General features: G+C 36.0%; 5 protein-coding genes and 1 long non-coding RNA gene across 8 annotated transcripts; 4 read left to right on the top strand and 2 right to left on the bottom strand.

Moving 5' to 3' along the window:
* Positions 1–14561: 14561 nt before the first annotated feature.
* LOC149777634 (uncharacterized) lies at positions 14562–23873 on the top strand. The gene is made up of 3 exons (XR_016415433.1): positions 14562–14638; positions 22696–22837; positions 23737–23873. It is a non-coding gene; the product is annotated as an uncharacterized LOC149777634 (long non-coding RNA).
* LOC149777633 (uncharacterized) lies at positions 16008–30345 on the bottom strand. Its single transcript, XM_089938690.1, has 6 exons — positions 30242–30345; positions 27968–28022; positions 23762–23901; positions 19083–19232; positions 17231–17277; positions 16008–16183 (listed from the first exon to the last, which is right to left on the bottom strand). Exons 2-6 carry the CDS (start codon positions 28012–28014, stop codon positions 16121–16123), a joined length of 447 nt encoding a protein of 148 aa, XP_089794816.1. The 5' UTR covers positions 28015–28022; positions 30242–30345; the 3' UTR covers positions 16008–16120.
* A 41355-nt stretch (positions 30346–71700) lies between these two features.
* LOC149777632 (uncharacterized) lies at positions 71701–168347 on the bottom strand. 3 transcript variants are annotated; one of them, XM_089938687.1, is made up of 7 exons: positions 168240–168347; positions 112284–112568; positions 108441–108596; positions 98492–98610; positions 94535–94626; positions 90945–91104; positions 71701–72577 (listed from the first exon to the last, which is right to left on the bottom strand). In XM_089938687.1, the coding sequence occupies exons 2-7, from the start codon at positions 112558–112560 to the stop codon at positions 72494–72496; spliced, it is 888 nt and encodes a 295-aa protein (XP_089794813.1). In that variant the 5' UTR covers positions 112561–112568; positions 168240–168347; the 3' UTR covers positions 71701–72493. The 3 variants fall into 3 exon arrangements, with proteins under 3 accessions (XP_089794813.1, XP_089794812.1, XP_089794814.1); XM_089938686.1 differs by lacking the exon at positions 168240–168347 and adding an exon at positions 118405–118487; XM_089938688.1 differs by lacking the exon at positions 168240–168347 and adding an exon at positions 118405–118487 and having other exon boundaries at positions 108441–108593.
* Positions 118435–243102, top strand: LOC149777629 (putative RNA-binding protein 18). Its single transcript, XM_089938689.1, has 6 exons — positions 118435–118580; positions 190301–190395; positions 191991–192117; positions 199452–199538; positions 217896–217957; positions 236775–243102. The coding sequence occupies exons 1-6, from the start codon at positions 118572–118574 to the stop codon at positions 236971–236973; spliced, it is 579 nt and encodes a 192-aa protein (XP_089794815.1). The 5' UTR covers positions 118435–118571; the 3' UTR covers positions 236974–243102.
* LOC149777631 (heat shock protein 30C-like) lies at positions 175219–176721 on the top strand. The gene has a single exon (XM_089938213.1). It carries the CDS (start codon positions 175359–175361, stop codon positions 175962–175964), a length of 606 nt encoding a protein of 201 aa, XP_089794339.1. The 5' UTR covers positions 175219–175358; the 3' UTR covers positions 175965–176721.
* On the top strand, positions 184918–186204 carry LOC149777630 (alpha-crystallin B chain-like). The gene has a single exon (XM_089938212.1). The coding sequence runs from the start codon at positions 185191–185193 to the stop codon at positions 185776–185778; it is 588 nt and encodes a 195-aa protein (XP_089794338.1). The 5' UTR covers positions 184918–185190; the 3' UTR covers positions 185779–186204.
* Positions 243103–288358: the final 45256 nt, after the last annotated feature.

The raw sequence follows: 288358 nt of genomic DNA, 5'->3' as shown, positions 1-288358 counted from the left end.
CAATAGAACTGCTTCAACAAATAGTCACAAACACAACACCGGTAAGGACCACAATGATCTCAGTGTCCTCGACGACACCAGAATTCGGTATTAATTTTCGAACTCCAATTCCAGTGAGTGAAATCGCGTTAGCAAAGCTCAGTGTGTATCACAGCTGGCCCAATGTTAGGTCGGCATCATTTGGTGGTCTGCAGCCAAATAATTCATTCGTGTTCGGGAAATGCAAAGCCGACTCCGGCGAACAGGGTGAACTTGACTGGAATACAATTACACTTCCCACTGGGAGTTATCAGATCGAAGAAATCAATAATGAGATACAACGCCAAATAAAACGAATCACCGGCAAGGAAGCCAAAATATCTATAACAGCTCATGAACCAACGCTGTCTGCGGTCATTGAAATCTCAACGCCAGGATACGCCGTGGATATTTATAACAGCTCAATCCGAACATTATTAGGATGGCCAAAGGCCCCCGAGGTTAAACCTCGTCCACCAAAACCTGAAAAATCGGATTTTATGACCTATAAAGAAGCACTACACGACCTCGAGTACAATTATTATTTACTCCTTGCAGATCAATTACTAGCAAGAAAAAGTACTTTAATGCCCGATACTTGGAGTATAGAAGCTCCACGTGTTAAGGGGGGGCAGGAGCTCCGTGTTTACCGTCTAGATGATATAGAATCTGAATTATTTATTCCGATCAATCTAGTACATAAACAACAGCTACAACTCCTGCGAGTATATTTCCAAGATTATATTTCTGATTTAACAAGTCCGCGTGATAATATTATCACAACCATAGAAAAACTAAACAAACTCGCATCGGCCATGGAAACTATAAATCTAAGAATAATTCAGGCTTTACTGGATCTTAAAGACTATATCGATGATAATTATAGACAGATAGCCAGAGCAGATTTTGCAATTAAATATGGTATTCAAGTGAATGATATTTCAGATTTTAAATTTCCTGGATATAACGTGCCCGAGCTGAGAAAATCAGTCTCTGATCTCATCGATCAATCTTTCGAAGATATTCTTGCCGCGTACGAACGAATAAAACCACAACCTGTTATTCTCAAGCACGACAACAGTACAGCATCCGATGGCAGACACATCTCACCCGGGATCGTAAATATCACAGATGTTATTTCGGTCAATCTTGTATGTGACGTCATCGATGGCAGTTACAGCGCATCAGATACTACGACGGCACAACAGGGGTTTATCCTGTATACGTTCACACCAAGAGACCCCCCTGGTTTTCTGATTGTGCAAGAACCAATCAATCCGGTCTATCTACGGTGTCATAACCCGTGGTTGTCAACGATAAATTTCAAACTCACCGACCAGAGGGGGAATTTGTTGGACCTGCGTGACGAGACTGTTAGTATAAACTTACTGGTGAAGTCCTAAGTCAAGGGATCCATAATATTTATAATAGTTTTTTTTTCTGCACTGATCCATTTTCGTCATTTTATCGTGCAAATGCCCTATCAAAACCAGCATAAGTTATCGTTGAAAGTGCTAGCACGCATTTAAAAAAAAACGGTTGTGTATAATGTATCAACCCGAGTACATTCATGCACGAGTTCATATTCATGATAAGCAAATTCTTTACGAGGCAATAAAAACCGCATTTCAAATACAGACATTCCCAGAACAGTATTTCCCCGTTAAAATAGTTATTGACGTGTATGGTGACGAAGACTTCTTGTTAACTCCGTCACAATTAACAGAGCTACAGCAAAATCATATGATCATAGTTTGGTGTCAACGAGAACAGATTATGAACTATTCTCATTCCTGTATTGATGTTGAAACGCTTAAGCAAATCCTGAAAATCTGAAAGCGCCCTTCACTTGAGAAACTCTTTGAGTTTCCAAGGGCAAAAAAAATAATACACTTTTTTTTTTACCCGTGGAAATGTGCTTTACACTCCAAGCGGGGGGGGGGGGGGCGCTAGCGTTCTCAGGTTCTACTTTCACTTTGTGCTGTGAGTCACACGCTATGCGGTTTATACTTCCTTGTCGGCCTCGTAGTCAGAAACACTAGTATTTTTGTCAGAAATGCAAGGCATTTCCGTGTCTAGATTCTTTATATAACCTTTTAACCGTCTCACCCTGGTGCTAATTAATTTTCGAGTCTCATACTCTTGTGACAATCCAAGACGAATCTTCTCAACTGCACGGCACAGTGGAATAAATTCAGATACCTGATTTTCAGTTATCCCGGCAAGTGATCTGTAAACACGATCTTGCAAACCCTTAATGAACCTATAACGAGCAGGGAGATTGTTCTTCCCCAAGCGTGATAGCTCATTCAAGGATTCAAAATCTGACATAATTGTTTCAGTGTCTAGTAAAATATTAAAACCTCGCTGTTGTAATTCTTTAATTTCAACAAGTATGGTATTTATATTTTCGTGATTCATATTATTATATATTTTTATATTTTTAATAGAAACACTTTGCATGAGAAACGCTAGCTTTCCAAAACAAAACGAGACAGTCGGAAACATTTATCCCCTGCAAGGGCCTAGATCGTCAAATAACGTTCTAGAACCCCACGAGGACTGCTTCCGACATGACAATACAACATGTAACACGAAACACTTTATCCCCTGCAAGAGCCTCTAGATATCTATAGGCTCAAGAGGACGTGTTTAGTGAATTGACAAGGACAAACATATAACACGTAACTTATCCTAAGGACGGACCCCTCTGACTGCCAAGTGACTCAGAGGCACATTTATTTACAAGACGAGACAGCCCTGGCTTCTAGGATCGAGTTCTCTAGCAGGCCCGGCAAACATTTATTTGACAACACAAACAACCTTTACCTCTGATTCGAGTATCACAGCAAGCAAAGGTACAATGAACATGTAATCTTATCCTAAGAGACGGTACAGAACAGACAACCTTTACCTCTGATTCGAGTATGACAGCAAGTAAAGGCACAATGAACATGTAATCTTATCCTAACTTATCCTAAGACCTTATCCTATGACGACACAAACATACACAGGTGGGTCATTTTCTACGGTCAGCAGCAGAGCAAAACCATCCATTGAATCGACCATTGGATGGTGCACAAAAGACACCCGCCATTGGCGGATTAAATTTATGGTTTTGCTTGCGCGTGCTGACTTTCGATCGACCCAAAGGTCTTAGGGAGCGATTTCGTATATAACCCAACTGTTACTTGCGAGTTGGAAATTCGCTCTAGCAGTGGGCGGGACTTGTTTAAAATATTTTAATTGTATGTTTTCTTAAGCGCGGTCATATAACAAGCACAGAAGAGCAAAACAGTCGGATATATTCAGTAAAACGAGGATATTGTTTGTAAAAAAATATATATTCTACGGTAAATAAATGATTACATGTTATGAACTCGATAAAATATTTTATCAAGGTGGCTTTCTTAGGGGGAGCAAATCCTCTGACCAGCAACGACAACTCTGCAAAGCGTTACACACTCTCGGAGGAGTTATCGTCGTTTGTGTCAACGATAAGAGTTATATAACAGAATGAAATCTTCCGTTTGAGCTTCTTTGAAAATGCTGTTTTGTAGATCCCATCTGCGACATGCTGTACAGAAGGTGGACAAATACCGAAATACCTACCGGCTGCGCTCATTGATTGAAATATTATTTCTTCACGAGTCTCAACATTCACAGATTTCACTGCTCTTCTTATAGCTGTTTTACATTTAACTCTTCCTCGTATGGTATTCTTGCTCTGAGTGATCCCTTGAAGGTTTTCAATACTGTTATCAAGTCTGTTCCCGTTAATATGATCAATGACAAGGCCTTTAGGGATCTCTCCGTTAAAAACCTCATAGACGAAACGATGACATAAATACCTCCCTTTCCTAACAGTAAATCTTAAATAACCAGCATTATCAACTGTACCAACTTGTTTCCTCAGCCTGTAGTTTCTCACTATGCCATCTCGGTTTGCCTCATAATTTGGAATAGTTGGATGTCGGACGAATTCTTGATTCATTATACTATAAGCAAATCATTGTCTAATTCATAATTTGTCTGAAAACTTATTTATGTAATCACGCTCGCATTTGAGAGCGTTATCACAGTCTGGATTTTTTTTATCATAATACCGTTTTAGTTCTCGATAGCGTTTTCCACCACACGCTGAACATAATTGCGTTTTTCCTCGTACTCCAATGCCGCATCTGATACACGGTATCGGTCCTAGACTCCCACCGCGGACCTGTTGAGCATGTTGTCCACAGTATTCGCCTCTGCAGGGTTTGCTACACGGCGCTGATGAATTTAGTTTGATCCACTTGCATTGGTTCATCATATAATATATTTGTCTATTTAAATATTTGTCTTAATTATAATAATGGGTTTTGAAAGACTATCCAGAATAAAACCCATATCAGGTTCTAGATTCGATCTTGACCGGTTAACCGCTGATCCACGACGAAGAGAGTTAGCAGAGGTAATTGGTGTTATCAAGAATGCCAAAGAAGAGTTTCGTCGTGATGGTGCCGCACACACGTGGTCTTCGTATAAAATTATCCTCGGAAACGCGAGCATTTCTCGTGACCGTATCATTGATGCTACCATGAACGATACAATCGCGCGTAACATAATTGGGTATCTCGACGATAGAAGATATTTCGTACAGATAAAATTTATTGTTGGAGTCGGCGAGGGAACGTGGATTATCAGAGACAAACTAGACCCTGTTCTTGATGCCAGAGGCGTTCGTGGAAAAACCGTTCTGTTAAGTAAAGACTCAAAACCGGGAGTACTTGTTGGGATTGATATACCATATTATGCCAGAGCGTATCCTGTGACCGCAGTTGTTTATGGAATTTATCCGATGAAGAAACCACGCGTTGATAAACTCAAACCGATGAAGGTGTCGGTGTTGAATTGTGTAGCTGAGCGAGTAATGGAACATTTTAAAAATGCAATGCGAGGAAACGGCCTAACACCGCTAAGACAAACTAAAATAACAGCGTGGGCGACACGAGTAGCGGATAAAGGAGCGTCAATAAATGATGTTGCTGAGCTAGAGCGATTACTAAAATTTCCTATAACGGTTTCATCGTTAACCGGTGAGGTATTGTATGAGTGTAAATACAATTCCCGTGGAACACCAATAACTATTATCGATCATAACAGTCACGCCTGGACTGACTCGGTTAGGATATTTCCGCAAGACCGTGTTGTGAAGTATTATCCGGAATTGCAAAGCAATTCTGGGAGCATGTTTGATTTTATTTATCAGATAAGTAAAACCGATCCAGTGTCTGTGTGGTTATTCAGAAGTAGCGAAGATGGAGAATATGATCAGTTTGTGAGACCCAACGGGGAAATATACAGAACAATGGCGTTACAGCAGGAAATGAAAAAACTCGCAGAAAAATATCATGCTGGCAACACTGATACGTTACTGACACACTGTTTTACTGTCCCGGGTGTTGTCGCGCATGTAGCCCGGGAACGAAATTCATGGAGACCAACTCCGAAAAGTTTTCTTGCTGATATCCAGCAGAGCTGTGTCGAATACGGACACGGCGGTTTGTGGAATACTCAGTATGATCACTGCGGTATGATATCCGTGGACATGACGGCGTGTTATCCAGGAAGTTTCCTTGGGCGTGGAGAATGCAGCGAATATTTTAAACGGTTTGGCCACGCTGGCAATACCATGACAAGAGTAGCTGTCAACGGTGTTTTACCCGATTTTGACTTGACCGGATTTGCTTGTGTGTCGTCGTTTAAATTCGCTAAGGATTTACATCCTGTGTGTTATGTTTGGTTTGGCAGACATTTCGTTGAGAAGCGATGGGCACCGATAGTGTTATTGCGATACATGCTTGACAGTCGAATACTGTTGTCGCTGACGGTCAGCGAAGCGATTATATGTTATTGTCGTCAAACCGAAGTTTGGTTGCCAACTCCAACGCCGGTTACGTTAGAAGAAGTCATCGAAGATTGGTCACGAGAATATCCAGAAACTTCTATCGACGCTATCATCAAGAAAGCTCCTGAAGTACTTAAAAGCAAACTCAGAAATGATGAAAGCACAGCAAAAGATCTAGGACGAAGAATAATAGGGAAATTCACTCAAGGTGGAGCGTATGATCATAAACAACATCACAGTCGATTAATCATGGACAAGACTGAATTGGATCTTATTGTCGCTGATGCAGCCACGAACAACATGTTCTGTAACCGCAAAGATGTGTTTCTGTCAAACGGGGAAAAACTAGGGACTGTTTTTAGTTATATTGACGGAGAATCATCTCAGTACATACATTTGAGATCTTCGATGCTGGCTTATGTATCCATAAATTTGTTGTCGATGATCAATAGATTCCCTGTTGCCGCAGTGAGAGTTGCAACGGATTCATTTTATATTGATAAAAAACACTCAGCGCTGTTGGATAATGTTATATCGGATGATCCATCGTGGGGCTCGTGGAGAATAAAGAATGAAATGTTACACGGATATTGTAAATCGGCTGATGTTGAAATCGAGGATGAGTATCGCAGCGCAGAAATATCTTCGATGGTTTCGTCGGGGGCAACTTCGTTGTTGCCGCCGGTGCACGATCCTGTTACAAGACACAAAACAGTTTATCTGAACGGTCCTGGTGGTTCTGGTAAAACAACTCGAGCGATTGAATTATTTAGAAACTCTGACATGATTGTGCTAACACCCACACACAGACTTGCCAGGGAGATGAGACAACGGGATGTTAACGCGTGCACGTATCACAGTTTTTTCAAATACAGCGGCGGCACGTGGACACCTGAACGAATGGGAACGAAATATATTCCCGAGAAAATCATCTGGGATGAGATAGACACTGTGCCGTTGGATACATTAAAACAGTTTTTGGATTGGCTGCTAAAGAAAAATACCGCAGTGGTGATGTGCGGCGATCATGGTCAACCACCCCCATTTACAGGTGAATCTCCACACGAGTGGCTGAAAACTTTTGTAGATTATTATGAGGAAATAACTAACGATGTTAGAGCACTCGATGAAACGCTGAAAGAGTTTAAGGCACTGATCAGGCTACAAACCAATAAAGTCCAGTGTGAGATAATGCGTGAAATAATTCCAGAGACTTCGCTGAGCGACTTTTGGGAAACGTGGAAACCAGGTGATTTAATTGTGGCAAGTAGAAAGATAGTCAGGGACACACTTCAGCAGCGGTTATTTCAGTTACATCAGAAGAAATTTCCCATGTTGCCAGTGCCGTTGTGTTATAGACCAGCTGATACGCGATTGCAGAATATTGATGTTGATATTCCAGGGCGCCTGACTGCGTCGGGTCCGGAGAAACAGAATTTAGTATTAAATGATATTGTCACAGTTGATGTTGATGCTGTTGAACAGGCACTGAAAATGAGCAAATCCCCGTGGACGCTAGGATACGCTATGACCATCCACAGTTCGCAGGGACTAACTATTTCAGATACAACAGTTTGGATTGTTGATGATCGCATCGAGTGGTCAAATTTAGTTTATTTAGCCGTGTCAAGAGTAAGAAGGATAGGTCAGTTACGAAGAATTGTATTAGATGATGTTGTCAACGACAGCTCAATCGCTGATGACACAATAAGAAAGAAATTAGCCGGTTACAAACAGAGCGACAAAAAAAATGGTAGAGAGTTTGATCCCAAACAAAGTTTGGATGTTGAATTTGTAATACAATTACAACAACAGCAGAATAATCACTGTGCGAGTTGTAATTGTTTATTGCTGTGGCAGTATTCGAAAAACGACCCAAGGCAATTCACCGTAGATAGAATAGATAGCAGTCGCGGTCATACACGTGAAAATGTGATGTTGACCTGTCTTGAGTGTAACCGACGCAGAGGTGTTGCTGCAGTTATTTAAATGATTGAATCACTTCAGTGCGGATCACTTTAGTGATCGGGGTGGTAATTGTGTATCCTCGGGAATCACCTGAAGTTGCTCGCGTTTAAATCCGCGTTGAGGAGCAGTCGAATCTAATCTGTAGATTGCGTTTCTCCCAGTTGATCTGGTTATGCTGGATATCTTATGTGTAGTAACACTCCATGTGGGATCGGTTGCTCTTTATTTTCCTCCTTCTAGTTCGCCTGGTTCGTATAAATACCTAACGGTGACATTACCCAGCAGTGGGGACGCTAGCGTCCCTGGCTGCGTTGAAACATTTTGTTGCTGTTGTCCGCGTTCACTGACGCGGGGTATATATTTTTTGTGATTGCATTTACAGGTCTCATGTTTGTTGTTCTGGTAATTTCATTATTCAGTGCGGCTATCACGTTTGGCAGTCTTGCAACCCATTCACGAGATCTCGTATCGTAAATGAATTCCCTCGCGTACTGGTATCCGAATAATCTCTCAGCGAGTGTTCTATTAAATCGCTCAACAATTGCCTGATCCCGATGAATTTCAGTATGTCCTCGTCGTATGGTAACGTTATGCTGCTTTGTCAGTGATGACACCGCGCCCTGAAATTCCTTGCCAGGATCAACTTATAATAATCGTGGCCAGTTTAGAGGTCCTCGTTGATAAATTCGTTTAAACGCAGAGGCGACTTCGGACGCTGTTTTAGTCGCTAACGGTTCTGCTTCTTTGTATCTACTGGCAACATCAACTACTGTTAGCACGTATTTGTATATTTTTCTACGGACAGTATCATGAGGCAGGAATAGTATGTCAGCCTGATGAACTTCATTGGGCACACTAACATCAAAATGTGCAAAGTTGATTTGTCGAGGTGGTGGTAAGTAGATTTGCCATATTGCTTGTTTTGATAGCCAATTTTTGGCAACCTCGCGTGTTACTGATGCCGCGTTGGCGAGTTTATTAATTGCTGAGTTACCTCTCCAGTATCCGATTGGGGAATAATAAATCGCTTGCATTTTTATTTAATTATCCAGCGCCTAATACTAATTTAGATTTCATCGCTGATCTTACTAACCAATTAGCGAGTGACTCCTTAAATGATTTATTTTTTATGGCGCTTAGTGCATGAATTAATTTCACATCCGCGATATGCCTGTCTTGTAGATCTTTACTTCGATAAGCAACATCATGTATGTGACACGCTGCGTCGATAGCGTTTATCGGATACTCTCCCGGTTTTGGTTTAGATTGTTCATCAAGTCTGATATCTAGTCGGGTCCCTGGACCGCAGTAATTGTATCCTGGGAGATGTTTTTCTCCGGGATACTTTGCCCAGGGAGTTCCGGGGAGCTTTCCAAGTTTGGCTGCAATGTCACCTCCGCTAAATTCTCGCTTTTTTTTGAAATCTAAATTTTTTTGTGCCACATCGCGTACACTTACCAGAAAGTGCTTGTCTGTTATTTTTTGTTGTAATGGTTGTTAGATCATTCGTAGGGGTTCGTGCCTTACACTTCACACAATATAGATCCATAATTATTATTCTTTATATACAAATGGAAATTACAGATTTTTCTGCGACAAAAAAGAAAGAGCCAGTTAAGCATAATTCAGTGCTACCAAACTCTATCCGCGCGATTATAATTGGGCCATCCGGTTCAGGTAAAACACAGCTGTTGCTGAACTTGATAATGAAGTGGATGAAATGGGATAAACTGTATTTGATAGCTCCATCTGTAGATGATCAACGATGCTATAACGTTATAAAAGATTTTAATGAGAGTGCAAGCGCGCTGAGTAAAGACGGTGAGGATGTTGTTGAATTTATCACTGATATCGAAGAAGCCCCCAGCGTCGAGGATCTTGATGAATCAATTAACAACCTAGTAGTGTATGATGATGTTATGTTGGACAAGCAAAAAAATCCCGCAAGAATATTTTCCCGGGGACGTCACAAAAACACTGATGTGATTTATGTTACTCAGCGTTATACACAAATTCCTAAAGTAATCAGGGATAATTGTAATCTTCTTGCGATATTCAATGGAGTTGATACACATACACTGAGAAATATTCATCAAACCTGGTGTGGTGGCGATATGGATTTAAATAAATTTAAAAATTTCTTCAGTCATGCTCAAAGAAAACCTCACGGATTTGTGACAATAAATTTACACGATCCCAGAACAAGATACCGTATTGGACTTGATACACTATTTGCAACATAAAAATGTTTTTCCTTGGAAACTCATTTCCCAGAGCAGCAGAGGGGCTGGACCCGACCCATGGATTTTTCAATAACGACCCCGCCACGGAAACTGTTTCAGATTTATTGAAGTAACCCAAGTTGTCAGTGCAAACTCAACGAGTTTGTCCCTGGAAACTCTTCGAGTTTTCGGGGGACATTTTTTTTTGTCCTGTATTCTGAATAGAAGGGTTTATTTCGTCGAAATAAGCCCTCTATCGAGGAATAGTTTCCTGGAGGGGTTTATTGTGCAAAAAGTTTCGGTCTGTACAGCCCCTCTGCTGCTAACGCTGTTACTTAACCATAGTTACGAGATACCTTCTTCGGGTCTTATATTCAGTGTAATTGTTTTGGTGGTTTATGGCTCAATGTAGTATATTTCTTCAATTTAATACAGTAATGACATATTTGAACAATTCTAATAAAGTCCTGATGCAGTACTCACTTTAAAACACTTTCGTAGACCGACTGAACATATCGTCTGTTTTGTTTCAGGATATAGGTATATATGTCTTCAAGGAGTACTTGACTAATTGGGTAGAAGCCAACTGCAGAAAGAAAACAAAAACAGAAGAGATAATTCTTCTGTCGATTAATAGATTTGCGGCTAGCCATGGTTGTCCAATCTTGCTGATTACAGATCAAGGAAGGAGTTTTGTAACGATTTCAATGATAGATTCTCTAAACAGATGGGAATCGAACATAGATTTGCTTCAGCATATCATAACCAAACTGGGTGCATTACAGGTTTAAACGAACTCTGTGCAACATGTTGTATAGCTTTGTTAATGAAGGACAAAATGACTGGGAAGAAAAGCTTACATATTTCATGTTCGCTTACAGGACATGCGAAAATGTCAACAAATAAACTCCGTTCTACTTGGTGTACGGAAGAGAGGCATGATTGCCGATACAGTAGATTAGACATACCGACATTCAGTGATAGACAAAACGACAATTGTTTGAGTGTGAGGTGTGCAATCTGCGTGCAACTATCATAAGAGAGAGAGAGAGAGAGAGAGAGACAGAGACAGAGAGAGAGGAAGCTTCAAGAAACATAAAAAAATTAAATTACAATGCAATGAAGAAATAGGAAAACCAGCTACAACGTCATAGCAGGAATTAACCACATGTTGAACAATCAGCTACAGTGTCGGCGGAAGAACAGAAATCGACCAATAGGATCGTCATCTACAGGGTCAGCAAAAGAAAGCAATCGATCATAGGACCATCAACTACAGTGTCGGCAAAAGGACAGTAATCGATCATAGGACAATCAACTACAGTGTCGGCAAAAGAAGAGCAATCGATCATAGGACTATCAACTACAGGATTAGCGATGATTCATTTACATATTGCGGGCAGAAAAGAAGCACTCTTCCTCTGAAAATAAAAATTTAATAGACGAGGATTGCACATTATTTCCAACTGATGGTGCTCCGACATCGTTTAATTTTAACCCTGTTGACAATAATTGGACAATGAACACATCAAGAATGTTTCGTGAAATGTAAAAAGGTGCCTATGCAACAGGCTCAGTGAGGTATATTTCATTGAATGACAAACCAAACATACGCGTATCCATGAAAGGAGACGGAAATCGATTTGTAGAATATTCATATACCTGGAGTTCGTGGTTCAAACTTTCCACAACATTGTCAGAAAGGGAATGATGAAATTTAAGAAAGAGAATGACAGTATTATGCGTCAAGTTGAGTAAAAACGATTGATCCCATGTTTAAAAAGTTCTGATATGCAAGACAAGGGTTATTGGGGTACGGGCCTGGAAATATTTGCATTCGCCTCACTAACACATCCGTCTACATTTTTTGTTGCTAGGGGCAGTGGCGTGGAGCCAATGCCTATGAATGGTTAGCTTATACCACACTATGGGTAATTCCACTCAGTGATAAAGGGGTGTTCCTCAATAACATAAGTGACCATATCGACATAGGCGTTGGGGTGGAGAATACACTAGGTCACCTTACAAGTGTATTAAAGATGTTGTACCTCAAGAATACCACAATTAAAGAAGGTCTTTATTTTTATTTGACTGCGTTGACTGACATAGATCGTTAGCAGGTTCACAGGGGTACAAATTTATACGTGCTGCTTACACATATACTAGAACGGTATATCTTTCATTTTCGCAAGCTGTTTCAGCTCCATTGTCCGTCATTTGGCGGTATGTCTTTGCTTGTATTACTCTCCCAGAACCACCTGGACCTCCTGAACGAGGTATGCAAGTGGTACTAATTCATTTAAATCCACGCTGGATTCGGCCATGTATTTCTGCATTTCTTTGATAAGTTTATATACGATCGATAATATATAACGTCCACGTTTTCAAAGTGCTTGTTATTGGTTACGTTTGATCCCTTACATACTTTTATTTCAGCGAGGGGGAGTGAGAAGAAAAAAAAAATATTCCTCCAGATATTTTATCTCATGAATAATAATAAGACATATTCTTTCATTATTTATGGTTTTACGAGAGCTTTTTGAAACTGATTTGACAAATGGAAGTAGTAAAACCTGGATAGCTTGTTCCAATGGTATTCGTTGAGATTATAGACACAAGTGCCATCTTAAGCTGTGCGTATAATTATTTTTACGGTCAACCTACGTGTACTGATCGATGTTATTAATGCGGTGCGAATTCAATCCAAAATGGGTCCCTAGGGTGCCAAATGACATTCTAAAAGACTCAGATAATGCTTCAGACCTAAACCCAACTCTTTCAAGGAATTTATGTGACTAAGTCGTATAATTAAAGCCAATCGATTGTTTCGTCAAGTTGACTTTCAGTTAATATATGCAATTTATCTAAGTTCGACTGTCTCCCCAGTTACTATAAGAAGAATTTCCCGAGCTTGGCTCACACTTGCAATGCCTCAGTCTATCACTGTACTGCCAGCCATCTAACCATTTGCTCCACTGCAACAGTTACACCTAGATAAAACGCTAATATATAAAATTAACAGCGCTGTACAGACTATGAGTCATACCCCTTCTGTAAAATGGGCATATTTTTATATTGATGGTGTGCGAGCACACCGGGGACTAAGTCTGGCCGATGACAGTCGGTTCTAACATTATACATTTTGCTATGCATATTTTGATATAAATTTGATTTAATTTAATTGTTTGTTTGCTAGTTTTAATTGTTTTTTTATTCCATTACATGCTATTGTAATGTACTTTTATTTATCGTATTTGTTATTTTCCAAAATTTCAGTTCAACTTTTCTAAAACCTGATATTAGAACTTTGTATCTAAGATGACATAGTTCCTGACATTTTTTCATGATTGGAAATAATCAAATTCTTTTCTTCTTTCTTAGTGTGGGATTCAAGTCTGTATTGGGAGTACGTGACCAGTTTGAGTTGAAATTATATTTTATGGAATTATTCTTTTCCCTGGGAATATTTAAGTGCTCATACAGATTTCTTGGACAAAGACATTTATTGAAATTTTATTCGGAATTCAAACACCGGAATATTATTTTCTGTGGTTCAACAAAGAACTGTTGACACTTCAGTACTATACTGACTACAGTATACGTCATCTCCTTCCATTTCAAATATTCGTCGGGACTCAGAGTCAAATTCATTAGAACATTTTATTACAAGGACTTCTAATTTTTAATTCTTGGAATATTCTTGGATTATTTTTTATTTTGATTCTTAAAACCGTAAGTTCTTTTCCTCATTTTTACCTTGTTTTTCTACGCAAATAAAATATGTGTTAAATTTTACAAAGCTTGTCTTCACTTTTTTCTTGCTACCGTTTATGAGAGCCTAAACACGTAACACATTTCTAGGCAAACATAATCGATGATGAAAGATTCGACTATCTCTACGTACTCGCCCAGACTGAGTGACGTAATCCACAGCCAAAATACGATTCTTCTCTTTCTTCTTCTGGAATGGTGTACAGTACCAGAGGTGAGGCTAACTCCGGGCTGATATAACCATCAGACCAGAGAATTTCTATAATGTGTTATAGTTTGTTATTGCACCTCAGGGCTACTGTCATCGACATCAAAAGTCTCTCCAGGTTCGTGAACGCATTAAACAAGTTGATGATCCACGCATATATCCACAAGAACTATATAATCAAGTACACTTTCCATATATCAACAAGAAATATGTAATCAAGTACACTTTGCATATGGAATTACATCGCAATTAATACGAATGTAGTTCTAGTCTATTTTTAGAACAGTTTTTCCTCTCTCATTTTGGTGGTGATAGAAGAGTTTTATTTATGCATTTTTGGTAGGGATTTAAAGGTAACTGTTTATTCTTGATAATATGAGCTCAGGGTGTTGTTGTCTGTGTGTATTTTGGCGACAGTGCACAGTGAGTAATAAGACCTTGGTGATGATCCGGAAGTGAAATATATGTTCTGTTTACATGCTGTTATGTTGACAGTCAATCGTCTAAAAAAAGAGCAGATCAACCTTTCACGAGAACTTCACCGTGAAGTCATCTTTGAAGGTATTTTAGATTAACATATGATTTGCATTGATTGTCACACAGTGGAAAGGTCAGTACTGAGAAACAAATGTAGAGAACATATAGTAAAATTAATTGTGTACTATGTCCATATATCCACAAGAACTATGTAATCAAGTACACTTTGCATATATCAACAATAACTATATAATTAGGTACACTGAGATCATGATATAATATATGAGCCACAGCCGGTGATAAAAAATACACAGTAATTGCGAAATGTGACTCGTGATATACTGCATCAGCAAAAGCGTCACATAGGTTTTCCACCAAGCATTATTGCTAAGTGTGTCATTCTTTTTGCTTATATCATGGATTACTATTATATTTCTAGCATAGGGCTGGGGCACCCTCAGTGGTTTCGTTCGCGGTTTGATTGGAGGAAAGAGGTGGGGGGGGGGGGAGGGTCCTCGTTAAAAAGGTTATTTTCTGGTCGCCGTTAAACGTTTTAATACCTGGCTGTATGGTACCAGAAATAGCTTACATCAGGGTACTTTCGTTTTCTTCGGAAGGATCCATACTTGTCAATCGGCCAATAAAATAGAATTTGTGAGCCACCCCCACCCCCGCTGCTTCTAACGTTACATAATACGCATGCACTGTCCATGTGTATCGCGAATGCACTGTGGTGCAATTGCTTATCTAATCGCCACATGTTACGCCAGGTTGGAAAGTAACCTGTTGGGTCACCTAAGCAGTGTGAACAAAAACATCGTGCAAATCATTTTGTTTAATAAATTTAATCTCTGACGTAGTTTATACGAAACTGAAATGTTGATTACATGTGTATAGAAAAGGATGCCGATCGTAAAAAAAAGTGCAGTGTTAATTGTTTAGAAGAGAATTGTCCGATTATCTGGGAGTTCATAGTATCAAGGACAGGAAGACGAAATACAATCGTGTTAGGGGAAATAACAAATGTGATAGATTAGGACTACCTATTTCATTTAATGAAGACTACCGCAGAGCTAGAGATGTTATGGTTAAGTAAACTTACTCAAAGGACTGAATAAGAAATCAGTTCTGCCGTCCGTCCGTACGTAAGTAAGAAAACATGCAAATGAGATAAGAGGTAAATGAATAAGGTAAGTAAGTAGCTGATGAAGAAAGAAAGACTGAATGAAAGCAGCATACCAGTAAGTCTATAAGAAAGAAAGAAAGAAAGAAAGAAAGAAAGAAAGAAAGAAAGAAAGAAAGATAGGAAAGAAAGAAAGAAAGAAAGAAAGAAAGAAAGAAAGAAAGAAAAAAGAAAATATATAAAAACCTATGTGAGCAAAAGGTAAGGAAAACGAGTAAGTAAAATAAGAAAGTCAGTCTGTAAAATGAAAGAAGTAAGCAAACAAGGAAGCAAATTAAAATTGTTTTTTAAAGACACGCATATCAGCAAGCAATCGTGATTGGGAAAAAAAAGTCGGTTGCGTTGGGAATACAGTTAGCTCTGTACTTGCTGCCACCTGCTGATCACTTCCCACCTTGATGACCATGACCATGACAGTGGTTGTTTCCAAAGATGTGATTCAGTACCTTAAAATAAAAACATAATACAACTTAGCCCTTGTTGATAAAATTGGCGAAGTGGATGTAGCCCTTGATGATAAAATTAGCGGAGTGGCTGTAGCCCTTGATGATAAAATTAGCGGAGTGGCTGTAGCCATTGATAATAAAATTAGCGGAGTGGCTGTAGCCCTTGATGATAAAATTAGCGGAGTGGCTGTAGTCCTTGATGATAAAATTAGCGGAGTGGCTGTAGCCCTTGATGATAAAATTAGCGGAGTGGCTGTAGTCCTTGATGTAGTCCTTGATGATAAAATTAGCGGAGTGGCTGTAGTCTTTGATGATAAAATTAGCGGAGTGGCTGTAGCCCTTGATGATAAAATTAGCGGAGTGGCTGTAGTCCTTGATGTAGTCCTTGATGATTAAATTAGCGGAGTGGCTGTAGTCCTTGATGATTAAATTAGCGGAGTGGCTGTAGCCCTTGATGATTAAATTAGCGGAGTGGCTGTAGCCGTATTCCCAAAATAATCTTGTTAATAAGATGACACTCTGCGACGGTTTCATTTTGCCATGAAAACTCATTTAATGGAAGATATATGTCAAATTTCAATATATTACTTCTGTTATAAAGTTTATAAACAGTGCTTACAGAGTATAATTTCTAAATACACACACACATACACACATACGCACGCACACCCATGCACGCAAAAGTGAATTCACGCTCATAAATATCTGAAACTTGACACGTATTGAAACGTTGTGCATTTTCATTGCTCAACTCATCGGATTCTACCACATTCGTGATCCTTTCTTTGCATAACTTTAGTCTCTCTAAATGTTTTCTGCTCATATCAGTTCACAATTGATGATATAAATTGGTGGTTGTGATAACCTTTTGTAGAGAATAACTATATAGTAGTACCTTTCTCTATATGAGAAATTGGGGTAATGATAAAAGTTCGCATTTTTATCCACATGTCAGTATAATACCGATTAGCTTTGAAATAGCAATAATTTCGAATATTGATTTGTAAGGATAAGCTCGGGCTAAAAAAAATAATTGTTGCTTCTTACCCCGTGGTAAAAATTTTCAAATTCTTTCAGATCAACTTGGTCATCATCTATAAAAAGAGAAACAGAGCTCATAAACATTTGAATCATAATAAAAATATTTGAAGACATGTTTCATTTACAATGTGACGGTGCTTTTTCTGATATTGTTTAAATTCTTTGATGTGCAAATAATGTGATTGTTAGTTCAGAATGAAATACATAAGGGAATCTCTCCAGATGCAACGTAGAATGAAACTCTGGTCTATAAGTGAAAATCGCGGAGATTAAAATGGACTATAATTGAAAATTGACGAGAATATAATAGACTATAAATGACAACTGAAGAGATTATGATGGACTATAGGTGACAATCGCCGAGATTAAGATGGACTATAAATGACAAATGACAAGAATATAATAGACTATAAATGACAATTGACGAGAGTATGATGAACGATACATGACAATTAACGAGATTATGATGGGCTATAAATGACAATCGCCGAGATTAAGATGGACTATAAATGACAAATGACAAGAATATAATAGACTATAAATGACAATTGACGAGAGTATGATGAACGATACATGACAATTAACGAGATTATGATGGGCTATAAATGACATTTGACGAGATTATGATGGACTATAAATGACATTTGACGAGATTATGATGGGCTATAAATGACAAATGACGAGATTAAGTAGGACTATAAATTACAATTGAGGAGATTATGATGGACTATAAATGACAATTGACGAGAATAAGATGGACTATAAATGACAATTGACGAGATTATGATGGACTATAAATGACAATTGACGAGATTATGATGGACTATAAATGACAAATGACGAGATTAAGTAGGACTATAAATTACAATTGAGGAGATTATGATGGACTATAAATGGCAATTGACGAGAATAAGATGGACTATAAATGACAACTGACGAGATTAAGATGGACTATTAATAAGAACTGACGAGATTAAGATGGACTACAAATGACAATTGACGAGATTAAGAGGCATCATGGTCTTGCTATATAAAGTTAAAAGTAACATGAAATTTCTTCGATAAATAATTAGATACAATTTATGTACAACTGTTGAATTTTTAAGTGAAAATTCTAGTTTTGTTGTGGCATGTTTGCATCAAATTAGGTAAATTAGCGAAGGACAATACTGAGCAAGTACGCTATATATCCATACGCATTATGTAGCGACACCAAAAGCTGTTGGAAGAAGCTGACACCTGTTCGCTGGATACCTTGGCACTATTACCTCTATCCGTTGTCTTTTTCTTGTTTGTTTTGATTAGTCTTTTATTCCATTTCCGCACAAAACGGATGGCCTGGAAATCGTAAAATACTAACGCAACTGTTGATTCTTGATTAAATAGTTGGCATTTTGTATCAGCAATTGTCGGATTATTAGTCAGGTTCTTTAGACTCCGCCATTGGTAAAATGATCCTGTTCACTTTAACACGGCTCAACTAAAACTTAACTTAAAACTGTTCCTTTTGTGACTTGAAGGCAAATAAAGGAAAATGATAAAGAGAAGAACCACAAATTGACCATGACGAATATGTTTACAGTATACATAGTCTGAATTAAATATGCACAAACATGGATAGTCTCAATTCTAACCAGACGAAAGTTTATAAGCAGTGATGAAATCTGTGGACACTATTTAGTAACGTGCATTGATCCGTAGTGACAAATTAAACACAACTACCAAAGGTGGACTCTTTGCGATCAACACTTCCCAGATTTTGTCATTTCTTGAAAATTCTGCCAAGACCAAACTTGCGAAAGAGTAGTTTACAGCAAAAAGGTTAGGAATGGTCGAGAGTTGTCCCATTAACACTTACCATTGGTGTCACTCACGATGAATTCCTTCACTATGTCACTGATTTCCAGTACCCCGTCAGCGTTATGGTCGAAGTGATGGAACATTGGTTCGTAAATTTCATGATAGCCAAATGCCGTTTTGAATTCTTCAAGGGTTACATTTCCATCAGCTGCGAGCAAAAAAAAAAAAAAAAAAAAAAAAAAAACACAACTGATAAAAGTGCAACTACAAAAGAGTTTCACAACGTTTCGAGCTAATGAAGTCAGAGGAAGAAACATCTTACGTCAACAACACAGATGCAAAACGCAAATGTCGAGAGAAAACGTGATCTAGGACACGTGTTAATGACATGGAGAATAAGCAGGAGTCAAACAATAGAAAGAACAAACAACTGAAAAAACCCTTAACATGACTAAACTACATATCTATTCTGTGTTGTTGTAAGATTAAAAGATTTGGTGTGATTAGTGTAATTGCGTGTTTAGCATATAGAAAGTCAAACTATGATACCGCGATTTCTTTTTCATGATGTGATAAAATCAGGAATGCAGAGGACATATACGATTAGACAATCTTGATTGTGTTACGAGTCTAGGCTCTTACAAAAAGTAACATGAAAAAAGTGAAGCCAACAAGCTTTGTACAATTTAACAAATAATTTATTTTTCTAGAATATCATGTGAAAAATGAGAGAAAAAAAGAACTTAAGGTTTTACTAATCAAATCCAAAAATAATCTAAGAATTAAAAAATAGAAGTATTAGTGATAAAAAGTCCTGAATGAATCCCGATGAAATCCGAAATGGACGACGATGACGTAATCAGTTGTCCGCGAAGTGCTGCAGTGTCAACAGCCTCTTGTAGAATCACAGAAAATATTATTCCAGTTTTTGAATTCCGTATACATTTCGATAAGTGTCCTTGTCTAAGAATTAAACTAGAGCACTAGTATTTCCAGGGAAAAGAATTGCTTTTCTTTAAAATAATTAGAAGAAAATAAAATAATTTGAAGAAAATAAAATCTTAGCCCAAACTAGTCACAACAACACATCTTAACGTGTCGAACGTTTAAAGTCCACTGACTACTTGTATATAAAACATTAGGTAATAGGCTAACTTAAGACGCAAAACAGATTCCCGGATGGAGGTCAAGAGTTCCAGAAGAAATCGAAGTTTGTTACATGATGATTATCACGTCTTCCAGGTATGGCCTTGACCTAACTTAATAATTCTTACTCAGATTTTTTTAAACAAATAATTGTTTACTAAAACTATCACTGGTTCTGAATCAAGGCCAGAACCTAGATACAGTGTTTCTATTATTAGTTGTTTATAAAAGACAGGTCAAACAGAACTGAACTGAATTTCCGGACAATGTCAAATCCAGAAAAAAAAGTTACATTACAATAGCATGTAATAGAATAAAAAAAATTAAAACTAACAAACAATTAAACTAAATCAAATATAAATTAAATCAAATTTTGATAAAACTTGGAAATACTATATAAAAAAAAATCATTACATGCTATAATTTTGATTCGTCACTTTTAATTGGCTGATAGTGGAAAACCACCCTAGAACCTCACATTTAATGACAAGAAAAAGATAAAACGGTCTTAAATGAGTCACCTATATGTCTATATTCTGTTGCTGTGATATATATATATATATATATATATATATATATATATATATATATATATATATATATATATATATATACACACACACATAGAAGTGAGTCGAGTCATCTGACCAGAAATGGAAGTTCACGGTATAATTCTAAGATGGCGTTATTTCAAGATAGAAACAATAAATTGTTTGAAAGGAAGTTTTTTTTCTTTCTTTTTCGTTTAGCATATTTTAACAGTAACATCACTTATAAAGCTGTATTTCTTATTACCAAAGCAATCTGATCGAACTGAGATCTCCAGAGCCCTGCGTAGAGGGCTGATGGACACCGTTAAAGGTCATCTTCTGGTGATCGAACTGAGATCTCCAGAGACCTGCGTAGAGGGCTGATGGACACCGTTAAGAGGTCATCTTCTGGTGAACGAACTGAGATCTCCAGAGTCCTGCGTAGAGGACTTATGGACACCGTTAAGAGGTCATCTTCTGGTGATCGAACTGAGATCTCCAGAGTCCTGCGTAGAGGATGATGGACACCGTTAAGAGGTCATATTCTGGTGATCGAACTGAGATCTCTAGAGTCCTGCGTAGAGGGCTGATGGACACCGTTAAGAGGTCATCTTCTGGTGATCGAACTGAGATCTCCAGAGTCCTGCGTTGAGGGCTGATGGACACCGTTAAGAGGTCATCTTCTGGTGATCGAACTGAGATCTCCGGAGTCCTGCGTAGACGATGATGGACACCGTTAAGAGGTCATCTTCTTGTGATCTTATGGTTCACCAATCAAATTTCTAAAAGCGACACATTCGGAACAAATCTTATTCTAACGATGACTCTTGCTAAGACGAAATGGAACGCTTTGTGAGAGGCTACTCAACATAAACGTACTCGGAATTTTCAAAGGTCAGCAAATCATCAAGTTTTATCCGTTTGCGTCAGATCTCCACTTGGGTATGAAAAGATCTGATTTTAATCAGATTACAAGATTTTAATTTCGGAAAGAATGAATCCTTTATAACCCAATGATCAAAATCAGTATTTTCATAGATGACTGTGAATTTTATTCGGTCACAAAGACTGTGATATTTAAGTAAGTATTTAGATCATTTGTTTGGATTAAACGAAATAGTGCGATCAGTTACTTGCCTAATAATTTATTACTAGATTCCTGCTGCTACATTTTACAGAGCAAGAAAGTAAGCTGGTTCTAAAATCTTAGAATTCCGCACCCCAATCTTCCTTAGCCAAGGTTCCAATATGATAACCCTGTCTGCACATTGGTGGATCGAACAGATATATTGGTGCTTTGTCCAAGCGACATCGATTGGATTTCATGAATTGCCTCCCTTAGTATGTAACGCCAACTAACCAATAGCGTGATGCATTGTACATCAACCGAAAATGGTTGAGGCAATGTACCTATAAAGGATACTTTGTAAGTTTAACATCGAAAGTATGACTATGCACCAGAGGGAAGCCATTACAAGTCTATTTGAGCGAAAGGTGTTTGTGCAAACACGGACCGGCAGTGGAAAATTGCATCTTTATCAGTTCATTCAAGTTGTGTGCTCCTTTTGTCTCGATCAAGTAGGAACAGTGTTCAAAAAAACTTAATTTTCATTGGATGTGGTGGATTGCCGGTGCATCTAATGAAATTCACAGACCCGAAGTACAGAAATATTTGCTTGATACACCAAGGTGTGGATAGGGCTATCACATCAAAACCTTGGCTAGCGAAGATGCCGCACCCCTAAAAAATATAAAAGTTGAATGCCATTCACCACTAACTATATCAAGAGACTGATATTTCCCTTTCCCTAACTAAATTTCCATTTCCATAACTAAATTTTGATTCCCAAACATAATCTGGGGAAAAGGTGTTCACACTACTAACCTAATTTAAAGGCTGAGTGTTACCGCAACTCTACTGTAATTTCCCGTGAAATATTTACATTTCTTGTCATCTGTGAGGCTTAGTAAAATTAACTTAATTGTACTTTTTAGTCTCCCCCTCTACGCCATATCCGTGAGACGCACACATCTGGTTATTTCTGAGGCTTGCAATAATTGTTTAGACCTAATGATTCCGAGTCTCCCTCTCTCTGCCACACACAGGAAATGCTTACAGTTATTGACACTTCTCAAGGTTGGTACAATTATATAGACCTAATGGCTCAGAGTCTCTCCCTCTCCGCCATACGCAGAAAATGCACGCAATTCACCTTATTTTCCAAAACCTGATCTTTCAGAATTTACCTTTCTCTGCCAGAATTTATCTTTCTTCGTCGTTTCTGAGTTTTGACACAGTTATCGAGACCTCATTTTTTAGAGTCTTCCCCGCTCCGTCATATCGAGGAAATGCTTACAATTCTTGTTATTTCGTAGGCTTGATGGAATTATATAGATTTAATAGTTTAAAGTCTCCCCTCTCAGCCATAACCAGGAAATGTATGCATCTCGTTACTTCTGAGGCTTGCCTCAATTATTTTAACCTTACGTTTTAGAGTCTCAACCCTCTCCGCCTCACGTAGGAAAGGATTTTAATTCTTGTCATTTTGGAGGCTTGGTACATTTACCTAGACTTGTGTTCCACAGTTTCCGCTATGCCATATACATGAAATGCTTATAACTTTTATTATTATTTTTGGCCTGGTATAATTATCTAGATTTAACAGTTCAGAGTATCCTCTTCTCCGCCATACCAAGGAAACAGTTCTCGTTATTTCTGTGGCTTGGTATAATTATCTATATTTAGACAATCTAACATCGCTCACCATTCCATCGAGCGATGTAAAGAGTCAGTAGTGATAAAATCAGTCTGCTGATGAAGTCCTTAGCGTGAGGACGAAAACTTCAGGTTAGCTATCTCTATTATTTGTGTATGTTGGATCATTTTTTTTATATATAAAAAAGCATTGTCAAATATCTAAATTTAACGTTTCAGAGACTCTCTCTCTCTCTCTCTCTCCGCCATACACAAGAAATGCATCCCGGACTTGCCATTTCTGAAGCTTGGTACACTTATCTAGATCTAATGTTTTTCAGTTTTCCATATCCAGGAAATACCTACAGTTCTTGTCATCATTTCGCATGATCGCTTGGAACTCGGTGACTTGGATGAGACCGTCCCCATTGGCGTCGAGGCGAGTGAATGCTTTGTCCAGGATTACGTTCAGGTCGTGGCCGGTGGGCAGGCAGGGTAACGTCTGTCTGTGGAATGACAGTGTAAGAGTCAGTAAATGAAGTTTGATTGGATGATTACGAAGTCTATAACTCAGTCCGATTGGATGAAATTAAACATACTGGTCTGATATGATGAAGGTAAACTATGTATTTAACTAGACGAGACAACAAAGATACGATAGATGATATTGTTAAAACTGTATGAAAGGTGAATCAACAGATTTGTCTGTTGGGAAGAAAATAAAAAAGTTCGTTCGATGTATGTGACATTTATATTTTCTGGCCATATTTTTATACTTTATTATGAGTTACATTCTATGAATAAAAAGGGTTACCAGAGAGACAACCAAAGTCGGTTTATACCAGTGATTGTTTGATGCTACAATTTTTATTCCTGCACTTTTTCAAGAAAAGGTAGCAATCGCACGATATTTGTCTGTTAAGATGTGCATGTGTGTATGTGCAAAAAGCAAAGTTAAAATATGAAAAGCAGGTCACCACAGATCTTCCCAATGAACTGACTACAGACCATGCCAATATTAATCTAACCTGTATATACGGAACATGCTTAAAAATGACGTTCTCAGTAAACTGAGACTTTAACGCTGAGACTAACCTGTAAACAACAATATTATTTGCGTAAGAAAAGTAGATCACGGAGACCTAGTTTTCTTTCGAGCGGTTTAGACTAGTATATATAATGTGACGATCAAGTTCTAAACAACATACCATAACTACAGCTGGAGATTTGATAAGAATATACAACTGTTGTTGTGGGGTTAACCTGAGAACAGTAAAGTCATTAGCATATTTAAAATAGGTCACAATAACTTGCTTCCGCCTGAGTTGGTTTCAGGATGATGTAACAAAATACCCTAATCAGCTAAATAAGCTAGAAAGTTTCCTGGAAGAGACAACTTTAACGCTGGAGTTAAAGTTCAAAAAAATCATTCATGCACGAAATGCAGATTATTGTGACCTGCTTTTTGCACTGTGGCAGTTCCCAACAGACAATGTAAGATCCTCGCCACCTTCCGTGTCGACACTTTGCCTACAGCTTTAGAGCTGATGCAGAACTAAAACTTTAACATCAAGGTTAACGTGTCAACATTCAACTAAAACTTTAACATCAAGGTTAACGTGTCGACAGCCAAGAAAAACTTTAACATCAAGGTTATCATGTCGACAGCCAACTAAAACTTTAACATCAAGGTTAACATGTCAACAGCCAAGTAATATGTGTAAGGTAAGTTTTTGTCGTTGTAACATAATTTTGCTGGGGTTGTTTGGAATGATGCAAGAGAAAGAATGAATAATTCCCGAAAACAGACCTTGCTTGATACTTAAGGATTGCCAAAAAGACAAATGGTTTATACTGGAGTCAACCGGGATGCAGTAGATGCCTCCGATGCATCTATGAATGTATCATAAGCTTTCTTACACATCGTACAGTGAATCCAGTATGACACTTTAGTTTGTAATAAAATGTTTTAATCTTGACCGTTAAACCTAAAATCAGATTGATTCTCTCATAGTACATTTCTAATCAGATTAATCAAAATAATATTTCATATCACTGAAGTTGTGGAAACTTTGACAGTTTATAATTTTGTATAACATGAAAATCTATGATCGTGGGGTACAACCAAACAAATCTGACATTCTGGTAATAAAGAGATCTATTTGGCAGATTGAGATTGAGATTTACATATTTTTACGGAAGCAATATGGATCGATCAATATGACGTCAATTCTTTACGATTAATATTTTAACAATATGTTTTATCAAAGGTGAAATTTTAACTTAATATTTAATTGATATTTAGAGGAATCAACCTATTATTCTTACAAGATCTTAGCAAAATTTACTCAGTGACTGGGGCTAGCTTTTAATAAACTATCTCTTAACGCAATTTACTCAGTGACTGGGACTAGCTTTAGATTAACTGATGTTATCTGGGTGGTCATAACAATCACCGTATGCGCAAGCCTGCATCATTTATTTTCTACAATCTGATTATTTGATAGGATGAATACTAGTAAAATATACGCAAGCAGATGCCTTTGGGTTGATGACGAATACGAGTTAAGATTCGGTCATGCATTGGATGAAGAAATTCATCTATTGATAGTAGCCTTAGCCAGCTGTCAGTATGGAATAACAGCCTTAGCCAGCTGTTAGTATGGAATAGCAGCCTCAGCCAGCTGTTAGTATGGAATAGCAGCCTTAGCCAGCTGTTAGTACGGAATAGCAGCCTTAGCCAGCTGTTAGTATGGAATAGCAGCCTTAGCCAGCTGTTAGTATGGAATAGCAGCCTTAGCCAGCTGTTAGTATGGAATAGTTCAGATTTAAAGATCTTCCACAATATCTTTGAAAGTTTATAGCAAGGGTTCACCTTCTATTAACATTTCTCTTACGGTCCTATTGTGATACATGCAAATGGAACTAATCAATACAATAGACCTACCGACATTTTTCTGAAGGTAGATAAGAAGGGTATCCCTTCGCATACAGTCTGCAGTGAATAAGGCTAACGATGTTTTTCTCGGTAATATGTTTATTCAGATTCATCATACAAATTAGTGTAGCAAATCTAATGCAATATTTCGATCTAAATTTACAATAGGCATAAACTTGTATATATCATACCTAAACTGGGCAGCATGGCTGAGTGTCATTGTCAAATGTCCTTCTAATCAAGACCATTTTACACCGAATGACCTCCTACGTTTGGAGCAAATTGTTAATTCATCTAATCGTGAACCTAAGATAGTTTGCATATGTAACAGTCATGTTTTGCATGATACAGATTTGACTTAATGTCTTGTCAAAACGGATTCCCTTTATCGGTGATCAATTACAACTGAAGCTGAACTAAGGACAATGGGGATTTGGCTTGCATTTTTTATATATACTACAGACGTAATTTTAATAACTAATACTCCAACATGGTTCATGTTTTTGTCCTTATAATTAGCTTGGATATTAGAATTCAATTAACATTGTATTATGCAACGATTTTGCAGAACTTCAATGTTTTGTATTTGACTGGTTTAGCAAGAAAAATTCTATTCTCGTGAATATTTTTTGAGGTTATCTAATGAAGCATTATTTTAATAACCCAACAATGAAGGAAGATATTTCGTGTAATAAATATCCAGAAAAATTAATTTGCATGCAAGGTGATTACTCAGATGTGTGGGAGATCAGGATTAAACGTTTTGTGCTCTCATATCAAAGTACTCATATCGAAGTACTCGTATATAATATGGAGTTCATGCACTCGTTTTAATGAAGGTCATATGAAGGACGTTTTGTAATAGTAACTAATAATGTTCTAAATAAAATACGATTCATGCAGGAGTATTATACTCAGTGATTTCAATGGTGTGTTGTTGCATATATTTCAATGGTGTGTTGTTGCATATATTTCAATGGTGGGTTGTTGCATATATTTCAATGGTGGGTTGTTGCATATATTTCAATGGTGTTTTGTTGCATATATTTCAATGGTGGGTTGTTGCATATATTCAAATGGTGGGTTGTTGCATATATTTCAATGGTGTGTTGTTGCATATATTTCAATGGTGTGTTGTTGCATATATTCAAATGGTGGGTTGTTGCATATATTTCAATGGTGGGTTGTTGCATATATTTCAATGGTGGGTTGTTGCATATATTTCGATGGTGTGTTGTTGCATATATTTCAATGGTGTGTTGTTGCATATATTTCAATGGTGTGTTGTTGCATATATTTCAATGGTGTGTTGTTGCATATATTTCAATGGTGTGTTGTTGCATATATTTCAATGGTGGGTTGTTGCATATATTTCAATGGTGGGTTGTTGCATATATTTTAGTGGTGTGTTGTTGCATATATTTCAATGGTGTGTTGTTGCATATATTTCAATGGTGTGTTGTTGCATATATTTAAATGGTGTGTTGTTGCATATATTTCAATGGTGGGTTGTTGCATATATTTCAGTGGTGTGTTGTTGCATATATTTCAATGGTGTGTTGTTGCATATATTTCAATGGTGTGTTGTTGTAGCTGCAGGGAATTTTCCGTGACGATAAGATAAATGTACTTACCCGTGTACAAAAGGTAGGACAGCACATAATATGGTCCAAATGTTCATTTTGAGATCTGAAATATTTATATGATGGTAAACTGCGTACACAGGGCAGAGTTCATCTTGAAATATGCAATATTGATTTGATGGTAAATAAATTACACAAAATAAACGAAAATCGAGAGTAGAGTCTGGTTAAAAAGGCTACATACGTCTTCGACGGAAGAGCAACTATCTTTCTTTTTGTTACAGCCATCGCCCGTTTTCTAACGTACATGCTAATTTTGCTTCTTTGTCGTTAGTATCTGGTTTAGAATGGAGTATACTCAATCTCCACCATCCCTCACTAATATTGTACGTAAATAATCAAATGAAACAGCATATAAAATGAAAACGATACGACTGATTGGAGTTAACAATTAATTGATCAATCTTTAGTTCCTCGGTAAGGATGGGTTTATGTACAAATATAGAAAATAAGACAATGAGAGAGCTTTGGGAATTTGCATTAAAGATAAGATTTAGACAGGTAAGGAAGTAACAAATGGAATATCAATAATTAGGAAATACATGCAAATATAGAAAATGACACACGAACATTGTACATAAGTCTATAAAAAAAATGAAAACTAAAATATGAAATACAACATAAAGTTTATTATTACAGTATATGTTCTTCAATGATAACGGCTTTCTTTCAAAATGGGGCTTTATAGGTACATAATATGGTAGGAGCTGATAGGTACGTAATATGGTAGGAGCTGACCTGGGAAGATTCTGCTTTTGACAAATGTTTGGTCTTCAGGCTAAGAAGTACACTCGTGATACAAGGAGGAGAAATTGGAAGGAACAGATCTCAAAATGGTGATGTGTTTTCTTTTTTCTACTGTCATGGTCAGTTGTTTTGAGTTTTAATAACAGCGACTAGCCGTTACTTTAGTTAAGTTCTATGCGTAAATCACGTCCAATCATATGCGTAAATCACGTCCAACCATACATGGTGTGACCTTATGCTGAGGGAGGACAGTATATTGCTTACCACATATTTGACAGTAACATCCTGGTCTGGCTTTAATTAGTATGATATACACCTGCTTAATCTGCATTCGTAAATATTCTATGAAAAAAGGTAGTACACGGTGGAGGGCTAATATGTGCATGTATGTGTCGCAATCTAGAGAAATTATGATGTCTATTGATTTTGTTTTGCCAAGCAGTCTCATTCTTTTCAATTATTCTTACGTCAACCAGTTGTTTCCACTGTCAGGGGAAATTGATTGATTAATGAAGTTGAAGAGGACATCTGTAAACTAGTACTTCTGAAGTTATTTCCAAATATCTAGAATAAAACCAGCTTGTACAGATTGGGTGCTATCAAGATACATGTGATGACGTATGAGGAATAGTTGCTCGGAGATGATGCTATTGGTCAGGTTGCCGAGATTGCCACGAAAGTGTGATTCTTATCAGTCACTGCAGTGAATCACATACCGCGTTTGTTCAGGGAATCCCTGATTTTTTAAAATGTAAGTGTTGCAGCTTGTTGAGTTTCATTAGATCTCCTTTTCGAAGCCCATTCCGAAATTAAGAACCATGTAGTAAGGATGGGATTACGATTTTCTTACATAAACTAGCGTTTCGGTTTAGGTTTAATTAGATACCATCCCAACGTTGGCAAGGCTGAAAAAAGGATTTCATGCTTTTCTGCAAGCGTTGCGGGTTCGGTTGATGGAACGATCCGATCTATCCTGTAGTATTCCATGGTGAGAAACGGAGTCAGTCTCATGAATTACTTCCTCGCCGAGTGCTAGCCACAACTTATAGTTTGTACTTCTTTTTTTTGCTAAACAATTTAGTTCATATATATATATATATATATATATATATATATATATATATATATATATATCTGCACTACTTTTCAATCTTACGGGAAATCAACGATTGGATGAGCCAGGTTTATGTGGCTGTTAAAGAAAAACACCCAAGAAGCCATTGAACAACAACTCCATAAATGTCTTCCTACAAACTAAAAAGTAAGCAAAAATACCTGAAAACGTGTACACGTGTGCCTAGAATATACATTTGTATTTATATAAAAGTTTTTCAAAGACGGTTAGTTAAACATTGTGACAGTCATTAAATATAACGTATGTTTAACCCTAAGTGACCAAATATTATGCTACTTGGATGAGTCATGCTATTGCTGTTACTGTTGTTATTGATACAACATCCTCTACTACTAATAGCAATCATATTATTATTATTATTATTATTATTATTATATACTTACATGCGTAATGTGTCGTCTAAACTGGGGACAGGGCTCACTTGTATATCAAAATCAAGACACCTGCTATTAAGTCATAAGTACCAAACCTTATCACTAGGTCACATGACAGCGTGTTAGTGTCAAGATAAGAAATATACCCATGTCACAGGTCAGAACCAAAGATCTCACGATTCTACGTGATAAAATCAGGATAATTACTTCTTAATCTTTTTACAATAGTCAAGCAGTGAAGGAAATGTTTGCAAAATTGATCTGGTAATGACATCCATGATACCTTCTTAGTTTGCTTGCATCTAATACAAATAGTGATGATAACATCATTTTGTTCAAAATAAATAAACAAAAACACGCGAGGAACATTACATTCCTTCGGAAACCTGCCTGCACGCACAAGAGTGTACTTTGTACTCGTGGACGTAATCCCTTGAAGTCCCTTACATCTTTGAAAATACCGAAATCTGAAGATTCCCATCTGGGAGTGAATTGCAAACATGCATAATAGTTTTAACAGCAACAAGAACAACAAGAACAACAAGCCTAACCCTATGAAGATGCAACGATGGGTGAGGATGATAGTATGTAGAAGTGAAATAACTGATAAATGTGTCACCAAAAAATATGCCATTTGCGGAATAATAATAATAATAATACGTGACATGAACACGCCAGTTCGTGTATTGGATCTTCATTATCATGTATACATGGGCCAAATTAACCTCGTGGCAGATATCAAGCCACTTGTGAAAATCCGCAACACTATTTTACTCGCAGTAAGAACGTTAAATTCTTTAAAATGCATATAAAATAAATAACAAAATAGCGGGAAGAAAAGAAATCATCCACAAAAGAGGTCAAATTTATGTTATAAGTCTTATTCCCTGAGAAAGTCTAAGATTTGTTTCTGGTGTTACTTTAGTAAAACTTCTACCAAGTGGGGCTACTTAAAAAGGATTATGTTTCACACAGTGGAAGTAATGATACTTGACAAAAACGCATGATACTATCAGCGGACACTGGCAAGGTATGCACTTTTGTCGAGGTATACTCCTTGGGAGATTTGCATATATCATGTACGTTTGTCCCGTATGCGACAGGCACAATGTTACCTCATTACTGACTGCTCCGGTGGCCTAGTGGTTAGAGCATCCGCCTATAATGCGGAAGGTCGTGAGTTCGATCCCCGGCCGAGTCATACCAAAAACAAACAAAAATGGTACTAACAGCTGCCTCGCTTGGCGCTCAGCATTAAGAGGTTAGTGTTAGGACTGGTCGGCCTGGTGTCAGGATAATGTCACTGGGTGGAACATCATCTTACATGTCTGCGACATGATGCCCCAGTGCTAGTCATCGCTATAAACTGCCACATTGCAGATATCGTAGCGATATGACTGAACTTTCATTAAAGATACGTTACAAATCTAAATCACACACCCACCCACCCACCCCCACACATTTCACTACTGCGATTTGTTATGTACGTGTAGTATCAAACTAAATCATTACCTTTTTAGCGCCTTTGGGGCCATTCCACCCGTCCTTGCCTCAACGCTCATGACTATTTAGCCCACACGCGAGAGTTGCCCGTTGATAAATTTTAATTTTGCTTGCACACACATGACTTGAATGACCTAGTCATGGTGGGTAGAATCTCGTCCGTATGTCAGTGCCCCTAAGGTTTTCCAGAAAAGGCAAAACGCCAGCCCTTGAAACTACCTAAGTAATAAATCGTATCTAATCTGTTGTGGTTTTAGAAACGAAATTCCGCGGAGTTAACGTATTCAGGCAAACCTATGGTAGCGATCCATATACACACACTACAAGCTAAAGCGTGTTTTCGATCGATAACTAATTCTATGCTTGAAGATTTCTGTCTGTAAATCCGCGTTGTTTCGTAACTGTCAGCCGCACTGATTATTTTATAGTCGATTGCAACCGAGTAAACTTTACTGATCGTAATGAGACTTCTTTGTATGACCACAAGTCATAGGGAGTGTACGCATATTCGGGAATGCAGTCGTACTGAAATTAATTTACAGGCATCACCAGAGAAACCAATTACTATCGATATAGCTCCGATGATAATACTTGTACCTACAGTGTTTGATGTAGTCCCGAATCCAGTCGGACCAAGACCAACAATTTCTTCCACAGCAAGACCGCAAATAGCACCATAAAGTTATGAAAAATCCTCTGCCTCATGAACGCTTACATCTCCGGAGATTGTACATTCTGTTGATATGCACCCCACTCATACCAAAACACAAAGATTACGCCAGAATCTTTGACATTTGACTATCTTCTCTGCCCATTGCCCTTTACACGAACAATGGCTCTCTTGTTGAATAACAGTCAATATCGTTTGTGTCTCAGCTGAGTTATTATTGGTGTAAATTATTTGTTGGTGAAATTAACCTGGATAAATTGGTGAATGCCACTTCGCAATTGTGGAAACAATCCTGGAGAGGTACTATGTCTGTTGCTCTAGTAAACTATATGGCATTTGCCTGGCCGATGATTCCAAGCTGGCCTCGAGTTGGTAAAGATACATGAGGGTGGTTCCAAATGGCAAATTTCTACTTGACTCTTATCAGAATTATATGACAATTCTTACCAACTTCCATTCAACTCCCAAAAAATGTCTCACCTAGATGTGTCTTGCACTTGCTATTCTATGTTTAATTGTTTTGGATCTCTGACTTGATATGAGTAATACTAAAAATCTATCTTGCTTCGATCCGCTAACACAAACGCTCGCAAGTCAAATGCTGGATCAAATACCTATTTAAAATGAGTCACTGCAAAAGCTTTTAGTTTCCATATAAACATTATTGATTTCATACTACAATTGTGTGATGGCTTTACCACTCACGTCTAAATTGAATCCCTATGGCTAAATTTTCAAATGCTGAATCTAGCAATCGCTACTGAGCGGCCTCCTGCATGAATTTTGCTACCTGCCGACGGCATTGATTTTGTCATTGGTAATGTAACTGGACCATTTGTTGATAGTGCTTGTGTTACTAATCTTTAAACAATATCAACGACTAGCATTGAAGCTTCTTTAGTAATGGGAGCAGCGCGTGATGATAATCTCAGCAATATTTTAGTTGCACCTGCATCAACGAGCCAAGTTCCGTAACATACCATGTGCACGGGTTTTATTGCGTTAACTACTCGAACGGGTTTCTCACATCCACACACGTCTGTCGTTGTTGTTATTATCAAAGATCAGGTCGATCTCTGATGTACAGTTGTATCGTCAAAATTTCACCTAGCAGATCCATCCGGTGCCGGTCTTGATCCACAAGGAAAAAGCGAATATGGGTCAGCCATTTATTATGGCATGACAGATACACAGATGCTTCGGACGTAATCGATATCAAATAACCTGGTGAAAATCCAAATAGTATGTAACCATGAAGAACTATGCCTGTCATTTCAGACCTGCTCTCATAACTACCAGTGACCACGAGTAGTTAAGTGGGGCACCCTAGCGACAATGGGAATTAGCATTACAGACCCCCCTGGGTCACTCTAGCGACAATGGAAATTTAACATGGGGAAAAATCATGGGTCACTCTAGCGACAAGGGAAATTAACATGGGAATAAATCATGGGTTTGTTGAGCGACAAGGGAAATTAAGATGGGGAAAATTGTTGGGTCACTCTAGCGACAAGGGGAATTTAACATGGAACTATAGTGTGGGTCTGTCTAGCGACAAGGGAAATTAACATGGGAATAGAGTGTGGGTCTGTCTAAGGACAATGGGAATTTAACACGGGGAATAGATCGTGGGACTGTCTAGGGACAATGGGAAATTTAACATGGGGAATAGATCGTGATACTGTCTAGGGACAATGGGAAATTTAACATTACGGAAACCCCTAGGGGATATGGCCTCAAGGGAATTTAACATAAGGAAATTGAACATGGTGGGTCTGTATAGCGTCAAAAGGAATTGAACATGGTGGGATTGTCTAGGGACAATGATGGTAGAGGGTCAAACACAACAGAGACAGACACATACATACACTAGTACAAGCGTGAGATTTATATATAAAGCATTACCAAGACCTGAAATCTTGCTGGGGTGTTCAAAAATTTGCATAATTGTAATGATGCTATAAATAGCTATAATCAAGGAAATGCTCAAAGATAAAATGGATGTGACTAAAAGTAACGCTAAAATGACGAAATTGTCCCAGAATTTAAAGGAAAATAAACATATCCCCGAAAATTAAGTAACAATGGTTTAGACTAAAATGGATAAAATTAGTAACTACTTACAATATCAACTTGTGTGACGATCGTGGATAAACATCCATGTATCTATTTATAGCTATAATCAGCTAAAATTCATATGAAATCCCACTATCTATTTATACTAAACTTCTGGGTTATTCCTTTCGAAAACCCCACTATCTTTTTATAGCCTCAGCTTGAGTGACGTTCCTGTTTATGAACTCTAGTACATATGTATAGCTACAACCTGTGGAAATCCCCAAGTCCATATTTATAGTCTTAAAATTTCCAGCGTCAGTGACGTCACTGTACTGAACACAAGGGGATAAATGTCAACAGTGTTGCAAGTAGCTGACCTGAATACGCGCTACTGTAGGTAGGTAGGTTGAATGTATCTGATAGGGATAAATGGAGTTTTATAGGGACAAACAGAGACCAATACACACACACACACACACACACACACACACACACACACACACACACACACGCACACCACAGAGGGAAGAAGAAAAAACAAACCCAAAATATACTATTCAAACAGGGAAAAGGAAAAACCCAACAAATATACTATCCAGACGTTCTTACACACACACACACACACACACACACACAACAGATCGAAGAATAAACTAAAATTCAAATATAGTATCCATAAAACGTACGCTAACGCGTACAAACCCCAAATATACTATCCATACAAACGTACGCGAACGCATACAAACCCCAAATATACTATCCACACAATGTCGCTAACGCATAAAAACTCCAAATATACTATCCACACAAACGTACGCGAACGCATACAAACCCCAAATATACTATCCACACAACGTCGCTAACGCATAAAAACCCCAAATATACTGTCCATACAAACTTACGCGAACGCATACAAACCCCAAATATACTATCCACACAACGTCGCTAACGCATACAAACCCCAAATATACTATCCATACAAACTTACGCTAGCGCAAACAAACCCCAAATATACTATCCACACAAACGTACGCGAACGCATACAAACCCCAAATATACTATCTATACAAATTTACGCGAACGCATACAAACCCCAAATATACTATCCACACAACGTCGCTAACTCATACAAAACCCCAAATATGCTATCCACACAACGTCGCTAACGAGTACAAACCTCAAATATACTATCCACACAACGTCGCTAACGCATACAAACCCCAAATATACTATCCACACAAACGTACGCGAACGCATACAAACCCCAAATATACTATCCACACAACATCGCTAACGCATACAAAACCCCAAATATACTATCCACACAACGTCGCTAACGCGTACAAACCCCAAATATACTATCTACACAACGTCGCTAACGTATACAAACCCAAAATATACTGTCCACACAACGTCGCTCACGCATACAAACCTCAAATATACTATCCACACAAACGTACACGGACGCATACAAACCCCAAATATACTATCCATACAATGTCGCTAACGCATACAAATCCCAAATATACTATCCACACTCGGGAGGAAGAAGAAAAAAACAACCAAATATACGATCTACACAACGTACGCACGCACACACACACACACACACACACCACAGAGGGAAGAAGAAAACCATTATACACTATCCACACGGAGTGAAGAAATAACCCTTTATATATGCTATCAACAGAGTGAAGAAAATAACCCATTATATTCCATCAACACAGAGTGAAGAAGAAAAAGTTTTTTGAAAGCACCTGCAATGACCAACTCTGCCAAACACCTACACCCCAAACCCCACTCCCAACACTACAAAACCCATTTAACCCGTTATTTTATGGCATCAGTGTGTGATTTAGGAAACATCAAGACACAAAATGATGGATGAATAGACTGACTATTGTTTACCGACTTGCATGCCTAAAGAGCGTGCGTGAAGGGAAACATCCTTCCATTTCAATTCTAACTAAAACATGATCCAGAGGGATAGAGAGAGGTGAAAGAGCACAATTTCATAAAGTGTGAGTAAAAACAAAACACGCCATCCTTATTATACAATGTCAAGACCAAGAGACACTTACGTTTTCTTTCTGGTCTATTCTCTTTTAGAAGGTAGTATGAAATTTCACATCAGGGCCAACGCATCGTCTCACATTGTCAATTTTTCCATTTCCATGTCTTCACTGGCACCAGTTCTTCCTCATCTTCAATTTCTTCTTCTTCTGAATCCCTCTTCTCTTTTTCGTCTTGTTTCTGTTTCTTCTCTTTTCTCGTAGGGCACTCTGAATCCCAGTGTCCTTTCTCCTGACAATGATATTAGGTATCTTGACTTTTGTCTCTCTTTCTTAGACGAAGCAGGTATTCTGGAGACAAATACCCATTTACCTTTGCAGATATAGCAAACTTCATCAGCACTTACACACCTTCGTATGACTCTCATCAAATCAACGACCAAAAGAGTAAGTTTTGTTGCCAATTTCGCCTGTGAATTATGCTTTCGTATGACTTTTAGCATATATTTGACCAGCAGGTCGATCTGTGCTGACTCTTCCATCTTCTTGATCGTTTGAGAGTGGAATGAATACTCTGACGTTAAGACACTTTCCCTATGTACAGGGACCTGCTGCGTATGAAACCTAGTCAAATGTAATTTTGCAATAAGATGAAACGATTTCATTGAGAAAGTAAAAGGCAATGACGTGCCGTGTCGCCTCACACAAGAGCTGAAGTGTTAGCTCAAATCCGTGTCAGCGATTTCGAAGACGACATAACTGAGCTTTAATCAATGTTCTCCACCTATGCCACAAAACCACGAGTCCTGCTTCAAGCCAAAAGAAATTTCGTTCAGTCCGTAAAATATAGTATCACATCTGAGAAACGCAAAAACGAACTTCCAGAAAACTGAGAACGACGGCTTACACCTACAACGTGAAATGTATGAGTTCAAATAGTGCGTAAAACTTAGTCAAATTAAATTTTTATAGTCAAGACGAAACGATCTCTTTTCGAAGAAAAAGCAGACACCAAGCGACAATGGCGATCCGTGTCACACAACACTTTTCAAAATGTGTATTATTAGAGGTTTGTTCTAGCGATCTGCACGGTTAAATTAAATGTTGATGTATTTTGCAATAAGACGGACACAATTTCCATGGGATCGCCCATGGTACCATTGTTCGTGCATTAGTTTAATTTTTTTAAATATTTTTTTTTATATAAATCGCTTATAGGATAGACCCAGTAAAGCATGGTCATTCTCGTCACTGTGTGAATAGCTACTCAAGTCAACTCGAAGTGAACGCGGTAAGAAAATAAGTATAGCCAATGAAATGGCTTACAACGGGTGATGCATTGTTTTGTTCTAAGACTGTGTGGCATAATAATCCCTACGCTCTTGCGTTGTTACCATTACAGTGCAGACAGACTGGAATGTGAACTTACAAGCCCTCTTTGTGTATTTTACCATTTCTTCTTACCACATCAAAATACTGAGCGTCACAGTATTGGTTCGCGTTTTCAAGCTGACCATTTTTTTGTATCTTACTTAAACATTTTAACACTCACATCGGTAGAGTCAGAACAGACGTGTTACAGTACTGAGGGGCATGTTATCTTTTTTTTCTTCAAACTAATAAATTTGGGGTTTGTATGAAGTAAAGAACCTAAAGTACAGTGAAACTCAAGGATGATGACCCAATCTGTCTGTCTATTGACGCGTGTATTTACTTAAGAAGAAATATGACCTCTAAAACACAAAGAGATACGGCAAGCATGATTAGAATAAACACAACGATGTTTTCCTTCACGCCCGTGTAATTTAGAGTTTCAATCCTCTTTCAAGACAAACTTGGTCTCCTTTTGTAGGGCTTGAAATAAAAAAAACTGAAAAATCTTAAGCACTTTGCTATAGATAATTTCACCAACAGACTAAACAACATAAATACCGTTACAACTCCAGAAATCCTTAAATCTTCTATCAAAAAGAAATGCATCAAAAAATTAAAGATTAACGATAACTAACCAATGAAACTGAATTTAACAAAGGCAATGACATGTGAAGAAATGTCTCTCACTTTGGAAAGGTAGGCGAATGTAATCTGTCATGCACCATCAACTTGAACAAATTATAAACAGAGAGAAATCTGAATTCAAAATTCATTTTTTTAAAAAATTGTTTCGTTTCTTTTTTCTTTTTTTTTTTGGAACAAATCTAAGCACTAATAAGAGAGTGGAAAAGGGAAAATGCACATAAAAGCTTTGACATTTCTGAAAAAATGAGGGGATATTCCTAACGTTCATAATCACCTATATATGCTTGGACTTGTCTGTGACTTATCCACAAAACAAGATGTACATATTTCTGGTCAAGCTGCAAGTGTGTGCGTGTTTTGGAAAATGGTAAAAATTGGATATACAATTTTCTCGTGACACTTATAAAGTGAAGAGTCTGTGCAAGTGTCAAAAGCCAAAGTCATATAAGTTTTGTATTTTGTACGGCTTGTAAAGATTTCCACTTTAGAAAATGTGAAGTATCACAAGTTATTATCACAAACAGAAGTGGAACATAGGGGCTTGCAAGAAAGAAAATAACCCGGACAGTTGGTGTCATCAAGAGTGCTAGAGACAGTACCCGAACTTGCTTGCTTGCTTACTTGAATTAAAGTGATTTTCGCTCCAATGGAGCATGTATCACTGGTTTAATCACGCACCGCGTGATTTTTAATTACTCCCGGGGAAGGAAAGAGAGCCTCATCCCCCAGGCTTTTATGTACTCACAGACTACTTTTAAATTTAGCCACTCAAGGTGTAGGACTAACTAGTCCTTAACAACCTGACGGAAAGGCTTTAAACATGAGTGGGAATAGTCTCACCACACACTCATTTTTCTTAGTTGGTTTGAAATGCCTCAGGTGTCAACCCAAGCAGTATGTAAAGCCCGCTACGTTTGGTCGGTAGCGATAACGTCACATTAGGACACATGGGCGTGTGGCAGGTGGAAATCGTTCCACATCCTTCCACGTGTACGATGTCCGAGGGTGGTAAAGGAGGAAAAAAGGTGCTCAGCAAGCCAGCGATGGATGTTAAGTACTCCCCAAAACGCCAGCCCGTACTTATTTCAAATCAAGTCGTGTCACCAGAAAAGAAGACGTGTACGACATCGAAGGCATTCTCGAACGCAGAACCCGTAAAGTGGGCAAACGACGTGTCAAAGAAGTCAAAGTAAGTAGGAAAGGATATCCACCCAGTTTTGATTCTTGGATCGACGTTTCGCAAGTCATCGACTATAAAAAGAAGTGACCATCATGCCCTTTCACACAGATTCAGCTACTGCGATCACTCCTTCACCCAGTTCTTCTCTGCAAGATTTGCAAAAACAACCCTTGTGGGTATGGTGTGGAGAACGTGTGCCTAAAACGCAAATCGTCTTTTTCTACCAAATCTTCGTTGTGTATTGTATCATTGGGGCAGCCATTGCCAATTTGAGTTTGCAACAAGGAGACAAACAATTGTGGACGATTTTATTAAGCAGTTGCATCGGTTACCTGCTTCCCAATCCCTTCCTGAAATTCTCCTCGAACGGGAAGAAAGGGAATCTTGCGTCCAGTGTCAGTCACCACTCTAACAACAACAACAACAACAACCCCATTTTGGGTGGAGACACGCCTCTGACTTCCAGTAGCCCCTCGGACAGTCACAGAATTCTGGAATTATGAACAATAACAACCAATTTTACTTAACCTTACCCAGTGACAATTCTATGGAGGTGTTTCCCAACAACACTTTGTGCTGTTACACGGTCAAGTTACCTCAAACCATCCAATTAGATCACGAAGCCCATTGGGAAGTGGCTTTGGTGGAAATCATTTCAAGCCCTACAAAAGGAGACCAAGTTTGTCTTCAAAGACGATTGAAACTCTAAATTACACGGTCGTGAAGGAAAACATCGTTGTGTACATTCTAATCATGCTTGCCGTATCTCTTTGTGTTTTAGAGGTCATATTTCTTCTTAAGTAAATACACGCATCAATAGACAGACAGATTGGGTCATCATTCTTGAGTTTCACTGTACTTTAGGTTCTTTACTTCATACAATCCCCAAATTTATTAGTTTGAAGAAAAAAAAGATAACATGCCCCTCAATACTGTAACACGTCTGTTCTGACTCTACCGATGTGAGTGTGAGTGTTTATGTTAAAATGTTTAAGTAAAATACAAAAGTTTAAGTAAGATACAAAAAAATGGTCAGCTTGAAAACGCGAACCAATATTGTGACGCTCAGTATTTTGATGTGGTAAGAAGAAATGGTAAAATACACAAAGAGGGCTTGTAAGTTCACATTCCAGTCTGTCTGCACTGTAATGGTAACAACGCAAGAGCGTAGGGATTATTATGCCACACAGTCTTTGAACAAAACAATGCATCACCCGTTGTAAGCCATTTCATTGGCTATACTTATTTTCTTACCGCGTTCACTTCGAATTGACTTGAGTAGCTATTCACACAGTGACGAGAATGGCCATGCTTTACTGGGTCTATCCTATAGGCGATTTATATAAAAAAGATATTTTAAAAAATTAAACAAATGCACGAACAATGGTACCATGGGCGGTCCCATGGAAATTGTGTCCGTCTTATTGCAAAATACATCAACATTTAATTTAACCGTGCAGATCGCTAGAACAAACCTCTAATAATACACATTTTGAAAAGTGTTGTGTGACACGGATCGCCATTGTCGCTTGGTGTCTGCTTTTTTCTTCGAAAAGAGATCGTTTCGTCTTGACTATAAAAATTTAATTTGACTACGTTTTACGCACTATCTGAACTCATACATTTCACGTTGTAGGTGTAAGCCGTCGTTCTCAGTTTTCTGGAAGTTCGTTTTTGCGTTTCTCAGATGTGATACTATATTTTACGGACTGAACGAAATTTCTTTTGGCGTGAAGCAGGACTCGTGGTTTTGTGGCATAGGTGGAGAACATTGATTAAAGTTCAGTTATGTCGTCCTCGAAATCGCTGACACGGATTTGAGCTAACACTTCAGCTCTTGTGTGAGGCGACACGGCACGTCATTGCCTTTTACTTTCTCAATGAAATCGTTTCATCTTATTGCAAAATTACATTTGACTAGGTTTCATACGCAGCAGGTCCCTGTACATAGGGAAAGTGTCTTAACGTCAGAGTATTCATTCCACTCTCAAACGATCAAGAAGATGGAAGAGTCAGCACAGATCGACCTGTTGGTCAAATATATGCTAAAAGTCATACGAAAGCATAATTCACAGGCGAAATTGGCAACAAAACTTACTCTTTTGGTCGTTGATTTGATGAGAGTCATACGAAAGTGTGTAAGTGCTGATGAAGTTTGCTATATCTGCAAAGGTAAATGGGTATTTGTCTCCAGAATACCTGCTTCGTCTAAGAAAGAGAGACAAAAGTCAAGATACCTAATATCGTTGTCAGGAGAAAGGACACTGGGATTCAGAGTGCCCTACGAGAAAAGAGAAGAAACAGAAACAACGTGAAAAAGAGAAGAGGGATTCTGAAGAAGAAGAAATTGAAGATGAGGAAGAACTGGTGCCAGTGAAGACATGGAAATGGAAAAATTGACAATGTGAGACGATGCGTTGGCCCTGATGTGAAATTTCATACTACCTTCTAAAAGAGAATAGACCAGAAAGAAAACGTAAGTGTCTCTTGGTCTTGACATTGTATAATAAGGATGGCGTGTTTTGTTTTTACTCACACTTTATGAAATTGTGCTCTTTCACCTCTCTCTATCCCTCTGGATCATGTTTTAGTTAGAATTGAAATGGAAGGATGTTTCCCTTCACGCACGCTCTTTAGGCATGCAAGTCGGTAAACAATAGTCAGTCTATTCATCTATCATTTTGTGTCTTGATGTTTCCTAAATCACACACTGATGCCATAAAATAACGGGTTAAATGGGTTTTGTAGTGTTGGGAGTGGGGTTTGGGGTGTAGGTGTTTGGCAGAGTTGGTCATTGCAGGTGCTTTCAAAAAACTTTTTCTTCTTCACTCTGTGTTGATGGAATATAATGGGCTATTTTCTTCACTCTCTGTAGATAGCATATATAAAGGGTTATTTCTTCACTCCGTGTGGATAGTGTATAATGGTTTTCTTCTTCCCTCTGTGGTGTGTGTGTGTGTGTGTGAGTGTGTGTGTGTGCATATGTTGTGTAGATCGTATATTTGGTTGTTTTTTTTTTTCTTCCTCCCGAGTGTGGATAGTATATTTGGGGTTTGTATGCGTTAGCGACATTGTGTGGATAGTATATTTGGGGTTTGTATGCGTTCGTGTACGTTTGTGTGGATAGTATATTTGGGGTTTGTACGCGTTAGCCACGTTGTGTGGATAGTATATTTGGGGTTTATATGCGTTCGCGTACGTTTGTGTGGATAGTATATTTGGGGTTTGTACGCGTTAGCGACGTTGTGTGGATAGTATATTTGAGGTTTGTATGCATCAGCGACGTTGTGTGGATAGTATATTTGGGGTTTGTATGCGTTCGCGTACGTTTTGTGTGGATAGTATATTTGGGGTTTGTATGCGTTAACGACATTGTGTGGATAGTATATTTGGGGTTTGTATGCGTCAGCGACGTTGTGTGGATAGTATATTTGGGGTTTGTATGCGTTCGCGTACGTTTGTGTGGATAGTATATTTGGGGTTTGTATGCGTTAGCGACGTTGTGTGGATAGTATATTTGGGGTTTGTACGCGTTAGCGACGTTGTGTGGATAGTATATTTGGGTTTTTTTATGCGTTAGCGACGTTGTGTGGATAGTATATTTGGGGTTTGTATGCGTTCGCGTAAGTTTGTATGGATAGTATATTTGGGGTTTGTATGCGTTCGCGTACGTTTGTGTGGATAGTATATTTGGGGTTTGTATGTGTTAGCGACGTTGTGTGGATAGTATATTTGGGGTTTGTATGCGTTCGCGTACGTTTGGGTGGATAGTATGTATGGGGTTTGTATGCGTTAGCGACGTTGTCAAAATTGAACTTTTTTTGCTGCTTCAAGAAGAGAATAATTTCATATGCCAAAAGAACGATTTCCACCTGCCACACGCCCATGTGTCCTAATGTGACGTTATCGCTACCGACCAAACGTAGCGGGCTTTACATACTGCTTGGGTTGACACCTGAGGCATTTCAAACCAACTAAGAAAAATGAGTGTGTGGTGAGACTATTCCCACTCATGTTTAAAGCCTTTCCGTCAGGTTGTTAAGGACTAGTTAGTCCTACACCTTGAGTGGCTAAATTTAAAAGTAGTCTGTGAGTACATAAAAGCCTGGGGGATGAGGCTCTCTTTCCTTCCCCGGGAGTAATTAAAAATCACGCGGTGCGTTATTAAACCAGTGATACATGCTCCATTGGAGCGAAAATCACTTTAATTCAAGTAAGCAAGCAAGCAAGTTCGGGTACCGTCTCTAGCACTCTTGATGACACCAACTGTCCGGGTTATTTTCTTTCTTGCAAGCCCCTATGTTCCACTTCTGTTTGTGATAATAACTTGTGATACTTCACATTTTCTAAAGTGGAAATCTTTACAAGCCGTACAAAATACAAAACTTATATGACTTTGGCTTTTGACACTTGCACAGACTCTTCACTTTATAAGTGTCACGAGAAAATTGTATATCCAATTTTTACCATTTTCCAAAACACGCACACACTTGCAGCTTGACCAGAAATATGTACATCTTGTTTTGTGGATAAGTCACAGACAAGTCCAAGCATATATAGGTGATTATGAACGTTAGGAATATCCCCTCATTTTTTCAGAAATGTCAAAGCTTTTATGTGCATTTTCCCTTTTCCACTCTCTTATTAGTGCTTAGATTTGTTCCAAAAAAAAAGAAAAAAGAAATGAAACAATTTAAAAAAAAATGAATTTTGAATTCAGATTTCTCTCTGTTTATAATTTGTTCAAGTTGATGGTGCATGACAGATTACATTCGCCTACCTTTCCAAAGTGAGAGACATTTCTTCACATGTCATTGCCTTTGTTAAATTCAGTTTCATTGGTTAGTTATCGTTAATCTTTAATTTTTTGATGCATTTCTTTTTGATAGAAGATTTAAGGATTTCTGGTGTTGTAACGGTATTTATGTTGTTTAGTCTGTTGATGAAATTATCTATAGCAAAGTGCTTAAGATTTTTCAGTTTTTTTTATTTCAAGCCCTACAAAAGGAGACCAAGTTTGTCTTGAAAGAGGATTGAAACTCTAAATTACACGGGCGTGAAGGAAAACATCGTTGTGTTTATTCTAATCATGCTTGCCGTATCTCTTTGTGTTTTAGAGGTCATATTTCTTCTTAAGTAAATACACGCGTCAATAGACAGACAGATTGGGTCATCATCCTTGAGTTTCACTGTACTTTAGGTTCTTTACTTCATACAAACCCCAAATTTATTAGTTTGAAGAAAAAAAAGATAACATGCCCCTCAGTACTGTAACACGTCTGTTCTGACTCTACCGATGTGAGTGTTAAAATGTTTAAGTAAGATACAAAAAAATGGTCAGCTTGAAAACGCGAACCAATACTGTGACGCTCAGTATTTTGATGTGGTAAGAAGAAATGGTAAAATACACAAAGAGGGCTTGTAAGTTCACATTCCAGTCTGTCTGCACTGTAATGGTAACAATGCAAGAGCGTAGGGATTATTATGCCACACAGTCTTAGAACAAAACAATGCATCACCCGTTGTAAGCCATTTCATTGGCTATACTTATTTTCTTACCGCGTTCACTTCGAATTGACTTGAGTAGCTATTCACACAGTGACGAGAATGGCCATGCTTTACTGGGTCTATCCTATAGGCGATTTATATAAAAAAGATATTTAAAAAAATTAAACAAATGCACGAACAATGGCACCATGGGAGATCCCATGGAAATTGTGTCCGTCTTATTGCAAAATACATCAACATTTAATTTAACCGTGCAGATCGCTAGAACAAACCTCTAATAATACACATTTTGAAAAGTGTTGTGTGACACGGATCGCCATTGTCGCTTGGTGTCTGCTTTTTTCTTCGAAAAGAGATCGTTTCGTCTTGACTATAAAAATTTAATTTGACTACGTTTTACGCACTATCTGAACTCATACATTTCACGTTGTAGGTGTAAGCCGTCGTTCTCAGTTTTCTGGAAGTTCGTTTTTGCGTTTCTCAGATGTGATACTATATTTTACGGACTGAACGAAATTTCTTTTGGCGTGAAGCAGGACTCGTGGTTTTGTGGCATAGGTGGAGAACATTGATTAAAGTTCAGTTATGTCGTCCTCGAAATCGCTGACACGGATTTGAGCTAACACTTCAGCTCTTGTGTGAGGCGACACGGCACGTCATTGCCTTTTACTTTCTCAATGAAATCGTTTCATCTTATTGCAAAATTACATTTGACTAGGTTTCATACGCAGCAGGTCCCTGTACATAGGGAAAGTGTCTTAACGTCAGAGTATTCTTTCCACTCTCAAACGATCAAGAAGATGGAAGAGTCAGCACAGATCGACCTGTTGGTCAAATATATGCTAAAAGTCATACGAAAGCATAATTCACAGGCGAAATTGGCAACAAAACTTACTCTTTTGGTCGTTGATTTGATGAGAGTCATACGAAAGTGTGTAAGTGCTGATGAAGTTTGCTATATCTGCAAAGGTAAATGGGTATTTGTCTCCAGAATACCTGCTTCGTCTAAGAAAGAGAGACAAAAGTCAAGATACCTAATATCGTTGTCAGGAGAAAGGACACTGGGATTCAGAGTGCCCTACGAGAAAAGAGAAGAAACAGAAACAACGTGAAAAAGAGAAGAGGGATTCTGAAGAAGAAGAAATTGAAGATGAGGAAGAACTGGTGCCAGTGAAGACATGGAAATGGAAAAATTGACAATGTGAGACGATGCGTTGGCCCTGATGTGAAATTTCATACTACCTTCTAAAAGAGAATAGACCAGAAAGAAAACGTAAGTGTCTCTTGGTCTTGACATTGTATAATAAGGATGGCGTGTTTTGTTTTTACTCACACTTTATGAAATTGTGCTCTTTCACCTCTCTCTATCCCTCTGGATCATGTTTTAGTTAGAATTGAAATGGAAGGATGTTTCCCTTCACGCACGCTCTTTAGGCATGCAAGTCGGTAAACAATAGTCAGTCTATTCATCTATCATTTTGTGTCTTGATGTTTCCTAAATCACACACTGATGCCATAAAATAACGGGTTAAATGGGTTTTGTAGTGTTGGGAGTGGGGTTTGGGGTGTAGGTGTTTGGCAGAGTTGGTCATTGCAGGTGCTTTCAAAAAACTTTTTCTTCTTCACTCTGTGTTGATGGAATATAATGGGCTATTTTCTTCACTCTCTGTAGATAGCATATATAAAGGGTTATTTCTTCACTCCGTGTGGATAGTGTATAATGGTTTTCTTCTTCCCTCTGTGGTGTGTGTGTGTGTGTGTGAGTGTGTGTGTGTGCATATGTTGTGTAGATCGTATATTTGGTTGTTTTTTTTTTCTTCCTCCCGAGTGTGGATAGTATATTTGGGGTTTGTATGCGTTAGCGACATTGTGTGGATAGTATATTTGGGGTTTGTATGCGTTCGTGTACGTTTGTGTGGATAGTATATTTGGGGTTTGTACGCGTTAGCCACGTTGTGTGGATAGTATATTTGGGGTTTATATGCGTTCGCGTACGTTTGTGTGGATAGTATATTTGGGGTTTGTACGCGTTAGCGACGTTGTGTGGATAGTATATTTGAGGTTTGTATGCATCAGCGACGTTGTGTGGATAGTATATTTGGGGTTTGTATGCGTTCGCGTACGTTTTGTGTGGATAGTATATTTGGGGTTTGTATGCGTTAACGACATTGTGTGGATAGTATATTTGGGGTTTGTATGCGTCAGCGACGTTGTGTGGATAGTATATTTGGGGTTTGTATGCGTTCGCGTACGTTTGTGTGGATAGTATATTTGGGGTTTGTATGCGTTAGCGACGTTGTGTGGATAGTATATTTGGGGTTTGTACGCGTTAGCGACGTTGTGTGGATAGTATATTTGGGTTTTTTTATGCGTTAGCGACGTTGTGTGGATAGTATATTTGGGGTTTGTATGCGTTCGCGTAAGTTTGTATGGATAGTATATTTGGGGTTTGTATGCGTTCGCGTACGTTTGTGTGGATAGTATATTTGGGGTTTGTATGTGTTAGCGACGTTGTGTGGATAGTATATTTGGGGTTTGTATGCGTTCGCGTACGTTTGGGTGGATAGTATGTATGGGGTTTGTATGCGTTAGCGACGTTGTCAAAATTGAACTTTTTTTGCTGCTTCAAGAAGAGAATAATTTCATATGCCAAAAGAACGATTTCCACCTGCCACACGCCCATGTGTCCTAATGTGACGTTATCGCTACCGACCAAACGTAGCGGGCTTTACATACTGCTTGGGTTGACACCTGAGGCATTTCAAACCAACTAAGAAAAATGAGTGTGTGGTGAGACTATTCCCACTCATGTTTAAAGCCTTTCCGTCAGGTTGTTAAGGACTAGTTAGTCCTACACCTTGAGTGGCTAAATTTAAAAGTAGTCTGTGAGTACATAAAAGCCTGGGGGATGAGGCTCTCTTTCCTTCCCCGGGAGTAATTAAAAATCACGCGGTGCGTTATTAAACCAGTGATACATGCTCCATTGGAGCGAAAATCACTTTAATTCAAGTAAGCAAGCAAGCAAGTTCGGGTACCGTCTCTAGCACTCTTGATGACACCAACTGTCCGGGTTATTTTCTTTCTTGCAAGCCCCTATGTTCCACTTCTGTTTGTGATAATAACTTGTGATACTTCACATTTTCTAAAGTGGAAATCTTTACAAGCCGTACAAAATACAAAACTTATATGACTTTGGCTTTTGACACTTGCACAGACTCTTCACTTTATAAGTGTCACGAGAAAATTGTATATCCAATTTTTACCATTTTCCAAAACACGCACACACTTGCAGCTTGACCAGAAATATGTACATCTTGTTTTGTGGATAAGTCACAGACAAGTCCAAGCATATATAGGTGATTATGAACGTTAGGAATATCCCCTCATTTTTTCATAAATGTCAAAGCTTTTATGTGCATTTTCCCTTTTCCACTCTCTTATTAGTGCTTAGATTTGTTCCAAAAAAAAAGAAAAAAGAAATGAAACAATTTAAAAAAAAATGAATTTTGAATTCAGATTTCTCTCTGTTTATAATTTGTTCAAGTTGATGGTGCATGACAGATTACATTCGCCTACCTTTCCAAAGTGAGAGACATTTCTTCACATGTCATTGCCTTTGTTAAATTCAGTTTCATTGGTTAGTTATCGTTAATCTTTAATTTTTTGATGCATTTCTTTTTGATAGAAGATTTAAGGATTTCTGGTGTTGTAACGGTATTTATGTTGTTTAGTCTGTTGATGAAATTATCTATAGCAAAGTGCTTAAGATTTTTCAGTTTTTTTTATTTCAAGCCCTACAAAAGGAGACCAAGTTTGTCTTGAAAGAGGATTGAAACTCTAAATTACACGGGCGTGAAGGAAAACATCGTTGTGTTTATTCTAATCATGCTTGCCGTATCTCTTTGTGTTTTAGAGGTCATATTTCTTCTTAAGTAAATACACGCGTCAATAGACAGACAGATTGGGTCATCATCCTTGAGTTTCACTGTACTTTAGGTTCTTTACTTCATACAAACCCCAAATTTATTAGTTTGAAGAAAAAAAAGATAACATGCCCCTCAGTACTGTAACACGTCTGTTCTGACTCTACCGATGTGAGTGTTAAAATGTTTAAGTAAGATACAAAAAAATGGTCAGCTTGAAAACGCGAACCAATACTGTGACGCTCAGTATTTTGATGTGGTAAGAAGAAATGGTAAAATACACAAAGAGGGCTTGTAAGTTCACATTCCAGTCTGTCTGCACTGTAATGGTAACAATGCAAGAGCGTAGGGATTATTATGCCACACAGTCTTAGAACAAAACAATGCATCACCCGTTGTAAGCCATTTCATTGGCTATACTTATTTTCTTACCGCGTTCACTTCGAATTGACTTGAGTAGCTATTCACACAGTGACGAGAATGGCCATGCTTTACTGGGTCTATCCTATAGGCGATTTATATAAAAAAGATATTTAAAAAAATTAAACAAATGCACGAACAATGGCACCATGGGAGATCCCATGGAAATTGTGTCCGTCTTATTGCAAAATACATCAACATTTAATTTAACCGTGCAGATCGCTAGAACAAACCTCTAATAATACACATTTTGAAAAGTGTTGTGTGACACGGATCGCCATTGTCGCTTGGTGTCTGCTTTTTTCTTCGAAAAGAGATCGTTTCGTCTTGACTATAAAAATTTAATTTGACTACGTTTTACGCACTATCTGAACTCATACATTTCACGTTGTAGGTGTAAGCCGTCGTTCTCAGTTTTCTGGAAGTTCGTTTTTGCGTTTCTCAGATGTGATACTATATTTTACGGACTGAACGAAATTTCTTTTGGCGTGAAGCAGGACTCGTGGTTTTGTGGCATAGGTGGAGAACATTGATTAAAGTTCAGTTATGTCGTCCTCGAAATCGCTGACACGGATTTGAGCTAACACTTCAGCTCTTGTGTGAGGCGACACGGCACGTCATTGCCTTTTACTTTCTCAATGAAATCGTTTCATCTTATTGCAAAATTACATTTGACTAGGTTTCATACGCAGCAGGTCCCTGTACATAGGGAAAGTGTCTTAACGTCAGAGTATTCATTCCACTCTCAAACGATCAAGAAGATGGAAGAGTCAGCACAGATCGACCTGTTGGTCAAATATATGCTAAAAGTCATACGAAAGCATAATTCACAGGCGAAATTGGCAACAAAACTTACTCTTTTGGTCGTTGATTTGATGAGAGTCATACGAAAGTGTGTAAGTGCTGATGAAGTTTGCTATATCTGCAAAGGTAAATGGGTATTTGTCTCCAGAATACCTGCTTCGTCTAAGAAAGAGAGACAAAAGTCAAGATACCTAATATCGTTGTCAGGAGAAAGGACACTGGGATTCAGAGTGCCCTACGAGAAAAGAGAAGAAACAGAAACAACGTGAAAAAGAGAAGAGGGATTCTGAAGAAGAAGAAATTGAAGATGAGGAAGAACTGGTGCCAGTGAAGACATGGAAATGGAAAAATTGACAATGTGAGACGATGCGTTGGCCCTGATGTGAAATTTCATACTACCTTCTAAAAGAGAATAGACCAGAAAGAAAACGTAAGTGTCTCTTGGTCTTGACATTGTATAATAAGGATGGCGTGTTTTGTTTTTACTCACACTTTATGAAATTGTGCTCTTTCACCTCTCTCTATCCCTCTGGATCATGTTTTAGTTAGAATTGAAATGGAAGGATGTTTCCCTTCACGCACGCTCTTTAGGCATGCAAGTCGGTAAACAATAGTCAGTCTATTCATCTATCATTTTGTGTCTTGATGTTTCCTAAATCACACACTGATGCCATAAAATAACGGGTTAAATGGGTTTTGTAGTGTTGGGAGTGGGGTTTGGGGTGTAGGTGTTTGGCAGAGTTGGTCATTGCAGGTGCTTTCAAAAAACTTTTTCTTCTTCACTCTGTGTTGATGGAATATAATGGGTTATTTTCTTCATTCTCTGTAGATACATATATAAAGGGTTATTTCTTCATTCCGTGTGGATAGTGTATAATGGTTTTCTTCTTCCCTCTGTGGTGTGTGTGTGTGTGTGTGAGTGTGTGTGTGTGCATATGTTGTGTAGATCGTATATTTGGTTGTTTCTTTTTTCTTCCTCCCGAGTGTGGATAGTATATTTGGGGTTTGTATGCGTTAGCGACATTGTGTGGATAGTATATTTGGGGTTTGTATGCGTTCGTGTACGTTTGTGTGGATAGTATATTTGCGGTTTGTACGCGTTAGCCACGTTGTGTGGATAGTATATTTGGGGTTTATATGCGTTCGCGTACGTTTGTGTGGATAGTATATTTGGGGTTTGTATGCGTTAGCGACGTTGTGTGGATAGTATATTTGGGGTTTGTACGCGTTAGCGACGTTGTGTGGATAGTATATTTGGGTGTTTTTTATGCGTTAGCGACGTTGTGTGGATAGTATATTTGGGGTTTGTTTGCGCTAGCGTAAGTTTGTATGGATAGTATATTTGGGGTTTGTATGCGTTAGCGACGTTGTGTGGATAGTATATTTGGGGTTTGTACGCGTTAGCGACGTTGTGTGGATAGTATATTTGGGTTTTTTATGCGTTAGCGACGTTGTGTGGATAGTATATTTGGGGTTTGTATGCGTTCGCGTAAGTTTGTATGGATAGTATATTTGGGGTTTGTATGCGTTCGCGTACGTTTGTGTGGATAGTATATTTGGGGTTTGTATGTGTTAGCGACGTTGTGTGGATAGTATATTTGGGGTTTGTATGCGTTCGCGTACGTTTGGGTGGATAGTATGTATGGGGTTTGTATGCGTTAGCGACGTTGTCAAAATTGAACATTTTTTGCTGCTTCAAGAAGAGAATAATTTCATATGCCAAAAGAACGATTTCCACCTGCCACACGCCCATGTGTCCTAATGTGACGTTATCGCTACCGACCAAACGTAGCGGGCTTTACATACTGCTTGGGTTGACACCTGAGGCATTTCAAACCAACTAAGAAAAATGAGTGTGTGGTGAGACTATTCCCACTCATGTTTAAAGCCTTTCCGTCAGGTTGTTAAGGACTAGTTAGTCCTACACCTTGAGTGGCTAAATTTAAAAGTAGTCTGTGAGTACATAAAAGCCTGGGGGATGAGGCTCTCTTTCCTTCCCCGGGAGTAATTAAAAATCACGCGGTGCGTTATTAAACCAGTGATACATGCTCCATTGGAGCGAAAATCACTTTAATTCAAGTAAGCAAGCAAGCAAGTTCGGGTACCGTCTCTAGCACTCTTGATGACACCAACTGTCCGGGTTATTTTCTTTCTTGCAAGCCCCTATGTTCCACTTCTGTTTGTGATAATAACTTGTGATACTTCACATTTCCTAAAGTGGAAATCTTTACAAGCCGTACAAAATACAAAACTTATATGACTTTGGCTTTTGACACTTGCACAGACTCTTCACTTTATAAGTGTCACGAGAAAATTGTATATCCAATTTTTACCATTTTCCAAAACACGCACACACTTGCAGCTTGACCAGAAATATGTACATCTTGTTTTGTGGATAAGTCACAGACAAGTCCAAGCATATATAGGTGATTATGAACGTTAGGAATATCCCCTCATTTTTTCAGAAATGTCAAAGCTTTTATGTGCATTTTCCCTTTTCCACTCTCTTATTAGTGCTTAGATTTGTTCCAAAAAAAAAAGAAAAAAGAAATGAAACAATTTAAAAAAAAATGAATTTTGAATTCAGATTTCTCTCTGTTTATAATTTGTTCAAGTTGATGGTGCATGACAGATTACATTCGCCTACCTTTCCAAAGTGAGAGACATTTCTTCACATGTCATTGCCTTTGTTAAATTCAGTTTCATTGGTTAGTTATCGTTAATCTTTAATTTTTTGATGCATTTCTTTTTGATAGAAGATTTAAGGATTTCTGGTGTTGTAACGGTATTTATGTTGTTTAGTCTGTTGATGAAATTATCTATAGCAAAGTGCTTAAGATTTTTCAGTTTTTTTTATTTCAAGCCCTACAAAAGGAGACCAAGTTTGTCTTGAAAGAGGATTGAAACTCTAAATTACACGGGCGTGAAGGAAAACATCGTTGTGTTTATTCTAATCATGCTTGCCGTATCTCTTTGTGTTTTAGAGGTCATATTTCTTCTTAAGTAAATACACGCGTCAATAGACAGACAGATTGGGTCATCATCCTTGAGTTTCACTGTACTTTAGGTTCTTTACTTCATACAAACCCCAAATTTATTAGTTTGAAGAAAAAAAAGATAACATGCCCCTCAGTACTGTAACACGTCTGTTCTGACTCTACCGATGTGAGTGTTAAAATGTTTAAGTAAGATACAAAAAAATGGTCAGCTTGAAAACGCGAACCAATACTGTGACGCTCAGTATTTTGATGTGGTAAGAAGAAATGGTAAAATACACAAAGAGGGCTTGTAAGTTCACATTCCAGTCTGTCTGCACTGTAATGGTAACAATGCAAGAGCGTAGGGATTATTATGCCACACAGTCTTAGAACAAAACAATGCATCACCCGTTGTAAGCCATTTCATTGGCGATACTTATTTTCTTACCGCGTTCACTTCGAATTGACTTGAGTAGCTATTCACACAGTGACGAGAATGGCCATGCTTTACTGGGTCTATCCTATAGGCGATTTATATAAAAAAGATATTTAAAAAAATTAAACAAATGCACGAACAATGGCACCATGGGAGATCCCATGGAAATTGTATCCGTCTTATTGCAAAATACATCAACATTTAATTTAACCGTGCAGATCGCTAGAACAAACCTCTAATAATACACATTTTGAAAAGTGTTGTGTGACACGGATCGCCATTGTCGCTTGGTGTCTGCTTTTTTCTTCGAAAAGAGATCGTTTCGTCTTGACTATAAAAATTTAATTTGACTACGTTTTACGCACTATCTGAACTCATACATTTCACGTTGTAGGTGTAAGCCGTCGTTCTCAGTTTTCTGGAAGTTCGTTTTTGCGTTTCTCAGATGTGATACTATATTTTACGGACTGAACGAAATTTCTTTTGGCGTGAAGCAGGACTCGTGGTTTTGTGGCATAGGTGGAGAACATTGATTAAAGTTCAGTTATGTCGTCCTCGAAATCGCTGACACGGATTTGAGCTAACACTTCAGCTCTTGTGTGAGGCGACACGGCACGTCATTGCCTTTTACTTTCTCAATGAAATCGTTTCATCTTATTGCAAAATTACATTTGACTAGGTTTCATACGCAGCAGGTCCCTGTACATAGGGAAAGTGTCTTAACGTCAGAGTATTCATTCCACTCTCAAACGATCAAGAAGATGGAAGAGTCAGCACAGATCGACCTGCTGGTCAAATATATGCTAAAAGTCATACGAAAGCATAATTCACAGGCGAAATTGGCAACAAAACTTACTCTTTTGGTCGTTGATTTGATGAGAGTCATACGAAAGTGTGTAAGTGCTGATGAAGTTTGCTATATCTGCAAAGGTAAATGGGTATTTGTCTCCAGAATACCTGCTTCGTCTGAGAAAGAGAGACAAAAGTCAAGATACCTAATATCGTTGTCAGGAGAAAGGACACTGGGATTCAGAGTGCCCTATGAGAAAAGAGAAGAAACAGAAACAACGTGAAAAAGAGAAGAGGGATTCTGAAGAAGAAGAAATTGAAGATGAGGAAGAACTGGTGCCAGTGAAGACATGGAAATGGAAAAATTGACAATGTGAGACGATGCGTTGGCCCTGATGTGAAATTTCATACTACCTTCTAAAAGAGAATAGACCAGAAAGAAAACGTAAGTGTCTCTTGGTCTTGACATTGTATAATAAGGATGGCGTGTTTTGTTTTTACTCACACTTTATGAAATTGCGCTCTTTCACCTCTCCCTATCCCTCTGGATCATGTTTTAGTTAGAATTGAAATGGAAGGATGTTTTCCTTCACGCACGCTCTTTAGGCATGCAAGTCGGTAAACAATAGTCAGTCTATTCATCCATCATTTTGTGTCTTGATGTTTCCTAAATCACACACTGATGCCATAAAATAACGGGTTAAATGGGTTTTGTAGTGTTGGGAGTGGGGTTTGGGGTGTAGGTGTTTGGCAAAGTTGGTCATTGCAGGTGCTTTCAAAAAACTTTTTTCTTCTTCACTCTGTGTTGATGGAATATAATGGGCTATTTTCTTCACTCTCTGTTGATAGCATATATAAAGGGTTATTTCTTCACTCCGTGTGGATAGTGTATAATGGTTTTCTTCTTCCCTCTGTGGTTTGTGTGTGTGTGTGTGTGTGTGTGTGTGTGTGTGTGTATGCATATGTTGTGTAGATCGTATATTTAGTTGTTTTTTTTCTTCTTCCTCCCGAGTGTGGATAGTATATTTGGGGTTTGTATGCGTTAGCGACATTGTGTGGATAGTATATTTGGGGTTTGTATGCGTTCGTGTACGTTTGTGTGGATAGTATATTTGGGGTTTGTACGCGTTAGCGACGTTGTGTGGATAGTATATTTGGGGTTTATATGCGTTCGCGTACGTTTGTGTGGATAGTATATTTGGGGTTTGTACGCGTTAGCGACGTTGTGTGGATAGTATATTTGAGGTTTGTATGCATCAGCGACGTTGTGTGGATAGTATATTTGGGGTTTGTATGCGTTCCCGTACGTTTGTGTGGATAGTATATTTGGGGTTTGTATGCGTTAGCGACATTGTGTGGATAGTATATTTGGGGTTTGTATGCGTCAGCGACGTTGTGTGGATAGTATATTTGGGGTTTGTATGCGTTCGCGTACGTTTGTGTGGATAGTATATTTGGGGTTTGTATGCGTTAGCGACGTTGTGTGGATATTATATTTGGGGTTTGTACGCGTTAGCGACGTTGTGTGGATAGTATATTTGGGTTTTTTATGCGTTAGCGACGTTGTGTGGATAGTATATTTGGGGTTTGTATGCGTTCGCGTAAGTTTGTATGAATAGTATATTTGGGGTTTGTATGCGTTCGCGTACGTTTGTGTGGATAGTATATTTGGGGTTTGTATGCGTTAGCGTAAGTTTGTATGGATAGTATATTTGGGGTTTGTATGCGTTCGCGTACGTTTGTATGGATAGTATATTTGGGGTTTGTATGTGTTAGCGACGTTGTGTGGATAGTATATTTGGGGTTTGTATGCGTTCGCGTACGTTTGTGTGGATAGTATATTTGGTGTTTGTATGCGTTAGCGACGTTGTCAAAATTGAACTTTTTTTTGCTGCTTCAAGAAGAGAATAATTTCATATGCCAAAAGGGAGAAAGGAATCAAGTTTTCATGCGTACAGGATAGTTTTTGTATATGGGCCGTAAATTGCAGCTACTCAGTCCCTGACACTATACAACATAATAAACTGTTTTTCTCTTGCGCACAAAGGTACTACTTGAAATATTTTACAAGTTTAAAAAAATATGTATTATTGTTTGAGAAACTGAGTATGAAAACCAAACGGACTAACCAGATATTTGAACTGCAACGTGGGAACAGTTCAAGTGTGTGTTCTAAGCCCTATTCTTTTTCTGTCTTTTTATTGCAAAAACAAATTAATGCCACAGATGAATTATGTGTTGAAACAGGAATGGAAATTATTCTTGCAAAAACAAAATTAAATGTCTTTCAAAATGGCAGATTCTGAGAAATTGGATTGTTTGGGTATTACAGGGACCAACCTACTGGAACGGTGTCATTTTTTAAATATATGGGGTTGCTTTTCACATTGAGGTTGAGCTGGACAAAGGCACAAAAAAATGTTGACCTCACAGTCATTGCAAAGCAGTATCTAGAATTTTTAGGCATCAACAAATATTTGGAAGATTAGAAGATGTATTTAAAATATTTGGTAGATTGCAAGATATATTTAAAATATTTGGAAGATTACAAGATGTATTTAAAATAATTGATCCTATGGTGAAAAATTGTTACTGTTCATAAATATGGGGTATGAATATTAACCAGAAATGTGGGCATGAATATTCACCAAAAATATGGGGTATGAATATTCACCAGAAATATGGGGGTATGAATATTCACAGAAATATGGGGGCATGAATATTCACCAGAAATTTGGGGTATGAATATTCACTAGAAATATTGGGGTATGAATATTCACCAGAAATATGGGGTATGAATATTAACCAGAATAATGCAGGTATGAATATTCGCCAGAAATATGGGGGTATGAATATTCACCAGAAATATGGGGGTATGAATCTTCACCAGAAATATGGGGGTATGAATATTCGCCAGAATAATGGAGGTATGAATATTCGCCAGAAATATGGTGGTATGAATATTCACCAGAAATATGGGGGTATGAATATTCACCAGAAATTCACCAAAAAATGGGGGTATGAACATTCACCAGAAATATGGGAGTATGAATATTCACCAGAATAATGGAGGCATGAATATTCGCCAGAAAAATGGGGGTATGAATATTCACCAGAAATATGGGGCTATGAATATTCACCAGAAATATGGGGGATGAATATTCACAGAAATATGCTGGTATGAATATTCGCCAAAAATATGGGGGTATGAATATTCACCAGAAATATAGGGGTATGAATATTCACAGAATAATGGAGGTATGAATATTCACCAGAAATATGGGGGTATGAATATTCACCAGAATAATGGAGGCATGAATATTTGCCAGAAGTATGGGCGTATGAATATTCACCAGAAATATGGGGGTATGAATATTCACCAGAAATATGGGTGTATGTATATTCACCAGAATAATGGAGGTATGAATATTCACCAGAAATATGGAGGTATGAATATTCACCAGAAATATGGGGGTATGAATATTCACCAGAAATATGGGGGTATGAATATTCACCAGAAATAGAACCAATTCAACACAGATTAAAAAAAAATATGTTAATGTGCTAAATACTATGAATAATTATGTCATTCTTGGTGAATGTGGATGATACCCTATTGAATACAACTTAATATATGGTGTAAAGTACTGGACTAAAATTATATATATGCAGACAAGCAACTTAATATATGGTGTAAATCACTGGACTAAAATTATATATATGTAGACAAGCAACTTAATATATGGTGTAAAGTACTGGACTAAAATTATATATATGCAGACAAGCAACTTAATATATGGTGTAAAGTACAGGACTAAAATTATATATATGCATACAAGCAACTTAATATATGGTGTAAATCACTGGACTAAAATTATATATATGCAGACAAGCAACTTAATATATGGTGTAAATCACTGGACTAAAATTATATATATGCAGACAAGCAACTTAATATATGGTGTAAATCACTGGACTAAAATTATATATATGCATACAAGCAACTTAATATATGGTGTAAAGTACTGGACTAAAATTATATATATGCAGACAAGCAACTTAATATATGGTGTAAAGTACTGGACTAAAATTATATATATGCATACAAGCAACTTAATATATGGTGTAAATCACTGGACTAAAATTATATATATGCAGACAAGCAACTTAATATATGGTGTAAATCACTGGACTAAAATTATATATATGCAGACAAGCAACTTAATATATGGTGTAAATCACTGGACTAAAATTATATATATGCATACAAGCAACTCAATATATGGTGTAAAGTACTGGACTAAAATTATATATATGTAGACAAGCAACTTAATATATGGTGTAAAGTACTGGACTAAAATTATATATATGCATACAAGCAACTTAACATATGGTGTAAAGTACTGGACTAAAATTATATATATGCAGACAAGCAACTTAATATATGGTGTAAAGCACTGGACTAAAATTATATATATGCAGACAAGCAACTTAATATATGGTGTAAATCACTGGACTAAAATTATATATATGCAGACAAGCAACTTAACATATGGTGTAAAGTACTGGACTAAAATTATATATATGCATACAAGCAACTTAACATATGGTGTAAAGTACTGGACTAAAATTATATATATGCAGACAAGCAACTTAATATATGGTGTAAATCACTGGACTAAAATTATATATATGTAGACAAGCAACTTAATATATGGTGTAAATCACTGGACTAAAATTATATATATGCAGACAAGCAACTTAATATATGGTGTAAATCACTGGACTAAAGTTATATATATGTAGACAAGCAACTTAATATATGGTGTAAATCACTGGACTAAAATTATATATATGTAGACAAGCAACTTAATATATGGTGTAAAGTACTGGACTAAAATTATATATATGCAGACAAGCAACTTAATATATGGTGTAAAGTACTGGACTAAAATTATATATATGCAGACAAGCAACTTAATATATGGTGTAAAGTACTGGACTAAAATTATATATATGCAGACAAGCAACTTAATATATGGTGTAAAGTACTGGACTAAAATTATATATATGCAGACAAGCAACTTAATATATGGTGTAAAGTACTGGACTAAAATTATATATTTGCAGACAAGCAACTTAATATATGGTGTAAAGTACTGGACTAAAATTATATATATGTAGACAAGCAACTTAATATATGGTGTAAAGTACAGGACTAAAATTATATATATGCAGACAAGCAACTTAATATATGGTGTAAAGTACTGGACTAAAATTATATATTTGCAGACAAGCAACTTATATATGGTGTAAAGTACTGGACTAAAATTATATATATGCAGACAAGCAACTTAATATATGGTGTAAAGTACTGGACTAAAATTATATATATGTAGACAAGCAACTTATATATGGTGTAAAGTACTGGACTAAAATTATATATATGCAGACAAGCAACTTAATATATGGTGTAAAGTACTGGATTAAAATTATATATATGCATACAAGCAACTTAATATATGGTGTAAAGTACAGGACTAAAATTATATATATGTAGACAAGCAACTTAATATATGGTGTAAAGTACTGTGCTAAAATTATGTATATGTATACAAGCAACTTAATATATGGTGTAAAGTACAGGACTAAATTTATATATATGCAGACAAGCAACTTAATATATGGTGTAAAGTACTGGACTAAAATTATATATATGTAGACAAGCAACTTAATATATGGTGTAAATCACTGGACTAAAATTATATATATGTAGACAAGCAACTTAATATATGGTGTAAAGTACTGGACTAAAATTATATATATGCAGACAAGCAACTTAATATATGGTGTATAGTACTGGACTAAAATTATATATATGCAGACAAGCAACTTAATATATGGTGTATAGTACTGGACTAAAATTATATATATGCAGACAAGCAACTTAATATATGGTGTAAAGTACTGGACTAAAATTATATATATGCAGACGAGCAACTTAATATATGGTGTATAGTACTGGACTAAAATTATATATATGCAGACAAGCAACTTAATATATGGTGTATAGTACTGGACTAAAATTATATATTTGTGACAAGCAACTTAATATATGGTGTAAAGCACTAGACTAAAATTATATATTTGTTGACAAGCAACTTAATATATGGTGTAAAGCACTAGACTAAAATTATATATATGCAGACAAGCAACTTAATATATGGTATAAAGTACTGGACTAAAATTATATATATGCAGGCAAGCAACTTAATATATGGTGTAAAGTACAGGACTAAAATTATATATATGTAGACAAGCAACTTAATATATGGTATAAAGTACTGGACTAAAATTATATATATGCAGACAAGCAACTTAATATATGGTGCAAAGTACTGGACTAAAATTATATATATGCAGACAAGCAACTTAATATATGGTGTAAATCACTGGACTAAAATTATATATATGTAGACAAGCAACTTAATATATGGTGTAAAGTACTGGACTAAAATTATATATATGTAGACAAGCAACTTAATATATGGTGTAAATCACTGGACTAAAATTATATATATGCAGACAAGCAACTTAATATATGGTGTAAAGTACTGGACTAAAATTATATATATGCAGACAAGCAACTTAATATATGGTGTAAATCACTGGACTAAAATTATATATATGCAGACAAGCAACTTAATATATGGTGTAAAGTACTGGACTAAAATTATATATATGTAGACAAGCAACTTAATATATGGTGTAAAGTACTGGACTAAAATTATATATATGCAGACAAGCAACTTAATATATGGTGTAAATCACTGGACTAAAATTATATATATGTAGACAAGCAACTTAATATATGGTGTAAAGTACTGGACTAAAATTATATATATGCAGACAAGCAACTTAATATATGGTGTATAGTACTGGACTAAAATTATATATATGCAGACAAGCAACTTAATATATGGTGTATAGTACTGGACTAAAATTATATATATGCAGACAAGCAACTTAATATATGGTGTAAATCACTGGACTAAAATTATATATATGCAGACAAGCAACTTAATATATGGTGTAAAGTACTGGACTAAAATTATATATATGCAGACAAGCAACTTAATATATTGTGTATAGTACTGGACTAAAATTATATATTTGCAGACAAGCAACTTAATATATGGTGTAAAGTACTGGACTAAAATTATATATATGCAGAGAAGCAACTTAATATATGGTGTAAAGTACTGGACTAAAATTATATATATGCAGACAAGCAACTTAATATATGGTGTAAAGTACTGGACTAAAATTATATATTTGTAGACAAGCAACTTAATATATGGTGTAAAGCACTGGACTAAAATTATATATATGCAGACAAGCAACTTAATATATGGTGTAAAGTGCTGGACTAAAATTATATATATGCAGACAAGCAACTTAATATATGGTGTATAGTACTGGACTAAAATTATATATATGCAGACAAGCAACTTAATATATGGTGTATAGTACTGGACTAAAATTATATATATGCAGACAAGCAACTTAATATATGGTGTATAGTACGGGAATAAAATTATATATATGCAGACAAGCAACTTAATATATGGTGTAAAGTACTGGACTAAAATTATATATATGCAGACAAGCAACTTAATATATGGTGTATAGTACTGGACTAAAATTATATATATGCAGACAAGCAACTTAATATATGGTGTATAGTACTGGACTAAAATTATATATTTGCAGACAAGCAACTTAATATATGGTGTAAAGTACTGGAGTAAAATTATATATATGTAGACAAGCAACTTAATATATGGTGTAAAGTACTGGACTAAAATTATATATATGCAGACAAGCAACTTAATATATGGTATAAAGTACTGGACTAAAATTATATATATGCAGACAAGCAACTTAATATATGGTGTAAAGTACTGGACTAAAATTATATATTTGTAGACAAGCAACTTAATATATGGTGTAAAGCACTGGACTAAAATTATATATATGCAGACAAGCAACTTAATATATGGTGTAAAGTACTGGACTAAAATTATATATTTGTAGACAAGCAACTTAATATATGGTGTAAAATACTGGACTAAAATTATATATATGCAGACAAGCAACTTAATATATGGTGTAAAATACTGGACTAAAATTATATATATGCAGACAAGCAACTTAATATATGGTGTAAAGTACAGGACTAAATTTATATATATGCAGACAAGCAACTTAATATATTGTGTAAAGTACTGGACTAAAATTATATATATGCAGACAAGCAACTTAATATATGGTGTAAAATACTGGACTAAAATTATATATATGCAGACAAGCAACTTAATATATGGTGTAAAGTACTGGACTAAAATTATGTATATGCAGACAAGCAACTTAATATATTGTGTAAAGTACTGGACTAAAATTATATATATGCAGACAAGCAACTTAATATATGGTGTAAAATACTGGACTAAAATTATATATATGTATACAAGCAACTTAATATATGGTATAAAGTACTGGACTAAAATTATGTATATGCAGACAAGCAACTTAATATATGGTGTAAAGTACTGGACTAAAATTATATATATGTATACAAGCAACTTAATATATGGTATAAAGTACTGGACTAAAATTATGTATATGCAGACAAGCAACTTAATATATGGTGTAAAGTACTGGACTAAAATTATATATATGCAGACAAGCAACTTAATATATGGTGTAAAGTACTGGACTAAAATTATATATATGCAGACAAGCAACTTAATATATGGTGTAAAGTACTGGACTAAAATTATATATATGTATACAAGCAACTTAATATATGGTATAAAGTACTGGACTAAAATTATGCATATGCAGACAAGCAACTTAATATATTGTGTAAAGTACAGGACTAAAATTATATATATGCAGACAAGCAACTTAATATATGGTGTAAAATACTGGACTAAAATTATGTATATGCAGACAAGCAACGTAATATATGGTGTAAAGTGCAGGACTAAAATTATGTATATGCAGACAAGCAACTTAATATATTGTGTAAAGTACTGGACTAAAATTATATATATGCAGACAAGCAACTTAATATATGGTGTAAAATACTGGACTAAAATTATATATATGTATACAAGCAACTTAATATATGGTATAAAGTACTGGACTAAAATTATGTATATGCAGACAAGCAACTTAATATATTGTGTAAAGTACAGGACTAAAATTATATATATGCAGACAAGCAACTTAATATATGGTGTAAAGTGCAGGACTAAAATTATATATATGCAGACAAGCAACTTAATATATGGTGTAAAGTACTGGACTAAAATTATATATATGCAGACAAGCAACTTAATATATGGTGTAAAGTACTGGACTAAAATTATATATATGCAGACAAGCAACTTAATATATGGTGTAAAGTACAGGACTAAAATTATATATATGCAGACAAGCAACTTAATATATGGTGTAAAATACTGGACTAAAATTATATATATGTATACAAGCTACTTAATATATGGTATAAAGTACTGGACTAAAATTATGTATATGCAGACAAGCAACTTAATATATGGCATAAAGTACTGGACTAAAATTATATATATGCAGACAAGCAACTTTAGTGATTGAAGGAGGAACACACTAAAATTAAAAGACATCAAAGAGTTTGCAAATTATGTCTTAAAAACATATCCAATGTGCATATACTGCTTGAACCACTTTAAAATTAAAAAGTTAAAATGTATCAATACAAACACCAATCTAGTGTATTTTACAACAATGTTTATAGTGCACTGTGTATTAAAATTAAAAAGTTAAAAAGTATCAATACAAACACCATCTAGTGTATTTTACTATAATGTTTATAGTGCACTGTGTATTAAAATTAAAAAGTTAAAATGTATCAATACACACAACCAGTGTATTTTAGCATAATGTTTATAGTGCACTGTGTATTAAGATTAAAAAGTTAAAATGTATCAATACAAGCACCAAACTAGTGTATTTTAGTATCATGTTTATAGTGCACTGTTTATTAAAATTAAAAAGTTAAAATGTATCAATACAAACACCTAACAAGTATATTTTATTATAATGTTTATAGTGCACTGTGTATTAAAATTAAAAAGTTAAAATGTATCAATTCAAACATATAACCAGTGTATTTTAGCATAATGTTTATAGTGCACTGTGTATTAACATTAAAAAGTTAAAATGTATCAATACAAACACCAAACTAGTGTATTTTACTATAATGTTTACAGTGCACTATGTATTAAAATTAAAAATTTAAAAAGTATCAATACAAACACCAAACCAGTGTATTTTACTACATTGTTTATAGTGCACTGTGTATTAAAATTAAAAAGCTAAAATGTATCAATACAAACACATAACCAGTGTATTTTAGTATAATGTTTATAGTGCACTGTGTATTAAGATTAAAAAGTTTAAATGTATGATTCAATAGTAACACCAAACCAGGGTATTTTACTATAATGTTTATAGCACACTGTGTACAAAGATTAAAAAGTTAAAAAGTATCAATACAAACACCTAACCAGTGTATTTTACTATAATGTTTATAGTACACTGTGTATTAAGATTAAAAAGTTAAAACGTATCAATACAAAAACTAATCTAGTGTATTTTAGTATAATGTTTATAGTGCACTGTGTATTAAAATTAAAAAGTTAAAATGTATCAATACAAAAACCAAACTAGTGTATTTTACTATAATGTTTATAGTGCACTGTGTATTAAAATTAAAAAGTTAAAATGTATAATTCAATAGTAACACCAAACACGGTATTTTACTATAATGTTTATAGCACACTGTGTATAAAGATTAAAAAGTATCAATACAAATCCCTAAATAGTGTATTTTACTATAATGTTTATAGTGCACTGTGTATTAAAATTAAAAAGTTAAAATGTATCAATACAAACACCTAACCAGTGTATTTTACTATAATGTTTATAGTGCACTGTGTATTAAAATTAAAAAGTTGAAAAGTATCAATACAAACACCATCTAGTATATTTTACTATAATGTTTATAGTGCACTGTGTATTAAAATTAAAAAGTTAAAACGTATCAATACACACAACCAGTGTATTTTAGCATAATGTTTATAGTGCACAGTGTATTAAGATTAAAAAGTTAAAATGTATCAATAGAAGCAGCAAACTAGTGTATTTTAGTATCATGTTTATAGTGCACTGTTTATTAAAATTAAAAAGTTAAAATGTATCAATACAAACACCTAACAAGTATATTTTATTATAATGTTTATAGTGCACTGTGTATTAAAATTAAAAAGTTAAAATGTATCAATTCAAACATATAACCAGCGTATTTTAGCATAATGTTTATAGTGCACTGTGTATTAAAACTAAAAAGTTAAAATGTATCAATACAAACACCAAACTAGTGTATTTTACTATAATGTTTACAGTGCACTATGTATTAAAATTAAAAATTTAAAAAGTATCAATACAAACACCAAACCAGTGTATTTTACTATATTGTTTATAGTGCACTGTGTATTAAAATTAAAAAGCTAAAATGTATCAATACAAACACATAACCAGTGCATTTTAGTATAATGTTTATAGTGCACTGTGTATTAAGATTAAAAAGTTTAAATGTATGATTCAATAGTAACACCAAACCAGGGTATTTTACCATAATGTTTATAGCACACTGTGTATAAAGATTAAAAAGTTAAAAAGTATCAATACAAACACCTGACCAGTGTATTTTACTATAATGTTTATAGTACACTGTGTATTAAGATTAAAAAGTTAAAATGTATCAATACAAAAACCAATCTAGTGTATTTTAGTATAATGTTTATAGTGCACTGTGTATTAAAATTAAAAAGTTAAAATGTATCAATACAAACACCAAACTAGTATATTTTAGTATAATGTTTATAGTGCAGTGTGTATTAAAATTAAAAAGTTTAAATGTATCAATACAAACACCAAACTAGTGTATTTTAGTATAATGTTTATAGTGCACTGTGTATTAAAATTAAAAAGTTAAAAAGTATCAATACAAACACCAAACTAGTGTATTTTACTATAATGTTTATAGTGCACTGTGTATTAAAATTAAAAAGTTAAAATGTATGATTCAATAGTAACACCAAACACGGTATTTTACTATAATGTTTATAGCACACTGTGTATAAAGATTAAAAAGTTAAAAAGTATCAATACAAATACCTAAATAGTGTATTTTACTATAATGTATATAGTGCACTGTGTATTAAAATTAAAAAGTTAAAATGTATCAATACAAACACCTAAACAGTGTATTTTACTATAATGTTTATAGTGCACTGTGTATTAAAATTAAAAAGTTAAAAAGTATCAATACAAACACCAAACTAGTGTATTTTACTATAATGTTTATAGTGCACTGTGTATTAAAATTAAAAAGTTAAAAAGTATCAATACAAACACCAATCTAGTGTATTTTACTATAATGTTTATAGTGCACTGTGTATTAAAATTAAAAAGTTAAAATGTATCAACACAAACACACAACCAGTGTATTTTAGTTTAATGTTTATAGTGCACTGTGTATTAAGATTTAAAAAGTTTAAATGTATGATTCAATATAAACAACAAACCAGTGTATTTTACTATAATGTTTATAGTGCACTGTGCATAAAGATTAAAAAGTTAAAATGTATCAATACAAACACCAAACTAGTGTATTTTAGTACAATGTTTATAGTGCACTGTGTATTAAAATTAAAAAGTTAAAATGCATCAATACAAACACCGAACTAGTGTATTTTAGTATAATGTTCATAGTGCACTGTGTATTAAAACTAAAAAGTTAAAATGTATCAATACAAACACCAAACTAGTGTATTTTACTATAATGTTTACAGTGCACTGTGTATTAAAATTAAAAAGTTAAAATGTATCAATACAAACACCAAACTAGTGTATTTTACTATAATGTTTACAGTGCACTGTGTATTAAAATTAAAAAGTTAAAATGTATCAACACAAATACACAACCAGTGTATTTTAGTATAAAGTTTATAGTGCACTGTGTATTAAGATTTAAAAAGTTTAAATGTATGATTCAATATAAACAACAAACTAGTGTATTTTACTATAATGTTTATAGTGCACTGTGTATTAAAATTAAAAAGTTAAAATGTATGATTCAATAGTAACACCAAACATGGTATTTTACTTTAATGTTTATAGCACACTGTGTATAAAGATTAAAAAGTTAAAAAGTATCAATACAAATACCTAACCAGTGTATTTTACTATAATGTTTATAGTGCACCGTGTATTAAAATTAAAAAGTTAAAATGTATCAATACAAACACCTAACCAGTGTATTTTACTATAATGTTTATAGCGCACTGTGTATTAAGATTTAAAAAGTTTAAATGTATGATTCAATATAAACAACAAACCAGTGTATTTTACTATAATGTTTATAGTGCACTGTGTATTAAGATTAAAAAGTTAAAATGTATCAATACAAACACCGAACTAGTGTATTTTAGTACAATGTTTACAGTGCACTGTGTATTAAAATTAAAAAGTTAAAATGTATCAATACAAACACCAAACTAGTGTATTTTACTATAATGTTTATATGCACTGTGTATTAAAATTAAAAAGATAAAATGTATCAACACAAACACACAACCAGTGTATTTTAGTATAATGTTTATAGTGCACTGTGTATTAAGATTTAAAAAGTTTAAATGTATGATTCAATATAAAAAACTAGTGTATTTTAGTATAATGTTTATAGTGCACTGTGTATTAAAATTAAAAACTTAAAATGTATCAATACAAACACCAAACTAGTTTATTTTAGTATAATGTTTATAGTGCACTGTATATTAAGATTTAAAAAGTTTAAATGTATGATTCAATATAAACAACAAACCAGCGTATTTTACTATAATGTTTACAGTGCACTGTATTAAAAATAAAAAGTTAAAATATATCAATACGAACACCTAACCAGTGTATTTTACTATAATATTTATAGTGCACTGTGTATTAAGACTAAAAAGTTAAAAAGTATCAATACAAACAACAAACTAGTGTATTTTACTATAATGTTTATAGTGCACTGTGTATTAAAATTAAAAAGTTAAAATGTATCAATACAAACACCAAACTAGTGTATTTTACTATAATGTTTATAGTGCATTATGTATTAAGATTAAAAAGTTTAAATGTATCAATACAAACACCAAACTAGTGTATTTTACTATAATGTTTATAGTGCACTGTGTATTAAAATTAAAAAGTTAAAATGTATCAATACAAACACCGAACTAGTGTATTTTACTATAATGTTTATAGTGCACTGTGTATTAAAATCAAAAAGTTAAAATGTATCAATACAAACACCAAACTAGTGTATTTTACTATGTTTACAGTGCACTGTGTATTAAAATTAAAAAGTTAAAATGTATCAATACAAACACCAAACTAGTGTATTTTACTATAATGTTTACAGTGCACTGTGTATTAAAATTAAAAAGTTAAAATGTATCAATACAAACACCAAACCAGTGTATTTTACTACAATGTTTACAGTGCACTGTGTATTAAAATTAAAAAGTTAAAATGTATCAATACAAACACCAAACCAGTGTATTTTGCTATAATGTTTATAGTGCACTGTGTATTAAAATTAAAAAGTTAAAATGTATCAATACAAACACCAAACTAGTGTATTTTACTATAATGTTTATAGTGCACTGTGTATTAAAATTAAAAAGTTAAAATGTATCAACACAAACACACAACCAGTGCATTTTAGTATAATGTTTATAATGCACTGTGTATTAAGATTTAAAACGTTTAAATGTATGATTCAATATAAACAACAAACTAGTGTATTTTAGTATAATGTTTGTAGTGCACTGTGTATTAAAATTAAAAAGTTAAAATGTATCAATACAAACACCAAACAAGTGTATTTTACTATAATGTTTATAGTGCACTGTGTATTAAAATTAAAAAGTTAAAATGTATCAATACAAGCACCAAACTAGTGTATTTTACTATAATGTTTATAGCGCACTGTGTATTAAAATTAAAAAGTTAAAATGTATCAATACAAATACCTAACCAGTGTATTTACTCTAATGTTTATAGTGCACTGTGTATTAAGATTAAAAAGTTAAAAAGTATCAATACAAACACGAAACTAGTGTATTTTACTATAATGTTTATAGTGCACTGTGCATTAAAATTAAAAAGTTAAAATGTATCAATACAAACACCAAACTAGTGTATTTTACTATGTTTATAGTGCACTGTGTATTAAAATCAAAAAGTTAAAATGTATCAATACAAACACGAAACTAGTGTATTTTACTATAATGTTTACAGTGCACTGTGTATTAAAATTAAAAAGTTAAAATGTATCAATACAAACACCAAACTAGTGTATTTTAGTATAATGTTTATAGTGCACTGTGTATGAAAATTAAAAAGTTTTGATACAAATACCAAACTAGTGTATTTTAGTATAATGTTTATAGTGCACTGTGTATTAAAATTAAAAAGTTAAAATGTATCAATACAAACACCTAACCAGTGTATTTTACTATAATGTTTATAGTGCACTGTGTATTAAAATTAAAAAGTTAAAATGTATCAATACAAACACCAAACTAGTGTATTTTACTATAATGTTTATAGTGCACTGTGTATTAAAATTAAAATGTTAAAAAGTATCAATACAAACACCTAACCAGTGTATTTTACTATAATGTTTATAGTGTACTGTGTATTAAAATTAAAAAGTTAAAATGTATGATTGAATAGTAATACCAAACACGGTATTTTACCTCAATGTTTATAGCACACTGTGTATAAAGATTAAAAAGTTAAAAAGTATCAATACAAATACCTAACCAGTGTATTTTACTATAATGTTTATAGTGCACTGTGTATTAAAATTAAAAAGTTAAAATGTATCAATACAAACACCAAACAAGTGTATTTTATTATAATGTTTATAGTGCACTGTGTATTAAAATTAAAAAGTTAAAATGTATCAATACAAACACCAAACTAGTGTATTTTAATATAATGTTTATGGTGCACTGTGTATAGTGCACTGTGTATTAAAATTAAAAAGTTAAAAAGTATCAATACAAACACCTAACCAGTGTATTTTACTATAATGTTTATAGTGCACTGTGTATTAAAATTAAAAAGTTAAAATGTATCAATACAAACACCTAACCAGTGTATTTTACTATAATGTTTATAGTGCACTGTGTATTAAAATTAAAAAGTTAAAATGTATCAATACAAACACCTAACTAGTGTATTTTACTATAATGTTTATAGTGCACTGTGTATTAAGATTAAAAAGTTAAAAAGTATCAATACAAATACCGAACCAGTGTATTTTACTATATTGTTTATATTCTGTTTAATATGTTATGTATTATGGGATGGAGACCTATAGTCTTGAATAAACTTTCAGTATCTACTGTGAGTGGAAAAATTTCTTGTCGAGTGTGTCGACTACCACTAGGTGAGACAGATGCTTTCTGACCTGAAATTGATCAAGAATCTTCATGATTATGTTGCACCCGAGTAAAACATTGATTTTCGAGGGAAAGCGGCTACAAAAATTTACATTGACGTATGATAAGCGATTTGAATGATACAATCCATATGTAAGTCCATATATAAGTCAATTCTGAGTATAAGACGAAGCCCAGATTCTCTGGTCAAAATAGTATTGACTTATCAGCTGGGAAATACAGTAGTGTTACATGAATGAGATAATTGGCAACTGTACAAGTCAACACTTGTTATGTCCACATCACATGCTTTTATGACTTGTTATGGAACAAGTCAGCATTATGTTCATGCTTTTCTCCAAGTCTTCGATGACTGAGATAACTGGCAATGGTACAAGTCAGCACATGCTCATGCCACATGCCCTTACTGGTCTTCCATGACTGAGATAACTTGCAATCATATAGGTAGCACATGTTCATGTCATATTCAGACACACTGTAAGGTCAAGAATGAATGAGAGGGAGGGGTAGGTAAAAAAAGATTTCAGCCAAGAATTTGTTGAATGTATTTTATTGTTTAACTCAAAGTAATTATATGTGACATGACATGTATTTATTAGTTTAGCTCAAAGTAATTATTTGTGACATGACATGTATTTATTAATATATTCTTAACAGAATACTGAGAGGGAAAACAGTTTGAAATCTTTGCAAAATTATATCTACTATGATCAGATAAGTTTCTTTCTGATTTATATTATCAGTTTGAATGAAAACTACACTTGTCCATTTTGAATAAGATGCCAAAAAACACTTTATATTCATGGTAACCATACAAAATTTAGAATATTTTGTGATGATAATGTGTTTGCACTGTTCACACTTTACATGAAAAGGTCGTGCTTTATGTTTCCTTGTGTCGCATCTGGACTGTTTTGGCACTCTGATCAAAGACACTAGTTCTGAACAAGTATTTAAAAAAAAAAAAATAGTCTTTGGCAAATATTGGCTGAGTAGAAACAGATGGCAACCTCCTATCTCCAATCCTGCTAAGTCCATGATCAACAGCTAAGTGTGTGGTTACTGTCATTATATGGTCCAACCTGGTATTCTATTCTGAGGTACACTCTTTATCATAACCATGGTTGCCAAATGGTAGAACAAAGACCAGAGAAGAATCATGTTCCTGGACGAAGTGGTTGAAACAGACCCTGGACAATCCATTACTCTGGAATATGTACAAGCACAATTCTTGAAGTTCAAACAAGATCCAGTTTTCAGTTGTATAATGGTATTTTTATTAGAGGAACAAGTCTCCTTAATACATGACTTTCTCCAAGTCTCTGACCTACTGATCTCCCAACAGTTCTTGCTTTTTCTGGGTCATCAATTTCTCTGCTTCCTCAATGTGATCATCCAGGATTTGCTGCACCTATAAGAAACGAAATTTGGTTAAATAATAACAACATCAACAATTAGTGCAACAGCAGTGGCTTGTCATTGCAAACTGCCACAACTCTTTTAGTCCATATTCCCCCACCTTGTACTCCATCCCACAAAATGCATAATGCATTATCTACCACATGATGATATGCATTTCCGTTAAGACTGGATAGTTTGATCATACAACAGATGAGAATGTTGAGGCTGAATTTCTTTCCTCTGACAGATTTCCCGACCCTTCTACCTGGAACTCTAAGAGTAGAAGCCAAGGATGACATACTGTAGAATCAACTATTCAAGGATGTGTCATATGATATATATATATATATATATATATATATATATATATATATATATATATAGCATGGTGACAGGAGGAGTAGGGTTGTGTTATTCCATGTGGATTTAAAAGTTGTCAAACAATTTGATTGGGATATAAACTGTTCATATTGCAAAAGGACCTTTCAACTGACTAAAGCTCAAGAGCTACAAGAAATACCAGTTGGTGTTTAAAAAGTACATTTATGTGTTGTAGACAAATATGTCTGCACAAATGCACAATTTAATGAATAGGTGAGATGAGACCTAAACCATCTATCAGTATCAGCACTGGTCTGATGGCTGATTTTTTGGACTAGATCTCCTTTAGGTTAAACATATCTGTATGCACAGGAACCTCACTGTAACAGGACATCTGATATCAGACTCTCACATTATAGCTCCAGATTGTTTAAAACTTTTGCTGTTCTGATAGCACCATTGCTCAAAACATCAGTAAATTGTTGATAGCAATAATTTCAACAAAATGTGAAAAACCTGCAGCTGGTAAAAACTATAGAATCCATAAAAAACAGATTGATTTAAACTGTATTCTTTTGAAGATTTTCTCTTGTGGCACATCAGAGTGCTTCTTTACTGAGTTGATGTAAAAATGCTGTTCCAGTAAACAAAGGTTTGTATGCCTCATCATAGTTGCTGACTTTTGAAGAAAATATTGTATGCATTTAATATCAAAAACACCCAAATGTCTCAATGGAAGTTTTTTTTTGTTTTTTTAATAGGTATAAAATTAGAAATGTCAGCAATAGAAAATTATTATCAGAAATTTTCTTTTGGAAGATAACCCCAACAACTAAAATCTGATCTCAAGCATTTCATTTCTGAGATTAGAACCTGAATGTACAAATATGCCATGAATAAATAATTACTTATAATGTGAACTAGTGGTACAAAATGATAAGCCAAAGAAATGGGATTCAAGTACAAAAGTATCACATTGCAAAATAAAGTCTTTACTTGTAGCACTGAATGACCATGAGTCAGTGCCCTTGAATCAAAAGTACCGTATTTTCTGGCCTTTAAGTCGATGCGGAGTTTAGGTCGAATTGACTAATTTTGTAAATTTTCCATCCTTCGTCCATATATAAGTTGATTCGGAGTATAAGACGAGGCCAGGTCAATAACTTGGCTTCATATTTTACACTAGTAACTTCCAGTTTCATGAATATTAATGGTATCACTGTATGATATTCCAATTACTGGCAATCATGAAATTGCATCACCGATGCTAACATGCTTGTGATTTTACTCCTATACAAGGCACTGCTATATTCCGTTATCAATTGACACAGCTGAATAAATAGTCCATGCTTGTTTTAATTATGATGTCCATTGCAACAAGAGCCACGTGGATGTGCATGCTATGTACATGTTAATTAAAGGTCTAAAGCTTTAACCTGATTATTCCAGTTGAAACCAGTCTTGAGTGCAAGATTCAACAGATGAAATAAACTCTGTGAGGCTAACAATAGGGAAATGAGGTTATCCATAGGGAAATAAAATATCTGAAGAAAATTAAGAGACAGAAAACATAAAAGTTACAAATGAAAAATAAATAAAACTACTTTTTATCATACCTCAACATATCTATGAAATGCAGTATAAAATTTACACAGGTGAACAATTTTATAATACATATTATTTAACATGTCAATTATAATTGAAAGCACATCAATGTTGTAATTCATTTTATTACCTGTAGTAGAACTGTTCCACATTCTAATTAAGAAAATAATGATTAAGAGTTCACTTAATCATCTCCAATATCTGAAAATCCCTCATAGTCTTTGTCTTCCCTATCGGAATGAAAAATGGCGGCTGTTTCTAAATTGTCAGTCTTAATCTTCTCTTGAGCGTAATCATGGAAATCGTTCAATTTTTTCAGAAAGTCTACTGGTAGTTTCTGTGCCATTGGAGTGTATTGTCTTATACTATGTCCCCTTCTTTGCATGAACCTAAAACATCATGACACACTTCCACGGAAACTTTCAATTCCTAATTCAATTGCGATTTCCTTTGCCTTGAGTCTGAGATCAACAGAGTTCATTATATGACATGTGGCGCGATGTGTCAAGACATATTCTTCTAATTTATCCTCAATATTAATCCATCCTGCTTTGCAGCCATGATTTGTTTTCTTTGTTTTCTTCTGTAGCACAAATGCAACCTTAGCTTTACACCAATCTCAGACACATTTTTCACTTACGTCATATTCCTGTGAGCAGCCATATTCCTACCTTTCTCTTCCACAAACTTTACAACTTCCAGCTTAAAAGCCACTGTGTAAGACTTGCGTGATTTGAGAGGAGACATTGTGAGATAAGTGGTCTGATTTGCATGGGGATATTTATATGAATGATTATGACTGAAAAGATTGATCAAAACTCATTAAAACATTGCTAGTACTATAGCAATGAAAACAATGCCCACGGCTAAATTCATTATTTACATCCAGAGAACGCAGTGGGCATCATTTCCAGTGGTTCTTAATCCACTTGATATTAAAAACAGGTAGTGTAATTGATGCCGATTAATGATAAAGAACAATGGGGTACCGGCAATACGGTAACTAGTATCGGTAGCCAAAGCCAATATCAGGGTTTAAACAATTGCGGCAACCGGCTTTGATTGCTGTTGGAAACCAAAGACCAATTTATCAACTACCCGTATAGTCAAAGACAGACACCGAAATGACAACTGGTTAAGAATGAATATAGGTGATGTGTCGACATTACAATCTGCTTTAAACTTAAATGCAAAAACTAAAAATGAATCATTGAAGATCTATGAGTAGTCCACCTATATATCTGATTTTAGTTTAGTTTAAACCATATTTATTTGAGAAACTCTGTCAAATACAATTATAAACATATGATTTGGGGGATTCAGTAGAAAGCATAATCTATGGTATTTTATAAATAGTCATAGAACGCTTGAGTTAGTGAAATTAAGGTGCCAGTGTATGTACTGAGTGACCACTACCCTGTCTGTATAACTAGACATGTTCCGAAATCATCTAAAAATGGCCAACACATTGAAATACAATACAGGGACTTCAAACAGTTTGATGAGGAAATGTTCTTAAATGATTTAGTTTGCAAACCCTTCCAATCAGTCTGCACTATAGCTGATGTCAACACTGCCTTGGGCAAATGGTATCAGATGTTCAATGCAGCCTTAGACAAGCATGCCCCAATTAAAACAAAAAGGGTTTAAACACCAAATTACACCCAAGTGGATTACCCCTGAGATCAATGAGGCTAGGCGCCTAAGAGATAATTTCCACAAGAAAAAAGACATGAAAAGCTATAGAAAGTGGAGAAATAAAACTAAGCACCTGATAGATAGCAGCAGGGGGGGGGGGGGGCGAATCGGACATTTTGTCCAATCGTTATTTTGCTTAATTATTACTTTCTGCAACTCAACGATCTAGTGTCGTCAGCGCCTGGTAAAAAAAAAACGACGACGTGGTTGGGGGATCGTCGTGTCGTCATTTGGTTTAATTAACACCTTCTGCGCGTCGATCCCCAGCGTCGTCAGCGTCCGGTAAGCACATCGACGACCGCGTCGATGTCATCGCCCCCCCTGCTGCTATGATCTTACAAACAGAGTGATCACCAACTCCTCCTCTTGTAGGTCAATTAGGTTATTTGACTGATCGGTAATTCTAAAATTAATTCTCGTTAAAAACCGATTATGGCATCTCATATAGACCGGATTAATTGGACTCTCAACTATTAAAAATCCCGGAGGGGCTGTTGGTGAAAACGAATAAAGGATATATCCCTGTTGAGCCTGATTTGATTGCTTGGTATCCACCTGGTAACTCCCTTCGATAACATCACACACTAGATTAATCGCTATCACCGATGCAATATTTACGTTGTACGGGGCAATATGCCTACCACCATCTCCGTTATCGTGTTTGAGGATAGTTGATGGACCGAGAAAATCATTAAGAGACTTTCTTAGTTCTGGCGCGTTGTATCCTGGAAACTTGAAATCGGGTAAATCGGCTTCTGTGATATTATACTCGGTTAGGAATTTTTGTTTATTATCATCGCTGTTAGAGAATATTATCCCGACGATTCGTTTATTGATATATTCCATGTCTGATATAAGTTGATTTAACATCTCAACGTGTTTTCGTTCTTTTGTTTCCCGTAGCTGTTCTAGTTGTGATTGGTAAATACGATTAATCTCGGCAAACATATCAGTGATATCATTTAAATTAACTGTTAATACGACGATCGATTCAGGGGTTTTGTCATGCTGAAAATACCACTGCATGGCGTCCCTGTCTTGAAATATAAACCTGCTGGGTAATGACGTGTTTTTCATAATAGACAAATTACCAATATAAATGGGAAAAATTTTATAATACGATTGCACATTCGTGTGCAAGTCCGCGGGGGTTTCCTTAGGCCATCCTAGTATGGTTCTTATTGAACTGTTATAAATATCAACCATATACCCCGGTGTGCTTATTTCGATCGTCGACGATAACGTCGGTTCATGAACCGTAATAGCGATTTTTGATTCCTTTCCTGTGATCGATTTTATCCTGCGTTGAAATTCTTTATTGATTTGTTCTATTTGGTATGACCCAGTTGGTATTGTAACCTCATTCCAGTCTGGGGTCCCATCGGGCTTATTTGTCCATGCAAAAACCAGCGAGTTATTAGGTTGTTGTCCGTTAAATACGTCCGCTCGGATATTAGGCCAACTGTGATATACTCGCAATTTTGCCAGCGCTATTTCCTTTACTGGAACCGGTGATGGGAAGTTCACACTGAATTCGGGTTTCGTTGACGTTATTGATATCATATTTGTTTGTACTGGAGTGGTGTTCTCCGCGATCCGCTGAAGTAATTGAACCCCCTCGGGGTTCAGCGACATTATTATTATTCGTTGTTTTTAGTGTCTAATTTCAACAACCAGGTGGTTTCGGCTTCCAGTTGAAAATCCTCGATTTTTGACATCGCGGAGCTATACAACTGGACCATCGTGGAGAATTCAACATCGGATACGAACAAATTATCAATCGATAACGAGATCAACCCGGATAATTTCGAGTACGCGTCGGATACTATTTGATGTTTTACTGTATACTCGTTGAGTTTTTTCTGAAAACACGATGATATCTTCCTAGTGATTGCGTTGGCGACTCCAGCAATTGTTGTCATCGCGGAGACGGCGATTGGAACAGCGATCGGGGCTATCGTGGTCACCGTGGATAAAACGACGCCGGTACCGGCCACTATACCCGACACCGAGTACACGACCGCGTCGATGGTGGTTATTTTTCTGCGGTATTTTTTTATTTTTGCGCGGTATTGTTCGGAAAGCGTTTTCAAGTTCGCGGAAAATTCTTTTGCGGTATCGAATCGATATTGATGTGACGTCGGTGATACCTCTGATTCAATTACCTTGGTGGTCATTTTTATTTTAAAAGAGCTAGTGTTTTTAATTACTTAGATTTGCTACAAATTCCACATACCATGTAATGTTTGTCCTAAATAAACCGCTATCAACGGCCTTAATTATAAACCGTTCGGTTGCATTCTTGTCAATAATTGTTGATATTGTATTGTTAAACCCGGATGAACTCGACGATGATATATTGAACTGCATCGTCGAAACCAACGTCAATCGATAAATACCCTTAACAATTGCGGTGATATTTACTACATTGTGTGTAGGAGTCCAATCGAATGATCCGTGTTGAACCGTGTACACGCTATTGCCGATGTTCCCATGAGGTGTTTTCATTTTTTCGAGTTGCTCCGTCATTCCAGGTAGTTTGTCTTTAATCGCTGCAACATTAGTTTTGAGTGTATTTATTTCCAGTGTATGCGCGTCTACATTATTTATGATCGCTGTAACATCAAATTTGATTGTTCCTATTTCCCGTGTATGCACGTATAACCCCTCTTTGTTCGTTTCAACATCAGTTTTGATTGTTTCTATTTCCTGTCTATACGCAGTGATATCATTTATAGTTGTTGTAATCTCATCCGGTTTGACATTTTTTTTACCAAGGAATTTATCAACGGCGCTATCAACCCTGTTAAAATTTTTTCGTAACGTGTAAAATTGGCCCGACAGCGTTGTAAACTCCGAAATAGTATTTTTTATTGTTGCAAGATTTGGTTCGGTTACCATCGGGATTCCAAAAAAATTACCGATAGTTGTTCTCACATGTATGTTGAGTTCGATCACAAATTCATCCAACCTTGTAAGATCGTCTTGGACTAAGTCTATCATTCTCTCTATCTCCAATATATGTTTACCCGGTCTGAGTCGTCCGTCGCCGGTATACAACGCGATAGTGCCCTCGGCGGCATCACGCTGTCGTATTAAAACGTCATTCAGTGACACATTACTGGATTTCAATTTACCCTGGCGGTCTTGAAATACAACTATTTCATCTGGGTCAACACTGGTTAAATTCAACGTATCAGCGATTTCATCCTCAATTAGTTTTTTTATGTCATCGGTGGCGGCCGTTTCCGTGGGCTTTTTCAGCGCCGAAACCGGTCGTCCCCAGATATCAATCATTATTATTGTAAATGTTATTCTCTAAAATCCGTTGAGCTTCTACGACCCCACTAGTGTATTCGTTTACAACCACATGAGGTGGTTTCCGCGATGATGAAATCGCCGCGAGTACGTTCAATACCTCGCGGCCACATATCGGTGGGTCACTTAATTGCTGTGTTGGCAGCGTGGAATAAAAAACCCGGGCTGAACACGCCGGGGTTGAACACGCCCGGATATACCGCATGAACTCTTTCGGCGGGGCTAACCCGTATGAATCAAAATAGACGATCGCACGCGGATCAATCGCGTACGCAACCCAATGAGTTCCCTCTCCGGAGGACCCATCGAGGTTAATTATGCCGGTTTCAATATTCCTTGGTGCCGCCGGTAATTGATCCCTCATAAAAACACCTCTGAAGTTTTTTATCGCTAGCGCGTTTGCGGCGTCTATTAAATCAAAATTAGACATTGGAGTCATAGACTCAGGAGTCATAGACTCAGGAGTCATTGACTCCCGAGTCAATAAACGGTTCCCGGTAGTCTTAGACCCTTTCCCGAATACCATGAATACGGGGTTCCCGGTAGTCTTAGACCCTTTCCGGCCACGGGTCGTTTTTTTTTGTAGCCTTTCCCGGTTGCCTTCTTCAATGCCATTCCCGCCGCGGTACCAACGGCCCCCAACGCCGCCGCCTTAGCCACTGCTGGTGCGGCCGCGGCAATCAATGCCGGAATCGCAGCTAACAGCGGAAATATCCCACCGGTCTTTTCCATGTTTTTAATTGCTGCGGCGGAAAAATCTATTTGAACACCTTTTTTATTCTCCATCGCATTATTGAAATGTTTTATTTGACGCGCCGTCAACGATATCTTATGATTACCACCCGCCATCTGTGACGGCTTCAGCGTTATTGTGGTCCCGCATTGTTTAGCCGACTTTGATCGTAATTTCTTGACTTGACCATCAGTCAACTCTACACTGACGACACTATACGACATTTTATTGTAAACGCGTTTTGTGCTTTCAATTACATGTTTTCCACTGGCGCATCAACGATTCTCATTCGTCCACCAACACCTTCTAGCAGCATTGATTTATCGCTGAGAATGACAGCAACCGCTCTATAATTGGCACCAGCCGGGGCTATACGAGCTCGGAAGTGTATATCAACGACGGATTGTCTCGTTAAATCAAGATGTTCCAGCGAAAAATAATAAATCGGATACAGGTTTTTAAAATCAAGTTGTGATATTTGCAAACCAGTGTCGACGTTTTGATCACGGCCCATATATGACAGTAATCGATGGTACACACGTGCGATATGGTTGTCGCCGTAATTAAGCTGTATATCCTCGGATGGTTCCTGTTATCCGTTTATTCTCAGCGAAACCTCCATGACTCCTAATCGATCAAATATCATATGGCTGCGTTCTTGATTACCCAATCGTTCCCTATTCTGTAGCGCTATGAATATATGACGCGGGGCTGAAACACCCTGTTTTGATGCTAGGTGCCATGTAAACGTATCGGCGACGTTATCCTCTTTAGCATCAGTTGTTACCGTTAGCCAACTCAACAGCGATTTCCCTCCCTGTTCCATAAATGCTAACAATCGTGCTTCCGTGGTAACTGATGGAGTCAGCACCGGCATCCACAATGCCATTTTAGTTAAAATGACTTTACCGGCAGCGACGCCAGCAGCATGCCATATTGCATTGTTATCATCGCCCCTTCGCGTCAGCGCGATTGTATGCTTAGCCCCATAGACAACTTTTCTAACATTTCTGCAGAATCCAAATATGTGATGGAGTGGAATCGCGCATGAAAACTTTCGGCGTGGTCCTTGCAACATTCCTATTCGTGTTGCAAACCCTAGATTAAAATTATCGTTAGTACTTTTTATGATATTGAACTCAGCACCCGGTCTTGTTCTGCGGTCTGGGTTGGCTGCTTCAGCTTGATTAGGAACTGAAGTATCTCTTTCCACCAGCACGTTAATGTACTGAATATGATCAGCGTTATCGGTGGAGTCCTTCGCAAACATCATAGATGGGCCCGCCGATCTTGTATAATCATCCGAGTATCTCGCCAACCCAATTATCGTCGTTGCAACATCAACCTCGCGTTCTATTGATTCAATTTCTCGCCCGTCAATAAGATATCTGGCGCTCTCAAATAACGCCATGATACCGTTGTTGACGAAGCCAACTCGAACACGATGGTCATCTGCGTATGGTGCATTATCGGCGGCATTTGTCACGAGTTCTCCCTCAATTTCGATAAACGCTTCACACGGCAAAAAATATTTACTGGTATCTTGGACTTGAAGTTCAATTCGCGATCGTAGGTCAGGTTGCGCTGCATAATAAGAATAATATTGATAATCGCGGACAGAATCATCCCTGCGTACTGGGGCGTCCATATCAAACGCGGGATCAGCGGTACGCGCAAACATTCTATTATTTATCATGTTGATGTTTTCAATTGCGATTTTTTCGTCGTAAATTCTTTGAATTTAAACCACTTCCCGCTATCGCGTTCATGAGCGCGTTGGTTGCCGCATCGGCGGATGGCGAAGTCGCCAACGACTCTAATTTTTCTTCCACGGCGTTATTTATTACTTTACTGACATTTGCAGGCATCACTGTCGTTGATGGCATTACCGGTGGTTTCTGTTTTTTTCTCCTGGATTTTACCAACGACATTAGTTTGTCTCGTGCGGCAGAAAACGCCCTTCCGGCAACATCTCCAATGGCACTAATACCCTTATCACGAATAACATCAATAGCCTTCATCCCTAATTGTTTGGCTAACGGCGCTACTTTTGGAGCCATTCTTGTAAATAACCCCGCAATGGTGCTACCGAGACCATCTCCATAGTACGCGCGGTAAACAGGCAATCGCGAGTTTACCACGTAGACGAGTACTGGTTTATCATGGTTGTAGTGTATGATCATCCTTATTAAAAACACCAGTTTTCCAATTAATCATCCACGAGTTCGTCTATGAGCGTTCGATATGCATTAATGTCCATAATACCGCCTGCAAATAACCGCTTGCAAATATCAGCGGCCTCATTGATTATTTCCGGAGAGTTATTTCCGGCTCGTTTTCCTCCAATTAGTACCTCTAGCCGTGATATATCACTGAGAACACTGCCAGGACAGGTAACGCCGTAGGATTCTTTACCAACAGAGTATCCTTTTCCTTTTTTTGGTGTTATACTCTTAACTTCCTTGTGGAATTCATCGTAATCGGGATCACCACGATGTGGTAATGCTTCTTTATGTTTACTCGCTAAATACACTATTCTTGCCCAGTCCTTTAACGACTTTATATTTTTTTCGTAACCGCTATTGATATGCTTCTTATCTCGTATGCTCTTAGCAAAATTGTTGGCAGCAAAATTAATTAATTCTTCCCTGTTGCTGTAGCCTCTAATTTGATCTATTGTGCTCTTCTTGAGTACAATACGGGGTATATTCCCCTCTTTTTCTTCCGGTATTTCTTCTTCTGGTATTTCTTCTTCTGGTTCTTTCGCAGTAGCGCCTAGTTCTTCCTCGTCGGCCATTGTAACATAGGGTTCTTGTGGTTCCGTTATAGCGAGTGGTGGTGGCCTCCGTGTTGTAGCAGCCGCTATTTTTGCAGGGAGTGTTTCTAAAGACCTTTTTGTTTGTTCGGTCTGAGCCGCTATCTTTTCAAGCGCACCAAGAACGGGTACTGTTGCCGCCGTAACATCTTTGGTCGCTTTAGTTACCGGGCCAAAGAGTTGCTCGCTTCCAACAGTAAAATCGGTTTGTAGTTGCTGCCGCGTTTGAAGTTGTTCTCGGACCCTGTCTCGTAACGGTATAAACTTTTTAAGCGCTGCTAGCCGCTCTCTGGCTAGCCGAGTAGTAAGTGATTCGCCTACCATTATTGCAATTGCGAAGCAATTTCTAATTTCTCGCCGGAGTTTTCGTCTATAATCCTTCTAATGTTTTTGATCTTGCTGGAAATCTCCCGGCGTCGTTCATAAACACGTCCGAGTTTTTTTCGTATTATTTCAACGGCAGTAAATAGTCCAATGAATGCATTTGCGTCATTGTGGTACAAGTTTTCATTAATCGTATGTTGTAATCGTTTTATAAAAAAGTACTCGCGGGCCAGGGTAAAACGCCCCCGTTTCGACTGTTCGTTAATAATCTCATAATCGGATAATATTTTTTCACTGTCGAGACCATCAGATAATTCAATTCCTTGATTTTTTAATTTTGAAATCTCGGCTAATATATTATTGATGTCTTCGATATTCATTATTCTTATAAAACATCTTATTTCTAATATCAAAAATTTTAATAAAATTTAAGTTAAAATTTAATAAAATTATTGGGGTCATTTTTGACCCCGTTTTTTGTATGGACAGTACAATGCCGTAAATCTCCACTCGAGTGTTGTGGCAGATTACAGGCATACATGGACGGTACAATGCCGTAAATCTCCACTCGAGTGTTGTGGCAGATTACAGGCATACACATATACTTAATTAAGGACATTCACATCTTGGAACCCTAAACATACATCTCCGGGAGGGAGGCCTAGGGTGACAAACGTCATCGTAGACCTCCCAGAAGATATGCTTAGGGACATCACTACATGTACTTAATTAAGGATGAAATGATTGATGGATGATGGGACGGCACAAGACAGCACAAACATAAAACACACTTGCCAGTAAGCGCCGATCTGTTATTTCTTGTTGTAGCGGTTGTCATATCATTTGTGCCAGTACGTACTCTACACTTCACACAATATAGATCCATAATTTATGTATAGAAATATGAATATAATTGATTTTTCGGCGACTAAAACAAGAGAACCAGTTAAGCATGTTGCAGCGTTACCAAACTCGATCCGGATGATTATCATCGGACCATCTGGATCCGGCAAGACGCAATTGTTACTCAATTTAATAATGAGATGGATGAAGTGGGATAAGTTGTATTTGGTTGCTCCTAGCGTAGATGATCAACGATGCTACGAGGTGTTGAAAGATTTCAACGAGAATGCATCAGCGATCGCTAAAAAAAATGTCATCGAGTTTATTACAGATATCAATGATGCACCGGGTATTGATGATATTGATGGCGACGTTAACAATCTAGTCGTGTACGATGATGTTATGTTAGACAATCAAAAAAACCCAGCTAGGATATTTTCCAGAGGCAGGCATAAAAACACTGACGTGATATATGTCACTCAACGATACACTCAGATTCCAAAAGTAATTAGAGACAACTGTAATATTCTTGCTGTGTTCAACGGCGTTGATACACACACGCTACGAAATATTTGGCAGACATTGTGCGGCGGTGACATGGACTTTAATGTTTTTCGAAACTTTTTTAGTCATGCTCAGTCGACCCCACATGGATTCGTAACGATAAATTTACATGATCCTCGGACACGATATCGTATCGGACTTGACCAAATATTCGGTTAGTTGTAAATAATTTTCATTGTAAATAGCCACTTAGCAGCAGGGGGGGGCGATGACATCGACGCGGTCGTCGATGTGCTTACCGGACGCTGACGACGCTGGGGATCGACGCGCAGAAGGTGTTAATTAAACCAAATGACGACGCGACGATCCCCCAACGACGTCGTCGTTTTTTTTTTACCAGGCGCTGACGACACTAGATCGTTGAGCTGCAGAAAGTAATAATTAAGCAAAATAACGATTGGACAAAATGTCCGATTCGTCCCCCCCCCTGCTGCTTAGATAAGGCAAAAGAGAACTACTATAAACAGGCTATTAATGAAAGTAAGAGTACTAAAACATTGTGGAAGCATCTAAAAGAGCTGAACCCATGCAAGAACAGTTGTCTTCCCCCTAGACTTAAGCAAAATGAGGATATAGCAACATCTGTACAAGACATTGTGGAAATGTTCTACAATTTCTTCATAAGCATCTCCAGTAAGAGTATTCAGAACCAGACTAACATCCCAATTGAACTTGATGCTCTTCTATTATGTATAAGAGCTAAAATTCCTGATGATAATTATTTTTCAATAGCTAATGTTAGTGAAGCTGATGTTTTTGATATGATAATTAAGGTGAATATTAATAAATCCTATGGATTGGATGGTATTGGTCCATGAATTCTTAAAATTGTTGCATCAGAAATAACGAAGTCATTAACGGATATCATAAATTTAAGTATAATGAGTGGTAATTTTCCAGAAACATTGAAATGTGCAAAGGTTACACCAATCTTTAAGAAAGGAGAAAAGGAGGATCCAGGAAATTACAGACCAATATCAATTCTACCTGTATTGTCAAAACTATTTGAAAAGCATGTAGCCATTCAGGTCTATATATTTTTTGAAACATACTCTCTATTTCATAAAGCTCAATCAGGATTTAGAAAGTACCACTCGTGCCAAACAGAACTTACCAAATTAATTGATCTTTGGCTGAAGGAAATGGATAATGGACATATTACTGGGATTGTTTTCCTTGACTTCAAGAAAGCCTTTGATCTTGTTGATCATGAAATTCTGCTTCAAAAGCTGAACTGTTACAGGTTTGACAATCCTTCTTTAAACTGGTTTAGATCATACCTAAACCAAAGGTCTCAACAAGTAAGCATTGGCAATATTAGCTCTCAAACTTGCACTATTCATTCAGGAGTCCCTCAAGGCTCAGTTTTGGGCCTTCTCCTCTTTCTTATCTATATCAATGATCTACCATTAAATAATGAATCCACAAACACAGATTTGTTTGCAGATGATGCAACCTTGTATACATCTAGTTCTGATACTGAAGTTATCCAAATGAGATTAAACTCAGACCTTATCAGAGTCCAAAACTGGGCACAAAAAATAGGATGGTAATTAATGAAGGTAAAACAAAATGTATGATTTTGGGGACATCACAAAAGCTACACAAGTCAGGGAACCCAAAACTATCTCTTGCAATAAATAATCATCCATTAGAAAATGTTAAACATGAAAGGCTTGTAGGTGTGTCTGTAGATAATAATTTATTATGGAATGACCATATTGATAAGCTTTGTAAAACACTGTCATCCAAAACTGCCCTTCTCAGCAGAATCAAGAAATATTTACCTATGGAAACTCGCAATCTATACAAGTCATATATTCTTCCAACAATGGATTATTGTTCTAATGTATGGGGAAACTGTGCTAAATCTGAGCTTGACAGGATTTATAAACTTCAGAAACGAGCAGCACATGTAATTTTAGATGCATCTGTTGATCATCCCTCAAAAGCATTATTTACAGAACTCAAATGGTTCACAATATATGACAGGATAGATTTTCACAAGGCAGTTCTTTTATATAAATATATAAATGCACCAGAGTATCTTCAAGACTTATTCAGGTCTTTTTCAACACAATACCAGTTGAGATCAATATCACATGGAAACCTTCTAATACCAAAACCAAGAACAAAGCAATTTAAAAAGAGTTTTCAATACTCTGGTACAGTTCTGTAGAATAAGCTTCTACTACATGTAAAATCTGCTGAAAATGTTAGAGTATTTAAGAAAAGATATCAGGAGCATGTATGTGTTTGTAACAGATAATGGAATTTAGTATTTTAATACTAAACATGTTAAAATAAACAGTAATTATTGCCATCTTCATATAATGTGCATTGTTATACTCTCCTTAAGAGGGCCTCTAGGGAGAATAGTCCTTGACTAATGAGTCACCCTCTATAAATAAAGCATTATTATTATTATTATTACATCCCTTTGCAGGATCAATTAGATCAATGAAAAAGCTATGCCGGTAATCGCTCTCATGTGTCCAACAGTATACTGGAAAACCAAAAATCAATGGACCAGTTGGTAAAATGTGATAAGGAAGAATGAGGTATTGTTAAAAAGAATTTATAAAACAAAATTATTTCATATCTTTTTTAGGTACAAACAATATGCTTTGAATTAGTACAGTACACTATATTAAGGGATGAGAGAATGTCACTTCAAGCTCTGTAAGATTCTTGTCAGATACAGGTTTACATATGAACCTGATTTTATGATAACCATATACAGCCATCCCAATGATATGATTTGTATAAAATGATCAACTCCACTTAGGCACATACATCACGTACATCATGCATGTTATACATGACCATGTCACTGATATTACACAGATTTAGATTTAATATTTTCAGCTGAAAAGTAGTGAAGGGCTGAAGGAGTGATAGAGCGATAGTGATGGAGCAATGCTGCATCTTTGTGTCTGCACTTTAGTGTAGGTGTTGTTTTAGTCATGGTGCTTATTTGGGTTGGTATACACCCAGTGTGCTGCTGCCGGTGGTGACAATGGTCCTGAGGAAGATAATGGTTACCTCGTTGTAAAGGACCAAAGCTTCAGGACCAATGGGTCTGCAGGGAACAAGAGGTTCTAAGGATCCCTTGGCAGACCATGAGGGATCGACCATTTGTGGTGTCTCCTTGACTATCTGACACTTATGGGGCTGAAATTACCTTGTGGTTATGAATTGGATGCTGCAAGATACAGGCCCCAATTTATATGAAATCAGTTATCACTATTTGAGTGAAAAAGTGTCCTTTTTTATATAAAACTAGTTTAGTGAAACACTGTCACTGTTTATATGAAACCAGTTATCACTTTCTGAGTGAAACCCTATCATTGTTCTGAAATTCATGTATCATTGGTAGAGTGATTAATTGTTTCTTTTTGTTCTTAATGTTTTGTTTAATTTCATATCATGTATTATTGTTGACTGTTCATTTTATATTACATCTTACAATTCCTTTCAGTTAGGAACCATATAATTTTTTGTTATATTGTTTCAGTTATCATTCAGTTAGTTAGCTCAGTGCGCATCATTGTATTAAAGATCCAATCTTGTTATTTATGTGCATGCGCTTGGTGTAGGATTATTTTCTAGCTTTAATCATCTATAAATAAACATTGTATTTTCATTTACCATTCTAAGTGTCTTCACTGTAATATGACCCAAACTCCATACATGCCAACCCCTGACAAGGAAAAAGAGAAATCCGAGTGGACAAAAAGAGGAATCCAAGCAGAAAAAGAGTAATACACATATAACATGCTAAAAATTCAATGAACAATGATTTATTTGCCCCTCTCATCTTTTAACATCCTTTACTGCTTAACGTTTTCATATGTAGCACTTTTACTTTAGAAAGCAACATAAAACCATGTTGCATTTTAAAACACTTTGTACCAGCTGAGACCATGAATGTTTTGCACACCAGTAAAGTACAAGGTACTGGGTTACAGAGCCTGGATCTGAATTCAGTTTTATTTTTGTTAACAATACTTAACAATCTCTCACAGTCAGCCTTAGAATGGTAAAGAACATATATTTCTTTCATAACCTGACCAAGAAGAGGAAATTTATATCTTCCAGTGATTGGGTCTTTTAGCTGGGAAATAAGGTGCCACTGCACATCAACTCTGTATTAAGTATATTGTCAGGTAGAATCCCAACCTGATACTTCAGAAATTCTCTTTCTAGATGATCCAAGGTAGACAAGGATGGCAATAGAAATGGATATCTTTTGACAAGAATCAACACTTTTGAAGCTTTTTGACTGTGTCTCATTTACATCAGCAAATGAAGCATTTAAAAGCACTTCATCTCCATAGGGGAATTTCTGGAATGTGTAATCACAGGTTTCAGCATAATAATCTCTAACATAAAAACACGTTCAAAGCAAGAGCAGAATTGTGTTCTATGAATTATCTTGCTTCTGCACCAATAGCAAGATTGCATTATCTTTCTATTAAGAACTCAGTAAATAACACCTCTGCATTTATAACATTCATGTCCGCACTTGAGTTCTGCTGTAAATAAGAAGTTACCTTAGTATCGGAGTTCGTAAGACGAGCTAATTCAATGTGTTTCTTTGTTTTCAAGTGTTTCTCCACATCAAATTTACCACCATGCCCAATATTAAAATCGTTTCCGCACAGACCGCAATGAGCACGATGCTGCCCTAGAACGGAACGCTGCATTACGCCATTCAATGACATGTATTCATCTTTGAATCTTTGGAGGATTCAGTTTTGTCTTTTTCTGATCCATCTGTGAAATTCTTGGAAAAAATATATGTGCTCTAACACACACATCGATTAGAATCCATCTGAAGAATTTTAGCGCCAAATAGTAAAATTCTTTCCACACGGCCTGCAATAGACGTTACGTGATGCTGCCCTCATGTCTTCGTCTTTGGAGGATTCTGTTTATTTTTTGTTTTGTTTGTTTTTTGCCTTTTTCTAATCCATCTGTGAAATTATTTGAAAGGATATATTTTTGCTCTCATACACGTGTCGACTAAAATAAATTATACTTTAGCACCAAATACCTAAAGACTAGTTCTGTACTAAATATGAATTAGAACAAAGAATCTACGAGTATAGATTAAAAATTAGAAAACCAGTCTGTTCTCTCCTCACTAAGCCCATACAGCTGCTATAAACAGAATACGAGGTTGAAAATTTGAAAGTAGAACCAGCATGTTTCTTGGTAATAGGATAGTTGCTATAAATAGAACATAATAATGTTAGGAAAGTACACGCAAGTCCATGGACAAGCTTATATTTTAGTTACGTAGAAGCCACCTTTCTAATATACGGTCTGTGGGATTAATGGGATATTAATAAAAACGAGAAAACAAATAATTTATTTGTTTTAAAGTAGATATATCAAAAAACCGTAATCCACATATGTTTACGCATAAGGCTTAATTTAGTGAAAAAAAGCACAATCAAAAGCATAATGGTTGGAATGTCTGCAACTAGGTTCATCTTGTTACAGAGATGATGTCATAATTACTCTTTACCTGTGTCTTCAGCTAAAAAAACTGTGAGAAACGTAATCGTATCCATAATAAAAAACTGAGTTTAAGATATATAGGCCATGGCTCCTTCAATTTTCATTCACAGTTTTGTTATATAACTTGCACTAAATCTACATGTATGCATAAATGACACATGTTGATTATTTAGGAGTTGCAGTTAAAAAGAAAAGATGACAATGAACAGTCTTAAATCTTTATTTTGTGGAAAATGGAATTATATTCGAATATTTCAAAAGTTTCCTGACAAAAAATGTTGATACCTTCAAATTTGAAACTCCTTAAAATGCATCTATTACAAGTACCCTCAAAACTCAATTGAAATCATAAAAATAATGCACAATATAAACCTAAACCTTTCTCTACAACTACCAATTAATGCAAACACTTTGCATTCATTATATACAAAACTAGTTTATCAAAAATTATCCTCTGAAGTCAAACCACCTTTGAATTAAGAAAACATATCCTCTACTTGTTAACTGAAAGACTGTAGCGTAATTTCTAGAACTATTATGAAAATATAATTGTGAATGTCTTCGAGATCAAAGTCCAATAATATATATTTGATAAAATGCTATGAGATAGTTTTAACATATACTCACAAAAGCATTTAGGTTTTGTATCAGGTCTTGGGAATGTGCTTTTTCTGCCTTCTGTATGTCTTTGTGATACTTCTTCATAATGTCTCTCATCTTTACTTTAGCCTGGTCACAAAGAGTCTTGGCAGACTTGGCCAAACCTTCTCTATGTTCCCTTGTCACCCTGAAATTGTACAAAGGAAACATGTTTTGACTTTTGGTTGGTTATATACAATAAAACAGGTTTAGAATAAACTTGATACAAATTTACAGTTAGTGTGAAGTATATTCTATGAACACACATATTGTTATGATTATATGGTCTTATACCATGTAATACAAGAGACAGAACCAACAAGCTTTTCAAAATAATCAACAAATAACTTAATTCTCTAAGTCATAAAATGAAAATTTCAGAGGAACTTACAGCATTTTGAATTGAATCCAAAATAATCCCAATGTTCTATCATGAGTCCAAAAGTATGTTCTTAACATGTTCAGAACATGTTTGAATGAATTCATAATAATCTCAAATAAGTGTAAGCCTGAACAGCCAACGAGCACTTTGTAATTTCAAGGAATAATTTAAAAGTGCTTTCACAAAGACTGATATTAAAATAGGAATTAATAATTTTGTTGAGCACAACCTTATATAAGATCCTAAGACACAATAACATGACCAGGATGTGGGTCATTTTCCCATTACAATCATATACAAATTTAGCTATGTACTATGTTTACAAATTAACCTTACAATCTAAAATAATGGGCAAAATAAAGATATACAAAACAATAAGGAGTACTGTACTATATAATTTATAATGAAACAGTTAGAGTCATATTCTCATAAATACCAACACAATATTTTAGATACTTCCTATAAAGTCTCTAAACATTGGAAAATTAAACTCACAAGTCTGACATAATCATAAAAACAAAAGACCCAAGTGGACCTGATATTGCTCACTGCATTGACATCTGTATAACAACCAAAGCAAGATTAGTTGATAAAAAAATAGGGGTCAGTGGGAAGTTTTCTGTGGAAACTTTTTGTCCAATGCTGTTGATTGCACATATCATAAAAACAACTGTTCAGGGTTTCTCTAGCTCTTAATAAATAGCTGATGACAAATCAAAATAACATGCCAAAGACAGAAATATCTCTCTGCCTGGATGATTTCTGTCCAGTTCTGTAAAATAGATTTTTGAGATTAAGTTGTGTAAATATTTTTTTTATTTGTAGTAATGGCTCCCATAATTCAATTCTGATTAACATCATTTATAAAATGAAGAAGGCCTTCAAGCCTAGTCAAATACTGCTATGCAGCATTTTTTGATTAAGTTGTTAAAAGTGTTTTATGTTTAGAAGCAGGAGCCATATTTGATGGTGTATTGGTATCATTTGTATAAACTTAAAAGCCCTACTTTTACACAAGGCTAATTTCTGATGAGTGGTTTTAATGTGTTGTTCAGAGCATTTTCTATTTTTAGCAAAGGTTTCCATATTTAATGTCATATTGGCATCAGCTGTGCAAACTTAAAGTCCCTATGCAACTATGTGCTTTTAGATGTGGTTAAATTCTGTCAAGTGGTTTTAATATACCATTCATTTTAGATGTGGTTAAATTCTGTCCAGTGGTTTTAATTTTAATGCCATTCATTTTAGATGTGGTTAAATCCTGTCAAGTGGTTTTAATATGCTATTCATTTTAGATGTGGTTAAATTCTGTCAAGTGGTTTTAATTTTAATATGCCATTCATTTTAGATGTGGTTAAATCCTGTCAAGTGGTTTTAATATTCCACTCAATTTAGATGTGGTTAAATTCTGTCAAATTCTGCCACTCGAAGCATTTTCTATTTTTAGTTACAGTGGCCATATTAAAAGGTGAATCTGCATTACCTGTATAAATTTGAAAGCCATCACGCCAGAATGATTTTTGTCAAATTTGGTCATATTCTTTGAGTATTTCAGATATCAAAGGTTATTCTATTTTAGCAATAGTAGCAGTACTTAATGTGAGATCAAAGAGATGTCAGTGTGATACTGACTCATTTCTGAGACAGACATCAGTGTGATACTGACTTATTTCTCTGAGAGACATCAGTGTCATACTGACTTGTTTCTCAGAGACATCAATGTCATAATGACTCATTTCTCAAAGACATCAGTGTCACACTGACTAAGCATGTGGAAATAACATAAGAATGCAAAACAATCCGAAAATTCAGGGATGAGAGATCTATTGCCAAGTCATTATTGATCAACATATTATGATCTAAGTGTATTGGCCCTGTCAATATCAATCTATTTTTATTACCTAAGTTTATTGCCCTGTCAATATTGATCTATTATGATCTAAGTGTATTGCCCTGACAATACTGACCTACAGATTATGTTGTATCAAGCAACGTTTGTGCTACCCATTATCAGTAAAGCCAAATATATTTCTATCGTGCTTTATAAATACTGCATTTCAACATAAAATGTGATGTTCAAATTTCCTTTTCATCATCTCTTGACAGTTTCTGTTTTAACTGTGTTGTCTGTGTATTAAAGACTTTCTGATGTTTTTTGAGTTTGACAACAAATGTAAATGAAGCTTAAAAGATAGTTTTCTTTTTTCTGCTTCATTCTCAATCAGGTTTAAGATTTTTATCCATAGTTTTCAAATTATGACTCTTGGAAATTTCAGTATAGGAGTCAAGGATCCTTCTGTTTCAAGTCTTAAAGGAAGCCCTGTTCAACCTGTTTCACCTTACTGCTTCTTCAGACTGAATTAAAACAATTATTTATGTTGTTGTTAAACTAAATTGTTTCTACAAGATCAATGCCATGAAGAAACTGACATAAACAAAATTAAACCATCATACGGAGACATTAAAGCTGCAATGTCTTAAATATCACATAAAAATGACACACTAAAAGAGAAATAAAACTGGTTCATGAAGATACAAATCTCCATTTAAAACTATAACAGCAAAACATAAAAAGGAAACAACAGTTTAATTTTCCTTTAGATATAATGAATTTATCAATTAATAAAAATTATATATAATCTTAGGAGTTAAATGATCCGGATAGACACTATCCAAATGGCGAATCCAGTCAACAAATGATCCATTTCGGAATTAATGATGCCAACTGTCATAATGAAAAATCTTGTAACTTATGGAAGATGTCTTAAAAATGTGAAATTGACAAGATTGATTGGTGAAGTTTTAAAAAAAGAGTCAAATCTATGTTCGTGTGTTTAGATATTCAGGAAAATGAATAAATTTGAACATTTAAAAAGGGTGTGTGGATTAAAGTAGGCATTCTGAGAAAAACAGCATGAATATGAAAGTCGGTTGCAATGTCACGTCACTTTTGTTCTGAAACTAAATAGTTAAACCATGTTTGAAAGAAACTTCACGGTGCTATAATTGATTTTATTCACCTTTAAAGAATGGCAAATTCCTTGGAAATTGAATATGATGTAAGGTATTGCAATTAAATATGTCTCAATGATCTGGGTCATGGAATATAAATGGTTCATAAATTCTAATAAGACAGGCAGATACAGACAGACAGAAAGACATAGAACCAGAGAAGAGATGAGATATAAAGAATTACTTTGGAATGGGAACAAATAAAGAAGAGCCATCTTGTTGTGGGTTTACATTCATCCCTGAGTGCTGGATTGCTTTCTTCACAGCAGGAATATACTGAAATAAAAGCAGAGCTAGTAGTGGTGGGTGCTCTCTATGATTAAATGGCAAGAACTTTCAGTTGGAATGTCTGGGGAAGATGGGCATTTAGATATGTAAATTTTTTCAATGAAACTGTGGAATGCTAGAAAATCCAATTCAGAGTCTAATATAAATGTGTGCAATAGCTTTTGATGAGATGCAAAATTCCATGTTAACACATTAACCCCTAGTGATGACTTAATGGGGCAGGAGGTAGCAGCCTACTGACGAGCTCTGTAGCGTCATGGTCATGCATGATACACTAAAGTGGGTGGTATTATAGAAAGGTAGATAGATGTAGCTCTACAATGATACCAAATAATCTGGAATATCTAGTTGCACTAAAAAATACTGATAAAAAAAACTCATTTTTTGGACCCGACTTTTTTCTACCCAAAATTTGCCTGTGGTCGGAATCCGATGTTGTGTATGGATTTTAGACATTTTGGTCTCAGATTAAGGCAAACCAGTATGAACTGCAAACAGACAGATGAGCCTTTGCAAAAAGTAGAATAAGATGGGTATTTGGAGTAAAGAGTGGTCTCTATACAAAAATAATGGCTCTGTTTAGAAAAAATAAATTAAAAAAATAAAAAATAAAAAAAAATTTAAATTTTTTTTAAAAAAAATCTCCAACTTTTACCCTCCTGCTCATGTGAGAGTCAAATAGCCAATGAAAAACAATGTTTCTAACACAACTAGGCAGTATGTTATTGAAAGATGACCAGGCATTTGGTGTTTCCTACTCGATTTTCAGGCGAAAATGAGAAAAAGCTCCAGGGGTTAATGTGTTAAAGTTATTCTAGAGTAAGCAGTGTCAGCAGTTTACAATATACTGAAAAGGGCAATAACTCAAACCTGAAAAGACAATACCTAGAAGAAACATCTAATTATGTACAATGATTGAAGCATCATGCTGGATATAGGCAACATCTCATGTGAAGATACAAAATTAAGTAAAGGGCCATAACTCCCACAAAAGGAAGGTCTAGGTTCATGAGCAAAGCAAACACCAAACATCATCAATATATGTTGAATGGTTCTTGACATATGCTAGTTACATGGATTTGCAGAAGTGGATATGTAATATTGATAAAAAGGGCACAAACTCTCTCAAAGTGGGACTTTAAAAGAAAGAACAAAACCCAAAAAATGCACAGATACATTTAACAATTTGCCCACCTAATGGCATTCAGTTCTGTGTGAGTTGTAGACAATTTGCCCACCTAATGGCATTCAATTCTGTGTGTGAGTTGTAGACAATTTGCCCACCTAATAGCATTCAATTCTGTGTGTGGGTTGTAGAAAATAAGCCCTACTAATGGCATTCAATTCTGTGTGTGGGTTGTAGGCAATTAGCCCACCTAACGGCATTCAATTCTATGCATGGATTGAAGACGATCAGCCCACCTATCAGCATTCAATTCTGTGTGTGGGTTAAAGACAATTAGCCCACCTAACGGCATTCTGTTATCTCCTGTTATATACAGAACCATCTGACAAAAATACATATTTTCCCTGCACCCATTTATTTATTTTGCTTCCATTTACATTATTTATGAAGTTGTGGATTTTCCTACATCACATGTAATGTTTTAAATTATTTGACTATTTATAGATCATTTGCCATCTAAGATGGGATTTGCTGTCCAAGTTATATGCATAACAAAATTAGTTTTTAAACAAAATATGGTTAATTAACATACATTATTGTTTCACATGTGTATACCTGACTATTGATAATGGCAAATAGCTTAGATCTGATTAAATACTAAAATGTTTTCAGAATTTTTAAGTAGGAAAAAATTAATTTCGTTATGTTCCACAGATAACAGTGTCCAATTATGTACATTTGTTATATGTCAAGTTACTCCTTTATGTCAAGTTTCACAGACAGTTCCAGATCAAAAGGCTGTGAAATGAAATATCCTGTATTATTATGCTTGTATGTGCCAATATTCACTTGTAACTGTACAAAAAGAGGACACCAAATTATATGCGCAACCTTTACAATGTGTTGTTTTTCTTGTCATGTTTATGTCAAAAATATGAATCGCTGTGGCCAGTTTTAAAAATATTTATTAAATATAAGCTCAAATGTATGCAACCAGTGCTGTTTACAAATATTCAAATTCTGGCATACATGTAACATTTTTAGGACCCATGATTTCAGCCAATCACAGTTGTAATGAACCATTTAAATTAACCAGGGGTTAATGAGTTAATGGGTGCATTTTAATGACATCACTAAATCTGAATATTCCTTGCATATTCAATCACTTGTGCATCGACGTTGCATATAAATTACAAAATTAGCCATTCCATGACAATTTGTAAAAAATTTCCAAAACCCTTGTTAACTCATTAATCCCTGGAGCCTTGTTTACACTTCAGGAGGTAGCAGCCTACTTCCGAGCTCTGTAGTGTCATTGTCATTTAAGATATACACTAAAGTGGGTGGTATTATAGAAAGGTAGACAGATGTAGCTCTACAATGACACCAAATAATCTGGACTTTCTAGCTGCACTACAAAATACAGAGGGAAAATCATAATTTTTTGGACCCGACTTCTTTCAACCAAAAATCTGTCCATGGTCAAAATCCATTTTTGTGTCAGGATTTTAGACTTTGTTTTCAGATCTCAGGCAAACTGGTCTGAACTGCACAAAGACTGGTGAACCTTAGCAAAAAGTAAGTTAAGATGGGCATTTGGAATAAAGAGTGGTCTGGATATGAAAATGATGCAAAAAGACAACAACCAAAAATGAACTCCAATTTTTACCCTTCTGCTCATGCGCGAATGAAATAGGCAATGAAAAACGACTTTTCTAACACAACTAGGAATTAGATTAACCAGAAATCTCTTGGAAGTCAATGTATTAGGATGTATTCAGAGCCCCCAAAATGTGTTTCCTACTCACATATCAGGCAAAAATGACAAAAACCTCTAGGGGTTAATGAGTTAACATTTCCTGTAATAGTTCCGACTTTTCAGAATAAAACACTATATTATTAATATGATGAATCTGTGAGGCAAATTTTCAAATTAAAGTAACCCCACCTGTTTTCTTGGAAATATGTCATACAGTTGCTATAAATAGAAAATAAGAAAATTACATGAACATATGTTGTTGTTGTTGTTGTTGTGGGGTTTAACGCCATTTTTCAGCACATGATAGGCTATACATGGCGGCCAGTATTAATGGTGGAGGAAGAACCTGGGAAAACCCCAGAAAGAACCACCAACCCACGAGAAGCTATTGGCAAGCTTTCTCACATATCACATTGGCTGAATCTTAGACTCGAATTGCCGCAGACAGAGGTGAGATGGCAGTGATCCGTAATGAAGAGCGCCTTAGACCACTCGGCCACTTGGGGCCCCATGATGAACAAATGTATACTTATGTTATTCTTATACAGCAATCTTAATTTTTAGAATATTCTGAAATTTTGAATGGACCAGAAAAACATAATCCATATTCAAGTGAGCATAAGACATAATTAGGCAGTAAGGGGCTTAATGATTATGCCAAAAGCATAATGGTTGGCATGTATGCAAACAATATAGACACTGATGTTCCATCACATAATGTGCCAGCTGATCAGGTTCTATGCTGTTTGTTCCACTTATTGGTCCTTAAAACATCATAGATGGGGATCTGCTAGACAGGTGCATTATATATATATATATATATATATATATATATATATATATATATATATATATATATATATATATATATATGTATGTATGTATGTATGTATGTATATATAATTTGGGAGAGTGTCTCATGCAGGTATTTAACACTATAAAATTAACTGCAGATTCATTTCACTCACTTGAGGTGAAGAAGCCATGTTGATTATGACAAGTTGTGGGTTTTTCTGGCCAATCTGAGCTAACTGATTCAGTGGGAATTTTCCATCTTCAGTCTCAACCACTAAGCTGTCAAAAATTCCTGGAAAAATATAATTTAATTACTAACTTTACATACATTCACTCTAGAATACTTATTCTCAAGTACTTTGCTATCAGGCAAAAAGAAATGATATAACACATACAAAATTTGAAATTTATTAGCATTAAAAGCCAGGTAGTTATGTAAAAAAATCAACTCAATTAGTTATTTGTGAACTAGCATATCAAGGATGAAGTAAGCAAGTTTTATCTTTTAGCAAATATTTATTATTTTGCATTTCAAAGAGTAAAACCACTCTATAAACAAACCAATAGATTTCTGAGAATTTTGCTGCACATAATATGTCCTATGATACATTTTAAACCACCAAACACATGTTCCATGATATGAATACTTTAAATCACCAAACACATGTCCCAAGATATGAATACTTTAAATCACCAAATACATGTCCCAAGATATGAATACTTTAAATCACCAAATACATGTCCCATGATATGAATACTTTAAATCACCAAATACATGTCCCATGATACGAATACTTTAAATCACCAAACACGTCCCAAGATATGAATACTTTAAATCACCAAATGCATGTCCCATGATATGAATACTTTAAATCACCAAATGCATGTCCCAAGATATGAATACTTTAAATCACCAAACATGTCCCAAGATATGAATACTTTAAATCACCAAATGCATGTCCCATGATATGAATACTTTAAATCACCAAATACATGTCCCAAGATATGAATACTTTAAATCACCAAACATGTCCCAAGATATGAATACTTTAAATCACCAAATACATGTCCCAAGATATGAATACTTTAAATCACCAAACATGTCCCAAGATATGAATACTTTAAATCACCAAATGCATGTCCCATGATATGAATACTTTAAATCACCAAATGCATGTCCCAAGATATGAATACTTTAAATCACCAAACATGTCCCAAGATATGAATACTTTAAATCACCAAATGCATGTCCCATGATATGAATACTTTAAATCACCAAATACATGTCCCAAGATATGAATACTTTAAATCACCAAATACATGTCCCAAGATATGAATACTTTAAATCACCAAATACATGTCCCAAGATATGAATACTTTAAATCACCAAATACATGTCCCAAGATATGAATACTTTAAATCACCAAATACATGTCCCAAGATATGAATACTTTAAATCACCAAATACATGTCCCAAGATATGAATACTTTAAATCACCAAATACATGTCCCAAGATATGAATACTTTAAATCACCAAACACGTCCCAAGATATGAATACTTTAAATCACCAAATACATGTCCCAAGATATGAATACTTTAAATCACCAAATACATGTCCCAAGATATGAATACTTTAAATCACCAAATACATGTCCCAAGATATGAATACTTTAAATCACCAAATACATGTCCCAAGATATGAATACTTTAAATCACCAAATACATGTCCCAAGATATGAATACTTTAAATCACCAAATACATGTCCCAAGATATGAATACTTTAAATCACCAAACATGTCCCAAGATATGAATACTTTAAATCACCAAATACATGTCCCAAGATATGAATACTTTAAATCACCAAATACATGTCCCAAGATATGAATACTTTAAATCACCAAATGCATGTCCCATGATATGAATACTTTAATTACCAAATTTTTATCCAAGATATGAATACTTTAATTATCAAATTTACCCAAATTATGAATACTTTAAATCACCAAATGTGTGTCCTAGATATGAAAGCTTTAAATCACAAAAAGTTAACATGGATAAATTTGTTTAAAATTTAGCTAGGAAACCAGCTTACACTAAAATCTTGTGTTGGTAAAATTATGTACAGTATAATGTAGGACAGACTGCTGAGCAAGTTTATAAACCATGGCAACATATCAACAGCCAGGAGTACCATGTTATTTTAGGGGTGTAACATCAACAGCCAGGATTACCATGTTATTTTAGGAGTGTAACATCAACAGCCAGGAGTACCATGTTATTTTAGGGGTGTAACATCAACAGCCAGGAGTACCATGTTATTTTAGGGGTGTAAAATCAACAGCCAGGAGTACCATGTTATTTTAGGGGTGTAACATCAACAGTCAGGAGTACCATGTTATTTTAGAGGTGTAACATCAACAGCCAGGTGTTAATAAGTACCATGTTATTTTAGGGGTGTAACATCAACAAGTGAACAGAAGGAATTTATTTTTGATATGCCTGTATATAAAAAATGTATGTTGTGTCTGATTTTACAATCCTTCATAATGGAATAAAGTAACAACACTTCACTTTCTATGTAGACATTGCCCAACATACAACCACATATCATATTTGGGCAGGGTGAAGCTAACACATACATTTTTATTTGCCCTTGTACTCAAAAGAGAACAGGGAAATATTCCTTTTCAGTTATTGAGAAAAACTGGAAATACCCATTGTCACTCACATAGAAAATTAGGAAACATTCACTCTAACTCATACCGGCAAGGACTGGAAAAGTCGGCAAAAATAAAATTGTACCCATACAGATGCTAAACAGACGACCTGATCAAAAGTGGGTTATCTAATGCCATAAAATTACTAGAGAAACTTGTTTTATAAACAATGCTTCTGAAAAAGAAATGAAGTGAATGAGTTTCTGAATTTTACAGGAGTTGTGTTGATATTTGACAAGAACACAAGTGAATACTGTAGTAATAGCTTTATCCCATGCAATATTGTCACTGTCAGTTACCAAATCAATTCACACACAATAACAATTGTGGTACAGAGTTTATTTATAGAGCAAACAGTTACCAAATTAATTCACACACAATAACAACTGTGGTACAGAGTTTATTTATAAATTAAACAGTTACCAAATCAATTCACACACAATAACAATTGTGGTACAGAGTTTATTTATAGAGCAAACAGTTACCAAATTAATTCACACACAATAACAACTGTGGTACAGAGTTTATTTATAAATTAAACAGTTACCAAATCAATTCACACACAATAACAACTGTGGTACAGAGTTTATTTATAGAGCAAACAGTTACCAAATTAATTCACACACAATAACAACTGTGGTACAGAGTTTATTTATAGAGCAAACAGTTACCAAATTAATTCACACACAATAACAATTGTGGTACAGAGTTTATTTATAGAGCAAACAATTACCAAATTAATTCACACACAATAACAATTGTGGTACAGAGTTTATTTATACAGCAAACAATTACCAAATTAATTCACACACAATAACAATTGTGGTACAGAGTTTATTTATACAGCAAACAATTACCAAATTAATTCACACACAATAACAACTGTGGTACAGAGTTTATTTATAAAGCACACAGTTACCAAATTAATTCACACACAATAACAACTGGGGTACAGAGTTTACTTATAAAGCAAACAGTTAACAGGTGCTTACTTGCACCACATAAACAATATAACTTCAGTGTCTTATCGCATCTTCAGACTGACTTATGGTCATCCAAAAAATAAAAATTGTCAAAATCCAAAATAAGCTGGTCCCTTAGTGAACAAACAAATTATTATTCATTTGTTTTGAACAAGGAGAAATAAATGGTATGAAAATAAAAAGCTCATTTTTGATCATTCAGTGCAAATGGGCAGTAGCAGAAAGACAGGTAATTCAATGCAAATGGGCAGTAGCAGAAAGACAGGTACTTCAATGCAAATGAGAAGTAGCAGAAAGACAGGTACTTCAATGCAAATGAGAAGTAGCAGAAAGACAGGTACTTCAATTTGTAATTGTTAATGCAAATGGGCAGTAGCAGAAAGAGAGGTACTTGAATGCAAATGGGCAGTAGCAGAAAGACAGGTACTTGAATGCAAATGGGCAGTAGCAGAAAGACAGGTACTTCAATGTAAATGGGCAGTAGCAGAAAGACAGGTACTTCAATGCAAATGGGCAGTAGCAGAAAGACAGGTACTTCAATGCAAATGAGAAGTAGCAGAAAGACAGGTACTTCAATGCAAATGAGAAGTAGCAGAAAGACAGGTACTTCAATTTGTAATTGTTAATGCAAATGGGCAGTAGCAGAAAGACAGGTACTTGAATGCAAATGGGCAGTAGCAGAAAGACAGGTACTTGAATGCAAATGGGCAGTAGCAGAAAGACAGGTACTTCAATGCAAATGGGCAGTAGCAGAAAGACAGGTACTTCAATGCAAATGGGCAGTAGCAGAAAGACAGGTACTTCAATGCAAATGAGAAGTAGCAGAAAGACAGGTACTTCAATTTGTATTGTTAATGCAAATGGGCAGTAGCAGAAAGACAGGTACTTGAATGCAAATGGGAAGTAGCAGAAAGTCAGGTACTTCAATGCAAATGAGAAGTAGCAGAAAGACAGGTACTTCAATGCAAATGGGAAGTAGCAGAAAGTCAGGTACTTCAATGCAAATGAGAAGTAGCAGAAAGACAGGTACTTCAATTTGTATTGTTAATGCAAATGGGCAGTAGCAGAAAGACAGGTACTTGAATGCAAATGGGCAGTAGCAGAAAGACAGGTACTTCAATGCAAATGGGAAGTAGCAGAAAGTCAGGTACTTCAATGCAAATGAGAAGTAGCAGAAAGACAGGTACTTCAATGCAAATGGGAAGTAGCAGAAAGTCAGGTACTTCAATGCAAATGAGAAGTAGCAGAAAGACAGGTACTTCAATTTGCATTGTTAATGCAAATGGGAAGTAGCAGAAAGTCAGGTACTTCAATGCAAATGAGAAGTAGCAGAAAGACAGGTACTTCAATGTAAATGGGCAGTAGCAGAAAGACAGGTACTTGAATGCAAATGGGCAGTAGCAGAAAGACAGGTACTTGAATGCAAATGGGCAGTAGCAGAAAGACAGGTACTTGAATGCAAATGGGCAGTAGCAGAAAGACAGGTACTTGAATGCAAATGGGCAGTAGCAGAAAGACAGGTACTTCAATGCAAATGGGCAGTAGCAGAAAGACGGGTACTTCAATGCAAATGAGAAGTAGCAGAAAGACAGGTACTTCAATGCAAATGGGCAGTAGAAGAAAGACAGGTACTTCAATGCAAATGGGCAGTAGCAGAAAGACAGGTACTTCAATGCAAATGGGCAGTAGAAGAAAGACAGGTACTTCAATGCGAATGGGCAGTAGCAGAAAGACGGGTACTTGAATGCAAATGGGCAGTAGCAGAAAGACAGGTACTTCAATGCAAATGGGAAGTAGCAGAAAGTCAGGTACTTCAATGCAAATGGGCAGTAGAAGAAAGACAGGTACTTCAATGCAAATGGGCAGTAGAAGAAAGACAGGTACTTCAATGCAAATGGGCTGTAGAAGAAAGACAGGTACTTCAATGCAAATGGGCAGTAGCAGAAAGACGGGTACTTCAATGCAAATGGGCAGTAGCAGAAAGACAGGTACTTTAATGCAAATGGGCAGTAGCAGAAAGACAGGTACTTCAATTTGCATTGTTAATGCAAATGGGCACTAGCAGAAAGACAGGTACTTCAATGCAAATGGGCAGTAGCAGAAAGACAGCTACTTCAATTAGTATTGTGTAGCAGAAAGACATGTACTTCAATTTGTATTGTTCTGACCACAGAAAGTTAGTCACACACAAGCAGAATGAGATTCAGTTCATTTACTGGCTGGCTTGAAACAGTGTTTTTAGTCACAAGGCACTCACAGTCACTAATTGGCTGGCTTCAAACAATATTTTTAGTCACAAGGCACTCACAGTCACTAACTGGCTGGCTTCAAACAGTGTTTTTAGTCACAAGGCACTCACAGTCACTAATTGGCTGGCTTCAAACAGTGTTTTTAGTCACAAGGCACTCACAGTCACTAATTGGCTGGCTTCAAACAATATTTTTAGTCACAAGGCACTCACAGTCACTAATTGGCTGGCTTCAAACAATATTTTTAGTCACAAGGCACTCACAGTCACTAATTGGCTGGCTTCAAACAATATTTTTAGTCACAAGGCACTCACAGTCACTAATTGGCTGGCTTCAAACAGTGTTTTTAGTCACAAGTCACTCACAGTCACTAATTGGCTGGCTTCAAACAGTGTTTTTAGTCACAAGGCACTCACAGTCACTAATTGGCTGGCTTCAAACAGTGTTTTTAGTCACAAGGCACTCACAGTCACTAATTGGCTGGCTTCAAACAATATTTTTAGTCACAAGGCACTCACAGTCACTAATTGGCTGGCTTCAAACAATATTTTTAGTCACAAGGCACTCACAGTCACTAATTGGCTGGCTTTAAACTGTTTTTAGTCACAAGTCACTCACAGTCTCTAATTGGCTGGCTTCAAACAATATTTTTAGTCACAAGGCACTCACAGTCACTAATTGGCTGGCTTCAAACAATATTTTTAGTCACAAGGCACTCACAGTCACTAATTGGCTGGCTTCAAACAGTGTTTTTAGTCACAAGTCGCTCACAGTCACTAATTGGCTGCACATGACCAACTGCAGGCCCACTACACAATACAATTTAAAGTATCTGTCTTTCTGCTTGTATGTGTAAATTTGCATTGAATCACATGGTCTCATATCAAGTCATCAGATATGAAATGTACTTGTAACTGATATTGAAATCGCATAATGCGTCAGCAAATCAGGGTCTATGACCTTTGCTCTGCTGAAAACTCATAGCAAACTATAAAGACCAAGATCTGCTGGCATTATACAACAACAGACATGGGTTTATGCAATTTCCAGCTGGACTCTTATAAGTGGGTACATTTTGCATGCCTACAGACTGTGCTGAAATTGACTTTAATGAATCAGATCAAACTGCTAACATGACAAATAAATACAAAGATTCCTTTCACCAGCATGATGTTTTCTACTGGAAAGGTTTGTCCTTGTACTAGGAAAAAAATTAAACTTTTGGTATTTGTGCACCAACAAATTGTAAAATGGCATTTTATGTCTTGAAAGTTAACTGTCAACATCATACTCTGTCAAAGACAGATCTGTTCTTTCCATGCAATTGTAATGCCATAGGGCTAACTTTGATCAGTGATTGACAGCAGCACAGCACCAGAAGAAGAGTCGGCTTATCTCTTTGATGGATTCAGGTGTTCCTAGTCTGTTAAAATTAACAGCTTACAATTAAGGCTGGAGTTCCTATGGTTATCAGGGTTCCCAACAGACATATAATTCTTAGCAGTGAATAGTGAGATATGCGCCTCTTCTTTCATTCAACTGTCACACAATGGCTCATCATAATTAATCACAATGGTTTAAGGATAATTTCTTTCCCGTCTCAGTCTCAGAAAGGACCTGACAGTGTTGGCTTAAAGATAATTTCTTTCCTGTCTCAGTCTCAGAAACGACTTGCCTGTGAGGGTTTAAGGATAATTTCTTTCCTGTTTTAGTCTTAGAAGTGACCTGCCAGTGATTGAAGATAATTCCAAACCACAGACTCCAAAGAAACAGAAAGTTGGTATCAATTGTGAGAAGGAGAATAAGGTGTAAGAAATCATTAACATCAGTTACAAAGTACTCTACGATTGAGTGTTTCCCTTAATTTAACACAAGTAAAGAAATCATCTTGCTATGAATTAGAAGAGATCATAACTCATAAACAAGTGACTCTTGAGATTTCAGTTTTGACTCTTGAGATTTTGGGGTCAAGGGTCAAATGTCTGTTTAGCTTTTTAAATCTATTGAGAACCCTGTTTATTAAATTACCAAAACATAGTATTGGATTATTGGATTATTGCTGCAACTCAGCAAGTGAAGCAGCCCTGTTTTATCAAGCACAGTTGCTGTCAAAACAAATCCTGAAGCCATCAAAAAGATAAGCTGACTCCTTCTGGTGCTGTTTTGTGAGACTAATTGCTAGGGCACAAAGCAAGGAAAACTAAGGCACCCATATTCTTGCTTCAATGATGTTAATCCAAATTTTATTCAAAATTAAATTAGTAACCACAATTATCTGCTGAGGAAAGTTGTTAATTGTGTATGTGGATTAAGCTGGTGCCTGACACTGACAATAGTAGAATGGGATTATATACTGACACTGACAAAAGTAGAATGGGATTATGTACTGATGCTGACAATAGTAGAATGGGATTATGTACTGACACTGACAATAGTAGAATGGGATTATTTACTGACACTGACAAGAGTAGAATGGGATTATGTACTGACACTGACAATAGTAGAGTGGGATTATTTACTGACACTGACAATAGTAGAATGGGATTATGTACTGACACTGACAATAGTAGAATGGGATTATGTACTGACACTTACAATAGTAGAATGGGATTATCTACTGACACAGACAATAGTAGAATGGGATTATCTACTGACACTGACAATAGTAGAATGGGATTATGTACTGACACTGACAATAGTAGAATGGGATTATGTAAACACATTCATTTAATTTCCTTTCTTTAAAGTATTACTCAAAATATAATTTCACCTACTTTGCGCAATGATGAACCATGCATTTATGACAGTGGCTGATTAGCATTTGTAACAGTAAAAGTCGGCCTCATGCTGTCTTTTTCCATTCTTGCCAATACGAAGTACTGGTAGTTACACAATCCCTGAATTAATTAAAACTTACTCAGTGGGGCAATATTTCCATGCCATAAAATATTCTTTATGTTCGTTATTTCAAGAATTTAAAATTATAACTTTAAAATTGCTGGTCAAGGCCAAGAGAAAAGCAACTTTACAAATAAGAACTAATCTTTCCAATGGAAAATGAACAAACCACTCCGCTGATCATGTGCTCAGGCCCACACAATTATCTCCCCTGTCAAACTTACCAGGCTGGGTAAGTTGGCAAGCTTGTTACACTGCATGCTGCCTTTAATAACTCGTAAAACTATTCTGCTGTGAATGTATAGTCTTATTTCGTAAAATTATAAAAACTATTTATACCATCAAATCAAAAGTGAGACTTCCAATCTCACAAATATTTAGTTCAAAATGTCTGTTGAAGCATCAGTTATGATCAACTCCGAACGGGAAATTACTGCTTATGTTAAAAATGTTTCTAAAATTTTTTTCTCTCTTCCTGAAATGAATACCAGCAGCTAGTAACATGATGCTGATTGTTCCAAATACAAGTACTCCTTTTCATTAGAAGGTAGCATAAACTGAACAAAGGGCATACAAATGTTTACAGTTCGTGTATCTGAATACGAGGAGACTGAAACAATACTGAAAATATGGAAAAGTAGTTTACCGCTATGAATATGATGGATTTATTGGTGTGTTACCTGTGGATGGATTTATTGGTGTGTTACCTGTGGATGGATTTACTGGTGTATTACCTGTGGATGGATTTATTGGTGTGTTACCTGTGGATGGATTTATTGGTGTGTTACCTGTGGATGGATTTACTGGTGTATTACCTGTGGATGGATTTATTGGTGTGTTACCTGTGGATGGATTTATTGTTGCATTATCTGTGGATGGATTTATTGGTGTGTTACCTGTGGATGGACTTATTGGTGTGTTACCTGTGGATGGATTTATTGGTGTTACCTGTGGATGGATTTATTGTTGCATTACCTGTGGATGGATTTATTGGTGTGTTACCTGTGGATGGATTAATTGGTGTGTTACCTGTGGATGGATTTATTGCTGCATTACTTGTGTGGATGGATTTATTGCTGCATTACCTGTGGATGGATTTATTGGTGTGTTACCTGTGGATGGATTTATTGGTGTGTTACCTGTGGATGGACTTATTGGTGTGTTACCTGTGGATGGATTTATTGGTGTTACCTGTGGATGGATTTATTGGTGTGTTACCTGTGGATGGATTTATTGGTGTGTTACCTGTGGATGGATTTATTGGTGTGTTACCTGTTGATGTGCGGAGTGACATATTCTTTATGTAGTTCTCCTTTAAGTGGTCCAACACCTGCTGAAGTTGAGCTTTCATTTTATCTGGATCTATAATCCCATCTATCTCTTCATTTGTCAGCTCCATTGTTGGGGACTTCCCCTTGGACTTTCCTGCTGAGTAAAAAAATATGCTTATTGTTTGATCTCTGGATCAACACATAGTGACAGAGTTATTGTTTGATCTCTGGATCGACACATAGTGACAGAGTTATTATTTGATCTCTGGATCAACACATAGTGACATAGTTATTGTTTGATCTCTGGATCAACACGTTGTGACATAGTAATATTTTACTCTCAATCTAAGATTTTGCTGTTGTGTACAATGTAGAAACAGATACAGTACAGCCTGTCTTGAGAGGCCAATTCCCTCTGCCAACAAAAACTGATCTTTCTAGTAGTATCTCACTGCAGGTATTGCTAGTTTTTAGATGAAATGTGACTGGGTTGCAGAAGGAAATACCCATAATTACTGTACATGAATGGTATTATTTTTTTCAAGTTTTTTGTACATATATTACATGCATTCAATGCAAAATACTATTTTATGGCCAAAACAATATATACATCTGTCATAAAACATTCACATTTATATTTGTGAAGGACATAATGACCATAGCAATTCTGAGCAGGACTTGGGTAAACAAGAAATTTATATGAACCAATTAAATCCAATGACAGAATTAAATAATCCATAAATAATAAATTTATTCAGAGACCAGAGCCAACAGCTTAATTCATAAATTGGATTAACCTGATAAAGAAATACTGTAACTGAGTTGCTATGGTGATGTGTGGGTTTTAATAAATTTAACAGGAGTAAAGAATTAAGTAATGGGAACCTATACAGTGGCTACAAAATGAATACATCCAGAAAATGCTATAAAATTATCAAGAGACAGAGACATCATTGCATATCTTACCATTGCAAATCATGTACCAACATGCTGCAGACAAAGCTGGGTGAGAAGTAATCATATTATGACATTATCAGCACTGTGATAGGTTTTATTAACAGAAAAACAATGAATTTAATGATGTGTTCTCAAGTCTGGATTACAGTCAGTAGCATAGGATGGTACCTGCAGATTTATAAAAGCCAAAAACCATATCCAACTCCTTGTTCTTTGGGGGGGTGGGGGTTATGCATCAAGAACCGGCAATCTGCCTGCAGGCCTTCCTCAGTGATGGTCGATACAAAGGAATAAATAACAGGTAATCTTAAGGGAATCACTGTACAGGTAAATATAACTAGTAATCTTAAGGGCATCACTGTACAGGTAAATATAACTAGTAATCTTAAGGGAATCACTCTACAGGTAAATATATCTAGTAATCTTAAGGGAAACTCTCTACAGGTAAATATAACTAGTAATCTTAAGGGAAACTCTACAGGTAAATATAACTAGCAATCTTAAGGGCATCACTTGTACAGGTAAATATAACTAGTAATCTTAAGGACATCACTGTACAGGTAAATATAACTAGTAATCTTAAGGGAATCACTCTACAGGTAAATATAACTAGCAATCTTAAGGGCATCACATGTACAGGTAAATATAACTAGTAGTCTTAAGGGCATCACTGTACAGGTAAATATAACAAGTAATCTTCAGGGCATCACTGTACAGGTAAATATAACAAGCAATCTTAAGGGCATCACTGTACAGGTAAATATAACTAGCAATCTTAAGGGCACCACTTGTACAGGTAAATATAACTAGCAATCTTAAGGGCATCACTGTACAGGTAAAGATAACTAGCAATCTTAAGGGCATCACTTGTACAGGTAAATATAACTAGTAATCTTCAGGGCATCACTTGTACAGGTAAATATAACTAGCAATCTTAAGGACATCACTGTACAGGTAAATATAACTAGTAATCTTCAGGGCATCACTTGTACAGGTAAATATAACTAGCAATCTTAAGGACATCACTGTACAGGTAAATATAACTAGTAATCTTCAGGGCATCACTTGTACAGGTAAATATAACTAGCAATCTTAAGGACATCACTGTACAGGTAAATATAACTAGCAATCTTAAGGGCATCACTTGTACAGGTAAATATAACTAGTAATCGTAAGGACATCACTGTACAGGTAAATATAACTAGTAATCTTAAGGACATCACTGTACAGGTCAATATAACTAGTAATCTTAAGGGCATCACTTGTACAGGTCAATATAACTAGCAATCTTAAGGGCATCACTTGTACAGGTAAATATAACTAGCAATCTTAAGGGCACCACTTGTACAGGTAAATATAACTAGCAATCTTAAGGGCATCACTGTACAGGTAAATATAACTAGCAATCTTAAGGGCATCACTTGTACAGGTAAATATAACTAGCAATCTTAAGGGAATCACTGTACAGGTAAATATAACTAGTAATCTTAAGGGCATCACTTGTACAGGTAAATATAACTAGCAATCTTAAGGGCATCACTTGTACAGGTAAATATAATTAGCAATCTTAAGGGCATCACTTGTACAGGTAAATATAACTAGCAATCTTAAGGGCATCACTGTACAGGTAAATATAACTAGCAATCTTAAGGGCATCACTTGTACAGGTAAATATAACTAGCAATCTTAAGGGCATCACTTGTACAGGTAAATATAACTAGCAATCTTAAGGGCATCACTGTACAGGTAAATATAACTAGCAATCTTAAGGACATCACTGTACAGGTAAATATAAGTAGCAATCTTAAGGGCATCACTTGTACAGGTAAATATAACTAGCAATCTTAAGGGCATCACTTGTACAGGTAAATATAACTAGCAATCTTAAGGGCATCACTGTACAGGTAAATATAACTAGCAATCTTAAGGGCATCACTTGTACAGGTAAATATAACTAGTAGTCTTAAGGGCATCACTGTACAGGTAAACATAACTAGTAATCTTCAGGGCATCACTGTACAGGTAAATATAACTAGTAATCTTAAGGGAATCACTTTACAGGTAAATATATCTAGTAATCTTAAGGGAAACTCTCTACAGGTAAATATAACTAATACAATAAGGGAATCACTCTACAGGTAAATATAACTAGCAATCTTAAGGGCATCACTTGTACAGGTAAATATAACTAGTTGTCTTAAGGGCATCACTGTACAGGTAAACATAACTAGTAATCTTCAGGGCATCACTTGTACAGGTAAATATAACTAGTAGTCTTAAGGGCATCACTGTACAGGTAAATATAACTAGTAATCTTAAGGGAATCACTTTACAGGTAAATATATCTAGTAATCTTAAGGGAAACTCTCTACAGGTAAATATAACTAATACAATAAGGGAATCACTCTACAGGTAAATATAACTAGTAATCTTAAGGGAATCACTCTACAGGTAAATATTACTAGTAATCTTAAGGGCATCACTCTACAGGTAAATATAACTAGTAGTCTTAAGGGCATCACTCTACAGGTAAATATAACTAGTAATCTTAAGGGAATCACTCTGCAGGTAAATATAACTAGCAATCTTAAGGGCATCACTGTACAGGTAAATATAACTAGTAATCTTCAGGGCATCACTGTACAGGTAAATATAACTAGTAATCTTATGGGAAACTCTACAGGTAAATATAACTAGCAATCTTAAGGGCATCACTGTACAGGTAAATATAACTAGTAATCTTCAGGGCATCACTGTACAGGTAAATATATCTAGTAATCTTAAGGGAAACTCTACAGGTAAATATAACCAGTACACTTAAGGGAAACACTCTACAGGTAAATATAACGAGTCCTCTAAGGGGATCATTCTATAGGTAAATATAAACCTTTATCCTTTTTTGATGGCATCCTCATGCTGTAAGACCTCCAAACTGACCATGTGGGATTAAGTCTGGTAGTCTCCCTTTGTAGGAAAAAAATGTAACTTTGAACTGGTATGAAAATCCTCTGCTGGGTAAAGCTGTACTGGGGAATGGCGCTCTTGTTTGCTAAACAAGCTAACGGTGTCCAGGTAGATTTACATCTATGACGTACACAGGATGTGATACGTTGACATAACTTGTAGTGGTGTAACATGCTACTGAAGGTCTGTATGGATGACATTTTGGTACCTAGAGATGGAAAAAAAATGATCCTTATGAAATCTAGGAATGTTAATAAAATGAATAAGCAGCCACTGACATACAAATGATAGCACAATGAGGCAAACATTTTTCTTTTAGTTCCTAAAAAACACATATATATAGGGTAGGAAGGTAGACTAGTTTTATATATACTTAAAATGTTTTTACAGCATGCCATATTTATATCAACAGAACATATGGTATACATTTGTTTGCATGTGCTGAATAAATTGCGCAAGTCTTATTTTGTTTGTTTATTTTTGGTGTTTTTTGAAGACTAAAAACAATAAAAAAATAAAAAATTTAGGGTCAGCAGGAAAAAATAGGGTCAGAAACTATTTTCCTCAATAAATACATGCCTTCCTTGATAAATACATGGCTAGAAGACCAGATCAAATAAAAAGAAATAACATTACCCAAGTACATGTAGCCCCATTAAAATGTGGTAAATTCAACGCATTCAAGATGTAAATTCAAAGTCCCAAATTTTGGGGGTATATTGTGCATGGATCAGTGGCCATAACTACACTAAATAATAATGATACATAATGCTGACAGTCTTGCCAATAATAAACTCCACAATTAAATATGTTTTTCATGGTTTCAACAGACTAAATGTGCAGAAATAAAATTGGAACATATGTGCCTATCTGCTAGGGTTATGCTACTATCGGTATCTTGTACTGGCATGGATGGAAAAAGATGGTTCAAGACCAAATTTTACTGGTAAAAATCCTAATCAGCCAATCTCATCAATGCATGGTTTATCACTTGCATAGAGTGGAGAACATTATGTTGCAAACAATATTTTTGAGTAAAAAAAATGAAAATAATGAATTTCTGACCTTTATAGATAGGATAAAATTCTGTGTGGAACAACTTATAGTAATCCCATTCCAATATTGTCACTGTCAGTCACCAACTTTCAACCACACAAAATTAGTAACTTTGTTCAGAGTTCATTTATAAAGTAAATTGTTAAAGTGTTTCCATGCAACAAAATAAAATGTTTACTTTTAATGGCTTGGTGTGAGTGAAAGCCTTCAAATTCAGTATGGCTAAATCAATGACCTGCAATCATATATAAATAGAAACAAAATCCGAACTAAGCTAGTCCCCCAGCTATAAACATGCGGTTATTAATTTGTTTTGAATAAGAGTAAATAAAGACCAATGGTATACCAAAAATAAACTCCATAACAAAAAAATGTCTCGATATTCAAGATTCTTCAATGCAAATGGAGTGAAACAGAAAGTGACTGCTTCCAATAATATCTATGAAACAGAAAGAGACTCCTTCAAATAACATCTATGAAACAGAAAGAGAAGTGCTTTAATTTCTATTGCTTCATCTTCAATCAAACCCTTGCAACCCATTAAATAGATAAGCTGACTCTTTTTCTAGTCTGTGTTGTTCCTAATTTTGCTGATCAAAAGTCAGCATGGATATGGGACTATAACTGTATGAAAAGAAACAAATCGGTTTCTTATAAACTAAGATGGTGAGAGAGTTAACTTGTAAGACTTAAAACACATGAAAAGAAACAAATCGGCTTCTTATAGACTTTGATGGTGAGAGAGTTCACTTGTAAGACTTAAAACACATGAAAAGAAACAACTCAGCATCTTATAGGCTTTGATGGTGAGAGAGTTAACTTGTAAGACTTAAAACACATCTCACAGTTTGCAGGTCCATAAATACCCCCAGTTTCATCTTTTTTCCAGTACAGAGGCAAATTTTTGTTGGTAAAAACCTGCATTTAAAGTTGTAAAGGAACCTCAGGCCTATGATGGACAAAGGAAGGACACAAAATTGAATAGGTCAAATTTATTAAAGCCTTTTGAAGTCAGTTTTCATGATATAAGACACTCTGCTGTGATGTTTCCTTCATGCAAAAGATTACAGTCTGGCACACTTACCACTGAACTTAAAAGGTATGGACCAGCTACTGTAGACTGGTTACAAAACACTACATGGTCTGGCACACATACCACTAGACTTAAAGGTGTGGACCAGCTACTGTAGACTGGTACACATACCACTAGAATTAAAGGTATGGACCAGCTACTGTTGAATGGTTACAAAACATTACAGTCTGGCACACAAACCACTAGAGTTAAAGGTATGGAGCCACTACTGTAGACTGGTTACAAAAGACTAAACAGTCTGGCACAGTTACCACTAGACTTAAAAGTATGGACCAGCTACTCTAGACTGGTTACAAAATACTACAGTCTGGCACACATACCAATAGATTTAAAGGTTTGGACCAGCTACAGTAACTGTAGACTGGTACACTTACCACTGAACTTAAAGGTGTGGACCAGTTAATGTAGACTGGTTACAAAACATTACAATTTTCATGATGTAGTATACTCTGCTGTGATGTTTCCTTCATGCAAATCATTAGTCTGGCACACATGCCACTAGACTTAAAGACAGACCATGTATTGCAGCCTGGTTATAAAACACTACAGTCTGGCACACATCCCACTAGACTTAATGGCGAACCATGTACTTCAGCCTGGTTACAAAACACTACAGTCTGGCATACATGCCACTAGACTTAAAGACAGACCATCTACTGCAGCTGGTTATAAAACACTAGAGTCTGGCATACATCCCACTAGACTTAAAGACGGACCATGTACTTCGGCCTGGTTACAAAACACTACAGTCTGGCATACATGCCACTAGACTTAGAGACAGACCATCTACTGCAGCCTCAAATACACCGACCACTGCACTTCACTATCTGCCACTTACACTTACACTGACTTTGAATATCATCATGATTCACTTGTCAAAACCCATTATCAACTGGGCAACCAATAGGAAAACTTCACCCGGGTACCCGTTGTGCCATTTAACAGGTAACCAGGTATCCATTAGAACAGAGGTGGGCAAACTTTTCAGTGCAAGTGCCGCATACACAAATTTACACCTTGTTGCGGGCCGCATAGTTCATTAAGTAAAATAATTAATATTTGAAATAGCAGAAACAAAAGGTTTCTCTAAATAACATCATAATTAATTTTCAGTTGTTAATATGTTGTTAATATTTGAAAACTTAAACTTCAAAAGAAGCACATTTATTTGATAAACAGAGTAACATAAACAGAGTCAGTGCGAATGATGACTTGTTCCTAGGCTGGATGAAAACCCTTGGCAGGCCGCATGAAAGCCCTTGGCAGGCCGCACGCGGTCCACAGGCCGTAGTTTGTCCAGCCCTGCATTAGAACATGAAAGACACGTACAATCCTAGTTACCCCACTGTCAAATTTTTACAAACCTGGATTGTTGTAGGGTGACAAAATGAACAGACTATTTACATCATTTTGCACATTGTTTACCACACTTTATCCATTATTTCGCATTCTCTTTATCGCACTTTACTTTCACATTTTCACATTCACACATTACCCACACCCAATGGGAGATGGCTGATAGTCTGTCAATGGAGATAATTTGTTTTCCTGTTGTACTTCAAATTGTCTATTATAAATTGTACTATAATACTTTGTTTGATTTGTCAATAATAATGAATTAATATTACAATGTCGTTTCACTTATTAATAAACTTCCAACAACTTCCACAGCGTGTTTTGTTATTTATTACTCATGGCGAATGGCAGTGAAAGTCAACTTCTGGTTGAGAACTTGAATACTAAAGGAGGTTTACACTTAAGTAAATGTAAGCAAAACATTACAATATTAAAATTTCAAACTAGAATAAAATAACTAAGAAAGAATTTATCAAAGCTAAATAATACCAGTCTGTCCTAGTGTACAAGTACATGATCATTGTCCCCTGCAAAATTTCCAGTTTCTGCTAAAAAAAAACATATCGACCGTATCTGCCGACAGCAATGCACGTTTCCTGTTAACAACGTGTCATGCCCTCGAAAAAGCACTTTCAGATGGAACTGACTTTGTAGGAATACAGAGATATTTTTGCGCAATGGCAGCCAACCTGAGATATCATATTGTATTATCTTGCACAGCCCAGCATGCAGCAGCCGTTTAGTAGTGGGCCGCTGATGCATAACAGGTCGTCCTACTCATAAATATAGGCTGGAGCTGCAACTCAGACCAACGAACTGTTGATGATATATGATATTTTGATTGTGTTGTCGATAAATTATTTTTGTGAATAGGTACTCATCATTAATTTTCAATGCCCTGGTTTTTCACTACGGTTGGGTACCCGGTTACCCGTTGACAGCCCTAGCCACCAGCTGCAAAGAGTTGGACAAGCCCCCAAATGTAATGAAGGGGATACAAAATCTAACTGTCAGCAATGAATCAGTCCATCAGTCTCACAATCATGTGCACATTCCACTTCAGAAAAGGTCTGGTCCAACTAGAATGGTTAGCAAGTGGCATTTGACTCAAAGAATGCTACATATGAACAAAAGAAATCAGTAACTTTTCTTGCTAAATTTAATCATGGAAGGTGAATTTCTCTGACAAATGGTTATTTATAAATTGACTAGATTATATATATATATATATATATATATATATATATATATATATATATATATATACTTGCTCAAAAAACCACCACTATAACAAAGAAAAGGCCTCAAAAGAAAGATGTTTTCTCATTAAAATTCATCAATACATAATAGTTGATCTGTGAATGGAAAATATTATTTTATATTATTTTACCACGAAAGGTGGTGTCCTAAACCAGCGTTCTTTCAAGACAGGCGATTCTGTACAACAGTTGGTTTAAATCAACTGACCTTTGTATGCTGATGGTAAGTAATATCCCTTTTCTTGTGACCCATGGCATTAAATCCTTCACTCACTTTTTTTTAGTATTAATCTCTGTCATAGCAGAACACCTGTGTATCTACTGTTTCTAAAATTGCTAACGCATGTGTGGAAGGGTTAGGGTTAAGGTAGCATCACCCCAAGGTAAGAATAACACATGGAGTTCCTAGTGATGTAGTCTGCACTAGACTCTCTCCACTTATTACTCTTACCTTGGGGTGATGCTGCCTTCCATGCATGCATCAGCAATTAAAATTTTAGATAAATAACCAAAAGATACACAGGTGTCCTGTTTAGACAGGGATTAATACTAAGAAAGTAAGTGTTTTCTGAAGGACCATGGGTCAGAAGACAAGGGATTCTACTTACCATCCACAAAGGTCAGTCAAAATATATTAATTACTAGAGAGTAGCCAATAGCCTAAATTGAAGGAGGTTGAAAACGTCACTCCAAATTATGCTGCACACAGCTGGTCTCCGCTACGAGTAATGTCGGGGGAGGGGGGGGGGGACTGAGATCTAAGTAACAGTTGGTCTATTAATATTTCAACAATTTGTTTTAAAACCAATCTACATGAAACTATTTTAATTTATTTTCCGACACTTGTCACTAGTGCATTTTTTAGATACAGGACCGGGTACCATTCGCGATGCCATTTGAAATGACCTGGCTATAGTCTTTGCCTCAACAGAGTTAGAACAAAGTTTTCAACTTAATTAACTGAGAACTCATCTCCAAAATAATAAATGCACACTTGCTGAGGAAGTTTAACAATAATATATGTGAAAGGCAATTATGTTCTGCAAAAGTTGTCTAAATGCCAATTTTAATTGCAGCAAGATAGGTCTTATTAGGATATTATCTATACCAGATATTTTTCATTTTATCACCGGATTTGAAACGTTTTTATTCTTCACTAGTCCAAGATGTCAAAAATGCAAGCATGCTTTGCTAATAACCTTGTGCGTGAATGACTCTGGGTCAATAATGATTTTTAAATTTAAATCTGATTGAGAGATACAACGCGCATTCTTACTCACAAGCCAAAAAATTCACGTATTAAGCATCGACGTCTCTGACAACAAAATCTATATCGACACCAAACGAACAAAACGTCATCAATTTATGCGTTTAAAATCACACCCGATTTTCGACATCTCGAAATCTGGAACCAGTACTTCCTTTTGCTGCTGGACTTCCAAGGAAAATGAACCAGGTAATTTTTGTTTTATTTGTTTTTGGTTAATTTACTTTTGTTATATAAAAGTTGTATATTTAAAGATCTTGTTTAGGTATTTTGATATTAGCTTAATGACTTTTTCCCTATAACTCCATGAAAACGAAACGAGAACTACAGTACATGTGTTCGTTGGGAAGAAAATTAGGAGTATCCGTCCATGAATTAAGGGATGGGGGGTGGGGTCTAACCTGTGTTATATTGTTACAGGTTAGACCCCCCCCCCTCCATTGATTCTTGGACGGATACTTCAAATTTTCTTTGTAACGAACCCCTGAGCGAGAACCAAACGTCCAAAGACACATCAAGTCGAAAGTTTTTTAATCTCTCTCTGTCTCTCTCTAACACACACACACACACACACACAGAGACAGAGGCACGAAGACATTCGAAGGCTTTAATTTCATTCTGTAAATTAAAATATGCTGTATAGGGTATTAAAAGCTTCCCAACTACCCCATTTACACTTGTCAACTTACACAAAGTACGATCATAACACTTCATTTACACTTGTCAACTTACAAAATATGATCATAACACCCCATTTACACATGTCAACTTACATGAAAATATGATCATAACACGCCATTTACACTTGTCAACTTACACACAAAATATGATCATAACACCCATTTACACTTGTCAATTCACAAATATGATCATAACACCGATGCAAATCAGTTGTTTTTAATCTTAAGGAGGTTTTTAGTGCACATACTGACATAGCTGGGTAATGTGATAATGACCATACCCAACGAAGGACACGTTTTATAATGCTGAAATTACTGCCTTCTTGTTCAGTTAAAGAAATAGTCATATGCGCTTAAATTTGAATGTCTGTTGTAGAGGCGTGTGTCCTAACTTTAAAAGTCTGACTCGTTAAGTTAATGTAGGTAATAGCACAGAACAATTAGTGTGACTGTCAGTACTGCAATGCATTGACACAGATTTCTAGTTTGATGTATTGCCAAATTTGATCTTTGAAAATTGTTTATTGATGTGGTCCTCTCACACCTTTCCACCTATGTATAAGATGGCTGGCTTTGAGTGGACCCCTTTGTGTCGAAAGGTTTAAAGGCTTATATGTGTTTTATGTTTTCCCCCATAGTCTTTTCTTGTGTGTCTTCTTGACCAAATAATCAAAAATAATTTTGATAAAACTTTATATAATTTTGAATTAGGGTTCTGGCTGCACCTAACCCTACTATGTATAATAAGACCCCCATGGCAGGTTTCTAATTCTTGCCAGGGATCTGTGTGTGTCCAGTGTGTGCTAAATGTATAGTGCTATACTGTATTGATTAGTATCCCATGTTTTTGGGTATGGACTGGCTTATAAAAGTTCAAGTCAAGCTAATAAGTTGTCTTTATTTATTTAAAAACAGATCTAATAAAAATAAAAAATAATCCGGCAGGGGGGGCCCAGGATTTACATGTGAAACTGGCAGGTGGCTACCCAACTCCACCTGCTTCCACCACAGAGGCTGGTCCCTGCTTTCCCAAACCTTGTTTTCCCACATTTTTTGTGATGTGTTATAAAGGAAAGTTGAAAAATAAAATCAGTATAACAAAACTAACAGAAATAAAGAAGAGCCTTTTTGTTGTATGAGTGTATATACTGTGTATGGTTTGCCTCCTCATAGTTTTTTAGTACTGTGTTTATGTTTCCCCATATTTGTGTTTTCGTAAATGTTCTTTGGCCGTCCCTTTGGGGAGATAGGTGTGATCCGTACTACCTCGCCTGAGCCACATAGCATAGGTATCACACCATCATTTGCTTCTTGCTCATTTGTGCCAAATTCCCTGTCCCAGATGTGATTGCTTTTTGTACCAACTGTTGTTACAATTATGTTAATGACTATCAGGTTATGAATTAGTATGTTATTATTTTAGTTTTTATATATAAGGTTAGAGTCTGTGAAATGCCCGCAGAGATGACATGTCCGAATTGTACGTATAATATGCTATATCCCCCTGTAATCCATACACTGTGCAACAAAGGAATGACATGGCCGAATTGTACGTATAATATGCTATATCCCCCTGTAATCCATACACTGTGCAACAAAGGAATCACATGGCCAAATTGTATGTATAATATGCTGTTTCTCCCTGTAATCCATACACTGTGCAACAAAGGAATCACATGTCCGAATTGTATGTATAATATGCTATATCCCCCTGTAATCCATACACTGTGCAACAAAGGAATCACATGGCCAAATTGTATGTATAATATGCTATTTCCACCTGTAATCCATACACTGTGCAACAAAGGAATCACATGTCCGAATTGTATGTATAATATGCTAAATCCCCCATAATCCATACATTGTGGAATAGCATACTTTGTTTAGATGTTGATGCTATATTTGCCAACCTTTTCCAGATTCTTCCTAAGTTTAAATTTGGATGACAGATTTCTATTTGTAATTTAGCCTTTTTATAAGTCTCTTCATTTATCATGTTTCATATTTTGTTGCCATTTTTCTCTCCCCATATTTTCTCTTTCTCCCGATATTTAAAATAGTATCCCTTATTCGTCTTCATTTAATTGGCGGTTCTATTAGTTTCATTTGATTTTTGCTTTTGTAAATATTGTTATTAAAACTACACAGATAACTATAAAACTTAAATATCAATTGCTTCCCAAGTGTGCTGAGGCGTATGCGTTAAATGTCTTATCCTGTTTAAAATATACATTTTTGCTTATTACATAAGTGGATTATTCCTAAGCCTCCTACTTCTCTTGGTCTATATACACATTTTCTTGCAATATAATATACTCTTTTATTCCAAATAAAATGAATAATTTTTTTCCTACATAGAGTTGAGCATAAAATTAGTAAAATGAACTGATTTTGTAACATAATTCAGTTGACTATATATATATATATATATATATATATATATATATATATATATATATATATAAGGTTTTAGCGACCTGAATCTGTTAATTAGATTTAGTGGTACATTGACCAGATTTCGATCTGTTCTTCAATTTTCTTTAGAACTTATTGATAGTTTAACTAGATTGAGTTTTGCCATAAAGGCTTTAACATGTTATTTGTCTTAAGGAGGGAGGGGCGGGGGTCAGACAAGAGTGGTTCCCCCGCCAATTCCCAATTGATAGTATTTCTGTTTTCTCGTGATTTATGGTGGAACCAGAAGCTTTCCCAAACTGAAAATTCATAATTGTAAATGTTTAAATGATGTCCCATCCCAAGTAAAATTTGTCCGATCATCTGCATGAAGAAGTGTTTAAAATTCATTTCCTAGATTTTGGTATTTTAATCCCTTGTATGTTTCTGTTGTTATTTAACACCGCTCCGGTGGCCTAATGGTTAGAGTGTCCGCCTCGGATGTCGGAGGTTGTGTGTTACAAAGATTGTATCAACAGCTTCCTCGTTTGGCGCTCATCATTACGAGGTTAGTGTTGGGACTGGACGGCCTGGTGTCAGGATAATGTGACTGGGTGGGACATCACGCTACATGTCTGCGACATGATGCCCCAGTGCTAGACATCACTAAAAACTGCCACTTCAGACATCGTAGCGATACGACTGAAAAATTGTTAAAGCTACGTTAAAAATCCAAATCACACACACGAACACACTATTATTATTATTATTATTATTATTTATGTTCCTGTTGAGAGCATGAATGGAAAGTATATATATTAGCACTGACAGGGGACTTCCTTGTTTTACCGATCTTTTAATTGGGATGTCCCCCGTCAATGTCCCATCGATCGTTATTTTGGAGGTTATTTTATATTACATTGCTTTAATCCAGTTCCGTATATTCTCTCCAAAACCACATGTTTAAAGGACTTTTCCAATGAAGCCATGCTCAATACGATAAAATGCCTGTTCTTGATCAGTAGTTAAGTGGGATACCCTACGTACAATGGGAATTAGCATTACAGGGACCCCTGGGACACTCTACGTACAATGGAAATTTAACATGGCGAAAAATCGTGGGACACTCTACGTACAAAGGGAATTTAACATGGCGAAAAATCGTGGGTCACTCTACGTACAAGGGGAATTTAACATGGGGGAATAGAGTTTGGGTTTGTTTAGGGACAAGGGGAATTGAACACGGGATTTTTTTATTTTTTTTTTAAATTTTTTTTTAAATTTAAATTTAAATTTAGGCAATTGAAAGGCTATCTCTTTTCGAGAAATATGGCTGGCCCTGAAAAGGGCCTTTGGGTTTTCTTCTGCTTCTAGTTTCTTCTTTTTCTCCACCAAGTTCTTATTTTATCTCCAACACTCTTTCTCTTCTTTTCTTTCTTTTTTTTCTCCTGCTCTTCTTTCTTCTTCTCTTCCTCCTCTTCTTTCTTCCTCTTCTCATTTTCTTCTTCTTTTTCAATCTTTTCGTTCCATTTGCTTATTCTTATTCTTTTCTCTTCATCATCCTTCTCCTCCTTTATCTCTTTCATGACACCACTAATCTTGTCCTTTACCTTTTTTAAGTTATTAATTTCCATCTTTACACGATGGGGACTATAGGAATAATGGTCTTCAACCAGTCTTATCAACATCTGCTCCATCATTCCTAAGTTGTCTAAAACGTCTTGTAATGTTTGTATTTTGTCCATTTGGTTAGAAGCCATCTTCTTTTTTATTCTTTGCAGAATGGTTTGAACGACGAATACTGTGGGTTCTTATACTTAAAGCGCGTACGTGAAGGAAAAACATCCCCCTAAAACGTAAAAATGATCTTACCTAGATCATGGCCAAACAACGCGCGGACGTGAAGGAAAACATCCCCTACTTTTTCATTTCATATAATAAAACCCAAACTATACTCTCCACATACGCTAAGAAACAATAAACAAATCCATAATCTACTATCCACACAATCGTACGTGAGCGGGTACAAACACAAACACACAAACACAAACACACACGCTAAGAAACAATAAACAAAATCCATAATCTACTATCCTCACAATCGTACGTGAGCGCTTACAAAACCCAAACTATACTCTCCACATACGCTAAGAAACAATAAACAAATCCATAATCTACTATCCACACAATCGTACGTGAGCGGGTACAAACACAAACACACAAACACAAACAGACAAACACATACGCTAAGAAACAATAAACAAAATCCATAATCTACTATCCTCACAATCGTACGTGAGCGGTTACAAAACCCAAACTATACACTTCACATACGCTAAGAAACAATAAACAAAATCCATAATCTACTATCTACACAATCGTACGTGAGCGGGTACAAACACAAACACACAAACACAAACACACAAACACATACGCTAAGAAACAATAAACAAATCCATAATCTACTATCCACACAATCGTACGTGAGCGGTTACAAAACCCAAACTATACTCTCCACATACGCAAAGAAACAATAAACAAAATCCATAATCTACTATCCACACAATCGTACGTGAGCGGTTACAGAACCCTAACTATACTCTTCACCTACGCTAAGAAACAATAAAGAAACCCATAATCTACTATTCCCACAAACATACCTTAGCTCTTACAAGCACCAACACACAAACACATACCCTCACACTATCTTAGAAAAGAGTTAGTGTTTATATTCACACTACTCTACCTACACATTGGCAAATTGATGGTTATTTCTTTTCTAGAGTATTGGGTAGCCCTGAAAAGGGCTGTTTTTTTTGGAACTTCATGGACACCTGGTTAATGGTGGCACCTTCCAGGCCTGGCGCCACATACACATCTTATCCCCCAGTTACTTTTTACTTTTTTGGGGGAGAGAGCAGAGGCAGGATATGTCGCTTCAGAATCCCAATTTTCGCTCTCTGGGATTCTGAAATTTATTCTTCTTCTCTTCTTTTCCTTCTCCTCCTCCTCTTCTTTGTTTCTTCTCTCCTCCTCTTTGTATCTTCTTTCCTCTTCTTCTTCTTCTTTATATCTTCTCTCCTCCTCTTCTTTTTTTCTTCTTTCCTCCTCCTCTCTTATCCTTCCCTCCTCCACAATGGCTTCCGCGGCCAGTTCATTCAACAGGCGCCTGGCATATTCCAGATGCACATGAAGTTCCAACAGTTTAGACAGTCTCGTGTTCATTTTTGGTGTTGATCAATCAACAAGGGTAGCTAGACTGCCCAGCGAGTTTCAATTTATAGTGAAAGCGCGGACGTGAAGGAAAACATCCCCCTAAAAAACATAAAATTGATGTTACCTACATCATGACCAAAAACAACAACGCGCGGACCTAAAAGAAACACTCACTCACTTTTTTATGCTACCCATCACTATTTTAAAATTTTTTATAAATCACTTCAATAGACTATCCACATACGCAAAGCAATCCAATCTAACTCCAAATATACACCTCAAACACCAAAAAAACACCATTTTAATCTACTATCCATACCAACTTACTTAACCACTTACAAACACAAACACACAAACACATACCCTCACATTTTTTAAAAAAGAGTTAGTGTTTATTTTCACACTACTCTACCTACACACATTGGCAAATCGATCGTTATTTCTTTTCTAGAGTATTGGGGTAGCCCTGAAAAGGGCTGTTTTTTTGTTTGCTATGGCATTCTTTTTTTAGTTTCTAAGAATGCGATGTCCTCTGAGGATAGACTTTCTGGCGATAGGTCTGCTTCTTCGGAAAGAAAAGAAGAACTCTTTGGTGTCGATACGGCAATCGACAAAGCCTCTGTCAGGTTCAGGTTGCTGCTGCTGCTGCTCTTGTTGTTGTTGTTGTTGCTGCTGTCTCTGAAGTCTGTACTTCTCTGTCCATTCTTCTTTTTCCCTGTTCATTTCTTCTCTGAAGAGCTCTTCTATCAGGTCTTCAGTGATTTTTAACATTCTCACATTCTCTATTTCTTCTGGCTTCGGTATCAGACTGTGTCTGACCCTATGCAAATTCACGTAGGCTTCGTTGAGTTTAGCTAGTTTGGAGCACATCTTCTTAGGAGGATGAGTCGACAATGGATGGTTAGACTGGAAACAACCCGGTTCTTAAAGTCAAAGCGCGGACGTGAAGGAAAACATCCCCCACACGGTTTTTGAGTCGCAACGTTTAGTGAGTGTCATGAGAGGGATAGTAAGAAATGAAAGAGCATCAATCCAACATTCTTATAGCTAAACAAAAGACAAAGGCATTTTTTTCAAAACACAACATTTTTTATTCAAAAATCACTTAACACTAAACAACAACTCTAACATTTTTAACAATAATCCAACAATATAACATCAAACAATTTTTTTCAAAACACAACATTTTTTATTCAAAAATCACTTAACACTAAACAACAAGAACTCTAACATTTTTTAACAATAATCCAACACTAAAAGTTTCTCCACTAGGTAAAGAGGGATAACAGTCTTCCATGGTTTCTAGTAATCTAGGATGACTTCTCTCAAACTGTTGATTTCTATGGTATTATCGAATTCTGCATACAGGATGACGTTCACCGTTTCATCAGGGTCTCGGTCTTTAAACTGAATTTCCACACGAATCTGGCCGGATTTTATAGGGTGGAAATGTCCCTCGTCGCTGCCTTGGTCTGGAGTGAAATCGAAAGCCCACAAAGCGTAGCCTCCTGCATAATCCTCGTACGTAATACCGTGACTGGTATTGGTTCCTAACTGTCCGGTGGCTTCGTACAGGGACAAGTACGATCTCAAGTAATTCTTCTTGGTAAAGTCAGGTTCGAAAGGTCGGGTACACAAGGTCTTGCCATCGCGACTGACTTCGATTTTGGACACGCCAAAGTGTTGAAAGTAGAAAGGATTTTTTTCGGCAGCTCCGTTGAAGGCTGTATTCTCGACGATACCAACGATCAAACGTTTGGGTAACTGTCCTTGGAACAGATGATCTTCGATCATGGATCGCTGTCCCTTGGGAATGGTGAAGGTTTTCACTTCCACGCATCGTATGGGATACTTGGCGGTCGTTCTACTCAACGTCTGACTAATGTCGTTTCCCACTTTAGGTAACACTTCCACACGGCGTACGTAGAGTCTGGCTTCTAGGATTTTGGTTTTGTAACCGTCACTATCAGCCATCAAATGGAAAGCGGCACTGCTACGATTCAGTCTCAGGCGGACATCCACCCCGTTCAGCAAATATTTTTCTTGCAACCACATGTCCAAATGCAAACGATCCATCAGTTCTAAACTTGTGTCGGCTCCCGTGATTCTCTTTCTTCGTTCTACAAAGCCATCATTGTTGTCTTTCTTTTCATCAGTTTCCAATATTTCAAACTTGGTAGGTTCGTCAGCTTCCCATACCACACAGGCATTGAGATGAGTGTTCTTGGCATCTATTCCGTACGTCAAGAGATTTTCCAGGTAGGCACGATAAGGGTAAGTATCCATGCTGCTACTGACCAGTTTGTTATTCAAGTACAAGTCCACTCCACTGAACAAGGAATGCATGAAATTGTTGACGGGAGCTACTGCTTCATCGTCTATAGCACCTCCAGTCTTATCTAGAATTTTGACTTTCAGGTACAAGTAACTGCTATTCAGATCGATGTAATCTTCGGGCTGTCCTTTGATTTCAAACTCGATGGGAGCGGAATCGGTTAGTGAGGAGACGGGGTGAAATTCCACCCACTGGGATTCTTGCATCGTCACCATTGTGGGGGGCATGGCAAACAGATCCAGTTCCGTCTTGGAACAAGCGCAAGATTCTCGGTGCATCATTTTTTGTCTCTTTTTTCTCAATAATCGAAAACGTCTAAGTCTCGAACGGTTCTTCTTTTCTTGGCCTTTCTCGCTTGAAGTCTGGTGAAAGGGTGTTTTCTTCGTCGTCTCTTTCTGCCTTGTCCTTGCTGAATGCCTGACTCGGTAGCGTGCAGGGCATTTATAGGTGTTTCTCGTTGGCCTAAAATGTCTTTGCCCGTTTGCAGCAAGACATTTTTGCCTGCCCTCATGAAGGCTTCTTTAGGGTTTTGTTTGTCGATGATGACATTTTGGAGAAATTCTTTGCCTTGCGTCAGTGCCGCATCTTTCAAGGCGTGCAATCCGCGTGTCACCATCGGTTTCAACACTGGGGCCACCGAACGAAAGGCCGATTTTAACATATCTCCTAAGCCGTGTCCTCGCTGTCGAGCAACCCCTCGGTACACTGGATACATGACTTACTTACGAGTCGTGAGAGAACCGTTTTCGAAAATGGAGTTTCACCGTGACTTTTCCTTTGGTGAATGGAATATTTTGTCCCAGATCTCCTTTTATAGCAATGTTGACCGTGTCCAAATACGACTTGCTGACAGGCAAATAGTGAGGATGGACAAATTCGCGGTGGACGTGGTAAGTGTTTCCACCTTCCTCGTCAGCGCCCGTGGCAGAATCTACTTTGAAAGGAATGACACACAGTAACGATACGGAGGTGTGTCCCACCACGTTATACTCCACCACATCGGAGTACACAAACATCAAATTCAGTCCTTGGTTCAGTTCTACCGGGGCACGAAATAACTTGCTAAAAGACTCGTTGTCGTAAACGATGGGTAATTCGTTTTTCTTGATCATGGTCTTTCTCATGTCCATGTCTCCGCCCAACATGTCAAACAATTCAGGACAAAATAAAATGGACATGATTTTACTCCGTTCAAATTTCATCAAGAAGCGACGAGCTGTTTTGTGGTACTCCATGGTGACACTTTTGTTGACATGCTCCAAAGCTTTCAGAAACACGACATTAAACCTGGAGGTTATGGTGCTGACCAAATGTTGACCACTAAAATAATAGCCTGGGGGAATGAACAAGTGATAGGTGGTGTACTTTTGATTTTGTGTACGGGTTTTCTTGTCATATTTGACATTGCTATCCATCCACTGTTGCATTTGCTCGTCATGAACTTCCACATCAAAAAAATTTTGATTGGGAAGGACATTGAGGACTTGGGTCGGGTGAATCATTTCTACTAAAGCCACTTCCCAATGGGCTTCGTGATCTAACTGGATGGCTTGAGGTAATTTGGCCGTGTAACAGCACAACGTGTTCTTGGGAAACACCTCCATGGAACTGTCACTGGGTAAGGTTAAGTAAAATTGGTTTTGGTGACTCATAATTCCAGAGTTCTGTGGCTGTCCGAGGGGATATTACTGGACGTCAGAAGCGTGTCTCCGTCTAAAATGGGGTTCTGGTTGTGGTTGAAGTGGTGACTGGCACTGGCACTGGACACAAGGTTCCCGGGGTTCCCGTTCGAGGTGAATTTCAGGGAGGGATTAGGAAGCAGGTAACCGATGCAACTGCTCAATAAAATGGTCCACAATTGTTTGTCTCCTTGTTGCAAACTCAAATTGGCGATGGCTGCCCCGATGACACAATACACCACGAAGATTTGGCAGAAAAAGACGATTTGCGTTTTAGGCACACGTTCTCCACACCACACCCACAAGGGTTGTTTTTGTAAATCTTGCACAGAAGAACTAGGTGAAGGAGGAGTGGTCGACGTAGCTGCGTCTACTGTGTGAAAGGGCATGATGGTCACTTCTTTTTATAGTCGATAACTTGCGAAGCGTCGATCCAAGAATCAAAACTGGGTGGATATCCTTTCCAACGTACTTTGACTTCTTTGACACGTCGTTTGCCCACTTTACGGGTTCTGCGTTCGAGAATGCTTTCGATGTCGTACACGTCGTCTTCTTTTTTGGTGACACGTTGTAACTCGGGCAAATAAAACGTTCCTTTGAGCACTTCTCCGTTCATGTCTTCCAATTTATAGACGGCAGGATGACGGCCATGCACTCGTCCAGTGACGCGAAACAATTCGGTCGTCCAGTTAGGTAAGTAACCTTTGTCGAAACTGCGTTTGGTTTTGCCAATGCGCACCCAATCTCCTACGGCCAACATGCCACTTTTCTCGGGGACAGCCCTCGTCGGGGACGTACCAAACAGACGCTCAAACACCAACACTTCGTTGTCGGGAGTCACGTCTTGCGGGGCACGTCCGATGCTTCGATGGTAAGATTGGTTGTACGCTTGCACCAGGTGCGGTAAGATGTCGATGTACTTCAGAGTGTGGTGATGCGTAAAATATTTCCACATGCGTTCTTTCAAAGTACGTTGAAAACGTTCCACGATGCTGGCTTTGGTTCGGGATTCTCGGTGGTAAAAAAATGAATGTCACGTTTCTTTAATTCTTTTTGGAAAGCTTGGTTCAGAAATTCGGTGCCTTTGTCCGTTTGCCATCGAAGAGGGTGACGACCGCTTTGTTTCAACACCTGTTACAGGGCTCGCACTAACTCGCTGCTCGATTTGGAAGTCAAGGGCACGACCCAGGCAAATTTGGAAAAGACGTCGATGACACAAAACAAATATTTGTAGCCACGATTGTAGCTGGCCAAATGAGAGACATCGGCTAAATCGGCTTGCCATTGATGATCGATGCCTTCCACTCGGGTGCGACTTCTGGCAAACTTGCGTCGAATGGGTTTGTGTAAAGTGTAGGTAGCTTGTTCTTGTAACCATCGTTGCACTTGAGGTAAACGGAGACTTTTCAGTCGCGTTTTGGCAGCACGATACAATTTTTGAACTCCTGCGTAACCTGCAGGATGGGAGGGATCGTAGTAAATGCTGGCTAAGACTTTTTCCATTTTTTTTTTTGTGTTCGTTGGTGTGTTAATAAGACACCCACTCTTGGAGGATGCTACTCTTTTTTTTCTTGGGGTATTTTCTTGGATTGCAATGCTTTGCGTGTACGGCCTGCAATCGGTGTCGAAGAGGAGAAGGATGTCTAAGCGGGAGATATCGGTTCTTGTTTCACTTCTGTCTTCACTTCTGTCTTCACTTTCTTTTTCTCTTGTGAGGAAGAAGGGGTGGCCATCATCTTTTTAATCCATCCAATTCTGGAGGTAGGTGGTGTTGTTAACTTGCGTACTTTTTCTGGTGGAGTTTGAAACCCTTCCTCTTCTTCTCCTTTTTCTGTCTTGGTCACGGGTACTGGTGGTACTGGTACTGGTACTGGTGATGGTGCTGGACTTTTCATCAAGGTCTTAAAATCTTTCAGAGTGGGTAGAGCTGTTTCGTCTAAAGCTTTCTGGTGAAAGAGTTGCAGTCGTTGCAAGAGTTGACCGTACTTTTGCGATTTTTCTGTTTCGGACAAATCTTGGCGATCCATCAAGGACTGCAATTCGTGTTGTAACTGGGACATCTCGCTCAAATGGGGATTGGGAGGTAAATGCGGGGTGTGTTGTTCTTGCCACCGATGGTATTCCATCCATCGTTTGTAAGGTACTAAAGCTAGTTTTCGTCCTTCCATGGGGTTGTCAGGGGTCGATTCTGAGATCTTGGAACTTCCGAGGCCTTTTTATCTTGCTCCCACCAGTCCTCCCAACATGGTTCCCAAGACTCCTTTCAGTATGGGGCCTAACAAGAGAGGTAAAATACCTCCACGTTGCACTAACATCTTCTTTTTTTGACGAATGGGAATTTTCTTTTGAACCATTTGGCGAAGAACGTGACGATGTTTGCCTAAGCATTGTTTCTGGTGTTTGGACAAAGGGATCGTGCCTTTCAAAACGTTCAAACAACATTCGCACACGGTATCGATGACCTCTTTGGAGGCTGTTTGAATGAGTTTTTTTCGTAGGGGTGGAGAAGCTTTGGACAGGACAGATAACATGTCCCCATGTTTGGCTAAACGTGGTGGCAGTCCTTTCCTTTTCTTTCCTTGGGGTTTTCTGGAGGGTGACATCTTTGAGTCTTCAGGAGCACCAAAAAAACACTGATACCCGACTTGGTCACAGGCCTTTTTTATACTGGAACGCGTCGCCACTGATTGTCTTTACGTCGTATTAGTTTGAGGACAGGCATGACACGTCGTGCAGGGGTACGTAACGGACTAAATCGAGCCAGTTCTTGCTTGGACAAATCCAGCAAACTTTGTAACATGCCCGATCTTTCTTGAACTTTGATTTTGGGAGAAGGTACTTTGTGAGCAGCAGCCACTGCCACTAAATTGGAGGGTCCTGCCATTGGGGAAGTTCTTTTGGGGGTCATCAACGGAGAAGTTCTTGGTGTGATCAACGTCTCCAAGTACTCTTCAGTTCTGGGTGTCATTAACGGAGAAGTGGACAAACGTGAAGCTGCCGGAGACGCAGTCACCGCCGTGGCAGGTCGTGGTTTGCGAGTGTAAGGTTGCGTCCTGGTCGAAGTGCCTCTCTTGCGACTAGTTTTCTGTGGACTTTTCTTTTCCTGGGGGCTTCTTTTCTTTTTCCGGGGTGGTGGTGGTGTCTGGTCAGAGGAGGGTCCTGCCACTGGAGAAGTTCTCCTTGGGACCTGGTCTTTTTCTTCTTGGGACTTCGTTGGACTTTTGTCTTGGGGATAACTTTGGGGGAATTAGGATCCCATCTTAAGAGTGAGCGAATGATGACCCCTCCTAGAGTACCGCTCCCTCCAGGTTTCAAAATGATTTGTTTTTTGGTTTGAGTGTCGATGCGGGGATCGGCCAGTTGGACCAAAGCGACTTTGTTTCGATCGAAAAAGCGTTTGGTTTGATGAGGAATCTGAATGATTCCTTGGAGTAATTGACGTGCCGTCACCGTGAACCATCGTAAGACTTCTTTGAGACTAGCTTCTAAGACACGAGCTCGTGTTTGTGGATCTTTTTCTCGACTGATGCCATACAAGGTACGAATCAATTTGACGGGAAGATGCGACTGAAGGGACGTCATGTTCGCACTGAGAGTGAGACAGACGAAAAAGGGTCTGAGGTTTTTATAGATTTTTTTATGGGGAGTGAAATGAAGTCGAGGACGGAGACGTGTACAGGACAGGCCCTCCGTCTTGGCACCAGTGGTGAAACAAGTGGGTACGAAATCGCAAATCCTCGGGAGTCGTAGGTTTCAAATCGACGAGTAAATAGGCGTGTGGAGTTTGAGTGGCATCGTCGTACGCCTGAGTCAACCAAGGCGTTCCTAACTGTTTGGCTAAGACTTGCACTTGCGATTTATCTCGAGGGCTTTTAAACAAGACCACGTAATGCGCATTGAGACTGATGGTGCGATGGGCTTTACTTTGTTGAAACAAATTTTGGGTGATGTAAACGACACTGGCATTACGGTGATGCCCTTTGCGCGTGAACCACAGTTTAATTTCTTCTTCGTCTTCTCCTAACATGTCGTCGAAAATGACCAAATGGGTTAGACGGGAGTCAGAGACGATGCCATCGTCTTCTTTAGGAATGCCTTCCACAAACACGATGGAATCGCCTTGACTTTCTCGCAAGAGGCTGTACGCCGATTGCCACTCTTTGTAACACCACACGATTCGTTGAGGGGGTCGATCGATCAAATGATGTTTATGTTCGATCAAACGTTTGACGAATTCGGTTTTGCCTGAACCGCTAGGTCCAGCAATGAGCATGTTAAAGGGATGGCAAAGATACAAAGCCTCCCAACTGGCACGATCTAAGTGTTCGTCGATGACTTTGACAGTAGAGGAAGAGGGAGCAGAGACAGCAGAGGTAGCCATGGTGTGAGAAATGTCACTTGTGACACGAAAAACAAACAAGACAAGAGTTTATATACTTTTTCAGAACACGTTTATTGAATGTTTTTTTCAAACATGAATACCAAAGACAAAAAATACATAAAAGCCAAAGGCTTAAGTACAAGAATAAAAGGCACATGATAACCATGAACGTGGAATAAACACAAGTGTCTGTACAACATGTTTTGGGTAAAGTTCTAACCAGTTCTATAGTAGGGGTAAGGTCACACAAGTGTCCTCCCGAAAGGGTCTTTCAGGCCTGTCCACGACAGTCCTGTCCACGACAGTCCTGTCCTGGGTGACGGGTTCTTCTGGCACCGTCACTAACACAGGTTGAAAAGTAACTTTTTTCCTTGAATAACTCTCGTGCATACTAGGCCACCTCTTGTGTCCAAGCCTCAAAACCCTGGTCTCGGTGATGTCCAACATTTGACTCCTAACCAATCTGGTTTCTTCTTCGTCAACGACATGGTAAGTTACTTCAATGAACAATGAACTATCGATCTTGCCTAGGGTTCCTTTTCATATACAGACCAATACCGACGTGACCGTACGGTAAGGTGAAGTGATTGGGAAGTCGCACTCGCTTCTGGTATACAATTTGATAGACTTTTTCCAAGGGTCGACTGACGATGTGGTGAGTGGGTAAACGTACAATCTTGTTCGGTTGATAGGTGGTCACTTTAAAGTTTCCATCCTCTCCCGATTGCAAGGCTTCTTTCAATACCCCAAAGTTGACCACTCGACTGGTACGATGATTCAGAGTCAGTCCTTTCACTTTGCACGTCGTGTGCACTTCTCCTTGTTTGTCCCGGTATTCGTAGCCGTAATTTTTGGGACCACCACTGACGAAACTTAGAATCTTGTCGTCGGGATGCTCGTCTGTCCAGGCTCCTAAACGGTCTCCTTCGATGTCAGGGTGCTGTTGACTCGGGTGATGGATGTAAATGCAACTGTCCGTGTCAAAGTACAGGACGCGTTCTTCTAACAGTTCTAAAGCTTCGTACAATTTTAAGCGAGCATGAGCAGTCACGTAAGCCGCAATGATGACATTTCCAAAAGGGTCGTCTTGTACAAAGTCCAGATCTTCTTCGTAATTGACCAAGATCAAATCCTCTCGAACGACGTCCACGTGTTTCATGTATTTGGTTTTGTCGTGAATCATCTGGAAGTAGCGGGAAGGTTCTGTCAAATATTCCGTCTTGGGTAAACACGGTCGTTGTGCCATTTTACCCCACAAGCAATTTAACATCACTTTGGCAAACGATCGCCTGCCTTCGTTTTTTTTGATGTGGTCTAAAGAGATGCCTTCTTGTTCGTAGTATTTCTCTTTGAATTTTATTTGGTCTTCGGGAGTGTGACACCAGGAAGGATAGCCGCTGGCTTCTTGCTTCAGTTTCAAAAAGGCATCCACGTAGTCGGCGAAAATGCCTTTCTGAGTAGGGTCACCCTTGTGGTACTGTTGTGTCTTGGGAAAGTGGCAAATTTCGTACACTTCTAACAGTTGGTATCCCATGTCCAGAGCTTTGAACAATTCCACGCTGACCCAGGTTCCCGTCAAGGCCCGTTCTTCCTGGCTGTGATGGCAAGGTTGGTCCTGGTTGCACGTTTCGGCACAAGTAAGGCACAAGGGAAACATCAGTTTGCCTTGACAATGGTGAGTTAAGACGGGATGGTATAGGTTCGTAGGAGGCAAAACTTTACACTTGATCAAGCCTTCGTATTGTCGAATGTTTTTCAGGTCGATGTGTTCCGTCAGCAATTGCGGGTGCCCTACAGGAAAGCGACAATATTTGCACACGTAGGGATACAGCGAACACACGTCCAAGTATTTGATTTCTTCTCCTTTCTCTTCGTCGGCTTGGTACAGCAAACAGGTGGCATTGGTCCTTCCTCCGTACAAACTATCCCTCGGGTTCAGCGGGTCCATGAACTGGTAACTTTCCACGAGGCGTTTAAACTCGGGATCGGTTTTCATACGGTGATCGTATTCGTGTTCCCACATTTCCACCACTTGGTATCCTTGCTGTTCTAGCTTTAGGCGTCGCTGACAAGTGTCCTGGTACAGGTCTTCCATGGTCCGTTGTAAAAACTGATTTTTAGTGTCACGGTCAGGGTAGCAGACGGGACATCCGTGAAATAAGCAACCGTTAAACTCGTACACGATCTTGGGGTTTTCTAAGTCCCAGCCATCGACCGAATACGTTCCGATGGTCTTTTCGCCTCCTCCGTTGCGGGCATGCTGAATCCATTTGTCTTCCTTGTCGCACAAGTAATGTAACCAACGTAGGGCTTTGACCGAGTATTGACGCTTGACATAGTTGGTCGTTTGAGGACTGATGACAGCCACGGTGTTTTCAGGCATGAATCGTTGGCGGTACACTAAGGAACACGCTTTAGCAATGGTGCAAGCTTCTTTCAAAGGATCGACCCCTCCGTGTTCCATGAACAGTTCTCGAAATTTTCCACAGCAACGCCGTAAAATGTCCACGTCGGAACGACAATACTTTAACATTTCTTCCTGAAAGTCGAAAGGGTCCGAGGCGTGAGCTTGGTACCAAGCGTAGAAAGCTTCTCGTTGTTCGGTACGCATGTTGTCGGGGTCGTAATAGTGAGCCTCAGGCAAATGGGGTAGAACAGCATGTTGATTGGCTTCCGTATTGAAAAAGTGTGGAAAGTACCCTTTTGCCATTTCTGTCATTCCAAACGTTTTAGGCATTCGACTCAAAGGCATGGCCAAGTAACTCATCGAATCTTTAAACTGTACTTGTCCCACTTGCATGAAAATGATTTTGGCTCCGTTCAAAATCACTTTAGGACGTTCGGTGCCATGTTCCGTATAGTACCTCAAAAGAAACTGTCCATCGTATCCGGAGAAATTGTGAGCCATCACTGTGGCATGACGATGACAATCTCCGTAACGTTCGATGTCCTCTTGGCTCCACGTCTTGTCGATGGGGTCTAAGACCCATTGGGCAAAATCGGCTAACGTGTTTGGTCCCCGAAAGATTTTTTCACGCCCTCCGGGAATCTTGCTGCAGTGAGGGCAATGACTGAAGATAGGTTCTTGAATGCACTTCTCGCACGCTCGATGAGCCACGCAGAAATTAGGAATGTGAATGCCGGTCTCTTGCATGCATTCGAAATCGAAAAAGATGAAATTGCCTTTCTTCTTGTGACCGTCCTCTTTCTCTGGTGGGGGATGGTATTTTTGCACGTAGCATTCGTGTTCCAAGTCCACGATGTGGTGACAAATGTGACATTTTTTCTTTCCTCGACATACGTGTGCCTTGGCATTGTTGGTAAGTATGCCTTGTCCACAGGTAGGGCACAATCTCAAGAGTTGACAAGCACATTTCTGCTGTGAACCTTGCGTCTTCAGATGTTGCTGGTAACAGGCAGGGCTGACAAACGTACGCAGACAAGTTGAACAAGGCACTGGTTCTTCGCTCAGACAGGGTGGAGAGGCCAAACATCCTGGGCATTTCAATCCACAATGCTTGTGTTGCTCTCGATTGTTATAACCATAATCACATTTCTCACAATAATAACCGTATCCCAGGAATCCAGTGATACTGGTAATTGTATCGAAATGGTCATCGTGATGATAGACATGAATGTATTTTCCGTCCTTAAAATGTTGGCCTCGAAACAACAGAGGCCCGCGCATTTCTTGAGGGTGCACTTTCAAGGTGTAGCGTGGAGCTAGGGCATCTTGCAATTTTTGCATCTCAGGAATGCCACAGGGTGTGTCTTTGGACAGTCCGGCTTGTTGTAACAGGAGTTCTGCTTCGTTTCGTTGTTTGGCTCGATAGGAACGTTGAATAGTGTTCCAGGTTCTTTTCCATTCTACCGTGTCGTTCTTGTTGGCATAGGTTCGTCCCACCACGATGGCTCGAGCTAAACACATCTGGTCTTGAGGGTTGTTAATTCGGACGAGACTTGTTTTGATGTTGCGAAGGTCGTCCACCAATAACATCTTTTTGCGTCCTGTCCCTTGAGGAAGAGAGACGTGAGCCATTTTCAGTGTGGCTTTACCATCGGTGATGTCAAACTCGTCATTAGATTGTTGTACGTGTTGAATCTTGTCCATGACTTTGGAAGGGGTCAGTTCTGCGGGTCTGCTAAACTCGATCCAAACAGGGGATTTCAAACCGTCGTGATCTATGGATAGTGTCAAGCGATCGTCTTCTTTGGGTTGACATTGTCGCTTGAGTGCAGTGAGCAAAGAATCCCACATCTCGGTGATAAACCCTTCTGCTTTCTCTAAGGGTACGTCGGCCTTGAAATCTTTAAACTTCACCGTGTAGGTGTAAGCCGTGGTTCTAAATTTTCTAGAGGAGCGCTTTTCCGTCTCTCGAATGGAATAGTATTTTTCAGGGTTGACTAAGGGTGACGAACTTGGTTTAGAGGGTTCGGATTCTGGTTCACTCATGTCCTCTTCAAAATCACTGGCATGAATTTGTGCCAAGATTTCATCCCTGGTACGAGGCGATAGATCACGTTTCTGCCTCTTACTTTCTTCTTCTTCTTCTTTCTTCTCGAATGAATAGGATCGTTTCATCTTGAGTGCAAAACGTCAAATGACTCAAGTTCAAACACCATAGACTAATTTATAGTCATGGCAAACCAGCGCGTATATAAAAAGGGTGTGTCTTGTGCTTTCACTATTCATTTCACTCTCAAACCGAGCACAACGATGGAAGAGACTAACCAAATCGAACGTTTCGTCAGAGCTTTGCGAGGGGTCATTAGAAAATTCTCTTCAGACCAGCCGACGGACTACTCTCCTTCCTTTCGAGATAAGAGTTAGGATACTTGCTATATCTGTCAGAAGAAAGGGCATTGGTCTTCAGAGTGTCCAGACCGTCAAAAAAGAAAAAAAACAGGGGCTAAAAAAGACAAAAGTCAAGATACCTGTTATTATTGTAAAGAAAAAGGACATTGGTCTCCAGATTACCCAAAAAAGAAACAAGAGGAGTCAGAAGAAAAGAAGGATTCTTCGGAAGAAGAGAGGGATTCTTCGAAAGAAGAGAGAGATTCTTCAGAGGAAGAAGAGGAAGAAAGAAGACAATTCTATTTAAAAGAAGCAAAGAAACAGGAGAAGAAAAGAAGAAGGGAAGAAAATGAGGTAAAAACGGTGAAGAAATTCAAAAAACAGAGAGACTAAACAAGGAGAAAGAAGAAGTCAATGAACTTTTAATTAAAGTGTTCTGTGGTGAATTGTGAATTGGATTGTAAAAAAATGGATAAAAGAATACATGAATGATATAAGGTAAGTGTCTTTGAGTTTTGATTTTAAAATAAGAAGCTACACTCACGCACTCATACACAGACACGTACTATAAGGGTAAAATGGGTGGGGTTTATTTTTGAGTTATTGGCAAATTGAAATTGTATTTCTTTTCGAGAAATGTGGGTGGCCCTGAAAAGGGCCTTTTTATTTTGGTGTAGGGGTGAGTTTAACCAATCAACTTTAACTGCCTTAAGCCTTTGCCACGGCCAAGGCCTACTTCTGATGATTGGGTTGAAATCACTAAGGGTGGTACGACAGGCTTAGTCACAGGGTTGTCGTGTTTAGCTCGGGAAGGTCGTATTCTCTTCGGTCGTGATAAAGAAGTCTGATACATTTGTTTCAGACTTCTTAACTCCGCTAAAATGTCCAACAGTACCGTAGCCGTTTGATTTTCACCCTCTTGTTTCTTTGCTGCTACTTCTTCTTGCTGTTGTTGCTGTTGTTTTTTTCTTACCTCTTCTTGTTGCTGTTGCTGTTGCTGTAGGAGAAAAGCTTGTTCCGCTTCCTTTTGTCGTTGCATAAATTTCTCCAATTCTTCTTTCTGTCTCTGTCTAAAATTCTCAACTTGCGGTAATGAAGAAGGTAACGAAGGTTCCGGAACAAATTCTTGCGAGGTAAGAAAATCCACAAAATCCCAATGTACCTCTTCTGAAAGTAAGTCCGGGTTCCCTTGGGCAGTCTCCCCTGCTGGTGCACCCCAATGGATCGTTTTCTGAGTTTCCGTCATGTTGAATCACTGTCGCATAGATTGACTGCACACAAGCGCTAGCGAATCTATATAGACCAACTGACGTCACAGACTACTCTCTTCGGATTGGATGCGGGCTGACTGAATTTTGTAACGCGTGTTTGGATTGGTGAATGAACTCAATCCGTTTCAATCCTACCTCTACCTATAAATAAGCGCAGTTCAGTGCATTGATTCACTTGTTCTCGTCGCTTCAAGATGTGGACCGATGTGCAATCTTCTACGCTTGTGTCTTCCATGATGTTCCGGACGGACATACCCATGTATGTCCGATCCAAGTGGACCGTTGTCCACAGGACAAACACCAGCCTGTGGATACGTAGGATCTACGTTGAAAAACAAGGATGCCTGAAAAGAGTGCTGATTTACGGACCAACAGTGAGACGTAGCCTAAGGACAAGAAGAAGACCAATGCGGTACCCTTTATGTTAATGAATACATGAACATAAACCCAAAGGCCCTTTTCAGGGCCAGCCATATTTCTCGAAAAGAGATAGCCTTTCAATTGCCTAAATTTAAATTTAAATTTAAAAAAAAATTTAAAAAAAAAATAAAAAAATCCCATGTTCAATTCCCCTTGTCCCTAAACAAACCCAAACTCTATTCCCCCATGTTAAATTCCCCTTGTACGTAGAGTGACCCCCGATTTTTCGCCATGTTAAATTCCCCTTGTACGTAGAGTGTCCCACGATTTTTCGCCATGTTAAATTTCCATTGTACGTAGAGTGTCCCAGGGGTCCCTGTAATGCTAATTCCCATTGTACGTAGGGTATCCCACTTAACTACTTTGATCTAATATAAGCATGGCTCCCTTCTCCTCCTTGCTTATTCTCAATTATATAATTGTGCCAATTGAAAACTATTATTAAGAATATTGTTCACCTTCCCGCCAAACTTTGATTTATATCAATGCGTGTTCCTATAAATAGTTCGTTTGTATTTATCTTACTCAGAATTTTGTAATCAGTGTTCAGTAATGGCCTCCAATTTTCCTGTCCTGTTTCCACATATAGATTAGGGTGATAATTCCCTCCCTCGTGGATTTAGTCATTTCTCATTTAAATAAAACGTTATTATATAATGGTTCAGATAAGTCTACCAATTTATTTTGAAATTTAATATAAAAGTCCGTGGCCAGACCATCCGAACCCAGGGATTTCCCCGGTGGCCAGACCATCCGAACCCAGGGATTTTCCCGGTGGCCAGACCATCCGAATCCAGGGATTTCCCCGGTAGTCATACCATCCGAACCCAGGGATTTCCCTTTCGTTAAGCTGTTATTTACCCTTAAGATTTCCTCTGCCGTTAGAGACTTGTCACATACTTCTCTTGCTTGGTCTGAAATTTTGTTATAAGTTGTATTAGTTCTTTTGTTCTCTATAATGTCTCGGTCAGTATTTTGTGATGTAATAAATATCTGCACAGTAATTTGTTATTCCTCTAAGATGTTACGTAGTCACGTTCGTTTAGGTGAGAATTGCTCATCTTCCATAAGCCATGTCCCCATCTTGTAAGATTATTCATTTTGATTTAAGCTTATCTGGTTTGTGATCTGATATCATGCAAAATGCAACAGTCTTTTATATAACCTCTATTTCCCTCAGTAATATAGTAATTATCTAGTCTGCTTTCCCTATTATTAGCGTATGTGTGGGTGTACTCCCTTTTATTGCCGTTTATAAACCTATAAGCTTCGGTCAAATTATTTGTATTTAAGAAAGTTTTCACAAAGTGACATGTTTTTATCAAATCGAGTTCGCTTTTCTATCAACTAACAATCTCCATCATTGTTCTATTACACATGTTCTATTACACACTGTTGCATATATTATGCCAAATTAATTAAGAAATTAGTTTTCTTAATGTTTATCTATCCTGACGGTACATGTACAGTGAACATATCCCAATTGTTTATTACTATTTGAAGGAGTCCCCGCGCATTTCCTTGTTAGTTTTCTTGTCTTCAAGGTTTAATCACATGGCTGCACGTCGTATTATTATTATAGGAACCCCAGATAAAATTTCTGTTGAGTGATCACATACAAAGACTAAGGCTTCTAATTCCTTTTCAAGTTTCTTACTGTTTCTTTCGGCTCTTGGGCATTTCGACCCCAGGACATTTAAGCCCCAAAGACAATTCGACCTTACCTTAATGGAGTCGAGGCTTTCTCATTTTGGATTTGTTTTTGCCTATCAGGAATTGTCTGTGTCCTCCCCTGGGTCTGGAACCTCATAGTCATAGTAAACTGCGAAGTTTTATATCCGAAGTCAGATGTCTCCAGTCGAATACGGCATATACTTTCTCTGGATATATACGTCCCCACCGTCGACACAAGTATTTGACCTCTTGTGAGAGCAGTCGGTGTTTATTGGGTTTTAGCTTCACGGACTTGTCGAAGACGATTCATTTCCTCTTCCAACATGCGTCCAAAGATTTTTTATATCATCGAGGTACAATGCGTATATTTGCGACTGGAGCCCAACCATACGTTTTTCTTTTTTGGTGGTGTCGACCGCATTACAGAGCCCGATCGACATAACATTAAATTCGTATAACCAAATCTTGTTGCGAATACATACTTCGCCTGATTATCAGGCTCCATTTTCACTTGCCACTACCCGCTCATGAGGTCTAAGGTCGAGAGCCAGGTTACTCAGGAGGTTCAAGTGACTCGGAGATCCTTGGTAGTGGGTATATGCCATTCGTAGTCACTTTCGATCGTGGCACAGTAATCAGTGCTATATCTCTTTATGCCTTGATATTTCTTTACTAAAACCGCTTGTAAGATTGGGAAATTATCCATTTCTTTATCATATCGTTCACACGCTTTTCGGTTTCTTGCCTGGAATGAATTGGAACCCTTCTTGAGGGTAATTTTATTTGTCTCGTGATCACCGTTTTAGTTTTGTGTCACACCTATGAAGCACGCCAAAGATCAACGTTAAACATAGCAAAGAGCGCCTGGTGAACGCGATTGAAAACATGCGATATAGCGCTTAACAAAGGAGTGTTGTTGTTGTTGTTGTTGTAGGGCTTAACGCCATTTTTCAGCACGCGATTGGCTATATATGGCGGCCAGTATTAATGGTGGAGGAAGATCCTGGGAAAACCCCGGAAAGAACCACCGACCCACGAGAAGCTACTGGCAAGCTTTCTCACATACCTACATTAGCCGAATCCGAGACTCGAACCCACGCAGACAGAGGTGAGATGGCAGTGATCCGTAACGGAGAGCGCTTTAGACCACTCGGCCACTCGGGGCCCCCAACAAAGGAGTGAATGGGCTTCTAGAAAAAGCTGGAAACAAGAAGAGGACAAGTAATATGATGGATACTCTCTATCCGTTTCCTTGGAATGCAATTTCTTTAATGTTTGGGCCAATTCTTTTTGATGAGTTGCAATTTACTAGTGACAATATTAGAGGAATTTGCAGTATTGTGTATTAAATCCCCCCAAAAATCAAAACTCCTATCACAAGTTCAAAAGAACAGAATGTTCCGAATGAATTCCAAGAGTTTTTAAATGTCTTTTTGTATGACAATGATAAAATCTAGAATGTCTGTAAGGAGTCCTCAGTACTCGCAAAATAGTGTTTTAGTTCAAAATGTCAACGAGTACTTTGTAATTTCAATTAATTTGAATTAATAAATTATCTCAATGTATAAGTGAATACAACTTCAAACTCTGAGGATATATTCTCAAATAGTTAATAAGACAGGAATGAAGAATATATATATATATATATATATATATATATATATATATATATATATATATATATATATATATATATATATATATATATATATATATATATATATATATATAAATTCACGATTAATATGAGACAGTCTGATAGGTAGGTGCAGTATAGACAATTAACAAATTGCTTGGGAATTGATAGAAAATGAAGATAATAAAGTAACAGAAAGGTCTGTACATACTTCTGTGACGGATATAGTTTTCATATCGCATCGTTAAAGTATTATCGAACAGCTTGACGAGTAATTGATTTTGTGTACTATAGAGTAGTAATTAGTAGGTGTGAAACGTTTCATCGATATATCGATGCATCGATAATTTAGCTGAAACGATATACATCCATGCAAGAGACGGAGAATCGATACAAAACGATACTTATCGTATACGTTATTTTAGTCTTGTTGTTGTTGAGTTTAATTATAGTGGCGTGCGCACAATTGTGCATGTGGCACTTTTTCTGACTGCATCGCAGCCTGCTAGTTGTTCCTGGGGAAGGGAATGGTGCCACCTTCCCCAGGCTTTCATGGGTTTAAGGAACCCTGATAGTTTGGCCTCAATCTGTGGGTCCATAAAGGTCCCTTACAGTTGAATGGTTGGCTGTCATTAGTGGGAAGGAGAGCTCGGGAACGGTCCTGGTTGCTTCACATTGCTGGTTTCTTGGTACATTTGCCTGGTGTTTCTTGCGTTTTTTTTTCTTTTCTTTTTTTTTCTTCCTTTTTTTTTCTTCTTCAAAATGTTCTAAAAAGTGGAGTGTTCTATGCTGTTTATAGAGGTTATTAGTATAAATCATGTATGAAGAGAGATTTTCAAGGTTTTTATGGTATTACTAGTCGAGGTGTTTAGGGTGTGCTTCCTACGTTATGTTATTTATAAGTTTTTAGATATTGCCTCTTTAAGTTATTTATTTATTAATGTTTTTAGAGATTGAATGGTATTTATACTTTATTTAGCAAGAGACCGGAGTCCTAGCCGATTACACGGTTTGTTAAGGACATCTAGGACCGGAGTCCTATCTTATTACTCGGTTCGTTAAGGACATCTAGGACATCCGATTTTGCGTTTTCCTTAGTTTTCGATAGGTGCTTCGTAAGTGAATTATTTGTTAATATTTTTATAAAATTGAATGATATGTTATAGGTTTTTATGTGGGGGCTTCTAAATTTATTTAGCGAGTTACTGGGTCTTTTGGTTTTGTGGGGATAGTAAATATATTTTGTTCCTAGGTCCTACTGAGTCTATGAATGTATTTATATTTTTATATGCTGATTGTTTATTTTTATTAGAGTCCATAAGTAACTCTCGGTATGTGTGTGGTGATCCAATCTAATTTTGGTTTTTGATAAATATTTTCCAAGCGGGTTGATATTTTGGGCATATATTGAATACGTGGTGCAGATCTTCGGTGGTGTGGCAGTTAAAGCAGTTGATGGTTGCTGGTTTGGGTCCTATAAACTTTCCAAAACTGCTTGCTAGTTTAGTTTTTCCAGCTATTATCCTGTTTATGGTTTTCTGTTTTAAATAGGTACCCTTAGGTAGCTGTATGTTCCTATCTACGGTTTTTTGGGTTTCATGGTGCTTTTTACCTTTTGTGCAGGAGTTCCAAAAATCTTGCCATTTTTGGTATATATATGTTTGTGCGAAGCTTAGTGCTTCTGTAGAGCTATAGTTAAGCTTTATAGAGTTTTGATCTCCAGTTTGGTTTGTGCAACTTTGCCTGCTGTTTCGTTGCCAGAGATTTCAATGTGCTATGGTATCCACATGAGCTCGACTAATTGATGTGCTGTGGTGATATCGTCGTTTAATTGGCATGCTCTGTCGAGGAATTGTTCCCTAGAGTGTGATTTGCGATTTTGGATCGATTTGATAACGCTTAGGGAATCGCTTATAATGTCAGCTTTAGGTATTTGGTCGTCCATTGTAGTGATTCAAGTATAGCCCAGAATTCATTGGTGTAAATGGAGCAATAGTCAGGTAATCTGGATCCCGTTTGTATATTGAATTCAGCGATGACTATTGTTGCTGCTGTTCTTGGTGGGTTGTTTGTTTTTGATCCATCGGTATATATTTTAACATAGTCCGGGTAGATTTGGTGGAATTCGTTTACCAGTACAGGTTTTAGTAAGTTTTCTTGTCCTTCTTTGTTGCCTAATTTGGTAGCTTCAGTGTTAATCCTTGGTGGTTTTTGTAACCATGGTGATTTGTTCTGGTCTGTATTGTTTGTTACCAGTTTTTTTTTTATAGCAGAGGTATCTTTTCTCTTAGTTCAATGATTACTTTGCCACTTGATGTGGTGGGTATGATTTTGGGTTTGAAGACAACTTTACGCTTGTTTGTAGCTGTTTTGGTGGGATGGTTGTCTGGGTGGGTATCTAATTGAATGGAGAATCGGAGGAGCAGTTCTTACCTACGTAATTTTATGGGGAGTTCTCCTGTTAGTGTTTGTAGTTCTTCTAATGATGTTGAGGGGAGTGTTCCTGTGCATAATAGTAAGGCTTTTCTCTGGATAGTGTCAAGTTTTTGTAGTACAGGTTGCTTAGCCGAGTTATATGCAGCAGCAGAGGGGGCGAACAGACCGACCTTAGGAGGGTCCAAAACCCGAAATAAGGCTTCTAACTAAAAAATATTTCGAGCTGAACATTTGCTTGAGAACTTCGGTTAATTGTCTAATTTATTAAAATTACTATTACAACAAAAATGAACCAACTTGAGGTCATCGCCCCCTCTGCTGCTATTAATCTATCCAAATATTTTATCAAGTCCAATACGATATCTTGTTCTAGGATCGTGCAAATGTATTGTTATAAACCCATGCGGAGTAGTTTGCGCTCGTGAAAAGAAGTTTCTGAATTTAATTAAATCCATGTCACCGCTGCACCAGGTTTGATGAATATTTCGCAACGTGTGTGTGTCTACGCCATTAAACACAACTAAAATATTACAGTTATCTCTGATCACTTTTGGTATTTGTGTGTATCGTTGAGTAACATAAATAACATCGGTATTTTTATGTCTACCACGGGAAAAAATCCTAGCTGGATTTGACTGTTTATCTAGCATCACATCATTGTACGCAACTAAATTGTTAATAAATCCGTCTAAAACATCAACGGACGGTGCTTCATCAATATCTGTTATAAACTCTATAACATCATTATCTTCGTCCAGCAATCGCGCGTTTTCGTTAAAATCTTTAAGTACTTCATAACATCGTTGATCATCAGCGGATGGTGCTACCAAATACAACTTATCCCATTTCAACCATCTCATTATCAGATTAAGTAATAACTGCGTTTTACCCGATCCAGATGGTCCTATGATAATCATTCTGATCGAATTCGGTAGCGCAGGATGGTGTTTAACTGGCTCTCGCTGCCGAGTTGCTGAGAAATCAATTATATCCATATATATTATGACATGAATTTATATTGTTTACGCTGTAAAGTTAAAACTCCAACCACTGATTTAGCTACGGTTATAACAAAAAATAAAAAAATAGCGTATGGTGGAAAATGTTCTGTATGCGGTAGAAAGAAATTTTCGTTTTTACCTAATAAGCGCGGTGGTGATATTGCTAATTTGATGTCAAAGTTTCCAGGTGCTCCGTGGGCTAAATACAGCGGAGAAAAACACCTACCAGGATATAATTATTGCGGTCCTGGTACTCGACTCGATATCAGGCTTGATAATCAGGATCAACGAAAACCAGGCGAGGAACCAGTAAACGCTATTGATAAAGCTTGTCATGTTCATGATGTAGCTTATAAGAGTAAAAATCTACAAGATAGGCATATTGCAGATGTGAAATTAATTCATGGATTAAATTCCATAAAAAATAAAAATATCAGAGAATCATTAGCTAATTGGTTAGTAAGATCTGCGATGAAAAGCAAATTAGCGCTAGGGGCTGGTAATATATAAATGGAATCGATTTATTATTCACCAATTGGATACTGGAAGGGTAAAGCAGCAATTAATAAACTCGCTGATGCAGCAGCGGTTAAACATTCTACTGCTAAAACGTGGTTGTCCAGGCAGGCAATATGGCAAATTTATCTACCACGTCCTAAGCAAATTCGATTTGCACATTTCAGTGTCAGTGTTCCTAATGAAGTTCATCAAGCTGATATTTTATTTTTACCGTATGATACTGTACGTAGAAAAACGTACAAATACGCGCTAACTGTTGTTGATGTTGCAAGTAGATATAAAGATGCAGAACCGTTAACGACTAAAACAGCTGCTGAGGTATCCGACGCGTTTAAACGAATTTATCAACGAGGACCATTACGATGGCCACAGCTGCTACAGGTTGATCCTGGCAAGGAATTTCTTGGTCCAGTATCATCGCTGATGAAACAACATAATACCAAAATACGACGAGGACATATTGCAATTCATCGTGATCAGGCAATTGTTGAGCGATTTAATCGAACACTTGCTGAGCGGTTATTTGGATATCAGTACGCGAAGGGATTTATTCAGGATACGAGATCTCGTGAATGGGTGGCAAGATTACCAAATGTGATAGCAGCGTTAAATATTGGGATTACTCGAACGACCAACATGAAACCTATTAATGCAATTGCAAGCGCGCACATACCTACACAACGACGTGATCTTTCAGCGCAGCCATTGTTAGGTAATATCACTGTGAGGTATTTATATGAGCCCGGCGAAATCGAAGGTGGTAAAAAAAGAGCGACTGATCCTATTTGGAGTGTTACCACACATAAGATATCCACCGTAACTAGATCCTCAGGTAGACCCGCAATCTACAGACTAGATTCGGCTGCTCCTCAACGCGGATTTGTACGTGAACAATTACAAGTAATCCCCACGGATACACAATTACCACCCAAATCACTTAACTAGCACCACGACGTCGATTACATTCAAGGCAGGTCAACATGATATTTTCTCGTGTATGACCAAGATTGTTATTTTTTCTATCTATGGTAAATTGTCTTGGATCATTTTTCAGATACCGCCGTAACATTATACAATTACAACCTGCACAATGATTATTCTGTTGTTGTTTCAGCGCAATGACAACGTCAGTGTCGAGATCAAAATTGCGTTTATTTTTTTTATCACACTATTTATAACCAGATAATTTTTTTCTTATTATATCACCGTCAACATCATCATCACTAATCACCGACGAGTCCATGACGATTCGTCTCAATTGAGATATTTTTCTAACTCGAGACACTGCAAGATAAACCAAGTTCGACCATTCGATGTGATCATCAACGATCCAAACAACTGTATCAGTAATAGTTAATCCTTGAGATGAATGAATCGTCATCGCGTATCCAAGCGTCCACGGGGATTTATCGGCACGTAGAGCATCTTCAACAACATCAACATCAACTGCAACAATATCATTCAATACAAGATTATGTTTCCTCCTTGACTCTCCTGGTATATCAACGTCGATATTTTGCCGTCGCGTATCTGCTGGTCGATAACATAACGGAACTGACAACGTTGGAAACTTTTCTCGTTGTAACTGAAACAACTCCCGCTGAAGTATATCACGAACTATCTTTCTACTTGCAACTGTCAAATCGTTTGGTCGCCACGTTTGCAGAAAGTCTTTCATGGGTGTTTCTGAAATTATCTCGCGCATTACTTCACACTGAATTTTATTCGGTTGTAGTCTGATTAATTTTTTAAATTCCTTCAACGCTGCATCAAGTGCTGTATGATCATCAGTTATTTCTTCAGCGTGGTCAACGAAATTTTTCAGCCATCCATGTGGAGATGGTCCAGCTACAGGTGGTGGTTGACCGTGATCGCCGCACATTATCACGGCAGTATTTCTTGTTAACAACCAATCAAGAAATGTTTTTAGCGTTTCTAGCGGTACAGTGCATATTTCATCCCGTATTATAATCCTTGGAATGTATTTCTCGCCTATCCTTAAAGATGTCCATGTATCACCCTTCCATCGAAAAAAACTGTGATAAGTACAGGAATTAACACCGCGTTGTTTCATCTCTCGCGCGAGTCTATGTGTGGGTGTTAGCACGATCATATCTGAATTCTGAAATAGTTCGATAGCTCGAGTGGTTTTACCACTGCCGCCAGGTCCGTTTAGATAAACCGTTTTGTGTCTAGTTATTGGATCGCATACCGATGGTAACAACGAAGTTGTCAACGTTTGATATTTTTTACAGTAAATATCTTTAACCGCAACATCAGCGGATTCGGAATAATCGAGCATATATTCCTTTTTTATTCTCCACGAACCCCACGATGCATAAGTGGCTATGTTTAATTTTTCTAACAGCATTGAATGTTTTTTACTTATATAGAACGAATCAGTAGCAACTCTGACGGCATGCGTAGAAACCTTATTTATCATCGATAATAGATTTATTGAAACCTATGCGAGCATCGATGATCTTAAATGAGTATACTGAGGTGACTCACCGTCCATGTAGCTCGCAATGGTACCTAGTTTATTTCCATTTGACAAGAAAACTGTTTCTCGACTTACAAACGAGTTCTTGTTCGTTGTATCAGCGATTATAAAATCTAACTCAGCGTCGTCCATGATCAATCTTGTACAATGTCGTCTGTGATCATATGCTGCTCCTTGGGTAAATTTGCCAATTATTTTTCTACCAAGATCCTTCGAATCGGTTTCATCCGAATGTGGTAACCAAACTTCGGTTTGTTTTCGATATGATATAATTGCTTCGCGATATTAACATCGTGCAATCAAGCATATACCGTAATAGTAGTATTGGTGTCCACATTTTTTCTGAAAAATGTTTTCCAAGCCAAACATAACAAATTGCATGGAGTCCTTTAGACATTTCGAATGACTCGATACGAGCAAATCCAGTCAGGTCAAAATCCGGTAATGGTCCATTTATCGATACTCGCGTCATTTCGTGCGTCGGATGACCGAATCGCTCAAAATACACAAAACAATCTCCGTATCCAAGAAAACTTCCGGGATAACACGCAACCATATCAACTGAAATAACATCTATGTGATCGTATTTAGTATTCCATAGTCCGCCGTGTCCATATTCGACACAACTGGATACTATGTCATTGAGAAAATCAAACCGAGTTGGTTTCCACGAATTTTTCTTTCTAGCAAAATGAGCCGCAACTGACGGAACAGTAAAACAGTTGCTCAATAATTCGTCAGTGTCATCAGTATATTGCAGTGCAAGATTTTTCTTTTTTTTTTTGAAGAGGATTTGTTCGATAAATAACGCCATTTGGTCTCACAAACTGATCAAATTTCATATCTGATTCGTCGTTAGAACTCTGAAATAACCATACTGACACAGGATCGTTTTTACTTATTTCGTTAATAAAATCAAACATACCTCCCCCAGAATTATCTGGGGGATAACATTTAACAGTTCGATCTCGTGGAAACACTGTTACTGCGCTAGTCCACGCGTGTGCGTTATGATCAATAATTGTAATTGAGGCTCCTTTTGATTTATATTTTGATTCATACAAAATCTCCCCTGTTATCGTCGCTACGGTTATTGGAAATTTTAATATTTTTCCTAACCCAGCTACATCTTTGATAGACGCACCGGTATCTTTAACCATTTCTCCCCACGTGTTTATTATTTTACGTCTTTTATCCGTTAGACCCTTTCCACGGGCCGCGTTTGTAAAATGTTCTGTTACTGGCTCAGCCACACAGTTTATTTTTGAAAATTTCATCGGCGACAGTTTATCAACGCTGGGTTTTTCATTTATCACATAGATTCCATAAATAACCGCGGTCACAGGATATGCTCGTTCATAATACGGTTTGTCAATGCCAGTCAATAGACCTGGTTTGGAATTTCTACTTAGTACGACAGTTTTTTTATTACCATGGACAGGATCATATTTGTCACGGATAATCCAATCATCTGTTTCTGTCAACACGACGAATTTTATTCTGAAAAGATACTTGCGATTATCAAGGTAGTTAATGATAATTGCTGCTTGTTTGTCGTTCATCATAGCGTTAATGGCGCCGTTGCGTATAATCTTGAACGTTGACCAGACATGAGATGCACCATCTGTGTGAAATTCTTTCTTGGCGTCGTGAATTTTATTAGTCAAACCCTTGTTTTTTGGATCAACCAAATCTCGTATCGGCACGTCAGGAGATATTCTGTCGAGGTTGAATTTATCCACGCTCCAGGGCTTTATTCGGGATAATCTATCGAATTCGTTCATACTATATTTCAGACAAGTATTTAAATTAAAATATTATGTATACAATGTCTCAATGCAGATGGCTCATGGTGGGTTCATTAACTCGTTGTAATAAATCATGTAAAAAGGAATTCTGCGGACAACACATGCAGTGCGTTAACCGTGGAAGCTTAGGACCAATACCATGTCTGCGATGTGGTACTGGAGTGCGAGGAAAGACAGAATTATGTGGAAAGTGCGGTGGTAAACGATACAGAGAGCTTAAAAGATATTATGATTAAAAAAATAATAATAGTGAAAATGCTATAAAATCCGTGGAGGATTATCTAACTAAGTTTTCAGACAAACAATGATTTAAACAAATAATATTTTCATATATGGAGCAAAATGAATTTGTCCAACATCCTACAATAACAAACTACGAATCAAATATTGATGGTATGATCAGAAATTGTCGATTGAAAAAACGAGTTGGTTTTATTAATAATCATGGTTATCTCATATTTACTGTTGGGAAGAAACATTATCGCTGTCATCGTTTCACATACGAGTGTTTCAATGGATTGATCAAAGACGGTCTTGTGATCGATCACATTGACGGGAACCCTCAGAACAATAATTTATCCAATCTTCGAGCTGTCACACAAAGCGAGAACTCTGCATGTGGTAATACTGGAAGATATAGGACAGTTTCTAGAAGGGTGATCAAGGCTACAAATACAGAAACCGGTGAAGAGATTATATTTCGATCGATGTATTCAGCTGGCAAATACTTTGATATTAATACACGTTCAGTACAATTTGTCGCGAAAAATATATACAGATCTGCTTTCTCAAAAGTATATAAACAGAAAATCACCTTTCAATATTGTTAATGAGATAAACTATCATTATTACCTTAAATTATATTTATTATTTGGAGTCGCTATATGTCCCCCTTATACTACTGAATTTTTAATTATGCAAAAGGGAGATTACTTTGTAATATATAGTTTTCTTCGTAAATTTCCGATTTTTATGGTTAGTTTAACCATTTACGTCGTAATTAATTACTCGTAGAAGTATATTTATGGTTTCTAACTTACAAAATAGAAATTTCCTATCATACAATATAGCGAGTTATTTTTAAACCTGTTATGAGAAATCGAGGCACAACACGCTATTTTTAATGCAGATATTTACAATCTTACAGAAATATTTAAACCGATCTGCAGGTGGTGGTGCCGTGGTAATTGTTAGTGCAAGATCTTGGCAGAAACCGCTGCTTTTAATGCACAAGTATTCATAACCACTGTTTATAATGCAGAAATTTACAATCTATACAGAACCGCTGTTTTAATACAGAAATTTACAATCTATCTATAATGCAGAAATTTACAATCTATACAGAACCGCTGTTTTAATACAGAAATTTACATTCTATCTATAACGCAGAAATTTACAATCTAAACAGATTACAATCTATTCAGAACTGCTGTAGCTATATATTAACTTCCGAAACATATAGTGTTAGATGAATTCGATAGCTCAATCCGTATCGTATTGGACTGTGACGCTCGCGGTCCAGGATCGAATCCCATGACTGACAATTGGTCGGGTGGTTACGCATATTAGCGATTTTTATAATTAATTGGGGCTCCGCCAGCCGCTCTCCGCTCTCAGAACACCCAAACCACATATCACCGGTGGTTAATACATGTTTTGTATTACCTACGGGTTGATTATTGGGGTAGGTGGTTCTGTTGAGCGGAGAAATTGGCCTCATTCATTCATTTCATTCATTCATAATATATGTTTGTGCCGTCCTCCTTCTTGGGCCTCTAGACCGTTGTTTGACGGGTTGGAGGCTCTCGTAGAGGGAATATTTCGTGTGCCTGATGAACTTGATAGAATGCGATTGTACTGTCCTTTCATTCATTCATTGCATACTTAAACCTGCTAAAAGACTCGAATAGAGGTTCACATTTCATAATATATGTTTGTGCTGTCCTTGAAACATCCCGACGAACTCGCTAAACACTCGCTAGGGGTTCTATAGGGATAATTTTTTTATTTTAAATATATATATACAAAATAATGAACCATGAAAATGTCAAAGACATTATTTCTGCCATTAAAAAATTGGAAAAAGATGGAATTAATATATCTAATGAACTAAATCCTGAAAAAATAGTTTCTGATTTTGAGATTTTACAAGAACGTAAAAACCAAGGAATACACACACTATCATGTGAATACAAGCTCACGAATCGGATTCAGGCAGCAATGTTTCAGTCGCTAGCTACCATAGAAGATAATCAGGTGAAGGAATTCGTTCCTCTCTCTGCCGCAGTGGAAAGAATTAGATCGCTGTTATCCCACGAGTACGAGGAAAAGAAAACTATTAGTACTCGCATAAGACTATTAAGAAAAATTATGTTAGCAAGTAACCTAGTTGGTGAAACGATCCAAAGTAATAATTCTGATGAAGATGACTGAGATCTTTGATCAGAAATATTATTCTGAGATTATTTTGCAATTTTGATGGGTTAGTTGGTACTTAGATTTATGCAAATCAATCAATTTTGCAATTTTGATGGGTTAGTTGGTACTTAAGATTTATGCAAATCAATCACTTTTGCAATTTTGATGGGCTACTTGGTACTTAGATTTATGCAAACCAATCACTTTTGCAATTTTGATGGGTGAGTTGGTACTCAGATTTATTTCTGAATTATTCTTTATTTCTGAATTATTATTTATTTCTGAATTATTATTTATTTCTGAATTATTATTTATTTCTGAATTTGATGGGCTAGTTGGTACTCAGATTTATGCAATTTATAACTCTGATGGGCTAGTTGGTACTCAGATTTATTCTGAATTATTATTTATTTCTGAATTATTATTTATTTTTTTCTGAATTATTATTATTTATTCATAATTTTGATGGGCTACTTGGTACTCAGAATCATGCTGAATTATTATTTGTTTCTGAATTAATTTATTTATTTACTGAATTAATTTGTTTTTTTTACTGAAATTTAACAAAATTGTACAAATTTCTTAATTTTGAGTACCATTTACCCCATCAAAATGAAGAATTTCTTAATTATTTCACAAAATACAACAAAATTGTACAAATTTCTTAATTTTGACTACCATTTACCCCATCAAATTTACAAAATTGTACAAATTTCTTAATTTTGAGTATAACTTACTTTATTTTACAAATTATTTATCTACTGAATTAATTTATTTATTGAATTAATTTATTTATTTACTGGATTAATTTGTTTTTTTACTGAAATTTAACAAAATTGTACAAATTTCTTAATTTTGACTACCATTTACCCCATCAAATTTACAAAATTGTACAAATTTCTTAATTTTGACTACCATTTACCCCATCAAATTTACAAAATTGTAAAAATTTCTTAATTTTGAGTATAATTTTACAAATTATTTATTTCTGAATTATTATTTATTTCTGAATTATTATTTATTTATAACTGATGGGTGAGTTGGTACTCAGATTTATGCAATTTATAACTCTGATGGGTGAGTTGGTACTCAGATTTATGCAAATCAATCAATTTTGCAATTTTGATGGGTGAGTTGGTACTCAGATTTATGCAATTTATAACTCTGATGGGTTAGTTGTTACTCAGATTTATGTGAAATGATCAAATTTTCAGAAAAAAATAAAATATTTTAGAAAAGATGAATTTTTTAACATATATTTATTTATTTAAGTTGATCGACTTTGATGCAGGAGTGTGCCTGATCTCTGTTACAAATGATCTCGACGGAGTTCATCTAATTGTTCTTGTGTTAATAAGAAATCCTCGTTTCCGTGTTCATCAATAACTAAATTAACGTTAAATTGCTCTGTGTTTTGTGAAAACGTGCGTTTTCAAGTGTATAAAAACCCTCACGTACTGGTACATTAAGATTTCAGATATAGATTTATTACAAGCTCTTCTCCACGTAGGTCAATTAAGCGATTAAGGTGGTCTGTGAGTTTGAAATTTATTCGTGACAAATACTGATTATGTGTGCTTAGATAAACAGGATTGGTTGGTACTTGCACGATCAAATCGCCAGGGGGAACTTGTGGTGTGAACGTATATAGGATGTATCCTTGTTGAGCCTGATTTGATTTTCCAAGATCTATTTGATAACTGCCTTCGATTACGTCACAAACTAGATTAACCACGACCGTCGACGTTATATTAACGATTCCCGGAGATACGTGTCTGCCGCCGCCGAGTGGATCATTATTATATCTAAGAACAGTTGCTGGTGGAGTTATTTTTCTCCATGCATCGATTATTTTAGAAAAGAACTCATCAATGATTTCGCTGGTGGATTTTCTTAACTCAACTACACTATACCCGGGAAATTTAAAATTTGGTATATCGGCTTCTGTTAATTTATATTTATCTAACCATTTTTTTTGCATTAGATTCTTCAGATAATTTTAAACTAACCATCGCTTGAACTATTCGGTTATTAAAATATTCCATATCTGATACAAGCTGATTTAATATTTCCACACGCGTGATGATTTTTTCACGTGATGACGCTGATATGTCAAAAATATGTTCGTTAAAATATTGATTTAGTTGATCTAGTTGTTTTTTACATTCTTGATTGATTTCCTGAAAATATTCAATGATATCACTTCGATGAATACCTAAAGTAGTTGTTTCCCCGGGATTTTTAAAAGACCATGCCTCAATACCATCGATAAGGATAAATAAGCTAAACAGTGATTTATTTTTTAAATTACGTAGTTGTTCCCGGTATGATGGATTAATTTCATGATATGATTGCCTATCCGTGACATAATCAGACTTTTTCGGTTGTGGTGGTATCGGTGTTATCGGTGGTGATATTTCAGGCCAGCCTAGCACGGATCTTATCGTGGACTGATAAATATCAACGACGTAATCAGGCGAGTTTATTTCAATCGTCGAGGACAGCGTCGGCTCATGAACATTAATCGATATTTTGGCTTCTTTTCCTGTTATTGATTTTATTCTACGCGCAAATTCATCATTTATTTGTTCGACCTCATAACTACCAGTTGGTATTCCAACAACAATCCAGTCAGGTGTTCCATCGGGTTTGTTTTTATCAGCAAATACAAGAGAATTATTTGCTGGTGTACCATTAAATGATCTCGATCTGATATTTGGCCAGCTGTAATATACTCGTAATTGTGCTAGTGCAATTTCATTCGCGCGAATTGCTGTTGAAAAATTGACGTTAAATTCAGGATTAATCGAGCTTAGCGAGATCATCGTGGTCTTGTGCGAGGTTGTGTTCGTCACGATCTGCTGCAGTAATTCTGTCATTATTGATACTCGTACCTTAATACCAGCGGAATTGTATACGCTGATCATCATTGAAAACTCAAAATCGGATATAATTCCATCATTGAGACTCGCTGATAACAACGAGGATAACCTCATGTATGCGACAGTTGCTATGTGTAATTTTATCTTGTAATCGGATAATTTTTCATTCGTGCAAGTACATATTTTTTTTTTTGCAACGATATTAAGCACACCTGCAATTGTCGTAGTTGCACAAACACAAATAGTCACAGCTACTGGTGCCATCATTGTTACCGCGGATAATATTATTCCAGCTCCAGCAACAACAGCGGATACCGAATAAACAACAACGTCGATGATAACCAATCGTCGTTGATACTTTTTTATTTTTACTGTATATTGTTCGACTCGATCTTTCAACGCTGCCTGCCATTCACGCGCTTGATTTTAAACGTCGACAGTACTCATTATATTTTATGCCGTAACCAATTGAGGTGTTTCAGCTACAAATTCCAAACACCACCAGAAGGATGTTGTGGTTAATTTCTTATCAGCTGCTTCCAGAATAAATATTTCCTCGGTTCCGTTATTTAATATGACAGATACAACCCCGGAAAACTTATCAGTTGAATGACGCCATGGATACATTGTAAATATTTCAAATTTTGCAGCACTAAACACAGACAGCCTGTACACGCCAGTGACTGTTGCAGTATAGCTAATGGTTTTATTTTGCTGCGACCATGTTGCAAATCCCGATGATACCGTGTATACGATGTTGGTAATATGCCCGGAAGTTATTCCGGCTGAGATTTTAATCAGGCTGGTTTTATTAACGATCTCAGGAATTCCCGCTACGATGTTTTGCTGTGTTTGTTTGATCGTGTCTAGGTTAGTTTTGATATCAACGAGTTTCATGTCAATGGCGCGCGGAGTGCCAAAGAATTTATCTATGGATTCGTCGGTTTTTTGAAAATTTCTTCGAAATCTTCCAAAAGCGCCTACGTGAACATCATACTCGGCCCGCAACGTGGATAATTTACCATCTACGGTGTCGACATATTTTTTTATTGCTGCGTCTTCGTCGGATGTTGGATCTCTTAAAACCACTATCTTATTTCCGTTCATGCTAAGTTCACCTGTCATTGTGTCACCGGTATTTTTTACGCGATTAGCAACAGCTGCTGTAATTTGATTTCTGATGGTTGTAAACGATATAATTGAATCCCTAATTCTGCCGCTGTCAGTAAACACGGGTATATTATCCGTGACTGCACCAAGTACTCGTCGAATTATATCATTCCATTTGATATTGCTCGTTTTTAGTTTACCATGTCTATCCTGAAAAATAACAACCTCATCTGGGTCAACTCCAGCCAGGTTCATAATATCAGCGAGGTCATCCTTAGTCGCATACTTCGACAGATCAACGTCGTCGGGCTTTTTCTTAACGCGTGAAGAAGATCTTCCGTAAATATCAACCATTATAATAAGACCTGTTGTTTAAAACGCTTTACGCGCAACATATCGGTTGCTTGTATAATCATGCACGACTTTATGTGGCGGCCTGGATGATTTTGATATAGCGTCAAGTACATTAATTACTTCACGGCCGCATATTGGCGGATCTGTCATTGTTTGTGTGGGTAGCGTTGAATACCAAACTCTACAACCAGAGGTTGTTGCGTGAAGTGGTGCAACATACTTGATAAATTCAACAGGTGGAGCTAACCCGTATGAATCAAAATAAACGATTCCACGTGGATCAACCGCGTATGATACCCAATGAGTACCAGGTCCGGAACGTTCGTCGAGATTAATAATACCTGTTTCGAGTTTGTTTGGTTGTTTTGGTAATTGATCTCGCATGAAAACACCTCTAAAGGCTTTTATTTTTAATCGTTTAGCAGCATCAAGTAAATCAAAATTTGATGCTGGAACGTCTAACGTGGAAGCCTTGGACCTCTCCCCCAACGAGATCCTGGCAATCTTAAGCCGCGTCCCTTTTTTTTTGTATCCATTTCCTGTTGCTTTCTTTAGAGCCATTCCAGCAGTTGTTCCAACAGCACCTAACGCGGCTGCTTTTGCTACGGCTGGCGCGGCAGCAGCTATTAACGCTGGAATAGCCGCGAGAAGTGGAAAAATACCGCCTGTTTTAATTGAGTCTTTAACCGCACCCGCAGAGAGATTGAGTTTGACGCCTGTTTTTGATTGTTTAGCGTCGTTGAAATGTTTAAGCTGGCGTTCTGATAATGATAGTTTATTTTGACCACCCGTGATCTGATCTCGCTTTAGTGATATTTTCATTCCGCAGTTTTTTGCTGAATTTGATTGAAGGTTTTTAATCTGACTGTGAGTCAGACTGACACTAACGTGATGATACGGCATTTTATGATTATACTCGCCATTTTTCCAAATGGTGATTAAAGATTTTTACTGGTGCATCAACGACTCTCATTCGACCACTACCACCTTCAAGTAACATGGCTTTATCGCTGAGCATAACCGCGATTGCTTTCTAGGCGCCGCGAAAAAGTGGTGGACCAGCTATATCAGGAGGAGGGTTAGTAACACGAGCTCGAAAGTGTATATCAACGACAGATTGTTTGGATAAATCAAGATGTTCCAACGAAAAGTAATAAATCTGATATAGTTTTGTAAAATCTAACTGTGATATTTGCAGCCCAGTATCTACGTTTTGATCACGTCCCATGAATGACATCAAACGATGATATGCACGCGCTACGTGATTTTGATCAAAATTTAACAATATATCCTCAGCCGGTTCTTGATGTCCATTTATCCGCAAGGAAACTTCATTAACTCCAAGGTTGTCAAATATCATATGTGAACGTTCTTGATTACTCGTCCGAGCATCATCTTGCAGCGCAATAAAAATATGTCACGGGGCAGAAACGATTTGTTGTGATGCTATATTCCATGTAAATAAACCATTAACAGAACTTTGAGCAGCATCTGTGGTTACTGTTAACCATGATATCAATGATTTACCGCCTTGGTCCATAAAAGAGAGTAATTTTTGTTCTTCAATAATAGATGGAATCATTACTGGCATCCACAATGAGAGTTTTGATATATTTACTTTACCATCAGCAACACCAGCACCTCGCCAGATTGCATCATTATCATTACCTTTTCTTACGAGCACAATTGTGTGTTTAGCTCCAAAGATGACCTTTCTAACATTTCTGCAAAATCCAAAGATGTGAGATAATGGAATTGCACATGAAAAATTTCTATCATTTCCTGACAACGCTGCTCGACGTGTTGCAAATCCTAGGTTGTAAGTTTCATTAACATTTTTTATAATATTAAAAGCAGCACCTGGTCTATTCTCATGTTCAAAATCAACTGGTTGTGGATCAGATGCAGTATCTACTGGTGTTTGTAATTTAATATACTGAACATGATCAGCGTTGTCAGTAATATCCTTAGCAAACATCATTGTTGGACCGGCTGATCTTGTGTAATCATCAGAATATCTCGCTAGACCAATTATTGTTGTAGCAACATCGACATCCTTCTGAATTGATTCAATATTTTTTCCATCAATCATGTATGTGGCGCTATCAAACAGTGCCATAATCCCGTTGTTGACAAAACTAACACGCAAATTAGCAGCATATGGCGTATTAGCTACAACATTTGTTACAAGTCTACCTTCTACCTCAATAAACGCCTCAGCGGGCAAGAAATATCTACTTGTATCATGAACGTGTAATTCGATTCTCCCCCGCTGATTTGGTTGTCTTGCGTCATAGGAATAAAATTGATAATCACGTGCCGATTCATCTTTGAAGACCGGTGCATCCATGTCAAATGCTGGGTCGGACATGCGTTTGAACATTTTATTGTAATTACCATTTTTCCAAATGGTGATCATCGTCGACGAAGACCGCTTCCTGCTATTAAATTTGCTGTTATATTTCTTTCTGCTTCTTCAGATAATTCCGCTAGTTTTTGATTTGCAGCTTGATTTATTATTTTACTGACATTTGCTGGCATAACCTCAGTACTTGCCAGTTTTAATGGTGGTTGTTGTTTTCGTCTTATTAATCGTGCTAGTCTATCTTTGATCGCCGAGAACGCCTTACCAGCAACATTGACAATTGCACCAGGAGCTTTTTCACGAATAGCCTCAATAGCCTTCATACCTAATTGTTTTGCAATCGGTATTGCTTTTGGAGTCATCCTTCTAAACAGACCCTGAATAACATCACCAAGTCCATCTCCGTAAATTACTTTGTAATTTGGCAGTCGTGAGTTTACTACCCTGACCATGATCGGTCCACGTTGAGCAGTATGTATAATCATTTTTATATACTGATTAATTAATTGTTTAGTCGCTGTGATAATCATCAGCAATTTCATCAATAAGTGAACGATAAATGCTGCGATCCATAATATCACCTTGAAATAATCTTCGACAAATATCAGATATTTCATTGGTTATTTCTGTTGAGTTATTTCCTGCATGTTCCCCCCCCCCCATAAGAACTTCTAACCGTGACACGTCATTGAGGATATTATCAGGACAAACAAAATTATTTTCTCCTGATGCAGTCAGAAAACCACTTCCAGTTGCTCCTTCTTCCTTACTTTTTGTTTCTGTCTTTTTCCTAAATAATTTTAATTCTTCTTCTGATTTTTTAAGTAGCTCTTCAGACTTTTCAGCTTCCGACATCATTCTTCGCTGCGGTGAGAAAAATTGTTGTTCCATCTGTTTCTTTTTCTCTCTAGATGGTTTCAACATCATCTCTTTCTGCGGTGAAGAAGATTGTTGTTGTTCTATTTGTTGCAGAGGTGGAGGAAGTTGATACTGAGAGAGTTGTTCTTGTTTTAGTTGTTTCATTCTCTCTTTATAAAGTCTTTTTACTTCTTCATGAAGACTTTCGTATTCTGGTCCTCTAGCTTGTTTTTTGTTGTAATATACGCGATATATCCATTTAATAAAATTATAATCATTTACTTTTTCATGACTGGTTTTTAAAATACCAGATTTATTAAATATACCAAATAATATCATTTCAGGTAATTTTTCTCTTTCAGTATTTCTAATATCTTCAACAACCCCTTCGTTAAATCTTGCAATCAATTCTCAGTTTTCTCCTACTGGTTTGGATTCAGATGCATGTTTTTTTCTCACGTCGGCGACTTCAGTACGAAGTTTTCCAATACCTTCAAGTATTTCTTCACCGACAGGTGGAGGTTGAGCTGCAGCTATATCAGTTGGAAGATCTCGTAAAATCCTTTTTGTCTGTTTAGTTCTTCTTGCTATTTTTTCAGTCTGCGCCGCAGTTTGTTTTGATACCGGAAGAAGATCTTCTTTGATGACAGTTGTAACTTTCTCAGTAGCTGCAGTGACGGGCTTAAACAGTTTTTTAGTTTCTTCTTCTTACTCAACTTGAGCTTCTTGCTGCGCTTGTATATTTTTTCTGAATGAATCTCTAACAGGAAGAAATTTTTTAATTGCTTCTAATCGTTCTCGAGCTATCCTCGCAGTATGAGATTCCGGATGTACCATTTTATTATAACATGATGATTTAATTATAGCAGCAGAGGGGGCGATGACCTCAAGTTGGTTCATTTTTTTTGTAATAGTAATTTTAATAAATTAGACAATTAACCGAAGTTCTCAAGCAAATGTTCAGCTCGAAATATTTTTTAGTTAGAAGCCTTATTTCGGGTTTTGGACCCTCCTAAGGTCGGTCTGTCCCCCCCCCCCCCCCCCGCTGCTTATGCTTAGCAACCGTAATCTAGTTTTGACCTAATTAAGGTTTTATATATCGTGAGGAGGGTTTCCTGGTTGGATCCCCAGTCAGTCCCTGTGATGTTCCTGAGTAAATTGAGATCTTTGTTACAATTCTGGGTGAGTTGTTCAGTGTGCTGTTTCCATGTAAGGTGGTTGTCAAAGAACATTCCAAGGAATTTTACTACTGCTACGTATTTGATTAATTGATTTTGTATATATAAGTTTGGATGGACTAGGTTGTTATTTCGTTTGGGAATGAATATGATTGCCATAGTTTTTTCATGAGATATTTTGAAACCCCATTTGTCCGCCCATCTTTCTATGTTGTCTAGGCTCTGCTGTATATCTTTAACTACTGTTTTATTGGTAGGATTTCCATTCCTCCATATGCTCTATCATCTGCAAATTGTGACAAGTTTATTTTTGTGGAGGCTGCATTGAGGTCAAGGTCGTTTACCATTAGGTTAAATAGTAGGAGACTTATTACACTGCCTTGCGGTGTTCCATTTTCAAGTGAAAATTCTTCCGAATGGGTGTTGCCTGTTCTTGTAATTTTCCGGCCTGTGAGGAAATCGCCAATAAAGTTGAACAAGCGTCCAGTTATACTAGGTCTAATGCTTTTTCTAGGTCTAGAAAAACTGCTATGAGGTTGCGATTGGTTTTCCTATATGCGTTAAAAGCGAGTTTGATGTCTGTTTCCAATCTGTGAAGTTGGTTATGTGGTGGACCATTTGTTCCGAAAGCCACATTGATTTATGGAGAGTAGGTTATTGGTTTCTAGGTGGTGTTTTAACCTATTTGCGATTATTGTCTCCATTATTTTGCAAATATTGCAAACGGAGATGGGTCGGTAAGAAGTTATGTTGTTGGGATCTTTACCTAGCTTGGGGATTGGTATTATTATGGCCTGTTTCCATTTGGTGGGTAGTTAGCCTTTATCCCATATCCTATTAAAGAGTTTGATTATGGCTATTGTTTTATTGATATTGTAACCTAACTGATTCTTACCGGGAGATGTTTCGTTTTAAGATCGTAGCACTATCTTCCATTCATGTACTGTGATGTCGCTATTTAGGTGAGATTCTTTTGTTCCTTGGTCTTGAAACATTTAAGGTTGGGTTTCCACCATTAGTTTTTTTTGTGTTCTTGAAAGTTTCAGGTGTGGTTATTGTTGCTACTCATGTTCGAAAAATGCTTCGCTAGGAGGTCTGCCTTATCTTTATTTGTTATGGCATTTTTAATTTTTGGGGCTGAGGTAGTTGCTTTCCCTTTTATGGCTTTTATCTTGTCCCATATTTGTTTTGAGTTTGATTTTAGACTCAGTTTAGAGCAAAAGGTTTGCCATAGATTAATTTTAACAGTTGTTATACTTTGTTTTCGTGCTTTTTCTTTATCTTTATATTGCTGGAAGTAGATATAATTTTTGGTGCGTTTCTATTTATTTAAGGTCCTTTTTTGTCTTTATGTGTTATAGTGCACTGTTTAGTCAACCATGGTACCTGTTTTTATTTTGGATATTAGTTGTCTTTGGGATGCATCGGTTAGCTACCTCTATAATTGTATCTGTTATGTTATCATAATACATGTCAATATTTGGGCTTTCTAAGTTATCTGGATTTAGCTAGTAATAATTGGAATTGGTCTCGGTATGCCTGTTGGTACCTCCATTAGGTGGGGTTTCGTTTGGAATGTGTTGAGTTTTTTGAATATTGATTGTGATGGGGAAATGGTCACTTCCTAACGTATCTTCTTGATCCACCCACCAATTTGTGATTTGAGCCAGTTTTGGGGTAGTGATGGTTAGGTCTATGGCTGAGGGAGTGCCATCCTCAGGGTTTAATCTAGTATTCGACCCGTCATTTAAGATGACCAGATTGTTCTCAGCTATCCATTTTTTAAAACCATTTTCCCTCTTTGATCTTTCTTTTTACCTCCCCATAATTCACTGTGTGCGTTGAAGTCGCCACAGATAATTAGATTGTTGTTGTTGTTATTAGTGATTGCCCTTAGTGAGATTATGTTGTAGGGCAGAAGGTACCCCCTGGATCGTATGCATTTATTATTTGAATGTTTGTGGTTCCTATATTTATCATTACTGACATTTCGATGCTATTTTTGATGTTTAGGTTGGGGGTACTTCTATTATTGCATAGTAGATTAGTGTATCTATCAAAAAAATTGTTAGCCCACCCCCTTTCTGCCCCTTGGGTCTGTTTTTAAAGAGTCCCTGGGTATAGCCTTGTAGTTTAGGCAGGGGTTTGTGTTATGATTGTTTCCTGTCGGCATATTACATCTGGTATTACGGCCGTGTTATTCAGTTTGTTCTGCAGTTATGATAGTTTTTAAAGATTCCTCTGCAGTTCCATTGCCAGATGGTGATTTTATTATTTTTTGTACTATCCATTTTTGACGTTGTCTTTATCTGTTAGTCTTGTGTTCCAATCAGCTAGTATGGTGAAAATGGTTTTGAGGGTTCTCATTATGCTATTGAGATCTTGTATTAGGGTTCCTGTTGTTAGGTTCATTACTTCCTGTATTAATTCTGTGTTGGGGTGTGTGTTTGGTTTGGGGATGTTTGGTGTGACAGTTTTGTTTATATCTGGAGTGTTATCAGGGTGGTCTTGGTTTGTTACAATGTGAGTTGTAGTTTTTGGTTCTTTTATTTCCTGATTCGAGGGTATGTTTTGTGGTGCAATCTTTTCCCTTCTGATTTGAAGGTATTGGCTCGGTAGCCTCTATAGCTGTTTTGTTTGTTTCTTGTCCCTTGTGATTTTTAAGACGATAGACTTTGGTGGTCTGTGTTCCATTTGCTGTGAGTTTATGAAGTAGGAGTTTATTGATTATGTCCTTGTTGTGTCCGTTTAGTGCTATTACTTTTTTAAAGATAGTGGTTTTAGTGGGTTCAGCCAGATTAGTTTTGGTTTCACTGTGTTTGGAGTTCGAAGTGACTCGTGTTTTCCTTTGAGTGCTATGGTGTCTCTCTACTTTGATCTTTATTGGGCCCATAGTTTCAATTTGGATGAATTTTTCCACCTGTTGAATTGTGCTGCATTGGACAGTCAGGTAGTTTCGCCTTGGTCTTATCTGTTTAAATTGTCCAGTGTGAATTTTGGCCAGTGCTGTCATACTAATATTGGTACTTAGACTAGTAATTATGTTGCACCTGCTGCTTATGTATATGGTGTGTTCGATGGAATGATAATTGTGAATTTTGTTTGTGGGGTTCTGTTGTTCTTTTATTTCCTGTTTTGAGTTAACCTTACTTGTTGGGGTTTTGGTTGTTTTGGGGTTTTAGCGGGCCCTTGCCTTTACCTAGGTATGTGTTTTGAGTTGTTTGGGGTCTTTGGGTTGCCTTATTAGTGATGCTGCTGGGTAGTTTGGTAGTGTCTAATTCATTGGATTTGTTCCTGTAGGTTGGTAGTTCCCTTGGTGTTATTATCCCAGATGGTCCAGGAGTTTGGCATGAGTGTATAGTTTCTTTCCTAATGTTTTGATTTTTTTTTTTTTGGTTGATTTCCTGTTGTTGGTTTGTTTGCATGTTTCTAGGATTGGTTATTTCATTTTTGGTGAATTTTGGGGTGCTGGTTATTGTTATGTGGTCTAATTGTGGGGAGTTTAAGGTAAGTAGGTTACTGTCAAATTCATTTGTTAGGTTTAGAATAGTGGTGTCTATATCTTCATTTGTGTGTGCTTTTTCCGCTTCCTTGAAGAGGATTGGCGATAGTATTGACATTATATTTATATTGTTCCCTGGAGTGTAGTTTTGTATTTCTAGTAGTTTCTGTTGGTGGGGTGGGGGGTGCTAGTTATGTCTGCTGGTTGTGGTTTGTTTGGTATGTGTTTGTGACCAGAATTTGGGGTCCCAGTGTGATGTTGGTTGAATTGGAGTTTGCTGTGGTTGGTACGACTTGCGTTAATCTTGCTTGTTTTACATGTTTTATTGGTGTTGTTTGGAGTTGTGATACATCCATTATTTTTACTAATTTGTTGATAGGGTTGTTTGGTGGTTTGGGTGTTTGGATTGAATAGAACCATTTGTTTGGACCTAGTTTGTATTCTTCTACTTAATTTGCATCTAGCATTGAATGATGACTTATCTTTTGCTTTTGTCCTAACGCCCAGTCTGCTCCTCCGCTCCAAGTGTTTCCTTTGTTCCTTTGTTTTCTGTTACGTGTTCCTATCGTTTCTTTGTTTGAGAGTTCCTTTGTTCTGTGCACTTCCTTTGTTCACGGCTTGGGGGTTGCTAATCGTTTCCTCTTCTTAGTATTATTTCTTTGCTCTTGTTTTCTTGTTCCTTTATTCTATGTTAATTGGTGATGGTGGTGGCCGCACTCAGTAGAACTTTTAAAATATACACCAAACCGGTTTGACACAGTAAACAAATCAAGCAAATTGATAGATGATTTTAGTCTTCAGCAGTCATGAATAATTCTCATTAGTTGTCTTGTTATTCTGTAAAATTATAATCCATCTGAAACAGTATCTGCAGTCATAGGCACTGTTTATTAGTAAAGACAAAAATGACTATTTGAGAATACCCACTTGCCGTCTACAAGTTAACACAAAGTAACATGGTTCATAATCGCCCCCCCCCCCATCATGCTAGTTGTCTTAACCCATATGTTTTTTCAGCATATAATATACATTGCAAACTTGTTCCACATGCATAATGAAGTACTTTACATTTAATAACCACTTTCATATGAAGTTTCTACTTTGATTTGTGTCTTGACTCCTTTGTTCGATTTGAAGCTGCGCTGCCTGTGTGTTGCACGTTGAAATATGTTACATTGAATTCTCATTTGTTTTTATTGCTTGTTCCGTTCCAGGTTAAACAATAACCACCAATCAGAAATCAATGTAGCTTATTCTCAGCGTGACAAACAGGAAGTATTGGCAGAGTAAAATAGAGACTTCGCTGGAAAGTCATCAGATATATAAAGTACTAAAGCGGAGATACTGTAGGTGTGTGCCATTGCGCGAATCGTGCAAAATTTCTACGAATTCGCGAGCTTGGAGAACAGTGAAACACGATAACTCCTGCAAATTCGTTGAAAGTTCCACAGATGAAAATATGTTCAGCGAAGTATACAATTACTTTTCGTTCTTCACTAAAAAAATACAAGGAACTGTAGCTGCAGCAGTCTTTCGCATCTGCAGGAAATAAAATGTGATAGATTTTATTTGTATTCAACCTTTTGCCCATGCCCGGATTTGTTCTAGATGAGATTTTCTTTTGTTTACATTATTTATTCTGTTTTGAAGATACCATCATAATGTCTTCCAAGTGTGACATAGACACGAAATTGATTTCAGATCATTCATGTTATACAAAACAAAGTGAGTTAAAAGTAGCAACCATTAAATGGCCTAAAACTTGGGATAAAACTCACTGCAACCAACAGGTAGTCTGTTTGAAAGTAATATTATCTTCTCATCAATGAGAAATGCATATAAATATATGATAAATATATGTCTGTCTTTAGTCTATATACCGGAAATATAACCAAGAATGTCAACTTACATGAAAGGGCAGAAAGATGAACAGACCATTAAGTTCATATCTGTATCGATATGTATCGTATCGCAGGCTGCATATCGTGAATCGTATCGATACGTGGCACGGGTGTATCGTTTCACCCCTAGAAATTAGGACATATCAAATCCTAGCACATGACCAATGAAACATGTTTTTCGTTGTTAACACTACAACAATTATCATTTCTATCCAATAGGGGTTAACTTTTATCAATTTTTGACAAATTGATTTGAGGTAACTAACCTTGGATTTGTATTTTAATACTGATCTTTGTAATGCTTTTCCACGCTACATAAAAGTGGGTACGTGACTGTCTTGTTTTGGATTTTCGTTCGTGTCCTCCCACGATGTCTCTAGGCTTATGAATGATGGTAAAAGTTTAGTCAAACCGACCAAAGAATGAGAGAGAGAGAGAGAGAGAGAGAGAGAGAGAGTTTAGGTCGATGGTACTGTTACTAAAGCAGAATAAAGACTTATCAACTGTAAATATATTAAAATATTTTAATTACCTCCTGTTGGTTCGTCTTGTCGCTTAGTTTCTATTCCATATTAATTTCCATGCGCCGTCTTGAATTGATAAGCGTTCATGTGAATGGCGAAGTGAAGCTAACCAAGTGTTTGCAGTGCTCTATTTTTATCATTAAAGCAATATTTCATGTTTAAATCATTAGTGTCGATTATATTGATTTAATCAATGCGAACAAAACTGGAAACTAAAAAAATAAAACGACCAACTTATCATTATTTAGAGGTAATTGTGAATAGCAACAAAAGGCATAGAACTATATTTTGTAGCGGACACACTCGCGGATGTGAGGAGTACATATCCGTTCAACGGATACACACACACACACACACACACACACACACACATATATATATATATATATATATATATATATATATATATATATATATATATATATATATATATATATATATACATATATATATATTTGTATGTGATATAAACGAAAGATATGTATAGTATGTACGCTGTATCAATGGTATACCTCTCGTCGTATAAAGTTTTCATTAAAAGGAAACTCGGCAAGCCTTGTTCCCTTTTAATGAAACATTTCTACATCTCATTGGTACGATCAGTTTCGGTAATTCGTAGAAACCATATATTTCTAGAAGTAACAAACGTGTAGCATGAACCCCAAATGTTCTTTTAGGTGTTTCGTTGATTTAAAAACAAAAGGGTTAAATTCTCGCATAGAATACACAACGACTCAGCTTAGCTAGTCTTGACAAGAAATCACTGTCATTCGACTCGTCTTGACACGAAACCACTTGTTATGCGAGTATGTGAATTATCTGTGTGTGAGTGTTTACAAAATTAAAACAGACGTAAAATTTGATTTGCAAAGTAATTATATACTGTTGGTACCATTAACTTGGGCAGTATTCTGATCTTGTATGCTTGTTATGTTATTATATTATTAAGGAGATTGTGTGAAGAATTCTGACATAACATCAGTCGTGTAAAGGCCACACTCCACTCTCTCTCTCTCTGTGTGTGTGTGTGTGTGTGTGTGTGTGTATATATCTCTCTCACTCTGTGGATTGGTGGGGTGGGGGGGAGGAAGCTGTTTTTCTGTTGTTGTTGTGTTGAACGTAACATGATCTCAACAATTCGTCATTGTTTCGGTACATGGAAGGCAGCTTTTATAGCTGGTCATAGCTTGAAAGTTGAATACATGACATTGTGTGTGGTCGTCTTTGAAGTCCACAGCTCAGGGGCAAAATGAACACAATACAAAGTAGTCTACGTACGTACTGCCATTGATGCACATCATTGTGTTACAGGTATGCTACTTGCGTTTTGCATCGATATTTTTCTACATGTAATATATGTATCGATGTTTCGCAAACATTTAGTTTTAAGTGTTTCGCTAATTTACCTCTCACCCCATCCCTGCCCAAAACTATTTCGAATGTGGAGTAAACTCACGATTACTGTTCCGAGTTATTGGAACAAACTACGATTGTGAGTAATCAGTTTAGTACGAGTTGTACTCACTGACTGTCAGGCCGAAAAGATCGCATTCACAACTTTTCTTACTAGCGCAGAGATACATTCCTATTTTTCGTGCAAGCATATAAAGACATTTTTTGTTATCCATAAGCGTAAAAACAGTATAAAAATGTGTTTTTAAATTATACGTTGTATATATGCAATACGATTAGAAGTGGTTAACCCGAGGGGCAAGGTGCTGGATACGCGATTCACCTCTAGTGTCGTTATCTGCCTTTTACGATTAAAAATGTAAATGTTCTGTAATAAATACTTATCTTTGAACATAACACCTTTTTTTTAAAAAAAATCGAAGTAACTCTAACACTCAACAATTTACTTCTTTAAATTCCTTTCAACAGTATATCATTAAAATATCTCTGAACATTTCAATCACGCGGATTATCATGATAGTGTCCCTCATTTACACAAAATTATGTGTCAACCTGTACTGCCACCACACTGTCACTCCCATTGCATGCTTGTAGGACTCAGGATACTAATTCATTTCCCATAGTAAACCTGTTCAAACATCACGGTATTAAAAAGTTGGTAACTTTAATTTTCTGAGTGATCATGATCAAACCTATATTTATCAGTATAGATGAGTCCTGGATGACAGTTTCTGTGCAGAGAAAATAATATGATTCGCGGAATTTTCTGGACTTGCATGTGTTTGAAACACGTGCTTTCAGTTCCGCACCAAAGAATAATGTGTTAATTTAAGTAATGAGTGTCCGAAACTCAAGACTGTTAAAGGACTGAAATTACACCAGTAAAACAATGACTATATTTTTTCAGTTGCAACTAGGATAAGCTTTCAAAAGATTCTTTGATTACTAAAATTTATCTTTCGTCATCAAAAAATCCTGGCCATCCAAACCCACATTATACTCTATTTTATCTTCGCCCATTTCCAGACTGGATTCCTATTTTTCCATACAATTAGTACTGTGCTTCCAGTAGATATAGAACTGCCACTGCCATCGCTCCGGTGGCCTTGTGTTTAGAGCGCCCGCGTAGGATGCGGGAGGTCGTGGGTTCGATCACCGGCCGAGTCATATCAAAGACTTATAAAAACGGTACTAACAGCTGTCTCGCTTGGCGCTCAGCAGCAAGAGGTTAGTGTTAGGACTGGTCGGCCTGGAGTCAGGATAATGTGACTGGGTGGGACTTCATGCTACATGTCTGCGGCATGACGCCCCAGTGATAGAGATCACTATAAACTGCCACACTGCAGATATCGTAGCGATATGACTTAAAAATTGTTAAAGATACGTTAAAATCCAAATTACACACACTGTCACTGCCACCATTCTTCCCTCTCTTGGCAGGCGTGAGGTTGTAGAACGGGCATTACCTGCTGTCCTGCTTGTCGTATGAGACGACTAATGCGGGCAACCTTTTTGCCTTGGGATGTTTTCCTTGATGTATCAGCTAAGAATGTCTTCGTCCTTTTAAAAGAATGCATTTAATATTGACAAAGATGGACTTTTTAATTTAGGGATTGTATCCACTTTTTGGGTGTAATCTCAAATACAAATACGGGTTCCCGCCTGTTGCCAAAAGTTACGCGGAGAGACCAGCACATAAATGATTTATACGTGACAGTATGGTCACATTTAAATGATAACAGTGAAAACGATTGAAAATATCAGCACGTTATTTTACGTCTGATCACTCCCAACGTACATACTCCATTTCGGGCCAGAAACGTTAGTCGTCGTGTATCCCCCCCCCCCCGAAAAACAACACCCCCCCCCCCAAGAAAAAAAAAAACACAAAAAAACAAACAAACAAACATCACATTAAATATGACCACGCAGTCTCAGTTAATTAAGACATATTTCAGGTTAGCAGCAAGAGGTCATGTTACTTATGAAATTGGGACCCATCCAGCAGCTATCACCTCAACCCTACTCATGTGTTTTATAGTCACTTATTTGTGAAAGATTTCCCAGAATTACTGCGTACAATCAGTGTACGTAAAAAATGATGACAACGTTCCTTTAAGGGCCGTGGACACATTTGTACCAATAGCCGTGTGAAACATTAACTTCTAGATCAAACACGGGGACAGAAGAGAACTGCGGTAAATTAAACAATATGAAATATAGTTTCAGTAAACACAGTTTGCTCGTATAGATTGTGCATTATTCCGTTCCAAGCTTGTTTATTTGGACTATTCAATACACTGCTACCAGTTATAGGCGTATAAGCACTCTTATCAGGAAAATAACAAAGTAGGCAGTACTAATAGTCTTTATTTTTAGGGATGGCTTGAAAGGTCCGATTTTTTTTTAAATCGTGTTCAATGCATTCATTTTGTTTGCACAATGTTCTGCATTGTCACAAAATTTAGCACAGAAACTTAACCCCGACCAAAGACTGCAGAATTATGATCTCTTTCTAAGTTAAAGACATCAATAATGTTATGTAAATAGGTCCATCAATTGTTTACTTAGTCTTTATACAATCTTACAACTACTTACTGTTGGACAATCACACGTGTGCGTTATTCTGTCCGTCCGTGACTAAATAGCCATCACTTCTCACGCCTTGTGAATAATTGTAATACAACATTTGCAGGCTAGCTGTGTTGTTTGGTGCAGATACGACAAAGGTTTAAAAAGTTTTCTTCCTCCGGCTCATTATTTCCCCAGCATAATTGGAAAATTGTTAGAAACGGGGGTGATGTGGGGTGGTATTTCGATAAATCAGTTCATGGCTTTTCCTCCTTCACAGCTTGGAGAGTTTTAATGAGACTTGTTTGTCTAGGTATCTGGTTTGTGCATATGCACATTAACATACATATTTTGAAAAATTATCAATGATGGAATTATTTTGAGAATTTAGCTCATCGCCGCATCACTTGCACTGCTTGGAATATTGCAATGAAGTTTTTTTAGGGTAGGTTAGGGTTAGGGTGGGTTAGGGTTGGGGTAGGTTGTACCTTTTGTCTATTGTCCATAGTCGTGGACTGCTGAACAATCGTCAACTTAGGCTTCTGTTTCTTTGTAGCTTGTCGTACACTGTGTACTCTTGAACAATCGTCAACTTAGGCTTCTGTTTCTTTGTACCTTGTCGTACACTGTGTACTCTTGAACAATCGTCAACTTGAGGCTTCTGTTTCTTTGTAGCTTGTCGTACACTATGTACTCTTAAACAATCGTCAACTTAGGCTTCTGTTTCTTTGTAGCTTGCCGTACACTGTGTACTCTTGAACAATCGTCAACTTGAGGCTTCTGTTTCTTTGTAGCTTGTCGTACACTGTGTACTCTTGAACAATCGTCAACTTAGGCTTCTGTTTCTTTGTAGCTTGTCGTACACTGTGTACTCTTGAACAATCGTCAACTTGAGGCTTCTGTTTCTTTGTAGCTTGTCGTACACTGTGTACTCTTGAACAATCGTCAACTTAGGCTTCTGTTTCTTTGTAGCTTGTCGTACACTGTGTACTCTTGAACAATGGTCAACTTAGGCTTCTATTTCTTTGTAGCTTGTCGTACACTGTGTACTCTTGAACAATCGTCAACTTAGGCTTCTGTTTCTTTGTAGCTTGCCGTACACTGTGTACTATTGAACAATCGTCAACTTAGGCTTCTATTTCTTTGTAGCTTGTCGTACACTGTGTACTCTTGAACAATCGTCAACTTAGGCTTCTGTTTCTTTGTAGCTTGTCGTACACTGTGTACTATTGAACAATCGTCAACCTGAGGCTTCTGTTTCTTTGTAGCTTGCCGTACACTGTGTACTATTGAACAATCGTCAACTTAGGCTTCTATTTCTTTGTAGCTTGTCGTACACTGTGTACTCTTGAACAATCGTCAACTTAGGCTTCTATTTCTTTGTAGCTTGCCGTACACTGTGTACTCTTGAACAATCGTCAACTTGAGGCTTCTATTTCTTTGTAGCTTGTCGTACACTGTGTACTCTTGAACAATCGTCAACTTGAGGCTTCTGTTTCTTTGTAGCTTGTCGTACACTGTGTACTCTTGAACAATCGTCAACTTAGGCTTCTGTTTCTTTGTAGCTTGTCGTACACTGTGTACTCTTGAACAATCGTCAACTTGAGGCTTCTATTTCTTTGTAGCTTGTCGTATACTGTGTACTCTTGAACAATGGTCAACTTAGGCTTCTGTTTCTTTGTAGCTTGCCGTACACTGTGTACTCTTGAACAATAGTCAACTTAGGCTTCTGTTTCTTTGTAGCTTGTCGTACACTGTGTACTCTTGAACAATCGTCAACTTGAGGCTTCTATTTCTTTGTAGCTTGTCGTACACTGTGTACTCTTGAACAATCGTCAACTTAGGCTTCTGTTTCTTTGTAGCTTGCCGTACACTGTGTACTCTTGAACAATCGTCAACTTAGGCTTCTATTTCTTTGTAGCTTGTCGTACACTGTGTACTCTTGAACAATGGTCAACTTAGGCTTCTGTTTCTTTGTAGCTTGCCGTACACTGTGTACTCTTGAACAATAGTCAACTTAGGCTTCTATTTCTTTGTAGCTTGTCGTACACTGTGTACTCTTGAACAATCGTCAACTTGAGGCTTCTATTGCTTTGTAGCTTGTTGTACACTGGATGGAGGATTTTGCTGAAATTTTGTGGACTTGTATATGTGGTTGTTATAGATACACGTTATGGATTAACGTTTTTCCTATGGCCTATTTTTAGGAAATTCTAAAAAGATTGTCTGAAGGGGATATTTAGGAAATCATTTGATCGTCGATTTTCCTTATACACTGATTGGACAATCATGTTAACATTTTGTAGGCTATATATGATATGGGGATTGTGTACATGCGCAACGAAATTTTACTTACTTCCTAACGCCCATTTTTGAGGAAATTTAAGGAAGTATTGCAGAAAAAAGGGAATTTTACAAATGATTTATTTAGTATTTATACAACCCTACGCCGTGTTACTGATGGATGTTCATAGATGTGTAAGAAACATTCTGTTCTTTCAATTGATCTAGAGTCTTTGAGAGATTTGTTATTGCGCTGTGAGGAAACAAAACAAAAACATGGCAGAAAGAACATGCCTGAAGTGCGGGCTTCTGTTTCTATATCTAGTAAATTTAAAGTTTTCGCAGAATCTACCAGATTCGCAACTTTAAACTTTCTGTCCTATTTTAAATTTTGTGCTGAGGATGTAATACATTTTTCCTAACATTTGTTTATCATGAAGTGGAAAGGAAGAAAAATGTGTTGACTGTAATTATAAACGTCCCGCAGCAAGGTGTGAGGGCGTTTTGTCAGAAGCCAATTGTTACTTGTACGGCACGCCTTCTGAGTGTTCTCAGATTCCTTCTAGACTGAGGAATCAGTATTCATCAGAGGGTATTTTTCAGTATATGCAGTCAACATGCCTGGAGGGGGTGACGTAGAAAGATGAAGATGCACCAGCCCTTCAGACCAGTGTATATAAAACAGCCTGTCACTGTCCACTTGTCGTTATATTCTAGCCTACAAATCAGAGAGGAGCACAGCCTGTTCTGATCGACTTAAACTAACCGATTACAGTCGTTGCTACCTGTTTTCAAGAAATATATATATATATATATACCGTATTTCTCATTTGACTTATAACTGTTTAACTTGCTGCAAGATGTCATTGGTTCCAAGAACTCTTCCAATCTACAGAGATGTGGACTTTTGGCGACCATCATGGGAACTAACGCCGCAATTTTCCTCATCTGTACCATTTTCCTCATCTGTACCATTTTCCTCGTCATTCTTCTCTTCACCAGTGCCATACAGCTCTTCCAGTATGACGTTGAATTTTGAGGCTGAAATGAGACGGATGCACGAGGAAATGAACAGGATGTTCCAGGACATGCAAAAGATTGATCGCCCGAACCCTATTGATGACTGGCGCCTGACCGAAAAGTTTCGAATGGACAATCCAATCATTTCCGAACGCGATGGTGGCAGGAAATTCAAGCTTGAATTTGACTTGAGCCATTTTAAACCCGAAGAGATCTCTGTGCGCACGGCTGGAAATCAGCTGAGCGTACACGCGAAACATGAAGAGAAAGATGGCAGCCGATCGGGTTTCCGTGAGTATCAGCGTCAGTACGTGCTTCCCAAGGATGTTGACCCCGAATTGCTGATATCAAAACTAAGCGCAGGCGGTATACTTTCAATCGAGGCCCCGCTTCCAGCCTTGGAGGGTTCCAGGGACAGACTGATCCCTATCGACCACAGGAAGTAATTTATCGTCACAGGATTCTGCTATGTTGATGTATCCAAATTTAAGAACACTATTGATTTTTACCCATAGCCTAGACAACGCTTAAATTGATGTTTGGTACAAAATGTAAACGAGATACTTACATATATTTTTAAAATGAACACATATGGGTATGACAGTGTATTCAATTTTTATTGGATTTAATTCTTACTTTAGCAGCAGTACGTGGATTGAAAGGAACCACTTTCCAAGATGTGGAATCAGACATTCATGTTTAAAATTGCATGGACAAGATGTAACCTTTGGTCTCGTTGCAGTAGAGTCCTTATGTTAATACTGCATATCGGTATTGCAAGAAACAAGGCAGATAAATTAGTCGGAGCTGTTAACTGACTACATTAATTATAATAACAACTATCTCAACATTTATAAATGCCATCATCAATACATTTTGGAAAATTGCATTTAATAAAGGACTCCCATAAGACTTCTGATGTATTAATTTGTAATATATTTTGAGATTTCGTTTTGTCAATGGTTATTTCAAATATTTGATCATCCTAGATATGGACTTAAGGTACAAGAGACGAGCAACACTGTAATTAGCTTTCTTTCCAACCACGAGGATGTGCATTCTGTAGTAACACGCACATTTTTATTAGGAAAAAACTCTTTCACAATATGCTTTGCTAAAGAAATCTGCTGCTGTGTATAGTGAAACAATGCATGGATAAAAATCAACCCAAAAGTCAAGTTCATAATAAATATTTTATGAAAATTCTTTGTTATCTTATTTTTTGTGTTCGTGATGAACAGCGTTTATTGCCATCTCGGTTTAATATTATTTGAATGGGCCATTGCATATGGCATATAACAAATTGAATGTTGTCAGAACTGAACAGCCATTGTCTCCAACGGCCTTGTGTTTTTGTATAAAAAATGTTGATGTACCATTTCTTAATGTCACGTGGAAAGTATGTATTGATACTACGTAAAATACCCTATGGCGGGAAATCTCGCGTGGAAAACGTATATTTGAATATTATTAATCACTCATTCCACATATCGTATGGCGGCATGTTTTTTTATTTATTTATCGCAGACATAATTTTTAAATAAATGACTTAATTTTAAAATGTTGCTACTTATTTTTTTAGCGATTGCGCATGTATTGAGATTATACCTAAATGTTGTGCAAATATTTTCGTGATTTATTTCTATATGTACTATTTTATTCTTAGACTGGTTGTGCTAATATTATTTTTTTAACAGTTGTATTGTTCTCATTGATTCTTTTATTGTTTTGGGGGAATTTTACGGCGTACCGGCACTGTAAGGCTATATGGATCCACACAAATTGTTATATATTAAATTATTTTTTCAGTGGCTCGCGATCAACTAGTGATAAAAAGAACAATGAGATGTAAAGATATGTATGAAGGTTCCCGATCAACGGTTTAAATAAATTGTGTGTATAAAGTGTGCATAAATCGTATTTAGATAAAATAACTGGTGTGCAAAAAGTGTATTTAGATAACAAAAAATATTTAGGATGATCAACAGTACATTACACATGTTAGTTAAAATACTTTCTTTAGTTAATTACAATATCACATCATGTATATTATTTAATAATCCTTTGTAATATATAATTAATCGAAAAGAAAGTCACGGAAAAAAAGGTCAAAATAAAAAGTCACATGTATTAATTATACAATTTTACTACATGGATACATGAACTGTGTCATACCTGGATACATGAACTGTGTCATACCTCTCTGTTTTTTTTCACAGTTGTAATTATTGGCAAATGACGTTTAATGTTGTTTTTTTATACAAAGGTTTAGATGGTCTAAAGATTTATTAACAGGGTTTTGTACATACTTAGCATGGTACCATATAAAAAGTGCTATGGCGGAGCGTGTGATTAGATCGATTTCTTTGCCTCATCCAAACATGAATGGGGCTTTTATATTAGTACTTTTTCACGTATTTCTATTTTTCCAAGTGTGACTTTTTGTCCTATGATTTTCTTTTTGATTTCTCTTCTAAAACCAGTCAGAATGATCGTTTATGTTGTGTAATGGGGCTATAATTTTTTACATATTAACGGAGGTGTTTTTATTTAATATCATAACCCAATTCAGTTCACTTCACTTGTTTCATATACACAATCTTTGTAATAATATACACAATCTTTGTAATAATATACACAGTCTTTGTAATAATCTCTTATTTTACACACTTCATAAAGAAATTTTGCTAGTCAACATACTGTGTTCTTATAACAAGATGTTAACAATTCAGTGTACTTGTGCATTGATGTTTTATTCCAGAAGTACTTTCGAATTATGTTCACAAGCAAGCTAGTATACACAGGAAAAGGGTATTTTTCTAGGACATGGATGGCACAGAGCATAAAATAGTTTTCACTTCAATCAATTTAGTTGCTTCCCTATCTCCCAGTTTTTTTTTAATTCTCGGATTATGGGAAAACTCTCGGAGTTTTTAGAGAGTGATCGATGTTTTATGGTTATACAAGCATTTGAAATAATTTTCGATGCCGAAGTCGGTTTTTATATAGTTGTGTAGAGAGAGTCTGTTAGAATTGTATGATCTATTATTCCAGTCTAATAGAAAATCAACTTTAACACTTTGTTTGAAAATTGGAATAAACTTAGATTAATTTACAAAATCCGAAAACATCCACACCTCACGAAACCAAAACAGTTTAAAGTATCTTTTAGGAGTGTAACCAGATTCATAATGTTATTTGATTTATTTCAATATCTTTTAGGAGTGTAACCAAATTCATAATGTTATTTGATTTATTTCAATATAACTCTCTGTATGTTCAGTTATAATATTTGCAGAAATTTTAAAACTAAACCAATATTGAACTAACTTAACAAACCTTAAATATTTAAATGGGGTTCTTTCAAGTTAACTCTATACACGACGTCAGAAGTATGTATTTATGCATTTATTAAACATTTTAAAGCACTTCGTTATACACGTTGAATGGCGTCAGCCTGGTTGAAAACCCCACACATCTGATGCGCAATTTAAAACTGCAATAACAATGATAGTTTCAAACATTCATTGTAGTATGAGCAACCTTTTTACTTCTTTTAAATTATAACTAATAATAGTGGTCACACGTTAAAGTTTTGCTCGGAAATTATAGATCCCGGAAATGAAATGTTTTCGTGTTCCATTTTAGCTTTTTGGGCCGAAGACCATGCATCCCTGGGTCTTTTGCCTCGCCCGGCATGTGTCGGTCACCATTGAACACATTTTTACATATTCACAACCGATGAACCAAGTTTGATCGGAGGCTTTATGGGAATGCTCCGTAGAATATATTCTTTCAAAATAAATAAAAAATTCCATGGCTTTGACACGTCCATCAAAACTCGACAGAATCTTCTTGAAACAAATTTTGAAGGAATATTACATTTGGTCTTACTACCAAATGTGTAGCTCAGTGGCTTCTGTAGAAACCATGTCTCCATTGAAACTAGGTTGGAAATTTATTCTTACATACAGAAAAAGCTGCTAAGCAAATTTTAACATTTAACAAGCTTTTTAAGAATTTTTCTCATGAATTTTTTTGCAAAATATAAACTTCGGGTGGCTATCCGGATGTCTTGTTGTATTTAGATAGTGTGTGTGTTTGTGTGTGTGTGTGTGTGTGTGTGTGTGTGTGTGTGTGTGTGTGATTTGGATTTTTAACGTAGCTTCGATGTATGCAGTGTGGCAGTTTATAGTGATGCTTAGCACTGGAGCATCAACCCTAACCCATACATTATCCTGACAACGGGCTGACCAGTCCAAACACTAACCTCTTAATGCTGAGCGCCAAGCGAGGCAGCCGTTAGTACCATGTTTATAAGTCTTTGATATGACTCGGCCGGGTATCGAACCCACGACCTCCCGTATCCAAGGCGGACGCTCTAACCACTAGGTCACCGGAGCGGTTAAACAGCTACCTAGAAAAAATGTACTTTAGACATCAAACAGTAAAACTGGCTATCTTGATCAAAATTTGTACGACAGTAAAACTGTCTATCTTGATCAAAATTTGTACGACTGTATCTGAAGACTTATTCTACCAATGTTGCGTTTTTTTGTTTCCTCCCTAACAGACAATTAGGAAATGCATTTTGTTTTCTGTTTATTTCTTACCAAATGCTAGTGCCAAAGCCGTTTTTTTTGTGTGTGACATAATTAGCAACTGTTTAGTTCTAAAGCAGCGAAGTATTTTAATTCATCATTCGAAACTCCAAAGCTAATTTGAGATATGTTCAATCAAGTTGCGTTTTTAACGGCTTCTTAGAATTGTGGTTTTAATGACTTCCGAAACGACTGATTGATTTTCTTAAAGACCAGGTGGAAAATTATTCTCGACATCGTCTTAAAAGCTATTAGGCTAATTTCGACTAACATTGCATCAGTGCTTTTTTTATGGTATGTTCCTCCATGTTCCATATCAACCATATGACTTCACAAATAACTGGGTGGGACAAATGCGCTATTGACATATCAAAATCCATGAAATCAGTTTCAGTTTCACTTATAATATTTTTTTATGAGGACATATTTGTATGCAGCTTCTCTAGCTGCCATGTAGATTTCATATTGTAACTGACCAACGCCCTAAACGCAGCTAGTACAATACACCTCAGAACTGAGCGGAAAACAATGTCGAATACACCATGTGAATTTGGCTTGAATTCGTTGTTTACACGTTTCCAAGGATCTAAAGACAGCAGTCGTTGCTAGTTGGAAAGCTATTAAATGCTCCAATATTACAACATTTTTTTTTTATCTAATCATATCAAGGACCACACCTTCACGAGACTCTAATTTCACACTTGCATGGTTTTTCTTCTTTCACATTCGTACTATTTATCAATACTCATTTTTAAGCCTTACATCCGTATTTAATACCATGCACTGCAGAACATGACCCAGTCACCTAATACACATAATTATTCCTACCTCGGTATCCTAAACATCAACAGGTGAGATTATCTGAACAATTCCTTATATTTAAAGTCTGTTTTGGCCAATATACCAAACGGTTCCACTTTACCATAAAGTACCGTGAACACGGTTCAGTATAAATGATATATGTACGTAGCTACTAACTATCCAGTTACTCTCTTGAGAAGTATCTTTCAAAGAACGATTTCCCAAAATCAAATGCCTAATCACTAAAATCCAAGAAATCTGTCTAATACGTAGCACATACACTCTATTTGTTACAACATCAGTCATGCCAAAATTGCATTATTTATATCTCCCACAAAAGTGTGCACACATAATACGGGTTTTTTATGCTGGCCACGCCTCCGAAAATGATTGGTCCCCGAGTGATCACTGACGTTACACACGAGGTCTAGAATCGGAATTGATTACTCTTCCTGAATCAACAACCAACGTGATTGGTGATTCCAAAAGATGAAAACCCGTCACTCTCATGGGACAAAAGAATAATCACTCATCGCCTTATGATATAATAATATAGATAAAAACAGATTAGGTACTAGCCTAAATTCGGTCAAACATTATACAGGATTCGCTGAACTCTGAAGACTGTAAACATACCTTCGCGTATTAATAGCAGGTTCCATGTGCATTCAAACATACCAGATCATCTCAAGAAAACTCAGTTTCAAGCAAAACGATAACCACACCAGAGTAAAGCCCCCCCCCCCCCAAAAAAAAAAACAACAACAAAAAACAACAAAAACAAACATAAACAACCCGCTGATTTCATGCTAGTTGCTGAAAAATTTACTGAAGCAACTTGAAGCAGACTGGCAACTTCTCACTACTGCTACAGTTACGACACATCGAATCAGGGCCGGATTTAGGCATAAGCTAAACAACATACAGCTTAGGGCCTCACAGTCTAAAGGGGCCTATCAAAATTCCTATATTTTTTAACATTTGTTGCAGTTTTATTAAATAATTTAGATTTAAGTAACAACTTTAACCATGATGTTTTGCATAATATATTCACTGTTGTTATTTATGTAATATATTGTTTTTATAAATTATATAATTTACACTAATAATTAGCAAAAGTTGCCAAGTTTAGTTGTTACACAACATTATTCTCTGTTAACACTTACCAAACATGGCCTCTACAGCTTCCCATAGCTTAGAGCCTCACCATGCCTAAATCCGGCCCTGCCTCGAATATATTGCATGCAAAGAACCGGCCACCGACAACTGGTCAAACACGCAGGCAGATGTTGCAACCGCGACAAAGAAATTTCAGCTTGAGCTATATCGATTCTTATTGGTTTCCCAACAGATTTCCACATAAACTGCCCCACAATATCAGTTTCTAATTATTGACCGGCTTCGACATCGCATCTCTTTACGTGCAGCAAGTCGCCCAACACGGTGACAACGAAGCTTGGCGCTTCCACACTAAAAAATGTCCGTCGCACATTGCGTCGACTTCGGGCCATGTCATGTTACATTGAATGATCACATCTTCAGTCTTTTGATAGCATGACAGATAAGCAGCTTCAACATTGCAGCAGCATCCACTAAAACAAAGAAATATGTATTTTATGCAGTGAAAAGAAAAAATGTATATGATTATATTTTACTCTTATACACCCAGCAAAATTGAAATTATGCGTTCGCGTTTCCCTCGAGCTGATTTTTGTCGGATAGCCCGACTTAATCTAAATAAACAATTGGTTAAATATACAAATATAAAAAAGCTATCTAAAATCACACCGCTTCCAGCAGAAAAATAATTCAAGGACGTCAAAGATCTAATGACAACTAATTCAATTTCAGCTGAAGAAGAAAAATCAAAAATACCTACATCGAAAACAGCGAGTGAGTTTGGATTGAGGTCGTTGTTTGCAATATACTCAAGGACCTCAAGACACCAATCGTTTTCAGTTGAAGGGTTCCAGTGATACACAAGACAACAATCGTTGTCATGTGAAGGGTTCCACCGATACAATTTGTTCGCTTGTCATACTAAGCACCACACATTCACGAGACTTCAGTTTCACTTTGTTTTTTAAATTCATCTCGTTTCACATTCGTATGATTTATCAATAGGCATTTCTTAGACGTATATTGGCATTTCATGTCAGGTACTACAACATATGATCCGAACACCTAATACACATAATTGTTCCTATCTCAATTTGCTAAAAACGTGTATGTGAGAAAACATTTTTTAAATTAATTAATTTGCCAGGGGCGATTTTAAAAAAAACAAAACAAAACAAAAACAATTCTTGTCAAAAGTGTTTAGCCTAAATGACACATGAACCTAATCATGAAGTATTTACTCAGTTCGGAAAATATCTTCCCAAGAATTATTTCCATAATCAAAGAATTACTAATATCATATAAAGTGGCACATGCACAATTGTGCGCACGCCACTATAATTAAACTCAACAACAAATATCATATAATATATCAACGGAGACTTAAAAAAATGATCACCTACCCTAGGTTTGTTACAATATCGACAATGTGGAAAATGTATTATTTATATCTAATACAAAACAAAAACAGTGTGCCAATTTGGAACAAAAGTGTGTTATAAACTTTATTTGATGACGATATTTTCACTTCGTTGTTGGATTCGATAGTTTTTACTTCCCTAGAGAGCTGTCCAACTAAAGGCGTTGTTATGTACTCTGTCTCGATGTATGAAAAATGTATTGGTCTCAGTTGGTACTAGGCTGTGACAGCACGATTTACAGAAAACCAGCACAGTTAATTTACCATTCTTGCTCCTTTACGCAAATTCCCACTGATGTTTTAGAAAAGTCGAATTAGAGGCACACACAATTGTATAAATCATGACATCCATGACAAATAAAGCTGTAAATGAGAGCTGAAGTATTTCTGAACATTTTTATTATAAATTCCATATTTCATTTTTTTCAAACGCTGCTTTTTGTTTGTAAATATAGTCTGACCAGTTTAAATCAGCCACCTATTGTATTAAGAAGTTAGTAAACGTATGGCGCCTGACAACAAGTTACTTTAAATGAAGGTTATTTTTATAATAATTTGAAGCCGTCAGAGACATTTGATGTTTTGGTGGAAGGTCTTTAAGACTGCATTACCAATCATAATACACATTTCCGGCAGTGAAACATTGGAAATACTTTAGTATGCGCCATTAAATTTACATTTGTGTTGTATATCATAGGATATCGTGTACACATCAAAAAACACAACTGCGTTCATTTCGACGACTTTCTGATTTAGGTTACTTATTCCTGACCGAAACATACTCAGGTTGTATTTTTCAGGTGTGATCTTATTAAAGAACTCTTTTATTTAACTTGTGAAGATAATTCCAAAATGCATCAGAATATTTTTGGCACGGTTCTGTTTTGTATTGGTACTTTAGCATGTTCACATTTCTATTTAATGATGCGCCATCGCAATATTCCTGAAGCAAAATTTTACCAGAAATTTATAAAAAACTTGCTCAGCGGATAAAGTAGAAAGCCAGGTATTATTATTATTAATTGGATCTTTACTGTATGCAGTTCCTTTTTATTGGATACAAAACTGTATATGTGACCAATTACCGTAGCGAGGTTATATACTCTGCCATATTTTTATTTTACATATTATTTACATTGTAAAATGAGGAGAAAAAAGAAATAATGACAAAATGATTGAACTTTAATGTTGTGACTACTAGGTTAAAATCGTTGCTATTTTTATTGCTCTAGTATTTTGTATCGTTCATGATCAAATAATGTATTTGTCAGTGGCGGACGACATAGCAAACGAGTTGTTCATTGATGTTTCACACATGTATTTGCATCACTAAGTAAACATGGAAATAATCATCAAGCAGAAGTAATGGGATTGTTAGTAGAACGTTTGTTGTTGTGGTATCACTGTAGCCGCCAGCTGTTTACAGGGCACAGTCCAGCGTTCTTTCAGGAAAGTGGCTACTTCAGATAAAATCTGAGAGCTTCATCAAGCATGAATCACAGTATATCGTCAACATGGCCTCGAGCTAGACACGCAGAGTGATGGAGAAGGATACTTCCATTAAATTGCTGTATATAATAGTCTGCTACAGTCTATGCGATGTTCAAATTTATCCTTTTCCCTCACGGGCACAGTGTTGTGTGTATTGCTTGATACTTGACATTGGCTAGGTCTGTTTTAGGAGTGTACGTAAACTCCGATTTGATTTAATTTGTAAGAAAGTCATCTAAAATGTCTATGATTCCCAGGACCATCCCCATCTACAAGGAGGCGGATCTTTGGCGCCGTTCGTCTGAATTTTTTCCCTCGCTTTCTTCGTCTTACTCTTCACCATTCAGCTCGTCCAGTTTAGTACATTACCCAGGCCGGGACCGCCAGAATTATATGTTAGAGTCTGAAATGAGACGAATGCATGACGAAATGAATAGAATGTTGCAGAATACACAGAAATTTGGAAATCCTGGAACGGTTGATGATTGGAGACTCACGGAAAATTTCCGATTGGAAAAACCGATAATTACCGAACGTGATGGCAGCAGAAAATTCAGGCTCGAGTTTGACATGCGTCAGTTTAAACCGGAAGAAATCTCGGTGCGTACAGTAGGAAACCAGCTGAGTGTGCATGCGAAGCACGAAGAGAAAGATGGAGGCAAGTTATCAAGCCGCGAGTTTCAGCGTCAATACGTAATCCCCAGAGAAGTCGACCCAGAAAGGCTTGTATCTAAACTGAGTGCCAGCGGTGTACTTTCCATCGAAGCTCGACTCCCGGCCCTTGACGCTCCTAGGGACAGGCTGATCCCCATCGATCGCAGGAAGTAATGTATGGAAAAAAGTTTGTAATGGCAGCTTCAAGGACACTTTTAACCTGATAAAGTAATGAGGATATTAACCTTACACGAATTATGCCTACAAACGTATAATATATGTTATTCGTTGTGGATTATTCCAGAGAAAAGCTCGACATAATGGAATTATAGTATGAATCATTCGCAATAGGCCGAATTTAAGGGCTGAGGACAAACCAAACACAAAGAAAATTTCCAAGTTACTAAGTTTTTATATTTGGACGATTGTTACTACTTGCTGCGTTTTGCCGATGGACACGATCGGTTGAAACGGACATTGTTCTTTATTTGTGATAATAAGGGATTTTGTAATTTGTTTGTGCTTAATAATTCGCTTGTGTGTACGCGATTCTAGCTTTTATTGGCAATAATTGATGTTGGATAAAAAAAGTAAATTTTTTGCTGTTTTGCGTTTTATTATTATGTGATTGTGTTTATATATATATATATATATATATGAAAGCAGATTTTCAAACAATCGGTTGAAAATACATAAAATGTTTTAATAACAATCTTAATAGCCCATTAAAGTTATTGTTATACTCTGTCAGTAGCGGATACCTTGGTTTGTACTTGGGCTAAATCCCTCGGTCATTGGGTATTCAGGCCAGTAGCTGCTACCGTGGTTTGAACTTGGGCAAGACCCCTCGGTCAAGCCACAGCGGCTACCATAGTGTACTTGGGTAAGGCCCATTACTCCCCTGGCCTCGGCATGAGATAACCTTCAGAGTTGTTGTGACGTAAAACGCTACATAAATATAGATGTATGCCCATGTATTGTTGAGGTGCAAACATTTTCTGTATTTTGGCTCAGATGTACTAGCGGCTAGAGGAGTAATTGGTTCAAAATACAGATCCAAGGTCATCGCTCACTTTTGCGAGTCAGAAGTGAGTGTTTTCTTGACTACGGGCAGATGTCAAAGATCAAATAATATATGACCCACTTCTGATGTATTTCATGTTAAAGTTAAATATATAAAGCCCTCATAGAGTATGTCTCTCCGTTTGATAGATGGGGCCCAGTAGTGTAAGGTGCTTGCCTTTTCAGGTATCTCCGATCTCATATACGTCCTCTTGGGTTCTGGTTATGGCTTGACAAACGCGGGTATGTACGAAGGCTTTCCATTAGTTTCGCGTGGGTGGGTGGTTCTTTCTGGGTCTTCCTCAACCAAATATTCAGTCCTCATTGCATATGCTGAAAGACTGCGTTAAATCACACATAGCCAAACTAAAAGATCTGAGATACGTCTGAAGAAATTGGAATTGTTTGTTTTATAAAGATTTACCAGCAAATTATTACATAAAATATAAGTTATACTTTTAGATGTTTTCTGAAAAGAATCATATGTATGTGTGTTTGTAAGTTAAGTTCCAAAAGATGTTATTAGAATTTGCAAAAAGAGCAAGACATTAGGAAGATATTTTGTTTCCAAATAAACTCCGCTGTGCTGAACAATCTATCAGCTGTTTCACAGATTCTATACTCCGCTGTGCTGAACAATCTGTCAGCTATTTCAGATTCTGTTGTCCGCTGTGCTGAACAATCTGCCAACGATTTCACAGATTCTGTACTCCGCTGTGCTGTACAACAGGTCAACAATTTCACAGACCGCTTCGGTGACCTATGATGCGAGAGGTCGCGGGTTCGAAGCCCGACCGAGTCATACCAAAGACTTATGAAAATGGCACTTGCAGCTGCCTCGCTTGGCGCTCAGCTTTATGAGGTTATTGCTTGGATTGATTGGTCCTGTGTCATGATAATGTGCCTGGGTAGGACATGATGCTTCATCTCAGCGGCATGATGCCCCAGTGCTAGACATCACTATAAACTGTTACACTGTGCTACATCGTAGCGATATGACTGAAACATTGTTAAAGCTACGTTAAAAATCGGAATCTCTCTCTCTCTCTCTCTCTCACAACACACACACACACGCACACACACACACACGCACGCACACACACACACACACACACACACACACTACTATTTCACAGATTCCGTAATCCGGTGTACTGAACATTATGTCAGCTATTTCAAAGATTCTGTACTCAGTTGTGTGCAATCCGACAGCTGTTTCAGATTCTGTTCTAATAATGTCAGCTGTTCCACGAATATATATGCGAGTGTGTCTGTTATGTTACTTTAAGATTCCACTAGATTCAGTAGTCAATCGTTTGAAATTTGACTTGATAATATAACATGTGTATTCATGGAATTGTAAGAACAATATAAAAAAAAAAGTGTAATACAATTCCGACAGTCATGCTATGGGATGAACGCGCAACAATGTCGCCTTTGTTGTTGTTTTTGTTGTTGTTGTACTGTGTGTTTCTCATGCAGACTAATTATCAGTTCTTTGTTTCTTTTCTTTCTTCATTTGTTTCTCAAATGTTTTTAACCTATCTCGAATAGTTTAATTACTAACACTTGCAGAAAATATCGGTACGTATCAATTTATTTACGCCACATTTAGCATGGAGTGACTTAAAAATAATAAAAAGACATTGAAAGATCTGTAAAGAAGAATGTCCTTGAAAAAATCGTTGAAATTGTGTTTCTTTTTTGTCGTTACGAATGCATTAACATTATCAGTGATCTTCAATAGGTAGTATAGAAGATACATCTATTTATTTACCGTTTATACTCGTTTGTAGGTCGACTCCAACTGTAAAAAACATAAACCCTGAGTTGCCGTCGCATAATGTGCAGGAAGATCAGGGTCTTTATTGCTTGTTCTACTGATTACCCTTAACAAACTACATGTACCCAGTTCTACCAGTGCATTATGCGACAGCAGATATAGGTCGATGCAACTGTCAAGTTGACTTCTGAGGACGAAAGAGTGATGGTAACTGTCACATCATGTAAGCTAACACCTTCAGCCTCCAGGTATTTTATCTTTTGATACGCAGCTAAGAAAGGCAGTAGGCAAGAAGGATTTGTTTAGATACGTTTTTCAGGTAGAAACATCAAACGAAGGATGTTTGATAATAAAGATTCGTCGTGACAGGACACTTTGCTATCTCACCAATATTGATGTTGTCTGGCTTGGAAAAGTAAACACCCTGTAAATTACCAAAAACGCAGATGGAAATAATTACGTTCAAGAACTTTAAACTTATAATCATTTTGCTTAAAAACATTGAAAGATAAAAATAAAATACACAACTGTCATGCACGCGCAAATATAAATAAAATACATAACATCCATGTGACGCAAATGTAAATCTAATCGGGATATCGCAGATAGTCCACCACTGCAATAAGTTGCATTACAGCCCACATATTTTCATCGAGGACTTGGAATAAAATAGATTACTTATAGACGATTGTTTTTGACTTGTCTGTCCATACAGTAGCTGGATTAATGCAAGAAATAATTGTATCGAGAGATATGGGTGAGCTGCAGTTAGCATTCTGTAGTCTCTCATAAATCTTTATTTCGAGAATCGATCTACGTGAGATGAAGTCAGTATTCTGTATCTGTTGTAAATCTTTATTTCGAGAATCGATCTATGTGAGATGTAATCAGTATTCTGTAAGTCTGTCGTAAAACTTTATTTCGAGAATCGATCTATGTGAGATGCAATCAGTATTCTGTAAGTCTGTTGTAAAACTTTATTTCGAGAATCGATCTATGTGAGATGAAGTCAGTATTCTGTAAGTCTGTCGTAAAACTTTATTTCGAGAATCGATCTACGTGAGATGCAATCAGCATTCTGTAACGCGTAAAAATGTACCTCGAGAGTCGATCTGCGTGAGATGCAGTCAGCACTTTGAAAAAAAGAAAGTCTTCAAAGTCGATTCTGTAACAAATCAAGTAACCGGTCGTCAAACAATGCAACTTATTAATTTCATGCAATTTTTTAATGATTAAAATGTGCATATAAAATATTCATGCAGCAGAATTCGTATTGGAAATAAATTTTACTTTAATTACTCCTAAATATGGATTTAACAATTTCGTTTGACTTTTAAACACAAAGATTGGAAGCATCATACTCGATTTTAGGAGAATGCAGTCATTGCTATTGGCAAGGGATACTGAACTTGTATATGTTTAGTATGCGGTGAAAATTGCACGAATATTAGGCAAGCGATACTGAAGCAACATAGATTTGAACTTGTATATGTTATACAGGACAACCCGCACTGGAGACCACCGAACTTCTAACTGGCCAGATGGTCCTAATGGCAGCTACTGGCCTACATTATAGGTATGATCCGTAGAATCGACCGGGAAGTCGAGAATTTCGATGAGGTACGTGTGGGCCTAATCGTAGAACACGTATGATACCAATGACCTTCGAGGAGCAACCACGCAGTTTTGCACGTGCCGGTACAGAGGATGATACCAGGAATCTCCATTATGTAGCGCGTGCTCGTTAATATTGTCCTATCACTAAGCTAGTAATGAATTTTGTCGCAATGACTTGACCTATGCAAGAGGTAACACAGTGTATAAAATGGTAATCGTAATCTTTGCTTTCAGGGTCTGCTGCCCGTCCCGTTGCCAGAGGACTCGGGAGAGGTTGAAAAAGACCAGTGCAGACTCTGGATTGGAAACCTAGACCCGAGAGTCACAGAGTAAGTCGGATCATAAGCGAAGTTTTCAGCCTCGGGGACCATTATCGTGTGTGTAGTATTAGGACTTTATGTCCTTAAAATAAGTAAGAGAAAAGAGTGAGAAGCAATAAACTTTGTTGTTGTTGTTGTTGTTCTAGGGTTTAACGCCATTTTTTAGCACAAGATAGGCTATACATGGCGGCCAGTATAACTGGTGGAGGAAGAACCCTGGAAAACCCAGGAAAGAACCACCGACCCACGAGAAGCTACCGACAGGCTTTCCCACGTACCCACGCTAGCCGAGCCTTGGACTCGAACTCACGCAGACAGAGGTGAGATGGCAGTGATCCGGAACGGTGAGCGCTTTAGACCACTCGGCCACTCGGGGCCCCCAATAAACTTTGTAAAATTCAACAAACAATTTATTTCCCTCGAACACAGTAAAAATATAAAAAAGGAACTTACGGTGTTGCGAATTAAATACCAAGAATTACAGATACAAGTCATGATTCTTAATGATTAAAGTTCTGAATAAACTTTTGTGGAAATACAAAATAAAACCAATGCTGAAAGTGTTGATGTGCCCGTGGTGGCCCTTGTAGTGGTGATGTGCCTAGAGTCTTTCGTTGGATCACAATAATACAAGCCAAGAATATATCCTTGTTTGAAATTTCACTATAAATTCAAGTATCTATTTTGAAGAATGTTACTTTTGATGAGTACTTTGTATTTTAGTGAATAAATAATTTGATTTTTTTTTTAATCCCAGCCCATATGAACTACTGGACATAGCAACACTGTAATTGATTCTGCTCAAACCTTAATGCACAAATTAATAATTTCTATAAAAACTCGAATATATAGAGATCAGCATTAACATTTTTTAATAAAATTATAATTAGAACCTAAAACGTGGTAAACACAATGTCCTTGACTCAGGCAAAAGTAATTATTCTAATAGTTAAACCATACTCATAGTAATAATTCTAATAGTTAAACCATACTCATAGTAATAATTCTAATAGTTAAACCACACTGATGGGAAACTGTTTAGATATATATTAGTTGTTTGTAGAATTTTTAAAAAAAATGATTAGGTGAAGTTGAAAATTAACTTTGGACAAGGTCAAATCCAACATACAGTGTCACAGTATCACTAGCATATAATCAAATAAAAATAAAAATTAAAAAAAAATAATTACAAACACTGCAATTAAATATAATATAAATAACAGCAGTAACATTTTATTTATAGTAAACTAGTCATGAAAACCGGAAGTATGACATGGACAATTAGAGATCCATGTAAAATGTTGATCTGTTCAACTATTGGCCGTTCTTTATTTCAGTATGTATATCGGTATTGTGTCTCCAGCATGGCACTTTATTCCCATTGTTATGACACAAAATATTCTTTACAGACTGATGTACTGTTAAACACAATTAAACAACCACTGTAAGAATGTCATCAATATTCATTATCTTAAAACAAACAAACATTTCTTACAGAAGTTTTATTAGCCAGGATTGGACAAAATCAAATTCATTGTGCTCTTTACTTGAAAGGGTTATGTATTCCTAGAGCCTTTCCATTCCAAGTCCATGTACATTTTCAGGTTTGCACTGTTGAAGATCCTGCAAAAACATGGCACCCTGACTAAGTTTGACTTCCTGTACCACAAGTCTGGACCAGACCAGGGCAAGCCCCGGGGGTATTGCTTTGCCAGCTTCAGTTCAAGGGAGGTAAATAAGATTGTCAGTCAACTTTTTCTCATTTTATAATTACCTACCTTGAATATATTTAAAGTAAGATGATACTAAAAGAAAAAAGTAAGTTAAGTGAAGAAAATGTTTCATAAATGACCTCAAGGTCGTGCAAGAGAGTGTGGAGTTGGGTGTAAAACTATGGGACAGTTTTTGCACACAAATTTAATGCTGCATACACCTGCCTAATATACAAATTAATAAAAAAATAAAATACATAAGTTAGGCAAAAAGGTCCATATTTTTGGATAGGTGCAGTAAAGTCAAACATAAGAATATCATTCACTTTACCTGACAGGTCAGTGGGGAATTCATCAAATAAAAAGTTGATTCACCACACCCCCAAATTTGTATATGCATTTTTCAAGTCTGAACGTCATTTTTGAGACCACAAGCCCTTTCCATTGGTGATAATTTTGAAAACATCGTGTACTTAATAGATTGATGCAGTTCAAAATAGTTATCATCCAGGCAGTATTTGAGATATTCTACTTGCCTTGAATCAACATGTCTACTGCTTTGAGTGGCTAGCTCTGCTTCCTAGCCGACTATTGGTATTTCACTGGCTATGTGCTGTGTAGTGACTACATGAGGTGTACATACCTACCCAACTCTTGTTATTTCACTGGCTACATACTGTGCAGTGACTACATGAGGTGGACATGCCTCACATCAATTTCAGGAACGACACAAGCCAGAAAGATGAAATTCACAAGTATATCCATATATTTAATTATTACACAATATAAAAGTAACACCTTAACCTTAAGAAATTTGCCAGGGACCAATTTAGAAAACTGTCCTCAGCCACCTTAAGCATTTTCTGCAAAATCTTTTCTGTTGAAAGTTTTGTATGTATCATATTTAGACATTATCTAGTAAAATGGTATGAAGGAAATTATATTTTGGGCAAAAATAATAACGGTATTACTCTTTTAGAAAAGTGATTTACATTGCGGCCAAAAGCATTACATTGTGTATAATGTGTGCTAAGACTGTCTTCTTGAAAAGAATTAAAATCATGTGCATTGAAAGATGTTTTCTGTCTTTTATTTTGTCATCATAGTTATTAAAATACCTCAACTCTTTGACAGCGTTGACTGGATGCTGAGAGTGGATTTTACAGCTGCAAAAAGTGACTGACTGAGAGACACGCTTTTAGTTATTAATGATATACCCTCTCTAATCTGGAAGCAAATGTTTGCTGAATGTTATTTTAAAAAATTGCACAATGTCAGAAAAATGTCCCAGACATTTTCATTTATAATGTACTTTAAATGTAATTTTAGCCTGACCTGGTATTGTTGTTCTAGTGATGCTGATATAAAGGGGTGGGGGGTATGTCACTGCCTAGCTAACTTAGATACTGGGCAAAAATGGACAAAGGAAGAAAATTTAATGAGGCTAATGTATAATAATTACTTGCATATGCAAACAAAAATAAGAAAATAATAACAGATATGGTTCACTGCACCAGTAAAAAGTAGCAGTTTTTCTTAAAGGTTCAAGGGACAGCTTTATGCTCAAATATTTTGTTGCATAATGTAAAAATATGTAAAAAAAATAAAAATGCATCACTGAGATTAAAAGGTCCATATTTTTGGATAGGCATAATAAAGCAAAACATAAGAACATCATTCACTTGACATGACAAGTCAGTAGAAATTAATAGAATAAAAAGTTGATTCACCCCACCCCCAAATTTATATATGCCTTTTTAATGTCTGATGCTCACACTGCAAACACAAGCACTTTCCCTGATGCTCACACTGCAAACACAAGCCCTTTCCCTGATGCTCACACTGCAAACACAAACCGTTTCCCTGATGCTCACACTGCAAACACAAACCCTTTCCCTGATGCTCACACTGCCATCACAAGCCCTTTCCCTGATGCTCACACTGCAAACACAAGCCCTTTTCCTGATGCTCACACTGCAAACACAAGCCCTTTCCCTGATGCTCACACTGCAAACACAAGTCCTTTCCCTGGGTGATAATTTTGAAAAACGTTGTATAATCAGTAGCTTGATGCAATTCAAAATAATTGTCATCAGGGCAGTATTTGAGCTATTCTACTTGCCTTGAACCAACATGTCTATTGCTATGAGTGGCTAGCTCTGCTTCATAACCGACTATTGATACTTCACTGGCTATGTACTGCACAGTGACTTCATGAGGTTAACATGCCTCACATCAATTTCAAGAACAGCGCAAGCCGGAAAGACCAAATTCCCAAATGTATCCTTATCTTTAATTATTACACAATAATAGCTCAAAAACTCACACCATAGCCTTTAATTAAGGAATTTTCAGGGACAAATTTATGAAACTGCCCCATGTCACCTATGGGTTTCAGTAATGCAGTTATGAACTAAAATTGATGCATATTACAGAAAATGATTACATTTTAAAGAATAAATGTTCTGCAGATAACCATGCATTGGGACATAAATGTTTAACAAAATCGTGAATAGTTCAAGTATTTGCAAAGTCATCACTAATCTCATTGAATCAGTGTATATTCACCAAATGATCTCACTGAATCAGTGTATATTTACCAAATGATCTCACTGAATCAGTGTATATTCACCAACAGATCTCACTGAGTCATTGTATACTCACCAACTGATCTCACTGAATCAGTGTATATTTACCAAATGATCTCACTGAATCAGTGTATATTCACCAACAGATCTCACTGAGTCATTGTATACTCACAAACTGATCTCAATGAATCAGTGCATACTCACCAAGTTATCTCATTGAATTGGTATATATTTACCAAGTGATCTCATTGAGTCATTATATACTCACCAACTGATCTCAATGAATCAGTGCATACTCACCAACTGATCTCAATGAATCAGTGTATATTCACCAACTGATCTCATTGATATTAGTGTTTATTCCACAACTGATCTGACTGAATCATTGTTTATTCACCATAATATCTAATTGAATCAGTGTATATTCACCAAAAGATCTCACTGAGTCATTGTATACTCACCAACTGATCTCACTGAGTCATTGTATACTCACCAACTGATCTCAATGAGTCAGTGCATACTCACCAAGTTATCTCATTCAGTCAGTGTATATTCACCAAGTGATCTCATTGAGTCATTATATACTCACCAACTGATCTCAATGAATCAGTGCATACTCACCAAGTTATCTCATTGAATTGGTGTATATTCACCAAATGATCTCATTGATATCAGTGTTTATTCCACAACTGATCTCACTGAATCATTGTTTATTCACCTTTTGGTCTCATTGCATCAATGACAGTGAATCTGCACAAAATTCCAAACCTCAAGAATTTACCATTTTACATTCCATCCGGATCTGAATACTTCATTTTATAACCATATAAAAACATACAAAATAAATTGTACCACTTAATAAGGGAAAGACAGTTACACAAAATGTATTGTACCACTTAGTAAGGAAAAGTCAGTTACACAAAATGTATTGTACCACTATGTAAGGGATAGAGAAGATAGAATTTATTGTTTTCAGGAAAACTGGTTAATTCTCAGCTACATGTCAATTGATTATTTGGCTGACAAAATGGTGAAGCAATGTGTGCATAAAGGCAGCTTTCGTTTTGTGATTTATTGTTACAAAGCAGTGCCTTATTGATGTAACAGCCATTCCCTATTGACTTAACTGTGATGATTCACAAATTATTTAATTAGATAGGTACATTAATTGGTTTATTATACTTAGGCCAAAACAAATATGCATGTTTTCATTTGGCTGACTGTCCCTGATTTTCGTTGCCGACCCTAGCACTTGTTTTCCCATGGGTAAAAAAATGATCCCAATATTGGTTTATGCATCATTATAGTATATATATATAATGTTAAAAAAACAAATAAGCTCCACCTACCTACCTACCATAGTTTAAAAACCAGTGCATGAGGAATTTATAATGTTTGTTGGCTTTTCTCCATGATTATATGTTATGTATATCTGAATTTTGTGTTTGGAATTAATTTGGAATTACATTGAATTCAGACAAGGACATTTTGGATTATATTGTTGTGATACATGAAAAGGCTGCATACACATCACCATATTCCAGGTGATTGGCACATTAGCACATTTGAGACTACATGACATTCCAACACATTAAATATTGGAATTTTATCAGAATACCAGTGGAATTCAGTTGAAACTTCATACATTTGGACTTGTGATAGAACTTTTAGGACTGTTTGGGATATAATTTACAATACTGTAAGTTTTAAAAAAAATTTCACTTTGTGTTCTTGGGAAATAAATTACTTGTCGAATTTTACAAAAACTTGGTTTTGCACCCTTTTCTGTTACTTGTTTCAAGACACTGGAGTTGTAACACTTACATCAACAACAACATTGTCTGGTGCATGGGTAAATCCAACTCTCAGTTACCTTTTAATATACCTTGGTAGGATGTAATTTTTATATCAATTAGCTTTATAATAAAACAGGTTATAGCAACTTTTCCCAATGTTAAGTTTATCAAACTTTCTCCACTATCAAGCAGTCACCTGTCTTCAACAGCCACTTGACCAGGGCTTAATATCACCATATTATTGTAGAAATCAATGTAAATTATTTGGAAACTATCTTATTTAGATATTTACTTCCCAGAGGCATGGATGGGGGAAGGGTGCATATAACAGATTGAATTAAGCAAGTCAGCTGTAAATACGGTAATGGAAGTTAAGCTGAATGTACTTTTAAATTGCCTCTGGTTCTAAAGGTAATGAAAGTTAAGCTGAATTGCATTTAAATTGCATCTAAGTGGCCCTGAGTGGCTGAGTGGACTAAAGCTCTGACCATTACGGATCACTGCCATCTCACCTCTGTCTGTGTTGGTTCCAGTCTTGGGTTTAGCCAATGTGGGTATGTGAGGTAGGTTGCCAGGAGCTTCTCATGTGTCAGTGGTTCTTTCCAGGGTTTTTCCAGGTTCTTCCTCCACCATTGACACTGGCTGCCATGTATAGCCTATCTTGTGCTGAAAAAAGGCATTAAACCATGCAACAACCCTAACCCTATATTCTTGCTTGTAAGGTGCTTGTTTTATTTTCAGTAATGTATATTCTTGCTTATAAGGTGCTTGTTTTAATTTCATTAATGTATATTCTTGCTTAGAAGTTTCTTATTTTATTTTCAGTAATGTATATTCATTTTTATAAGTTAAGCCAACTGCCAAGAACATAGACCCAGATCTGCTGTCAAATAAGACACAGACAGATCAGGGTCTGCATTGTTTATTCTACTAATTACTCCTAACAAACAGCATAGATCCAGATCTGCTGGTGTATTATGAAATGGTAGATCTGGGTCTTTGCAGTTTGCAGTTGGGCTTAACTTATTAGCGAGTGTATACAGTGTTTTGTTTTTTAGTTTGGAGTTGGAATTGACTTATAAGCGAGTGTATACAGTATGTTTTGTATTATCATAATTGGCAAATGTGCTTTAAAAGTAGAATAATCAGTTATGTTATCATATTGATTGCATCATTTATGTTTTAAGTGGAATATGCTTCAGAAATATATATATATATATATATATATATATATATATATATATATATATATATATATATGCGCTACATATATAAAAAATAACATGGCATTTAAAGTGTTGGCTCTAAGCAGACCTTTTTAAGATAGTGCTGCTTACCTCCATAGCCTGAGGAAGGGGCTAGTAAAGGTGCCCTAAAAATAGCCTGCTTCAACTACCCAGACCAGCTTACCATGGCTGAAGGGAATCCCATTCTTGCGGTCAAAACACAACAAAAACCCAAAAGGCGTTGCTGAAGAACTTACACATTGACCCTGACAGCTGGGAGAGTGTTGCTGCTGATCAATCTGCCTGGCACAGTCAGGTTAATGCTGGTGGATGCAGCTGAGAAACATGATCTTCGCAAATAAAAAAAAATCAATTCTGCAACTCACAATCAGCAACCTGTACATCTATGACCCCACTGCAACAGACTCTTCTGGGCCCGGATCGGATTGATCAGCTGTCTCCGGATCCCCCCCCCCCAGTAAATTGATGACATTGAATTGTCCTCATCGACACCAATGGACGAACATCATCATAATGTTCTAATACTCGATTATTATTAATTAGATATAAAAATGTCCAAAGGCCACTGCTTTCTCTCTCTCTCTGTCTGGACCATCATAGCAAGATACGCGCTAAAATTTATGAAATGATGAGCGTAGAAGATTTTCGTTTTTGTCATCCCATGATGTCTTTGGACTTATGAATGATGATAAAAGTTAAGTCAAACCGACCAAAGGATGAGAGAGAGAGAGAGAGAGAGAGAGAATAAGAGATTATGTCAGTGCTACTGTTACTAAAACAGATTAATGATTTAGATCAACTGTAAATATATTAAAATATTTTAATTACATATAGTTGGTTCATCATTTTGCAAAGAGAGAGAGAAAATGCAAAAGAGGGAAAGGAGGAGGTACTTATCTCTGAATCCTAAATTTTATGTCTAGGGTTACACAGTTATTTCAAAATTATGTTAAGAGCTATTTCCTATTAGTTTCAAGGCAATTTTCAGTATCGTCATTTTTTGGGCTTTTTTGTGTTTAAATGGAAATCAGGTAGATTCCTTTGATCTTAATTTTTGTCATTTTTGTGCCATATGTTTGCTTGTTGAAGGGCATATCTTTCATCAGCCCATCAAAAACTGTTTAGCTTGTTATGTTAACAAGGTTCCACAGATGCGATGGCTTGTATTTTTTACGATGTTGGATATTTGTGATTATCACTTCTCCATTGTGACAGATCACAAATTTCCAACATCGTAAAAAAAAATACAAGCCATCACATCTGTGGAACCTTGTTAACATAACAAGCTAAGCAGTTTTTGATAGGCTGATGAAAGATATGCCCATCAACAAACCACTTTGCTCTCTCAGGCTGTAAGATTTTGGTACATCTTAGAGTGATTTAAAACTGGAGTCAGCGTATACACAATTTTTTTAATGCAACTATTTTTAGTTTTTATTAGATTGCTTTTAAACTTAGTGAAATGCTCATCATCAGGAGATGTTGCCTAGTCATTGTATTGGCATCGTTTTCTAAAGAGTTATCTGCTCATTGTATTGGCACCATTTTCTGAAGAGTTAAGTGCTCTTTGTATTTTTTTGGCCAGTAGACTCAACTTTATCATTGGATAGGGGTGTGATGCTTATGAGGTTGTGTATGTTTACATTAGGAAATTACTCACAGTTCACTTTTTTATACACAGAAGATCTGACTTTGACAATCTGTATATCTTGCACTTTGCAGGAAGCGGAAAATGCCCGCAGAAAACTGGATGGAAAACTAGCTCTATCCAGAAAGCTTGCTGTTAAGTGGGCTTACGCTGTGGATGAGGTAAGGTATTGCAGCAAGTCTCTTATAAAGAAAAATGTGCAAATAAACAGGGAATTTAGTAGAATGTTAAAAAGAAAAGATTAGCAAATAAACAGTTTATTCATGAAGTATATTACCCAATCATAATATGTTTGGGAGATCATGTGCATTACATTACCCAATCATAATATATTTGGGAGATCATGTGCATTACATTACCCAATCATAATATGTTTGGGAGATCATGTGCATTACATTACCCAATCATAATATATTTGGGAGATCATATGCATTACATTACCCAATCATAATATGTTTGGGAGATCATGTGCATTACATTACCCAATCATAATATGTTTGGGAGATCATGTGCATTACATTACCCAATCATAATATGTTTGGGAGATCATGTGCATTACATTACCCAATCATAATATGTTTGGGAGATCATGTGCATTACATCACCCAATCGTAATATGTTTGGGAGATCATGTGCATTTCCCCCTCCATTATTTCAGGAACTAAAAGCTCAGAGTTATACTCCAAAACCAAGGGGGACAACAGTACAGTTTAGAGGTATACCCAAAGCCAAAGGGGATAACAGTACAGTTCAGAGTTATACCCAGAGCCAAAGGGGATAACAGTACAGTTCAGTGTTATACCCCAAAGCCAAAGCAGACAACAGTATAATCCAGAAATGGAAATAATTATTAATTATATGATGCAAAAATATTAAATTCCTTAAATGAATATTGTTAACACAAAAATGCTTGTATAAGTGCCTCCTGCCAATTATAATTGATCTAATACAAACATGGAGAAGGAATGTTATAGATATCATTTTGAATTACATCCAGTCAGTGAAAAGTTTATTTATAAGGAATTGTAGCTCCAATACCTTTATTTAATATAGGATTAGATAATATACCTGCTGGATTTGTAAAGGATGCAGACTATATCAAGAAGTTTTCAATAACCTATAATGAGTAAATCTGTACAATCATGATGAACTGATAGTGGATATTTCCATTCAAAGTAACACTTTACCTGATGTACTGATATAGAGGATATTTCCATTCAAAGTAACACTGTACCTGATGTACTGATATAGAGGATATTTCCATTCAAAGTAACACTGTACCTGATGTACTGATATAGAGGATGTTTCCATTCAAAGTAACACTGTACCTGATGTACTGATATAGAGGATATTTCCATTCAAAGTAACACTGTACCTGATGTACTGATATAGAGGATATTTCCATTCAAAGTAACACTGTACCTGATGTACTGATATAGAGGATATTTCCATTCAAAGTAACACTGTACCTGATGTACTGATATAGAGGATGTTTCCATTCAAAGTAACACTGTACCTGATGTACTGATATAGAGGATATTTCCATTCAAAGTAACACTGTACCTGATGTACTGATACAGTGGATATTTCCATTCAAAGTAACACTTTACCTGATGTACTGATATAGAGGATATTTCCATTCAAAGTAACACTGTACCTGATGTACTGATATAGTGGATATTTCCATTCAAAGTAACACTTTACCTGATGTACTGATACAGTGGATGTTTCCATTCAAAGTAACACTTTACCTGATGTACTGATATAGACGATATTTCCATTCAAAGTAACACTGTACCTGATGTACTGATATAAAGGATGTTTCCATTCAAAGTAACACTTTACCTGATGTACTGATATAGAGGATATTTCCATTCAAAGTAACACTGTACCTGATGTACTGATATAGAGGATATTTCCATTCAAAAGTAACACTGTACCTGATGTACTGATATAGAGGATGTTTCCATTCAAAGTAACACTGTACCTGATGTACTGATATAGAGGATATTTCCATTCAAAGTAACACTGTACCTGATGTACTGATATAGAGGATATTTCCATTCAAAGTAACACTGTACCTGATGTACTGATATAGAGGATATTTCCATTCAAAGTAACACTGTACCTGATGTACTGATACAGTGGATCTTTCCATTCAAAGTAACACTTTACCTGCTGTACTGATATAGAGGATATTTCCATTCAAAGTAACACTGTACCTGATGTACTGATATAGAGGATATTTCCATTCAAAGTAACACTGTACCTGATGTACTGATATAGAGGATATTTCCATTCAAAGTAACACTGTACCTGATGAACTGATATAGAGGATATTTCCATTCAAAGTAACACTGTACCTGATGTACTGATACAGTGGATATTTCCATTCAAAGTAACACTGTACCTGATGTACTGATATAGAGGATATTTCCATTCAAAGTAACACTGTACCTGATGTACTGATATAGAGGATATTTCCATTCAAAGTAACACTGTACCTGATGTACTGATATAGAGGATATTTCCATTCAAAGTAACACTGTACCTGATGTACTGATATAGTGGATATTTCCATTCAAAGTAACACTGTACCTGATGTACTGATATAGAGGATATTTCCATTCAAAGTAACACTGTACCTGATGTACTGATATAGAGGATGTTTCCATTCAAAGTAACACTTTACCTGATGAACTGATAGTGGATATTTCCATTCAAAGTAACACTGTACCTGATGTACTGATATAGAGGATATTTCCATTCAAAGTAACACTTTACCTGATGTACTGATATAGAGGATATTTCCATTCAAAGTAACACTTTACCTGATGTACTGATATAGAGGATGTTTCCATTCAAAGTAACACTGTACCTGATGTATTGATATAGAGGATATTTCCATTCAAAGTAACACTGTACCTGATGTACTGATATAGTGGATATTTCCATTCAAAGTAACACTGTACCTGATGTACTGATATAGAGGATATTTCCATTCAAAGTAACACTGTACCTGATGTACTGATATAGAGGATATTTCCATTCAAAGTAACACTTTACCTGATGTACTGATATAGAGGATGTTTCCATTCAAAGTAACACTTTACCTGATGAACTGATAGTGGATATTTCCATTCAAAGTAACACTGTACCTGATGTACTGATATAGAGGATATTTCCATTCAAAGTAACACTTTACCTGATGTACTGATATAGAGGATATTTCCATCCAAAGTAACACTTTACCTGATGTACTGATATAGAAGATGTTTCCATTCAAAGTAACACTGTACCTGATGTATTGATATAGAGGATATTTCCATTCAAAGTAACACTTTACCTGATGTACTGATACAGTGGATGTTTCCATTCAAAGTAACACTGTACCTGATGTACTGATATAGAGGATATTTCCATTCAAAGTAACACTGTACCTGATGTACTGATATAGAGGATATTTCCATTCAAAGTAACACTGTACCTGATGTACTGATATAGAGGATATTTCCATTCAAAGTAACACTGTACCTGATGTACTGATACAGTGGATCTTTCCATTCAAAGTAACACTTTACCTGCTGTACTGATATAGAGGATATTTCCATTCAAAGTAACACTGTACCTGATGTACTGATATAGAGGATATTTCCATTCAAAGTAACACTGTACCTGATGTACTGATATAGAGGATATTTCCATTCAAAGTAACACTGTACCTGATGAACTGATATAGAGGATATTTCCATTCAAAGTAACACTGTACCTGATGTACTGATACAGTGGATATTTCCATTCAAAGTAACACTGTACCTGATGTACTGATATAGAGGATATTTCCATTCAAAGTAACACTGTACCTGATGTACTGATATAGAGGATATTTCCATTCAAAGTAACACTGTACCTGATGTACTGATATAGAGGATATTTCCATTCAAAGTAACACTGTACCTGATGTACTGATATAGTGGATATTTCCATTCAAAGTAACACTGTACCTGATGTACTGATATAGAGGATATTTCCATTCAAAGTAACACTGTACCTGATGTACTGATATAGAGGATGTTTCCATTCAAAGTAACACTTTACCTGATGAACTGATAGTGGATATTTCCATTCAAAGTAACACTGTACCTGATGTACTGATATAGAGGATATTTCCATTCAAAGTAACACTTTACCTGATGTACTGATATAGAGGATATTTCCATTCAAAGTAACACTTTACCTGATGTACTGATATAGAGGATGTTTCCATTCAAAGTAACACTGTACCTGATGTATTGATATAGAGGATATTTCCATTCAAAGTAACACTGTACCTGATGTACTGATATAGTGGATATTTCCATTCAAAGTAACACTGTACCTGATGTACTGATATAGAGGATATTTCCATTCAAAGTAACACTGTACCTGATGTACTGATATAGAGGATATTTCCATTCAAAGTAACACTTTACCTGATGTACTGATATAGAGGATGTTTCCATTCAAAGTAACACTTTACCTGATGAACTGATAGTGGATATTTCCATTCAAAGTAACACTGTACCTGATGTACTGATATAGAGGATATTTCCATTCAAAGTAACACTTTACCTGATGTACTGATATAGAGGATATTTCCATTCAAAGTAACACTTTACCTGATGTACTGATATAGAAGATGTTTCCATTCAAAGTAACACTGTACCTGATGTATTGATATAGAGGATATTTCCATTCAAAGTAACACTTTACCTGATGTACTGATACAGTGGATGTTTCCATTCAAAGTAACACTGTACCTGATGTACTGATATAGAGGATATTTCCATTCAAAGTAACACTGTACCTGATGTACTGATATAGAGGATATTTCCATTCAAAGTAACACTGTACCTGATGTACTGATACAGTGGATCTTTCCATTCAAAGTAACACTTTACCTGCTGTACTGATATAGAGGATATTTCCATTCAAAGTAACACTGTACCTGATGTACTGATATAGAGGATATTTCCATTCAAAGTAACACTGTACCTGATGTACTGATATAGAGGATATTTCCATTCAAAGTAACACTGTACCTGATGAACTGATATAGAGGATATTTCCATTCAAAGTAACACTGTACCTGATGTACTGATACAGTGGATATTTCCATTCAAAGTAACACTGTACCTGATGTACTGATATAGAGGATATTTCCATTCAAAGTAACACTGTACCTGATGTACTGATATAGAGGATATTTCCATTCAAAGTAACACTGTACCTGATGTACTGATATAGAGGATATTTCCATTCAAAGTAACACTGTACCTGATGTACTGATATAGTGGATATTTCCATTCAAAGTAACACTGTACCTGATGTACTGATATAGAGGATATTTCCATTCAAAGTAACACTGTACCTGATGTACTGATATAGAGGATGTTTCCATTCAAAGTAACACTTTACCTGATGAACTGATAGTGGATATTTCCATTCAAAGTAACACTGTACCTGATGTACTGATATAGAGGATATTTCCATTCAAAGTAACACTTTACCTGATGTACTGATATAGAGGATATTTCCATTCAAAGTAACACTTTACCTGATGTACTGATATAGAGGATGTTTCCATTCAAAGTAACACTGTACCTGATGTATTGATATAGAGGATATTTCCATTCAAAGTAACACTGTACCTGATGTACTGATATAGTGGATATTTCCATTCAAAGTAACACTGTACCTGATGTACTGATATAGAGGATATTTCCATTCAAAGTAACACTGTACCTGATGTACTGATATAGAGGATATTTCCATTCAAAGTAACACTTTACCTGATGTACTGATATAGAGGATGTTTCCATTCAAAGTAACACTTTACCTGATGAACTGATAGTGGATATTTCCATTCAAAGTAACACTGTACCTGATGTACTGATATAGAGGATATTTCCATTCAAAGTAACACTTTACCTGATGTACTGATATAGAGGATATTTCCATCCAAAGTAACACTTTACCTGATGTACTGATATAGAAGATGTTTCCATTCAAAGTAACACTGTACCTGATGTATTGATATAGAGGATATTTCCATTCAAAGTAACACTTTACCTGATGTACTGATACAGTGGATGTTTCCATTCAAAGTAACACTGTACCTGATGTACTGATATAGAGGATATTTCCATTCAAAGTAACACTGTACCTGATGTACTGATATAGAGGATATTTCCATTCAAAGTAACACTGTACCTGATGTACTGATATAGAGGATATTTCCATTCAAAGTAACACTGTACCTGATGTACTGATACAGTGGATCTTTCCATTCAAAGTAACACTTTACCTGCTGTACTGATATAGAGGATATTTCCATTCAAAGTAACACTGTACCTGATGTACTGATATAGAGGATATTTCCATTCAAAGTAACACTGTACCTGATGTACTGATATAGAGGATATTTCCATTCAAAGTAACACTGTACCTGATGAACTGATATAGAGGATATTTCCATTCAAAGTAACACTGTACCTGATGTACTGATACAGTGGATATTTCCATTCAAAGTAACACTGTACCTGATGTACTGATATAGAGGATATTTCCATTCAAAGTAACACTGTACCTGATGTACTGATATAGAGGATATTTCCATTCAAAGTAACACTGTACCTGATGTACTGATATAGAGGATATTTCCATTCAAAGTAACACTGTACCTGATGTACTGATATAGTGGATATTTCCATTCAAAGTAACACTGTACCTGATGTACTGATATAGAGGATATTTCCATTCAAAGTAACACTGTACCTGATGTACTGATATAGAGGATGTTTCCATTCAAAGTAACACTTTACCTGATGAACTGATAGTGGATATTTCCATTCAAAGTAACACTGTACCTGATGTACTGATATAGAGGATATTTCCATTCAAAGTAACACTTTACCTGATGTACTGATATAGAGGATATTTCCATTCAAAGTAACACTTTACCTGATGTACTGATATAGAGGATGTTTCCATTCAAAGTAACACTGTACCTGATGTATTGATATAGAGGATATTTCCATTCAAAGTAACACTGTACCTGATGTACTGATATAGTGGATATTTCCATTCAAAGTAACACTGTACCTGATGTACTGATATAGAGGATATTTCCATTCAAAGTAACACTGTACCTGATGTACTGATATAGAGGATATTTCCATTCAAAGTAACACTTTACCTGATGTACTGATATAGAGGATGTTTCCATTCAAAGTAACACTTTACCTGATGAACTGATAGTGGATATTTCCATTCAAAGTAACACTGTACCTGATGTACTGATATAGAGGATATTTCCATTCAAAGTAACACTTTACCTGATGTACTGATATAGAGGATATTTCCATTCAAAGTAACACTTTACCTGATGTACTGATATAGAAGATGTTTCCATTCAAAGTAACACTGTACCTGATGTATTGATATAGAGGATATTTCCATTCAAAGTAACACTTTACCTGATGTACTGATACAGTGGATGTTTCCATTCAAAGTAACACTGTACCTGATGTACTGATATAGAGGATATTTCCATTCAAAGTAACACTGTACCTGATGTACTGATATAGAGGATATTTCCATTCAAAGTAACACTGTACCTGATGTACTGATACAGTGGATCTTTCCATTCAAAGTAACACTTTACCTGCTGTACTGATATAGAGGATATTTCCATTCAAAGTAACACTGTACCTGATGTACTGATATAGAGGATATTTCCATTCAAAGTAACACTGTACCTGATGTACTGATATAGAGGATATTTCCATTCAAAGTAACACTGTACCTGATGAACTGATATAGAGGATATTTCCATTCAAAGTAACACTGTACCTGATGTACTGATACAGTGGATATTTCCATTCAAAGTAACACTGTACCTGATGTACTGATATAGAGGATATTTCCATTCAAAGTAACACTGTACCTGATGTACTGATATAGAGGATATTTCCATTCAAAGTAACACTGTACCTGATGTACTGATATAGAGGATATTTCCATTCAAAGTAACACTGTACCTGATGTACTGATATAGTGGATATTTCCATTCAAAGTAACACTGTACCTGATGTACTGATATAGAGGATATTTCCATTCAAAGTAACACTGTACCTGATGTACTGATATAGAGGATGTTTCCATTCAAAGTAACACTTTACCTGATGAACTGATAGTGGATATTTCCATTCAAAGTAACACTGTACCTGATGTACTGATATAGAGGATATTTCCATTCAAAGTAACACTTTACCTGATGTACTGATATAGAGGATATTTCCATTCAAAGTAACACTTTACCTGATGTACTGATATAGAGGATGTTTCCATTCAAAGTAACACTGTACCTGATGTATTGATATAGAGGATATTTCCATTCAAAGTAACACTGTACCTGATGTACTGATATAGTGGATATTTCCATTCAAAGTAACACTGTACCTGATGTACTGATATAGAGGATATTTCCATTCAAAGTAACACTTTACCTGATGTACTGATATAGAGGATGTTTCCATTCAAAGTAACACTTTACCTGATGAACTGATAGTGGATATTTCCATTCAAAGTAACACTGTACCTGATGTACTGATATAGAGGATATTTCCATTCAAAGTAACACTTTACCTGATGTACTGATATAGAGGATATTTCCATCCAAAGTAACACTTTACCTGATGTACTGATATAGAAGATGTTTCCATTCAAAGTAACACTGTACCTGATGTATTGATATAGAGGATATTTCCATTCAAAGTAACACTTTACCTGATGTACTGATACAGTGGATGTTTCCATTCAAAGTAACACTGTACCTGATGTACTGATATAGAGGATATTTCCATTCAAAGTAACACTGTACCTGATGTACTGATATAGAGGATATTTCCATTCAAAGTAACACTGTACCTGATGTACTGATATAGAGGATATTTCCATTCAAAGTAACACTGTACCTGATGTACTGATACAGTGGATCTTTCCATTCAAAGTAACACTTTACCTGCTGTACTGATATAGAGGATATTTCCATTCAAAGTAACACTGTACCTGATGTACTGATATAGAGGATATTTCCATTCAAAGTAACACTGTACCTGATGTACTGATATAGAGGATATTTCCATTCAAAGTAACACTGTACCTGATGAACTGATATAGAGGATATTTCCATTCAAAGTAACACTGTACCTGATGTACTGATACAGTGGATATTTCCATTCAAAGTAACACTGTACCTGATGTACTGATATAGAGGATATTTCCATTCAAAGTAACACTGTACCTGATGTACTGATATAGAGGATATTTCCATTCAAAGTAACACTGTACCTGATGTACTGATATAGAGGATATTTCCATTCAAAGTAACACTGTACCTGATGTACTGATATAGTGGATATTTCCATTCAAAGTAACACTGTACCTGATGTACTGATATAGAGGATATTTCCATTCAAAGTAACACTGTACCTGATGTACTGATATAGAGGATGTTTCCATTCAAAGTAACACTTTACCTGATGAACTGATAGTGGATATTTCCATTCAAAGTAACACTGTACCTGATGTACTGATATAGAGGATATTTCCATTCAAAGTAACACTTTACCTGATGTACTGATATAGAGGATATTTCCATTCAAAGTAACACTTTACCTGATGTACTGATATAGAGGATGTTTCCATTCAAAGTAACACTGTACCTGATGTATTGATATAGAGGATATTTCCATTCAAAGTAACACTGTACCTGATGTACTGATATAGTGGATATTTCCATTCAAAGTAACACTGTACCTGATGTACTGATATAGAGGATATTTCCATTCAAAGTAACACTGTACCTGATGTACTGATATAGAGGATATTTCCATTCAAAGTAACACTTTACCTGATGTACTGATATAGAGGATGTTTCCATTCAAAGTAACACTTTACCTGATGAACTGATAGTGGATATTTCCATTCAAAGTAACACTGTACCTGATGTACTGATATAGAGGATATTTCCATTCAAAGTAACACTTTACCTGATGTACTGATATAGAGGATATTTCCATTCAAAGTAACACTTTACCTGATGTACTGATATAGAAGATGTTTCCATTCAAAGTAACACTGTACCTGATGTATTGATATAGAGGATATTTCCATTCAAAGTAACACTTTACCTGATGTACTGATACAGTGGATGTTTCCATTCAAAGTAACACTGTACCTGATGTACTGATATAGAGGATATTTCCATTCAAAGTAACACTGTACCTGATGTACTGATATAGAGGATATTTCCATTCAAAGTAACACTGTACCTGATGTACTGATATAGAGGATGTTTCCATTCAAAGTAACACTGTACCTAATGTACTGATATAGAGGATATTTCCATTCAAAGTAACACTGTACCTGATGTACTGATATAGAGGATATTTCCATTCAAAGTAACACTGTACCTGATGTACTGATATAGAGGATATTTCCATTCAAAGTAACACTTTACCTGATGTACTGATATAGAGGATGTTTCCATTCAAAGTGACACTTTACCTGATGAACTGATAGTGGATATTTCCATTCAAAGTAACACTGTACCTGATGTACTGATATAGAGGATATTTCCATTCAAAGTAACACTTTACCTGATGTACTGATATAGAGGATATTTCCATTCAAAGTAACACTTTACCTGATGTACTGATATAGAGGATGTTTCCATTCAAAGTAACACTTTACCTGATGTACTGATATAGAGGATATTTCCATTCAAAGTAACACTGTACCTGATGTACTGATATAGAGGATATTTCCATTCAAAGTAACACTGTACCTGATGTACTGATATAGAGGATGTTTCCATTCAAAGTAACACTGTACCTGATGTACTGATATAGAGGATGTTTCCATTCAAAGTAACACTGTACCTGATGTATTGATATAGAGGATATTTCCATTCAAAGTAACACTTTACCTGATGTACTGATACAGTGGATGTTTCCATTCAAAGTAACACTGTACCTGATGTACTGATATAGAGGATATTTCCATTCAAAGTAACACTGTACCTGATGTACTGATATAGAGGATATTTCCATTCAAAGTAACACTGTACCTGATGTACTGATATAGAGGATATTTCCATTCAAAGTAACACTGTACCTGATGTACTGATATAGAGGATGTTTCCATTCAAAGTAACACTGTACCTGATGTACTGATATAGAGGATGTTTCCATTCAAAGTAACACTGTACCTGATGTACTGATATAGAGGATATTTCCATTCAAAGTAACACTTTACCTGATGTACTGATACAGTGGATGTTTCCATTCAAAGTAACACTGTACCTGATGTACTGATAGAGTGGATATTTCCATTTAAAGTAACACTGTACCTGATGTACTGATATAGAGGATATTTCCATTCAAAGTAACACTGTACCTGATGTACTGATATAGAGGATATTTCCATTCAAAGTAACACTGTACCTGATGTACTGATATAGAGGATGTTTCCATTCAAAGTAACACTGTACCTGATGTACTGATATAGAGGATGTTTCCATTCAAAGTAACACTGTACCTGATGTACTGATATAGAGGATATTTCCATTCAAAGTAACACTTTACCTGATGTACTGATATAGAGGATGTTTCCATTCAAAGTAACACTGTTCCTGATGTACTGATATAGAGGATATTTCCATTCAAAGTAACACTTTACCTGATGTACTGATATAGAGGATGTTTCCATTCAAAGTAACACTTTATCTGCTGTACTGATATAGAGGATATTTCCATTCAAAGTAACACTTTACCTGCTGTACTGATATAGAGGATATTTCCATTCAAAGTAACACTGTACCTGATGTACTGATATAGAGTATATTTCCATTCAAAGTAACACTGTACCTGATGTACTGATACAGTGGATGTTTCCATTCAAAGTAACACTTTACCTGCTGTACTGATATAGAGGATATTTCCATTCAAAGTAACACTGTACCTGATGTACTGATACAGTGGATGTTTCCATTCAAAGTAACACTTTACCTGATGTACTGATATAGAGGATATTTCCATTCAAAGTAACACTGTACCTGATGTACTGATACAGTGGATGTTTCCATTCAAAGTAACACTTTACCTGCTGTACTGATATAGAGGATATTTCCATTCAAAGTAACACTGTACCTGATGTACTGATACAGTGGATGTTTCCATTCAAAGTAACACTTTACCTGATGTACTGATATAGAGGATATTTCCATTCAAAGTAACACTGTACCTGATGTACTGATACAGTGGATGTTTCCATTCAAAGTAACACTTTACCTGATGTACTGATATAGAGGATATTTCCATTCAAAGTAACACTGTACCTGATGTACTGATACAGTGGATATTTCCATTCAAAGTAACACTGTACCTGATGTACTGATATAGAGGATATTTCCATTCAAAGTAACACTGCACCTGATGTACTGATATAGAGGATATTTCCATTCAAAGTAACACTGTACCTGATGTACTGATATAGAGGATATTTCCATTCAAAGTAACACTGTACCTGATGTACTGATATAGAGGATATTTCCATTCAAAGTAACACTGTACCTGATGTACTGATATAGAGGATATTTCCATTCAAAGTAACACTGTACCTGATGTACTGATATAGAGGATGTTTCCATTCAAAGTAACACTTTACCTGATGAACTGATAGTGGATATTTCCATTCAAAGTAACACTGTACCTGATGTACTGATATAGAGGATATTTCCATTCAAAGTAACACTTTACCTGATGTACTGATATAGAGGATATTTCCATTCAAAGTAACACTTTACCTGATGTACTGATATAGAGGATGTTTCCATTCAAAGTAACACTGTACCTGATGTATTGATATAGAGGATATTTCCATTCAAATTAACACTGTACCTGATGTACTGATATAGTGGATATTTCCATTCAAAGTAACACTGTACCTGATGTACTGATATAGAGGATATTTCCATTCAAAGTAACACTGTACCTGATGTACTGATATAGAGGATATTTCCATTCAAAGTAACACTTTACCTGATGTACTGATATAGAGGATGTTTCCATTCAAAGTAACACTTTACCTGATGAACTGATAGTGGATATTTCCATTCAAAGTAACACTGTACCTGATGTACTGATATAGAGGATATTTCCATTCAAAGTAACACTTTACCTGATGTACTGATATAGAGGATATTTCCATTCAAAGTAACACTTTACCTGATGTACTGATATAGAAGATGTTTCCATTCAAAGTAACACTGTACCTGATGTATTGATATAGAGGATATTTCCATTCAAAGTAACACTTTACCTGATGTACTGATACAGTGGATGTTTCCATTCAAAGTAACACTGTACCTGATGTACTGATATAGAGGATATTTCCATTCAAAGTAACACTGTACCTGATGTACTGATATAGAGGATATTTCCATTCAAAGTAACACTGTACCTGATGTACTGATATAGAGGATGTTTCCATTCAAAGTAACACTGTACCTGATGTACTGATATAGAGGATATTTCCATTCAAAGTAACACTGTACCTGATGTACTGATATAGAGGATATTTCCATTCAAAGTAACACTGTACCTGATGTACTGATATAGAGGATATTTCCATTCAAAGTAACACTTTACCTGATGTACTGATATAGAGGATGTTTCCATTCAAAGTGACACTTTACCTGATGAACTGATAGTGGATATTTCCATTCAAAGTAACACTGTACCTGATGTACTGATATAGAGGATATTTCCATTCAAAGTAACACTTTACCTGATGTACTGATATAGAGGATATTTCCATTCAAAGTAACACTTTACCTGATGTACTGATATAGAGGATGTTTCCATTCAAAGTAACACTTTACCTGATGTACTGATATAGAGGATATTTCCATTCAAAGTAACACTGTACCTGATGTACTGATATAGAGGATATTTCCATTCAAAGTAACACTGTACCTGATGTACTGATATAGAGGATGTTTCCATTCAAAGTAACACTGTACCTGATGTACTGATATAGAGGATGTTTCCATTCAAAGTAACACTGTACCTGATGTATTGATATAGAGGATATTTCCATTCAAAGTAACACTTTACCTGATGTACTGATACAGTGGATGTTTCCATTCAAAGTAACACTGTACCTGATGTACTGATATAGAGGATATTTCCATTCAAAGTAACACTGTACCTGATGTACTGATATAGAGGATATTTCCATTCAAAGTAACACTGTACCTGATGTACTGATATAGAGGATATTTCCATTCAAAGTAACACTGTACCTGATGTACTGATATAGAGGATGTTTCCATTCAAAGTAACACTGTACCTGATGTACTGATATAGAGGATGTTTCCATTCAAAGTAACACTGTACCTGATGTACTGATATAGAGGATATTTCCATTCAAAGTAACACTTTACCTGATGTACTGATACAGTGGATGTTTCCATTCAAAGTAACACTGTACCTGATGTACTGATAGAGTGGATATTTCCATTTAAAGTAACACTGTACCTGATGTACTGATATAGAGGATATTTCCATTCAAAGTAACACTGTACCTGATGTACTGATATAGAGGATATTTCCATTCAAAGTAACACTGTACCTGATGTACTGATATAGAGGATGTTTCCATTCAAAGTAACACTGTACCTGATGTACTGATATAGAGGATGTTTCCATTCAAAGTAACACTGTACCTGATGTACTGATATAGAGGATATTTCCATTCAAAGTAACACTTTACCTGATGTACTGATATAGAGGATGTTTCCATTCAAAGTAACACTGTACCTGATGTACTGATATAGAGGATATTTCCATTCAAAGTAACACTTTACCTGATGTACTGATATAGAGGATGTTTCCATTCAAAGTAACACTTTACCTGCTGTACTGATATAGAGGATATTTCCATTCAAAGTAACACTTTACCTGATGTACTGATATAGAGGATATTTCCATTCAAAGTAACACTGTACCTGATGTACTGATATAGAGTATATTTCCATTCAAAGTAACACTGTACCTGATGTACTGATACAGTGGATGTTTCCATTCAAAGTAACACTTTACCTGCTGTACTGATATAGAGGATATTTCCATTCAAAGTAACACTGTACCTGATGTACTGATACAGTGGATGTTTCCATTCAAAGTAACACTTTACCTGATGTACTGATATAGAGGATATTTCCATTCAAAGTAACACTGTACCTGATGTACTGATACAGTGGATGTTTCCATTCAAAGTAACACTTTACCTGCTGTACTGATATAGAGGATATTTCCATTCAAAGTAACACTGTACCTGATGTACTGATACAGTGGATGTTTCCATTCAAAGTAACACTTTACCTGATGTACTGATATAGAGGATATTTCCATTCAAAGTAACACTACCTGATGTACTGATATAGTGTATGTTTCCATTCAGAGTAACACTTTACCTGATGAACAGAAGTTATCAAGGGTAAAACCCTAGGTTAAGAGAAGCAGTAGTACAAATTCTAAGAAGGCTATATAAAAAAATCATTGAGAATACAGTCTGCAACCAATTGGAAATATGCCTAGTGTAAAATAATATAGTTTGAATTTAGTCTGGTTTTAGTTCAAATTCTGTGGATACATGCCTAATTTATTTGATAGTTTACATCAAAGCTCAGAAGGTATAACCACTGATATGGTCATGTTGATTTAGAAAAGGTATTTGGCAAGTGGATCATTCGATTTTGTGCAAAAGGTTATCTCTTTTGAGATTAAATTCAACTGATTGACTTGAGTTGTAATTACCAAATAGAAAGTAGCTTCTCATGGGTCGGTGGTTCTTCCCGGAATTTTCCCATGTTCTTCTTCCACTGACCACCATGCATAGCCTATTGTGTGCTGAAAAATGGAGATAAACCCCACAACCGCAACCACCACCAAATAGAAATTGTTAGAAACATATTCATTATTAGACCATTCCAGTCGTACTGGGCATGTAACTGCAAGAAAAAAGTCTCCTTCTGTAATTTTTCTGCCTATAGGAGCATATTATGAAGATAAGTTTATTTGGGAGAAAAGTTTAAATAGTTTCAAGTTTGAAGGAATTGGAAGAATTTTATATCTGAGATGTGCCATTGAATCAATAATTTTTGTAGATAATTATTAACATGAAGGGGAATCTTATTCTTGAATGATTTCACTATATGATTTGCAGACAGAAATATATTTGCTTTCATAGACCATTTCGTCTAAACTTGGTTTCTTTCTTTTGAATAAGAAAACAATATTCCACATCCAGATATGGAATTTGAGCCATCTACAGGTGAACTGCGGGACTTGACACATTAGTTACTTTAATTTGGGCAGGATTGTCTTGTCCCACAAGCATGTGCCTTAGAAGCAATACTGGAAGTGATAAATGAAAAATAGGAATAAATTTTTAAAAAATTGCAGATATGGTAAAATCACCTATTTCTGGATTTAAAGATCTTGGTTCAAACCTTTTATAAAATATATTTGATTTAATTTATATTTGATTTAATTTAATTTTATTTAATTTAATTGTTTGATTGTTAGTTAAAATTTTTTTATTATTATTCCATTACATGTTATAATAATGTAATTTTATTTACTGGAATTTGGGAGCCATGAGTGGCCAAGTGGTCTAAAGCGCTTTCCATTATGGATCACTGCCATCTCACCTCTGTCTATGCCAGTTCAAGTCTCAGATTTAGCCAATGTGGGTATGTGAGAAAGCTTGCCAGTAGCTTCTTGTGGGTCGGTGGTTCTTTCCAGGGTTTTCCCGGGTTCTTCCTCCACCATTAATACTGGCCGCCATGTATAGCCTATCGTGTGCTGAAAAATGGCATTAAACCCCACAACAACAACAACAACTGGAATTTGACATTTTCCAGAAATTAGTTTGACCTGACTGGTTTTTTTTTATAAACACCTAATATGAGAACTCGTATCTTAATGCTGACCTAATTCCTGGCCTTGATTCAGAATCAGTAAACAACCTTTTTGTATATTTTTGTAGGATTTATTCAATGAAATTGAGGCTGTACTGGGAGTACTTGACCTTAGACATGTACATAGCTTCTAGAAAGTGATCACATGACCCTCATACAGGAATCTGTTTTGCATCTTAAATTAGTGTATAACCTTTTTCTATAGAGAATTTAGTCAGTCAGGCTTTTTAAACACTTGGACATCAAGGTGTTTCTTCTGTTATGAACAGCTGGAGTTTAATTTTGATTTTTCTTCAGCTTATTTGGATTCTAAGATTTAATTCTTTTCTTTAAATGCTCATACAGAATTCTTGGACAAAGACATTTATTGAAATTTTATTCGGAATTCAAACACCAGAATATTTTCTTTGGTTCAACAAAGAACTGTTGACACTTCAGTGCTATACTGACTACAGTATAGGTCATTGCCTTACATTTTGCATTTTGTCGGGACTCAATTTTTCATTCTTGGGTTATTCTTGGATTATTTTTGGATTTGAGTCTTAAACCATAAGTTCTTTTTCTCATTTTTACCTTGTTTTCCTAGGGAAATAAATTATTTGTTAAATTTGTTAAATTTTACAAAGTTTGTTGTCTTAACTTCTTTCTTGTTACTGTTTATGAGAGCCTAAACACATAATTAAGAAAATGGATTGCTTGTCCTTGGATATATGAATTTTGGCTAAATTATTTCAGATTTTTTTAAAAATTTGAATTCCTCTAGTTTTGAAATCCCATGTATTATTTTACAATTTTGAAGTATTTATTGAAATCAGCAAGCTTTTTGTACAATGTCATCAAAAGTGGAAATCTTTCTTTCAAGAGCTACCCATTAACAATTAAACCTTTGGAAAAAAATTGAATTAGTTCCACTTGCCAGAAGCAGAAGCTTCCTTAATGAAGCAAGAAATAAAAAATATTTTGGTCAGGTCTGTATCAGACTCTGACATAAAAGTAAAGGAGTTAAAATTAAAATACAAGATGGAATTAGAGCTAAGGAAGCTGGAACTTCAGAAAGAATAAAAACAAATGCAGTTACAATTTGAGAAAGAGGAAAGAGAGAAAGAAAAACAAATGCAATTAGATAAGGAGGAAAGAAAGAAAGAAAGAAAGAAAGAAAGAAAGAAAGAAGGACAACTGCAGTTACAAAAAGAACAAATGCAGTTGCCAAAGGAAGTAAGAGAGAAAGAGAGAGAGAGATGCAGATGCAGAGAGAGAAGGAAGGGAGGAAATATCAATTTAGAATAAATCGTAGAGTTAGTGCTCTTATTTGTAGTGAAAAGCATCAAAACAGCATGTGTCACTGCAGAATTAGCGATGTTATACATTGGTATTTCGTTCTGTAAAATAAAAGGTTTATGTCAAGGGCATTTTTGTGCTATTTCAGGATAGTTCATCAAGCAAAAAAGTAGCAGATAAGAAACCAGATGCTCAGAGAGACAATTTGAGGTAGTATCAGATACCTACTTTCTTTGTTCTTTCACCAAAACTCTGCATGCATTAACCTCTTTTCATTGTGAATAGATTCCCCAAATATGAAGATTAGCTTAAATACTATTGCATCAGTAGAAAAAGGTATTGTGCTTGATCCATGCATCAGTAGTCAAAGGTCTTGTGCTTGGATCTATGCATCAGTAGAAAAAGGTCTTGTGCTTGGATCCATGCATCAGTAGAAAAAGGTCTTGTGCTTGGATCCATGCATCAATAGTCAAAGGTCTTGTGCTTGGATCCATGCATCAGTAGTCAAAGGTCTTGTGCTTGGAACCATGCATCAGTAGAAAAAGGTCTTGTGCTTGGATCCATGCATCAATAATAATAATAATAATAATGAGGACTTTGGATAGCGCCTAATCTTTAGAAGCTCTAAGCACTTTACAGCATTAGACAATAGTCAAAGGTCTTGTGCTTAGATCCATGCATCAGTAGTCAAAAATCTTGTGCTTGGATCCATGCATCAGTAGAAAAAGGTCTTGTGCTTGGATCCATACATCAATAGTCAAAGGTCTTGTGCTTGGATCCATGCATCAGTAGAAAAAGGTCTTGTGTTTGGATCCATGCATCAATAGTCAAAGGTCTTGTGCTTGGATCCATACATCAGTAGTCAAAGGTCTTGTGCTTGGATCGATGCATCAGTAGAAAAAGGTCTTGTGCTTGGATCCATGCATCAATAGGTAAAGGTCTTGTTCTTGGATCCATCTGTCAGTGAGTCATTCTGTTACTAATGTGGTCTCTTTACACTCTAAGCCACATTTGTTAAACAGCCAATATTTGCGATTCCAACAGTCATTGTTTAATGGAAGTTTTACAGTAACTCATTATTACACAGGTTTCAGTGTCATAGAGGTCCTATTCACACATATTTCAGTGCCATATAGGTCCTATTCACACACACTTCAATGTCATATAGGTACCATTCACACACATTTCAGTGTCATATAGGTCCTATTTGTACACACTTCAGTGTCATACAAGTCCTATTCACACACATTTCAGTGTCATATAGGTCCTGTTCACACATACTTCAGTGTCATATAGGTACCATTCACACACACATCAGTGTCATATAGATCCCATTCACACACTTAAGAGTCTTATAGATTCTATTCACACATTTCTGTGTACTATATGTCCCAAACTTCAGTGTTATATAGATACCATTCACACATTTAATTGTCCTATAGATCCCATTCATACACATTTAAATGTCCTATAGATCCCATTCACACACTTCACTATCATTTAGGTTCTTTTCACATATTTCCATGTCCTATAGGTGCCACACTTCAGTGTTATATAGATCCATTTCACACACTTCAGTGTCCTATAGATCCCATTCACACACTTCATTGTCATATAGATCACATTCACACACTTCAGTGTCATTTAGATCCCATTCACACACTTCAGTGCCCTATGCATTCTATTCATACACATTTACATGTCCTCTAGATCCCATTCACACACATTTAAATGTCCTCTAGATCCCATTCACACACATTTAAATGTCCTATACATTCTATACCCAAACATCTCAGTGATACAGGCCCCATTTACACTGGCTTCAGTGTCATACAGGTCCTAATATGACACACTTTGGATTTAGATTATTTTACCATAGGCATTATGACTTTCACACATGTATACAGAATTTTACATGGTCTTACAATAAATAAGTAAAAACAAATAAAGACTGCCATTTAACCTTTTAATTTCATTTATATCCAAATATTATTCTACATAGTTGATTTCAACAATAATATTTCCATGTAAAGACAAATCATCTTGATATTATTAGGATTAATTATTGTATTGGCATGTTTAAGTTTCAAAACATTGTATTCACATGTTTAAGTAACAGTTTAAAAGTCTTGTATTGGCTTGTTTAAGTAACAGTTTAAAAACATTGTATTGGCATGTTTAAGTAACAGTTTAAAAACATTCTATTGGCATGTTTAAGTAACAGTTTAAAAACATTGTATAGGCATGTTTAAGTAACAGTATAAAAACATTGTATTGGCATGTTTAAGTAACACTTTAAAAACATTGTATTGGCATGTTTAAGTAACACTTTAAAAACATTGTATTGGCATGTTTAAGTAACAGTCTAAAAACATTGTATTGGAATGTTTAAGTAACAGTTTAAAAACATTGCATTGGAATGTTTAAGTAACAGTATAAAAACATTGTATTGCATGTTTAAGTAACAGTATAAAACATTGTATTGGCTTGTTTAAGTAACAGTTTAAAAACATTCCATTGGCATGTTTAAGTAACAGTTTAAAAACATTGCATTGGAATGTTTAAGTAACAGTATAAAAACATTGTATAGGCATGTTTAAGTAACAGTATAAAAACATTGTATTGGCATGTTTAAGTAACACTTTAAAAACATTGTATTGGCATGTTTAAGTAACACTTTAAAAACATTGTATTGGCATGTTTAAGTAACAGTCTAAAAACATTGTATAGGCATGTTTAATTAACAGTATAAAAACATTGTATAGGCATGTTTAAGTAACAATTTAAAAACATTGTATTGGCATGTTTAAGTAACAGTGTAAAAACATTGCATTGGCATGTTTAAGTAACAGTTTAAAAACATTGCATTGGAATGTTTAAGTAACAGTATAAAAACATTGTATAGGCATGTTTAAGTAACAGTATAAAAACATTGTATTGGCATGTTTAAGTAACACTTTAAAAACATTGTATTGGCATGTTTAATTAACAGTTTAAAAACATTGCATTGGAATGTTTAAGTAACAGTATAAAAACATTGTATAGGCATGTTTAAGTAACAGTATAAAAACATTGTATTGGCATGTTTAAGTAACACTTTAAAAACATTGCATTGGAATGTTTAAGTAACAGTATAAAAACATTGTATAGGCATGTTTAAGTAACAGTATAAAAACATTGTATTGGCATGTTTAAGTAACACTTTAAAAACATTGTATTGGCATGTTTAAGTAACAGTTTAAAAACATTGCATTGGAATGTTTAAGTAACAGTATAAAAACATTGTATAGGCATGTTTAAGTAACAGTATAAAAACATTGTATTGGCATGTTTAAGTAACACTTTAAAAACATTGTATTGCCATGTTTAAGTAACAATTTAAAAACATTGTATTGGCATGTTTAAGTCACAGTTTAAAAACATTGCATTGGAATGTTTAAGTAACAGTATAAAAACATTGTATAGGCATGTTTAAGTAACAGTATAAAAACATTGTATTGGCATGTTTAAGTAACAGTATAAAAACATTGTATAGGCATGTTTAAGTAACAGTATAAAAACATTGTATTGGCATGTTTAAGTAACACTTTAAAAACATTGTATTGGCATGTTTAAGTAACAGTTTAAAAACATTGCATTGTAATGTTTAAGTAACAGTATAAAAACATTGTATAGGCATGTGTAAGTAACAGTATAAAAACATTGTATTGGCATGTTTAAGTAACAGTATAAAAACATTGTATTGGCATGTTTAAGTAACAATTTAAAAACATTGTATTGGCATGTTTAAGTAACAGTTTAAAAACATTGCATTGGCATGTTTAAGTAACAGTTTAAAAACATTGCATTGGAATGTTTAAGTAACAGTATAAAAACATTGTATAGGCATGTTTAAGTAACAGTATAAAAACATTGTATTGGCATGTTTAAGTAACACTTTAAAAACATTGTATTGCCATGTTTAAGTAACAGTTTAAAAACATTGCATTGGTATGTTTAAGTAACAGTTTAAAAACATTGCATTGCCATGTTTAAGTAACAGTCTAAAAACATTGTATTGGCATGTTTAAGTAACAGTCTAAAAACATTGCATTGGCATGTTTAAATAACAGTTTTAAAACATTGTATTGGCTTGTGTAAGTAACAGTTTAAAAACATTGTATTGGGATGTTTAAATAACAGTTTAAAAATATTATATTGGGATCTTTAAGTAACAGCTTAAAAATATTGTATTGGCACGTTTAAGTAACAGTTTTAAAACATTGTATTACCTTGTGTAAGTAACAGTTTAAAAACATTGTATTGGCTTGTTTAAGTAACAGTTTAAAAACATTGTATTGGGATGTTTAAATAACAGTTTAAAAATATTGTATTGGCTTGTTTAAGTAACAGTTTAAAAACATTGTATTGGCTTGTTTAAGTAACAGTTTAAAAACATTGCATTGGCATGTTTAAGTAACAGTTTAAAAACATTGTATTGGGATGTTTAAATAACAGTTTAAAAATATTGTATTGGGATGTTTAAGTAACAGTTTAAAAACATTGTATCGGCTTCTTTAAGTAACAGTTTAAAAACATTGCATTGGCATGTTTAAGTAACAGTTTAAAAACATTGTATTGGGATGTTTAAGTAACAGTTTAAAAATATTGTATTGGGATGTTTAAACAAAAGTTTAAAAACATTGTATTGGCTTGTTTAAGTAACAGTTTAAAAGCATTGTTTTGGGATGTTTAAGTAACAGCATAAAAACATTGTATTGGCTTGTTTCAGTAACAGTTTCAAAACATTGTATTGGCTTGTTTAAGTAACAGTTTTAAAACATTGTTTTGGTATGTTTAAGTAACAGTTTAAAAACATTGTATTGGGATGTTTAAATAACAGTTTAAAAATATTGTACTGGGATGTTTAAGTAACAGTTTAAAAACATTGTATTCGGATGTTTAAGTAACAGTTTAAAAACATTGTATTGGCTTGTTTAAGTAACAGTTTAAAAACATTGCATTGGAATGTTTAAGTAACAGTTTAAAAACATTGCATTGGCTTGTTTAAGTAACAGTTGAAAAACATTGCATTGGCATGTTTAAGTAACAGTTTAAAAACATTGCATTGGCTTGTTTAAGTAACAGTTTAAAAACATTGCAGTGGGATGTTTAAAAAACAGTTTAAAAACATTGCATTGGCATGTTTAAGTAACAGTTTAAAAACATTGTTTTGGTATGTTTAAGTAACAGTTTAAAAACATTGTACTGGGATGTTTAAGTAACAGTTTAAAAACATTGTATTGGGTTGTTTAAGCAACAGTTTAAAAATATTGTATTGGGATGTTTAAGTAACAGTTTAAAAACATTGTATTGGGATGTTTAAGTAACAGTTTAAAAACATTGTATTGGCTTGTTTAAGTAACAGTTTAAAAACATTGCATTGGCATGTTTAAGTAACAGTTTAAAAACATTGCATTGGCATGTTTAAGTAACAGTTTAAAAACATTGTATTGGCTTGTTTAAGTAACAGTTTAAAAACATTGCATTGGCTTGTTTAAGTAACAGTTTAAAAACATTGCAGTGGGATGTTTAAAAAACAGTTTAAAAACATTGCATTGGCATGTTTAAGTAACAGTTTAAAAACATTGTATTGGCTTGTTTAAGTAACAGTTTAAAAACATTGCATTGGCTTGTTTAAGTAACAGTTTAAAAACATTGTATTGGCTTGTTTAAGTAACAGTTTAAAAACATTGTATTGGCTTGTTTAAGTAACAGTTTAAAAACATTGTATTGGCATGCTTAAGCAACAGTTTAAAAAAATTGCATTGGCATGTTTAAGTAACAGTTTAAAAACATTGTATTGGGATGTTTAAGCAACAGTTTAAAAATATTGTATTCGGATGTTTAAGTAACAGTTTAAAAACATTGTATTGGTACGTTTAAGTAACAGTTTAAAAACATTGCATTGGCATGTTTAAGTAACAGTTTAAAAACATTGCATTGGCATGTTTAAGTAACAGTTTAAAAACATTGTATAGCCATGTTTAAGTAACAGTTTAAAAACATTGTATTGGCATGTTTAGGTAAGTTTAAAAACATTGCATTGGCATGTTTAAGTAACAGTTTAAAAACATTGTATTGGGATGTTTAAGTAACAGTTTAAAAACATTGTTTTGGGATGTTTAAGTAACAGTTTAAAAACATTGTATTGGCATGTTTAAGTAAGTTTAAAAACATTGCATTGGCATGTTTAAGTAACAGTTTAAAAACATTGTTTTGGGATGTTTAAGTAACAGTTTAAAAACATTGTTTTGGGATGTTTAAGTAACAGTTTAAAAACATTGTATTGGGATGTTTAAGTAACAGTTTAAAAACATTGTATTGGCTTGTTTAAGTAACAGTTTAAAAACATTGTATTGGGATGTTTAAGTAACAGTTTAAAAACATTGTATTGGGATGTTTAAGTAACAGTTTAAAAACATTGTTTTGGGATGTTTAAGTAACAGTTTAAAAACATTGTATTGGCATGTTTAAGTAACAGTTTAAAAACATTGCATTGGCATGTTTAAGTAACAGTTTAAAAACATTGTTTTGGGATGTTTAAGTAACAGTTTGAAAACATTGTTTTGGGATGTTTAAGTAACAGTTTAAAAACATTGTATTGGGATGCTTAAGTAACAGTTTAAAAACATTGTATTGGCTTGTTTAAGTAACAGTTTAAAAACATTGTATTGGCTTGTTTAAGTAACAGTTTAAAAACATTGTATTGGCTTGTTTAAGTAACAGTTTAAAAAAATTGCATTGGCATGTTTAAGTAACAGTTTAAAAACATTGTTTTGGGATGTTTAAGTAACAGTTTAAAAACATTGTTTTGGGATGTTTAAGTAACAGTTTAAAAACATTGTATTGGGATGTTTAAGTAACAGTTTAAAAACATTGTATTGGCATGTTTAAGTAACAGTTTAAAAACATTGCATTGGCTTGTTTAAGTAACAGTTTAAAAAAATTGCAGTGGGATGTTTAAAAAACAGTTTAAAAACATTGCATTGGCATGTTTAAGTAACAGTTTAAAAACATTGTATTGGCTTGTTTAAGTAACAGTTTAAAAACATTGCATTGGCTTCTTTAAGTAACAGTTTAAAAACATTGTATTGGCTTGTTTAAGTAACAGTTTAAAAACATTGTATTGGCTTGTTTAAGTAACAGTTTAAAAACATTGTATTGGCATGCTTAAGTAACAGTTTAAAAAAATTGCATTGGCATGTTTAAGTAACAGTTTAAAAACATTGTATTGGGATGTTTAAGCAACAGTTTAAAAATATTGTATTGGGATGTTTAAATAACAGTTTAAAAACATTGTATTGGTATGTTTAAGTAACAGTTTAAAAACATTGCATTGGCATGTTTATGTAACAGTTTAAAAACATTGCATTGGCATGTTTAAGTAACAGTTTAAAAACATTGTATAGGCATGTTTAAGTAACAGTTTAAAAACATTGCATTGGCATGTTTAAGTAACAGTTTAAAAACATTGTATTGGGATGTTTAAGTAACAGTTTAAAAACATTGTATTGGCTTGTTTAAGTAACAGTTTAAAAACATTGTATTGGGTTGTTTAAGCAACAGTTTAAAAATATTGTATTGGGATGTTTAAGTAACAGTTTAAAAACATTGTAGTGGCATGTTTAAGTAACTTTAAAAACATTGCATTGGCATGTTTAAGTAACAGTTTAAAACATTGTTTTGGGATGTTTAAGTAACAGTTTAAAAACATTGTTTTGGGATATTTAAGTAACAGTTTAAAAACATTGTATTGGGATGTTTAAGTAACAGTTTAAAAACATTGTATTGGCTTGTTTAAGTAACAGTTTAAAAACATTGTATTGGGATGTTTAAGTAACAGTTTAAAAACATTGTAATGGGATGTTTAAGTAACAGTTTAAAAACATTGTATTGGCTTGTTTAAGTAACAGTTTGAAAACATTGCATTGGGATGTTTAAGTAACAGTTTAAACACATTGTATTGGGATGTTTAAGTAACAGTTTAAAAACATTGTATTGGCATGTTTAAGTAACAGTGTAAAAACATTGCATTGGCAGGTTTAAGTAACTGTTTAAAAACATTGTTTTGGGATGTTTAAGTAACAGTTTAAAAACATTGTTTTGGGATGTTTAAGTAACAGTTTAAAAACATTGTATTGGCTTGTTTAAATAACAGTTTAAAAACATTGTATTGGGTTGCTTAAGCAACAGTTTAAAAATATTGTATTGGGATGTTTAAGTAACAGTTTAAAAACATTGTATTGGTATGTTTAAGTAACAGTTTAAAAACATTGCATTGGCATGTTTAAGTAACAGTTTAAAAACATTGTATAGGCATGTTTAAGTAACAGTTTAAAAACATTGTATTGGTATGTTTAAGTAACAGTTTAAAAATATTGTATTCGGATGTTTAAGTAACAGTTTAAAAACATTGTTTTGGGATGTTTAAGTAACAGTTTAAAAACATTGTATTGGCATGTTTAAGTAACAGTTTAAAAACATTGCATTGGCATGTTTAAGTAACAGTTTAAAAACATTGTATAGCCATGTTTAAGTAACAGTTTAAAAACATTGTATTGGCATGTTTAGGTAAGTTTAAAAACATTGCATTGGCATGTTTAAGTAACAGTTTAAAAACATTGTATTGGGATGTTTAAGTAACAGTTTAAAAACATTGTTTTGGGATGTTTAAGTAACAGTTTAAAAACATTGTATTGGCATGTTTAAGTAAGTTTAAAAACATTGCATTGGCATGTTTAAGTAACAGTTTAAAAACATTGTTTTGGGATGTTTAAGTAACAGTTTAAAAACATTGTTTTGGGATGTTTAAGTAACAGTTTAAAAACATTGTATTGGGATGTTTAAGTAACAGTTTAAAAACATTGTATTGGCTTGTTTAAGTAACAGTTTAAAAACATTGTATTGGGATGTTTAAGTAACAGTTTAAAAACATTGTATTGGGATGTTTAAGTAACAGTTTAAAAACATTGTTTTGGGATGTTTAAGTAACAGTTTAAAAACATTGTATTGGCATGTTTAAGTAACAGTTTAAAAACATTGCATTGGCATGTTTAAGTAACAGTTTAAAAACATTGTTTTGGGATGTTTAAGTAACAGTTTGAAAACATTGTTTTGGGATGTTTAAGTAACAGTTTAAAAACATTGTATTGGGATGCTTAAGTAACAGTTTAAAAACATTGTATTGGCTTGTTTAAGTAACAGTTTAAAAACATTGTATTGGCTTGTTTAAGTAACAGTTTAAAAACATTGTATTGGCTTGTTTAAGTAACAGTTTAAAAAAATTGCATTGGCATGTTTAAGTAACAGTTTAAAAACATTGTTTTGGGATGTTTAAGTAACAGTTTAAAAACATTGTTTTGGGATGTTTAAGTAACAGTTTAAAAACATTGTATTGGGATGTTTAAGTAACAGTTTAAAAACATTGTATTGGCATGTTTAAGTAACAGTTTAAAAACATTGCATTGGCTTGTTTAAGTAACAGTTTAAAAAATTGCAGTGGGATGTTTAAAAAACAGTTTAAAAACATTGCATTGGCATGTTTAAGTAACAGTTTAAAAACATTGTATTGGCTTGTTTAAGTAACAGTTTAAAAACATTGCATTGGCTTCTTTAAGTAACAGTTTAAAAACATTGTATTGGCTTGTTTAAGTAACAGTTTAAAAACATTGTATTGGCTTGTTTAAGTAACAGTTTAAAAACATTGTATTGGCATGCTTAAGTAACAGTTTAAAAAAATTGCATTGGCATGTTTAAGTAACAGTTTAAAAACATTGTATTGGGATGTTTAAGCAACAGTTTAAAAATATTGTATTGGGATGTTTAAATAACAGTTTAAAAACATTGTATTGGTATGTTTAAGTAACAGTTTAAAAACATTGCATTGGCATGTTTATGTAACAGTTTAAAAACATTGCATTGGCATGTTTAAGTAACAGTTTAAAAACATTGTATAGGCATGTTTAAGTAACAGTTTAAAAACATTGCATTGGCATGTTTAAGTAACAGTTTAAAAACATTGTATTGGGATGTTTAAGTAACAGTTTAAAAACATTGTATTGGCTTGTTTAAGTAACAGTTTAAAAACATTGTATTGGGTTGTTTAAGCAACAGTTTAAAAATATTGTATTGGGATGTTTAAGTAACAGTTTAAAAACATTGTAGTGGCATGTTTAAGTAACTTTAAAAACATTGCATTGGCATGTTTAAGTAACAGTTTAAAACATTGTTTTGGGATGTTTAAGTAACAGTTTAAAAACATTGTTTTGGGATATTTAAGTAACAGTTTAAAAACATTGTATTGGGATGTTTAAGTAACAGTTTAAAAACATTGTATTGGCTTGTTTAAGTAACAGTTTAAAAACATTGTATTGGGATGTTTAAGTAACAGTTTAAAAACATTGTAATGGGATGTTTAAGTAACAGTTTAAAAACATTGTATTGGCTTGTTTAAGTAACAGTTTGAAAACATTGCATTGGGATGTTTAAGTAACAGTTTAAACACATTGTATTGGGATGTTTAAGTAACAGTTTAAAAACATTGTATTGGCATGTTTAAGTAACAGTGTAAAAACATTGCATTGGCAGGTTTAAGTAACTGTTTAAAAACATTGTTTTGGGATGTTTAAGTAACAGTTTAAAAACATTGTTTTGGGATGTTTAAGTAACAGTTTAAAAACATTGTATTGGCTTGTTTAAATAACAGTTTAAAAACATTGTATTGGGTTGCTTAAGCAACAGTTTAAAAATATTGTATTGGGATGTTTAAGTAACAGTTTAAAAACATTGTATTGGTATGTTTAAGTAACAGTTTAAAAACATTGCATTGGCATGTTTAAGTAACAGTTTAAAAACATTGTATAGGCATGTTTAAGTAACAGTTTAAAAACATTGTATTGGTATGTTTAAGTAACAGTTTAATAACATTGTATAGGCATGTTTAAGTAACAGTTTAAAAACATTGTATTGGTATGTTTAAGTAACAGTTTAAAAACATTGCATTGGCATGTTTAAGTAACAGTTTAAAAACATTGTATTGGGATGTTTAAGTAACAGTTTAAAAACATTGTATTGGCTTGTTTAAGTAACAGTTTAAAAACATTGTATTGGGTTGTTTAAGCAACTCTTTAAAAATATTGTATTGGGATGTTTAAGTAACAGTTTAAAAATATTGTATTGGGATGTTTAAGTAACAGTTTAAAAACATTGCATTGGCATGTTTAAGTAAGTTTAAAAACATTGCATTGGCATGTTTAAGTAACAGTTTAAAAACATTGCATTGGCATGTTTAAGTAACAGTTTAAAAACATTGTTTCGGGATGTTTAAGTAACAGTTTAAAAACATTGCATTGGGATGTTTAAGTAACAGTTTAAAAACATTGTATTGGCTTGTTTAAGTAACAGTTTAAAAACATTGTATTGGGATGTTTAAGTAACAGTTTAAAAACATTGTATTGGGATGTTTAAGTAACAGTTTAAAAACATTGTATTGTCTTGTTTAAGTAACAGTTTAAAAACATTGTATTGGGATGTTTAAGTAACAGTTTAAAAATATTGTATTGGGATGTTTAAATACAAGTTTAGAAACATTGTATTGGCATGTTTAAGTAACAGTTAAAAACATTGTATAGGCATGTTTAAGTAACAGTTTATAAACATTGTATTGGGATGTTTAGGTAACAGTTTAAAAACATTGTATAGGCATGTTTAAGTAACAGTTTATAAACATTGTATTGGGATGTTTAGGTAACAGTTTAAAAACATTGTATTGGCTTGTTTAAGTAACAGTTTAAAAACATTGTATTGGCATGTTTAAGTAACAGTTTAAAAACATTGTATAGGCATGTTTAAGTAACAGTTTAAAAACATTGCATTGGCATGTTTAAGTAACAGTTTAAAAACATTGTATTGGCTTGTTTAAGTGACAGTTTAAAAACATTGCATTGGGATGTTTAAAAAACAGTTTAAAAACATTGCATTGGCATGTTTAAGTAACATTTTAAAAACATTGTATTGGCTTGTTTAAGTAACAGTTTAAAAACATTGCATTGGCTTGTTTAAGTAACAGTTTAAAAACATTGTATTGGCTTGTTTAAGTAACAGTTTAAGAACATTGTATTGGCTTGTTTAAGTAAGAGTTTAAAAACATTGTATTGGCTTGTTTAAGTAACAGTTTAAAAACAATGTATTGGCTTGTTTAAGTAACAGTTTAAAAACATTGCATTGGCTTGTTTAAGTAACAGTTTAAAAACATTGTATTGGCTTGTTTAAGTAACAGTTTAAAAACATTGTATTGGCTTGTTTAAGTAACAGTTTAAAAACATTGTATTGGCTTGTTTAAGTAACAGTTTAAAAACATTGCATTGGGATGTTTAAAAAACAGTTTAAAAACATTGCATTGGCATGTTTAAGTAACAGTTTAAAAACATTGTATTGGCTTGTTTAAGTAACAGTTTAAAAACATTGCGTTGGCTTGTTTAAGTAACAGTTTAAAAACATTGTATTGGCTTGTTTAAGTAACAGTTTAAAAACATTGTATTGGCTTGTTTAAGTAACAGTTTAAAAACATTGTATTGGCTTGTTTAAGTAACAGTTTAAAAACATTGCATTGGCATGTTTAAGTAACAGTTTAAAAACATTGCATTGGCTTGTTTAAGTAACAGTTTAAAAACATTGTTTTGGGATGTTTAGGTAACAGTTTAAAAGGATTGTATTGGCTTGTTTAAGTAACAGTTTAAAAACATTGTATTGGCTTGTTTAAGTAACAGTTTAAAAACATTGTTTTGGGATGTTTAAGTAACAGTATAAAAACATTGTATTGGCTTGTTTAAGTAACAGTTTAAAAACATTGTATTGGCTTGTTTTAGTAACAGTTTAAAAACATTGTTTTTAAATGTTTAAGTAACAGTTTAAAAACATTGTATTGGGATGTTTAAATAAAAGTTTAAAAACATTGTATTGGCTTGTTTAAGTAACAGTTTAAAAACATTGTATAGGCATGTTTAAGTAACAGTTTAAAAACATTGTATTGGCTTGTTTAAGTAACAGTTTAAAAACATTGTATTGGCTTGTTTAAGTAACAGGTTAAAAACATTGTATAGGCATGTTTATGTAACAGTTTAAAAACATTTTATAGGCATGTTTAAGTAGCAGTTTAAAAACATAGTATTGGGATGTTTAAGTAACAGTTTAAAAACATTGTATTGGCTTGTTTAAGTAACAGTTTAAAAACATTGTATAGGCATGTTTAAGTAACAGTTTAAAACATTGTATAGGCATGTTTAAGTAACAGTTTAAAAACATTGTATAGGCATGTTTATGTAACAGTATAAAAACATTGTATAGGCATGTTTAAGTAACAGTTTAAAACATTGTATAGGCATGTTTAAGTAACAGTTTAAAAACATTGTAAAGGCATGTTTAAGTAACAGTATAAAAACATTGTATAGGCATGTTTAAGTAACAGTATAAAAACATTGTATAGGCATGTTTAAGTAACAGTATAAAAACATTGTATAGGCATGTTTAAGTAACAGTTTAAAAACATTGTATAGGCTTGTTTAAGTAACAGTATAAAAACATTGTATAGGCATGTTTAAGTAACAGTATAAAAACATTGTATAGGCATGTTTAGGTAACAGTTTAAAAACATTGTATAGGCTTGTTTAAGTAACAGTTTAAAAACATTGTATTTGCATGTTTAAGTAACAGTTTAAAAACATTGTATTGGCATGTTTAAGTAACAGTTTTAAAACATTGTATTGGCTTGTTTAAGTAACAGTATAAAACTTTGTATTGGGATGTTTAAATAACAGTTTAAAAACATTCTTTTGGGATGTTTAAATAACAGTTTAAAAACATTGTATTGGCTTTTTTAAGTAACAGTATAAAAACATTGTATAGGCATGTTTAAGTAACAGTATAAAAACATTGTATAGGCATGTTTAAGTAACAGTTTAAAAACATTGCATTGGCTTGTTTAAGTAACAGTATAAAAACATTGTATAGGCATGTTTAAGTAACAGTATAAAAACATTGTATAGGCATGTTTAAGTAACAGTATAAAAACATTGTATAGGCATGTTTAAGTAACAGTATAAAAACATTGTATAGGCATGTTTAAGTAACAGTTTAAAAACATTGTATTTGCATGTTTAAGTAACAGTTTAAAAACATTGTATAGGCATGTTTAAGTAACAGTATGAAAACATTGTATAGGTATGTTTAAGTAACAGTATAAAAACATTGTGTATGCTTGTTTAAGTAACAGTTTAAAAACATTGTATTGGTATGTTTAAGTAACAGTTTAGAAACATTGTATAGGCATGTTTAAGTAACAGTATAAAAATTTTGTATAGGCATGTTTAAGTAACAGTATAAAAACATTGTATAGGCATGTTTAAGTAACAGTATAAAAACATTGTGTAGGCATGTTTAAGTAACAGTTTAAAAACATTGTATAGGCTTGTTTAAGTATCAGTTTAGAAACATTGTATTGGTATGTTTAAGTAACAGTTTAAAAACATTGTATTTGCATGTTTAAGTAACAGTATAAAAACATTGTATAGGCATGTTTAAGTAACAGTATAAAAACATTGTATAGGCATGTTTAAGTAACAGTTTAAAACATTGTATATGCATGTTTAAGTAACAGTTTAAAAACATTGTATAGGCATGTTTAAGCAACACTATGAAAACATTGTATAGGCATGTTTAAGTAACAGTTTAAAAACATTCTATTGGCATGTTTAAGTAACAGTTTAAAAACATTGTATAGGCATGTTTAAGTAACAGTTTAAAAACATTGTATTGGTATGTTTAAGTAACAGTTTAAAAACATTGTATTTGCATGTTTAAGTAACAGTTTAAAAACATTGTATAGGCTTGTTTAAGTAACAGTTTAAAAACATTGTATTTGCATGTTTAAGTAACAGTTTAAAAACATTGTATTGGCATGTTTAAGTAACAGTTTTAAAACATTGTATTGGCTTGTTTAAGTAACAGTATAAAACTTTGTATTGGGATGTTTAAATAACAGTTTAAAAACATTGTTTTGGGATGTTTAAATAATAGTTTAAAAACATTGTATTGGCTTTTTTAAGTACCAGTATAAAAACATTGTATAGGCATGTTTAAGTAACAGTATAAAAACATTGTATAGGCATGTTTAAGTAACAGTTTGAAAACATTGTATTGGCATGTTTAAGTAACAGTTTAAAAACATTGCATTGGCTTGTTTAAGTTACAGTTTAAAAACATTGTATAGGCTTGTTTAAGTAACAGTTTAAAAACATTGCATTGGTATGTTTAAGTAACAGTTTAAAAACATTGTATTTGCATGTGTAAGTAACAGTATAAAAACATTGTATAGGCATGTTTAAGTAACAGTATAAAAACATTGTATAGGCATGTTTAAGTAACAGTATAAAAACATTGTATAGGCATGTTTAAGTAACAGTATAAAAACATTGTATAGGCATGTTTAAGTAACAGTTTAAAAACATTGTATTTGCATGTTTAAGTAACAGTTTAAAAACATTGTATAGGCATGTTTAAGTAACAGTATGAAAGCATTGTATAGGTATGTTTAAGTAACAGTATAAAAACATTGTGTAGGCTTGTTTAAGTAACAGTTTAAAAACATTGTATTGGTATGTTTAAGTAACAGTTTAGAAACATTGTATAGGCATGTTTAAGTAACAGTATAAAAATATTGTATAGGCATGTTTAAGTAACAGTATAAAAACATTGTATAGGCATGTTTAAGTAACAGTATAAAAACATTGTATAGGCATGTTTAAGTAACAGTTTAAAAACATTGTATAGGCTTGTTTAAGTATCAGTTTAGAAACATTGTATTGGTATGTTTAAGTAACAGTTTAAAAACATTGTATTTGCATGTTTAAGTAACAGTATAAAAACATTGTATAGGCATGTTTTAGTAACAGTATAAAAACATTGTATAGGCATGTTTAAGTAACAGTTTAAAACATTGTTTTTGCATGTTTAAGTAACAGTTTAAAAAGATTGTATAGACATGTTTAAGCAACACTATGAAAACATTGTATAGGCATGTTTAAGTAACAATTTAAAAACACTCTATTGGCATGTTTAAGTAACAGTTTAAAAACATTGTATAGGCATGTTTAAGTAACAGTTTAAAAACATTGTATTGGTATGTTTAAGTAACAGTTTAAAAACATTGTATTTGCATGTTTAAGTAACAGTTTAAAAACATTGTATTTGCATGTTTAAGTAACAGTTTTAAAACATTGTATTGGCTTGTTTAAGTAACAGTATAAAACTTTGTATTGGGATGTTTAAGTAACAGTTTAAAAACATTGTTTTGGGATGTTTAAATAACAGTTTAAAAACATTGTATTGGCTTGTTTAAGTAACAGTTTAAAAACACTGTATTGGGTTGTTGAAGTAACAGTTTAAAAACATCGTGTTGACATGTTTAAGTAACAGTTTAAAAACATTGCATTGGCATGTTTAAATAACAGTTTAAAAACATTGTGTAGGCATGTTTAAGTAGCAATTTAAAAACATTCTATTGGCATGTTTAAGTAACAGTTTAAAAACATTGTATAGGCATGTTTAAGTAACAGTTTAAAAACATTGTATTGGTATGTTTAAGTAACAGTTTAAAAACATTGTATTTGCATGTTTAAGTAACAGTTTAAAAACATTGTATAGGCTTGTTTAAGTAACAGTTTAAAAACATTGTATTTGCATGTTTAAGTAACAGTTTAAAAACATTGTATTGGCATGTTTAAGTAACAGTTTTAAAACATTGTATTGGCTTGTTTAAGTAACAGTATAAAACTTTGTATTGGGATGTTTAAATAACAGTTTAAAAACATTGTTTTGGGATGTTTAAATAACAGTTTAAAAACATTGTATTGGCTTTTTTAAGTAACAGTATAAAAACATTGTATAGGCATGTTTAAGTAACAGTATAAAAACATTGTATAGGCATGTTTAAGTAACAGTTTGAAAACATTGTATTGGCATGTTTAAGTAACAGTTTAAAAACATTGCATTGGCTTGTTTAAGTTACAGTTTAAAAACATTGTATAGGCTTGTTTAAGTAACAGTTTAAAAACATTGCATTGGTATGTTTAAGTAACAGTTTAAAAACATTGTATTTGCATGTTTAAGTAACAGTATAAAAACATTGTATAGGCATGTTTAAGTAACAGTATAAAAACATTGTATAGGCATGTTTAAGTAACAGTATAAAAACATTGTATAGGCATGTTTAAGTAACAGTATAAAAACATTGTATAGGCATGTTTAAGTTACAGTATAAAAACATTGTATAGGCATGTTTAAGTAACAGTTTAAAAACATTGTATTTGCATGTTTAAGTAACAGTTTAAAAACATTGTATAGGCATGTTTAAGTAACAGTATGAAAACATTGTATAGGTATGTTTAAGTAACAGTATAAAAACATTGTGTAGGCTTGTTTAAGTAACAGTTTAAAAACATTGTATTGGTATGTTTAAGTAACAGTTTAGAAACATTGTATAGGCATGTTTAAGTAACAGTATAAAAATATTGTATAGGCATGTTTAAGTAACAGTATAAAAACATTGTATAGGCATGTTTAAGTAACAGTATAAAAACATTGTATAGGCATGTTTAAGTAACAGTTTAAAAACATTGTATAGGCTTGTTTAATTATCAGTTTAGAAACATTGTATTGGTATGTTTAAGTAACAGTTTAAAAACATTGTATTTGCATGTTTAAGTAACAGTATAAAAGCATTGTATAGGCATGTTTAAGTAACAGTATAAAAACATTGTATAGGCATGTTTAAGTAACAGTTTAAAACATTGTTTTTGCATGTTTAAGTAACAGTTTAAAAAGATTGTATAGACATGTTTAAGCAACACTATGAAAACATTGTATAGGCATGTTTAAGTAACAATTTAAAAACACTCTATTGGCATGTTTAAGTAACAGTTTAAAAACATTGTATAGGCATGTTTAAGTAACAGTTTAAAAACATTGTATTGGTATGTTTAAGTAACAGTTTAAAAACATTGTATTTGCATGTTTAAGTAACAGTTTAAAAACATTGTATTGGGATGTTTAAGTAACAGTTTTAAAACATTGTATTGGCTTGTTTAAGTAACAGTATAAAACTTTGTATTGGGATGTTTAAGTAACAGTTTAAAAACATTGTTTTGGGATGTTTAAATAACAGTTTAAAAACATTGTATTGGCTTGTTTAAGTAACAGTTTAAAAACACTGTATTGGGTTGTTGAAGTAACAGTTTAAAAACATCGTGTTGACATGTTTAAGTAACAGTTTAAAAACATTGCATTGGCATGTTTAAATAACAGTTTAAAAACATTGTGTAGGCATGTTTAAGTAGCAATTTAAAAACATTGTACTGGCATGATTAAGTAACAGTTTATAAACATTGCATTGGCATGTTTAAGTAACAGGTTAAAAACATTTTTCAAGAATGCAGTATTAAATACTGGTAGTTCGTTTATAATCATGGTAACAACTTTGGGGGTGGGATTGTTTCCACATGAAATCCATTATTCATTAGGTCTTAAATTTGTAGCATTCACAAAAAGTATGAAACTTAGAGAAATTAGAAATTCATTATATGGGAAAATGAGTACCAGTGGAAAAATAACAAATTCATAACATGGAAAAATTGTTACCTATAAAGATTAAACAAATTCACCATATGGGAAATTTATTACCAATGGAGAAATAAATTCATATATGTGGGAAAATATTTTTGATAAAATATATATCAAACATCTGTTCCATGATAGCAACAAAATAAACATTTGTTAAAGTTAACATTACATTTATTCTATATCCTTTGGTTTAACATTTAATAAAAAGGCAAAATAATAAGTTAATTCTAAAAGTTAAAAGGAAAAAGGTTCCTCATAACTTTAAAATTTCAAATTTTCTTGGTTGTACATGTTTCATAAACTTCTGTTTCAGTCCTGAGAGTACAATTCGAGCCATTGAAGCCAAGCTGAAAAGTATGGAGGATTCTCAGCATCAGTTTTCACTTTCATTAAAACCTGAGGCACCTCCAGGATCAAGTCGGCTTAGCTATTTGAACAGAGAACAACGAGAGCAAACTTTGAAACATCAGGCCAGAACAAAACCCTTTAGTAGAAGAAATAAACGAAGATGACATAAAGCTGTAGTTACATGTACTCCATTATGGTTTGAGCTGTTGTATCTAATTACCTTGTAGACACAGTTTGACAAAAGATTCAATGGCAGGCTGGTATTCATTTAATTTTGAGGCTAATGTTTCCTCACAGGTCTTTTGAATGGTCTCTTTTAAAAACTGTCAGCAGACAATTGACTTAAAAGAATTGATGAATGTTAGACAAATTATGTTAATAAGGTAAATCACAAAGTTTTAGTGAATTCAGCAAGCAGTCAAACTTTTCAAAATATTTCATGCTTCCTAGAATTATTGAATATATCAGGGATCATGAAATTCTAATGGATCTTGATCAATTTGTTTTCCTAAAAATATATGGTAAATATGTATTTGTAAAATTTGATAGAAACAATTTTTTTAAAAAGAGGTAAAACAAGTTGTGACAAAATGCAAAGATTAATGTGCCTAAGTTGTACCTGTGATGGAAAATGTATGGAATTCAGTTCCAGATTTCTTGCTGCTTTAGCATTATCCTTCTGTGATTGACTGGTTTCCTCATAAAGTCACTATTTTAAAACATTTTTCCTTTCAAAATACTGTACTTTAGAATTTCATCCAAGAACATTTTATTCCACTCAACATTTTTTTAAACAAAAATAATCATTAATTGACCAACAAGCAGAATTAGCTACCTCAAAAATGTTTCACTTAATTGACAGGTATTTCTGGCAAAGGTGAATGGTAAAGTATTTTTTCATCAGGTCCTCAAATAAGTGTTAGAGGATGATAATAAACATCGGGGGTTTTTATGCTAATAAAATTTAAAAAATTGGGGGGTGTCTTTTGGGACTTGGTTTTACATATTTTGTTTTAAAGGGATGATGTACTGACACAGTGTAATATTATATAGTTAGGAAATGTTTTGTGGGGTGGGGCGATAATGACACAGTGTAGTAGTATATAGTTAGGAAATGTTTTGTAGGGTGGATAATGCATAGTGCTGACCATTAACCAGCCATTCAGTTACAGGGTAAATCAGGGAGAAAAACTTTGAATTTTACACCTTTTGACTTATGCTCTGTGGCTATAGAGTGTTTAAACTAGGATGAAAGCTTATTGACCAAGAGAGCTTAATCTGCAACACTTTTGATTGTCTGACAAAGACACCCTTGATTGTCTGACAAAGACATCCTTGATTGTCTGACAAAGACACCCTTGATTGTCTGACAAAGAGGTATCAGCTAGACCTAGTTACATTTTAATTAAAATTTCTCATTATTACCATTATTCATTGTCCATCACTCTTTAACTTGAGGTATTGACCTTTCATCTTTATTTCATTAATGTGTTTTTTTTATACAGTTTATTGACTAAACATTCAAATAAATGTTAATTTGATATAAATGATATTTGGTATATCCTATGACCATAGTCCATTTGGTCATAGTATGTGAGGATCCAAGCCTGAGATGTGTAGCAAATACATTGATTTCATTTTCATTGATGTATGTATGTATGTATGTATATATGTATGTATGTATGTATGATTGTATATATGTATGTATGTAGCAACCAAGGATAGATATTTTTAGCCACCATTTCGTAATTGCCACATAAAGCTAACGAATTATCAGATGCACTTATAGATTTTGCATTATAGAAATGTTTTGAGTGATGCCTTGTCTGTATCAATTTTTTTCACCATCCCTCATTTTACATATGTGTAGTGTAAACTTACCTAATGTTGGAATAAATCAACTACATTTTGTTTCATCTGTGTTGAAGTGCAAGCATATATCAGTTTTTATTAAAAGATTGTGATAAAACTACAATCATATTTTTTTCTTCATCTGTAATTTGCTAAAATTTTATATGCCAATATTTTGAAATTAAAAATTTTCTAAACTTTAATGATGCTAACATATTGTGATTTACCTATTTGCATTCTCAGGCCTAGTGATTTTTTGTTAACCTTTTTAAGGCTATTTTGACCTCTTTTACGTACTGGTGGACACTGACAGTATTTTCAAAAGAAATATGTGCATACTAGAGGATGGGGCTGGTGGTGGGGATGTAAAACATTCAGATCAAGGACTAATTTTGTAAATAAAAAGGTGTTCAGAAAAATATCAAGAAACCTTTGAACAGCACACACCCTTCGAAGTCAAAACGTATGCTGCTTCTTGGTTTTTGTGATTTTTTTCATATTGCACTTGCAGACATTAAAAGTGGAATTAATCATGTTTTATAGGACACAATAAGGTACAAAATAAATTATTTTGTCATATGTGTCTCAGGAGGTTTTAGAAGCTCTAGGTTTCTGTAAATAGTCCATTTCATATCTCATGCACAATTAATTGGCAGGAAAAATGTCTTATGTTGGTTGGTGTTAACAGCTCTTTCTGGTTATATGATGCCAATATATATGCTGTGCAACCCATTACTGACTAAACGATGACAAGGAATTGGGAGTTAAGTGCCCTTACTAAAGACACACTGAGGATCCGACGTAGGCTGGTCATGGGGGGTATCGAAGCTAAGCTACCTTGGTTTCCTATATTTTTATGGTTTCCTTTTTTTCCTTGGTTTTTTATTTTTCCCATGGCTTCATATTTTTCCATGACTTTCTTTGTTGCTTGAGCTTGAGTTTCAGGCTGGGAAGTTTTGTGAATACAGACCTAAAAATCATTTGCATTTATCAGGTGACCAAAATTAACAGAGCAGTGTCCATGGTTCTACTTTGTTCTTACTTGTGGAAAATCCAGCCTCCTGTTTTCATACAAGATACAAATAGTCAAACCATCTGCAGAATCTTTCCTATAGTTAGCTGCACATGAAATATCATTTTATTTGCATGTCTTGTTCCATTTTTCATGAAAGATTTTTTGTGGTTGTTTTTATAGTCCATCCATGTGTGTTATATTGCTAGACTCATCTTGCACTGTTAAAGCTAGAAACATGGAATTTGGGTCAATGATAAACTTATGGGTACAGATTGAAACAGCACATTTGGAATTGTATCTTATCCCAGGGGATGGGGCTGATGGGTAGGGTAGATTTTTCTTCCATAAATTAAGTATAATTCGGGAGTTGTTAGTTTTACATGTATGAAAATTGGTATATGATCAATGCATATCAGACTGGGACCTTTCCATACCCAAGGGACTTAACTTTAAAATGATTAGACTGGGTCCTTTCCATACCCCAGGGACTTAACTTTAAAATGATTAGACTGGGGCCTTTCCCTACTGCCTGAGATATATCCTCTGGGTCACTGGAACCTTTCCCTACTGCCTGACCCTCTGGGTCACTGGGACCTTTCCCTACTGCCTGACCCTCTGGGTCAAAAGATTAAAACTATTGAAATCCTTACCCATTAACTCTATATAATGAAGGTGAAAATGGGGAAGTTCAAGGATAAGTTTTAAAAAAATAGAATTCTAGTTACTTTTATTATGGGAAAATTAAGTTTCAGCTCAATTAATTCAGACTGAAGTGAGATTTTACCTCAAAGTAAGTCTTTACTGGGATGGTTGATGCAGGAGTCCTCAAACATTAGTAAAATTATCAAAAATTATTTCAGATGATATTTTTGTCACAACTTTGAAGCTAGATGTATGTATTTCCTTTCTTTTATCATTGTTGCTATTGGTGTAGGCATTAAGATTAAGTTTTTGTATCACTCAGTTCATTTCTCTAACACTGATGTATGTACAGTCATGTAGCTTTGCATGTACCTGTTTTAAAATGATAATGCAACAGTTAATATATTAATTAGGAGCAAACGTACATCATACCTAATTTGCTTGCTCAAGCAATGTTGCGATGTTTTTGGATTATGCCATGACCAAGCATGGTTAGATATAGCAATAGGCAAAATTCTTAAGTTTTATTAACCAGCCAAAGCAAGAGAGATGAAGAGAATATGTGTAGACAGAAGATACATCATAAATAATGCAACTATTTTAACTTGGATTCCCCTATCTCTAACCCAACCCATACATTGAATATTTTTATCACTAAAAACAGAAAAAAAATCATTATTGCTATATCATATTTTTTGCTCTAGAATTTGTTTTGAAAACTATGATATTATCAAGCTCTCTTATGGACACAAATATATCAGATGCAAGACAACTAGGCTAAAGATATCCAATGTGAGATGGCTAGGCCAAAGACATTAGTAGTCGGACAACTGGGCCCAAACTATAAGTGAGACACCTATGACAACAATATCAGATGTGAGACAACTAGACCAAATATATCAGATGTGAAATAACTAGGCCAATATAGTATGTGAGACAACTAGGCCAATATAGTATGTGAGACAACTAGTCCAAAGATATAAGATGTGAGACAGCTAGGACAAAGACATAATATGTGAAACAACCAGGCCAAAAATATAATATGTGTAACTAAAAGGCAAAAGATAGACATCAAACTGGAGAAGTAAGGATAGTTTCAAATGGATGAAAAATAGCAATGACTAAAAGGAGCTATATCAGGACTAAAGTTTTTTTTGTATTAGTCCAAAATAAAAACGTTTTTTTATGGCAGCCTAGGTTTTGCTTGGATAGGCGAGTAATGTTTGTCTTTCCATTATATGTACAGTATTATTTATAATTTAATTAATTCACTCATGAATATTTCAGTATTTATTACAAATCCTTACATTGGTAATTCAGCTATCTGTGTTTGGTTTACATTCCATTCCAGGTTATATTCCATACATCATCTCATAAATGTATTTAGATTTTATATTTATTGTTTTCATCCATCATATCTTTTTTGCTGTTGAAAGGAAATTGGAGTACATTTGACATACTGGTAGTTGGAAATTGGAGTATATTTGACATACCAGTAGTTGGAAATTGGAGTATATTTGACATACCAGTAGTTGGAAATCGGAGTACCATTCACATACTGGTAGTTGGAAATTGGAGTATATTTGACATACCAGTAGTTGGAAATCGGAGTATATTTGACATACCAGTAGTTGGAAATTGGAGTACATTTGACATACCGGTAGTTGGATTGTCAATTTTCAAGAGCGTTAATTGGAGAGAGCTATCAGTTTTGTATCTTGTCTTATAATAAAAGTCTTTTAATGCATACAGATTCAACAAATGCAAAAGACAGGATTGAGTTTAGGATAAATTAAGATATAACCACAGCTTCTACAAAGGCAAACAACAGGACTGAGCTTATGATAAAATATAACCACAGCTTCCACAAAGGCAAACAATAGGACTGAGCTTATGATAAAATATAACCACAGCTACAACAAATGCTAAAAGACAGGATTGAGTTTATAATAAATTAAAATCTAACCACAGCTACAATAGGTGTAAGTTGTAGAATATTTGTCAGCCAATGTTATTATTTCATTTTGTTCAAATCTATGTTGGAAAGACACAACCAATGGTGATGATGTCAGGACATCAGTAGCAGTGTGTGTGTTTATATCTGCTTGTACAAAACTAATGACATTGATATCAAGGTGTGAAAAATTGGCTGTCAGTGTAAATAATCTAATCACGGATATGATGTTAAAGGGGTTTCAACCATTGAAACCTAATTTCAGTTTCAAAATAATACCATTTTCTTTTTGCTTCATTTTCATTTCAAATACATTAGTTTGCATTCTCTTTTGTTTTTTGTGAATGTGTTGATTATCTCATTGGCATTAATTTTGCATTTCATTTCATTTGTGTGCATTCTATTTTTCATTTCATTTGTGTTTATTCTGCATTTTGTTTCATTTGTGTTTATTCTTCATTTTATTTCATTTGTGTTCTACTTGCTGTAAGTTTGCATTCATTCTACATTTAGTTTGCATTCATTCTACATTTAGTTTGCATTCATTCCGTATTCCATTTCCATGTTACACTTAAAATTACCCATTTATGGGTCTGTAACTGTATATCTGGTAATTTTTATTGTGTTAAAAGTTTTGCTTATTTTTGGATTCTTTTGAGTAAATGTGGAAATCAAATCCAAAATATGAATTTGTTAAGAAGTTAAGCAGCAAAAATGTAAATTACATTGAAACACATCTTGAAAATAGCAAACATTTTAAGCTGAAAATTTACCAGTATTATAAATTAATGTACTAGCAACAAAAAGGAAATAAAGTATTCATTTCTCTCATTGTGTTTTGTTTTAATCACATGTTTGGGCAGTTGTTAGTAACAGCATTAAGAAGTTAGGGTTAGGACTGGTCGGTCTGGTGTCAGGATAATGTGACTGGGTAAAACTTCATGCTACATGTCTCTGGCATGATGCCCCAGTGCTAGACATTAAACTATCACACTGCAGACATGGTAGTGATATGACTGAAAAATTGTTACAGCTACATTAAAAATCCAACACACACGTAGATGAAAATTCATAATTGAAGGAAATCAAATTGTATTCATTCAGTTGAGGATGTCATTGATTCTGTCCCTTTGTTTTCCTACTTTGTTAAATTTATTGTATATGTAAAAAAATGTTTTTAAATGGTTGCAGATGCTGTTAATGCTCTCATTAAAAAATTTTAATAATAAATTCTACCCTACATGAAAGCCTGTACCTTATCAAAATAATAATGCAACAATTGATATTTTAATTTTCTGTTTTGTTCTTAAGGCAGAAAGGAATGTATCCTGTTCCCCATTGGTATTGAATATTTAACATGAAATAGATTTAAATCTTAACTGATGGGTACTTACATGTGTACATTGATAAAATAGATTTAAATCTTAACTGATGGGTACTTACATGTGTACATTGATAAAATAGATTTAAATCTTAACTGATGGGTACTTACATGTGTACATTGATAAAATAGATTTAAATCTTAACTGATGGGTACTTACATGTGTACATTGATAAAATAGATTTAAATCTTAACCGATGGGTACTTACATGTGTACATTTATAAAATAGATTTAAATCTTAACCGATGGGTACTTACATGTGTACATTTATAAAATAGATTTAAATCTTAACTGATGGGTACTTACATGTGTACATTTATAAAATAGATTTAAATCTTAACTGATGGGTACTTACATGTGTACATTTATAAAATAGATTTAAATCTTAACTGATGGGTACTTACATGTGTACATTGATAAAATAGATTTAAATCTTAACTGATGGGTACTTACATGTGTATATTTATAAAATAGATTTAGATCTTAACTGATGGGTACTTACATGTGTACATTTATAAAATAGATTTAAATCTTAACTGATGGGTACTTACATGTGTACATTGATAAAATAGATGCATAATTGTTCCTCTTAACCCACAATAAAAAGTACTTAGTTTAGTTGCAGAAAGGTTAAAGTTCATTTGTATAATTAACTCTGTGAAGGATTTTAAACTGGAATATTGAAGAATAAAAGAATTAGTAACTTGAAATGGTTGATGGAAAAAAAAATCCTGGTAATTGGCACTAATTTTTATTAAATCTGTGGACATCATTTACCATAACATTTCATTAAAGACCTTCTGATTTTATCCACACAAAACAAAAACTATTTATATAAAAGGTCATATATAAAAATATTCATTTTCTGTTCTATTCTTGAAACCAGACAGTTTTACCAACTATTTTGATAAGTTATTAAAGCACAGGGGATGCGACAATACTTGGGTTCATCATCTTGTATGTATCTAAGCACTGACCTTAATTGGATTTATCATCTTTTATGTCCCTAAAACTGTGACCATACTTGGATTTATCATCTATATGCCTCTAAGCACTGTGGCAGTACTTGGGTTCTTCATCTTATATGTTTCTAAGCACTGTGACAATACTTGAGTTCATCTTAAATGTGTCTAAGCACTGTGACAGTACTTTGGTTCATGGTTTTCTATGTCTCTAATCACTGTGACAGTACCTGGGTTCACCATCTTGTATATCTATAAGCACTGTGACAGTACTTGGTTTCATCATCTTGTCTGTATCTAAGCACTGACCTTAATTGGGTTTATCATATTGTATGTCCCTAAAGCTGTGACAATACTAGGATTCATCATCTTGTATGCCTCTAAGCACTGTGGCTGTACTTGAGTTCATCATCTTGTATGTCTCTAAGCACTGTGACAGTACCTGCATTCATCTTCAATGTGTCTAAGCATTGTGACAGTACTTTGGTTCATCATCTTGTATGTCTCTAATCCCTGTGAAAGTACTTGGGTTTATCATCTTGTATATCTCTAAGCACTGTGACAGCACATGGTTTCATCATCTTGTATGTCTCTAAGCACTGTGACAGTACTTGGGTTCATCCTATTGTATGTCTGTAAGCACTGTGACAGTACTTGCATTCATAATCTTGTATATCTTTAAGCCCACTGTATCTAAGCACTGACCTTAATTGGATTTATCATCTTGTATGTCCTTAAAGCTGTGACAATATTAGGATTCATCATCTTCTATGCCTCTAAGCACTGTGACTGTACTTGGGTTCATGTTAAATGTGTCTAAGCATTGTGACAGTATTTGGGTTCATCATCTTGTATGTCTCTAATCACTGTGACAGTACTTGGATTGATCATCTTGTATATCGCTAAGCATTGTGACAGCACATGGTTTCATCATCTTGTATGTCTCTAAGCCCTGTGACAGTACTTGGTTTCATCAACTTAAATGTCTTGAAGCACTGTGACAGTACTTTGTTTCATCATCTTCTATGTCTTTAAGCACTGTGACAGTACTTTGTTTCATCATCTTGTATGTCACTAAGCACTGTAACAGTACTTGGGTTCATCATCTTGTATGTCTCTAAGCACTGTGACCGTTCTTGGGTTCATCATCTTGTATGTCTCTAAGCACTGTGACAGTTCTTTGTTTTATCATCTTGTATGTCTCTAACCACTGTGACAGTACTTGGGTTCATCATCTTGTATGTCACTAAGCACTAAAACAGTACTTGGGTTCACCATCTTTTATGTCTCTAAGCACTGTGACAGTACTTTGTTTCATCATCTTGTATGTCACTAAGCACTGTAACAGTACATGGGTTCATCAACTTTTATGTCTCTAAGCACTGTCACAGTACTTTGTTTCATCATCGTGCATGTCTCTAAGCACTGTGACAGTACTTTGTTTCATCATCTTGTATGTCTCTAAGCACTGTAACAATACTTGGGTTCATCATCTTGTATGTCTCTAAGCACTGTCACAGTACTTTGTTTCATCATCGTTCATGTCTCTAAGCACTGTGACAGTACTTTGTTTCATCATCTTGTATGTCTCTAAGCACTATAACAATACTTGGGTTCATCATCTTGTATGTCTCTAAGCACTGCGACAGTACTTTGTTTCATCTTGTATGTCACTAAGCACTGTAACAAATATTTGGGTTCATCATCTTGTATGTCTCTAAGCACTGTGACAGTACTTTGTTTCATCATCTTGTATGTCACTAAGGACTGAAGCTGTACTTGGGTTCATCATCTTGTATGTCTCTAAGCACTGTGACAGCACATGATTTCATCATCGTATGTGTCTCTAAGCACTGTGAGAGTTCTTTGTTTCATCATCTTGTCTGTCTGTAAGCACTGTGACAGTACTTGCATTCATCATCTTGTATGTCTTTATCCACTCTGACAGTACATGTTTTCATCATCTTATATATCTTAAAGCACTGTGACAGTACTTTGTTTCATCATCTTGTATGTCACTAAGGACTGAAACAGTACTTGGGTTCATCATCTTGTATGTCTCTAAGCACTGTGACAGCACATGATTTCATCATCGTATGTGTCTCTAAGAACTGTGAGAGTTCTTTGTTTCATCATCTTGTCTGTCTGTAAGCACTGTGACAGTACTTGCATTCATCATCTTGTATGTCTTTATCCACTCTGACAGTACATATTTTCATCATCTTATATATCTTAAAGCACTGTGACAGTACTTTGTTTCATCATCTTGTATGTCTCTAAGCACTGTGACAGTACTTTCTTTCATCATCTTGGATGTCTCTAAGGACTGTGACACTACTTTGTTTCATCATCTTGTATCTTTCCAAACACTGTAACAATACTTGGGTTCATCATCTTGTATGTTTCTAAGTGCTGTGACAGTACTTGGGTTCATCATCTTGTGTCTCGAAGGACTATGACAGTACTTTCTTTCATCATCTTCTATGTCACTAAGCACTGTAACAGTACTTGTGTTCATCATCTTGTATGTCACTAAGCACTGTAACAGTACTTGAGTTCATCATCTTCTATGTCACTAAGCAATGTGACAGTACTTTGTTTCATCATCTTGTATGTCACTAAGCACTGTGACAGTACTTAGGATCATCATCTTGTATGTCTCTAAGCACTGTGACAGTTCTTTGTTTCATCATCTTGTATGGCTGTAAGCACTGTGACAATACTTTGTTTCATCATCTTGTATGTCATTTCCCACTGAAACAGTACTTGGATTCATCATCTTGTATGTCTCTAAGCACTGTGACAGTACTTTGTTTCATCATCTTGTATGTCACTAAGCACTGTAACAGTACATGGGTTCATCATCTTGTATGTCTCTAAGCACTGTGATAGTACTTTGTTTCATCATCTTTTATGTCTCTAAGCACTGTGGCAATACTTTGTTTCATCATCTTGTATGTCACTAAGCACTGAAACAGTCCTTGGGTTCATCATCTTGTATGTCTCTAAGCACTGTAACAATACTTGGGTTCATCAGCTTGTATGTCTCTAAGCACTGTGACAGTACTTTGTTTCATCCTCTTGTATGTCTCTAAGCACTGTAACAATACTTGGGTTCATCATCATGTATGTCTTTAAGCACTGTGACAGTACTTGTGTTCATCATCTTGTATGCCTCTAATCACTGTGACAATACTTGGGTTCATCATCTTGTATGTCTCTAAGCACTGTGACAGTTCTTTGTTTCACCATCTTGCCTGTCTGTAAGCACTGTGACAATACTTTGTTTTATCATCTTGTATGTCACTTAGCACTGAAACTGTACTTGGATTCATCATCTTGTATGTCTCTAAGCACTGTGACAGTACTTTGTTTCATCATCTTGTATGTCACTAAGCACTGTAACAGTACATGGGTTCATCATCTTGTATGTCTCTAAGCACTGTGATAGTACTTTGTTTCATCATCTTTTATGTCTCTAAGCACTGTGGCAATACTTTGTTTCATCATCTTGTATGTCACTAAGCACTGAAACGGTCCTTGGGTTCATCATCTTGTATGTCTCTAAGCACTGTAACAATACTTGGGTTCATCAGCTTGTATGTCTCTAAGCACTGTGGCAGTACTTGGGTTTATCATCTTGTATGTCACTAAGCTCTGTGACAGTTCTTGGGTTCATCATCTTGTATGTCACTAAATACTGTAACAGTACTTGGGTTCATCATTTTGTATGTCTTTAAGCACTGTGAGAATACTTATATTTATCATCTTGTATGTCTCTAAGCACTGTGGCAATACTTGGGTTCATCATCTTGTCTGTATCTAAGCACTGACCTTAATTGGATTTATCATCTTTTATGTCCCTAATGCTGTGACAATACTAGGATTCATCATCTTGTATGACTCTAAGCATTATGGCTGTACTTGGGTTCATCATCTTGTATGTTACTAAGCACTGAGACATTACTTAGGTTCATGTTAAATGTGTCTAAGCATTGTGACAGTATTTGGGTTCATCATCTTGTATGTCTCTATTCACTGTGACAGTACTTGGGTTGATCATCTTGTATGTCGTGAAGCACTGTGACAGTACTTTGTTTCATCATCTTGTATGTCACTAAGCACTGTAATAGTACTTGGGTTCATCATCTTATATGTCTTTAAGCACTGTGACAGTACTTTGTTTCATCATCTTGTATGTCACTAAGCACTGTAACAGTACTTGGGTTCATCATCTTGTATGTCTGTAAGCACTATGACCTTACCTGGGTTCATCATTTTGAATGTCTGTAAGCACTGTGAAAGTACTTTGTTTCATCATCTTGTATGTCACTAAGCACTGAAAGAGTACTTGGTTTCATCATCTTTTATGTCTCTAAGCACTGTGACAGTTCTTTGTTTCATCATCTTGTATGTCTGTAAGCACTGTGTCAATACTTTGTTTCATCATCTTGTATGTCACTTAGCACTGAAACAGTACTTGGATTCATCATCTTGTATGTCTCTAAGCACTGTGACAGTACTTTGTTTCATCATCTTGTATGTCACTAAGCACTGTAACAGTACATGGGTTCGTCATCTTGTATGTCTCTTAGCACTGTGATAGTACTTTGTTTCATCATCTTTTATGTTTCTAAGCACTGTGGCAATACTTTGTTTCATCATCGTGTATGTCACTAAGCACTGAAACAGTCCTTGGGTTCATCATCTTGTATGTCTCTAAGCACTGTAACAATACTTGGGTTCATCAGCTTGTATGCCTCTAAGCACTGTGACAGTACTTTGTTTCATCCTCTTGTATGTCTCTAAGCACTGTAACAATACTTGGGTTCATCATCATGTATGTCTTTAAGCACTGTGACAGTACTTGGGTTCATCATCTTGTATGTCTCTAATCACTGTGACAATACTTGGGTTCATCATCTTGTATGTCACTTAGCACTGAAACAGTACTTGGATTCATCATCTTGTATGTCTCTAAGCACTGTGACAGTACTTTGTTTCATCATCTTGTATGTCACTAAGCACTGTAACAGTACATGGGTTCATCATCTTGTATGTCTCTAAGCACTGTGATAGTACTTTGTTTCATCATCTTTTGTGTCTCTAAGCACTGTGGCAATACTTTGTTTCATCATCTTGTATGTCACTAAGCACTGAAACAGTCCTTGGGTTCATCATCTTGTATGTCTCTAAGCACTGTAACAATACTTGGGTTCATCAGCTTGTATGTCTCTAAGCACTGTGGCAGTACTTGGGTTCATCATCTTGTATGTCACTAAGCTCTGTGACAGTTCTTGGGTTCATTATCTTGTATGTCACTAAACACTGTAACAGTACTTGGGTTCATCATTTTGTATGTCTTTAACCACTGTGAGAATACTTATATTTATCATCTTTTATATCTCTAAGCACTGTGGCAATACTTGGGTTCATCATCTTGTCTGTATCTAAGCACTGACCTTAACTGGATATATCATCTTGTATGACCCTAAAGCTGTGACAATACTTGGGTTCATCATCTTGTATGTTACTAAGCACTGTGACAATACTTAGGTTCATGTTAAATGTGTCTAAGCATTGTGACAGTATTTGGGTTCATCATCTTGTATGTCTCTATTCACTGTGACAGTCCTTGGGTTGATCATCTTGTATGTCTCTAAGCACTTTGACAGCAGATGGTTTCATCATCTTGTATGTCTCTAAGCACTGTGACAGTACTTGGGTTCATCATATTGTATGTCTTTAAGCACTGTGACAGTACCTTGTTTCATCATCTTGTATGTCACTAAGCACTGTAACAGTACATGGGTTCATCATCTTGTATGTCTCTAAGCACTGTGATAGTACTTTGTTTCATCATCTTTTATGTCTCTAAGCACTGTGGCAATACTTTGTTTCATCATCTTGTATGTCACTAAGCACTGAAACAGTGCTTGGGTTCATCATCTTGTATGTCTCTAAGCACTGTGACAATACTTGGTTTCATCATCTTGTCTGTATCTAAGCACTGACCTTAATTGGATTTATCATCTTGTATGTCCCTAAAGCTGTGACAATACTAGGATTCATCATCTTCTATGCCTCTAAGCACTGTGGCTGTGCTTGGGTTCATGATCTTGTATGTTTCTAAGCACAGTGACAATACTTGGGTTCATGTTAAATGTGTCAAGCATTGTGACAGTACTTGGCTTCATCATCTTGTATGTCTTTAAGCACTGTGACAGTACTTTGTTTCATCATCTTGTATGTCTCTAAGCACTGTGACAGTACTTGCATTCATCAACTTGTATGTCTTTATCCACTCTGACAGTACATGTTTTCATCATCTTATATATCTTGAAGCACTGTGACAGTACTTTGCTTCATCATCTTGTATGTCTCTAAGCACTGTGACAGTACTTTGTTTTATCATTTTCTATGTTTCTAAGCGCTGTGACAGTACTTGGGTTCATCATCTTGTGTCTCTAAGGACTGTGACAGAACTTTGTTTCATCATCTTGTATGTCACTAAGCACTGTAACAGTACTTGTGTTCATCATCTTGTATGTCACTGAGCACTGTAACAGTACTTGGGTTCATCAGCTTGTATGTCTCTAAGCACTGTGACAGTACTTTGTTTCATCATCTTTTATGTCTCTAAGCACTGTAACAATACTTGGGTTCATCATCATGTATGTCTTTAAGCACTGTGACAGTACTTGGGTTCATCATCTTGTATGCATCTAATCACTGTGACAATACTTGGGTTCATCATCTTGTATGTCTCTAAGCACTGTGACAGTTCTTTGTTTCATCATCTTGCCTGTCTGTAAGCACTGTGACAATACTTTGTTTTATAATCTTGTATGTCACTTAGCACTGAAACTGTACTTGGATTCATCATCTTGTATGTCTCTAAGCACTGTGACAGTACTTTGTTTCATCATCTTGTATGTCACTAAGCACTGTAACAGTACATGGGTTCATCATCTTGTATGTCTCTAAGCACTGTGATAGTACTTTGTTTCATCATCTTTTATGTCTCTAAGCACTGTGGCAATAGTTTGTTTCATCATCTTGTATGTCACTAAGCACTGAAACGGTCCTTGGGTTCATCATCTTGTATGTCTCTAAGCACTGTAACAATAATTGGGTTCATCAGCTTGTATGTCTCTAAGCACTGTGGCAGTATTTGGGTTTATCATCTTGTATGTCACTAAGCTCTGTGACAGTTCTTGGGTTCATCATCTTGTATGTCACTAAATACTGTAACAGTACTTGGGTTCATCATTTTGTATGTCTTTAAGCACTGTGAGAATACTTATATTTATCATCTTGTATGTCTCTAAGCACTGTGGCAATCCTTGGGTTCATCATCTTGTCTGTATCTAAGCACTGACCTTAATTGGATTTATCATCTTTTATGTCCCTAATGCTGTGACAATACTAGGATTCATCATCTTGTATGACTGTAAGCATTATGGCTGTACTTGGGTTCATCATCTTGTATGTCTCTAAGCACTGTGACAATACTTAGGTTCATGTTAAATGTGTCTAAGCATTGTGACAGTATTTGGGTTCATCATCTTGTATGTCTCTATTCACTGTGACAGTACTTGGGTTCATCATCTTGTATGTCGTGAAGCACTGTGACAGTACTTTGTTTCATCATCTTGTATGTCACTAAGCACTGTAATAGTACTTGGGTTCATCATCTTCTATGTCTTTAAGCACTGTGACAGTACTTTGTTTCATCATCTTGTATGTCACTAAGCACTGTAACAGTACTTGGGTTCATCATATTGTATGTCTGTAAGCACTATGACCTTACCTGGGTTCATCATCTTGAATGTCTGTAAGCACTGTGAAAGTACTTTGTTTCATCATCTTGTATGTCACTAAGCACTGAAAGAGTACTTGGTTTCATCATCTTTTATGTCTCTAAGCACTGTGACAGTTCTTTGTTTCATCATCTTGTATGTCTGTAAGCACTGTGTCAATACTTTGTTTCATCATCTTGTATGTCGCTTAGCACTGAAACAGTACTTGGATTCATCATCTTGTATGTCTCTAAGCACTGTGACAGTACTTTGTTTCATCATCTTGTATGTCACTAAGCACTGTATCAGTACATGGGTTCATCATCTTGTATGTCTCTAAGCACTGTGATAGTACTTTGTTTCGTCATCTTTTATGTCTCTAAGCGCTGTGGCAATACTTTGTTTCATCATCGTGTATGTCGCTAAGCACTGAAACAGTCCTTGGGTTCATCATCTTGTATGTCTCTAAGCACTGTAACAATACTTGGGTTCATCAGCTTGTATGCCTCTAAGCACTGTGACAGTACTTTGTTTCATCATCTTGTATGTCTCTAAGCACTGTAACAATACTTGGGTTCATCATCATGTATGTCTTTAAGCACTGTGACAGTACTTGGGTTCATCATCTTCTATGTCTCTAATCACTGTGACAATGCTTGGGTTCATCATCTTGTATGTCACTTAGCACTGAAACAGTACTTGGATTCATCATCTTGTATGTCTCTAAGCACTGTGACAGTACTTTCTTTCATCATCTTGTATCTTTCCAAACACTGTAACAATACTTGGGTTCATCATCTTGTATGTTTCTAAGCGCTGTGACAGTACTTGCGTTCATCATCTTGTGTCTCGAAGGACTATGACAGTACTTTCTTTCATCATCTTCTATGTCACTAAGCACTGTAACAGTACTTGTGTTCATCATCTTGTATGTCACTAAGCACTGTAACAGTACTTGAGTTCATCATCTTCTATGTCACTAAGCAATGTGACAGTACTTTGTTTCATCATCTTGTATGTCACTAAGCACTGTGACAGTACTTAGGATCATCATCTTGTATGTCTCTAAGCACTGTGACAGTTCTTTGTTTCATCATCTTGTATGTCTGTAAGCACTGTGACAATACTTTGTTTCATCATCTTGTATGTCACTTACCACTGAAACAGTACTTGGAATCATCATCTTGTATGTCTCTAAGCACTGTGACAGTACTTTGTTTCATCATCTTGTATGTCACTAAGCACTGTAACAGTACATGGGTTCATCATCTTGTATGTCTCTAAGCACTGTGATAGTACTTTGTTTCATCATCTTTTATGTCTCTAAGCACTGTGGCAATACTTTGTTTCATCATCTTGTATGTCACTAAGCACTGAAACAGTCCTTGGGTTCATCATCTTGTATGTCTCTAAGCACTGTAACAATACTTGGGTTCATCAGCTTGTATGTCTCTAAGCACTGTGACAGTACTTTGTTTCATCATCTTGTATGTCTCTAAGCACTGTAACAATACTTGGGTTCATCATCATGTATGTCTTTAAGCACTGTGACAGTACTTGGGTTCATCATCTTGTATGCCTCTAATCACTGTGACAATACTTGGGTTCATCATCTTGTATGTCTCTAAGCACTGTGACAGTACTTGGATTGATCATCTTGTATATCGCTAAGCATTGTGACAGCACATGGTTTCATCATCTTGTATGTCTCTAAGCCCTGTGACAGTACTTGGTTTCATCAACTTAAATGTCTTGAAGCACTGTCACAGTACTTTGTTTCATCATCTTGTATGTCTTCAAGCACTGTGACAGTACTTTGTTTCATCATCTTGTATGTCACTAAGCACTGTGACAGTACTTGGGTTCATGATCTTGTATGTCACTAAGCACTAAAACAGTACTTGGGTTCACCATCTTTTATGTCTCTAAGCACTGTGACAGTACTTTGTTTCATCATCTTGTATGTCACTAAGAACTGTAACAGTACATGGGTTCATCAACTTTTATGTCTCTAAGCACTGTCACAGTACTTTGTTTCATCATCGTGCATGTCTCTAAGCACTGTGACAGTACTTTGTTTCATCATCTTGTATGTCTCTAAGCACTGTAACAATACTTGGGTTCATCATCTTGTATGTCTCTAATCACTGTGACAATACTTGGGTTCATCATCTTGTATGTCACTTAGCACTGAAACAGTACTTGGATTCATCATCTTCTATGTCTCTAAGCACTGTGACAGTACTTTGTTTCATCATCTTGTATGTCACTAAGCACTGTAACAGTACATGGGTTCATCATCTTGTATGTCTCTAAGCACTGTGATAGTACTTTGTTTCATCATCTTTTGTGTCTCTAAGCACTGTGGCAATACTTTGTTTCATCATCTTGTATGTCACTAAGCACTGAAACAGTCCTTGGGTTCATCATCTTGTATGTCTCTAAGCACTGTAACAATACTTGGGTTCATCAGCTTGTATGTCTCTAAGCACTGTGGCAGTACTTGGGTTCATCATCTTGTATGTCACTAAGCTCTGTGACAGTTCTTGGGTTCATCATCTTGTATGTCCCTAAACACTGTAACAGTACTTGGGTTCATCATTTTGTATGTCTTTAACCACTGTGAAAATACTTATATTTATCATCTTTTATATCTCTAAGCACTGTGGCAATACTTGGGTTCATCATCTTGTCTGTATCTAAGCACTGACCTTAACTGGATTTATCATCTTGTATGTCCCTAAAGCTGTGACAATACTTGGGTTCATCATCTTGTATGTGACTATGCACTGTGACAATACTTAGGTTCATGTTAAATGTGTCTAAGCATTGTGACAGTATTTGGGTTCATCATCTTGTATGTCTCTATTCACTGTGACAGTCCTTGGGTTGATCATCTTGTATGTCTCTAAGCACTTTGACAGCACATGGTTTCATCATCTTGTATGTCTCTAAGCACTGTGACAGTACTTGGGTTCATCATATTATATGTCTTGAAGCACTATGACAGTACTTTGTTTCATCATCTTGTATGTCACTAAGCACTGTAACAGTACATGGGTTCATCATCTTATATGTCTCTAAGCACTGTGATAGTACTTTGTTTCATCATCTTTTATGTCTCTAAGCACTGTGGCAATACTTTGTTTCATCATCTTGTATGTCACTAAGCACTGAAACAGTCCTTGGGTTCATAATCTTGTATGTCTCTAAGCACTGTGACAATACTTGGTTTCATCATCTTGTCTGTATCTAAGCACTGACCTTAATTGGATTTATCATCTTGTATGTCCCTAAAGCTGTGACAATACTAGGATTCATCATCTTCTATGCCTCTAAGCACTTTGGCTGTACTTGGGTTCATGATCTTGTTCGTTTCTAAGCACAGTGACAATACTTGGGTTCATGTTAAATGTGTCAAGCATTGTGACAGTACTTGGCTTCATCATCTTGTATGTCTTTAAGCACTGTGACAGTACTTTGTTTCATCATCTTGTATGTCTCTAAGCACTGTGACAGTACTTGCATTCATCAACTTGTATGTCTTTGTCCACTCTGACAGTACATGTTTTCATCATCTTATATATCTTGAAGCACTGTGACAGTACTTTGCTTCATCATCTTGTATGTCTCTAAGCACTGTGACAGTACTTTGTTTTATCATTTTCTATGTTTCTAAGCGCTGTGACAGTACTTGGGTTCATCATCTTGTGTCTCTAATGACTGTGACAGTACTTTGTTTCATCATCTTGTATGTCACTAAGCACTGTAACAGTACTTGTGTTCATCATCTTGTATGTCACTGAGCACTGTAACAGTACTTGGGTTCATCATCTTGTATGTCTCTAAGCACTGTGACAGTACTTTGTTTCATCATCTTTTATGTCTCTAAGCACTGTAACAATACTTGGGTTCATCATCATGTATGTCTTTAAGCACTGTGACAGTACTTGGGTTCATCATCTTGTATGCCTCTAATCACTGTGACAATACTTGGGTTCATCATCTTGTATGTCTCTAAGCGCTGTGACAGTACATGGGTTCATCATCTTGTATGTCTCTAAGCACTGTGATAGTACTTTGTTTCATCATTTTTTATGTCTCTAAGCACTGTGGCAATACTTTGTTTCATCATCTTGTATGTCACTAAGCACTGAAACAGTCCTTGGGTTCATCATCTTGTATGTCTCTAAGCACTGTGACAATACTTGGTTTCATCATCTTGTCTGTATCTAAGCACTGACCTTAATTGTATTTATCATCTTGTATGTCCCTAAAGCTGTGACAATACTAGGATTCATCATCTTCTATGCCTCTAAGCACTGTGGCTGTACTTGGGTTCATGATCTTGTATGTTTCTAAGCACAGTGACAATACTTGGGTTCATGTTAAATGTGTCAAGCATTGTGACAGTACTTGGCTTCATCATCTTGTATGTCTTTAAGCACTGTGACAGTACTTTGTTTCATCATCTTGTATGTCTCTAAGCACTGTGACAGTACTTGCATTCATCAACTTGTATGTCTTTGTCCACTCTGACAGTACATGTTTTCATCATCTTATATATCTTGAAGCACTGTGACAGTACTTTGCTTCATCATCTTGTATGTCTCTAAGCACTGTGACAGTACTTTGTTTTATCATTTTCTATGTTTCTAAGCGCTGTGACAGTACTTGGGTTCATCATCTTGTGTCTCTAAGGACTGTGACAGTACTTTGTTTCATCATCTTGTATGTCACTAAGCACTGTAACAGTACTTGTGTTCATCATCTTGTATGTCACTGAGCACTGTAACAGTACTTGGGTTCATCATCTTGTATGTCTCTAAGCACTGTGACAGTACTTTGTTTCATCATCTTTTATGTCTCTAAGCACTGTAACAATACTTGCGTTCATCATCATGTATGTCTTTAAGCACTGTGACAGTACTTGGGTTCATCATCTTGTATGCCTCTAATCACTGTGACAATACTTGGGTTCATCATCTTGTATGTCTCTAAGCACTGTGACAGTACTTTGTTTCATCATCTTGTATGTCACTAAGCGCTGTGACAGTACATGGGTTCATCATCTTGTATGTCTCTAAGCACTGTGATAGTATTTTGTTTCATCATCTTTTATGTCTCTAAGCACTGTGGCAATACTTTGTTTCATCACTTTGTATGTCACTAAGCACTGAAACAGTCCTTGGGTTCATCATCTTGTATGTCTCTAAGCACTGTAACAATACTTGGGTTCATCAGCTTGTATGTCTCTAAGCACTGTGACAGTACTTTGTTTCATCATCTTGTATGTCTCTAAGCACTGTAACAATACTTGGGTTCATCATCATGTATGTCTTTAAGCACTGTGACAGTACTTGGGTTCATCATCTTGTATGCCTCTAATCACTGTGACAATACTTGGGTTCATCATCTTGTATGTCTCTAAGAACTGTGACAGTTCTTTGTTTCATCATCTTGCCTGTCTGTAAGCACTGTGAGAATACTTTGTTTTATCATCTTGTATGTCACTTAGCACTGAAACTGTACTTGGATTCATCATCTTGTATGTCTCTAAGCACTGTGACAGTACTTTGTTTCATCATCTTGTATGTCACTAAGCACTGTAACAGTACATGGGTTCATCATCTTGTATGTCTCTAAGCACTGTGATAGTACTTTGTTTCATCATCTTTTATGTCTCTAAGCACTGTGGCAATACTTTGTTTCATCATTTTGTATGTCACTAAGCACTGAAACAGTCCTTGGGTTCATCATCTTGTATGTCTCTAAGCACTGTAACAATACTTGGGTTCATCAGCTTGTATGTCTCTAAGCACTGTGGCAGTACTTGGGTTTATCATCTTTTATGTCACTAAGCTCTGTGACAGTTCTTGGGTTCATCATCTTGTATGTCACTAAATACTGTAACAGTACTTGGGTTCATCATTTTGTATGTCTTTAAGCACTGTGAGAATACTTATATTTATCATCTTGTATGTCTCTAAGCACTGTGGCAATACTTGGGTTCATCATCTTGTCTGTATCTAAGCACTGACCTTAATTGGATTTATCATCTTTTATGTCCCTAATGCTGTAACAATACTAGGATTCATCATCTTGTATGACTCTAAGCATTATGGCTGTACTTGGGTTCATCATCTTGTATGTTACTAAGCACTGAGACATTACTTAGGTTCATGTTAAATGTGTCTAAGCATTGTGACAGTATTTGGGTTCATCATCTTGTATGTCTCTATTCACTGTGACAGTATTTGGGTTGATCATCTTGTATGTCGTGAAGCACTGTGACAGTACTTTGTTTCATCATCTTGTATGTCACTAAGCACTGTAATAGTACTTGGGTTCATCATCTTATATGTCTTTAAGCACTGTGACAGTACTTTGTTTCATCATCTTGTATGTCACTAAGCACTGTAACAGTACTTGGGTTCATCATCTTGTATGTCTCTAAGCACTAGGACCTTACCTGGGTTCATCATTTTGAATGTCTGTAAGCACTGTGAAAGTACTTTGTTTCATCATCTTGTATGTCACTAAGCACTGAAAGAGTACTTGGTTTCATCATCTTGTATGTCTCTAAGCACTGTGACAGTACTTGGGTTCATCATATTGTATGTCTTGAAGCACTGTGACAGTACTTTGTTTCATCATCTTGTATGTCACTAAGCACTGTAATAGTACTTGGGGTCATCATCTTCTATGTCTTTAAGCACTGTGACAGTACTTTGTTTCATCATCTTGTATGTCACTAAGCACTGTAACAGTACATGTGTTCGTCATCTTGTATGTCTCTAAGCACTGTGATAGTACTTTGTTTCATCATCTTTTATGTCTCTAAGCACTGTGGCAATACTTTGTTTCATCATCGTGTATGTCACTAAGCACTGAAACAGTCCTTGGGTTCATCATCTTGTATGTCTCTAAGCACTGTAACAATACTTGGGTTCATCATCATGTATGTCTTTATGTACTGTGACAGTACTTGGGTTCATCATCTTGTATGTCTCTAATCACTGTGACAATACTTGGGTTCATCATCTTGTATGTCACTTAGCACTGAAACAGTACTTGGATTCATCATCTTGTATGTCTCTAAGCACTGTGACAGTACTTTGTTTCATCATCTTGTATGTCACTAAGCACTGTAACAGTACATGGGTTCATCATCTTGTATGTCTCTAAGCACTGTGATAGTACTTTGTTTCATCATCTTTTGTGTCTCTAAGCACTGTGGCAATACTTTGTTTCATCATCTTGTATGTCACTAAGCACTGAAACAGTCCTTGGGTTCATCATCTTGTATGTCTCTAAGCACTGTAACAATACTTGGGTTCATCAGCTTGTATGTCTCTAAGCACTGTGGCAGTATTTGGGTTCATCATCTTGTATGTCACTAAGCTCTGTGACAGTTCTTGGGTTCATCATCTTGTATGTCACTAAATACTGTAACAGTACTTGGGTTCATCATTTTGTATGTCTTTAAGCACTGTGAGAATACTTATATTTATCATCTTGTATGTCTCTAAGCACTGTGGCAATCCTTGGGTTCATCATCTTGTCTGTATCTAAGCACTGACCTTAATTGGATTTATCATCTTTTATGTCCCTAATGCTGTGACAATACTAGGATTCATCATCTTGTATGACTCTAAGCATTATGGCTGTACTTGGGTTCATCATCTTGTATGTCTCTAAGCACTGTGACAATACTTAGGTTCATGTTAAATGTGTCTAAGCATTGTGACAGTATTTGGGTTCATCATCTTGTATGTCTCTATTCACTGTGACAGTACTTGGGTTGATCATCTTGTATGTCGTGAAGCACTGTGACAGTACTTTGTTTCATCATCTTGTATGTCACTAAGCACTGTAATAGTACTTGGGTTCATCATCTTCTATGTCTTTAAGCACTGTGACAGTACTTTGTTTCATCATCTTGTATGTCACTAAGCACTGAAACAGTACTTGGTTTCATCATCTTGTATGTCTCTAAGCACTGTGAGAGTACTTTGTTTCATCAACTTGTATGTCACTAAGCACTGTATCAGTACATGGGTTCATCATCTTGTATGTCTCTAAGCACTGTGATAGTACGTTGTTTCATCATCTTTTATGTCTCTAAGCGCTGTGGCAATACTTTGTTTCGTCATCGTGTATGTCGCTAAGCACTGAAACAGTCCTTGGGTTCATCATCTTGTATGTCTCTAAGCACTGTAACAATACTTGGGTTCATCAGCTTGTATGCCTCTAAGCACTATGACAGTACTTTGTTTCATCATCTTGTATGTCTCTAAGCACTGTAACAATACTTGGGTTCATCATCATGTATGTCTTTAAGCACTGTGACAGTACTTGGGTTCATCATCTTGTATGTCTCTAATCGCTGTGACAATACTTGGGTTCATCATCTTGTATGTCACTTAGCACTGAAACAGTACTTGGATTCATCATCTTGTATGTCTCTAAGCACTGTGACAGTACTTTGTTTCATCATCTTGTATCTTTCCAAACACTGTAACAATACTTGGGTTCATCATCTTGTATGTTTCTTAGCGCTGTGACAGTACTTGGGTTCATCATCTTGTGTCTCGAACGACTAGGACAGTACTTTCTTTCATCATCTTCTATGTCACTAAGCACTGTAACAGTACTTGTGTTCATCATCTTGTATGTCACTAAGCACTGTAACAGTACTTGAGTTCATCATCTTCTATGTCACTAAGCAATGTGACAGTACTTTGTTTCATCATCTTGTATGTCACTAAGCACTGTGCCAGTACTCAGGATCATCATCTTGTATGTCTCTAAGCACTGTGACAGTTCTTTGTTTCATCATCTTGTATGTCTGTAAGCACTGTGACAATACTTTGTTTCATCATCTTGTATGTCACTTACCACTGAAACAGTACTTGGATTCATCATCTTGTATGTCTCTAAGCACTGTGACAGTACTTTGTTTCATCATCTTGTATGTCACTAAGCACTGTAACAGTACATGGGTTCATCAACTTTTATGTCTCTAAGCACTGTCACAGTACTTTGTTTCATCATCGTGCATGTCTCTAAGCACTGTGACAGTACTTTGTTTCATCATCTTGTATGTCTCTAAGCACTGTAACAATACTTGGGTTCATCATCTTGTATGTCTCTAAGCACTGTCACAGTACTTTGTTTCATCATCGTTCATGTCTCTAAGCACTGTGACAGTACTTTGTTTCATCATCTTGTATGTCTCTAAGCACTGTAACAATACTTGGGTTCATCAGCTTGTATGTCTCTAAGCACTGTGGCAGTACTTGGGTTCATCATCTTGTATGTCACTAAGCTCTGTGACAGTTCTTGGGTTCATTATCTTGTATGTCACTAAACACTGTAACAGTACTTGGGTTCATCATTTTGTATGTCTTTAACCACTGTGAGAATACTTATATTTATCATCTTTTATATCTCTAAGCACTGTGGCAATACTTGGGTTCATCATCTTGTCTGTATCTAAGCACTGACCTTAACTGGATATATCATCTTGTATGACCCTAAAGCTGTGACAATACTTGGGTTCATCATCTTGTATGTTACTAAGCACTGTGACAATACTTAGGTTCATGTTAAATGTGTCTAAGCATTGTGACAGTATTTGGGTTCATCATCTTGTATGTCTCTATTCACTGTGACAGTCCTTGGGTTGATCATCTTGTATGTCTCTAAGCACTTTGACAGCAGATGGTTTCATCATCTTGTATGTCTCTAAGCACTGTGACAGTACTTGGGTTCATCATATTGTATGTCTTTAAGCACTGTGACAGTACCTTGTTTCATCATCTTGTATGTCACTAAGCACTGTAACAGTACATGGGTTCATCATCTTGTATGTCTCTAAGCACTGTGATAGTACTTTGTTTCATCATCTTTTATGTCTCTAAGCACTGTGGCAATACTTTGTTTCATCATCTTGTATGTCACTAAGCACTGAAACAGTGCTTGGGTTCATCATCTTGTATGTCTCTAAGCACTGTGACAATACTTGGTTTCATCATCTTGTCTGTATCTAAGCACTGACCTTAATTGGATTTATCATCTTGTATGTCCCTAAAGCTGTGACAATACTAGGATTCATCATCTTCTATGCCTCTAAGCACTGTGGCTGTGCTTGGGTTCATGATCTTGTATGTTTCTAAGCACAGTGACAATACTTGGGTTCATGTTAAATGTGTCAAGCATTGTGACAGTACTTGGCTTCATCATCTTGTATGTCTTTAAGCACTGTGACAGTACTTTGTTTCATCATCTTGTATGTCTCTAAGCACTGTGACAGTACTTGCATTCATCAACTTGTATGTCTTTATCCACTCTGACAGTACATGTTTTCATCATCTTATATATCTTGAAGCACTGTGACAGTACTTTGCTTCATCATCTTGTATGTCTCTAAGCACTGTGACAGTACTTTGTTTTATCATTTTCTATGTTTCTAAGCGCTGTGACAGTACTTGGGTTCATCATCTTGTGTCTCTAAGGACTGTGACAGAACTTTGTTTCATCATCTTGTATGTCACTAAGCACTGTAACAGTACTTGTGTTCATCATCTTGTATGTCACTGAGCACTGTAACAGTACTTGGGTTCATCAGCTTGTATGTCTCTAAGCACTGTGACAGTACTTTGTTTCATCATCTTTTATGTCTCTAAGCACTGTAACAATACTTGGGTTCATCATCATGTATGTCTTTAAGCACTGTGACAGTACTTGGGTTCATCATCTTGTATGCATCTAATCACTGTGACAATACTTGGGTTCATCATCTTGTATGTCTCTAAGCACTGTGACAGTTCTTTGTTTCATCATCTTGCCTGTCTGTAAGCACTGTGACAATACTTTGTTTTATAATCTTGTATGTCACTTAGCACTGAAACTGTACTTGGATTCATCATCTTGTATGTCACTAAGCACTGTAACAGTACATGGGTTCATCATCTTGTATGTCTCTAAGCACTGTGATAGTACTTTGTTTCATCATCTTTTATGTCTCTAAGCACTGTGGCAATACTTTGTTTCATCATCTTGTATGTCACTAAGCACTGAAACAGTCCTTGGGTTCATAATCTTGTATGTCTCTAAGCACTGTGACAATACTTGGTTTCATCATCTTGTCTGTATCTAAGCACTGACCTTAATTGGATTTATCATCTTGTATGTCCCTAAAGCTGTGACAATACTAGGATTCATCATCTTCTATGCCTCTAAGCACTTTGGCTGTACTTGGGTTCATGATCTTGTTCGTTTCTAAGCACAGTGACAATACTTGGGTTCATGTTAAATGTGTCAAGCATTGTGACAGTACTTGGCTTCATCATCTTGTATGTCTTTAAGCACTGTGACAGTACTTTGTTTCATCATCTTGTATGTCTCTAAGCACTGTGACAGTACTTGCATTCATCAACTTGTATGTCTTTGTCCACTCTGACAGTACATGTTTTCATCATCTTATATATCTTGAAGCACTGTGACAGTACTTTGCTTCATCATCTTGTATGTCTCTAAGCACTGTGACAGTACTTTGTTTTATCATTTTCTATGTTTCTAAGCGCTGTGACAGTACTTGGGTTCATCATCTTGTGTCTCTAATGACTGTGACAGTACTTTGTTTCATCATCTTGTATGTCACTAAGCACTGTAACAGTACTTGTGTTCATCATCTTGTATGTCACTGAGCACTGTAACAGTACTTGGGTTCATCATCTTGTATGTCTCTAAGCACTGTGACAGTACTTTGTTTCATCATCTTTTATGTCTCTAAGCACTGTAACAATACTTGGGTTCATCATCATGTATGTCTTTAAGCACTGTGACAGTACTTGGGTTCATCATCTTGTATGCCTCTAATCACTGTGACAATACTTGGGTTCATCATCTTGTATGTCTCTAAGCGCTGTGACAGTACATGGGTTCATCATCTTGTATGTCTCTAAGCACTGTGATAGTACTTTGTTTCATCATTTTTTATGTCTCTAAGCACTGTGGCAATACTTTGTTTCATCATCTTGTATGTCACTAAGCACTGAAACAGTCCTTGGGTTCATCATCTTGTATGTCTCTAAGCACTGTGACAATACTTGGTTTCATCATCTTGTCTGTATCTAAGCACTGACCTTAATTGTATTTATCATCTTGTATGTCCCTAAAGCTGTGACAATACTAGGATTCATCATCTTCTATGCCTCTAAGCACTGTGGCTGTACTTGGGTTCATGATCTTGTATGTTTCTAAGCACAGTGACAATACTTGGGTTCATGTTAAATGTGTCAAGCATTGTGACAGTACTTGGCTTCATCATCTTGTATGTCTTTAAGCACTGTGACAGTACTTTGTTTCATCATCTTGTATGTCTCTAAGCACTGTGACAGTACTTGCATTCATCAACTTGTATGTCTTTGTCCACTCTGACAGTACATGTTTTCATCATCTTATATATCTTGAAGCACTGTGACAGTACTTTGCTTCATCATCTTGTATGTCTCTAAGCACTGTGACAGTACTTTGTTTTATCATTTTCTATGTTTCTAAGCGCTGTGACAGTACTTGGGTTCATCATCTTGTGTCTCTAAGGACTGTGACAGTACTTTGTTTCATCATCTTGTATGTCACTAAGCACTGTAACAGTACTTGTGTTCATCATCTTGTATGTCACTGAGCACTGTAACAGTACTTGGGTTCATCATCTTGTATGTCTCTAAGCACTGTGACAGTACTTTGTTTCATCATCTTTTATGTCTCTAAGCACTGTAACAATACTTGCGTTCATCATCATGTATGTCTTTAAGCACTGTGACAGTACTTGGGTTCATCATCTTGTATGCCTCTAATCACTGTGACAATACTTGGGTTCATCATCTTGTATGTCTCTAAGCACTGTGACAGTACTTTGTTTCATCATCTTGTATGTCACTAAGCGCTGTGACAGTACATGGGTTCATCATCTTGTATGTCTCTAAGCACTGTGATAGTATTTTGTTTCATCATCTTTTATGTCTCTAAGCACTGTGGCAATACTTTGTTTCATCACTTTGTATGTCACTAAGCACTGAAACAGTCCTTGGGTTCATCATCTTGTATGTCTCTAAGCACTGTAACAATACTTGGGTTCATCAGCTTGTATGTCTCTAAGCACTGTGACAGTACTTTGTTTCATCATCTTGTATGTCTCTAAGCACTGTAACAATACTTGGGTTCATCATCATGTATGTCTTTAAGCACTGTGACAGTACTTGGGTTCATCATCTTGTATGCCTCTAATCACTGTGACAATACTTGGGTTCATCATCTTGTATGTCTCTAAGAACTGTGACAGTTCTTTGTTTCATCATCTTGCCTGTCTGTAAGCACTGTGAGAATACTTTGTTTTATCATCTTGTATGTCACTTAGCACTGAAACTGTACTTGGATTCATCATCTTGTATGTCTCTAAGCACTGTGACAGTACTTTGTTTCATCATCTTGTATGTCACTAAGCACTGTAACAGTACATGGGTTCATCATCTTGTATGTCTCTAAGCACTGTGATAGTACTTTGTTTCATCATCTTTTATGTCTCTAAGCACTGTGGCAATACTTTGTTTCATCATTTTGTATCTCACTAAGCACTGAAACAGTCCTTGGGTTCATCATCTTGTATGTCTCTAAGCACTGTAACAATACTTGGGTTCATCAGCTTGTATGTCTCTAAGCACTGTGGCAGTACTTGGGTTTATCATCTTTTATGTCACTAAGCTCTGTGACAGTTCTTGGGTTCATCATCTTGTATGTCACTAAATACTGTAACAGTACTTGGGTTCATCATTTTGTATGTCTTTAAGCACTGTGAGAATACTTATATTTATCATCTTGTATGTCTCTAAGCACTGTGGCAATACTTGGGTTCATCATCTTGTCTGTATCTAAGCACTGACCTTAATTGGATTTATCATCTTTTATGTCCCTAATGCTGTAACAATACTAGGATTCATCATCTTGTATGACTCTAAGCATTATGGCTGTACTTGGGTTCATCATCTTGTATGTTACTAAGCACTGAGACATTACTTAGGTTCATGTTAAATGTGTCTAAGCATTGTGACAGTATTTGGGTTCATCATCTTGTATGTCTCTATTCACTGTGACAGTATTTGGGTTGATCATCTTGTATGTCGTGAAGCACTGTGACAGTACTTTGTTTCATCATCTTGTATGTCACTAAGCACTGTAATAGTACTTGGGTTCATCATCTTATATGTCTTTAAGCACTGTGACAGTACTTTGTTTCATCATCTTGTATGTCACTAAGCACTGTAACAGTACTTGGGTTCATCATCTTGTATGTCTCTAAGCACTAGGACCTTACCTGGGTTCATCATTTTGAATGTCTGTAAGCACTGTGAAAGTACTTTGTTTCATCATCTTGTATGTCACTAAGCACTGAAAGAGTACTTGGTTTCATCATCTTGTATGTCTCTAAGCACTGTGACAGTACTTGGGTTCATCATATTGTATGTCTTGAAGCACTGTGACAGTACTTTGTTTCATCATCTTGTATGTCACTAAGCACTGTAATAGTACTTGGGGTCATCATCTTCTATGTCTTTAAGCACTGTGACAGTACTTTGTTTCATCATCTTGTATGTCACTAAGCACTGTAACAGTACATGTGTTCGTCATCTTGTATGTCTCTAAGCACTGTGATAGTACTTTGTTTCATCATCTTTTATGTCTCTAAGCACTGTGGCAATACTTTGTTTCATCATCGTGTATGTCACTAAGCACTGAAACAGTCCTTGGGTTCATCATCTTGTATGTCTCTAAGCACTGTAACAATACTTGGGTTCATCATCATGTATGTCTTTATGTACTGTGACAGTACTTGGGTTCATCATCTTGTATGTCTCTAATCACTGTGACAATACTTGGGTTCATCATCTTGTATGTCACTTAGCACTGAAACAGTACTTGGATTCATCATCTTGTATGTCTCTAAGCACTGTGACAGTACTTTGTTTCATCATCTTGTATGTCACTAAGCACTGTAACAGTACATGGGTTCATCATCTTGTATGTCTCTAAGCACTGTGATAGTACTTTGTTTCATCATCTTTTGTGTCTCTAAGCACTGTGGCAATACTTTGTTTCATCATCTTGTATGTCACTAAGCACTGAAACAGTCCTTGGGTTCATCATCTTGTATGTCTCTAAGCACTGTAACAATACTTGGGTTCATCAGCTTGTATGTCTCTAAGCACTGTGGCAGTATTTGGGTTCATCATCTTGTATGTCACTAAGCTCTGTGACAGTTCTTGGGTTCATCATCTTGTATGTCACTAAATACTGTAACAGTACTTGGGTTCATCATTTTGTATGTCTTTAAGCACTGTGAGAATACTTATATTTATCATCTTGTATGTCTCTAAGCACTGTGGCAATCCTTGGGTTCATCATCTTGTCTGTATCTAAGCACTGACCTTAATTGGATTTATCATCTTTTATGTCCCTAATGCTGTGACAATACTAGGATTCATCATCTTGTATGACTCTAAGCATTATGGCTGTACTTGGGTTCATCATCTTGTATGTCTCTAAGCACTGTGACAATACTTAGGTTCATGTTAAATGTGTCTAAGCATTGTGACAGTATTTGGGTTCATCATCTTGTATGTCTCTATTCACTGTGACAGTACTTGGGTTGATCATCTTGTATGTCGTGAAGCACTGTGAGAGTACTTTGTTTCATCATCTTGTATGTCACTAAGCACTGTAATAGTACTTGGGTTCATCATCTTCTATGTCTTTAAGCACTGTGACAGTACTTTGTTTCATCATCTTGTATGTCACTAAGCACTGAAACAGTACTTGGTTTCATCATCTTGTATGTCTCTAAGCACTGTGAGAGTACTTTGTTTCATCAACTTGTATGTCACTAAGCACTGTATCAGTACATGGGTTCATCATCTTGTATGTCTCTAAGCACTGTGATAGTACTTTGTTTCATCATCTTTTATGTCTCTAAGCGCTGTGGCAATACTTTGTTTCATCATCGTGTATGTCGCTAAGCACTGAAACAGTCCTTGGGTTCATCATCTTGTATGTCTCTAAGCACTGTAACAATACTTGGGTTCATCAGCTTGTATGCCTCTAAGCACTATGACAGTACTTTGTTTCATCATCTTGTATGTCTCTAAGCACTGTAACAATACTTGGGTTCATCATCATGTATGTCTTTAAGCACTGTGACAGTACTTGGGTTCATCATCTTGTATGTCTCTAATCGCTGTGACAATACTTGGGTTCATCATCTTGTATGTCACTTAGCACTGAAACAGTACTTGGATTCATCATCTTGTATGTCTCTAAGCACTGTGACAGTACTTTGTTTCATCATCTTGTATCTTTCCAAACACTGTAACAATACTTGGGTTCATCATCTTGTATGTTTCTAAGCGCTGTGACAGTACTTGGGTTCATCATCTTGTGTCTCGAACGACTAGGACAGTACTTTCTTTCATCATCTTCTATGTCACTAAGCACTGTAACAGTACTTGTGTTCATCATCTTGTATGTCACTAAGCACTGTAACAGTACTTGAGTTCATCATCTTCTATGTCACTAAGCAATGTGACAGTACTTTGTTTCATCATCTTGTATGTCACTAAGCACTGTGCCAGTACTCAGGATCATCATCTTGTATGTCTCTAAGCACTGTGACAGTTCTTTGTTTCATCATCTTGTATGTCTGTAAGCACTGTGACAATACTTTGTTTCATCATCTTGTATGTCACTTACCACTGAAACAGTACTTGGATTCATCATCTTGTATGTCTCTAAGCACTGTCACAGTACTTTGTTTCATCATCGTGCATGTCTCTAAGCACTGTGACAGTACTTTGTTTCATCATCTTGTATGTCTCTAAGCACTGTAACAATACTTGGGTTCATCATCTTGTATGTCTCTAAGCACTGTCACAGTACTTTGTTTCATCATCGTTCATGTCTCTAAGCACTGTGACAGTACTTTGTTTCATCATCTTGTATGTCTCTAAGCACTGTAACAATACTTGGGTTCATCAGCTTGTATGTCTCTAAGCACTGTGGCAGTACTTGGGTTCATCATCTTGTATGTCACTAAGCTCTGTGACAGTTCTTGGGTTCATTATCTTGTATGTCACTAAACACTGTAACAGTACTTGGGTTCATCATTTTGTATGTCTTTAACCACTGTGAGAATACTTATATTTATCATCTTTTATATCTCTAAGCACTGTGGCAATACTTGGGTTCATCATCTTGTCTGTATCTAAGCACTGACCTTAACTGGATATATCATCTTGTATGACCCTAAAGCTGTGACAATACTTGGGTTCATCATCTTGTATGTTACTAAGCACTGTGACAATACTTAGGTTCATGTTAAATGTGTCTAAGCATTGTGACAGTATTTGGGTTCATCATCTTGTATGTCTCTTTTCACTGTGACAGTCCTTGGGTTGATCATCTTGTATGTCTCTAAGCACTTTGACAGCAGATGGTTTCATCATCTTGTATGTCTCTAAGCACTGTGACAGTACTTGGGTTCATCATATTGTATGTCTTTAAGCACTGTGACAGTACCTTGTTTCATCATCTTGTATGTCACTAAGCACTGTAACAGTACATGGGTTCATCATCTTGTATGTCTCTAAGCACTGTGATAGTACTTTGTTTCATCATCTTTTATGTCTCTAAGCACTGTGGCAATACTTTGTTTCATCATCTTGTATGTCACTAAGCACTGAAACAGTGCTTGGGTTCATCATCTTGTATGTCTCTAAGCACTGTGACAATACTTGGTTTCATCATCTTGTCTGTATCTAAGCACTGACCTTAATTGGATTTATCATCTTGTATGTCCCTAAAGCTGTGACAATACTAGGATTCATCATCTTCTATGCCTCTAAGCACTGTGGCTGTGCTTGGGTTCATGATCTTGTATGTTTCTAAGCACAGTGACAATACTTGGGTTCATGTTAAATGTGTCAAGCATTGTGACAGTACTTGGCTTCATCATCTTGTATGTCTTTAAGCACTGTGACAGTACTTTGTTTCATCATCTTGTATGTCTCTAAGCACTGTGACAGTACTTGCATTCATCAACTTGTATGTCTTTATCCACTCTGACAGTACATGTTTTCATCATCTTATATATCTTGAAGCACTGTGACAGTACTTTGCTTCATCATCTTGTATGTCTCTAAGCACTGTGACAGTACTTTGTTTTATCATTTTCTATGTTTCTAAGCGCTGTGACAGTACTTGGGTTCATCATCTTGTGTCTCTAAGGACTGTGACAGAACTTTGTTTCATCATCTTGTATGTCACTAAGCACTGTAACAGTACTTGTGTTCATCATCTTGTATGTCACTGAGCACTGTAACAGTACTTGGGTTCATCAGCTTGTATGTCTCTAAGCACTGTGACAGTACTTTGTTTCATCATCTTTTATGTCTCTAAGCACTGTAACAATACTTGGGTTCATCATCATGTATGTCTTTAAGCACTGTGACAGTACTTGGGTTCATCATCTTGTATGCATCTAATCACTGTGACAATACTTGGGTTCATCATCTTGTATGTCTCTAAGCACTGTGACAGTTCTTTGTTTCATCATCTTGCCTGTCTGTAAGCACTGTGACAATACTTTGTTTTATAATCTTGTATGTCACTTAGCACTGAAACTGTACTTGGATTCATCATCTTGTATGTCTCTAAGCACTGTGACAGTACTTTGTTTCATCATCTTGTATGTCACTAAGCACTGTAACAGTACATGGGTTCATCATCTTGTATGTCTCTAAGCACTGTGATAGTACTTTGTTTCATCATCTTTTATGTCTCTAAGCACTGTGGCAATAGTTTGTTTCATCATCTTGTATGTCACTAAGCACTGAAACGGTCCTTGGGTTCATCATCTTGTATGTCTCTAAGCACTGTAACAATAATTGGGTTCATCAGCTTGTATGTCTCTAAGCACTGTGGAAGTATTTGGGTTTATCATCTTGTATGTCACTAAGCTCTGTGACAGTTCTTGGGTTCATCATCTTGTATGTCACTAAATACTGTAACAGTACTTGGGTTCATCATTTTGTATGTCTTTAAGCACTGTGAGAATACTTATATTTATCATCTTGTATGTCTCTAAGCACTGTGGCAATCCTTGGGTTCATCATCTTGTCTGTATCTAAGCACTGACCTTAATTGGATTTATCATCTTTTATGTCCCTAATGCTGTGACAATACTAGGATTCATCATCTTGTATGACTGTAAGCATTATGGCTGTACTTGGGTTCATCATCTTGTATGTCTCTAAGCACTGTGACAATACTTAGGTTCATGTTAAATGTGTCTAAGCATTGTGACAGTATTTGGGTTCATCATCTTGTATGTCTCTATTCACTGTGACAGTACTTGGGTTCATCATCTTGTATGTCGTGAAGCACTGTGACAGTACTTTGTTTCATCATCTTGTATGTCACTAAGCACTGTAATAGTACTTGGGTTCATCATCTTCTATGTCTTTAAGCACTGTGACAGTACTTTGTTTCATCATCTTGTATGTCACTAAGCACTGTAACAGTACTTGGGTTCATCATATTGTATGTCTGTAAGCACTATGACCTTACCTGGGTTCATCATCTTGAATGTCTGTAAGCACTGTGAAAGTACTTTGTTTCATCATCTTGTATGTCACTAAGCACTGAAAGAGTACTTGGTTTCATCATCTTTTATGTCTCTAAGCACTGTGACAGTTCTTTGTTTCATCATCTTGTATGTCTGTAAGCACTGTGTCAATACTTTGTTTCATCATCTTGTAAGTCGCTTAGCACTGAAACAGTACTTGGATTCATCATCTTGTATGTCTCTAAGCACTGTGACAGTACTTTGTTTCATCATCTTGTATGTCACTAAGCACTGTATCAGTACATGGGTTCATCAACTTGTATGTCTCTAAGCACTGTGATAGTACTTTGTTTCGTCATCTTTTATGTCTCTAAGCGCTGTGGCAATACTTTGTTTCATCATCGTGTATGTCGCTAAGCACTGAAACAGTCCTTGGGTTCATCATCTTGTATGTCTCTAAGCACTGTAACAATACTTGGGTTCATCAGCTTGTATGCCTCTAAGCACTGTGACAGTACTTTGTTTCATCATCTTGTATGTCTCTAAGCACTGTAACAATACTTGGGTTCATCATCATGTATGTCTTTAAGCACTGTGACAGTACTTGGGTTCATCATCTTCTATGTCTCTAATCACTGTGACAATGCTTGGGTTCATCATCTTGTATGTCACTTAGCACTGAAACAGTACTTGGATTCATCATCTTGTATGTCTCTAAGCACTGTGACAGTACTTTCTTTCATCATCTTGTATCTTTCCAAACACTGTAACAATACTTGGGTTCATCATCTTGTATGTTTCTAAGCGCTGTGACAGTACTTGCGTTCATCATCTTGTGTCTCGAAGGACTATGACAGTACTTTCTTTCATCATCTTCTATGTCACTAAGCACTGTAACAGTACTTGTGTTCATCATCTTGTATGTCACTAAGCACTGTAAAAGTACTTGAGTTCATCATCTTCTATGTCACTAAGCAATGTGACAGTACTTTGTTTCATCATCTTGTATGTCACTAAGCACTGTGACAGTACTTAGGATCATCATCTTGTATGTCTCTAAGCACTGTGACAGTTCTTTGTTTCATCATCTTGTATGTCTGTAAGCACTGTGACAATACTTTGTTTCATCATCTTGTATGTCACTTACCACTGAAACAGTACTTGGAATCATCATCTTGTATGTCTCTAAGCACTGTGACAGTACTTTGTTTCATCATCTTGTATGTCACTAAGCACTGTAACAGTACATGGGTTCATCATCTTGTATGTCTCTAAGCACTGTGATAGTACTTTGTTTCATCATCTTTTATGTCTCTAAGCACTGTGGCAATACTTTGTTTCATCATCTTGTATGTCACTAAGCACTGAAACAGTCCTTGGGTTCATCATCTTGTATGTCTCTAAGCACTGTAACAATACTTGGGTTCATCAGCTTGTATGTCTCTAAGCACTGTGACAGTACTTTGTTTCATCATCTTGTATGTCTCTAAGCACTGTAACAATACTTGGGTTCATCATCATGTATGTCTTTAAGCACTGTGACAGTACTTGGGTTCATCATCTTGTATGCCTCTAATCACTGTGACAATACTTGGGTTCATCATCTTGTATGTCTCTAAGCACTGTGACAGTACTTGGATTGATCATCTTGTATATCGCTAAGCATTGTGACAGCACATGGTTTCATCATCTTGTATGTCTCTAAGCCCTGTGACAGTACTTGGTTTCATCAACTTAAATGTCTTGAAGCACTGTCACAGTACTTTGTTTCATCATCTTGTATGTCTTCAAGCACTGTGACAGTACTTTGTTTCATCATCTTGTATGTCACTAAGCACTGTGACAGTACTTGGGTTCATGATCTTGTATGTCACTAAGCACTAAAACAGTACTTGGGTTCACCATCTTTTATGTCTCTAAGCACTGTGACAGTACTTTGTTTCATCATCTTGTATGTCACTAAGAACTGTAACAGTACATGGGTTCATCAACTTTTATGTCTCTAAGCACTGTCACAGTACTTTGTTTCATCATCGTGCATGTCTCTAAGCACTGTGACAGTACTTTGTTTCATCATCTTGTATGTCTCTAAGCACTGTAACAATACTTGGGTTCATCATCTTGTATGTCTCTAATCACTGTGACAATACTTGGGTTCATCATCTTGTATGTCACTTAGCACTGAAACAGTACTTGGATTCATCATCTTGTATGTCTCTAAGCACTGTGACAGTACTTTGTTTCATCATCTTGTATGTCACTAAGCACTGTAACAGTACATGGGTTCATCATCTTGTATGTCTCTAAGCACTGTGATAGTACTTTGTTTCATCATCTTTTGTGTCTCTAAGCACTGTGGCAATACTTTGTTTCATCATCTTGTATGTCACTAAGCACTGAAACAGTCCTTGGGTTCATCATCTTGTATGTCTCTAAGCACTGTGACAATACTTGGGTTCATCAGCTTGTATGTCTCTAAGCACTGTGGCAGTACTTGGGTTCATCATCTTGTATGTCACTAAGCTCTGTGACAGTTCTTGGGTTCATCATCTTGTATGTCCCTAAACACTGTAACAGTACTTGGGTTCATCATTTTGTATGTCTTTAACCACTGTGAAAATACTTATATTTATCATCTTTTATATCTCTAAGCACTGTGGCAATACTTGGGTTCATCATCTTGTCTGTATCTAAGCACTGACCTTAACTGGATTTATCATCTTGTATGTCCCTAAAGCTGTGACAATACTTGGGTTCATCATCTTGTATGTGACTATGCACTGTGACAATACTTAGGTTCATGTTAAATGTGTCTAAGCATTGTGACAGTATTTGGGTTCATCATCTTGTATGTCTCTATTCACTGTGACAGTCCTTGGGTTGATCATCTTGTATGTCTCTAAGCACTTTGACAGCACATGGTTTCATCATCTTGTATGTCTCTAAGCACTGTGACAGTACTTGGGTTCATCATATTATATGTCTTGAAGCACTATGACAGTACTTTGTTTCATCATCTTGTATGTCACTAAGCACTGTAACAGTACATGGGTTCATCATCTTATATGTCTCTAAGCACTGTGATAGTACTTTGTTTCATCATCTTTTATGTCTCTAAGCACTGTGGCAATACTTTGTTTCATCATCTTGTATGTCACTAAGCACTGAAACAGTCCTTGGGTTCATAATCTTGTATGTCTCTAAGCACTGTGACAATACTTGGTTTCATCATCTTGTCTGTATCTAAGCACTGACCTTAATTGGATTTATCATCTTGTATGTCCCTAAAGCTGTGACAATACTAGGATTCATCATCTTCTATGCCTCTAAGCACTTTGGCTGTACTTGGGTTCATGATCTTGTTCGTTTCTAAGCACAGTGACAATACTTGGGTTCATGTTAAATGTGTCAAGCATTGTGACAGTACTTGGCTTCATCATCTTGTATGTCTTTAAGCACTGTGACAGTACTTTGTTTCATCATCTTGTATGTCTCTAAGCACTGTGACAGTACTTGCATTCATCAACTTGTATGTCTTTGTCCACTCTGACAGTACATGTTTTCATCATCTTATATATCTTGAAGCACTGTGACAGTACTTTGCTTCATCATCTTGTATGTCTCTAAGCACTGTGACAGTACTTTGTTTTATCATTTTCTATGTTTCTAAGCGCTGTGACAGTACTTGGGTTCATCATCTTGTGTCTCTAATGACTGTGACAGTACTTTGTTTCATCATCTTGTATGTCACTAAGCACTGTAACAGTACTTGTGTTCATCATCTTGTATGTCACTGAGCACTGTAACAGTACTTGGGTTCATCATCTTGTATGTCTCTAAGCACTGTGACAGTACTTTGTTTCATCATCTTTTATGTCTCTAAGCACTGTAACAATACTTGGGTTCATCATCATGTATGTCTTTAAGCACTGTGACAGTACTTGGGTTCATCATCTTGTATGCCTCTAATCACTGTGACAATACTTGGGTTCATCATCTTGTATGTCTCTAAGCGCTGTGACAGTACATGGGTTCATCATCTTGTATGTCTCTAAGCACTGTGATAGTACTTTGTTTCATCATTTTTTATGTCTCTAAGCACTGTGGCAATACTTTGTTTCATCATCTTGTATGTCACTAAGCACTGAAACAGTCCTTGGGTTCATCATCTTGTATGTCTCTAAGCACTGTGACAATACTTGGTTTCATCATCTTGTCTGTATCTAAGCACTGACCTTAATTGTATTTATCATCTTGTATGTCCCTAAAGCTGTGACAATACTAGGATTCATCATCTTCTATGCCTCTAAGCACTGTGGCTGTACTTGGGTTCATGATCTTGTATGTTTCTAAGCACAGTGACAATACTTGGGTTCATGTTAAATGTGTCAAGCATTGTGACAGTACTTGGCTTCATCATCTTGTATGTCTTTAAGCACTGTGACAGTACTTTGTTTCATCATCTTGTATGTCTCTAAGCACTGTGACAGTACTTGCATTCATCAACTTGTATGTCTTTGTCCACTCTGACAGTACATGTTTTCATCATCTTATATATCTTGAAGCACTGTGACAGTACTTTGCTTCATCATCTTGTATGTCTCTAAGCACTGTGACAGTACTTTGTTTTATCATTTTCTATGTTTCTAAGCGCTGTGACAGTACTTGGGTTCATCATCTTGTGTCTCTAAGGACTGTGACAGTACTTTGTTTCATCATCTTGTATGTCACTAAGCACTGTAACAGTACTTGTGTTCATCATCTTGTATGTCACTGAGCACTGTAACAGTACTTGGGTTCATCATCTTGTATGTCTCTAAGCACTGTGACAGTACTTTGTTTCATCATCTTTTATGTCTCTAAGCACTGTAACAATACTTGCGTTCATCATCATGTATGTCTTTAAGCACTGTGACAGTACTTGGGTTCATCATCTTGTATGCCTCTAATCACTGTGACAATACTTGGGTTCATCATCTTGTATGTCTCTAAGCACTGTGACAGTACTTTGTTTCATCATCTTGTATGTCACTAAGCGCTGTGACAGTACATGGGTTCATCATCTTGTATGTCTCTAAGCACTGTGATAGTATTTTGTTTCATCATCTTTTATGTCTCTAAGCACTGTGGCAATACTTTGTTTCATCACTTTGTATGTCACTAAGCACTGAAACAGTCCTTGGGTTCATCATCTTGTATGTCTCTAAGCACTGTAACAATACTTGGGTTCATCAGCTTGTATGTCTCTAAGCACTGTGACAGTACTTTGTTTCATCATCTTGTATGTCTCTAAGCACTGTAACAATACTTGGGTTCATCATCATGTATGTCTTTAAGCACTGTGACAGTACTTGGGTTCATCATCTTGTATGCCTCTAATCACTGTGACAATACTTGGGTTCATCATCTTGTATGTCTCTAAGAACTGTGACAGTTCTTTGTTTCATCATCTTGCCTGTCTGTAAGCACTGTGAGAATACTTTGTTTTATCATCTTGTATGTCACTTAGCACTGAAACTGTACTTGGATTCATCATCTTGTATGTCTCTAAGCACTGTGACAGTACTTTGTTTCATCATCTTGTATGTCACTAAGCACTGTAACAGTACATGGGTTCATCATCTTGTATGTCTCTAAGCACTGTGATAGTACTTTGTTTCATCATCTTTTATGTCTCTAAGCACTGTGGCAATACTTTGTTTCATCATTTTGTATGTCACTAAGCACTGAAACAGTCCTTGGGTTCATCATCTTGTATGTCTCTAAGCACTGTAACAATACTTGGGTTCATCAGCTTGTATGTCTCTAAGCACTGTGGCAGTACTTGGGTTTATCATCTTTTATGTCACTAAGCTCTGTGACAGTTCTTGGGTTCATCATCTTGTATGTCACTAAATACTGTAACAGTACTTGGGTTCATCATTTTGTATGTCTTTAAGCACTGTGAGAATACTTATATTTATCATCTTGTATGTCTCTAAGCACTGTGGCAATACTTGGGTTCATCATCTTGTCTGTATCTAAGCACTGACCTTAATTGGATTTATCATCTTTTATGTCCCTAATGCTGTAACAATACTAGGATTCATCATCTTGTATGACTCTAAGCATTATGGCTGTACTTGGGTTCATCATCTTGTATGTTACTAAGCACTGAGACATTACTTAGGTTCATGTTAAATGTGTCTAAGCATTGTGACAGTATTTGGGTTCATCATCTTGTATGTCTCTATTCACTGTGACAGTATTTGGGTTGATCATCTTGTATGTCGTGAAGCACTGTGACAGTACTTTGTTTCATCATCTTGTATGTCACTAAGCACTGTAATAGTACTTGGGTTCATCATCTTATATGTCTTTAAGCACTGTGACAGTACTTTGTTTCATCATCTTGTATGTCACTAAGCACTGTAACAGTACTTGGGTTCATCATCTTGTATGTCTCTAAGCACTAGGACCTTACCTGGGTTCATCATTTTGAATGTCTGTAAGCACTGTGAAAGTACTTTGTTTCATCATCTTGTATGTCACTAAGCACTGAAAGAGTACTTGGTTTCATCATCTTGTATGTCTCTAAGCACTGTGACAGTACTTGGGTTCATCATATTGTATGTCTTGAAGCACTGTGACAGTACTTTGTTTCATCATCTTGTATGTCACTAAGCACTGTAATAGTACTTGGGGTCATCATCTTCTATGTCTTTAAGCACTGTGACAGTACTTTGTTTCATCATCTTGTATGTCACTAAGCACTGTAACAGTACATGTGTTCGTCATCTTGTATGTCTCTAAGCACTGTGATAGTACTTTGTTTCATCATCTTTTATGTCTCTAAGCACTGTGGCAATACTTTGTTTCATCATCGTGTATGTCACTAAGCACTGAAACAGTCCTTGGGTTCATCATCTTGTATGCCTCTAAGCACTGTAACAATACTTGGGTTCATCATCATGTATGTCTTTATGTACTGTGACAGTACTTGGGTTCATCATCTTGTATGTCTCTAATCACTGTGACAATACTTGGGTTCATCATCTTGTATGTCACTTAGCACTGAAACAGTACTTGGATTCATCATCTTGTATGTCTCTAAGCACTGTGACAGTACTTTGTTTCATCATCTTGTATGTCACTAAGCACTGTAACAGTACATGGGTTCATCATCTTGTATGTCTCTAAGCACTGTGATAGTACTTTGTTTCATCATCTTTTGTGTCTCTAAGCACTGTGGCAATACTTTGTTTCATCATCTTGTATGTCACTAAGCACTGAAACAGTCCTTGGGTTCATCATCTTGTATGTCTCTAAGCACTGTAACAATACTTGGGTTCATCAGCTTGTATGTCTCTAAGCACTGTGGCAGTATTTGGGTTCATCATCTTGTATGTCACTAAGCTCTGTGACAGTTCTTGGGTTCATCATCTTGTATGTCACTAAATACTGTAACAGTACTTGGGTTCATCATTTTGTATGTCTTTAAGCACTGTGAGAATACTTATATTTATCATCTTGTATGTCTCTAAGCACTGTGGCAATCCTTGGGTTCATCATCTTGTCTGTATCTAAGCACTGACCTTAATTGGATTTATCATCTTTTATGTCCCTAATGCTGTGACAATACTAGGATTCATCATCTTGTATGACTCTAAGCATTATGGCTGTACTTGGGTTCATCATCTTGTATGTCTCTAAGCACTGTGACAATACTTAGGTTCATGTTAAATGTGTCTAAGCATTGTGACAGTATTTGGGTTCATCATCTTGTATGTCTCTATTCACTGTGACAGTACTTGGGTTGATCATCTTGTATGTCGTGAAGCACTGTGAGAGTACTTTGTTTCATCATCTTGTATGTCACTAAGCACTGTAATAGTACTTGGGTTCATCATCTTCTATGTCTTTAAGCACTGTGACAGTACTTTGTTTCATCATCTTGTATGTCACTAAGCACTGAAACAGTACTTGGTTTCATCATCTTGTATGTCTCTAAGCACTGTGAGAGTACTTTGTTTCATCAACTTGTATGTCACTAAGCACTGTATCAGTACATGGGTTCATCATCTTGTATGTCTCTAAGCACTGTGATAGTACTTTGTTTCATCATCTTTTATGTCTCTAAGCGCTGTGGCAATACTTTGTTTCATCATCGTGTATGTCGCTAAGCACTGAAACAGTCCTTGGGTTCATCATCTTGTATGTCTCTAAGCACTGTAACAATACTTGGGTTCATCAGCTTGTATGCCTCTAAGCACTATGACAGTACTTTGTTTCATCATCTTGTATGTCTCTAAGCACTGTAACAATACTTGGGTTCATCATCATGTATGTCTTTAAGCACTGTGACAGTACTTGGGTTCATCATCTTGTATGTCTCTAATCGCTGTGACAATACTTGGGTTCATCATCTTGTATGTCACTTAGCACTGAAACAGTACTTGGATTCATCATCTTGTATGTCTCTAAGCACTGTGACAGTACTTTGTTTCATCATCTTGTATCTTTCCAAACACTGTAACAATACTTGGGTTCATCATCTTGTATGTTTCTAAGCGCTGTGACAGTACTTGGGTTCATCATCTTGTGTCTCGAACGACTAGGACAGTACTTTCTTTCATCATCTTCTATGTCACTAAGCACTGTAACAGTACTTGTGTTCATCATCTTGTATGTCACTAAGCACTGTAACAGTACTTGAGTTCATCATCTTCTATGTCACTAAGCAATGTGACAGTACTTTGTTTCATCATCTTGTATGTCACTAAGCACTGTGCCAGTACTCAGGATCATCATCTTGTATGTCTCTAAGCACTGTGACAGTTCTTTGTTTCATCATCTTGTATGTCTGTAAGCACTGTGACAATACTTTGTTTCATCATCTTGTATGTCACTTACCACTGAAACAGTACTTGGATTCATCATCTTGTATGTCTCTAAGCACTGTGACAGTACTTTGTTTCATCATCTTGTATGTCACTAAGCACTGTAACAGTACATGGGTTCATCAACTTTTATGTCTCTAAGCACTGTCACAGTACTTTGTTTCATCATCGTGCATGTCTCTAAGCACTGTGACAGTACTTTGTTTCATCATCTTGTATGTCTCTAAGCACTGTAACAATACTTGGGTTCATCATCTTGTATGTCTCTAAGCACTGTCACAGTACTTTGTTTCATCATCGTTCATGTCTCTAAGCACTGTGACAGTACTTTGTTTCATCATCTTGTATGTCTCTAAGCACTGTAACAATACTTGGGTTCATCATCTTGTATGTCTCTAAGCACTGCGACAGTACTTTGTTTCATCTTGTATGTCACTAAGCACTGTAACAAATATTTGGGTTCATCATCTTGTATGTCTCTAAGCACTGTGACAGTACTTTTTTTCATCATCTTGTATGTCACTAAGGACTGAAGCTGTACTTGGGTTCATCATCTTGTATGTCTCTAAGCACTGTGACAGCACATGATTTCATCATCGTATGTGTCTCTAAGCACTGTGAGAGTTCTTTGTTTCATCATCTTGTCTGTCTGTAAGCACTGTGACAGTACTTGCATTCATCATCTTGTATGTCTTTATCCACACTGACAGTACATGTTTTCATCATCTTATATATCTTAAAGCACTGTGACAGTACTTTGTTTCATCATCTTGTATGTCACTAAGGACTGAAACAGTACTTGGGTTCATCATCTTGTATGTCTCTAAGCACTGTGACAGCACATGATTTCATCATCGTATGTGTCTCTAAGAACTGTGAGAGTTCTTTGTTTCATCATCTTGTCTGTCTGTAAGCACTGTGACAGTACTTGCATTCATCATCTTGTATGTCTTTATCCACTCTGACAGTACATGTTTTCATCATCTTATATATCTTAAAGCACTGTGACAGTACTTTGTTTCATCATCTTGTATGTCTCTAAGCACTGTGACAGTACTTTCTTTCATCATCTTGGATGTCTCTAAGGACTGTGACACTACTTTGTTTCATCATCTTGTATCTTTCCAAACACTGTAACAATACTTGGGTTCATCATCTTGTATGTTGCTAAGTGCTGTGACAGTACTTGGGTTCATCATCTTGTGTCTCGAAGGACTATGACAGTACTTTCTTTCATCATCCTCTATGTCACTAAGCACTGTAACAGTACTTGTGTTCATCATCTTGTATGTCACTAAGCACTGTAACAGTACTTGAGTTCATCATCTTCTATGTCACTAAGCAATGTGACAGTACTTTGTTTCATCATCTTGTATGTCACTAAGCACTGTGACAGTACTTAGGATCATCATCTTGTATGTCTCTAAGCACTCTGACAGTTCTTTGTTTCATCATCTTGTATGTCTGTAAGCACTGTGACAATACTTTGTTTCATCATCTTGTATGTCACTTCCCACTGAAACAGTACTTGGATTCATCATCTTGTATGTCTCTAAGCACTGTGACAGTACTTTGTTTCATCATCTTGTATGTCACTAAGCACTGTAACAGTACATGGGTTCATCATCTTGTATGTCTCTAAGCACTGTGATAGTACTTTGTTTCATCATCTTTTATGTCTCTAAGCACTGTGGCAATACTTTGTTTCATCATCTTGTATGTCACTAAGCACTGAAACAGTCCTTGGGTTCATCATCTTGTATGTCTCTAAGCACTGTAACAATACTTGGGTTCATCAGCTTGTATGTCTCTAAGCACTGTGACAGTACTTTGTTTCATCCTCTTGTATGTCTCTAAGCACTGTAACAATACTTGGGTTCATCATCATGTATGTCTTTAAGCACTGTGACAGTACTTGTGTTCATCATCTTGTATGCCTCTAATCACTGTGACAATACTTGGGTTCATCATCTTGTATGTCTCTAAGCACTGTGACAGTTCTTTGTTTCACCATCTTGCCTGTCTGTAAGCACTGTGACAATACTTTGTTTTATCATCTTGTATGTCACTTAGCACTGAAACTGTACTTGGATTCATCATCTTGTATGTCTCTAAGCACTGTGACAGTACTTTGTTTCATCATCTTGTATGTCACTAAGCACTGTAACAGTACATGGGTTCATCATCTTGTATGTCTCTAAGCACTGTGATAGTACTTTGTTTCATCATCTTTTATGTCTCTAAGCACTGTGGCAATACTTTGTTTCATCATCTTGTATGTCACTAAGCACTGAAACGGTCCTTGGGTTCATCATCTTGTATGTCTCTAAGCACTGTAACAATACTTGGGTTCATCAGCTTGTATGTCTCTAAGCACTGTGGCAGTACTTGGGTTGATCATCTTGTATGTCGTGAAGCACTGTGACAGTACTTTGTTTCATCATCTTGTATGTCACTAAGCACTGTAATTGTACTTGGGTTCATCATCTTATATGTCTTTAAGCACTGTGACAGTACTTTGTTTCATCATCTTGTATGTCACTAAGCACTGTAACAGTACTTGGGTTCATCATCTTGTATGTCTGTAAGCACTATGACCTTACCTGGGTTCATCATTTTGAATGTCTGTAAGCACTGTGAAAGTACTTTGTTTCATCATCTTGTATGTCACTAAGCACTGAAAGAGTACTTGGTTTCATCATCTTTTATGTCTCTAAGCACTGTGACAGTTCTTTGTTTCATCATCTTGTATGTCTGTAAGCACTGTGTCAATACTTTGTTTCATCATCTTGTATGTCACTTAGCACTGAAACAGTACTTGGATTCATCATCTTGTATGTCTCTAAGCACTGTGACAGTACTTTGTTTCATCATCTTGTTTGTCACTAAGCACTGTAACAGTACATGGGTTCGTCATCTTGTATGTCTCTTAGCACTGTGATAGTACTTTGTTTCATCATCTTTTATGTTTCTAAGCACTGTGGCAATACTTTGTTTCATCATCGTGTATGTCACTAAGCACTGAAACAGTCCTTGGGTTCATCATCTTGTATGTCTCTAAGCACTGTAACAATACTTGCGTTCATCAGCTTGTATGCCTCTAAGCACTGTGACAGTACTTTGTTTCATCCTCTTGTATGTCTCCAAGCACTGTAACAATACTTGGGTTCATCATCATGTATGTCTTTAAGCACTGTGACAGTACTTGGGTTCATCATCTTGTATGTCTCTAATCACTGTGACAATACTTGGGTTCATCATCTTGTATGTCACTTAGCACTGAAACAGTACTTGGATTCATCATCTTGTATGTCTCTAAGCACTGTGACAGTACTTTGTTTCATCATCTTGTATGTCACTAAGCACTGTAACAGTACATGGGTTCATCATCTTGTATGTCTCTAAGCACTGTGATAGTACTTTGTTTCATCATCTTTTGTGTCTCTAAGCACTGTGGCAATACTTTGTTTCATCATCTTGTATGTCACTAAGCACTGAAACAGTCCTTGGGTTCATCATCTTGTATGTCTCTAAGCACTGTAACAATACTTGGGTTCATCAGCTTGTATGTCTCTAAGCACTGTGGCAGTACTTGGGTTCATCATCTTGTATGTCACTAAGCTCTGTGACAGTTCTTGGGTTCATTATCTTGTATGTCACTAAACACTGTAACAGTACTTGGGTTCATCATTTTGTATGTCTTTAACCACTGTGAGAATACTTATATTTATCATCTTTTATATCTCTAAGCACTGTGGCAATACTTGGGTTCATCATCTTGTCTGTATCTAAGCACTGACCTTAACTGGATATATCATCTTGTATGACCCTAAAGCTGTGACAATACTTGGGTTCATCATCTTGTATGTTACTAAGCACTGTGACAATACTTAGGTTCATGTTAAATGTGTCTAAGCATTGTGACAGTATTTGGGTTCATCATCTTGTATGTCTCTATTCACTGTGACAGTCCTTGGGTTGATCATCTTGTATGTCTCTAAGCACTTTGACAGCACATGGTTTCATCATCTTGTATGTCTCTAAGCACTGTGACAGTACTTGGGTTCATCATATTGTATGTCTTGAAGCACTGTGACAGTACTTTGTTTCATCATCTTGTATGTCACTAAGCACTGTAATAGTACTTGGGTTCATCATCTTCTATGTCTTTAAGCACTGTGACAGTACCTTGTTTCATCATCTTGTATGTCACTAAGCACTGTAACAGTACATGGGTTCATCATCTTGTATGTCTCTTAGCACTGTGATAGTACTTTGTTTCATCATCTTTTATGTCTCTAAGCACTGTGGCAATACTTTGTTTCATCATCTTGTATGTCACTAAGCACTGAAACAGTGCTTGGGTTCATCATCTTGTATGTCTCTAAGCACTGTGACAATACTTGGTTTCATCATCTTGTCTGTATCTAAGCACTGACCTTAATTGGATTTATCATCTTGTATGTCCCTAAAGCTGTGACAATACTAGGATTCATCATCTTCTATGCCTCTAAGCACTGTGGCTGTACTTGGGTTCATGATCTTGTATGTTTCTAAGCACAGTGACAATACTTGGGTTCATGTTAAATGTGTCAAGCATTGTGACAGTACTTGGCTTCATCATCTTGTATGTCTTTAAGCACTGTGACAGTTCTTTGTTTCATCATCTTGTATGTCTCTAAGCACTGTGACAGTACTTGCATTCATCAACTTGTATGTCTTTATCCACTCTGACAGTACATGTTTTCTTCATCTTATATATCTTGAAGCACTGTGACAGTACTTTGCTTCATCATCTTGTATGTCTCTAAGCACTGTGACAGTACTTTGTTTTATCATTTTCTATGTTTCTAAGCGCTGTGACAGTACTTGGGTTCATCATCTTGTGTCTCTAAGGACTGTGACAGTACTTTGTTTCATCATCTTGTATGTCACTAAGCACTGTAACAGTACTTGTGTTCATCATCTTGTATGTCACTGAGCACTGTAACAGTACTTGGGTTCATCACCTTGTATGTCTCTAAGCACTGTGACAGTACTTTGTTTCATCATCTTTTATGTCTCTAAGCACTGTAACAATGCTTGGGTTCATCATCATGTATGTCTTTAAGCACTGTGACAGTACTTGGGTTCATCATCTTGTATGCATCTAATCACTGTGACAATACTTGGGTTCATCATCTTGTATGTCTCTAAGCACTGTGACAGTTCTTTGTTTCATCATCTTGCCTGTCTGTAAGCACTGTGACAATACTTTGTTTTATCATCTTGTATGTCACTTAGCACTGAAACTGTACTTGGATTCATCATCTTGTATGTCTCTAAGCACTGTGACAGTACTTTGTTTCATCATCTTGTATGTCACTAAGCACTGTAACAGTACATGGGTTCATCATCTTGTATGTCTCTAAGCACTGTGATAGTACTTTGTTTCATCATCTTTTATGTCTCTAAGCACTGTGGCAATAGTTTGTTTCATCATCTTGTATGTCACTAAGCACTGAAACGGTCCTTGGGTTCATCATCTTGTATGTCTCTAAGCACTGTAACAATAATTGGGTTCATCAGCTTGTATGTCTCTAAGCACTGTGGCAGTATTTGGGTTTATCATCTTGTATGTCACTAAGCTCTGTGACAGTTCTTGGGTTCATCATCTTGTATGTCACTAAATACTGTAACAGTACTTGGGTTCATCATTTTGTATGTCTTTAAGCACTGTGAGAATACTTATATTTATCATCTTCTATGTCTCTAAGCACTGTGGCAATACTTGGGTTCATCATCTTGTCTGTATCTAAGCACTGACCTTAATTGGATTTATCATCTTTTATGTCCCTAATGCTGTGACAATACTAGGATTCATCATCTTGTATGACTCTAAGCATTATGGCTGTACTTGGGTTCATCATCTTGTATGTTACTAAGCACTGAGACATTACTTAGGTTCATGTTAAATGTGTCTAAGCATTGTGACAGTATTTGGGTTCATCATCTTGTATGTCTCTATTCACTGTGACAGTACTTGGGTTGATCATCTTGTATGTCGTGAAGCACTGTGACAGTACTTTGTTTCATCATCTTGTATGTCACTAAGCACTGTAATAGTACTTGGGTTCATCATCTTATATGTCTTTAAGCACTGTGACAGTACTTTGTTTCATCATCTTGTATGTCACTAAGCACTGTAACAGTACTTGGGTTCATCATCTTGTATGTCTGTAAGCACTATGACCTTACCTGGGTTCATCATTTTGAATGTCTGTAAGCACTGTGAAAGTACTTTGTTTCATCATCTTGTATGTCACTAAGCACTGAAAGAGTACTTGGTTTCATCATCTTTTATGTCTCTAAGCACTGTGACAGTTCTTTGTTTCATCATCTTGTATGTCTGTAAGCACTGTGTCAATACTTTGTTTCATCATCTTGTATGTCACTTAGCACTGAAACAGTACTTGGATTCATCATCTTGTATGTCTCTAAGCACTGTGACAGTACTTTGTTTCATCATCTTGTATGTCACTAAGCACTGTAACAGTACATGGGTTCGTCATCTTGTATGTCTCTTAGCACTGTGATAGTACTTTGTTTCATCATCTTTTATGTTTCTAAGCACTGTGGCAATACTTTGTTTCATCATCGTGTATGTCACTAAGCACTGAAACAGTCCTTGGGTTCATCATCTTGTATGTCTCTAAGCACTGTAACAATACTTGGGTTCATCAGCTTGTATGCCTCTAAGCACTGTGACAGTACTTTGTTTCATCCTCTTGTATGTCTCTAAGCACTGTAACAATACTTGGGTTCATCATCATGTATGTCTTTAAGCACTGTGACAGTACTTGGGTTCATCATCTTGTATGTCTCTAATCACTGTGACAATACTTGGGTTCATCATCTTGTATGTCACTTAGCACTGAAACAGTACTTGGATTCATCATCTTGTATGTCTCTAAGCACTGTGACAGTACTTTGTTTCATCATCTTGTATGTCACTAAGCACTGTAACAGTACATGGGTTCATCATCTTGTATGTCTCTAAGCACTGTGATAGTACTTTGTTTCATCATCTTTTGTGTCTCTAAGCACTGTGGCAATACTTTGTTTCATCATCTTGTATGTCACTAAGCACTGAAACAGTCCTTGGGTTCATCATCTTGTATGTCTCTAAGCACTGTAACAATACTTGGGTTCATCATCTTGTATGTCACTAAGCTCTGTGACAGTTCTTGGGTTCATTATCTTGTATGTCACTAAACACTGTAACAGTACTTGGGTTCATCATTTTGTATGTCTTTAACCACTGTGAGAATACTTATATTTATCATCTTTTATATCTCTAAGCACTGTGGCAATACTTGGGTTCATCATCTTGTCTTTATCT

The sequence above is a fragment of the Sinohyriopsis cumingii genome, chromosome 17 (genome assembly GCF_028554795.1).
Source record: "Sinohyriopsis cumingii isolate HCF-2022 chromosome 17, ASM2855479v2, whole genome shotgun sequence".
Classification (NCBI taxonomy): domain Eukaryota; kingdom Metazoa; phylum Mollusca; class Bivalvia; order Unionida; family Unionidae; genus Sinohyriopsis; species Sinohyriopsis cumingii.
The sequence above is the reverse complement of the archived record's forward strand: the minus strand, read 5'-3'. Positions and strand labels throughout refer to the sequence as shown.

What these genes read in the sequence shown, in the direction of transcription:
- LOC149777633 (XM_089938690.1), bottom strand. Translation starts at nt 28,014, where the DNA reads ATGAACATTTGGACCATATTATGTGCTGTCCTACCTTTTGTACACGG. An exon ending in GTCCTACCTTTTGTACACGG is followed by an intron (nt 23,902 to 27,967) that starts GTAAGTACATTT and finishes GTCATTCCACAG; the next exon opens with ACAGACGTTACCCTGCCTGC. An exon ending in TTGAAAATTTTTACCACGGG is followed by an intron (nt 16,184 to 17,230) that starts GTAAGAAGCAAC and finishes TTTTATTTTAAG; the next exon opens with GTACTGAATCACATCTTTGG.
- LOC149777629 (XM_089938689.1), top strand. An exon ending in CTAGACCCGAGAGTCACAGA is followed by an intron (nt 190,396 to 191,990) that starts GTAAGTCGGATC and finishes GTACATTTTCAG; the next exon opens with GTTTGCACTGTTGAAGATCC. An exon ending in GGGCTTACGCTGTGGATGAG is followed by an intron (nt 199,539 to 217,895) that starts GTAAGGTATTGC and finishes GTGCTATTTCAG; the next exon opens with GATAGTTCATCAAGCAAAAA.
- LOC149777631 (XM_089938213.1), top strand. Translation starts at nt 175,359, where the DNA reads ATGTCATTGGTTCCAAGAACTCTTCCAATCTACAGAGATGTGGACTTT.
- LOC149777630 (XM_089938212.1), top strand. Translation starts at nt 185,191, where the DNA reads ATGTCTATGATTCCCAGGACCATCCCCATCTACAAGGAGGCGGATCTT.
- LOC149777632 (XM_089938687.1), bottom strand. Translation starts at nt 112,560, where the DNA reads ATGTCATCCATACAGACCTTCAGTAGCATGTTACACCACTACAAGTTA. An exon ending in ACATGGCTTCTTCACCTCAA is followed by an intron (nt 94,627 to 98,491) that starts GTGAGTGAAATG and finishes CTTTTATTTCAG; the next exon opens with TATATTCCTGCTGTGAAGAA. An exon ending in TTATTTGTTCCCATTCCAAA is followed by an intron (nt 91,105 to 94,534) that starts GTAATTCTTTAT and finishes GTACAATTTCAG; the next exon opens with GGTGACAAGGGAACATAGAG.